Genomic DNA, 250,591 nt, shown 5'->3' on the forward strand with positions numbered 1-250,591 from the left:
GAGTTTGGATTTATATCCCCCTTTCTCTCCTGTAGGAGACTCAAAGGATCTTACAATCTCCTTGCCCATCCCCCCTCTCAACAAACACCCTGTGAGGTGGGTGGGGCTGAGAGAGCTCCAAAAAGCTGTGACTAGCCCAAGGTCACCCAGCTGGCATGTGTTGGAGTGCACAGGCTAATCTGAATTCCCCAGATAAGCCTCCACAGTTCAAGCGGCAGAGCAGGGAATCAAACCCAGTTCTTCCAGATTAGAATGCACCTGCATAACCTAACTACGCCACATTGAAAGTGATGCTGTTTCAGGGTGGGGGATAATCCACCCCAAAACAGCATTACTTTCAATGTTGTTTAACTGGGGACCCCAGATTCTCCCTTTAAGGTGGATTTAAAAGGAGAATTTGGGCTCTCTAGTTTAAACACCATTGAAAGTGATGCTGTTTGGGGGTGGAGTCCAGCATCACAGTGGTTGCCGGGGGTGGGGGTCGCAAACTCAGGTTTTGCACCAGGCTCCATTTTCCCTCTATGCCTCTGGCCAGAGGGGAGGGCAGAAGGAACTGCCGGCTGCTGGCAGGGAGCCCAGCTGGTGGGAGGCTGGTGAGGGCAGGGCAAGGGCGTCTGCCATCCCCGGCCTTGGAGAGCTGCTTTTATAAGCGCTAGGCCAGGGGCGGGGCTTGGGGAGGCATGGCCACGCCCTAGGGGTGGGTAGGGGTGTGGGCCCCCCAACCCCCCCCATAAAAAATCTATACCAACGTCCCTGGAGTAGTTTAACCTATATAATGCTTTCTGAGCTGCAGAAAACAAAGTGGTGGGATTCTGTCATTCCAAACCTGTTTTGTTTGGGTTTCAATTTTGAAACACTATTAATGATGACACCAAGGGTTAATCCAAATAAGAATACGGTTTTTGAACCAGGAACAGCAATGGCTCTATAGTCATGCAGACTCATCCTGTTCACCATTATATCATGGAATTACTATTAAACCGAACCATACAGCATATTATCTTAATTTACTGATTGACCCTAAACAGAGATGGCTTTTTACTAGGGCCGGATGCAATGTTTTCCCTTTGGCTCTGCGCTATGGTAGATTTAATAAAACACCATATTCTGGTAGAATTGTATATAAGTAGTAATGTATATAAAACAACTGTTGAAACTTTGGAACATATTTTATTTGATTGTCTGAAGTATGATATGTTTAGGAAGGACTGATTTTTATTATTTATTTTATTTATTATTGGATTTTTATACCGCCCTCCCCCGAAGGGCTCAGGGTGGTGTACAAATAAACACATACAGACAGGAGAAGGTTAAAACCAGTACAAATATAATACAAGCCCTGTCTCCTTATTAAGACCAATAAAAGCAATACACCCAGCATCCAAGAACTAGAACCAACCCCCCCCCCCCCGTGGAACCCAAAAGGTACCCACTGAAATGGGCCACATAATTAAACAAACAGAAAACAAGGGGAAGGGGGGTAGGAGACAGGAGACTGGCCCTTGTGGAGGCCAGCTGCATCATAGAAGGGGACCCGCAGGACAACCTCAAAATTGGCCTCTACTTTGAACACAGAGACCAAGCGAGGGTTTATCACGGGGTAAAGGCCGGTCCAGAAGGTCACAGAGGTCCCAAGCCATGCGTAAAACCTCTAAAGGTTAACAGCAACACCTTTGAAGATGACTCGGAACTCAACTGGGAGCTGCCAATGCAGGCCCTACACTTAACACAGGCAAAATATGGTCTCTAAAGGCACCTCCTGTGAGCAGACGAGCCGCCGCATTTTGGACTAGTTTCAATTTCCAAATCAGGCACAAGGGAAGGCCCGCATAGAGGGAGTTACAATAGTCCAGTGATGGTAGAGACCTATGGCCTGCGGGTGCCAGAGGTGGTGCTCAGGCCCTCTCTGTAAGCACGCGGCTATCACAGAATTCATCGCAATGAGAGAGGAGTTGGAAAATCACACCCCCCCCCCTTCACACACAATAATATCTAGGCTGGTCCTGGGCCACTGAGCCTGACGTTAGCTCCTTGACATGAGCAGGAGGGACTTCGGCTGGCCCGGGCCAGATGTGTTCCAGGTGGCTGCTACTGCCCAGGGGGGCGGTGCTAGAGGAGGCAGAGATGCTAGAAAGGCTAGAGCAGTAAGCAGCTCAGGACTTGGCCCCTGCCTTCAAGGAGTGGGTGGGGCCCGGAGGAAGAGGGAGCCAACCCTCTTAAACTAAATAAAACTAGTTTTTCTAAACTAAAACCTCAGTATTCAGGTGAAATTCCCAGGTTGGCACTTTGCGATAAATAAGTGTGGTTTGGGTTGCAGTTTGGGCACTCAGTCTCGAAAAGATTCGCCATCACTGCAATAGTCTAACCCGGAGGTGACCGTTGCATTGATCACAGTGAAACTGAGACCAGCTCGGGAGAGGTAGGGGGCCAGCCGTCGGGCCTGATGGAGATGGAAGAACGCAACCAGTTCCAAACCAATCAATAATATGAAGTTAAGAATGGTACAAATACTTAATTGTAATGATTTTCAAGTTCTACAAAGTATTGCAAAATTTGTGATGTAAGTGTGATTGTTCTCATATTCTTTTTAACAAGTATGCCTAATAAAGGTTAACTGGCTGAGTAGCAAGCTAACCACCATGGCGGTGGGGTGAGAGGTTGAATGAAGCCACTCTCACTGAAAAACAGAGCCTGCACTGGTAGAAACAGACAACACTGCTTCATTACCATGTTTACTTAAGCAGGCTGTGTAATGCTGCTGACCCAACAGCTGCATCACTTCTGGAGTCCACATTGATAACATAAACATAAATGTTTACAGACTGGACTGTGTCACTGCCCGCAGATATCTCCAATATCCAAATGTGTGGGGGAAATAGCTGATGAAGCCTGGGCCCTTGTGGAGTGAACATGCATAGTGATAGGACGCTGTACTTGGGCTGCAGCATAAGCCATGAGGATAGCCTTGGTCATCCATTTGGACAATATTTGAGCAGATTCGCCGCAGCCCTTGTGTGGCCCAGCAAAACAAAAAAATAAATTTTGGTCTCGCCTAAAAGCTCTAATTCTTTCCCAGTAAAATAACAGTGCTCTACACATATCTAAACAATGAGAAGCTTTCTCCACATCTAATGAGGGTTGGGGAAATGCAGGAAGAGCTATGTCTTGATAAAAATGAAATGCTGACACACCTTTAGGTAGAGGTTCTATGCTAGGGTGAAGCACCACCTTATCAGAGTGGAATTTGGCAAATGATGGGTGACATACCAAAGCCTGTAAATCCCTGATCCTCCTTGCTAATGGATGACAACTAAGAATGCCACCTTATAGGACACGTTAGCCGAGTCGCATCACATCAACTGTTTGAATGGTTTGCTGGTGAGGTAAGATAGCACATGGGAAAGGCTCCATTGAGGAACCAGATGCTTCTGAGGGGGATAGAGGTTAAGTGGGCCCTTAAGGAATCTTTTGCAATAAGGACTAGAAAAAAGAGAGACAGAATCAAAACCTAAATGATATGCAGAAATGAACAAAAGTATTAACTGTCCATTAAATTCTGTTCCAGTCCATTCTGTTCATTTCCAAATGTATTCTAGTTGTGGAGAATTTTTTTCCAGTCCCCAGTCCAGTCCAGAACCTTTAATAGGCATATAATCAAGAAAATGTCAAACATTTCCAGATACATTAAAAAAATCACTCATTGTTACGTGTAAAACACGCCTTAAAAAATCTGGCAACTGCTACAGAATTTCTACATTTGGAACTATTCAGGGCTTAAGCATTTTCTTTTATCGGATAATGAGTGTGAGATCCATATTTGGTAGCAGTGCCCACAAATCAGTTCTAAAGTTGTTAAACTTTGAACAATACAGCAAAATATGAGAAATTGGGTCAGTGCTACGTATAGGGACAGTACTGTGGCGTTTTACATTTGTTGGCATGGAATCTTGAGAAAGCTTTTTATGGGGGGGGGGTAAAACAGGGGGAAAAGAGTTGCATCTTGTTCTGGTTATGACCCATCTACTCTTGTAATGGAGAATTTTTTTAAAGTACAGTATTGCAAGGTATACACTACTAAAATATTGTTTAAACATTTAACACATCTCACTGTTTTTTGCAATTTTGTTATTTATTAAAATTGCTACTGCTTGCTGTTCTGTCTCAGCCTTTACTCTGTCCCAGTCTTTCAATTTTCTTTGATGTGTCAACTGCACAGCTCTTTCAACTCTATGACGTACACCATCCCATGTTCCCCTTGCAGTCCAAAGAACCTGTTGCCTGGGTTTTATGGTGTTCCTAATGCAGGAAAGAGCTTTTGGTCCCTGAACAGAATCTAAATGAACTAAAGCATCTATAATGGAAAATGTGGAATTGTTTTTATATCATGAAGCTGTTTGGTTCTGGTGACTATGCAAAAGAATAGCTGCATGTGTGACTTAAAAAAGATGGATCATAGGAAAATTAAATGCCCAGGGTAACTGAGAAATAATCATTTTCTGTTAGCTAATAATCTCTCTTGAGACTAGGACCAACATTTATTGACCCCAGAGGTTAATATTGATCAATGCCAAGGCAAAGAAAATATTAGACCTTGAAGTAAGAATAATTTGCTATTGAAGTCTTGCTACTAACTGAGAAGAACAATACATTCAGTTGTCAACACTGGAAGCATTGCATGTATAATGGAGGAAATTTAATATGTTTGTTCAGTTGTAACTCCTTCAGTGGAGGCTGTTGTTTCGTAAGATCCTAGCAGGTCTGCCTGCTATTGCTACCTTACAATGCACTCTATTGTTTCTCAAACAATCCATCTGGACACCTCCCAGAGGTTGTCCTAATGTTCCCCAAAGGTTGTCCTGACATTCCCAGGGGTATTTGTTCATCCTATACATACCCTACATTCCAAAGGGCCAGTTGCTCAGTGCCATTGACACCTTTCCATCTTTGTCGTTGTGGCCAACATGTTGTCCCCTGGAAGGAGACGCTGGCCGCTTGGCTCTGAACCCTGTATCTTCACATTGCAATCAGGTCATATTACCCATATATCCCATACCCTTTTCTTTTCCAAATCTATTTTCCAACCTGTCTACATCTTAGGAACTCTGAGTGTGCATGTTTGCTGCATTGAACCAAGTGATTGTAAACTCCTTATCCTTGCAATAAAGATTGTCAAATTTGCATTATATTTTTCTCTGTGGATTTTCTTCTAAGAGCTGATCTTCGTATACACCGGTCTTAAAGATTCCTTACCCAGCTTCTCACATCACTGATGAGCAGTCTGCTCTAAGCTAATATTCCTCACTACTGTCTCTTCACTTTGTGTAACACCCCCTCACATGCACACACAATAGGATTGCACTGTTAATCTTTAAGGAGCCACAAGACTTTCTTTTTTGTTTTGGTGTAACAGTCAAACATCTGTCTCTCTGGAATGATTGTTTGCAGGGAGACTTTGAATTATCTCAGTTCTTCCTTGAGAAGATACAGTTGCTGAGAAAAGGCTACAGCACAGTCCAGGGGCAGAAAAAGTGTGCAGGGACCTGAGTAGCTTCTACACTTGCAGATCCTGGATCTACATTGGTGCTGGCTGCAGAGCACCCTCAGCAGTACATTTTGCCCACCTGTGATATAGCCAGTGCTGATAGTACAGGAGAACAGCACCCCACCAGCTCCCACATCCCTGAGGCCTTGAGGACCACAGTCAACCAGTGAGCAGTGCACCCATTGGCCCCCATCTGATTTAAACCCCAGCTCATTAATGGAAAACTCAGATGCTAAAAGGCAAGTCACAGAATACATCGATCAGCTCCATGACCACAGGATGTAGAATCTCACACCCCAGCCACCAACTAGCCCTCACCCCCCAAATTGACTATTTGGATGAAGGAGTAGAGGGGATGCTTATTAAATTTGCAGATTATACTAAATTGGGAGAGTAGCAAATATGGTAGAAGATAGAGACAGGATACATAATGAGCTTGACAGGATTGAAAACTCTGCTAAACTAATAAAATGAATTTCAGTGGAGATAAATGTGAAATTCTGCATTTAAGCAGGAAAAATCAAGCACATAATTATAGGATAGGGGAGATTTGTCTTGGTAGTAATACATGGGGAAAAGGTCTAGGAATTTTTTTATTATTATTATTATTATTATTATTATTATTATTATTATTATTATTATTATTATTAATTCAATTTAATAGACCGCCCTACCCCCAAAGGGCTCAGACCATACTCTGAGTAGTAGACCATACTCTGAGCATGAGTCTGCAGTGTGATGCAGTAGCTAAAAAAGGCAAGTGCAGTTTTGAAATCTCAATGTCAGGCCAGGTGGGACATGGGATGCAATCAGATGCGGAGTGTCAGTGTGTCCATACTCAGAAATAGTTAGACCTCATCAAAAATATCATGCTCAGTTTTGGGAACCACACCGCAGTTTAAGAAGGGTGTAGAGTCTACACAGTCGACAAGCTACAGTGTGTCCCAAGGAGGACAATACACATTATGAGGGATCTGCAGACCAGGTCTTATGAGGGTATATTTAGTTTGGAAAGGAGACAATTGAGAGGTCGTATGATAACTATTTCCAAGTACTGGAATAACTGCCATAAACAGAATGGTGCAGATTTGCCCCAGAAGGTCAGACCAGGACGAATGGATTGAAATTAAATCAAAAGAGCTTTTGGATAAACATTAGGAAGAACTTTCTGACAGTCAGAGCAGTTCCTCAGTGGGATGTACTGGGATCACCTTTGGAGGTTTTCAAACAGAACTTAGATGACTATATGTGAACTAAGGCAGATCATGAGAAGGAGGCCAGGAAAGATTATATCAATGCTTGACTGTTGTGGCCCTTTCTCACAGGCCCCAGGTGATGCTGACTGCCACTTTGGGGTCAGGAAGGTGTTTTCCTCCAGGCTAGAATAGCTAGGAATCCTGGGTGAGTTTTTTTTAATCTTCTGTGCATAGAACAGAAGAGTCACTGGGGGAATGGGGGGAAATTGTGCAGTTCCTGCATTGTTCAGGGGGTTGGACTAGATTATTGTGGAGGTTCCTTCCAACTCTTATGCTCCATGTTTCTAGGTATCTCCAATATTTTAATTTATTAAAGTCTTCCCAGTACATCTCACTGAGGAGCAGCAATGGCGTAGGAGGTTAAGAGCTCGTGTATCTAATCTGGAGGAACTGGGTTTGATTCCCAGCTCTGCCGCCTGAGCTGTGGAGGCTTATCTGGGGAATTCAGATTAGCCTGTACACTCCCACACACGCCAGCTGGGTGACCTTGGGCTAGTCACAGCTTCCTCCAGAGGCCTCCTCTCAGCCCCACCTACCTCACAGGGTGTTTGTTGTGAGGGGGGAAGGGCAAGGAGATTGTAAGCCCCTTTGAGTCTCCTGCAGGAGAGAAAGGGGGGATATAAATCCAAACTCTTCTTCTTCTCTTACACCAGGTTAACTCAATGAGATTTTTTTTACTAATTTCTTGCCTGGTGATGCTGCTTCTCTTCCAAGGATAATCTATTATCACAGAATGAGTTTAAACTCCCAAAAAGCCTAGATTGTATTTGGTACTTTCCAAAATAAGAACAAAGATGCAACTTTTGTCTGAGAACTCCCTTCATAGGATTCGTAATAATCACCTTGTGTCTTGTGAAGAGCTACAACAACTCAAAAACCTATGCCCACAACTACTTTTTGAGTGCAGTTCTCCCAATCCAGGTAAACAACATTGACAGCATTCCCTCGATCCAGTAAGTTTGCTACTCAGTTATAGAAGGAAATGCAGCAGGTCTGGCAGGACCTGTTGTGTGTCAGGCTCTCGAACGTGGAAATAACAGGGTTAGGGTTAGGGTTAGGAGAGTAACAGAGAAAGCTGAGTAGCAGAGTAACAGAGAAAGCTGAATCTAAGCTCTCCCGCCTAGATCCAGCAATTATATCCTTCAATTTCCCCCCCCCCCATTCAATTCCCACCAAATGTGTTTCACAGAGAGTATAACATTTGCACTACAGAGCTTCAAGAAACCTGGGAACGTTCGCACCTTCCTGCAGGAGGGCTGGCGCCAGGGAATCGCCAGGGAGGGGAGAGGGAAACCGTAAAGCATTTACAGGAAACATTTGCAATCCCCACACAGCAAGACATCTAAGCACTGTCAGGCATGGATCTGACATTGTGGACAAATCTGTGCTGATTTCCCCAAATCACCAAGTTTCCCTTCAAATGCATGCAGATTGACCCCTTTAAAATCTGCTGCAGTACCTTCCTGGGAACAGAAGTCAAGACTGACTGGCCTATAGTTTCCTGAACTATCCCTGCATAACAGAAGGTCTGCGGCAAAGGTAAGCTGGCTGTGAAACAGAACACTCGTGCATAAATGGAAAATATAAAAATATTACATCTATGAAGACAAACTAGGATTTACAAAAATCTTGATAGTAAATGCTGATTTTTCTAATTTTCTACATATATGAAGGATATATACATACGTGCTACCTTTTTGGACATTATCTGTATTATTAGTAGGACTTAATATAGAACTGATCCAGAACTTGACCTACTTAATTATTTTACTGCAATTTGAGAAAAACAAACAAGTGTGTGCTTTATATATTAACTGCTGCAAACCTATAGGGGAAAACAAGCAGGAATACTTAGACAAGGTACACAGTACCTAGAAACTGTTAAGTTTAGTGACCTGATAAATATCTCCAGAGGGTAAAAAAATAGTTTCACAATGGAATATTGTGGTATAACATATGGAATTAAATTCTATACAAGTTTTAAAGTATTTTAAACTATTCGATAATAAATTTATTTTAATCTCTTATAAATGAATATGATTTTGCATGTTCTATTTTTGTATGGTATGTCCTATGAATAATGTGTTGGGGCCTGGGGTTGATAGCCACTGCAGAAGAGAGAAGCAGAAAATATATTCCCATCTAAACATAATACAGAAGAAGCATCCCAGTGCATCTGGGTCAGAATGCGTAGACCCTGGGCTGGGGTATGTGCGCTTACTGAATGCGCACTCGGAGTGTTTTTCGCCCTTCCATCGCCCGCCCACCCACCCCCCGGCGCCCGGGCCTCCTCCCCACACACACTTAGCTTAGTTCAGCCTGGAAAAGCGTCCTGTTCCCTTTAGGCTGAAAATGGCCTGGTGGGAACTATACTTCCCATGAGACCTTGGTGCTCGCAAGGTCTCCTGGGAAGTGTAGTTCCCACCAGGCCGTTTTCAGCCTGAAGGGAACAGGCTATTTCTCCAGCCTGCACTGTTTCAATGAGGTAAGTGTGGGGGCAAGGGGGGGCCGCGGGGGAGAGGGACAGGAGAGTGGGGTGCTGCTGGGGGGCGATTTTACACACACACCCAGGCATGCGCCCGGTGCATCACACACACCCCAGCCCCCTGGTAGCTTTGCCTCTGAACTGAATAGCGATCTGCATGAAGAAATGAACACATTTGGGCCTGCATCAAAAAATGCATTTTCCTCCTTATAGAAAACGTAAATTCGTTGTGAAGATTAAATTTGGAGCCTAAAAGCATCTTTCCTGGACCAAAATGATACCCTGTCAAGCCCAACATTCTGTTTCCAACAGTAGCCAATCAGATACTTCTGGGAAGCTCTCAAGCACAGCATGGAAGTGATAACCTTCCAAGTAGCCCCACGTCTGATACCAAGAAAAACATCTGCATGTGAACCAAGCCTTGTTGCCAGCAACCAACTGGTTTAAGATATTCTGTGACTTTTCCTAAGTGCTTTTCACCCTGATTCCTTGGCAAAACTGCTGGTGCCAAGCTTAGCTAAACAGATTACTGAGAATTGCATGAAAAAATGACATTTATGGATCTGGCAAAAATTCAAAGGGAAGAGGAAAAGCAGATGAAATTGGCAGATGTTTCTGTGCCCCCAAAGCCCCCGGAGAAAATGTTTTTATTTTATCAGCAATCTGCTTAGGGAAATCCCATTTCATTTTTCTCATTAATAAGCTTTTGTTTGTTCTTTTCATGCTACTGAATGACCTAGAAACAACTCAAAACAGTAAGCCAGCCTGGACAGTGGGAAACTGTCCCTCTGAACAGCAGCCCAGAGACTGAGGAAGGGTGGCTGGGACTATGAGAAGCCAGCAGCATTGTGTGAGCGTAAGCTTGACTCTTTCTCTCCTTCTGCATCCTCTTTACCTTTTGGCTTTGACCTTTCTTCCACCAGCCTGCCTAGCCTTCCTTTCATTACAAAGTGTCCAACATGTGACTTGGATCCTTCCCTCCCCATTTCTTTCCATCTTACTGTCTCTAGCTCTCTTTTTCCTTTCTTCTTACCATCTGCTTAAGGTCTCCAATGGGACTTGTTTAGATAATCTTCCTTCTTTAACTGACCTCTGTGGTCAACGCTCAAAGCAGGGACGTAGGTATAGATTTTATGGGGGGGTTCGGGGGTGGGGCCACACCCCCACCCACCCCTAGGGCATGGCCACGGCTCCCCAAGCCCTGCCTCCCCAAGCCCCGCCCCTGGCCTAGCGCTTATAAGAGCAGCTCTCCAAGGCCGGGGATGGCAGACTCCCCCGCCCTGCCCCCTACCAGCTGGGCTTTGCGCGCCCCCCGGGCAGCCGCTGTGATGCTGGAATCCACCCCCAAACAGCATCACTTTCGATGGTGTTTAAACTAGAGAGCCCAAATTCTCCTTTTAAATCCACCTTAAAGGGAGAATCTGGGGTCCCCAGTTAAACAATATTGAAAGTGATGCTGTTTTGGGGTGGATTATCCCCCACCCTGAAACAGCATCACTTTCAATGTGGCGTAGTGGTTAAGAGCAGGTGCATTCTAATCTGGAGGAACCCGGGTTTTGGATTCCCTGCTCTGCAAGCCCAAGGCTTGAGGCTGTGGGAGAGCTTATCTGGGGGAATTCAAGATTAGCTTGTACACACTCCCACACGTGAGGCCAGCTACAGGTGACCTTTGAGCCTAGTCCACAGCTTTTGGAGACTTCCTCTCAACCCCACCCACCTCACAGGGTGTTTATTGTGAGGGGGGAAGGTCAAGGAGATTGTAAGCTCATTTGAATCTCCTACAGGAGAGAAAGGGAGGATATAAATACCAACTCTTCTTCTTCTAAACTGAGGACCTCATATTCTTCCTTTAAATCCATGCCGAAGGGGGTGGATTTAAAAGGCGAATCTGGGGGAATTTGGGGGGTGCCTGCTGTCAGGGGTGCAATTGTTAAGTTAGCAGCACCAAACTTTTAGGGTATCTTTAGGAGACCACCCAGGTTTGGTGAAGTTTGGTTCAGGTTTTTAAAACATTTTTAGTGTTTTTTGGTTTTTGGCCTGCAGGGGGTGCATTGTTTAGGCTAGCAGCACCAAACTTTCAGGGATTGTTTGGGGGAATCTCCTGATGACATTACGCAGGTTTGGTGAGGTTTGATTCAGGGGGTCCAAAGTTATGGACCCTGAAAGTGTAGCCCTATCTTCTATTACCTCCCATTGGAAACAATGGGGGATGGGGGCACCCCTTTTGGAAGTCCATAGCTTTGGACCCCCTGGACCAAACTTCACAAAGCCTGGGTGGCATCAGTAAGAGACTCTCCTGATGATACCTGCCAGGTTTGGTGAAGTTTGGTTCAGGGTGTCCAAAGTTATGGACCCTCAAAGGTGTAGCCTCCATCTTCTATTAGCTCCCATTGGAAACAATGGAGGATGGGGTCACCCCCTTTGGGAGTCCATAACTTTGGACCCCCTGAACCAAACCTCACCAAACCTGCGTAATATCATCAGGAGATTCCTCCAAACAATCCTTGAAAGTTTGGTGCTGCTGGGGCCTAAAACAAATTGCGCTCCCCTGCAGGCGAAACCAAAAACACTAAAGCATGTTTAAAAAAATTCCTACAAGCCAGTTGGTGGGCTGGAGCCATTACCGACATGAATGGGGGGGTTAACCCGAGGAAAAAAACCCCTACCTATGTCCTTGGCTCAAAGACTTCTGCTACTGACCCAACACTGGAACATCAACCGTTGCTTGTTTTTATCGTTAACCTAGTCAGCTCCCTCACCAAGTCTCCAAATACCATCTTTCACTAGATTACCATAGGCTATTCTCCATAGTGACTGTTGAAATTTGGCATACCTTTATCTTATTATGCCTAGGGGCCAAACTAGAGATGACCACATCCACATGACTATAGTAGACATGTTGCAGAGGTGGATGCCACTGCCAGTTTAAAACATAAAGCAAGCAATTTAAAAATATCATATGGCCCAATCCTGATCAGGCCTGCTTTACAGCTGTTCCCTCCAACCTTTCCAAGTGGTGAAGCAGCTGTCCTAGTCCAGTGATTCTGAGGCTTTTTGCCCAGGGTCCAAGAATCACTAAGACCAGCACCGTATATGCATTACTCCATCTTGTGACTCTGCTACATTTCTTTACAAGACATCCAGCACTAGCAATAGCAGGGAGCTTTCTCCAGGCCAGAGTGCAGTAATAAAGCATCATCTCCCATATGCACCCAGTGCTCTAATAAATTGTTAAATTATTGGTTCATGGTAAATCCCATAATTGCAAGTGGCCCATGAGAAATGCCTAAGTCACCTGAGGATCCCAACCAAAACTGGCTCTATTTTCTCAGTAATTACACTGAACAGACAATCTTGGCCTCTGGTCTACACTGTCACCCAGAGTCTCCCAGGTTTTCTAACAACTACATGAAGCTTCTGGGAGAGCTTGGCAAAAAAAGATCTTGCCTCTGAAGTGCATGCTCTGATACTGTACACTCTACATGAAACTGCCCTTAGAATTGTAGAGTTGGAAGAGACCACAAGGGCATCATCAAGCTCAGAAGCAGCAGCACAGATAGTCTTGTGCTGTCTGAGATCAGGGAAAAGGACAGTGAGAAAAAGGTGAGCTCTGTTTTTTGTGGGGATTATCCTTGAAGCTCAATCCTTATCTGGTGTGCGTGTTTTCAAGGGCTTGTGTGTTTGGTTTTTGAGGGTTTTTGTCTGTGGGAGGTTTCTTTGTTGTTGGCTACGTGTTTGTCTTAGGCTGTTGAGGGGTGGAGATTCTGGCAGATTCTGCATGGGCCAAAACCAGCGGTGTGAAAACAGTGTGAAAACGATGTAAACCCTTTTACACTGTTTCAAACCATTTTACACCGTTTTCACACTGTTTTTACACCACTGTTTTTCGCCCATGCAGGATCCACCTCTGTTTAATCACCCGATCAATTTGAATCAACTGCCACTCCCTGTTTGACTTGATCAGAAGCAGCAGTAGGCGCACATAGTTCTTACCAATAAGGACCCATCTTTTTACCAATAAGGACCCATATTCAGGGTAGTGACTAAGGCAAAAGTCTTCAATCCTTAGCTCATGGTCTGGAGCTCAGTGAACAGGACTGTGCTGTAGAAAGAAGCAAGGCTAACTTGGATTTTGGGTGGTCAAGTGGGAAGGGGACTTTTGCAAGGAAGGACCAGAAATCTGTTCTGCAGCTTATAAGACACTTAAATATGTATCATCAAGCAGCTGCTGCTGTCGCCTGCAACAGCCGTGGAATGTTTGTTTTTCTGCCAGAGGATATGGGTAGCTACACCTGCAGCAAATGCAAGTTGGTTACTTTGTTAGAAGAGAAGGTACAGCAGCTTGAAACACAAGGATCTACACTTCAGCACATTACGAAGAACGAGACTTTCCTGGACAGAATGGAGCAGACAGTACTGGGTGCAGAACACACCAGGGACATCTCTGAGGAGGATGGCAGTTCTCAAACAGAGGAGGTGGGCAGTTGGAGAAATAGACCAGGGAAATTGAAACTACGGAATCATTTTGAGGTTCTCTCCCTTCTCGATGAGGATAAGGAACAGGCACAGGAGGATTGGAGTCAGCTCTCAGAGAACGCTCAAGTGACAGAAGGTTCAACCCATGAAATGTCACCTGCAAACCCCAAGAGGAGACATGCCGTGGTGGTCGGGGACTCCCTGCTAAGGGGAACGTCAGCAGCAGTTTGCAGGCCTGGCAAGATGTATCAAGAGGTGTGCTGTCTCCCTGGGGCAAAACTCCATGATGTCACAAAGAGGCTGAGAAGACTTGTCCAGCCCACTGACCGTTATCCCTTCCTTTTAAACCATGTTGGAATAAATAATACTGCTAGACGTAGCTTTCAGGACACCAGATTTTGATGCTCTTGGAAGGAAGCTGAAGGAACTGAACTGAGGTCAGAACTGCAGGTGCAAAGATGCAGGGTATGCTTGGCTGCTCAGTGCAAGCTGCAGGCTGACACCAAAGATGAGTCATTGCAGGATGGCTCCTAAGAGGCAGGCTGCATGGGTGAGCTCCTTGAGAATGGCTATAAAGCTTCCTGGGAGGGGTTGCTGACTGTGGATGCAGCTAGTTCAACTGACTCTAAACTTGCTGACAACCTCCTGGCTGTGTTACTGGCTCCTGTAACATCTGTGGCTTCCCTAACGTGGACTGTTTGGCAACTCATGGGGAATTCCCTCTGTACTGTTGTTGCTTGAGAGCTGACAGAGCCACTGCGACTTGAGACCAGCAGTTGGCAGACTGGCAGACAGCCAGGACACTCAATATCTCATTTATTTGGTATTTCTAAAGATTATTTTTTCCTCCACTCAGCTTCCCACACATCCTTTGGGGCTTCTATGTAGGCCTCAGAACAGGGTCCCAACAACCACCACCTCTGGCAAACAGCACAACCTCTTGGCTTTCTTCATGGCCTTTAAGCATCACCTGCTCTGTTTCAACCAGGGATTGTTAATGGACCCATGACTCAATTGGAGTTTCAAATGCATGTGTTTCTGTGCTGAAATGCCCAGAAGTCTGGGCAGGGACTCTCAGGAACAGCTGAAGACCTTGAGACCAATTGGAAAAGGGACACAAGGAGCTCCTTCCCCTGCAGTGGGCTTTACTGGGGCCATAGCATCCCCCCCCCCCACTCCCAGCATAGTGTTTCCCACCTACCTATCCTGAGCCTGTAGCTTGGGGTGCGGGAGGAATGGGGAGGCTTGGGGTAGGGGGAGCCCCAGCCATGAAGGGCTGTTGGGAGTGGGCGGGAGGGTTTTGGAGGGCTGGTGGAGCAGCATGCACTAAGGTGCTGCTGCTCTGCTTGCTGGAAAGGGCTGTCGGGGGTGGGGGGGGTTGGCAGAGCCACATGCACAAAGACACCACTACTCCACTGGCCAGGATGAACTGTTTGGGGTGAGGGAAATTGGGAGGGTGTTGGTGGGGCACGCAGAACAGCAGGCGCAAAGTCACCGCTGCCCCACCAACTGGGCAGGGCTGTTGGGGGTTAAAGGAGGGAATGGGGAGGGTGCTGGGTAGAGATTTAGCTGGGCCAGAGTGCGCCCGGTGTGCACTCTATGTTTCCCCACAGAGGCCCAGCCTGGCACCCTGCGCCCCCCTTACCTTTTAGCGTTCATGCTCTGGAAAAGCAATACCTGTTCAGCATTCTCAGGCTGAAAACAGCCTGGTGGGAACGACACTTCCCATGAGACCGTGGGTCTCGCAAGGTTTCCTGAAAAGTGTAGTTCCCACCAGGCTGTTTTCAGCCTGAAGGGAACAGGACGTTTCTCCAGCCTGCACTGTTTCACTAAGGTAAGCATGGGAAGGCACCACGAGGGGGCAGGAGGGGGTGCCATGGGGGGAACTTTCCATTCTCCCAGGTGCGCGCCCAGTGCAATACACACACACACACACCGGGCCCCTGGTAGCTCCGCCTCTGGTGTTGGGGGGCCAGCAGAGTTGAGCTCCTGGGCTGGGGGAAGGTGGGCTGGGAAACGGATGGAATGTCGTACACCAGAGGGTGAACAGAACCCACATTGCGAGCCCTGCTGCTGCTCGGCAGTTGCTGGAGAGTTCATTGTCACAACTTTCCATCCCTTAGACAATGATATGTTAGGATAGGCATATATTCTTTATGAATATGGAATGGATCTTCGGCTGACAAGGAGGAGAGGTGTGACTGCTGAGTGCTGAATGAAGAACAGAACAGACCGCAGAGGCTCAGCAGGGCTGGCTCCTCTTCTTGCAATTCAATAGACTTCTGTGACCAAAAGGTTTCTTGCTGCAGAACAGCAGCAGCATCACCTTCTGGTGGGTTTTAGAATTAACAACTCTCTTTTACCAACCTTGGTCTTTTACGCACATGTTATCCGCCTTCTTTGCTTTCAGCATACATTCCCTTTGCGATTTTCCCCCTTACGCATGCATTTTCCACTCCTCAGCACTAACCTCACTTTTAGTTCTATTATTCCCATATTTTGTGAATGCTCACAAAACAGAACTCCCCCCCCCCCTTTGCTGGATAGGCAAAGAAAATCCTGAAGCATAAAGATTACCTCAAAAAACTATTACCATGGAGGAAAAAATGGTGCAAAAACCAGAACAGCAGAATGTGAACGAAAGATTGTGAATCATCTACTTTCCAACTGCATCATATGCCCCTGTCTTGACACAATGGTCCTAATCACACAGATCCCATGCAGGTTAGAACCACCTGCAAGCATCAGGTTTGGTGAACAGGATTTCTCTTCATCAAAAGCTCCCTGCCTAACCTCCCTTCTGTACTTACTGGCTATGCTTAAGTAGGTTGCAGAAATCCTGCTCTCCATCAGCCCCTGAGCCTTTTTTCCTGCAGAAATATTTTCTCTGTTTGCAGTATGCTTCTTTCAGCCTTTCACTTCTCATGTAGCAAACATGCTTGGAATACCTTTTTTCCTCAGAGCTATTAGGGAACCTCTTAAACATGTCTGGCTCATCACAACTTTGGGTGGTGAGTTTGTTTTGGGGTGGGGGGTTGTCCTAGATATGTTACAGGGTGTTTCTGTGAGGAAAGTTGCTCATTCTTCCATGGGAGTTTGTGGAGTGCCCACCAGTTTCCAACAGCAGGTAAGTGTGTGATTGGCTGCAGCCCCACTTGGGAGGGCTGGATCTAAGGGATACAAAGGGCAGGACTTCATGTGTGTTTATGTACCAGTGCCCAGAGCTTCACCAATGAGAAGGAAGAGCTTGAAATTCTAATGAAGACAAAGGAATATGATTTAGTAGGCATTACGGAGTCCTGTAATGGGATGATTCCCATGGTTGGAATGTAGTGGTGAATGGATATGGGTTGTTCCAGGAGGCAGGGGGGTGCTATATGTGAGGAGGGGGTTTGTTTGCCAGGACACACTGGAGGAGGCGAGTGAAGTTCAGTGGAAAGTATCTGGGTAGGAAAGTAGGGAAGGAAGGATGCACACTATTGTGGTTGGAGTCTGCTGTAGATCTTCTGACCAGGCTGCCCTCTGTCAACAGCTTGTCAACATGTGCAACATTTTTTTTTTAATAATTTTTTATTGTATCATTTGAATATTACATTTATATTAATGCTTTTCTTCATTTGTTTTCAAACAATACATTTTCCCCTTTTTTCCCTCCCCCCTATATTTTTCATATTTTTGTCAAACAAACAGCAGTAAGTTCATTCTTTGTAATCTTTTCTCCCATTTCTCTTCATTGACTCCAGCTTCTTTCATCCAGTCCTCGTATATAGTCCATATCTTCAAGATTTCGCTCTGTTTATCTTGCCACAGTTTATTCTTTCGTTATTATATATAGAAATGTCCAGTGTCACTTGTTCCCAGATGTAATCCAAATCCATTTCTGAGTGTCCATTTTTTCTTTTCTTCCAGCCTAAAAGCTATAGTTGCTTGTGCTGCTTTGATCATTCTTTTGTAGATATAGCTAAAGTTTTTATCTTCCCTGCTATCCTCCCTTTCATCCACAAACATTAAGTCGTCATTTATCTCAATACACTTTCACTAGTTTCTCGGGATATATAATATTACAGTTGTCCAAAAATTTTTCACTTCTATACATTCCACCTGTTACATGTGGCTATAATATGCCTGCTGATCTCCTAATGCCAGCATTTAGGGCTGAGTCCTTTAATCATATATGCTAGTTGTTTTGGTGTTCTATACCAATTTCAATATAACTTTTTCTTTCCACCTCCATATATATTTCTTAATCTTATATTTTTTTCCAACTATCAATTAGCTTTTCAGTTTTCCCAGTGTCTAGAGGACCTTCCTTCTCCCGTTTTTTTTTCAGTGTTCTTATCATAAAGTCTCTATCATCAACCATATACTTATATATATATATGTCCCAAAAATTTTCCTTTACATTTTCATATAGTTCTAAGCATTTAGCCATTATACATTCTCCTCTTATTCAGGAAACCTTTTATCTTTCCCCAGATGCCCTCAGACCAACCACAGCTCTCATTACCTCCTAACTCTATAAATTTTGTATTGTGTCATACTTCTCCTCCTTCTTATCAGATTTGCAACAGTCTGAATCCCTTTGCCTTTTCAATATTTTTATCGCTTTTTTCCCCATCTTTTCCTCGCCACACTTGCCAATGGTGCCACATCCAGTGTACCGGGCATCCATTTCTACCGTATTTTCCTATATATCTAATAACACCTTTCTTGGCCCTGTAGTTTGTCTCCTCTTCAACTCATTATTAACATTCCATAGGCTCCAATCCCTTCATTTATTTTCCTGATTAAATTTAGAACCTATCCTTCACTATTTTCATTTTATGTTCATCAGATTTTTAATCTGAATGCTTCATAATACTCTTTTTGCATTTTAGGTATCCCCATCCTAAATAATTTTCGGCCATGTAAATTATCTTGTCTATAATTCTAGGATTTTTTTGATTTAAACACCCATGCTTTCAGCTTCTCTGTCCCATTCCTCAAATTGGTTTTTCTTAATTTCCCTTCTAAAGCTGTAGAGTTCAAATAGATAAAACATTTTTGGCATTATACATTTTTTGCGCTGATTTTCCTGTAATCTAGAATTTTTTCTTATCCCATTCTTTTTTTAATTGTTTTAATATTTATTCCATTTTCCTCATAATTATATTTAAACATCTTTTCCTTCTCTGTGCTATTATAATACCTAATTTTTTCTTTTTACTAGTTTCTATTCAATTGTCTTTTTCCACATTAACCCCATTATCTCTGTTTTTCCATGTTTACTTTTAATCCAGAGTAATTTTGAAAATCTTCTAGAATAATTTTTAGTTCTTTCATTGTATCTACCGGATTCACCGTTATTATTACTATATCATCTGCAAATAAGTTCAATCTATCTCTTTCGTGGTTTTACTTTTATATCCTCTTTATCCTTCCATTATTATTAATCCTTTTCTGCCACAGGAATTCCATTGCCATTATAAACAAATGTGGCTATAGTGGGCATCCTTGCTTTACCCTCTTCTCCAATATTTATTGTTCCTGTCCATCCATCATTTATTCTATTCGGTTTCTTCTCTCTTTGATATAACTCCTCAGAGAGTATTTATAAGTTGATTTCCAAAGCTCAAAATTTTCCAAAGTTTGAATAGATAATTGTGACTAACTGTATCAAACTTTATATACATCTAACTTTTATCATTGCATATTTTTATTCTTACCATGTTCTATTACGCTTAATACATTCCTTAGTGGGTTACTTATGTCTCTACCTCTTATAAACCCATGTTGCTCTTGTCCTATTAATCTCGAAGAACATTTTAATCTTTTTTGTTTGGCATATCATTTCTCAAGAAAAGATCTTGTAATCTTGATTAATAAACTTATTGGTCTATATGACTCCACTTGTTCTGGATTCCGCCCTGGTTTTGCAGGTAATAGTTATTATTTCCGCTTTCCATATGTCTTGCACCTTCTGTCCTTTTTAGAATTTTGATTAAACAATATTTGCATCCTCAGGGAATTAATACTTCTGCCATTTCCTAATATTCTGCTGTAAAACCATCTAACCCTGGGGATTTTTATTTTTCAACCCTTTAATTACCTTTGTCTATTTCTACTTGTGAAATGGCTCTTCCATTTGATCTCTCTGTTCCTGTAAGTTATAACCTTTTGGTTTGTCATCAAATTTTCATTATGGACATAACTAAATAGTTCCTTATAAAAATTCTTAATTTTCCTATTTCTTTTTGGCTTCTATTATCAATTTATATTATTTTGTCTTTATCACTCTTATTCTTTGTTTCTCCTTTTTTTTTTTCAAATAATTTGCTAATCTTTTCATTGAGTTTATGTTTGTTCTTTTGGAAATTCATTTTAATCCATATTTCCTTTTTTCCACATCTCTGCTTTTATTTAACTCATCTAGCTGTGCTTTTTAACTTATTTAGTTCGCTTTTTTTCATATAATATCATATTTAAGGTCTGAGTTGCAACCTTTTATCTTTAATCTCTCTACTAACTTTTCTCCTTTTCTTCCAGATTTACTATTTTATTCCATCTTGCTTCTAGATAAACACAGCCTCTGATAACCGCCTTGGATGCATCCCACACTATTTCATTTGAGACCGATCCTTTATTTTCATAAAAGTAGTGCCTTATTTTTTTTTCTTTGTAATTCTTTTTTCTGTCTTTTCTCATTTTTTCCATACTATATTTTATATCTCCATCTATATTATTTCTCCTCTACTCCTGAACGTGGCAACCAACGGGCATGGTCCAATCCATTCCTTATAATGCTTCTATTTTCTCGCTGTGCAATTACTTCCTTTATTTTTTAGCAAAAAATATATAGTCTATATAAGTATATTTTTTATGTCTATTTGAGAAGTAAAGGTTGTTGAGGCTCACCCAGTTCATTATACATAAGCTTACAAGATTCTCCATTTTAATATTTCATGTCCCTAACCATATTGTAGTCTCCCATACCAGCGGTCTCCTGGAGAAAAAACTTTGAGTCTGCCTAACTGTTTATCCATAAACCTTTTCTGTTTCTTATTTGGGGTATATAAATTCATTATTGTTATTTGAACTATTTAGTTTCCTTTAACAATAATCCAACGCCCATTCTGGTTCTGACTAAGTTCCTAACTGAAAAAATCAATGCTCTCTCTTAGTCAAAAATAGCAACACCATTTCTTTTACATTGCATCGAAAGATTCCCAGCAATTTTCCACCCTGGCATTCTTATTAAATCTTCTGCATCTATCTTCTTTTTATGGGTCTCTTTAGCTACAAAACTGACGGTTTATTTAATAAACCTGTAAGTTTGTATCTCTTGGGAGTCTGAGCTTAGGCCATTTATGTTAATTGAAGCTATTTTACCTTACTGCACATCATTTGTAACTGTACTTTTATTTTTTCAGAACCCCTGCTGTTTGTACATTTTCAAATTTTTTTCTCCTCTATCCTTCCTGTTCCTCCCTTTTCCAACTGTTCTATGGGGATAAACTTCCCCAATCATGTTGGAGCTTTGTTATGGGCTTCAGCACACTCTCGATCCCCCCCGCATTCTATTACTTCTTAATATTATTATAAAAAAATTACCAGCAAAACCCCTTTCTCCAATTGTGTGGGATTTTCTAATACAGGTCCTTCTATTTTTTTTTAATTTCTTCTTCTGTTCTGGTTGCTTATTCACAACCGCGGTTATTTACATTCTTTAGTTTCTGGGCATTTAGCCAATACACTTGTTTAGCTCTAAAATAGGGCCGTGTTATTTTTTTTGCCATTAATCTGTTAATAAACTTCTTTAAAACTATATTAGTTTATTAGTCTTTATTAAAGTTATAGTGGTAAGTTATTAGTAATAGTGTGGTAAAGTTAAGACAGACAGAAAAACAGCTTTTATTCTAACTGAAGAAGTCTTTACTCCTTGGGTCCAGACTCTGCTTTTTTTCCTCCTTAAGCTACGGCATCTGTTTCAAGACAATGTATTTTTCTCCGAATCACTTTCATCAGAAGTTGGTTTTCTTCTTTGTATGAATGTTTTCATCAAGTCAGGCTTTGTGTGTTCTCTTCCCTTTGCTTCGCCTTTCTTTGCATATCTCCATTGTTGTTCTAACTGGCCTTTCTCTGCCCGTTTGAAATTGCCTTGTTTAGATTTCAAAAGGAACCCAGCTTTTCTCTTCTGCCATTTCTGGGCAAACTTCTCCAGCTTCTTCAGGGTCTGCATGATTTTATTTTATCTTTTTCAATATCTTTCCAGACCCCTTTCTGCCTCTCCATAGTTGCCTTCTTTCAAAGGTCTCAAATGCCTGCTCTTTTAGCTCCAAAATGGATTCGGTAAACATTTTGGTTTTGCTGCTTAGCTTTCAAGGCCCCAACCAACCGCTTGCTTTATATAGCTTTTAATGAGTTTAAATTACCTCACCTGACTCATGCTGAGGCTTTGTACCCATGTTCGAGTTAATCTTTTAATTAGGTTGTTGAGATTTCTGTTTGATCTGGCTATATTTTCATTCTTTTGTTGGTATTTTATTTATTTCTGCCGGAGGTATCTCGATTTGCGACTAGCCGGTGTCGCACATGCGCAGGAAGCCAAACATGTGCAACATGACCTGGTAGTTATGGGAGATTTCATCTTCCCTGATGAGTGGTAGGAGACAAATTCTTCAAAGCGTCTGAAGTCGTGACCTGCCTGGTTGACAACTTTCTTCATCAAATGGTGGAGGAAGGTACAAGGGTCTCAGCCATATTCAGCTTAATATTAACTAACAGATTGTTGATGGGGTGAAGGTGGTGGGAACCTTAGGGGGAAGCGACCATGTCATCCTAGAATTCTTTTTGCTCTGGGGAACCAAGAAAGGTTATAGCCACAATTCTCAGTTAGATTTTAATAGGGCAGATTCAATAATCTTAGAGGTATGATGAGAGTCATTCCATGGACAAGACTGCTGAAAGGGAAAGGAACAAGTGAAGGGTTGGGCTCTCCTGAAGCTCTTGCAAGCTCAAACCATCACTATTCCAACACTACAAAAACATGGTAGGGAAGCCAGGAAGACACAGTGGTTTACCAGAGAACTCTACGATGAGCTGAACAAGAAAAAGGAAATGTTCACGCAATGGTGGGACAGACATACCTCTGAAGAAGAGGGTTGCTCGGCACTGTAAGTCACCCATCACAAAGCTCACAGTGAGTTGATGCTGCCCAGGAAGGCTTGCTACAATGAGAAAAGCTTTTGAGATTGTGAAGAGAAAGAGAAAGGAGGCAGGAAGCCCTCTGTTGGGTGAAAGTGGAGCAATCTTGGCTGAGGACAGAGAGAAAGCAGAAAGGCTCAGTGCTTATTTTGCCTCAGTTTTTTTCCCTGAAGAAGAGAAAGGGCTCATCTGGAGATGGCTGCAGACAAGACCCAGCATCCAGGCATGGACCAAGAGACAGCTGAGAAGCACTTGGCTGCACTGGATGAGGACAAATCCCTTGGGCCCAAGACCTATCCGGAGAGCTTGCCAAGCCTTTCGCCCTCAACTCACAGACACCTTGGCAGACAGGACACATGCCTTTAAGAATGGGAGAGGGCAAACATTAACACTGAAAGGTGGGGATAATTCAGGAAACTATAGGCCAGTCAGTCTGACTTCTGTTCCCGGGAAGCAACTGGAGCAGATTTTAAAGGGGTCAATCTGCAAGCATTTGAAGGACAACTTGGTGATCTGGGGAAATCAGCACAAATTTGCCCCCAACAGATCCTGCCAGACCAACCACATTTCCTTCTATAATTGAGTGACAAACTTACTGGATCGAGGGAATGCTGTCAGTTTTGTTTACCTAGGGCGCTTCCAAGATCGTGCCGTTTTAGGTCTTCACGCCGCCAAGAGGCGGGCGGGCGCAGAGTTCGCTCGCGATGCAAGCATACGCGAACGGGAGAAGCTGAGGTCGGTAGACGGCAGGGCGGCTGCCCGCGATGGAGTCAGCTTCTGCGCCTTTCGCTTTATTGTAGCCACGCTTTCAGGTGAGTCTTCGCCTGACGCTGCCCTCCGGACCCCTGGAGGTCGGAGGACAGTGTGTGGGCGGGCTGGCGACGCCCGCAGGCTTAACGCAGGGAGGACACCGCGGGAGTGGGCAGGAGATTTGGAGACAGCGCCCCGGGCGGGCAGCTGTTCAAGCACTGCCGCAGGGAAAACGCCTTCCCAACAACAACCCTTTAAAGGGTTGTTGTTTAGGCAGCTTGACGCCGCCTCTGGGGAGGGAAGAAGAGTTGGTCACCGCTGCTGCGCTGCAGCAGCGGGCGCCAGTAGAACGGCGGCCTGGGGGGTTTCTTTGGCGCCTCTAGGCCGGGCTCATTGGCAAATGGGCCGTGCGGAAATGGCCCTAGATTGGGAGAGCTGCACTCAAAGAGTAGTCATCAATGACATTACATTGGAATGGAGGGAGGTGTCCAGTGGAGTGCCACAGGGCTCGGTTCTGGGCATGCCACTTTTCAAAATTTTGTATAAATGATATGGATTAGGTTGTGGAAAAACTATTCATTAAATTTGCAAATACCAAATTGGGAGGAGCAGCAATCACACCAGAAAATAGAGGTAGAATTCAACAAGACCTGAACCCACTGGAAAAGTGGATGGTTATGAACAAGATGCAATTCACCAAGGATAAGTGCGTAGTTGTACATCTGAGTAACAAAAATGAGAGACATCCATGCTGGATGGGGGATGCAGTATTGAATACCAGTGTGGAAAGGAAAGGAATTAATAATAGGAAAGGAATTAATAATAAAACTGCAAAGATTGGCATGCCCTTATATAAAGCAGTGGTGCGACCGCACTTGGAGTACTGTGTTCAGTTCTGGTCGCCACATCTCAAAAAGGATATCGAAGAGATAGAAAAAGTGCAGAGAAGGGCAACAAGGATGATTGAGGGACTGGAGCACCTTCCTTATGAGGAGAGGCTGAAGCATTTGGGACTCTTTAGTTTGGAGAGAAGACGTCTAAGGCCATTGCTTTCACATCCTGCATGTGAGCTCCCAAAGGTATCTGGTGGGCCACTACAAGTAGCAGAGTGCTGGACTAGATGGACTCTGATCTGATCCAGCTGGCTCTTCCTTATGTTCTTATGTTCATATATTCTAATGTTCCTCCAAATTAATTTTTTTTTTCCCTTGGGGAAGGGGTCAGACCCTTTGGCTTCAGAATTTTCTGATATATAATTTTACATTTCTACTTAGTGCCCTCAAAAAGCCTGATGGCAAAACTCACAGATAAGTCTATCAATACCCAGCTTGGGAAATAGTGTCAGGATCATGCTGGTTACTACATGATTGCTCTTTGGGTATAATAACCTACTTGTGCCTTTTTCTGCTGCTTCTGCTGAGACCTGGCTCCTGCCAGGAGGTTGGCAGCGCAGGGGCCTGTCTGTAAGCAAAAGGCCCATGGGTCTTTGAAGTGCATTCCTGCTTTCTGTCACTAGGCAGTGAGATAACTGCTGCATTCTGTAGTCAAAGCTATGCCAAAGCTGCTGGGAATCACACAAAACGGGGGGGGGGGGGCGGGGGCTGAGCTACTATTATATCTTTGATAATTTTCCTGTGTTTCTCAGAAATGGCTTTAGCCAGCTGGGTACCTGCTTTGCTGATTCTTAATAAAGACTCCTATTACCAATTCCAGAGTCTGTTTAATTATCAAAATCAGCCGACCTAACAAGTAGCAAGGAAGCTGTTTACTGTCCAAGAAGAACCACCTTAAGAAGCATATTGAACATACTTGGGGTAAGATGGGAATAATGCACATGAAGGGACAATAGTTTCACCACTGGCTGGATTTAGGCCTGGCAGCACTGCCAGAGTATCCACAAGGGACAGACTTGCTAGGTTTTCTGCTTCAACAGGAGACATCCCACTTCTGAGACTTCCTGCTGCTGCCCAGCTGTGTAGTGAGAGATGGTAGGGGGAGAAGTGCAGCTATTGGTGTTGCTGTGCCACAATAATGTCACTTCTGTGATGTCATTGCAGTGCCATGGATACTCTATGGCTAAACCATGATAGAACATTCCTGGGAATGAGATGAAGTCACTTCTGGTCATCCCAGAAGTGCTATCATTGCAGCACCAACAACATCTTATTTCACTGGTATGGCCCTAGTAAACTGGGTGAGTCTCCCATATATGAAAGTGGTTGCTGGACCAGATGGACTGCTCATCTACTCCAACAAAGTTTTTTCTTATGTTCTTAAATGCCCTAAAGCCCTAAAAATCACAGTAGAAAGGCCTGCACTCCATATGACAACTGGCCAGCTAACTCAGCCCCATTCTGGCCCCATTCTGTGAACATTTCTACCCAGCCAAGGTGCTTTCCAGGAGAAGAAACAACCAAATCAGGTATGTTCAGCCACCTTCCCACTCTATGAATGGATTAATATTTTATTGTCCATCTGACTTAATTCTTTGTTAACTGCTGCAAATTCCCAATTTATCAAACCTCCAACTGTTTTGACTCTGGCCTCTGACCTCTCATTCATCTCCCCTTAGCTTTGCCTGAGCTTCGCCCTGACAGGGACTAAGTAATGGCTCATGAAGGTTCTTGCTGTCAGAGCTGCCAGTCGGCGTGATGAATGTTTCACGTGGCACAAGACGGTTACAACCTGGTCTCCGAGGAAGAGGTTCAGGCCCTTTTTCAGGCAATCCATTAAAACAAAGTAAGGGAAAGAAAATTATTTTATATTTCATGCATTTTAAATAGGTATGAGGTAACAAAAGACTCTTCTGGTCAGAGCAGCTGCAGCTGCTACATTTTGATGGGTGAGACTGTCACTTGAAATTCTTGTTTGGTTCCCCCTTTGACCTCGTGAGGCAAAAAATTGTGAGCTGTTTCTTTTTTCAAATCCATGGAAAGAGAGAGTGTTAGAGGCCTTTATTTGCAAATATATTGGAACAGCAGCTGATATAGTAGAATTAGGGTCTGTGCCCAAGTTTCAGTGAATCTCAAAATCACAAAAAGCTGCTTATCCCAAAACATTATGTTAAATACATAGTGCTGTGAAGTGAAACTTTATACATAGCTCTGTCTAAAAAAAATCACAACTCTGTATGTGCAATTTGTTAATGTTCATTAATTCACAGGTAAGAGAAAAGGTTGCAAGTAAAGTTTTGCTAGCTTGTCTCCTGCCACATTGACTGAGGAAAATGCTACTTTCTATTCAGATTGCCTGTTAAGAACAGTGACCAACAAACTCAAAGATTGACGTCCTGTACCTCATAACCCACCCACCCCCAGATCCTTCACACAACCCTCTTCCCATGCCGTAACATCCCCACCCCCACTGCTGGATGGTCTTCTGTTCCTTTTCCTTCCAGTCAGTAGCTTACAAGGGTAAATAAATGCTTGACCCAAGAAGTCCAGAATGAGATTCTCCAGAAGGCGAGCCTTGTTGCAACCAAGTCCACCCTTTGGAGTTGCCTTCCTTCTCTATCTCCATTCACAAGACACGGAGAATGATGGTCAACTGCAGCATTGACAGGACTTGCTGTAAGGGGCATTCATTCATACATCAGACACAGTTTATGGCAAGCTATGGTCTCCATCCACACTTCTTCTCTTGAACAACTCCTGCCTTATCCACACCCCCAGTTCCTAAAGGAGCTACAAGTCCTCCATCAAGTCCCCTGGGAACAACTGCAGCAGGCCAAGCAAGCCTACAAGGCACCTATTCGTGAGGACCTGAAGACTGGAGATCTGGGATGGTTTTCTACAAAGCACATCTGGAGTAAATGGCTATTATGGAAGTTAGATGCCCAGTTTATTTGACCCCACTGAATCACCAAACAAATCAACCCTATGGCACATTGCCTCCTACTCTCTCCAGTGATGCACATCCACCCTGTCCTTCACCAATCAATCTTGACTCCAGCACTCTCCCACATCCACTGTGTGCTCCTGAACCACCTCTGCCACCTAACCTAGTGGAAAGCTTCATATTGATGTATTTGGGGCTGTGTAGGGATGGGTGGAGGATGATGATGTATGAGTCTGAAATTGTGTGCATCGAGGAATGCTGCTGTAAATTTCGTTGTGCGTGCACAATGACAATAAAATGCTTATGCTTATGCTTATGCTTATGCTTAAGACAGGAGGAATACGAAGTTGCTGAGATTCTGGACTCCCATGGACATCAGGGGCAGCTGCAATAACACATAAAGAATGATATAGACCTGAGGACTACTCCTGGGACTACACACACTGGACCTCCTATGTCAGTTCCACAGGTTCTACCTACAGAAACTGAGTCTGGTCCCAGCCATGGGGCTACTAGTGACCTAGAGTTAGCTAAACCTTAGCTGGCAACATTGCAAGAGCTACTTGGCTCAGACCTGCCAACTGGCTACAGGGAAGGAGGCAAGTCAATTGATGCCTGTTGTTGTTGGCCATGAGCAAGCCAAGCATTCCTTGTTGTTTTAGTGGCCTAAACCATCCCTGAAGCTGACCTCTGTATTATGCCTCTGGTACAGGACATTTCAGCTTTTCACCTCACACCTAAGACCTAGAATCCAGGTGGCAGAATGAAAATGGATGCCATCATTTTCATGATACCATGCACACCACCAGTGTATAGTTCTTCTCCTGCCCATACATGCTATCCTTCTGCCAAGAGTGCCCATGCCAAAAATTACTCACATCTTTTTTGTATAAGAGATAAATGTGTCATCCTTCCCTCTTTCCCACTCACCAGGGCTTCCATCCCATTTCTGACATCTCCTAATAGTTGGTGACCTGACACACCACCAACCCGTGATGGGCAAATTCAGTTCCAGCTCTCAGTAGCTGTACAGGGAGAATGGAGGGGGGAAAGCACACTTCCTTTTTCTAGGCAGAACATATGGCACATTTCATAGCCTTTTGGTTGCTGGCACGCAACACAATGAATGTTTTTGCTCACAGCAACTGTGTGTACAAACGCTGGGCAAAAAGCTGGCATTTTTGACAGTTGGAATGGCAAAGGAACTTGGCAGAAGCCCCTACTGTGGCCCACCTAAAGCAATTCTTATAATTGTCTTAGTCACTGGGGCAAATTGGAAGTGTGTGCCTGTTCCAAAAATACCCACCTACTCTGCACTCTTATCTGTTTTCTCCCCCATTGCTAATTAAGAAAATATAAATTGCATCATGGCTAAACAGGATAAAAACTGTAATGTGGAACCATTTTGTTCTTTCCCCCCACTTAGATTGTTAGATGTGTTTGTGCCAGGGTTATTTCAGCACGTGGGAAGTTCTTTAGTTGCTTCTTTAAACGACATCAGTGTCAGGCCTGGGCCTGACAGTTGGGCGGGGCAGGCACTTGCAAGGGGAACTGTGCAGCTTCCTTCTCCGCAGGTGTCCGGTTGTCACTCTCTCCTTTGCTTGCAGTCTTGGGAGCCTGGAAGAGCTGCTCTTATCATGTGTGAAATGTTCCCAGCCTTGTAGTGCTTTGTAGTGGGAATAGAGTGAACCATTTGGCTACAGGAAGGTGGGGATTTGAGGGATAGAGGCAAGTAGTTTGCAGGGGATCTTCCGAATCGTCTTTGCTGATGTTTACCTTTCGCTTCGAAATAAAGACTTTAGAGCAAATCTACAGTTTCTATTATTTTCAGACTTGGGGTCTGACATGAAGACAATTCTCACAGCAGCTCGCACTCGACTCCATGTCCAGCACAGATAGAGCTACAGGTGAGTAACCCACAGGCAGCCTGACAAGCCCGCAGGTAACCCAGATCAGGAAACAGAGCAGCCACTGTGTGGAGAAGGGGTCCAGGGCAGAGGAACGCTCGGTGGAGAGCCCTACAACCCAGACGATGAGGACAAGGAGTTGGACACTCTCACTCCTGATCTGCACAGTCCATACCAGGATTTTGGGCATGGTGCCCAAGGGGAAATAAGCCATTCCAACTCGTCCCCTTATTGCACAATTACAGGGGGACCTGGCCCAAAGGATGGTGTGAATCTACCTGGCTAATGCAGCTGATGGACCAGGACATCTGCTCGGAGTGGGACCTGGAGGCACAGGAGGAGTGGTCAAAAGCCCAGGCCCAAGCAGGAACATGGGCCCCTGAGTGAGGGGCCAAAGCCTGGTGACAGGAACAGGATGAGATGTGGCAGGAACTGTATTTCTTATGCTGCAACATGGAACTCCTTCTGGCCTGCACCGAGATGGGGGGAGGGGAACAGCGGACACTGGGATTGGTGCCACCGAGAGAGCCCTTGCAAGCGTAACCACAGCCAGACTAAGGGCCACCCTGACCAACACCACCAGTTGATGTGCCACCAGTGGGCCAGGGGATACCCTGCTCACCTCGCTCACCAAGACCTCCAAGACATCCTGAACCAGCGCTGGTCCCTGCCCTGGCGCCTGCCCCAAGGAGATAGCAAAAACTGAAGGCCCGCTTCAATGGGACGACCGATGCTATGCCCTATTTCCTCATGCAGGTAGAACCCCACATGGAAAAATATGGGGTGGAATATGAGGATGAAGTCGAACAAGTGCACGAGGTGGGGGCGCTTCTGGAAGGCAGGGTGGCCGGCTGGCATGTGGGACTGTACAGAGTCCGTGCGCTGGAGCTATGGTCCTTCCCCCATTTCATGCTGGCCTTGCGATGACAGCAAAGACCCTTTCCAGGAAGAAAAGGCGTGCACCTGGCTCCAAAAGATCCAACAAGGGACCTGATCCGGGGCCAAGTACATTTCTGAATTCCGCCAGTTGGCCGGGGTGATCCAGGACTGGCTGGAGCTGGTAAAGGGGCATTTCTTCAGAGAAGGCTTGCACCCCGAGGTAGCACAATGGGCCCCAGGGACCACGGAACTGGCCACCCTGACAGGGGGGTACACTAGGGCACTCAAGCACGCATTCATCTCAGAACTGCACCATGCACCATGCGGACCCATCCAAAACCTTTGTCATTCATGTCAATGCCTCGGACAAAGCTATGGGAGCAGCGGTCTTGCAGAGAGGGGAGGACGGGAAACTGCACCCTTGAGCCTACCTTTCTCGAAAATTCAAGGAGGCAGAATTGAATTGGACAGTGGGGGACAAGGAGACAGAGGCCATGAAATGTGCACCGACTACCTGGCGCCACTGGTTGGAGGGTGCCTCCCACCCTGTCAGATCCTCAATGATTGAAACAACACTTTTTAGAGAACAGAGGTTTATTCATACATCCAGAGGACAGCTTGGAAAAGCCAGAACTGACTTTTCCATGCACAAACAACAGTAATATGAAGTGAGGAACCTCCCCCCCCATGAGAACAGACAATGAAGTATGTAGGCAGTCTGATAAGAGCAAAAGTCTGTTGGAGCTGACCTTGGCCAGTACCTGGTGGTGAGAGCAGTAAGAAACGATACACAGAGAAACTCCCATCGCCCAGCAACCCCAAGTGCTAAGCAGCCCCAGCATCCATTTGGCATCCTGACACACCCCTTTGAAGTATGGACTGACCATAAAAACCTTGCTGTGTTACATGCCCCGGGGAAGCTGTCAGCCAAACAGCTCCAGTGGGTGGACTTTTTCTCCCAGTTCAACTTTACACTACATTTCTTCCTGAGGAAGGCCAATTGCTTAGCGGATACACTGTTGTGTTTGCCCCACCCCTCTGAGGAGAGCCAAGTGATGCTTAGCACCATCTTCATCCCAACCCAACTTGGTCTGGGTGTCACCACCCATTGCCAGAAGCTGCTGCGTGCCACGCCCCCAAGTAGCCCATCTCCCTGGAGGCCGCCTTAAAAGAGGCCGGGGCCTTCCCAGTGCCACCAGGGGAACATAGTGAACAATTAGAAAAACAGGGTGAGTTATGGTGGAAAGAGGATAAACTCTAGGGGCCTCTGCCAGCGAGGCTTCTCGCATTACACAGAGTCCGTGATGTTAAGTCTGCAAGACACTTTGGTTTCGTGAAAATGTTGCATCTAGCCCACAGGCACTTTTGGTGGCATTCCCTGCGGGCAGATGTGGAGGCGTACGTGAAGGGCTGCCCCACGTGTGCCACTGCTAAGAGAGTGCAAGGAAAAGTGCAGCGTCTCCTCCAGCCCCTCCTGGTGGCCGAAGACCCCTGGAAGGTGGTTTCCATGGACCACAAAGTTCAAGCTACCCTGGATTCTCATGTGCATTGCAAACATCTGCAATATGTGGTTGCATGGACCCATTTTCCAGCTGGACACAATGAGTGGGTGGACTCTTCTCATGTGCAAGTCCTGCTGCTTTCCATCCCGCGCTTTCCATCATGCCTACCCCGACTGGCCTCACCTGGAGAGGGCCTTAAAGCAGGCAGAGCGTCAGGCCCGTGCTTGACTGTTGGGGGGGGCGGGCATTTGCAAGTGGAACTGTGAAGCTTCCTTCTCTGCAGGTGTCCGGTTGTCACACTCTCCTTTGCCTGTGGCTGTAACGAACTTGAATAGTCCAGGCAAAAGTAACCATTTCAGCAGTTCTTTATTGTACTGGCAATCATAGTCGAAAACATACAATGCGAGTTCTGAAGCCTTCGGAACTCTGATAGCAGTTTAATACAGTAGCAAACCCCCTTCCCGCCATAAAAAAGATAAACAGAGAATAGTTTCACACAGGCAAGCATAGATAATACAGGAGCTGAAATTTCCTAGTCTAGCCATACAGCCAGAGCTGGCAGGCGGGAAGATACCAAGGACAAAGCACACACACACACCGCATCCTGACATTCCGCCTCCCCTAAGAATCTCCTCCCACCAGCTTGTGAGGAAAGGACTTATGGAAAGCAGTAACCAGGATAGGGGTGTGTACATCAGAAGCATAGACCAACTGATCATGGCTGGTAGGAAACCCCACCCAGGAAACAAGATATTGTAAGCGGTTTCAGTGTAAGCATGAATCCATAATACCATCGATTTCGTAGTGCTTGTGGCCATCAATCAGAACCGGAGGAGGGCTTTCCGGGGGGTCGTGCCAGGCATCGAAATCTGGAACCCGTTTGAGCAAGCTGGAATGAAAAACCGGATGAATATTGCTTAGCGATTTAGGCAGGTCCAACTTAGCAGTCACTGTATTTATTACTTGCACAATTTTAAAAGGACCGGTGAATTTCTTTCCAAGTTTAGAATACTTGTGCACATCACATAGATTTTTCATGGAGAGGTACACCCAATCATTCACATGTAAAGGAAATGGCAGGCAATGCTTATCCGCCTGGAGTTTCTGGGACTCCTGAGCCTTACGCAAAGCAACCAGGATCGGCTCCCAGCCTGCAACAATGGATTGGATCCATTTGCCAAGTTCAGGAGGTTGTATGGGATCCAAATTCAGAAATGGAAATGGCTGGGCAGCATGACCAGATACCACCTCGAAAGGAGTTTTCTGAGTGCTGCTATGCACCGCATTATTATAGGCATATTCTGCAAAAGGTAATAGGTCTACCCAATTGTTCTGGTGATAATTAGTATAACAACAAAAGTACTGTTCCAATGTTTGGTTTGTCCTCTCCGATTGCCCATCAGATTGCACGTGATATGGAGAAGATAAGGCAGACTCCACCCCCAGCAAGTTCAAAAACGCTTTCCAAAACTTTGAAACAAATTGAGGACCTCTGTCTGAAATTATTTTGGCTGGAGCGGAATGCAGTCGATAAATATGCTGAATGAACAGTCTGGCCAATTTGGGTGCTGAAGGGATAGTGGAACAAGGTATAAAATGGGCTTGTTTGGAAAAGAGGTCCACCACCACCCACAGTACCATGTTGCCCTGACTCTCAGGAAGGTCAGTGATAAAATCCATGGAAATGATTTGCCAGGGAAGGTCAGCCGGCGGAGTAGGCTGCAAAAGTCCATGGGGCTTTTCTGGCATGGATTTAGCTTCAGCACAAACAGGACAACCTCTAACATAGTTCTCAATGTCCTTATGCATCGTGCGCCACCAAAATTGACGACGTAGCAGATGCAGAGTTTTCAAGAACCCAAAATGCCCTGCAGATTTAGCATCATGACAAGCAAAGATGACAGACTTCCGAAGGTCCAGTGGCACATACAAACAGTCCCCTTTCCGCCACACCCCCTCGCATAGCTGCAGAGAGGGCCCCCCTCATCCGAAGAAACAGGGTTCTTTCCCGCTCTAAGTAGCTGCTGAAGGAAGGTAGAGGCCAGACTGGGAACAGCAGGAGGAGTAGGAGGAGGGCCAGGAGAGGATAGAGGAGGTGCTGGGGGCAGATCGAAGTGTGCACGAGTTTGAGCGCGGGTGACCGCCAGACCTAATTGCGACGGAGTAAACACAGTACTAGGAATGGTGCGCAAGGATGACTCCGCCCCTGACGGGAGGTGGGAGAGTACCTCAGCCAAATGGTTGGTCTTGTCAGGGAAAAAATGCACTGTAAAATAACGTGAAAAAATCATCCCAGTGTAGCTATTTGGCAGACATCTTACTTGGAGTGGAAAGAGCCAAGAGATTTTTATGATCGGCCCATACTTGAAATTGGCGGGGGATACCCTCCAGCCAATGGCGCCAGGTGATGAAAGCCTGTTTGATTGCTGCGGTTTCTTTATCCCCAACAGTCCAGTTCAGCTTGGGGCCTGAAAATTGTTGGATAAATAGGCGCAGGGGGACAGTTTACCACTGGGACCCCTCTGCAAAAGAGCCGCCCCTAAAACTTTATCAGAAGGATCAACGTGCACTATGAATGGGAGGTCAGGGTTTGGATAGACCAGGATAGGCTCCGAAGTAAAAGCTGTTTTCAGGTGTTGAAAAGCTTGCTGACAATCAGTAGTCCACACAAGTGGAGCTCCTGGCTTGGCTGCCTGAGGCCCCTTAAGAACATAAGAACTAGCCTGCTGGAACAGACCAGAGTCCATCTAGTCCAGCATTCTGCTACTCGCAGTGGCCCACCAGGTGCCTTTGGGAGATCACATGCAGGAGGTGAAAGCAATGGCCTTCTGCTGCTGCTCCTGAGCACCTGGTCTGCTAAGGCATTTGCAATCTGAGATCAAGGAGGATCAAGATTGGTAGCCATAGATCAACTTCTCCTCCATAAATATGTCCAAGCCCTTTTTAAAGCTATCCAGGTTAGTGGCCATCACCACCTCCTATGGCAACATATTCCAAACACCAATCACACGTTGTGTGAAGAAGTGTTTCCTTTTATTAGTCCTAATTCTTTCCCCCAACATTTTCAATGAATGCCCCCTGGTTCTAGTATTGTGAGAAAGAGAGAAAAATTTCTCCCTGTCAACATTTTCTACCCCATGCATAATTTTATAGACTTCAATCATATCCCCCCTCAGACGTCTCCTCTCCAAACTAAAGAGTCCCAAACGCTGCAGCCTCTCCTCATAAGGAAGGTGCTCCAATCTATCAATCATCCTTGTTGCCCTTCTCTGCACTTTTTCTATCTCCTCCAATATCTTTTTTTTGAGATGTAGCAGCCAGAACTGAACACAGTACTCCAAAGTCTTGATTAGCACCGCGGCTGTATATAAGGGCACTGACATTCATCTTTGCAGTTTTATTATCAACTCATTTCCTAATTATCCCCTAGCATAGAGTTCTGCCTTTTTTTCACAGCTGCCATGCATTGAGTTGACATTCCCATGGAACTATCAACTTAGAGCCCAAATCCCTTTTCTGGGTCTGCTGTGAAAGATAGCACTGATCTCAGAAGGCATGTGAAGTTTGGATTTTTTGCCCCTATGTGCATCTACTTTGCATTTTGCTACATTGAACTGCATTTTGCCATTTCTTAGCCCGCACTCACCCTAATTTATCAAGGTCAGCTTGGAGCTCTTCAAGCCAATCCCTTGTGGTTCTCACCACCCTACATAATTTGGTATCATCTGCAAACTTGGCTTCGCCACACTATCCACCCCTACTTCCAGGTCATTTTATGAATAAGTTAAAGGGCACTGGTCCCAAAAGCGGATCCTTGGGGGACACCACTCCCTACATCTCTCCATTGTGAGAACTTCCCATTTATACCCACCTCTTTGTTTCCTGTTCCTCAAAACAGTTTTTTTAATCCATAGGAGGGACTTCCCCTCTCTATTCCTTCATTGCTGAATTTTTCTCCAACAGTCTCTCCTGGTGAGGAACTTTGTCAAAAGCCTTTTGGAAACTACAAGTAGACAATGTCCACTGGTTTCCTCCCTTATCCACATGCCTATTTACGCACCCTCTCAAAGAACTCCTAGTAAGTTTGTAGAAGACAGGACTTGCCTCCTGCAAAAAAGCCATGCTGACTCTTCCTCAGCAGGTCTTGCTTTTCTACATGTTTAATAATTCTTATCTTTTTAATGATAGATTCTACTAATTTACCAGGACAGATGTCAAACTGAGCTGGCCTGTAACTTTCCTGGGTCCCCCCCTAGACCCTTTCTTAAAGATTGGTGTGACATTGGCCCATCTTCCAGTCTTGCTTCAGGGATGGAGGCCGATTCCAGGGATAAGTTGCATATTAATGTGAGAACATCAGCAATTTCATTAGCTTGAGCTCTTTGCTAGAACTCATGTGGATGAATGCAATCCTGGAGCCAGGGAATTTGGTAGCATTTAGTTTATCAATGAAGCTGCCAGAACTTCTTCCTTATCTACCACTATCTTCGCTTAGTTCCTCGGATTCGCCTCCTCACGAGAAGCATGGTTCAGAGTGCAGAAATTTTCCTCACCTCCTCTTGGGTGAAGACAAATGCAAAAGAATTCATTCAGCTTCTCTGCAATCTCCCTGTCATCTTTAGCACACCATTTGTTCCTTAATCTGCCATCCTAACGTGACTCTACCGCTTCCCTAGCTGGCTTCCTGCTTTTTGATGTATTTTGAAGAACTGTTTGTTGCTGGTCTTGATGTTCGCAGCCATGCGTTCCTCATAATCCTTTTTTTTTGCCTCCCTTACAGCTAACTTGCTTCTCTTTTGCCCACCACTTATCGCGTTCTCTCTGGTATTCTTAATCAGTTAAGTTGGACTTCCATTTTCACTAAAAGACATCTTCTTTTTTCTAATAATTTCCATCAAGCCTCCCTTTGGTTAACCATGGTGGCTTTCTTTTGGACTGGGTGCTGCCTTTCCTAACCTCAAGTGGAACTTACATCTCCCAGCTGAGCTTTTAAGACTGTGTTTTTAAATAACTTCCAAGCAGTCTTGGACAGTTTTGACTCTCTTGATTTTCCCTTTCAGCTTCCCTCGCGCACCTATCCCCCCCTCATTTTTTGAGAAATTTCCCTTTCTGGAGAGAGCAAATGTAACTACATTAGTAGTTGTCACTTGTTCGCATGCAGAGATACTGAATCTGACAGCATTGTGGTCGCTGTTCCCTATCGGCTCAACAACACTGACTTCCCGCACCAGGTCCTGGGTTCCACATAGAATTAGATCTAGGATCACCTCTCCCCTGTTTGGTTCCACAACCATCTGCTCTAAGCCACAGTCATTTAGCATATCCAGGAATGCTCTCTCCTTACTATGACCTGAACATGCATTTTTCCAGTTTATATGGGGATAGTTAAAATCGCCCATTACCACTACATTTTTGCTTTTATTGGCCTCTCTAATTTCTTTTTCCATCTCAGAATCCTCTTGTGCGCTTTGGTCAGGGGGACGATAATATATTCCTAATGTGAAACTATGCTTCACTCCTGGTATTGATATCCACAGTGCTTCTGTAGAGGAATCACCACCCCTTGCATTGTCTATTTTATGTGACACTATGGTCTCTTTGATGTAGAGGGCCACCCCACCCCCAATATGCCCTGTCCTATCCTTCCTGTAGAGCCTGTAACCTGGGATAACAGCATCCCACTGGTTCTCCTCATTCCACCATGTCTCTGTGATGCCCACTATATCAATGTCCTCCTTCAAAACTCTGTACTCCAGCCCCCCCATTTTAGGTTGAATGCTTCTACTGTTAGCATAGAGACACTTTTATTTATTTATTTATTAAATTTATAGGCCGCCTCATCCCCGAAGGGCTTGTATACTCTGTCTCTTTCCCTAACCTGGGAATTATGTGTTTTGCCCTGTAGCCTTTTGTAGACACTATCACTTATCACATTGCTATGCTTCTCGCTTGTATGTGGTTGATTTAGAGAAACCTCCCTCTCTGTCTGCATCTCCATGGACTCTGTGTTTCGAACCAGTCACCTCAGCTCCTGTCGACTTTCCCCCAAGGATCAGTTTAAAAGCTGTTCTGCCACCTTTTTAATGTGGAGTGCCAGCAGCCTGGTTCCTCTTTGGTTAAGATGAAGCCTGTTCCTTTTGTACAGGCCTGCCTTATCCCAAAAGGTTCCCCAGTTCCTGACAAATCTGAAACCCTCTGCCTTACACCACCTTCTCATCCACGCATTGAGACCCTGTATCTCCGCTTGTTTAGCTCGCCCTGTGCGTGGAACAGGTAGCATTTCGGAAAATGCCACCTTGGGGGTCCTGGATTTTAACCTGTTTCCTAGCAGCCTAAATTTAGCTTCCAGAACCTCCCGGCTACATTTCCCAATGTCATTGGTACCAATGTGGACCACAACTGCTGGTTCCACCCCAGCACTGTCTAACAGCCTATCTAGACGAAGCATAACATCCGCAACCTTCGCACCAGGCAGCCAAGTCACCATGCGGTCATCACGCCTCTCACAAACCCAACTGTCTATATTCCTAATAATCAAATCACCCACTATAAGGAGCCCCTCACCTCCCCGAGGGGTATCCTCAGTGTGTGAGGATATCTGACCACCAGCTAAGGAAGGGGTCCCATCTAAGGGAGCATCTTCCACCATCTAAGGGAGCACCCTCCGTCCTCCAGACTCTCATTCTCCATGACATCTGAAGAGATGTCACCTTGGGAGTGGGACCCAGCTGTTAGGTCCCTGAGAGCCTCATTTGTTGCTCTCTCCAAAAAGTTAATGTGATCCCCAGTAAACTGGGTGGCATGACCTATAATGAAGAGCCCGATTTTTTTCTGTTGGCTTATGAAACCGAGTAAATTCCATTTTCTGTTGATTATTAATAGTAACGGTCATATCCAAAAAATTAATGTGATCCGTTCTTGTTTCCCCAGTAAACTGTATAGAAGAATGTAATGAATTAATCCAGTATAAGAAATCTTGAAAAACAAAACCTGGTTCAAAAATAAAAAACAAATCATCTATATACCGTTTGTAATACACCAATTGATAAAAAAAGGATTTTTTTCGGAATTATATATATACTTCATTTCAAAATTAAGCATATACAAATTAGCGGCACTAGGTGCGAAACTGGAACCCATAGATAAGCCTTGTTTCTCTAAATAAAAATCTGTTCCAAATCTAAAATAACTGTGATCCAAAATAATTTCAACGAGATTAATCAGAAAATGGTGGTTTCTTTAAAGGTCTTTCATCTAAGATGTCCGGAAAGAATCCTTTTTTTTATAAATTGGTGTATTACAAATGGTATATAGATGATTTGTTTTTTATTTTTGAACCAGGTTTTGTTTTTCAAGATTTCTTATACTGGATTAATTCATTACATTCTTCTATACAGTTTACTGGGGAAACAAGAACGGATCACATTAACTTTTTGGATATGACCGTTACTATTAATAATCAACAGAAAATGGAATTTACTCGGTTTCATAAGCCAATAGAAAAAAATCGGGCTCTTCATTATAGGTCATGCCACACGCAACGCCTAAGGGAAAATCTTCCATTTAGCCAATTAATTCGAGCAAGAAGAAATTCTACCAGAAATGATGACTTCATGCTTGAAGCACAACGCATCATGGACAGCTATACAGCCAGGGGTTACCCGAAGGAAGTGCTTGAAGTTGCGTGGCACAAAATTCAAAGACTAAAACGCACTGACCTGTTGAAACCTAAATCTAAAAAGCTTAACAATGAAATTGTATGGGCTTTGGACTTTACTATGGAGTCAACATTCATCAAAAACACCATTCATAAATATTGGAATTTGGTTTCACACATCCTGGGTTGCCAAATGCCGCCCAAAATGGGTTTTAGATGCACAAAATCCTTAAGACAGGTGTTGGTTAAAGCAGATTTGTCTTCTAAGGAGATTGTAAAACCAATATTGGTGGGACATTATAAATGTGGTAACTGTATACCATGTAACCTTTCCTTAAATACAAAGATAATAGAGTTGCCTTTAACAAAACAAAGATGGTTTCTAAAATGTTTCTCAAATTGCAATACTGCATGTTGCATATATATCATCATGTGCCCTTGTAATAAGACATATATTGGTAAAACTGTACGTAGCGTGAAGATTAGAACAGCGGAACACAGAAGTAATATCCGAAATAAACATATTGATGCTCCTTTGGTAGCTCATTTCATTGAAATGGGGCATAAAGACTCTGACTTGAGATTTGCAGTACTCCAGCATTTTCAAGAACTAAAATCCAGACATGATATTGACATAGATAAATTTATTTTGAAAATTGAAAATAGATTTATTTATTGTTTCAGAAGTAATGTAGTAGGTTTAAACCGTGAAATTGATTTTGGTTGTCATTTATGATCAAATGTTTGTGGGTTTTAACATAGCTGTAGTGAGTTGGTTGAATTACAGCTGTTGGCAATTTGCAGACAGTATTTTCCTGGGATCTTACCTAAGTTTTTGTAGAGTGTATGCAGCCATTTGGGTTTGTGTGTCAGCTCTGTTGAGAGACAAGTAAGAAAATTATTACTGCTAACATGTCTCACTTTATATCACCCCATATGTCCCTACTCAGCCTCTGTGTTCAGCAGAGGCCAATTTGCTGGTGGTCCCCGGCCCCTCAATGATGCAGCTGGCCTCCACACGGGCCAGTACTTTTACAGCGCTGGCCCCGGCCTGGTGGAACACCCTTCCTCCAACTGTCCGGGCCCTGCGGGACCTTGGTGAGTTCCGTAGGGCCTGTAAGACCGTGTTGTTCCACCGGGCCTTTGGAGTGTCCAGCCGCTGATATGGTGCCCCCTACTCCTCCTACTGTTCCTTGCCCTGGCACTGGTACACATCAGAGCCCTCATATTGAGGGGCCTGCCGTCCCCCTCTTGGGGTGGGTTGAAATTGAGGCCTGGACGCCTTTTGTTTAAATGTTAATTATTAGCCGCTGTTTTTATGTCAGTCAATTTATTTACGGTCATTGACCAGCAAGGTACAAAAAGTTAAAAATTGTATAAAAAGCACAGTTATTAATACAGATTAAAAGAAATAGCAGCATACAGTTAATAGGGAGCAGAAATATTCATAACGTGCATACAGATCCTATATCGAATATCCTAGCTGCTAACAAACGAAAATTAGCTGATTGCTCCAGTGGAACTCTGTCGGTCCTTCCTAATTTTACTAGAAATCCAGGCAAACTTTGCAACAGTGTGTGTTAGATGTTTATTTGTGCCTGATAGCAATATTTGACACTTTTCTTTCTTAGTCAAAGAAGAGTTAGCCTGGTCGTAGGGAATGAGCATCCAACGTATTTTATCATAATAAGGGCAATCAAATAAAATATGTTCTGTATTTTCAATGCCCCCCATTTGACAGCTGCAAATTCTGCCCTCAATTGGAACTTTGTTGTAAATCCTAATTGGTATAACAAAGTTTAAAGGGCATTTATAACGTAGTAGGCTAAAAGCTCTTAATTAAGGTTAATCGCTAGCAGCAAATTAAAATAAGGCATTATTGAAAGTCTATTTAACCTTGTTTTATTAAAAATTGGGTTTTTAAGCTTATTAAGATCATGTTGCCTCTCCACATCTGAGATTCTGAGTTTGACTAAATCCCTGGCTCTGTCATAGTTCATACTTGTGAGTAGTTGTGGAGAAAGTCCAAAGTATGATAATTTCTGAAGAACTGTTCTAAGCCATGGGGGAATAAATGTATCAAACAAGAATAGTCTTACAAGGCCTCTCTGGCAATGGAATAATTTGAGCCGGTATAGTATAGGGAGAGTCCAAACTTTTGCCTGTACTGAGATGAGTCCAGTCTCTATATACTTAGGGTCACATTCTAGATGTTATTTGGGAGCTGGAGAATAGATCTCAGAAATTTTGATTGAGGACATTCAAGGTTGCAGAGCAATGTTATGGTGAGTGGTGTACATAGGATAAGCCAGAAGCAATGATTTGGCCTTAAATAGTTTAATGGCAGCCGCGATGTGATGGCCACCTCTATTCCAATAATAGTTTCTGATGGCTCCAGAACTTTTCAGAGCATTAGCAATAACATATTTTGTATGGGCTGTTCTGGAGCCTGATGACTGAAAAACTACACCCAGATATTTGTAAAGTGAAACCTGCTCCAGTTTTTTTCCATTTAATTTCCAGATATGGCTTTTAGGTCTTATTGCGCATACCAATACTTTGGTTTTTTCATGGTTAATTTCTAAATGATTTTTCTGGGAGAAATCAGCAAGAGTCCTTAAGGCTCTTCTCAGGCCAACAGGCGTTATAGAAATAAGAGCCAAATCATCCACATAAAGGAGTAAGGAAATACTTTTGTCAGCAATTTTAGGTGGATGGAAGCTGTTTTTATGTATTTTAAGATGTTTTATTGATGGAGCCTATGTACTGTGTTGTATTGGATCTGCTCCTGTTTTATGTCTATATTATGTTGTTCGGGCGGTATAGAAATTGAAACAATAAATAAATAAATAAATAAATAAATAAATAAATAAATGTTAAAAATGTTAAAAATGTTATAAATGTAAAAATGTTAAAAAAGGCTAGAAATACTTAGTAGGCTTTTACAGAGTGTATGCAGCCATTTGGGTTTGTGTGTCAGCTCTGTTGAGAGACAAGTAAGAAAATTATTACTGTTAACATGTTCCACTTAATATAAATGTTAAGAATGTTATAATTAAAAATGTAAAAATGTTAAAAATGTGTAAAAAGGCTAGAAATACTTAGTAGGGTTTTGCAGAGTGTATGCAGCCATTTGGGTCTGTGTGTCAGCTCTGTTGAGAGACTAGTAAGAAAATTATTAGTGCTAACATGTCCCACTTAATATAAATGTTAAGAATGTTAAAAAAGGCTAGAAATACTTAGTAAGGTTTTGCAGAGTGTATGCAGCCATTTGGGTTTGTGTGTCAGCTCTGTTGAGAGACAAGTAAGAAAATTATTAGTGCTAACATATCCCACTATAATAATTATTCTTTTTGTAAAACTAATTTTGTAAAATTGTTACTTTATATAAATGTTAAAAATGTTAAAAATGGCGTTAGATATTGCTAGAATCTAATGTACAAATTGTACTATGTTGTTTATTTGTAGAAAGACCTGTGCATGGCAAATGAATGAAAAATTTTCCTGAAAGAGTTGCTTCTCCTGCGGAAGACTACAGTGAAAACGTACTTATAAACGCGCGAGTCGTTTGGGAAGTACTTTCTATATGGAATATAATTATCCTAAAGATATTGAAAACATGAACTATTTTTGTTCAGTAGATATTGAAGATATGGATTATATATCTCAAAAATGAACTTTTATTGTTGAAAAAACTGGATGTACAATTATTGGATTCAGTGACTGGACAATTATAAAATATACATAAATACATTTATTGAATATATTGATTCTCCGTCTTCAGTGTGTGACGCGCTGTTTTGTTCCTCTGTCATATACGTTACACACAATTTGGCTTGTTTTCAAAAGTTACACTGAGACATGTGAACTTGCATAATGTAACAAACTTGAATAGTCCAGGCAAAAGTAACCGTTTCAACAGTTGTTTATTGTACTGGCAATCATAGTCAAAAACACACAATGTGAGTTCTGAAGCATTCAGAACTCTGATAGCAGTTTAATACAGTAGCAAACCCCCTTCCCGCCATAAAAAAGATAAACAGAATAGTTTCATACAGGCAAGCATAGATAATACAGGAGCCGAAATTCCCCAGTCTAGGCATACAGCCAGAGCCAGTAGGTGGGAAGATACCAAGGACAAAGCACACACACACACACCGCATCCTGACAGCGACCTTGGGAGCCCAGAAGAGCCGCTCTTATCATGCGTGAAATGTTCCCAGCCCTGTAGTCAGTGGTGGGATTCAGCTGGTTCACACCACTTTGGCAGAACTGGTTGTTAAAATGGTGCTTATAAACAAACAGTTGTTAAATTATTTAAATCCCACCACCGGAACTGGTTGTTAAATTGTTTGAATCCCCCCACTGCCTGTGGCGCTTTGTTGTGGGAATAGAGTGAACCGTTTGGCTACAGGGGGGCGGAGAGCTTTGGAGGATATAGGCTAGTAGTTTGCGTGGGGTCTCCAGAATCGTCTTTGCTGATGTTTACCTATCACTTTGAAATAAAGACTTTAGAGCAAATCTACAGTTTCTATTATGTTCGGACCTGGGGTCTGACAATATGTGAGTAGTGTTAATACAGTTTTTGGGTTATTGGAAACAATTTTGCAACTATTTTGTGGGTTGCAGTTCTTCATTTTGTTATTTCTTTAAGTATTGCTTATGATACAATGTTAATTTTTTCATACTGTTAGGCTGTTTATACGTTCTTAGTATATATTTCTCTGCACCTCCCCACCTTATGTGCTTACTGTTTTCCTCCATTGCCACAGAAGTGAGAGCTTTTGAGCCACATGCTGCACTGTGAGCTTAACCTTTTGTTCATGGTCCAGTATCATCTGCTGCAGCCAGCAAAGGCCCTCTCTAGGTCAGCATCCAGGGTAATTCTCCCCCTTGCTATTGTTTAATGGGGCTCCTCCAGCCCTTCAGTCCAAGCAAAGCAAAAGTCCACCAGAACCTTAAAGACAAACAGCCTTTCAGTCTGTTGTCAGTCACAGCACACCCCTTCAGATATGTTGTGAAAGATTCATCACATCTCCAGCTCAAGGCCACCCCATGATCTTCTCCATAAGAATAATTCCCATTCTGATCTCCTGTCATATATCAGGCTGGGAACTCTTCTTATGGAGAAGATTATGAGGGTGGCCTTGAGCTGGAGCTGTTGTGAAGTTTTCAAATGTGAATTCTCTATGTAAGGTACAAATGGAAGTGCTGAGATAGAGTGGTTAAGTCGTGAATCTGGTCTGAAATCAAAAGAATATGCAGCTAGGCATGATGGATGATGAGAGATCAGAGATTTGAACAAATAAACTGATGAAGTAGAGGGTAAATTACAACTACTCAGGGAGAAATAGTGCAAAGTTTAAGTCAAAATTAATTGATATTGATACATTTATCAATTGATAAGGCAGTTACAAAAACAGGTGAGGAGTAGCAGAGGGCTTTCCTCTCTCTGAGCCCTAGCATCTCTAGCCCTCAGAACTCCTTGGCCACGATGCCATTGGGAAGGCACACGTTCCTCTCAGTGCGCCATTCCACCACCAGACTGCACCAGCCACCTTTTGATACCACAGCTCCTGCAGCCGAGCCAGCCTTCTGTTGTTTCCACTCCCCCGCCTGCCCCCAGAGTGTCCGAGCAGTATTGGCTGTCAAAGGATTACTTAGTGGGTAGGGGTGCAGGCAGTCTTTTTCACATGTCATGCTTCCTTGGGTGGGAAACTTATAGCAGCTTGGGGTTATGCTCGGAAAACCACCTTTCATGCATGGCACATGATTACAAAGTCAGCAAAACTTTTGAGGGAAAAGGATGTCCTCATCTGGCAAGCAGGTGGTGTATCATGCTTTGTGTATGAGCCAAGGTGGAGCAAGCATGGGAGTTCTGAAAAGATGCTGAACTTCTGTTGGAGCCAGAGTCCCTTCAATGGTGGGACCCTTCAGCATGTTGGAAGGCGCCTGTATTCTGTAAAGGGCTGCATTGTGGCCAAGTCCCCTCTCTGCACCTGACCAGGGAAGCTGTGACCATCACAAAGAATCTGGGAAGAAACATGAAGCTGTCCCCATCATGCTACACTGTGACGCTGCTTCATGATGGAAGGGGGAGCCTTTTTAGCAGAACTTCTCAAGTTATAAATTATTCAAGCTGGAAAGAAGTGGGTAAAACCAAAACTTCACCTCATATTTCTGCACAGGACACCTGTACCTGCAAACAGCCTCCAATGGATGTGTATGAAGCTATCAATGCAGACTTTCTCACAAACTATACTCTTTCCCACCAAAAGATCTAAATGGAATTGTGAATTCATCAGCAACCACTTCCTCTCCCTCCAACCCCCACCCCAAACACCCAGTTGGGCATGGCTGGCACCCATCCTCGCAAGCCCCCTCCAACCCTTTCCCCGTCCCAAACACCAAGGCACTATTTTTAATTCTCTCCCTTCTGCCGAAGCACTACTGGCCACACTTAGATCAATTGATGGGAAAGGGTATAGCCATTTTCACAGCTGCCAATACTTGGTGTTTCCAAATGATCCCTTGAAAATAGAACTCCTTTTGGTGGTCAGACAATATGGGCTCCAATATGTTGTGGATTTTCCGGGTTGTATGGCCGTGTTCCAGTAGTATTTTCTCCTGATGTTTCACCTGCATCTGTGGCTGGCGTCTACAGAGGATCTGGTAGTAGTGAAACAAATGAAGTAAATATACCTGTGAAATACCCAGGGTGGGAGAAAGAACCATTTGCATTTGCTAAAAGTGTTAAAGGTACAGTTTGCAGGTGTAATTTGCATGTGTTAAGTGGATTTTCCCCATTATTAGCATTTGTTGCATAATCAGTTAGTAAGGGCATTTGCATAGCAGTTTGCCTGTGCCTTTAAGTATTTATTTACAATCCATTTTATTGCTTCCTGCAGAGAGACATCCTGACACTGGGTGGTGTTCATTAATCGTTGACTTGATTCTAGTGTTTTTAAATACTAGTAACCAAATTTTGTTCATTTTCATAGTTCCTTCCTGTTGAAATTGTCCAAATGCTTGTGGATTTCAGTGGCTTCTCTGTGTAGTCTATAGAGAGAATATTGGGTATAATGTAAAATACTGCATCAATAGAAGCTGTGTTGCACACCAGCTGCTCAACCTATATGTGAACTAATACAATAAACGAATCCCAACATATACCCACCAAAAGTGTCATATACAGAAAAATATACATGCAGCTAACAAACCACATGCACATATAATTTAATGTAGCACTAAAAAGATCTGAGATCCATATAACTAGACATTTAAAGAGCTGCCGCTCCCCTCAAGACGCAAAGCAGCCAAAAAGTTGCAAAGGGTGCCAGTGCACACAGGCAGTCTAAAAAGTTACAGCTGGGCAGGGAGAGATAACAGGTTCATCCTTCAGCACTGCGTGCCTGTATGCAATGTTTCTGAAAGGAGGATACACGGGTGAATAATAACTGGCAGTCGTGAAAGTTATTGTTCGCAAAGTATTGGTGTCAGATTCTTAAATCAAAACTGCTGCGTGTCAATCTGGGAGCCAGTGTGCTTCTTAAAGGGAAAGTCACAGGAAATGAAAAGGAGGTGCTAAAAACACATCCAAATTAATGGATCGTCATTTGACAGAACTAGGAAACAGTTGAACGTACAACCATGCTAGTCTGAATTTCCAACAGTCGGCTTGCCTCATGGTTTGCTCATCTCACTTGAGCAAAAGGGCAGCTAGCCGTACTTGAATGTAATAGCTCCAAAATGCAGGGTGCATTAACATGCATTTTCAAAGGGAAAATGCTTCACCAGTGGACAGCCATAATAGCTGTAACAGGGAATGGAACCATTAATTTTGAATAATAATCCCTGAATATGAGATGGCTAAACTGAATTGCTCAATTGAGATTCTACTACGAGGCATATACACTCCACTTGCTTCACTACCAACAGATCCTCTGAAGATGCCAGCCACAGGTGCAGGCGAAACGTCAGGAAAAAATACTGCTGGAACATGGCCAGACAGCCCCACCAAATCCCAGTGATTCTGGCCATGAAAGCCTTTGACAATATAGGCTCCTCTTACTGGTCTGAATGCTGGCTATGTGGAAGGAACATGCAAGCACACCTGGGTGCAAGGATGTAGGTAAGGGGGGGTTTTCTCCGGTTCAACCCCCCCCCATTCATGTCCAAAGCTTCGCGCCCCCGCCCGTTTGTGGGTTTTTAAAACATTTTTAGTGTTTTTTGGTTTTTGGCCTGCAGGGGGCGCATTGTTTAGGCTAGCTAGCAGCATCAAACTTTCAAGGATTGTTTGGGGGACTCTTCCAATGATACTACCCAGGTTTGGTGAGGTTTGGTTTAGGGGGTCCAAAGTTATGGACTCCCAAAGGGGGTGCCCCATCCTCCATTGTTTCCAATGGGAGCTAATAGAAGGTGGGGGCTACACCTTTGATAGTCCATAACTTTGGACCCCCTGAACCAAACTTCACCAAACCTGGGTGGTATCATTAGGAGAGATACCCTGAAAGTTTGGTGCTTCTAGCTTAACAATTGCACCCTGACAGCAGGCACCCCCCAAATTTCCCCAGATTCTCCTTTTAAATCTACCCCCTTCGGCATGGATTTAAAGGGAGAATCTGAGGTCCTCAGTTTAGAAGAAGAAGAGTTTGGATTTATATCCTCCCTTCCTCTCCTGTAGGAGACTCAAAGAAGCTTACAATCTCCTTGCCCTTCCCCCCTCACAACAAACACCCTGTGAGGTGGGTGGGGCTGAGAGAGCTCCAAAAAGCTGTGACTAGCCCAAGGTCACCCAGCTGGTGTGTGTTGGAGTGCACAGGCTAATCTGAATTGCCCAGATAAGCCTCCACAGCTCAAGCAGCAGAGCAGGGAATCCAACCCGGTTCCTCCAGATTAGAATGCACCTGCTCTTAACCACTACGTCACATTGAAAGTGATGCTGTTCAGGGTGGGGGATAATCCACCCCAAGCAGCATCATTTTCAATTTTGTTTAACTGGGGACCCCAGATTCTCCCTTTAAGGTGGATTTAAAAGGAGAATTTGGGCTCTCTAGTTTAAACACCTTTGAAAGTGATGCTGTTTGGGGGTGGATTCCAGCATCACAGTGGCTGCGGGGGGGGGGGGGGGGGGGGGGGGCGCAAAACTCAGATTTTGCATCGGGCTCCATTTTCCCTCTATGCCTCTGCCCAGAGGGGAGGGCAGAAGGAACTGCCGACTGCGAGCCCAACTGGTGGGGGGGCAGGGGAGGGCAGACTGCTGTCCCCGGCCTTGGAGAGCTGCTTTTATAAGTGCTAGGCGGGGGGGGGGGGCAGGCCATGCCCTAGGGGTGGGTGTGGCCACACCCCCAACCCCCCCTCACAAAAAATCTATACCTGCGTCCCTGCTCGGGTATGTGGTGTTGTTGAAAACGCTGGCTGGACTTTCCGTGAGAGAAAAAGGAGGGCAAGGGACACAGGTCGATGGCTGCCCCCCACCTCGGGGTCGGCCAGGGCACCGCGCCCCAGCTCGCCTTAGCCCGGAGCGCCCGCGGGCTGACGTCATGGCCCGGGGCGGGGCCACCGGTGGGCCGCACCTCCTGGGAGGGCACGGCGGCCGCCACGAGTCCCGGCCAGGGGAAGAGGGGGCCGGCCGGGGCGCGATGACTGCTGTGGCCACGGAGGCGGCGGCGGCGGCGGCGGCAGCGGGGGGCGCGCGGAGGCTGCATGCCAGGTAGGCAGCGCCTGGACCCGGCTTCGAGAAAGGAGCGCCGACGCCGGGCTAGGCTGCCCGCCCTCCCTCCGCCCGCGGGCCACCGGGACTTGCCGGCCGGGCCGGGCCGGGCCGGGCCGGGGGAGGTGCGGGGAGAGGTCTTGGGCGGGGCTCCCAGACGCGTCGGCCAGTGGCGGGAATCCCGAGCGGGCGGAGTCGCGGGGAGGGGGCCGCCGGGGGGGGGCTTCGGGCTTGGGCCCGGGGGGCGGGGCGAGGGCGCCTGTTGGCAGCCAGAGCGCATCGGGCGCAGCACCTGCGCCGCGGCAGACCGTCCGGGCCTCTCCTCCGCTCGTCGGAGGTCCCGCCAGCGTCCCCGGGAGAACCGGGCCGAGGCCGGCACTGCCGGGGAGAGGAGGCGCGGCCGGGGCTCGTGGCAAGCGGGGGGCTGCAAAGGCCTGGCCTGGCCTCTGGCCCGCGCCTTGGCCGCCCCCACGTGCCGCGAACGGCCCCGGAGCGCCCTGCGCCGTCTGGCCTTGGACTCCAGCCGCGCCAACGTGGCGTGGCCTAGCTAAGGTTGAGGGAGGTCCCTGTTGCTGCTGTTGCTGCTGTTGCTGGACCTGACGGTTCCCCGGCTGGGCTGCCACTCACCAGCCGCCCCCGCCCCCGCCCCCGCCCCCGCCCCCGTGCGGGCTTCGCTCTTCAGGAGGCCGTCCTGCCCGTGCGAAAGAAAACCGCGATCGGGATTCCGTTTGCAGCCGCCCCTGAAGGACGACGAGCGGGTTGTCCATGTCGTTTTGCTCAGGCCACTAGACGCCTCTCCCTGGCTGGTCATGGGGGGCGGGCGGGGTGGTGGTGGTGGTCAGCCGTGCCTAAGTCCAGCAGGGAGACCCTTTGGTAGGATCCTTGGGTGTCTCTGCATGAGGACTGGGGAGGGGGTGTCACCCGGCAGACCTGTCGCTGCAACTGGAAGACCCTCGTGAGTGTTCCAAATGATGTTCTTCAACAAGGAAACATTAGTTTAACGAGGCAGGCAGACGTCTCTTTGAATGTTGCACGGGTGCTTGTGTGGCTCAGGCCGTCCCAAAGGCTAAGCAGGGTTGGCCTGGGTGAGTATTTGGGTGAGAGACCACCAAGGAAGTTCAGGGGCACGAAGCCGAGGCAGGCATCCCTTTCCATCACCAGCGCACACTTGTGCTGCCCATAAATAGGAAAACTTCATCAAAACATTCCCAAACACTGTCAGGTAAGGGCTTCCTTTCTCAGGTTACTGGAGGGCCATTCTCAGACTCTTGTCTCTTAAGAATTGTGAAAGATTTCAATCAGACCAATTTCATTGCGTTCCTCCAGATGGGAAGATTCCTCAGACTTCCCAGTCAGGCATCTTCAAATGCTGCACTTTTAGAGAGGATTGTCAGGTTGACTTAACCTGAACAAACTGGCAGAGAGGCTGTCTGTTATCACCATGTGCTTAGTTTCCTTGTTCTCACACAGTGAATCTCGAGAGACTGTCACTCCCCACAGAGAGTCCTGACTTACAGCCTGGAGGCTGCTGTTCTTGGAGTGAAAGCTGTGCATGATGGTTAATTTTCTAAACAGACTAGTTGTGTCTCTGGGAATCTCACAGAATTGGGTCCCATGACATGTTGTGGAAGACTGGTAAAGATTTTATAGAAGATTCCATGAAAATACTGTCTCATCATGTATATTTTGTGAACACACGAGACTACCTTTGGGGCCCTGGTGCATTTCTCCCCACTAGAAGTCACAATCCTCATTTCATGTTAATATTTTTGTGCTTTAAAACGTTTTCAGTTAAATCTATATGCAGGTGTTTCTTCACAAAAAAGCATTACAATAAAAATATAGTTTGAATTTTTAAACAGCCATTGATTTCTATCAACTCTAGGAGAGAGGGAGAAAGGGGCAGCAGAGTTGGGTCTCTAAGAGATATGAGCAAGAAATGCATTTGTTGATTTGAGGAAAGGTTGGCCTCTTACCATACTCCATTTCCAGTGATGGCTGGTCTTCCCAGCAACAGATCGAGGGATACTTCCAAGCAAGATGTGGAGGAAAACATCCCGTTCTTTTGTTGTTTGCCTTCATAGCAGTGGCATAATGGTTAAGAGCAGGTGTACTCTAATCTGGAGGAACTGGGTTTGATTCCCCACTCTGCGGCCTGAGTTGTGGAGGCTTATCTGGGGAATTCAGATCACAGAATGCCAACTGGGCTAGACCTTGGGCTAGTCACAGCTCTTCGGAGCTCTCTCAGCCCCACCTACCTCCCAGAGTGTTTGTGGGGGGGGGGGAGGGAAAGGATATGAATCCAAACTCCTCCTCCTCCTCTTCTTCATCATCATCATATCTGGCATTCCACGATCTAGTACCTCTGAACATGAGCACCATTAGGCTGTCGCTTGGCTGCAGAGAAGAGGTTTTGTGAAAATGGGAATTAGATGACGGTTTCTGTTTGGCATAACATAGAATACCTGACGGAATTTGATAAACAAGCTTGTTGCCAAGGGGAAGAGATCTAGAATAATTTATAACGTTAACCAAAAAGAAAAAGGCAGCATGAATGAGCCACCTGTCAAGGCATATATCGCTTTGCTCTATGTGATATCTTTAATATTCTAGTTTAGGAATTTGGATGCTCTCAGGCAGGTAGAAAAAGAGAAAGGTCATTCCACAGGGCAGGAGGTCTAGTGCTGCGTTCCTCTCATATCAGTGGCTGGCTGCTGTGCCAATTTCACACAGATGTAAAAACATTATAGTTCTGTGCCTTTCCAGCAATGTAGTAGAGATTTAAATAATGCTAGTAGAAACATGAGGTCAGGTAGTAGTGCCAAGAATCAACCTCACACATCAGTTGCTCGCCAACAGAGACTCTACTTCTCTACGTAAAAGGTATTGAGCAGCAGCAGTTCCAATCTGCCACATTTGGAAGGGCAGCAACCGCTCCACTGTGGTTCCCAGAGACACAGGGGTTTGAATCCAGATAAGAGTGGCCAGCACACCACCGCCCCTTCATCTGGGAAAAGACGGGGGCCTTAGAGGGAAGGTAAGAATCCTGTTCCGGTTGGGTTCCTAAGTCTGTGGGTCGGCCTGCATGGAGAACCCACCAAGAGCAGGCACCCCAAAGAGAAGGGTTCAGGACCACAGCAACACCAATGGCCCCGTCCAAGCATCCTCGAAAGACAGTGTGGCTCATCTTTACTGTTGCCTGTCTGAGGGGGGGTCGTTTTTCAAGGCAGGGGTCACTTCCCCAAGGAAGATGGGCAACCCAGTAGAGGCTCTCGAGGGTTGTAAGAAGCAGAAGAAGAGGGCAGAGGTGGGAGGGGTGTGTGGTTGTAAGAAGATTCATGCTAGCAGAGAGAGCAACCAAGTTACGCCTTTTAGCAAAGTCTCTCTTCACCAAAACTCCTCCATCTCTGCACAAGGGGGCAGGATGGTGGAGATCTCTGTGGGGTTGGTCTATTCCCATAGGCTGAACTCCCACAAGCTGGGTGTGTTCATGTCAGCATCCTGCACTCCAATTTATGGGCTGGGCAGGATGCCTGGACTGCCTCTTGATTCTATGTGCACAGCTTTCCAGTGGCACTTGTGAGGGGCATGGCTGCCCTTCGAGTAAGCCACGCAAAGATCTTGACCCATTTTGGCCTAAGTCCTGCCAGAATTCAGAGCCATGCGAGAGCTGTGCCGTACTGCCATCAACCTATCATGGCGGCCTGGTGATCCTGCCCCAAGCCAGCATTGCATCTGCAGGGGAGGATCTCTCTTTCGAAGGCAGACTTGATGGCAATTCTGATGCCTCTGTTGAAGGCCAGGAATGGCTGCATCAAGAACAACACAGACCCAAACTCTCCTGGGCGGCGGCAGCGGCAGCAGGACCTCTGCCTCTAATCCAGACACTGATCTCTTATTATTCCTAATGGCATCCCCAGGAAGCTTGAGGCAGCTTCCTGGTCTTCCACGTTATCCTCCCTATTCTTCAGTGAGGAAGGTGGGGTAGAAAGAGCCCTCAAGTTATAGCTGACCCAGTAAGGTTTCAAAGCAAGAGATGTCCAGAGGTAGTTGCCTCTGCATAGCAACCCTGGGCCTCCTGGGTGTTTCCTCCTTCCAGTACTAACTGGGGCTGACCTTGTTCAGCTTGCAAAAGCGAATGAAGTGAGGAGGATAGGAGCACTTTGCTGTAGTGTGACCCCTCCCCATTTCTTTCTCTAATGTAAGATTCTACACTTAGGCAGAAAAAATGAAATGCACAGATATAGGATGGGTGATGCCTGGCTTGACAACACTACATGTGAAAGGGATCTGGAAGTCTTAGTAGACTGCAAACAGAACATGAGTTCGCAGTGTGATATGGTAGCTAAGAAAGCCCATGCAATTCTGGGATGCATCAATAGGAGTATTGTAAGGAATTCCATAGAGCAGAAATAAAAGGCTTTTTTGGTTGAAAGACCGTTTATTCAGACATCTTAGAAAGCTCACGTACACGACGTGACAGGAATGAAGTCTCCCGCCAGAACCACAGGTTATAAGCTTTTCCGTCCCATCCCCCTCCCGGTTTCCCCAGTCCCATTCTCATGGGAACGGCATTCTCATCTCTTTCTGTGAGATAAGGCCTCTACCAGAGTAATAGCCGCCGCTTCTGGCCCATCGCCCGAGTCCTGGAATTCAGTCAAGGCCAAGCGGCTGTGCTGAGAATCAACACCATTGAAACCTTTACAAGTATAGTGTCTAGATCGAGGGAAGTAATTGTACCACTCTACTCTGCATTGGTTAGACCTCACCTAGAATACTATGTTCAGTTCGGGCACCGCAATTTGGAAAGGATATTGACAAGCTGAAATGTGTGCAGAGGAGGGCAACCAAAATGGTAAAAGTTCTGGAATCCATGCCCTTCGAGGAGAAGGGACACGGTAGCCATGTTTTAAATATTTGAAGGGATGTCATGTCAAAGAGAGAGCAAGCTTGTTTTCTGCTGCCTCAGAGTCTAGGGCAGGGGTAGGGAACCTGCGGCTCTCCAGATGTTCAGGAACTACAATTCCCATCAGCCTCTGTCAGCATGGCCAATTGGCCTACCCCTGGTCTAGGGCATGAAGTAATGGATTTAAGGTGCAGGAAAAGATTCCACCTAAACAAAAACTTCCTGAACTCCAGGGCTGTTCGACAGTGGAATGCCTTGGAGAATGGTGGAGTCTCCTTCTTTAGAGATGGATGGCCATCTGTTAGGAGTGCTTTGATTGTGTGTTCTGCATGGCAGGGGGTTGGATTTGATGGCCCTTGGAGTCGCTTCCAACTCTATGATTCTCTATGATTCCACCTTAAAGGGAGAATCTGGGGTCCCCAGTTAAAACAACATTGAAAGTGATGCTGTTTGGGGGTGGATTATTCCGCACCCTGAAACAGCATCACTTTCAATGTTTAAACTGGGAACCTCTGATTCTCCCTTTAAATTTATGCCGAAGGGGGTGGATTTAAAAGGAAAATCTGGGGAAATTTTGGGGGGTGCCTGCTGTCAGGGGTGCAATTGTTAAGCTAGCAGCACCAAACTTTCAGGGTATCTTTAGGAGACTCTCCTGATGGTACCACCCAGGTTTGGTAAAGTTTGGTTCAGGGGGTCAAAAGTTATGGACCCTCAAAGGTGTACCCCCATCTGCTATTAGCTCCCTTTGGAAACAATGGGGGATGGGGCATCCTCTTTGGGAGTTCATAACTTTGGACCCCCTGAACCAAACCTCACCAAAATTGGCTGGTATCATCAGGAGAGTCTCCCCCCCAAAAAATCCCTGAAATTTTGGTGCTGCTAGCCTAAAAACTGTGCCCCTGCAGGCCCCAAACTGAAAAAAACACTTTAAAATACAAAAAAACCCATTGCCAAGTGAGGTCTACACAAGAAGGTGTGCTTACCCCAAAAATTACAACTACAACTGGGGTTAAACAAGGATGCATATTGGCCCCCACATTGTTTAACCTGTTTTTAAATGATTTGGCGCCAACTTTAAAAGCACTAAATGTGAGTAGTCCTATCCTCGGTAATATCCCAACTCCCATCCTGCTATATGCGGACGACGCACTCCTCCTAGCAAGAACTAGAGCAGGCCTGAATCATCTTATGTTAAAATGTGCGGACTACTGTAAAATTAACAGCCTAACCATAAATATTGCCAAAACTAAAACCATGGTCTTTTCTAATAGATTTAAATCATATAAATGGTTCATAGATGGAAAGGAAATTGAACAGGTTAAATCATTTAAATATCTAGGGATCCACCTCCACTATAACACCAAATGGGTACAGCACAGAAATGCAGCAGTGAAGGGATGTACGGCCGTAATAAACGCAGTGTGTAATTTTTTTTTACGCTAAAGGACAACAACAGATCCCCTCGGCCGTAAAGGTTTTTCAAGCCAAAGTTTTGCAGCAACTCCTCTATGGGGTTCCGATTTGGATAACTGCCTGGTGCAATGCAGCAGAAAAGATACAGTCTGCGTTTCTATACAAAATATTCGGAGTCCCGCATTGTGTACCATATGCGGTGCTATGTCTAGAAGCGGGCATGCACCTATTAATTACCAGGGCTTGGCTTCTCACCTTCAAGTTTTGGATAAAGATATGCTTTCAGTTACATTCGGGCAGTTTACTGCATAAGGCCTTAATTGAAGTCAAAAGCTTTGATTGGTGGAACACATTTAATGGTAAACTTACCCGATTGGGCTTTTCTTTAGAGGAGTTGGCGATGAAGGACCCCCAACAAATATATAGTCTAATTAAACTCAGATTATATGATCAGGAGCTTCAACACTTAATTAATAAAGCAACAACCACATGCTCCCCACTGTATTTTGGTATAACTCCGGAAGCCGGTAAGATGGCCAGCTATTTATTACTAATCCCTGATCCCAAACAACGACGGATACTGACCAGAGCCAGATGTAATGTTTTTTCACCTGCTCTCTTGCAAGGTCAGTTTGAGAAGTGACCCCTAACACATAGAGTATGTCCATTCTGTCTCACCATAGTCGAAACATTGGAACATATTTTATACTATTGTCCAAAATACAACGCACAGAGGGAAGCCCTATTACCATCGATAAGGGGTAAAAAACCGTCCAAAATATCAATGGTAAAATCACTAAATAGTAATGATCCTGATATGCTTGGGAGATTAGCCAACTACTTGTTAAAGGTCATGTACCTAAGAGATGTGTAACTTTATGAATGGAACTTTTTGTATTGAAATTCAATATGATAATTTTTCAGCCAAAGTGTAAAGGATTCAATGGTGTTGATGGGAGGGGCAGCCGCCTGGCCTTGACTACATTCCACAGCCCGGGCGATGGGCCAGCTTCTCCGGCGGAGACCTTATCTCTCCGAGGGAGATGAGCCCTCCGTTCCCATGGGAATCCGGGAGGGGGGATGGGATGGACAGAGTTATAACCTGTGTTTCTGGCGGGAGATCTTATTCCTGCCACTGCGTGTACTTGAGCTTTCTAAGATGTCTGAATAAACGGTCTTTTACACCAAAGAGCCTTTTATTTCTGCTTCTATGGAATTCCTTACACAAAGATACTGAACACAAAGTTGAATGAAATCAGTTATTATGCAAATATAAACTATCTATAAATGAGTAATATTCTTCAGCCATGGCACTTCGAGTTATTATAAAATGTGTATGTAAAGGCTCAATGTTATTTATTTACTTATTTTAATATTAGGAAAATTTAATTATCCTGTTGTTTTAATTAGTAATTCTCCAGAGCCTGAGGAGTGGATATATCCTTTTAGCAAATAGAACTAAATTGGGAAGTGCCAGATATTTCCTGGAGTTGGATCTTAAATATAGTCAAATGGTATCTGTTTTACAAATTTGTCTTTGAATTGAATGGCTAAACCCTTTTAATCCATTTTATATTTTTTACAAATGAACTGTCAAGTTGGAAAGCAAAATCCATAGATGTAACATATGATTTTAAATTTAATAATTTAATAATAGTGTATAACCACTGTCTAATACCTAATGCCAGTAAAGGTTATTGTGATTGTGATTGTGAATACAAAAAAACCCCACAAACGGGGGGCGGAGCTTTGGACATGTAATGGGGGGTTGAACCCAGGGAAAAAACCCCTTACCTACCTACTTGGTACAACTTTTGGTTTTTCTCTGGACATCATGAGCAGAGCCCTGCTTGGTACTGCTCCTGCGTAGAGGGTGCCTCTCCCCTCAAGTTTTTAATTCCAGCAATACTAAAAGAGTAGGAGTGCCCTGGTATGTCAAACCCAGGCCTGATTGTAGTGTAGGTATCAGGCAGGCCTCAAAGGAGAGGATATTCCACAGGTGAGGGGTCACTACTGAAAAAGCCCTTTTCTGATCACCATCAGCCTCACTTCCAAAGGTTGGGGGGAAACAGAGCAGGGCTCATGGAAAGAGCTGGTCAGATTGGACAATATGGAAGCAGGTAGTCCTTCCAGTACTTAGACTTACAACCATTTGGGGGTTCAAAGGGAAGAACCAGCACCTTTAACTCTGCTTAGGAGCAAGTTGGCAGCCAATACAGATCTTACAGCTTTGGAGTGATATAATCCCTATACTCCAGCCCTGACATTAACTTGTGTGCCACATTTTGGATGAGCTGAAATTTCTGGACCATTTTCAGAGGCAGCCCCATGTAGAAAGTATTGCAGTGATCTAATCAGGGTGTAATGAGAACATGGATGAAGCTCCTTCTACGTCCGTGGGACTTCAGTCATCCGGAGGGGTTAAGTCACACCCCAGGCGCTACAGGCAGGGCTATGCAAACATTAACTCTGCTGGCCGATGGGGGGGGTGGGGGTTGCTTCCAGTCTGGAGAGCTCTGCTGCTTCAGTCAGGAGCTTAACAGTTTGCTCCACTGCAACTCAAAGAAAAACAGGGATACTTACCTGTGGAGGAGGACAGAGTGTCTTCAAACGCGCCTAACGGTGCGCGCAATTTTGTGTTGTTGTTGTTTTTTAATTAATAAGGACATTTCTTCAGGGATAGTAGGTACAGATAGCTCCGGGGCACTGACTAAAAGTTTAATATTTAAATATCTAAACAAAATCAGGTATGAAGGCAGGAAGCCAGCAGGGGGATGGGGGCTTTCCAGTGTTTTGCACTGAGTGTCACATGTATGACTATCTGCCACTAGGACAGAAGTCGTGGGTGTGCCTGCCGCATATCTCCTATGCACCCGAAACCGTGCCTGTCAAGGCGGCACCGAAGCCGGGCCAGGTTTAGCACCTGGTCCTGGAATACAGCAGCATCTGACGGCATAGAGGGTAGTCTTTCAAACAACCACATACAAGACATGGAACATAGCAATGTACGCGACAAGGGATAGTATCTACAAAAGACTTGAGGGTAAAGCACATAAAATCCCAGGTTAAGGACAGACAGGGTATACAGGTGTCTCTATGCTATTGGTAGCTTTCAATATGTAAAATGGGGAGCTGGAGTCTTTACGACACCCTTTATATGTCGGCAACAAGGAACGAGGAGAACCAGTGGGATGCTGTTATACCAGTCATGGAAGCCCAATGATAGGAGAGGGTGATTGTGGAGTTTCCCATATTAAGTAAAGAGAGCATGGCACACATAAAATAGACAATGCAGTGGGGAGTTGGTTCCCCACAGAATCACTCGTGGATATCAATACCCAGGTGTGAAGGACAGTTTAATATTGGGAACATACGTCCCCTGACCAAAGCACAAGAGATTCTGAGATGGAAAAGAAATTAGAGAGGCCAATAAAACAAAAATGTAGTGGTAATGGGTGATTTTAACTATCCCCATATAAACTGGAAAAATGCATGTTCAGGTCATAGTAAGGAGAGAGCATCCTGGATATGCTAAATGACTGTGGCTTAGAGCAGATGGTTGTGAAACCAAACAGGGGAGAGGTGATCCTAGATCTAATTCTATGTGGGACCCAGGAGCTGCAGGAAGTCAGCAAGTTGTTGGAGTCAGATAGGAACACACCACAATGCTGTCAGATTCAGTATCTCTGTACGCTTAACAAGTGACAACTACTACCGTAGTTACATTTGCCTCAGAAAGCTGGTAGCCCTCAAAGATGAGGGGGCTAGTGCCGCAGGGAAGCTGAAAGGGAAAATCAAGAGAGTCAAACTGTCCAGGATGCTTGGAGGTTATTTAAAACACAGTAATAGTGCTCAGCTGAATGTGTCTGCAGGTTAGAAAGGCAGCACCCAGTTCAAAAGAAAGCCACCATGGTTAACAATAAGAGAGGCTGAGGAAATTATCAGAAAAAAGAAAATGTCTTTTAGAAAATGGAAGTCCAGTTTGACTGATGAAGAATATGGGCATCCTGCCCCCTTGTGCAGATTGCAGAGAAGCTGAATGAATTCTTTGCATCTGTCTTCACCCAAGAGGAGGTGAGGAAAATTCCTGCACCTGAACCATTCTTCTAGGGAGGTGAACTGAGGAACTAGCCAAGATAGTGGTAGACAAGGAAGAAGTTCTGGCAGCCATTGATAAACTAAATGCTACCAAATCCCCTGGCCCAGATTGCATTCACCAAGAGTTCTTAAAGAGTTCAAGCATGAAATTGCTGATCTTCTCACTTTAATATGCAACTTATCCCTTGAAATCAGTTCCACCCCTGAAGACTGAAGAAGGGCTAATGTCACCAATCTTTAAGAAAGGTCTAGGGGACCCAGGAAATTAAAGGTCGGTCAGTTTGACATCTGTTCCCGGGAAATTAGTAGAATCGATCATTAAAGATAAAATTTGCAAAATGATGTAGAAAGCAAGACCTGCTGAGGAAGAGTCAGCATGGCTTTTGTAGAGGCAAGTCCTGTCTTACAAACTTACTAGAGTTCTTGAGGGTGTAAACAGACATGTGGATAAGGGGGGAACCAGTGGACATTGTCTACTTGGATTTCCAAAAGGCTTTTGACAAAGTTCCCTCACCATTGAGACTATTGAGAAAACTCAGCAATCAAGGAATAAGAGGGGAAGTCCCCATGGATTAAAACTGGTTGAAAAACAGGAAGCAAAGAGTGGGTGTAAATGGGAAATTCTCGCCAACAGAGACAGGGAGTGGTGTCCCCCAAGGATCCGCTTTGGGACCAGTTTCAACCGGTCCATAAATGACCTGGAAGTAGGGTATGGTGGCTAAGTTTGTATATGATACCAATTATGTAGTGTGGTGAGAACCACAAAGGATCATAAGAGCTCCACGCCGTGGACCTGATAAATTAGGGGTGAGTGGGCTAAGAAATGGTAAATGCAGTTCAATGTAGCAAATGCACACAGGGCAAAAAAAATCCAAACTTCACATACACATGCTACAGGTTATCAGTCACAGACCAGAAAGGATTTGGGCATCTTAGCTGATAGTTCCACGGGTCACAACTCAATGCATGGTAGCTGTGAAAAGGCAAACTCTATGCTGGGGATATCAGGAGAACGAATAAACTGCAAAGACTGTCATGCCCTTATATAAAGCAGTGGCAGCACCGCGACTTGGAGTACTGTGTTCAGTTCTGGTCGCCACATCTCAAAAAGGATATTGAGAGATAGAAAAGGCAGAGAAGGGAACAAGGATGATTGAGGACTGGAACACCTTCCCTATGAGGAGAGGCTGCAGCTTGGGACTGCCTGGGTTTGAGAGACATCTAAGGGGATATGGAAGTTCATAAAATTATGCATGGGTAGAAAATGCTGACAGAGAGAAATTTTTCTTTCTCACAGCACTAGAACCAGGGTACGTAACTGAAAATGCTGGGGAAGAATTAGGACTAATAAAAGGAAACACTTCTTCATGCAACGTGTGATTGGTGTTTGGAATATGCTGCCACAGGAGGTGGTGGTGGCCACTAACCTGGATAGCTTTAAAAGGCTTGACAGATTTTATGAGGAGAAGTCGACTCCATGGCCACCAATCTTGATCCTCTTTGATCTGAGATTGCAAATGCTCCAACAGTCCAGGGTGCTCGAGCAACAGCCGCAGTAGGCCATTGTTTCACATCCTGCCATGTGAGCCCCAAAGGCACCAGGGCCATCATGGTAACAGAGAGCTGGACTAAATGGACTCTGGTCTGATCCAGCTGGCTTGTTCTTATGTTCTTATGTTGGTATTTCATTTGAAAAAACAAAACAAAAACTACAGAAAGTAGCACCCAGGGCAAGCACTGAAATAATTTTTCCACACCACAACCCCAAAATGTTGCACACCCTCGAGTCAAACTGGACGTCTTGTGGGGACAGTCAGCTGAGATGATGGTGTGCATGCACACAAATACAACATGAATTCCCAGAGCCAATCCACCTCCTGATCTTCTGTGTTTTCCCACTCAATTGTTTCATGCTTTTCATTATTGGAAGCCTAGAGTGCACGCTTCAGACCAAGCAATAGCTGGCATGCCATCTCCGCCGCCCCAAGGCCATGGAGCCTCTTTCCTTTGTTCGCATGTAACTAGTTCATTAGAGCTTACCAGTGCCTTGCCTTCTTTCATAGAGTAAACTCAGCTTTCCCAAAACAATGAATCTGTAGTATTGTCTTTCTCATGCTGATATTGGGGGAATGCAAAGGTGGGGGCTTTAGGGGTTGAACCAAACTGTAACCTTAAGGTATATACTGGGGCCAGGGAGTTTGAATCTCATAAGAACAAGCCAGCTGGATCAGACCAGAGTCCATCTACCCCTGCTGCAGTGGCTCCACCAGGTGCCCTTTGGGATCTCACATTCAGGATGTGAAAGCAATGGCCTTTTGCAGCTGTTCATCTTGGTCTGTTGCTCTTGGTCTTGCAACCTGGTCTGTTAAGGCATTTGCAATCTCAGATCAAGGAGGATCAAGATTGGTAGCCATACATCGACTTCTCCTCCATAAATCTGTCCAAGCCCCTTTTAAAGCTATCCAGGTTAGTACATACCACTATCCAGGTTATGGCCACTTTTAGCACACCCTTTCATTCCTTTGTCAATCTGAATTTGGCCTACCGCCTCTAGCTGGCTTCCCTACTTGATGTAATTTTGAAGAACTGTTTGTTGCTAGTCTCTTGATGTTCACAGCCATGCATTCCTCATAACCTTTTGCCTCCCCATAGCTAACTCTGTTTCTCTTTGCCACCATCAGCCCTCTGTACCTCCCCAGTCAAGTTGGACTTCCATTTTCTAAAAGACATCTTCTTTTTTCTGATAATTTCCTCAATCTCCCTTGTTAACCATGGTGGCTTTCTTTTGGACTGGGTGCTGCCTTTCCTAACCCAAGTGAACACACTCCAGCTGAAGCTTTATGACTGTGTTTTTAAATACAGTAACAAAATACAGTACACCATTGGCAGTACTTAAAATTACAATTATTATTATAGTGCAATGTTATGTTTATATTTCCATATATTTGTTTCATATATTTAAACAGAACTTTGCATTCTTATATCCTATTTACAAAAACTTTATAACGTAACCATTACTCATATCCAAGTTCAAAATCAATTGTTCAATATTACTATTCTTTCTCTTTAAATATGGTCACTCAAATTACACAACTTTTAAAGAAAACATGCAAATTCTTCTTAACACATTTATACTTGCATAATAATGCTATATACCCAAACCAGGCTATATGGATGCGTTAACACCTCCCGGAGGATCAAATTCAGTCTTAAAGGACAAGCCGGATATATAAGCATTTCAATTGTAGAGATAAGTATGAGTTTTGCAATCCAAAGCTTGTGATATCAAAATGCTTGTTTCCAGTTTTAAATGGCCAGAACAACATCTAGTCCAAAGTCAACATCTTGTCAAAGGCTCGCAATTGTGAATGAGTACAAGCCACAGTTGAGGAAACATCACACTCCATCTCATCAAGTTCACTGTTATTGAATGAAGTCTTGCGGCAATGGGAAAGACATGCGAACGCATTCGTGTATATGCATTTTCGAACTGACTCTTCTTCAAAAGCAGTTCTTTTCTCTATTTTTAAATTGCCATAATGAAGTCATCTAAGAATATAATGAAATATATTTAACTTCCTGCAACAATTCAATTCTCAATAGTATTTTTTAACATATTTAACAACTAACAATAATTTCTGCAATTAATATAGCATTGTTAACACGGGTTAACCAATAAAATAATAGAAGCTCAAGAAAGCTCGCCGTGATACAGAATAATAAAACTGCTTGAATTTTTTCAGCCAACTGGGGCAAAAATAGTATCAGAGGAGCCTAATCAAAATGGCAGTGTGCTCTTACTTTTATAGCATTATAGCAGGTTACATTCAAAATGTGCAGTAGCCATTCCCAAAATGCCCACATCAATCAAATACAGAAAGGTAGAGATTTTCCTTTCCCAAAACATTTAGAATGCACCCTATTGGAAGGTGTTGGCACCTGATTCTTGGACGTTAAGATGAACTAGAGCCTGTTTCTTTTTTTTATCTCTATTACTTTGCTGCCCTCTTCCTAGACAAAGAGCTCCAAATATTTTCATGTTTCTTTCTTCTGTCTCCTAGAAGAAGGGCACCAAGGTATCTAGTCGAGAACAGTGAGATCTTAAAACAGTTGAGTTTGCACATTCTGTATAACCTTGAACAAGGGGCACTGCTGGACTATCAAGCTTGTCTAGTAATAGCACATTCAAAGTCATCTTTACTTCTAGTCAGCTACATTATGGTTGCCAACTCCCCTTTACAGAAAGAAAGTAATGGGGGGCAAGAAGAAAACCTTTGCTTTTTCACAGAGTATATCCTCCTTATGCCTTCTGCGCCTACAGAATTTTAACAATTTTCAACAATCTATGAATTGCCTTATTTATATTAATCATAATTATACACTTTAGTGTCTAAAATTTCATTATTGTTAATACATTCTATATATACTCACACATCTATCAAAGTTTTCTGTTTGCTTCTATGGCTCTAGGAATGGCTCTGATGAATGCTTAGCAGCTGTAGTCTTCCCATATCTAATTTACACATTTGTCCTGATTCTTTGCAGGTGTCTCTAGGAACCTAGCTCAACACAATTAAAGGTGAATCACAAAATCCAGTCCTCTTATTGAGACCCAAGATAATGGCTTGAAACCGAAAATAAATCTGGCCTTTCTTCCTGTAAAATAAATTTTTGTAAATCCACTGATTGCGTCTTTTGGTATTTTTATAACACAGCAAATGTAATCTCTTGTTCAGTATGCTTAGCCTCTAAAAAGTGAGATACCAAAGGTCCCTCTTCTCTTTTGTTTCAGATATTAGATTTATGCTCAGAAATTCGTACCTTGATGGCTCTGGACATTTTACCGATATAAATTTTCTTATGAGGACAAAAAATAATATATACACAGTTGTCCATATTGCAATATTGCAATTGGTGAAGTTGTTTAAATTCCATCTAAACCCTGACATTGAATCTACTATACACTTAGTGTTCAAGGAATGCTGACACTGTCAACATCTACCACATTGGTAGTGTCCTACTAAAATAGGTTTTGTAATCTTTCTCTCTTGAATATCTGCTTTAATTAGTAATTGTCTGAAATTGTTTGGTCGTCTCAACCCTATCTTGGGCGCAAGTGCGCATCCTGGGATATCTGAAACTAGAAACCAAAATTTTTAACCAATTGTTGAATGGCTGGTATCATGGAGCACCAGCCCTGTCATCTGGTTAGTTTGAGGTCTTGTCCTTTTTTAAAATAATGAACTTCTCTCTATATTACTAGCTTTATGATATGCTGTTTGTGACACAGATCTCGGATAGCCTCTTTTTGTATATTTCTTACTGATGTCTGCTGCTTCTGTCTCAAAATCCTTTTGCATGGAACAATTTCTTTTAGCCTGTAAGTATTGGCTGAATGGAAGATTCACCCATAGGTGAGTCTTGGGTGAAATGAACGAAAATGGAGTGCATTATTTCTATCGGTAGGTTTGTGATATATTCTAAATTGGATCTTTCGGTTTTCATTAATATATATTTTAGTGTCCAAATAATCCACACTGCTCATATTAGATGTGCCTGTAACCTGGGATAACAGCATCCCACTGGTTCTCCTCATTCCACCATGTCTCTGTGATGCCTACTATTATCAATGTCCTCCTTCAAAACTCTGTACTCCAGCTCCCCCATTTTAGTTTGAAGGCTTCTCCTATTAGCATAGAGACACCTGTATACTCTGTCTCTATCCCTGTCTGCATTTGCTATGCTTTGCCCTCTAGCTTTTGTAAAGACAATTCATCACTTATCACAGTCTCGGCCAGGCGTGGTTGATTTAGAAAGTCTCCCTCTTGTCTGTATCCCCATGGATACTGTATTCTAACCGGTCACCTCAGCTCCGTCGGCTTTCCCAGGGCTCAGTTTAAAAGCTGTTCTGCCACCTATTTAATGTTGAGCTTCAGCAGCCTGGTTCCTCTTTGGTTAAGATGAAGCCAATCCCTTTGCGGCCAGGCCTCGCCTTGTCCCAAAAGGTTCCCAGTCTCGACAAATCTGAAACTCTCTGTCTTACACCACCTCTCATCCACCATATTGTAACCTTGTATCTCTGCTTGCCTAGCTCGCCTCTGTTGTGGAACAGGTAGCATTTCCTGAAAATGCCACCTTGGGGTCGGGACTTTAACCTGCTACCTAGCAGCCTAAATTGGGCTTCCAGGACCTCCCAACTACATTTCCCAAATGTCGTTGGTGCCAATGTGGACCACAACTGCTGACTCCACCCCCAGCACTGTCTAACAGCCTATCTAGATCTAAGCGTAACATCCGCAACCTTCGCACTCAGGCAGGCAGTCACCATGTCATCACACCTCCCAGCAAACCCAACTCTCTACATTCCCATGATTTAATCACCCATCACGAGGGAGCTCCCACTTCCTGAGGGGTATCCTCAGTGCGCAGAGGACATTCGACACCACATAGCAACCACCAAGGGAGCATCTTCCACCATCTTATACTGGCACCCTCCGTCCCCCAGACTCTCATTTTCCATGACATCTGAAGAGATGTCACTCTGGGAGTGGGACCCAGCTGTTAGGTCCCTGAAAGCCTCATTTGTCGCCCCCTCTGCCTCTCTCAGCTTCTCCAGGTCTGCCACCTTGGCTTCAAGAGAACGCACACGTTCCTTGAGTGCTGTAGGGAGCTCATTGCAGCGAGGGCACACCCACGACTTCTGTCCTAGTGGCAGATAGTCATACATGTGACACTCAGTGCAAAACACTGGAAAGCCCCCATCCCCCTGCTGGCTTCCTGCCTTCATATCTAATTCTATTTAGATATTCAAATTGACTTTTAATGTGCCTCCCACTTAAGCGTTCTATACCCTTTACTATTCCTTAAGATATGTTCGTATTTAGAAAAACAACTGTGCACGCCTAATGGCGCGCACTGCTGGTTCCAGAGACTAACTGAAAAGATTTAAAAATTTGAAAAGCCCCACCTCTCAGCAGCCCCATCAATCAGCAGCCTCAGCTGTTCCACCCAGCCCTCCTCCTCTCCCCTGCTACTCTTCTCTGCTGGTTCCAGAGACTCAGATGCAGCTCCCTGGCCGTTGGGCTGACACAGTTCTGATTAAAGCTCTTGAACCTTTCCTGAGTCTTGTCATTGACTGGAGTACCAGACCCTTACAGTCTTCCTCTTCCTAACCTAAGAGCACTTCCCACAGTACTGACAGACATTTTCATTGATTAGAATTTGGCACAGAGTAGGTGGTAGCATTCCTTGTGTCCAAATCTAATGAAAACTCCTCCCCCCAACTACAAACAGTTTTTTATGGTTACAACTGTGGATGCAGAAGAGAAAATCTCTCAAAAGTTTTTCCCATCTCGTGAAGTTTTTTTTGCAAGGGGTGAGGCATGGGGGAAGCTGCCCTGTGGAGGGCGGGATGGGGACAGTGTTAAAAGGGCCGGCCCTCCTCCCTCTGTCCCTGCAGGCTCCTTTCTGGGCTTCCCCAGTCTCCGCCCAGGTGGTGTTTCTGCTGGGATGGAGTTCCCCAGCCTCTTTTTCCTCCCCCCGTCCCAATCCTGCACTGCACTCGCTCCTTCCTGCATGAAGCGTCTTCTCTAGCAATTCAAGCCTCAGTAGTACTCTCAGACTTCATGAGAATTATTGTTATTTGGGGAGACGACTTGCTGCAGGACTGTGAAGTAGACCCTCCAATTTACAAGAGATTTCTTCTTGAAATAAAAAGGTAGCACCGTTCACTTCAAAAGATGTGACCCAATTTAATGCCTGCCAACATACTGGTGAGACTAACAAACTGCTGAGACATACTGGTGAGACAGAAATTGTGGTTAAAGGACTGGAAAGTGTATTCATGTTGAAACTATCCTCTGAACAGCTTCAGGGACACTAACCTAGAGAAGCCACTAATAGAGACAAAAGGAGGAAAGGAGGAAAAAGATTTCGAATTGAAACCCTTTGGTACCTTTCGCTCCTACAAAATGCAACGCAGAAGGGACCAGAATGTCCACATACGAACCCAGAGCATCTGGGAAGCAGTTCCAGCACGGGAAAAGAGACAGAGAAACCGCGACATAACTGTCTCATTGGATGACGAATCTGCCACAGACTGTTGGGTACTATGCATTTATACAGCACAGGTACAGCACAGAATTTTGCTCCACAACCTCCCCCCCCACCCCCCACCCCCGCATATCTCTTTCAGCAGTCACTGGTTCTCAAGACCTTTAAAACTTCTTATTTTCTGGCATAAATCCGTAACAACTAGATGCCGCTTGTGTATTGTGTTCCTCTCCCCCCTTGTCATTTTTTTTCTAACCTAAAAAGTCCCAGACCCTTCAACCTTTCCTCATAGGGAAAGTGCGTGGGTCCTTCGATGATCTTGGTTGTACCTTTTTCCAGCGTTGCAATATCCTTTTTGCCCTTCGACAACCAGAATGGAACATATAGCACATTCCATCTGGGGCTGCACCATAGCGCTATACAAGGTGTGGAGAAAGAACTTACATTAGCTTAATTGTAGCCTTATTGGTCATAACATCTTCTGTAAGTTTCTGTCCTGTGTTTTCAAATCATCATCCTCTCTGGCTGTTCTCCAGCTGGCCCGTCCTGGTGCTGCATGACGATTGGCTGAAGGCCACTGCCCACCTGCGTGGAGTTTTCTAACTGTTGAAACTTCAAAGAATGCTCAGTTTCACACCTGCTCATGATAATGATTTCACCAATGGACTTTCTTAATTAAATCTGACTCCTGATTGGTTGGTATTAGACACCTGATTAGTAGTTGCCTTATAATTCAACTTTAGTTTTGTGTTAGGTGAACTTTCTCTTTCCGCCTATAGTTGCAGATACTAAGGCTATGTGCTCATGGCCTGTTAGAGTATTTTGGAAGAATTTATCATGCTTGCCTTATTTTGGATATATCAGCTAAGTCATTATGAATATGCATTATGCTGTGATATTATCTTTTATATGGTTGCTTGCATGCACTTTATGCCAGTATACTATAGTTTATTGAGTGGAAGCTTGATTCAGTAAACTTCCAAAAATATTTTAAAAGACTGTTTGCCTCTGAGTTGTGTGTTTTCAAAATCCTGACCCACGTTCAAGGAGGATCACTAAGGTCTTTCTCTACACAAGGGCATTGCAATGTTGGCTGTTTTATTCTCAATCCCTTTCCTAAGAATCCTCAACATGAAGTTTGTCTTTTTCACTGCTGTCAACATTTAGTTGAACTGTCCACTAGAACCACTAGATCTCTTTCAATTTGATCTCAGCCAGTTCAGAACTAATTAGCATATACTTAAAGTTAGGATTTTTTTGTTTCAGTGTGCATTACCTTATTAACATTGAACTTCATTAGCCATGTTGTTGTCCGCTCACATAATTTTGATAGATTCTTCAATAACTCTTCCCAAACTGTTTTGCTTTTCACAGTCCTGAGGAACTTGGGCCCCTTCCGCACATGCAGAATAATCCTCTGTCAATCCACTTTCAATGCACTTTACAGCTGGATTTTACTGTGCAGAATAGCAAAATCCACTCACAAATAATTGTGAAAATGGACTGAAAGTGCATTATTCTGCATGTGCGGAAGGTGCCTTGGTATTGTCCACAAACTTTGCCATTACATTGCTCACCCCCAATTCCAAAATAATTTAAACAGCACTGTGTCAGACCCCAGGTCTGAAAAGAATAGAAACTGTAGATTTGCTCTACAGTCTTTATTTCAAAGCAAAAGGTAAACATCAGCAAAGATGATTCTGAAGATCCTGCACAAAACACTTGCCTATATCCCCCACAGCCCCCACCCCCTGTAGCCAAACGGTTTACTCTACGCCTAAAAGAACGTGTGATTGGTGTTCGGAATATGCTGCCACAGGAGGTGGTGATGGCCACTAACCTGGATAGCTTTAAAAAGGGCTCGGACAGATTTATGGAGGAGAAGTCGATTTATGGCTACCAATCTTGATCCTCCTTGATCTGAGGTTGCAAATGCCTTAGCAGACCAGGTGCTCAGGAGCAGCAGCCGCAGAAGGCCATTGCTTTCACCTCCTGCACGTGAGCTCCCAAAGCCACTGCGAGTAGCAGAGTGCTGGACTAGATGGACTCTGGTCTGATCCAGCAGGCTAGTTCTTATGTTCTTCTGTTCTTAAGAAAGCATAAGAGAGCTGGGAACATTTCACACTTGATAAGCGGCTGCTCTTCCTGGCTCCAAGGACATAAACAGTGGGAGCCCAATCACCGGACACCTGCAGGAAAAAAAGCCTCACAGTTCCCTTGCAAATGCCCCCCCCCCCCCCCCAACCATCAGGCTCAGGCCCACTAGTCCCAATACTGATCCCGGTGGGATCGCACTACTCACTTACCTTCATTGCAGGAACTGTCCGTTTACTTGGCTTCCTGTTGCTTAAGCATTTTTAATCCTTGAAAGGACCTCTTATCTGCTCACTGCTAAATTTTCTCAGGAGTCTTTGGTGAAGGACCTTGTCAAAACCCTTTTGGAAGACCAAGTATATGTTGTCTTCCAGATCTCCTCATTAACCTGCTGAACTCCAGGTCAGTGAGGCAAGACTTCTCTTTGTGGATGTCATGCTGGTGTTCTCTTAGCAGGCTTTGTTCCTTGATTTTATAGAGCAAAGCTTCCATCTATTTTAGTGGTAAATGTACAGAACTAAGTGCACAGTTTTAGTCTTAATTTGAAAAGCTGCTGCTGATTTTTAAAAAACTGATGCTGAAATTAGAATCTTTTGGGAGGGTCTGAGCTGGTGGGTCTGAGGCGGGAGTACTCGGAGGGCGACAGGTGAGGAATGACATACCAGAGGGAAACAGGTGGCTGCTTCAGCCTCCTCTGGTGGGTCCTCTTTGTTGCTGCTGCTGTACCATCCCTGAGAAAGTATTGCCCGCATCACGGCACGTTTTTCTGCATAAACATGAAGTGTAGGAATCAAAAGCTAAGATGTTATGATTTTAACTGCCCTGAAAAATTGAATAGAAGTCTGACTAAAAACATGCACGGTTTCCCCCTGGGTGATTTTCCAGATGTTTAAATAGTAAGGTTGTATTTTTGATTTATTTTTTCAGGATGGAGGCTTCCTGTTTGGAGTTAGCCCTTGAAGGGGAACGTTCCTGCAAAGCTGAGGATTTCAGAGCTGGCGTGGCCTTCTTTGAAGCAGCTGTGCAAATGGGGACAGAAGATCTGAAAACCCTGAGTGCCATTTACAGCCAATTGGGCAATGCCTACTTCTACCTGAAGGAATATTCCAAAGCTCTTGAGTACCATAAGCATGATCTCACACTAGCAAGGTAAGCCCTCTGCATCCAGAAATGCATCCTTATGGGAGGGACGAAACTGTATCCATCCAGAGTTGACCCTACAGTTGGCCAAGGAAGCTCTTTGACTACCCCGTAGGGATACCAGGAGATCAGAGGCAACGATCAGCTGCTGCTACATGTGACGTTGGGAATGTTCTCTAGGAGTCCTTTGCTCTGGGTCTCAATTATTACTTTGTTCCCTTGAAACCGCTACTGATTTCTGGCTGTCTCCACAGAACCATTGGGGATCGCACTGGAGAGGCCAAAGCCAGCGGGAATCTAGGCAACACACTCAAAATCCTTGGGCAGTTTGATGAAGCTATTGCCTGTTGCCAAAGGCACCTGGAAATTTCTCAGGAGCAAGAGGATAAGGTATTGGTGACAATGCATTTGCTTGGAACATTGCATGAGAAATGCCAGGACAAATCGGATAAAAGTAGATGGATTTTGCCTTTGGAGTAGATGCCCACTGACTCCTAGGCAATACTGTTTCAGAGTGGCCAAATCACTGAAGCAGGTTCTGGGAGGTGGCTCCTGGGACTGGCTTGCCATTCCTGTCTGTGTTGGTGCTGTGTGAAGGGCAGGGTTGTTTTGTTAATAGGGCATTTCGTGGTTCATACCTCGGCTAAAGTGCCGGATGCACCACCTTTGGGGCCTGAAATGTCCTGCCAACCAGTCCCATGGGGGAGAGAACACCAATTCAGTGGCTCTTCTGTTTGAATAGGTCGGGGAGGCCAGAGCACTGTATAACATTGGCAACGTATACCACGCCAAAGGAAAGCAATTCTCTTGGAGTCTGCCATGGGAGCCAGGGCACCTGCCTCAGGAAGTCCAGGAAACTCTGGAGAGGGCATCTGCATTTTATTTGTGAGTTGAGTGTCACCCCCTTCTCCATACAGTCAGCAAAAGTGCTATCACTGGGTCTTTGGTCCAGTGAGTGGAACCCATCTCAAGGGCCAATCTGGGAGACTGGTGGAGGTTCTGCTGCTTTCTCTGATGGTCCTGGTAGGAGCACCCCCATCACCTGCAGGAATATTATCTGCAGGATTCTGACCTAGTCTGATGCCCAGCTTTGGAAATCATCAGTTCTAACCTTCTCATAGACCACTTGGCGGGACTAAAGCAAAATGCACTGATTTGAATAAAAACTCCCAATGCACTTTCCTGGCCTGCCATATGTGCTACCATCTGCTCCCTTTGAAGCAGACCCGGTGGGTGGTGGCCCTGGCTGGGTGCCACGCTCTGCTTGGTTTGAGACATGTAGATTGCAACCTCTCCTCCCTTCCTGGTTTCCTGCAGGAGGAACCTGTCTCTGGTGAAGGAACTGGGAGACAGAACTGCCCAAGGCCGGGCATATGGCAATTTGGGCAACACCCAGTATTTGCTTGGAAACTTCAGCAAAGCTATTGTATTCCATAAACAGGTAAAGCCTGGTAATTTAGTTTTATTTTATTCTATTTCTACCTTGCTGTCTCCCAGCACAAGTATTTACAAGCAGTTTTGGAAGCTTCTTTGTTTCAGTGATTCCCCTCTACCTCTGCCACTAGCTGGAGTCCAGTTACTGGTTCTTTGTCCACATTATCTAGTGTTTTATGAAGAAAACATTTATTCCTCATATTTACAGAGCCTATTTTTTAGAAATATTTAGAAGAAGAAGAGTTTGGATTTATACCCCACCTTTCTGTCCTGTCAGGAGACTCAAGGGGGCTTACTAGCTCCTTTTCCTTCCTCTCCCCACAACAAACACCTTGTGAGGTAGGTGGGGCTGAGAGAGTTCTGAGAGAACTGAGACTAGCCCAGGGGTCTGCAACTTGCGGTTCTCCAGATGTTCATGGACTACAATCCCCATCAGCCCCTGCCACCATGGCCAATTGGGTTGATGGGAATTGTAGTCCTTGAACATCTGGAGAGCCGCAGGTTGCAGACCCCTGGACTAGCCCAAGGTCACCCAGCAGGAATGTAGGAGTGCGGAAACATCTGGTTCACCAGATAAGCCTCTGCCACTCAGGTGGAGGAGTGGGGAATCAAACCCTGTTCTCCAGATTAGGATCCACTGCTATCAACCACTACACCTGAGAGTATCTTTGGAATGTGCTTGCTGAAGCCTTAAAAACAAGCAAGAAATGTGGGTGAAGGTCAGGACAGAGGCCTGGAATTAGTCCTGTAGCCCAGTCTTCTGGTGTGGCACTGCTGCTTAGCTTGGAGGATTAACGACAGCGCTGCATTCTTATCCCCTACTCCTCAGCTGAACCCTGAGAAGAAGAGTTGGATTTATGCCCCCCCCTTTCTCTCCTGTAGGAGACACAAAGGGGCTTACAAACTCCTTTCCCTTCCCCCCTCACAACAAACACCCTGTGAGGTGGGTGGGGCTGAGAGAGTTCAGAAGAACTGTGACTAGCTCAAGGTCACCCAGCTGGCGTGTGTTGGAGTGCACAGGCTAATCTGAATTCCCCAGATAAGCCTCCACAGCTCAAGCGGCAGAGCGGGGAATCAAACCCGGTTCCTCCAGATTAGAGTACAAGTGCTGTTAACTGCTACGCTACTGCTGAGGGGAGGCACAGTGCCCCAGCATCATGTGCCGTCCCACCACTGGGGAGAAAGGAACCTCTGGCCATCTGTTCTGGGACAGGGACAAGGCGGCGGGCTGTCAGGGCTACATGTCCGCTGTGACACAAAGTAGTATTTGGATGAACAGTCATTTAAACAAGGGCTGCTCCTAGCCTGTGTGCACTCTCAAAAACCACCGCAAGTGAATTAAGATTTCTAGGTGGAGAGGGGGCTGAATCCCCCACCCCCTATTTAGCTCTTTTCTCATGCCTGCCAGAAGCAAAATAACTTAATGCAAAAACAGCTTAATTTTGAATCACTTCTCCAAATGGCACACGTGAACTTTCATTGACACAGAAGTTTTGTTTTCCTTTTTTCCAGCGTTGAGTGCCTCCCGCCGTGGCCTGGGCTGCGGGCTTCAAGGGCTTTGCTCTTTTTGCTGCTGCTGTGTGCATGCGTGTGTCAATTGGGGTGTGGGTAGAGGAGATGCTTCACTGGCAAATGTTGCAACAGCAGCTAAAGCCATCTGCCTACATCCGTTTCAGAGACTTGCCATTGCCAAGGAGTTTGGGGACAAGGCTGCTGAAAGGAGGGCGTGCAGCAATTTGGGCAACGCCCACATCTTCCTGGGAAGGTTTGACATCGCTGCCGAGTACTACAAGTAAGTGGAGAGCCCTGTTCGGAAGCAGCCAGTACTCTTTCCTAGCACTTTGCTAGGCTGCTCTGTTGGGCTGATCTGACGAAATGCTGTCCATTGTCAAGATAGGCGCAGCTGTGTGGTTTTACCTTTCAGCACAGTTTTGGGACCTGTCTGCATTACAAGCATGCACTGGTTAATCTTCCTCTCCAAAACTAGGTTCTGTGAAGAGGATAAGAATGGCTTACAAAAAATTTCCAGGAATGTCACAAATGAACAGCTCAGTTGCAGGGAGCAGTGGCATGCAGATTGGTGCGGGAAGATTAGGGACTTTGTCTCCATAGCCTCTTGCAACTTCTCTTTGGAAACCTGGAATCTGTGTAGAGACCGTGCAGGCTAGAACATGGCAAAGGCCTGGCTGGAATTGAGCAACAGGCAGAGAGAAAGGCTGGAATGAGACTGCTGTCCATTGCGGGGGCACAAAGAGGCGTCTTGGGTCCTTCTGGGCAAAAGAACCTGTTTGCAGTGATGGAACATGGCCTGCCTGTGGCACTTGCGCATTCAGACCATTGTTAGCTCTCTGAAGGAACAATTCTCTCTCTCTCTCTCTCTCTCTCTTTTCCATGCTGTAGGTATAGGGGGGAGAACATGGGACCCTCTCCCCATGTTCCATAGCCAGTACGCCTAGAGGACCAGGGATGATGTATGGATTGGTCTTCACCTGTGTGGATACTCAGTTTATGCACACATGAGGCAAACTCACACAGACAGGAGTGGGACCAGAGCATTCAGCGCACCTCCCTCCCCCCACCCCTCGCGCATACCATGTACAGGGCTGAGGCTACCCCCTTCAGGGGTCAAAAGCAGCCCTGGCTTCTGAGCATTTCTGTTCTTCATTATGGGAAAATGTAAACTTCACAGAAAATCTTGTGTCTTGTCTGCCACAGACTTTATTTTGCAGTTTGCTGGTCTCAAGCCGACGTACAGCTGTTTGAATGTATTCCAAATTTAGTTTTCCTTTAGCAAACTGGAAGGGAGCATTATCCCTTTATCTTTTTGACAGCTTTTACAGGATCAAGCAGGTTCTCCAGGAGGAGCATGAAGCCCAGAGGCAACTGTTCTATGGTCTCCAGAGAGCCTTGGGCTGGAGACCCACCCTTTTCTCACCTACATGGGAACTTCTCAGAGGAAGGAGCAACAGGCCTCCTTCAGCATCTGTGCTGTGGATGGCCAGACCTGCAGTCCCAACCAAAGGTGGTGGGGTGTGTGTGTGCGAATCCTGTGGGAACGGCGCACCAGCCGCACCGGCAGATTCACCCTCCCTGGGGCACTTACCCTAGAGAAGGGGGGAAACTGCTGGTATGTGGCTACCACTTCCCTCCCTGGCAGTGGGACTTGGCACAGGTCACTGCAGCAGCATCCCTGCTCCACTGCTACCGGTGGGGTGGAGGCATTCTGGGGGCGTGGCTGAGGGTGGGGTCGACTTTAGTCGGCTCCCTCCTGGCCATTTGCTGCCTTGGTGTTTCATTTGGATGTAAGCCACCAAAAATGGTGGTGCAAGTTGAGGAGCCCCATCGAGGCTGCTTGGTAGTAGGGAGGCATTTTCTCTTTGCAGGCCTCCCCACACCGCTGGCAAGCCTCTCTGGGAGTGGCTGCTGGGCATGGCTGTGGCACCATTGCTGGGTGCCCGGCTCATGCATGCCGCTGTTGGTCTTTCAGCTACCAGCTTACCAGGGGTCTTGCAATCTGAAGGTTCCCCTAGGCCTGAAAAGCTGCTGAACCCAGGCTGGCTTCTCAGTCTGGACAACTCACTGTTGGACAGTTTTCAGAATATCAGTCTCCACCTGTTAGTTCTGAATTTGTTTGTCTCCAAACAGAAACTGGGGTGGGTGGGTGGGTGGGAAAGCTCGGTTAAGCTTAAATTACTTGAAGCCTGAAATCATTATACTTTAGTGTCAGACACACTGTTGGTTGTCATTTTGATTCGGGCACATTCCCTTTAGCAGGATGGCTAAACAGCATGTCTGAAGAGCAGGTACAGTGTTTGAGGGAGGTTCACTTTGTGTTGGCCGCAGTCAATCACTCTTGGATCCAAGGAGAGTGGTGCTTTCCCCCAAAATCATTCTTCTCCTGCCCCCTGTGCTGCCGTTCTTTCTTTCAGTCGTCTGACTGGACAACATATGCCACAAAGAGAAAAGGTATGTGTGGAACTTTTGCTCCAGCTTACAATGCTGCCTTTCCTCCACTCCATCCACTGTGTCTGTTTTTAATCTAGGAAAACCCTACAACTTTCCAGGCAGCTGAAGGACCAAGCCATGGAGGCTCAGTCTTGCTATAGCCTTGGAAATACATACACCCTCCTCCAAGACTATGAGAGAGCCATAGAATTCCACCTGAAGCACTCGGCAATTGCCCAGGACCTTGAGGATAGGTGAGAAACATCAGATTCTGCAGAAGTTGGGTTTTTGTTCTTTTACTGTCTGCCTCTGCTCTAGTAGGGAGCGAGAGATCATCCCAAACCACTTCCAGTCCCCCCATATTTCTTATGAGGAATCCTTTCAATCAGAGGGACCCAACCCTTCATCCATCTGGCAGAAACACTGGTGTTTGGTGCACTTCCTGCTGTCAAAAGAGTTTTCAGCTGAACATCGTGAAGAACTTCCTGACATAGCGGTTCCTCAGTGGAACAGATTTCCTTGGGAGGTGGTGGGCTCTTCTTCTCTGGAGGTTTTTAAGTAGAGGCTCGATGGCCACCTGGCAGCAGTGCCGATTCTGTGAACCTGGCAGATCATGAGAGTGGGGTGGGAAGGGATGAGTCAGTGCGTGGTTCTCTTGGCCCTTTCTTACATGCCCAGCATAATGCTGGTCACCACTTTGGGGTCAGGAAGGAATTTTCCTCCAGGCCAGATCAACCAGGGATCCTGGAATCCCCCCCCCCTTCCTCTGGGTGTAGAGCAGGATTCATGGGAGAGTGGAGGGCAGTTGTTTTATTTCATTTCATTTATATCCTGCCCAATTCCAGACCAAAGCCAGGCTCAGGGCGGCTGACGCACAGAATTAAAACAGCCACAATTTCAGTAACATATATTAATTCAAAAATCTAGTTCCTATACAGATGGCGAACTACTTAATAAAATCCCAACCTACCTTTATATTTAGTTCATTCTCTAATTATCAGGGGGAAGATGCACCAGATGGAAAAGCAGAGGATGGTATTTGGGAGGCTGGCCTGTTCAGTTGGAATGACTCAAATGTATGGAATAGCCGAGTGGAACGTTTCTGTCTTGCAGGCCCTATGGAACTAATCAAGGTCCTGCAAGGCACTGCTGTCAGCTGACAGAGAGTTCCACCAGGCTGGAGCTAGGGCTAAAAAAGCCCTGGCAGTGGTTAAGGCCAGCTGGATATCTTTAGGGCCAGGGACCACCAGAAGGTTACTACCAGAAAATTGGAGTGTCCTCCATGGACAATACAAGGGGATGCCGTTTCAAAGGTACAAGGGACCCAGACCACTCAAGTCCTTCAAGGTCCATCACCGCTCTCACAACTACCTTACCCCCGTGGTGGCGAACCTTTGGCACTCCAGAAGTTATGGACTACAATTCCCATCAGCCCCTGCCAGCATGGCCAATTGGAATTGTAGTCTATAACATCTGGAGTGCCAAAGGTTTGCCACCACTGTCTTACCCCAAAACGATAGATTTGAGACTAGGCAGTAGTTGGTTGCATCCACAAGATCCAAAGATGACTTCTTTAAGAGTGGGCATACCCACTCCCCGGGAACACTCCCTGATGGAAGGAGTGGTTGATAGTATTCAACCGGGAGTGCCACACCCCATTGCAGCTTGCCTTCACCAGCCAGGAGGGGCACAGAGCAAGAGGACAGGGGGTAGCTTTCACAGCCCCAAGTCCTCTGTCACCATCAGACTTGGAGAGCAAATTAAAGTGGTCCAAAATGGGACCTTAAGATGGCCAAGAGGCCTCCAGTTCTCTTGCTGCATCAACTGTTGCCGGGAGGTTACTGTGGAGTGGCAAGACTTTATTCCCAAAGAAGTTCGCAAAGTCCTCACAACTAGTGGTCAGATCATTAATTTTACCTTCCATAGGCACAGAGGCATAGCTCCAAGTAGGCGGGTGGTGGTGGTGATGCACTGGGCCCATGCCCCTGTGGAGGTGTGGCAAGGGCATTCCGGGGGCGTGATGAAGGCGGGGGACGCACCAGTGCACTGGGCGCTTTCCCCCCTTGCTACGCCTTTGCATACTTTGAATAATTGTGTCAGGTGAGAGCTAGCAGATGCAATAGAGCAGTGTTGGCGAACCTTTTCGAGACCGAGTGCCCAAATTGCAACCCAAAACCCACTTATTTATTGCAAAGTGCCAACACGGCAATTTAACCTGAATACTGAGGTTTTAGCTTAGACAAAACAGTTGGCTCTGAGGCGTGCATTACTCAGGAGTAAGCTTGGTGGTAGTCGGCTTTGCTTTGAAGCAACCATGCAACTCTTCGAACGGGTGAATCACGACCCTGGGAGGGTTTACTCAGAAGCAAGCCCCATTGCCAGCAACCGAGCTTACTCCCAGGTAAAAGATCGAGCTTTAGTTCTTTCACGTGAAAATCAGTAGGGTTTAACAGCGCTTAACAGGGTTACCTACACTGCTTCCCCAAAACTAGGTCTTAGGTTTAATGCTAATAATCGAGCCACCCTAGATGTATGGGGGGGGGGGCGATTTCACCGCACATGACGAACCATAGGTTCGCCACCACTGCAATAGAGGATGCAAAGTAGTTCTTGTGAATTTCCTGCACTGTTCTTGGGGCTGGGCATGGAAATCCCTCCCAACTCTGTGTTTCTGTGTTTATGCATTTGATTATTAAAATGTTTACACCCTGCCTTTCCCTTGTAGTTGAAGACAGTTTACAATTCCAGAAATTAAAAGCATGCAAAATATAACACCCCATCAACCTCCCCTATCCTCTCAATGCCTGCATCTTAAATATCATTAAAACATTCATGAATGCAACAGAGTAAGCCCTCAAGACTGATAAGGACCTCACCCCCTCACCTCACAAGGAACCACAATAGAAAGGGAAAAGGCAATGCCAAGTGGCCACCTGAAGTGGGATAAGAACCAGAAGACCCTCCAGGGCAGGGTCTGCAACCTGTGGCTCTCCAGATGTTCATGGACTACAATTCCTATCAGCCAGGGGCTGTGTGGAATTGTAGTCCATGAACATCTGAAGAGCCGCAGGTTGCAGACCCCTGCTCCAGGGTCTGGTCCTGCATGTTTCCCCCATAAAGGATGCAGTAGAATCCTATATCATAGAGGTTATAAATTGGGAGTCGTTTTTCCACCTTGATGCTTCTCTTCTATTCTTGAAGTCTCTATATTTCAACTTACAGTCAAAGACCAGCATATGAGGTCTCTGTATGGAAGTCCTGGAGTTGCAACTGAAAACATAAGAACATAAGAACTAGCCGGCTGGATCAGACCAGAGTCCATCTAGTCCAGCACTCTGCTACTCGCAGTGGCCCACCTGGTGCCTTTGGGAGCTCACATGCAGGATGGGAAAGCAATGGCCTTCTGCTGCTGCTGCTCCTGAGCACCTGGTCTGCTAAGGCACGGTAATCTCATCAAGGGAGGGATCAAGGATTACAGCCATAGATCGACTTCTCCATAAATCTGTCCAAGCCCTTTTTAAAGCTATCCAGGTTAGTGGCCATCACCACCTCCAGTGGCAGCATATTCCAAACACCAATCACATGTTGTGTGAAGAAGTGTTTCCTTTTATTAGTCCTAATTCTTTCCCCCAACATTTTCAATGTATGCCCCCTGGTTCTAGTACTGTGAGAAAGAGAGAAAAATTTCTCTCTGTCAACATTTTCTACCCCATGCATAATTTTATAGACTTCAATCATATCCCCCCTCAGATGTTTTCCTCTCCAAACTAAAGAGTCCCAAACGCTGCAGCCTCTCCTCATAAGGAAGGTGCTCCAATCCTTCAATCATCCTTGTTGCCCTTCTCTGCACTTTTTCTATCTCTTCGATATCCTGTTTGAGATTTGGCGACCAGAACTGAACACAGTACTCCAAGTGCGGTCGCACCACTGCTTTATATAAGGGCATGACAATCCTTGCAGTTTTATTATCAACTCCTTTCCTAATTATCCCCAGCATAGAGTTTGCCTTTTTTTTATCCCCAGCATAGAGTTTGCCTTAAGTTCAGCATAGAGTTTGACATAAGTTCTTATGGGACTTTTAGATCCAGGAAACATTGTGTGTGTGACTGTACAGACCTGTTTAACACCCTCTTAAAGAACTGATGGGGAGGCCATCTTGAGACTTTGCGTAATCTTCTTCCTATCCAAGTGGGACCTGTGCTATCTGACACACAAGGATAAAGTCACTTTTGAGGCTTCCAAAGGCACCCTGCCCAGGGGGAGTCTTCCATATCTTCTCCTGAAGAGAAGTTGAGACTAATATCAGTCCTTCTAAGAGATTTAAAGGGCATGAGACACAACTGATGTCTAACTGCCCACACTTCACAGTGTTTGGTCCCAGCAGGGGTGTCTGGGGGAAACCTATGCTTGTATACTTGGGAAGTCACCACAGGGTGAGACACTTTCTACCTCTTAGTTTCCCCCCTGCAGTGGTTTTTCCATTTTGGGGAGGTCTGATGGCAGCTTCTGTAACCTTCCTGGGGAAAAGCCAAGCAAAGAGGGGTGGGTGGGGGAGAAGCTATCTGGCGCCCTCTGCTGTGTCTAGAGGCATAACTTCCTTTTTCCTGGAACCTCCTGGGCCATCAGGTTCTTTGGGGTCTGAGGGCTGGGGTTGCTCAGCTGCAGCCTGTATCTCCAAGGAGGTATATGTCAATCTGAAGAGTTCCTGAACACAGAGGACACCGCACCATCTGAGGAGTAACCAAGGCTGTCTGTCTAGACTTGCACCCCATTTCTGCCAGTCCTGCTGCAGGCACTCCCCCCAGCCCCAGAGGTGTGAGCAAGGAAGTTCCATCACCCACCTCTGCCTGGGGCATCTTGAGGTGGTCATTTTGATCAGTCCTGCCTTTTCAGTGATGCTGGGATCAAGCAGAGGCCATCTTTCTCTGCGGAGGCAGGAACAAGTGGGTTGAGGGGAAGGAGCTTTTGGGAAAGGGCCTCCCTAACAATTTCAGACATGAAAAATGGGAACCGCCATTCCCCAATCCATGCCCATTCTCTATTCTGTCTTCTGGCTCACCACCAAACCGGCTGTATTTTTATCTCAAGTAGTCAAGTAGACAGATGTCAGGTGCCACATTGGGAAGGCTGCAGCTGCTTTTCGAAGAACGAACAAGATCTGGTGCTCACCAACCAGTGCCCTAACGACCAAGTTCCACCTATTCCCCTCCATTGTGATCCTGACAGCCACTTATGGTAGCGAGACTTGGAAGACATCAACAAGTATCAACAACGTATTCCAACATAAGTGCCAACGCCGGTTCTTGAAGATCCAATATTATGACCATATTACTAACGAAGAGGTGCTCCAAAGGAGCGGCATGTGCAAACTCCATACCATCGCTGCACACAGAAGACTTCGACTGGCTGGCCATGTCTTTCGCATGGAGAATGGTTGGATCCCAAAGATGCCAATGAGGTGGATACCTCCTGTTGCCAAACGACAGCAAGGATGCCTCCAAAACACCTGGAGGAGAACATTTGAGCAAGACCTGAAGGCACTGAACACTACATGGGAAGGGGCTGAAACACCTGCCCAAGACCAGAAATGTTGGAGAGCATTTGCTGCCCAATATGCTACTCAGCATGGGAGGATCTAACTAACTAAGTCAAGTGGAACTGGAAGACCTGCAAGCTGAGAGCCCCTGTGGTGTAGAGATTAAGAGAGGTGGGTTCTAATGTGGAGAACCAGGTTTGATTTCCCACTCCTCTTCATGAGTGGTAAACTCTAATGTGGAGAACCAGTTTGATTCCCCTTTCCTGCACATGAAGCCTTCCAGGTGACATTTGGCTAGTCATAGTCCCTAGGAAGGCGATTGTAAGCTGCCTTTGAGACTCCTTAAAGGTAGAGAAAAGCAGGGCAGAAATACATCTTCTGCACCTCCTGGCAGTTGTGTGAGAAATAAAAACTTGCTCCCGGGTCACGTTTCAGCATAGAAGTGCCGACTGCTAGAGGACAAGACTGTCTCTGATTGAATTGCTGCCTGCTGCCAAGGGCAAAAGACACAGAGGGGACCAACCCTGACTCAGCAGTGTTCTGTCTTTTTATAAGATCTGTCCCACGCCAGTGAAGCTGTTTATTGTGGGCAGGGGTGAGGTCCCAGGACTTTGGCAGGGCTTTGCGGGCAAGCGTGCTTCCCTTACTGAAAGCTGGTGGGAGGGTGACTCTAAATATGACTTGATCACAGCCACTAGGGGGAGCCAAAGATTTCATCTCAGGAGATCACTTCCCTGAAGGTAGGTGAGAGAAGCTTACTGTGTGGAATGGCTTCTGTCCAGTTGACCTTCAGGCTAGGAAAAAAAGTTGTCACTTATAACATCACAGGAGATCCTGAATTCTGCAAAGCACCGTAGCTTCTTTATTTTGGTGCACTCTGTGGATGTGTCTGTCTCAAAGAGCAGCAACCCAACTGGCAAAACCAGTTGTAAAGAGCGGGGGGTGGGGTCCCAAAACAGTTAAGACCTTGTGTTTACTTTTCTGTTTTCTGCACATTATAGATCGGGCCATAACTTACCCCACTCATTGATTCCTCCCTCCCTTATGTTTGAGGACTATTTGAAAAGGAAATCACTTCTACCTCTGTTTAAACCACTGAGTTGCTGCAATTTGGTACTGGTGCTGTTACCCAGAACCCTGCTGCTGGAGTCTCATACTGTTGGATGTGTGTGCATGTGGACTCTGCCTTCTGTTGAATGTCCCAACTGTTGATTGTGGTGACCTATTCTGTGTAATCTGACGAGTCCTAGAGAGAAAGGTGGGTGGCAAATAATGTAAATGGAATCATAAATAAAATGGCAATTCTGGGGTTCATGTTAATTTCTGGGGGAAATTGAGCCTTCAGAAGGGAGATGTTGAAGCATCTCATTGAATATAATATAGTAAAAATGATTTCCTGGTTTTGCAGAGTGGGAGAAGGAAGAGCCTGCTGGAGTTTACAAAATGCCTACCTCTCCATTGGGAGCCATGAACAAGCCCTGTGCTTTGCAGAGAGACATCTGGAAATCTCCCAAGAGGTAAGTTGAGTTACTCTGCTACTGGCAACATATTATCTTTCTCCTGTTGGCTTACTAGATTGCTTCTCCAAGTCTTGGATGATGCTTCAATTGAGTTTTTCTTAGGGGGGGGCGGGGGAGGAGGAACTCCTTCTAAAGTCATCCTGGGGCAGCAGGGCTTGGGGAATATTCTCAGTAAAGGGACCAATGTATTTGTTTCAGTTTTTAAGGAATGAAAGAAGAAGAGTTTGGATTTATACCATGCCTTTCTCTCTTGTAAGGAGGTTCAAGGGGGCTTACAAACTCCTCTCCTTTCCTCTCCCCTCAAAAGACACCTTGCGAGGTAGGTGGGACTGAAAGAATTTTGAGAGAAGTGTGATTAGGCCAAGATCACCCTGCAGGTTGCCTGTGTAGGAGTGGGGAAACAAATTCAGTTCACCATATCAGTCCGCAGCTCTTGTGAAGGAGTAGGGAATCAAACCCAGTTCTTTGGATTAGAGTACACTGCTCCTAACCATTACATCACGCTGGTTCTTGATTATTTTTTTAAATTAAGCTTGACTGTTCTGTGGAGTATTTTTCTAAATGTGTCAGGTAAGGTAGTTTTGGTGAGGAGTTCAAGAGCTTCTGCCTATGGATCTGTCCTGTGGTGGCCATAGGAGATGGTCATGCAGACCCTAACCCAGCAAAATCCAAGGAGGCTTTCTGCCACAGGGTGTCCAGGGCAGATCTCTTGGCAACTGCACCTGGCATGCCATTCAGTCACTCTGGGTGCCCAAAGGAAGACACACAAGAGTCAGGTGCTTATGGAAGCAAGAGGTTGACCCCAAAGATTCCCTCCTCTGTGGAGAAGGAAGACTGAAGGTTCTCTGGGGAGGAGCTGCAACCTAAGCTCTGTGCTGTCAGACTCTCGAACGTGGAAATAACAGAGACCGTAGGAAAGTCCTAAAGCAGTTTATGTCTTACAACCCGCAGAGCAGCAATAGAGAGCAGGATCTGAGCTCTCTAGCTCAGATCCAGGAACTATATCCTTCAATCCCCCCGTTTTGCCCCACACCAAATGTCCCTTACAGTTTCTACAACATTTGCACTACAGAGCTTCAAAGAACCTGGGAACCGTTCACACCTTCTCGCAGATGAGCTGGCACCAGGAAGTTGCCAGGAAGGGAAGAGGGAAACAGGAAAGCATTTACATGAAAATATTTGTAATTCCCACACAGCAAGACATCTAGGCACTGACAGGCATGGTCCTGACATTCCACCCCCCTTAAGACCTCCCCCCCTGGGCGATCGGGGTAAGCTCAGTGAAACGCCTTCACCAAGCGAGGGGCTTGAACATGTTCAGAATCGACCCACTCGTCCCCAGCCGGGAAATGAGTCCATGAGATCAAATACTGTAGCCGGCCACGGTGCACCCGAGAGTCTAAAACTTCCTCCACCTCATGATGAGGCTCCTCCCTCACTGTTACCAGTACCGATACTGCCGGCCTAGGGTGCCAGTCATCCGAGGGAGGTGCCTTCTTGAGGAGGCTGCAATGAAAAACAGGATGTACAGACTTCAAGTTTTTTGGCAATTGTAATTCGGCTGTCACATCATTAATCACTCTGAGTACCTGAAAAGGGCCAATGTACTTTCCCCCCAGTTTCCTACACCCTTGCAGCCCCCACAAGTTCTTGGTGGATAAGTACATCGAATCCCCCACCGTAAGAGTAACCGGCTGCCGCTTGTACCCCTGCTTCGCCTTCTCCAGGGCCTGCTGCATCGCCCCCCAAGCTTGCCGGATGGACTGCACCCATTCGTGAAGTTCCACAGGCCCCTGGTGAACCTCCCCCAGGAATGTCAGCCTGCTCTGACCAGTCCCGTTCATCCTGCCTTTTCCCTGTGCTGCTATGCACTGCGTTATTACAGGCAAACTGGCCCAGCCTCGTGTTGAAAGCCGTCAGGTGCTCGTAGCCCTTGGCGATTTGCACCCAGTAGTAGGCTTCCCGCAAGTCCAACTTAGTGAATATCTTGCCCTCGCCTAAGTAACTAAGTAAGTCCTTGATTAGGGGGAGGGGGTGCTTGTTACTGGCGGAGACCGCGTTGAGTCCCCGATAATCGGTGCACAAGCACAGGGAGCCATCCTTTTTCCGCATGAACAGGACAGGTTCGGCAAAGTCACTGGTTACCCATTTTATAAAGAAGAAGGAGGAGGAGGAGGAGGAGGAGGAGGAGGAGTTTGGATTTATATCCTCCCTTTCTGTCCTGCAGGAGACTCAAAGGGGCTTACAATCTCCTTGCCCTTCCCCCTCACTACAAACACCATCTGAGGTGGGTCGGGCTGAGAGAGCTCCGAGAAGCTGTGACTAGCCCAAGGTCACCCAGCTGGTGTGTGTGGGAGTGCACAGGCTAATCTGAATCCCCCAGATAAGCCTCCACAGCTCAGGCGGCAAAGCTGGGAATCAAACCCGGTTCCTCCAGATTAGATACAGGAGCTCTTAACCTCCTACGCCACCGCCCCGTTTCAAGTTTTTGTCCAAAAACTCCTGGAGCGCCTGGGTTACTGATGGACTCATGGGGTAAAGATGGCTTTTCGGCAGCTTAACCCCAGGGAGTAACTCGATCTTACAGTCAGTCTTACAGTGGGGCGGCAGCTTGTCGCACTCTGTCTCTTCGAACACCTTCCGGAGGTCCCGGTAGTGTCGAGGGATGGCCAAGACGTCCAGTGCGCTCCCAGCCCCCTCGTGAGGGACCCTCGCCTGCATCTGCGGGGGCCCAGATATATGGTCGCCGCAAGGGGGGTCAACAAATCAAATAGAGTTGGAGGGCCAGGAGATATCCGGATCGTGGTCCCGCAACCAAGGCACCCCCAGCACCAGGGAATATTTGGTCACCTCCGTGACAATGAACTGCCCCTCCTCCCAATGCCCCCCGCATTGGAGCAGGACCGGCTCCGTCCGATGCGTGGCCGGTGCACCCCCAATGTGGCCCTATCCATCTGCTCGAACAGGATGGAGCAGCGCAGGGGGAACCGCCGTAGCCCCAACTGGGTTACAAGGGCCGGCTGCATTGGGCAGCGGGTGCAATCTGAGTCAACAAGGGCCTGCGTCTGCACACTAGTCCCGCAAGTCTGATTTGACACAGTCACTGGGAGAAGGAATGGGCCGTTGGTTCCACTCACCGTCAATTCCGCACCCTTCGAAGGGACCTGGCGTCGGGTGCGCATCAGGCCAGGTCGCTGTCGTTTCCCGCCGACTCCTCGCTGGACTCAGTACCACCCGCCTCCTCGGAGGCCAAACTCGCCTTGCACGACACCACTTGCAGCCCCACACCCTTCTTGAACAGAGGCTTCTTCCCCGGACCCTTAGTCGTCCCGGCCTTCACTGCGCTGCTGGCTGGGACCACCGAAGAATTGGGTGTCTTACTTGGACACACAGCCGCTTTGTGCCCCTCACTGCTGCAACTCAGGCAAAGCACCAGCCGCCACCTTTGGGCATAAAGCGATTCCCTTGCCTCCTTCCCACCGCAAGCTGGGGAGGTGCCCTCCGACGGGGGACGGGGGGAAGCCGGAGGAGGGTTGTTCCGTTGTTTCAGTAGCTGCACTCTACAGTAGACAGACCTCCCCTTCGCCCACCCGTGTGTACCACCCTGCCAGGGAGGTCGGCTCCGCAGTCACCATGGCCCATTGTGCCACCTCTGGGTGAAGTCCCTCTCGGAAGAAGTGGATCTTCACCTGCTCCGGCCAGTCCTGGACCACCCCGGCTAGCTGGCAAAACTCCGAGACGTACTCACTCATGGATCGGTATCCTTGCTGGATCTGCCGCAGCCTGACCCAGGTCTTCTCCTCCTCGAACGGATCCTCAAACTGCTGCCACAGGGCCAACATGAAGTGGGGGAAGGAACGTAGTTCGGGCGCCCGGCTCTTGTAAAGTCCCACGTACCAACTGGCCGCCGCTCCCTCCAGGAGAGCCCCCACCTGTACCTGCTCAACCTCATCCTCGTAGTCACCACCGTGCTTCTCCATGTGTGCCTCGACCTGTACGAGGAAGTAGGCCAGCTTCTCCAGTGTCCCATCAAAACAGGACTTCATGCGCCGCCGCTGTGGGGCCTGCGACAGTTGCGGCCCGGGTGGGCCCAGTGGCCCCGGCTTCCCGGGCAGTTCATCGTTGGGAGTGTGGGCACTGGCCGCTCCCCCTCCGGAGGCTGCGGCGGCGGCAACTGCGGTAGATCCTGACAATCCCGCTCTGCCGCCTCTGTGTGGGCCAAGAGGAGCTCCATGTTGCACCGTAGGAAGTGTATCTCCTGCTGCATTTCATCTCGCACCCGCTGCCAGGCAACCGCACCTTGCTCAGGGGCCCACGCCCCTGCTTGGACCTGGGCCCGCGACCACTCACTTTGGGCCGCCAGGTCCCACTCCGAATAAATGTCCTGATCTATGGGCTGCATGAGCCAATTGGACGCACGTTGCCCAGCCACCTTGGCCCCCCAGCACGACTGCCGAGAGGGGACCCACGCATAGGACGATCCCACGCTCTCCCCACCGCTGGTGCTCCACGCGGCACTCAAGGGAGGATCGTGTCAGTCGGGGATGAGGGCATCCTTCTCCTCATCTCCTGAGTCCAGGTCGCAGGGCTCCTTGTCTGGGACCAGTCCCTTCCCTTCATCAGGTTCGCCCATAAGGGACCCACTTGTCGTTTCAACCTTTCCGGCCATGTATCTGAGTATGGGTCAAACTGTGAGATCCATCTTAATGTCAGACTCTCGAACATGGAAATAACAGAGACCGTAGGAAAGTCCTAAAGCAGTTTATCTCTAACAACGCGTAGAGTAACTATAGAAAGCTGGATCTAAGCTAGAGAACTTAGATCCAGGAACTATATACTCCAAGCCCCCCCCCCCCGTTTTGCCCACATCAAATGTCCCTTACAGTTTCTAAAACATTTGCACTACAGAGCTTTAAAGAATCTGGGAACCATTCACACCTTCTTGCAGATGAGCTGGCGCCAGGAGGTTGCCAGGAAGGGGAGAGGGAAAACAGGAAAGCATTTACAGGAAAACATTTGCAATTCTTACACAGCAAGACATCTAATCACTGACAGGCATGGTCCTGACAATACAGACCATCTGGTCCAATTCTCTGCTCAATGCAGGACCCAGCTAGACTGCCCATTCCACTGTTGCACAACTCTTACTGTAATTTTTGTTCTAATATCCAGTTGGAACCTTTCTCCCCATAATTTATACCCATTATTTTGAGTCCTATCCTTTGCCACAAACAGGAACAGCTCCCTGCCCTTCTCTGACAGCCCTTCACATACTTAAAGAAAGCAGCTATTCCCCTCTTTAGTCTCCTCTTCTCTGTACTAAACATTTGCAAGTCCCTCCGCCTGTTCTCATAGGGCTTGGTCTCCAGACCCCTGATCGTTCTTGCTGCTCTCCTCTGAACGTAATATTGATCAACAGGCAAGAGATTGCAGATGGGGGGAGAGTGGTGAGGGCCTTAGAGGGAATGACTATGTCCTCTCAGAAGTTCTTTTGCTGTGGCATTCCAAGAAGACAGAAACATGGTAAGGGACTGAAAAAGCCAGTGTGGATGAACAGAGAACTCTGTTATAAACTGAAGAAGAGTTTGGATTTATACCCCACCTTTCTCTCGTGTAAGGAGACTCAAGGTGGCTTACAAACTCCTTTCCCTTCCTCTCCCCACATCTTGTGATATAGGTGGGACTGAGAGTTCTGAGAGAACTGTGATTAGCCCAAGGTCACCCAGCAAGAATGTAGGAGTGCAGAAATACATTTGGTTCACCAGGTAAGCCTCTGCCATTCAGGTGGAGGAGTGGGGAATCAGACCCAGTTCTCCAGATTAGAATCCACCTGCTCTTAACCACTACACCACACTGGGAATGTTCAAGAAAGAGGCACAAGGACATGCTTCTAAAGAAGAGTATCTGAGTGTTGCTTGGCATTGTAAGTCAGCCATCAGGGAGGCCAAAGGTGAAACTGAGCTAATGCTGGCCAGGAAAGCTTGCAACAGCAAGAAAAGCTTCTTCAGATATATGAGGTGCAGACACAAGATAAAGGAGGCAACAGCCCATGGTTGGGTGAAAGTTGAGAAACTCTGACAAAGCAGAAAAGCTCAGTGCCTGTTTTGCCTCAGTTTTTCCCCTGTAGAAGAGAACAGACTCATGTAGAGATGGTAGTAGGCAAGGGACAGTGTCTGGGCTGCTGGTTGACATGAACAGAGAGGCTGTTGAGAAGCACTTGGCTGCATTCAATTAGTATGTATCTTCTGGGCCAGTTGGGGTGCATCCAAGAGTCTTGAAATAACTGTCTAGAAAACTTGCTGGGCCTTTGTCCATCATCTTTTCAGACTTCTTGGTGGACAGGAAACATGCCACGTGACCGTAGGAGTTCAAATATTAACCCCCTTGTCAAAAAAGGAGGAGGAATGACCTAGGAAATGAGAGGCCAGCCAGTCCAACCTCTGTTTCAGGGAAGATACAGGAGCAGATTTTAAAGGGATCATTCTGCAAGCATCTTAAGGACAACTTGGTGATCCAGGGAAGTCAGCAATGATTTGTCCCCAACAGATGTGGCCAGACCAACCCTGTTCCCATCTATAATTAAGTGATGAGCTTACTGGATCAAGGGAATGCTGTCTATGTTGTTTACCTGGATTTCAGCAAAGCCTTTGGCAGAGTTTCCCATGGTGTTCTGATGAGTAAACTAGGGGACTGTGACTGGACTCTAGGATAGTTATGTGGCTAGGGAATGGCTTGGCTGAATGTGCTCATAGGCTGATTGTCAAGGGCATTTTATTTGAATGTAGGGAAGTTTCCAGTGGGATGTTTCAGGGCTTGTTTCTGGACCTGGTACTTCTTCAGTATTTTGGTAGATGATCTGGATGAAAGAGTGGAGATATTACTTATTAAATATGTATATTATCTCTGTGGAGAAATGGCTCCTTCCCCCTCTGTTTTTCCTCCTCCTTTTGCCTCCTCCACTTCCCCAACCAGGTACCAGAGATTTGGAGGACTTGGAAATCCCAGAGAAACATCAGGAAATGCTACCTGACCTAGGGGGAAAAGATATCTTGACCCAGCCTGACCTGGTCACAGGAGGGGGGGTGGGTCTGGGATCTGATAAATTGAGGGGAAGAGAGAGGCGAGGCCCTCTTTGCTCAGGTCTCTCTGGAGGAGAGCTCTGGCCTGAACTGGGAAGGCGGCAGCCATTTTCTGGACCATGTGCTGGGTAATGTGAGCTCTTTGCAAACTGCAACATTTTAAGCTTTAAGGACCTACCCTGCTTTCCTCCATCTATTAGCCAGGGTATGTAAGGGTGATATTAGTGATAGGGGAAGGGGATTCGCGTTTTATCTCCTTTATTTTGTAAACCTTTACTTCATCTGGCGCAGTGCTAAAAGATGCTTATGACTATTTTAATTTTAATAAATATTTTTAAAACCTTAGCTGTGGAGGACAGTTCTCTGTACCATGTATGCCCTATTGCTTGGACACGCTATTTAAACAGGAGGTAGAGGAAGGCTGAGCAGCTTTTCCTCCAGGACCTCAAACCTACCCTGTGGAACCCAGGAGAGGGGAACCAAGGGGAAAACTGAGGCAGGGGCCTCACGCAGTTGGAAAAGAAGCTGGGAAATCCTGATCTTCCCCAGCGGGCAGTCCTCAAATGATCAGGTGGTGGCAGCATACCCAGAGAGAAAACTAGCCCTCCATAGGAAAAGTTGGCAACTCCTGGGGGTGTGCAGAGTGTGAAATAGGGCCTGCCAGCCAAAAGCAAGCCCATTTCACCACATCCTCAAATTTGTAGAAGTAGCAAACACTACAGATGATAGAATTCAAAGAGATCTTTGAATTCTACCCTGCTAAAACAGGCAGATGTGAACAAGATGCAATTTAGCAAGGATAAGTGCTGAGTTCTACATTTGTGTAACCAAAATAAGGAACATGAATACTGGATGGGTAGAAAAGTGTGTGAACAAGATCTTAGGGTATGGGTGGATAGTAAGTTAAATATGAGCAGCCAGTATGATACAGCAACAAAAAGGCTAATGGGGTGTATCAACAAAGGCATAACATCCAAATCACAAGGTGTTACAGTCCCACTGTACACTGCATTGGTCAGGCTGCACCTTGAGTACATTAGCAGAGGTGCTAGGTGCTCAGAGAAGTGACAGACTCTTTGATTAAAAGATAAAGGTAAATGTTTACTAGGGAACTACATTTCAGACAAGAAAGCTCACAGACAGGAATAGCTGGCAGCTATCTTGCTAGCGAAGGAGCCCCATGGCAAACTGTAGTTCAGCTGTCAAAGCTCTCTTCACGACTTGAGTTCAATACCAGTGGAAGTTGGTTTCAGGTAGCTGGCTCAAGGTTGACTCAGACTTCCATCTTTCTGAGGTCAGTAAAATGCTTGCTGTGGGCAAAGTGCAGATGATTGGGGAAGGCAATGTCAAACCAACCTGTAAGCAAAGTCTGCCTAGTAAACTATGATGTTATCCTGTAGGTCAAAAATGACCAAGTGCTTGCTAGATAGGGAAGGAGGGATGTCATTCCAAGCCTGCGGGGGTAGCAAGCTTGCCTCAGTAAGATCTGGGTTCTTTGCTACAAAACTCCACTCCAGCTTTCTCAACGATTTTTATTGTAAAAATTCAAAACAAAGAAATAAAACAAACTTTGGTTACAGAGATCTCTCAGCTAGACACATCCCTTTTGGATTCCTTTGTCCCCATTCCGGGAACCCATGGCCCAGAGATGCTTCCCTGACCACGTCTCAAGATGGAATCTTAAATCCTTTGTTTTCACCTCAGGAAAACTGTGTTCCAACCACAAGGTAATTTAGGCCTTTGAAGTTGTATCCTGGAACCTTTGCATAGCTTCCTGTTCTCCATCCAGGGGATCAAAGACCGAAGATGCTTTTCACAGTCATGTGTGATTTCCCTTTGCTGTAGTAATAGCATCATTTCATGACATGCCCCCGGGAAAGATGAAATCTGTAGTCTTAATGACTACATATTTCAGCTACTAAACATATAAAAATAGTACATGTTGAGTAATATCAAATGTTTCTGCCTAATACATAGGTCAGCTAACTAAAATTCCTTACATGCATAACATAACACTGTTAACATCGTAAGACAGCAATACAGAATTAAAAAATCATGTTAACTCAAAACATGCTTCCAGACTAATAAGTAATGTAATACCCTTGAGTATTGAGCTACAGTACTCATGCTCTCTTTATTGATTGCAATGTCTGAGGGCATTAGCCACTATATTCTCAGAGCCTTTGATACACGAAATTTCAAACTGAAAATCTTGGAGGCCTAAAGCTCACCGCATAATTCTTGCATTGTTACCTTTCATCCTGTCTAGGAACACTAGAGGATTGTGATCAGACTGGATAAAAAATTGTGTGCCCATCAGATAAGGCTTGAGCTTGTTGAGACACCATATTAGTGCTAAACATTCTTTTTCCACTGTACTATAATGGCATTCACGAGGAAGAAGTTTTCTACTCAATACACAACAGGGTGTAATTCTTGGTCATCTAACCTTTGAAGTAAAACACCTGCAGTCCCTCTTTCTGAGGCATCAGTTTGAACTATGAAAGGTATCAATCAGACATTTCTTCAACTGGTCAAAAGCATGTTGACACTGTGGGGACCACTGTACTTTAATTGAGGCACTCTTTTTGCATAAGTCAGCCAATGGGGTTGCTATTTGACTGAAATGCGAAATGAATCTGCAGTAAAATCCTGCCATTCATAGAAAAGGTTTCAGCCTGCTTCCTCCTACATGGTGACCTAAGTACACAGCCTCATTGCAACCGAGGTAGCACTTGTCAGGTCTGAGTGTAAGTCCTGCCTCTTTTAAGCGTGTCAGCACCATTCTAAGGTGCTCCACATGTTCTTCCCAAGTGGAAGATGTAATGGGCACATCATCTTGATAGGCTCTTGCATATGGCTGTCAGGACCATGCCTGTCAGTATCTTGATGTCTTGCTGTGTGTGATTTGCAATTGTTTTCCTGTTTCCCTCTTCCCTTCCTAGCAATCTTCTGTTAGCAATCTGTCAGGAGGCCTGTTATTTAAGGGATTTGCTTTTTCTGCTTTCTGGATGCTGAGGGTGGAGGAATGGGTTAATTGCATTTCTAACTGACTTTTCTCTGTGTTCTGTATGATGTTATACAGTACCAGGTGCTGCCCAAGGTCAGTGCCTGGCTGTCTTCACTGTTATCTCATTTGCAGTTCTTTTGGGTGCGCATTCCCACGATGGGGGGAAACAGGGGGGGGGGGATTAAAGATATAAATCCTGGATCTGAGCTCTCTAGCTCAGATCCTGCTTTACATTGTTACTCTTCGCATCACTTGGAATAAACGGCTTTTGGACTTTCCTATGTCTCTGTTATTTCTACGTTCGAGAGTCTGACATTAAGCAGGATCTGCAGTTTGACCTGCACTCGGATCCATGGCCAGCAAGGATGGAGCTGCAGGCGGGTCCCCGGCTGGTGAACCTGATGAGGGAACGGGGCGAGTTTCAGACGAGGACGAGATGCCCCGTGACCAGGACGATCCTCACTTCGGTGCTGCGCGAAGCAACAGCGATGAGGAGAGCATGGGATCGCCCTACTCTTGGGTCTCTTCTCGGCGGCCATGCTGGGGGGCCAAGGCAGCTGGGCGGTGTGAGTCCACTTGGCGCATTCAACCCATGGACCAGGACATTTACTCGGAGTGGGACCCAGTGGCGCAAAGCGAGTGGTCGCGGGTCCAGGTCCAGGCAAGGGCGTGGGCCCCTGAGCGGGGCACGGTGGCCTGGCGGCGGGAGCAAGACAAGATGCGACAGGAGATACACTTCCTATGGCGCAACATGGAACTCCTCTTGGCCCCCGCCGAGGCGGCAAAGTGGGATCGCCAGGATCTGCTGCAGCTGCCACTGTCACCTCTGGAGGGGGAGCAATTGGTGCCTGCGCCCCCCAATGATGGGCCTCCGGGGCCACAGCCGCCACAGCCCCTGTGGCGGCAGCGGCACTTGAAGGTCCATTTCGACGGGACGACGGAGACGCTACCCTACTTTCTCGTGCAAGTCAAAGCGCATATGGAGAGGTGCGGTGGTGACTATGAGGATGAGATCGAGCAAGTACATGAGGTGGGGGCCCTCCTAGGGGGGGCGGCCGATTGGTATGTGGGACTTTACAAGAGCCGGGCCCCAGAGTTGCGTTCCTTCCCCCCTTCATGTTAGCACTGCGGCAGCAGTTCAAGGATCCGTTTGAGGAAGAGAAGGCCCGTGCCAGATTGTGACGAATCAGGCAAGGGTCCCAATGCGTGAGTGAGTACATCTTGGAGTTCTGCCAGCTAGCCGGGGTGGTCCAGGATTGGCCGGAGCAGGTGAAGATTCACTTCTTCCGAGAGGGGCTTCACCCAGAGGTGGCACAGTGGGCCATGGTGACTATGGAGCCGACCTCCCTGGCAGGATGGTACACACAGGCAGGCGAGGCAGAAGTCCGTCTACGCAGAGTGCAGTTACTGAAACAGCGGGGCAATCCCCTGCCGGCTTCTCCCCGTCCCCCGTCAGGGGCACCTCTCCGACTCACGGTGGCAAGGAGGTCAGGGAATCTCTTTACGCCCGGTGGTGACAGCTGGGACTTTGTCTGAGTTGCAGCGAAGAGGGGCACAAAGCAGCCGTGTGTCCTAGGAAGAAACCCGACCCTCCAGTAGTCCCTGCTAGCGGCGCAGTGAAGGTCGGGACAGCTAAGGGCCCAGAGAGAAAGTCACAGTTCAAGAAGGGTTCGGGACTACAAATGGAGGCAAGTTCGGGACTACAAGGGTTCGGGACTACAAGCGAGGCAAGTTCAGCCTCCGAGGAGGCAGGTGGCCCCGAGTCCAGTGAGGGGTCAGCGGGAAACGATAGCGACCTGACCGCAGCGGGAAACGATAGCGACCTGACCTGAAGTGTGCCCGATGCCAGGTCTCTTCTAAGGGCACAGAACTGAGGGTGAGTGTAACCAATGGCCCATTCCTTCTTCCTGTGACTGTGCCAAATCAGACTTGTGGGACTAGTGTGCAAACACAGGCACTTGTTGACTCGGGGTGCACCCGCTGCCTAATGCAGCCATCCCTAGTGGACCAGTTGGGGCTGCAGCGGGTCCCCCTACGCTGCCCCATCCTTTTCGAGCAGATGGAGAACTTGTATTTTGGAATTGTCCTTATCCAATGCGGGGGGCACTGGGAAGAGCGGCGGCCAAATATTCCCTGGTACTAGGAGTGCCTTGGCTACAGGACCACGACCCCGGTATCTCCTGGTCCTCCAACTCTATCCGATTTGTTGACCCCCCTTGCAGCGACCATATGTTGACCCCCCTTGCGGCGACCATCCTTTGCTGCTGCAGGCAGGGGAATCCCACGAGGTGGCTGGGAGCACGCTGGACGTCTCGGCCATCCCTCAACCCTACCGGGACCTTCGGAGGGTGTTCGAGGAAACAGAGTGCGACAAGCTGCCGCCCCACTGTAAGACTGACTGTAAGATCGAACTACTGCCTGGTTCTAAGCTCCTGAAAAGCTGTCTCTGTCCCATGAGCCCGTCGGAAGCCCAGGCGCTTCAGGAGTTTTTGGACAAAAACTTCAAACAAAGTTTCATTGAAAGGGTAACCAGTGATTTTGCCGCTCCCATATTGTTTGTGCGGAAGAAGGACGTCTTCCTTCGGCTGTGTACTGACTATCAGGGACTGAACGCAGTCTCCGTGTGCAACAAATATCCGTTGCCCCTGATCAAAGACTTACTGAGTTGTCTGGGGATGGGCAAAGTTTTCATTAAGTTGGATTTGCGGGAAGCCTACTATCAGGTGCGGATCACCAAGGGGTACAAGCACCTAACGGCTTTCAACACGAGGATGGGCCAGTTTGCCTACCGCATCCTCCCATTAGGGTTATCCAGGGCTCCCAGGATTTTCATGTGTTTGATAAATGAGGTTCTCCAGGATTTTCTGTTCAAGGGGGTGGTGGTGTATTTGGATGATGTCCTTATTTACTCCCAGACGGAGGAGGAGCATGTTAAGACTGTGCGGGCTGTGCTACAGTGGCTCCTCGACAATGACTTGTTCGTTAAACTTTCCAAATGTGACTTTCATAAGGAGCGGCTGGACTTTCTGGGTTACCAGATCTCTAGCCAGGGGTTGGAAATGGACCCGAGTAAGGTGCAGGATGTGTTGCAGTGGCAGGAGCCCTGCACCAGGCGTCAGTTGCAGTCGTTCCTGGGCTTTGCCAATTTCTATCGGGACTTTATCCTTAACTTTGCCTGGCTGGCTCTCCCCCTCACTGATTTGCTGTGCATGAAGAAGAAGGGGCTGGTGGCAACCAAGCCTTCAGCTCCGCTGCTGTAGTCCCCGGAGTGCGGGGCGGCCTTCCAGGCGCTTAAGTGTGCCTTCACTTAGGAACCTATACTACGCCATGGTGACCCTTCCAAGTCCTTTATTGTGCATGTTGATGCTTCAGACAAGGCTATGGGCGCTGCCCTACTACAGAAGGGGGAAATGGGAGGTTGTATCCATGTGCCTATCTCTCCCGCAAGTTTTCGGGGACAGAGCGTCACTGGACGGTTGGGGATAAGGAGACGGGGCGATCAAGTGCACTTTGACTGGCTGGCGACACTGGCTGGAGGGCGCGGCCCTTCCTTTCGAGGTGTGGACTGACCATAGGAACTTGGCGGGGCTTCATGCTCCGGGAACTTGTCTGCCAAGCAGCTTCGTTGGGCTGACTTTTTCTCCTGTTTTAAATTCACGCTGCATTTCCTCCCCGGGAAGTCAAATTGCTTGGCTGATGCCTGTAAGGAATTCCAAAGAGCAGAAATAAAAAGGCTTTTGATTATAAGTCCGTTTATTCAGACATCCTGGAAAGCACACACACACACGACATTCTCACAGGGTTGGTGCAGGTCCTGGCCGGACGCCCGGCCAAAAGAATCTCCGTCGAGGTCAGGTTAGGCTGTAAGGGAAACAAGAACGACTGAGATCCTTACACTCTGCCTCCCCTAAAAGAAATCTCCCCCTTTTCCCCCTCCCCCGGTTTGTCCGGAAAAGCTTGGTGAAATGCAGCAATTAAAGAGGGGGCATCGATATTCTCCTTATACACCCATTGATTATGGCCAGAAGAATAGCCAACCCATGACACCAGATATTGTATTTTGGCGAAAGAAACGCAGAGAGTCCAGGATACGCCTCTATCCTATAATGCTTATGTCCATCAATTATAACTGGCGGGTGTGTCTCCGGAGGGTCAAGCCAGGCATCCGAAGCGAGAGCCTCCTCGAGCTTTTGAAATGGAAGACGGCATGAATGTTACTTAGTGAATTAGGCAGATCTAAGCGAGCAGTAACATCATTGATCACTTTTGTAATCTGAAAGGGACCCACAAATTTCTTGCCAAGTTTTGAGTATTTATGCATCGCCTGGAAGAGTTTTAGTGGACAAATAAACCCAAGCTCCAACACGGCGGGGAATTCTGAGCGGTGTTTATCTGCCTCGAAACTTCACTTCTTGAGAGCCTGTTTTAAGGTAGACTGAACTGGACTTCCAGCCTTCGGCTAGTGACAAAATCCATTGATTGAATTCTGGTGGTTGTGAATACCTCCACCGGCAGCTGGGGCAACGGCGGGTAGCTGATCGGCTACAGAGACTACTTCGAATGGGGTTTTCTTATGCATACTGCTATGAATTGCATTATTAAAGCATACTCAAGTAAGGGAAGCACCACACCAGTTGTCCTGATGGTAGTTTGTATAACAACGCAATATTGTTCTAGTGTTCTTGTCTGGTCCGCTCACTTTGCCTGTCAATTTCTGAACGTGGTAGGGGGCGGCGACCGCTGGTGTGGTTCCCAACAACTCCAGGAAAGCCTTCCAAAAAATCGGTGAAATGAATTGAGGGCTACTTATCCGATACCACCTTCCCAGGAGAGAGAGTGAATGTAGGCGGTAGATGTGTTGAATGAACAACCAGGCTAGTTTGGGAGCTGGAAGGTGCTGGTGGTGCAAGGAATGAAATGCTTCTGTTTGGAGAAGAGATCCACCACCACCCACAAATACAGCAAGTTCCCGTGACTCTCAAGCTAATCAGTGATAAAATCCATTGAAATAATCTGCCAGGGTCGGGAGGCAACGGGGATAGGTTTCCAGTAACCCATGAGGCTTTCCTGGTATTGACTTGGCCTCCGCATTACATGGAACACTCCTTTAATGTAAGACTCAACGCCCTGGCGCATAGAGCGCCATTCAAAACTGGCGTATGGTTAGATGAAGGGTTTTCACAAACCCGAATTCGCCCAGCCTGACGAAAGCACCATGGCATGCTTGAAGAACCTGCTTTCGGAGGGGAGTAGGAACGTACCAACACCCCCCCTTTTCCAGACACCATCCTCCAAGCTTAGCTGTGCATCTTTTTCCTCTGTTGGCGGAAGCCTCGCGTAATCCCGCCTCCTTGAGTTCTTGAAGGAAGGGGGAGACGATGGCTGGGATGGGCTTAGGGGTGGTGACGTAGAGGATTGTGAGCGGGTGACAGCTAATCCTAGCTGGGAGGGAGAGAGAACGGTGCGTGGAATATCCCGTAGGGATGCGCCTCCTCCCTCCCCGGGGAGGGGGGACAATGTATCAGCCAGCTTATTGCTTTTACCAGGGAAAAAATGGACCGGAAAGGAAAAGCGAGAGAAAAAATCAGCCCAACGTAATTGTTTTGCATGGACATTTTGAGGGGTGTGGAAAGCGCAGCCAAATTTCTTTATGATCCATCGATTCTTGAAAGGGGTGCTTGGCTCCTTCTAACCAATGGCTTTAAGTGCCTAACGCAAGTTTGATGGCAGCTGCCTCTTTATCTCCAACAGTCCAGTTTAGTTCGGAACCAGAAAATTTTTTGGATAAATAAGCACACGGTACCAATTTCTATTGTCTTCTCTTTATTTCCTTTTTCTGCAAGAGGGCAGCTTCTGTTACTTGTCCGAAGCATCCACGTGAACGATGAAAGTAGCCTGGTGGGTCGGGATGTGTCAGAATTGGCTCAGTTGTGAAAGCTGTTTTCAGCTGCTGGAACGCTTAATTGGCATTCCTGCTAATTTCAGGGGAGGGGGGCCCCGGGCTTGGCCGCTTTGCGTCCTTTTCCTTTAGTGCGCGAAAAGATCAGTGAGCGGTAAGGCAAGTTTGGGCAAAATGGGGAACGAAGTCACGAGCAGAAGTTAAGCAAAGCCTAAGAAAGATTGCAATTCCCTTCATTTGGTGGGGGCAGGCTAGTCAACCACTGCAGCCACTTTAGCCGGGTCCATTTCTAGACCGCCAGAGGATATCTGATAGCCCAGGTAGTCTATGGAGGTTTGGTGAAAACAGCATTTTGACAACTTGGCAAAGAGGGAGTTATCAAGTAAACGTTGTAAAACTTCCCGGACTAAAGCCTCATGCTCTTCCAGGGTCTGTGAGTAAATCCGCATCATCCAACATACTACGATTACTCCCTTGTACAATAAATCATGTAATACTCTCGCTTATGAGGGCCAAGGAAAGCCCCCTTGGGCCCAGGCCAATCCTGGCGGCATTATTAAACATTCATATTGCCCGAATTTGGTATTAAATGCTGTTAAATGTTCGTACCAGACTCCGCGATGAGGATACCTATAATAAGCTTTCCCAAGTAAATCCAATTTGGTAAAAATCCTGCCTTTGCTCTAGGGCATCCAAGAGGTCCTTTATTAAGGGGCAAAGGCTGATTTTGTTGGAGATGGAAACTGGCATTTAGTCCACGATAATCAGCAGTACAAAGTCTTAACGAACCGTCACCTTTTCTTAACAAATAAAACAGGGGCTGCATGGGTGTACTTTGCGGCTCTCACGCATGAATCTGCTGGCTAAATTCTTTTTATCTAAGAAGGCGCGGAGCTCCTTTTCCTCGGTGGGACTCATGCGATAGATCCTCCCCTTAGGTAATTGGGCGCCGGGTTGTAGCAGGATCTTGCAATCGGTATCTCTATGGGGGGGAAGCTGATCGCACTCCTGTTCCTGGAAAACTCTAGATAGGTCTTGATACGCCTTGGGGATTTCTACAGCAAGGGGAGCCGACAGTACATTGAAAGCTGTAGCCATGGTTGCTTCCCCCTCCCCTACCGATGGATCTTCCCCCATCCATGTGATCTCCGCAGGGGGGATCTGAGAATTGAAGGATTCGCTCCTTCCAAACGAAGGTTGGTTCGTGTAAAAGTAGCCATGGCATACCTAAAACAATGGAGTGCTTTGCAACTGGAGCAAGAATGAAACTAATCTTTTCCCAATGATCGTTGCAACGGAGAAGTACCGGTTGGGTTTTGAACCGGGCCGGACCCTCACCACCCAGTGGGCTACCGTCCATTTGGGTGAAAGGAATGGGCTTCACCAAGGGAACTCGGTCTAAACCGAGTTCCTCGGCCACTTGCGGTCTCATAAGACAGTGGGAGCAACCTGAGTCCACAAGTGCAGAGGCTAAAATGCGCGTATGTTTACTGGGGTTGGCTAAGGAAGTCATAATAGTAATGGGCGCGCTGCCTTCACTCACCGGATCAGGAGAAGGATTAAGATCCCCGGGTGCCGCGGAAAGACTAAGCGCAGTTTCTTCCTCTTCGACATCCTCATCAAAAGTAGCTTTGGACGATCCTTGAGTTGGCAGGCTGGATTTGCATGGAGGCTTGGCAGATGGAGTGCGGGCCCCCGGGAGGGGAGGCTTCTGCTTCTTCGGGCAGTTGGCAGCCAGGTGGCCAGGACCTCTGCAATAGAGGCACAATCCCAAACGGCGACGGCGTTCCGACGTGGTCTCGGCCGCTACGGCCGGGCTTGGTTTTCTAGCGGCCGGCGCCGGCATGTTGGCTGGTTTCGGGCGTGGGCGGCCTCCAGCGTGGGCATAGGCAAGACGGGCAGCAACTTGCGAGCCGAGCTCGATCCAATTTAGCTCTTTCGAACTGGAACCGAGGTCGGGAGAGAGGCACCAGCGAAACCGGATCATCTCCCGGATCCTCGGAGTCTGGAAGGGAAGGCTTGAAACCCTCTATGGGGGCTATCGTTCCTTCCACATGGTCAAGAGTACTCAATCTCTGCATGTTAGAACACCAGAGATCCAAACACAGTCAAGAGAAAAAATGAGTTAGATTCCTGCCATAATGTAAGGAATTCCAAAGAGCAGAAATAAAAAGGCTTTTGATTATAAGTCCGTTTATTCAGACATCCTGGAAAGCACACACACACGACATTCTCACAGGGTTGGTGCAGGTCCTGGCCGGACGCCCGGCCAAAAGAATCTCCGTCGAGGTCAGGTTAGGCTGTAAGGGAAACAAGAACGACTGAGATCCTTACAATGCCCTGTCTCGGTTGCTCGATCCTTCCCCGGTGTAAGGTTGTGGTTTGATGTGTGTTTCTGTTCAGCCAGCCTGGCCTTGGAACATTCCACGGTCTGGGCTGTATGCCCAGGATGGCTGCTGGAGTTAACCTTGCTGTCTGCGCTTATCATATATTTTTGAAGCTTGTCTTTTTCTATCGTGGGAATTGTAGCTGGGAATTGTAGTTGGGAGTTCTGGGAGGAGCCGTTTTGCCCGTAAAAGAGGCGACCTGATTTGGGGAAGGTCAGAATCTGCATTCCGTGTATTGTGACTCCTGAAGTTTATGAAATAAAGAACTATTCAAAGTTACTTGATTTCGGGTCCTTCGAGGTTCCTTACATTATGCAGATTCTCACAACTTTCTTTTCAGATTGAATGTGGCTAAACACCATCTCCATCCGTTCCTGTGGATCTCTGATGTTGTCCAACATGCAGAGATTGGGTTTCCGGGGTCCGCTGAACTCGGAATATGAGGAGGGTGCGGTAACCCCCAAAGAGGGTTACCTCTCCTCCCTCCCGGCAACCGCTTCTGTGGAGGAGCCAGCGGAATCAATCTCCCTGGTGACCCTCTCCAGGCCTCGGCTCAGCGAGAGCTTAGCCTTCCTCCAACTGCACGAGCAAGTGGAAGAAGCCCCCCTGATGGCCCGGCGCACGGTCTCGGCCGAACGTCTAGAGGTCCGTCAGGAGCTCTACGATCCAGGTGGCAGGGTGTCGATGGATCGTGCCCCCCAAGAGCGGCACTTCACCACCCGCCAACATGTGGATTACAAACCAGTGATGCGAACGGTCACGGCGGAGGTCGAAGTGTCGACCATCCATGGAGACACCCAGGAATCTCTGGAGAAATTTCTGGATCAATACCTTGAGGAGCCTCCTCCTGAACACCACTGGCAGAGCACGGGAGCCCGCCCGAAAGGGTCACGCCCATTAGCACCCTGAGATTCCATGGAAGGTGTTATGGATTTACAAAAAGGGTCCAGGGTTCGACTCACCTTCGCAGAGGATACCCGCGCCCGGGATCCTCCGGACTTACAGGAACTTGAGGGGGCGACTGCCATGCCTGCAGCAGACCTGGATCGCCCCCCTGACTCAGAACCAGTCCATTGGGCTGAGCAGTTTGAGGCTCTCGAAGTGGCCAAACGTGATTGGGAACAAGAGCGTGAAGCCCTCAAGAAGGAGCGCGAAGCCCTCGAACTGGAACGTGAGCAGCAACGCCAGGAATTCGAATTGGAGCTGGCACGGGAGAAAGATATCCTCAAACAACAATATCTTCAGGATATTACAGTCCATGATCGAGTGATGGAACAATCCAGGCTTGAACTCCAACGTTGGCGGGAGAGCTTAAAAGCCCTTGAAAACCAAGGGGAGGTCGACTCCGCAATCCAAAAGGCCGAGCGTGAAAGGCTGCAGCGTGAACAAGATGCCTTGGATTTCAGACGGGATGCCCTCTCACACAGAGAGAGGGAACTTGCCGCAAGAGAAACAATGCTCCAGAGAGACGGTGGGGTGCCCCAGGCCACCCCAACCCAAGCCGATGGCGCATCAAGACCGCGCTCTCCCGCCGCCCCAATCCATGCAGCAGCAGCCCCCCGGATAGCAGCCCCTCTGCCGCAACACAGGGTGGTTCACCCCCCAGCATAACCGTCGCTGCCACCAGTTCGTGCTCCTGTCCCCGCTCCTGCACCACGCGTGGCACCGGCGGCCGGTAGAGGCTACCCTCAACCCCACATTCCGGCACGTTTTGATGGGACCACTTCCAAGTTACCGTATTTCATCCTACAATTGGATGCCCACATGCTAGAATTCGGAAGCGGAGAAAGTTCGGGATATCGGATCTGTGCTGGATGGGGATGCGGCGGAATGGTTTGTGGAATTGCATGAAATGGGGGGCCCCGAACTCCAAACCGTGGCTGCCTTGCTTCAGGGACTTCGACTCTGATTTCAGGATCCAGACGAGGTGAACAAGGCCATTAAGACTATTAAAACCATTAAGCAGGGTAATAGTGTCAGGGAATCAAAATAAAGAGGTGTGCATCTTGTGCACAGATCATGGAGATCTAAATGACAGCACCTGTCATCCAGGGTCAGTTGGCAAAAGCCTGATGCAACTGAACCAAACCAGTCTGATCCGGTGCTGTGACCGTCTCAGTGATTGGGCAGTGTTTGTATATTAGTGGAGCACTATCAGTGCACATTATCTGTTAGGGATTCTTGTTTACTGCGAAGCATGCTGCCGGTTTGTTCCTTGATATTCACTGTATATAGCTTGCACCTGAAAGTAAAATTCCTTCTTTGAAGTGAAGCTACTGTGTGGTGGAGTTATTTGTCTGCTGTGCCAAGCCATCTTCAACTGCACTTATCTTTCTCTGGTAACGCACCTATCCGTTGATGAACCGCCTACTCTGTCAGGTTATGGGCCCAGAGTTTGCCGTTACACGGGAGTAAGGTAGTGCTGAGGAGTGTTGTTGGCGTGAAGTGCACGAGCTGTGTGTGGAACAGAGGCAGTCATGGCGTTTACAGCTACCAGTTTGCCTTTTGAGAGGCTGGACGGGACGAACTACATGCCGTGGAGCTGTAAAATGAAGAGTTATCTTATCAGAGATGACCTGTGGGGCATTGTTGAGGTACCCCCCGCCGCCGGAGTCGCAGCAGAATGGAGGGCTGATGAAAGAGCAAGAGCTACTATCATCCTGGCAGTGGCTGATTCTCAGCTGGTGTATGTGCAGAACGCCGTAAGTGCCCATGACGTCTGGGAGGTGTTAAAGAAGCTGTACCAGCGAGACACAGTGGGTTCCAAGGTTCTACTCACGCGTAAGCTGTATAACCTGAAGCTGAAGGCTGGTGAGTGTGTCTCAACTCACTTGCAGGCTATGCAGACTCTTTTCGCTGAGCTAGAGAGCAGAGGCCTTGCATTCCAAGAAGCTCATAAATCTTATCTCCTCCTTTCGTCTTTGGACAGTTCTTGGGAGCAGCTTGTTTTGAGCTTACAGAATGTGAAGGAAGACGAGCTTACTTTTGATTTTGTTACTACCAGTCTGCTGGAGTGGCAGAAACAGAAAGATTATCAGCGCGAATGCCGCTTGGAAGAATGTGCTGGAAAGAGCAGTGCTCGGCCTGTCGGTGTCTGGAGAGGAAAAGCCGTGTCAGAGGCTACGTCTGTGAAATCCTTTGCTGTGCGTCGTTGCTACGTTTGCGGGTCAGACAAACATCTAGCCCGTAATTGTGCAAGTTCTGGATCTAGCCAATTGAGGCAACAGAAGGGGAAATACAGAAAGAAGCCTTTTTTTGAGAAGCAAGACAGAGCTGAATCTGCTTTGCTGGTTACGTGTGCTGAAGATTCTAAGGCAGTTTCCTGGCTTATTGACTCTGCTTGTACTGAGCACATCGTAAATTCCAGGTCCCTGCTGGAGGACGTAAAGGAATCAACAGTTGCTCACGTAAGCCTTGCTGACGGCAGTCCAGTGGAAGTTAGCCTACAAGGAACTGCGTTTGTGCCTTCTTTAGGCAAGTCTCTGAAAAATGTATTGTTAGTGCAAAATCTAGATTTCTGTTTGTTATCTGTAGCTAGCCTAACACATGATGGTTATAAAGTTGATTTTGTTGATGACATGTGCTATGTGAAACTGAATGGCATTGTCTGTGCAAAGGGAAAGCTTGAGAATAAGTTGTATAAAATGATTCCCAAGAATACAGGCAGTGAAGAACATGTTTCTTGTCTATCTAACCGTCCTATGCATGACAATTGTGTCCATGCTTTACACAGAGTACTAGGGCATTCCAGTTTTTTTACTTTAAGGCAACTTGCTAAAGTTTGTGACGTGAATGTAAAGCCATGCCACAAGTACCTTGACTGTGCAGTGTGCAGTAAAGCTAAAGTGAAAGCTCACCCCTCCACTGCAGTCCGTCAAAGAAAAACAGAGAAACCGTTTTCTCTTGTCCATGTCAACCTAACTGGCCCGTTTTCTCCAACACAAGGTGGCGCCAAATATTTCATGGTGCTGGTTGATGATTTCAGCAGGTATACTTATACTGTGTTGTTGAAGACAAAAGCTGAAGCCTTTGAGAAGTTTAAACAGTGGGTGGCAATGGTTGAACGCAATTTTCCCTATAAAATAGCCAGATTACAATCTGACCGGGGCGGCGAGTTCCTGGGCAATGATTTTCAACATTGGTTAGCCCAAAAAGGCATAGTTCACAGGAAAACTAACCCTTTTTCTCCGTTTGAGAACGGGGTTTCTGAGCATAAGATTTCTTATCTGGAAACCATGCGTGATTGTTTGTTGATGGATGCAAACTTGCCTTTTCACTTTTGGGGTGAAGCTGTTAGCACAGCTACCTATCTCATAAATAGATTGTGGAGTGTGACAATCAATCAAACACCCCATTACTTGCTTTTTGGAAAAGCACCCTCCTTAAAGCATTTGAGGATTTTTGGAAGTTTTGCAAATGTTCTCATTCCAAAGGAACAAAGAAGGAAGGGACAACCCAAATACCGCCGTTTGAGGTTCATTGGCTACCAGCCAGAAACTAAAGCTTATAGATTTTTTCTGTCTTTTGGCCGTGTAGTGATATCTAGAAGCGCTAATTTTGAGAACCATGCAGGTTGGGAGCAAATCCATGCTAATACTGAAGTGTTTTTGCCCCTGTTGTCTGATCAACGTGCTGTTTCTAGCAGCAACCAGTCAACACCGGTTCCTCCTTCGCCTAGCCAAGGTCATGCTCGCTCACCTCCTGTGAAAACAGAAACTGTAGTGAAAGAGGAGGACGAGACTGAGTCAGAGCAGAATAGTACTGACATGCAAAGCCCAGTTGTTCCAAGAAGGTCTGAAAGACACAATAAAGGTGTTCCTCCTGATAGATATGGGTTCACACAGACAGTTAGAGTGTGTCAAACCTGGGTTGAACCAAAGTCATACAATGAGATGTTAACCAGAGATCCTGAGGAGCAGCAAAAATGGCAAGAAGCAATGCAAAAAGAATATGATTCCTTGGTTGAGCAAAATGTTTTTGAGGAAGTAGAAAAGCCTCAAGGTTGTAAAGTTGTGGGTTCTAGGTGGGTTTATAGAAGAAAGGCCTTACCTGATGACAGTGTTAAAAGGTTCAAATGACAACCAAATCATCTTATTGGTGTATGTTGATGATTTATGTGTTGCAGCTAAAACTGATGAGGCAATTGATTCTGTCTACCATGAGCTAAGCAAGCATTTCAAAGTGAAAGACCTAGGATATCTGAAATCGTATTTAGGTATTGAAATAGCTCACAATCCTAAAGGTGGTCTTGTTTTGCTACAATCTAAGAAAATAGGAGAGTTAGTAAAAACATGTGGTCTAACTGATGCTAAAACATTTGATACTCCTATGTCTGTAGATTTTCTCAAAACCGAATGTGACATTTTATTTGATAAACCTGACCTCTTTCGTTCTGTAATTGGAAGTCTTTTGTTTTTTAAGTAACTGGACAAGATTAGATATTGCTTATGCAGTAAGTGTGTTAAGCAGAAGAGTGTCAAAACCAACGTTACGTGACTGGCAAGGTGTCAAAAGAGTTGTCAGATATTTAAAAGGAACATGTAACAAAGGGTTGTTGATTTGTCCTGATGACAGTAATATCTTATCAGCAGTAGCTGATAGCTCTTTTGCGGAAGAGAGTGACAGGAAGTCGTGTTCAGGGTTCTTAATTAAATATGCAAACTCTGTCATTAGCTGGAAAGCTAGAAAACAGAACACAGTAGCGTTGTCAACTTCAGAAGCTGAGTTCTGTTCGCTCTCTGAAACTTGTTCAGAGCTTTTGTGGACTCAACAATTGTTATCTGATCTGAATGCAGTGTATGAAAAGCCTGTGAAAATCTTAGAAGATTCCCAAACATGCATTCATATGGCTAACATGGAAAGCATGAAAGCTAGGACCAAATACATTGCAGTTAAATACCAAAACGTGAGAGAGTTAATTCAAAAGGGTGACATCAGATTGGAATATGTACCAACTGAACGTAACTGTGCAGACATCTTAACCAAAGCAGGTACTTTGCACAAGTATAGAAACCTGTTACCTGAACTTGGTATTGTAACTGTACCCAATGTGTTGCATGATGTGTAATGTAACCATGTAAAATGTATTGTAAATAAATAATCTGTACCCAAGATGAGAAGGGGTGTCAGGGAATCAAAATAAAGAGGTGTGCATCTTGTGCACAGATCATGGAGATCTAAATGACAGCACCTGTCATCCAGGGTCAGTTGGCAAAAGCCTGATGCAACTGAACCAAACCAGTCTGATCCGGTGCTGTGACCTTCTCAGTGATTGGGCAGTGTTTGTATATTAGTGGAGCACTATCAGTGCACATTATCTGTTAGGGATTCTTGTTTACTGCGAAGCATGCTGCCGGTTTGTTCCTTGATATTCACTGTATATAGCTTGCACCTGAAAGTAAAATTCCTTCTTTGAAGTGAAGCTACTGTGTGGTGGAGTTATTTGTCTGCTGTGCCAAGCCGTCTTCAACTGCACTTATCTTTCTCTGGTAACGCACCTATCCGTTGATGAACCGCCTACTCTGTCATGCTTTGCTGATTTTGCTCGAGAATTCCGTTTGGCAGCGAGTAAACTACCTGATTGGCCTGAGCGCATGAAATGCGAATATTTCTACGAGGCGGTAGATCCCGACATTTGCACCTGGGCAGTCATGCATCGTGAACCACGTACCATTGCAGAGTGGATCGAGGTGGGCAATACGATTGCGACCCGCCTCACCCGTTCCAAAGCTGGTAAGACCGCAGCGACCAAGACCACTACCAAAACTGCCGCCGCCGCGCCACTGAAGAAAACGGGAGGGGGGCCGCCAGCTGCCGAGTCCACGTCGGATCGTCACCGTCGACTAGGATTATGTCTGTATTGCGGCGGCCCGGGCCATATGGCAGCCAATTGCCCAAAGAAACAGAAGGTTCCCACTCCAACTCCTCGCAAGTCAACAGCACGAACCCCGTGCAAGCCAGGACCAAAGGGCCCCCAGGGAGCGTCACAAGCTGTTTTCGGTGAAGACCTGGGGGAAGTTGATGACACCGAGCCAGAAGGAGTGAGCCTTTCGTCGGCTCCTGCGGAGGAGAACCCAGCTCCAGGTGAGTGACGGGGGTGCCCCCATAACTATTATGACCTCTTTGGCCAATACGACTAAACATACACGCATCCTAGCACATGCCCTAGTGGATTCCGGTTGCTCCCACTGCCTCATGAGGCCCCAGGTTGCTGATCAACTGGGGCTCGAGCGTATCGCATTGGCCAAACCCATCCCTTTCACTCAGATGGATGGCAGTCCGTTAGGCACCGAGGGTCCGGCCTGTTTCAGAACCCAGCCAGTGCTCCTACGTTGCACAGAACACTGGGAGAGACGTAGCTTCATCCTGGCCCCAGTCGCCAAACATCCCATCGTGTTGGGCATGCCCTGGTTACTCTCCCATGAACCCACTATTTTCTGGGGGCAGCGCATCGTCCGTTTCACAGATCCCCTTGCGGGGATCATATGCATGAGGGGGAACCACCGGAAGACTCTACTGAACTCCCTGATGGCCCCCAACCCCTGGCTCTCAATGTCACTCCTAGCTCAGATTTAAACGGAATCCCCAAAATCTACTGGGACTTATCCAAAGTTTTCGAAGAACAGGAGTGTGATCAGTTACCCCCCCATCGGGACACAGATTGTAAAATCCTATTAGTCCCAGGAACCCAAGGGTAGAATATATCGAATGAGCCCCACCGAAGAGAGGGAGCTTTGTGCCTTCCTGGACAAGAACCTAGCTCGGGGATTTATTCATCGGGCCACCAGGAGCACGCACGCAGCCCCGGTTCTTTTTGTTAAAAAAGAAAGATGGAACTCTCCGGCTATGCACCGACTACCGGGGATTGAATGCCGTCTCTATCTCAAATAAGTACCCCTTGCCCCTGATCAAGGATCTCCTCGATGCGTTGGGGAAGGGGCGGATTTTTACGAAACTTGATTTGCCCGAAGCCTACTATCAAGTGCGGATCGCTGAAGGTTTTGAACATTTAACAGCCTTTAATACTAAATTTGGTCAATATGAATACCTTGTAATGCCTTTCGGATTATCTGGGGCCCCAGGGGCTTTCATGTCACTTATCAATGATGTACTGCAAGAATTTTTGTTTAAAGGAGTGGTTGTGTATTTAGACGATGTCCTTATATATTCCCAATCGGAAGAGGAGCATGTTCATCTGGTCAGGGCTGTGTTACAACGTCTCCTCGATCACTCTCTATTCGTGAAATTATCTAAATGTGCCTTTCATCAGACTTCCATGGATTATTTGGGTTATCGGATCTCACCAGAGGGGCTGGAAATGGATCCAGCCGAAATAGCCGCTGTAGTTAATTGGCCCGTCCCAACAACCCGCAAGGAGCTTCAATCCTTTCTAGGTTTTGCCAATTTCTACCGGGACTTTATCCCTCAATTCGCCAAAATTGCCCTGCCCCTCACGGACTTGCTTTGCACAAAAGGGAAGGGTCCCCAAGCATCTAAACCTGGGGCTTCCCTCCCCTGGTCCCCGGAGTGTCAGGATTCTTTCCAAATGCTTAAATCAGCTTTCACTACAGAACCAGTATTGAAACACCCGGACCCCTCCTTGCCCTTCGTCGTGCATGTAGACGCTTCGGACAAGGCGCTAGGAGCAGCCCTTTTGCAGAGAAATAAAGATAATAAACTTGTTCCGTGTGCTTACTTATCGAAAAAATTCTCCGGCCCTGAACTCAACTGGACAGTGGGTGACAAAGAAACGGCTGCTATCAAGGAGGCTCTTAGTACTTGGCGGCATTGGTTAGAAGGAGCTTCCTGCCCCTTCCAAGTCTGGTCAGATCATAAAAACCTGCGGCCCTGTCTACACCACTCAAAATGTCAGCTAAACAGTTAAGATGGGCTGATTTCTTCTCCAGATTTGCCTTCACAGTCCATTTCTTCCCAGGCAGAAGCAACAAATTAGCGGACGCATTGTCCCGCCTACCCAAGGGGGTGGACACGTCGTTACGTGCTATTCCGCGTACCATCCTCTCGCCCTCACAATTGGGATTGGCGGTTACCCGATCCCAAACATCCGCCCCCACTACTCCACCCCCACCGAGCGTTCCAGACGTCGTCTCGCCTTTCCTACGACAGTTAGAGGAAGTGACAGGACGTCCCAACAGGGGAATCCGACCCCCTCCTACAACTGAAAGGGGGAGTTTGGAGGAGAGGTGACTGTTGATGCGATCCGCCCGATGCTACGTAATGGCAGGTCCTGATAGGCGAGGCCGCGATGCCAGGCAAGTGGGACATTTTGGATTTTTTTAAAATGCTCCACTTACTTTGGTATCCAGGTACGGTGGCGCACCATCTTAAAAGAACATTGAAGCGTATATTAGAGGTTGTCCGACGTGTGCTGAAACCAAGTCTATCCCGGGCAAACCTCATGGGTTATTGCATCCCATCCCTGCAGCTTCCAAGCCCTGGCAAGTGATCTCCATGGATTTTATTACGGATCTCCCTGAAAGCCATGGAAATACCGTTCTGTGGGTGGTGGTGGATCTCTTTTCGAAACAGGCGCATTTTATTCCATGCTCCACCATTCCTTCGGCCCCTAAGTTAGCGAAGTTGTTCATTCAACATATCTACCGTTTGCACTCCTCCCCTGAGAAGGTGATTTCCGACCGCGGCTTCCAGTTCATATCCAAGTTTTGGAAGGCATTCCTGGAGATTTTGGGAACCACTTCAGCTGTCGCTGCCCCGTACCGCGATGCGAAGTGGCCGGCCAGGCGAACCGGACCAACAGAACTTCCTGGAACGGTACCTGCGTTGCTACACCAATTATCATCAAGATAACTGGTCCGAGTCACTACCGCTTTGCCAAAATCTTTGCCTACAATATCACGGTTCACGCAGTAGTACCAACAAAAGCCGCTTTGAAGTGGTGTGTAGTGCGGCTCTTACCCTCCCCTGCCTCAACTCCCAGACCAGGTGTTTGCAGCCCCGGGTGTTTGGCGACTGGATACAGTCATTAGCCGATGTTTGCACGACAGTGTCCTCTTAAACTGCACAAGCGCGGGAAACAAAAAACTCAAACAGACAAACATCGCTCTGACTTTCCTTTGCAGATTGGGACATGGGTTTATTTATCACAAAAAAAAAACCTTAGGGACGTGCACAAATATTCCAAGCTGGGCAAGAAATTCATAGGTCCCTTCCGGATCACCCAAGTGATCAATGATGTGATTTCTTTCGGTTAGAATTGCCAAAGTCGTTGAGTAACATTCACCACGACTTTATTCTAAGCTTACTCAAGCGGGCTCGAGATTCCGATGCCTGGCACAACCAAGCGGAAGCACCCCCGCCAGTGATTATTAGCGACCACCAGCACTATGAGATTGATGCTGTTCACGGACTCCCGTTATTTCCGCAAGCGCTTGCAATACTTAGTTTCATGGGTGGGATATCCTTCAGGCCATAACTAGTGGATTTATGTTGAAAATATTGATGCCCCCTCACTGATTTCTGCTTTTCATAAATCTTTTCCCCACAAGCCAGGTGGGGAGGGAGCTTTCGTTGGGGAGGCGGAGTGTAAGGTTCTGGTTTGATGTGTGTTTCTGTTCAGCCAGCCTGGCCTTATCCACGGTCTGGGCTGTATGCCCAGGATGGCTGCTGGAGTTAACCTTGCTGTCTGCGCTTATCATATATGTTTGAAGCTTGTCTTTTTCTATCGTGGGAATTGTAGCTGGGAATTGTAGTTGGGAGTTCTGGGAGGAGCCGTTTTGCCCGTAAAAGAGGCGACCTGATTTGGGGAAGGTCAGAATCTGCATTCCGTGTATTGTGACTCCTGAAGTTTATGAAATAAAGAACTATTCAAAGTTACTTGATTTCGGGTCCTTCGAGGTTCCTTACACCCGGGGGACCCCGCTTCGATCGGGACAGTGTTCTTCCCATCTGAACTGGGATTAGTGGTTGTCACCCGCAGTCAGGTGGCATGTCGCTCCAGTCCCCCCGCTGTGCCCGCATCACTGGAGGAGGTCCTCAGGGGGCGGGGAGCCTTGAAGTGCTGCAAGAGGAGGATGTTGAGCAACTGGAGAAATGGGGGAGTTCTGGTGGAAGGGGGATCGACTCTATGTACCTCAGGTGGCGCACCTTCTAGCCTTGCAGGGATGTCATGATGTAAAATCGGCAGGACACTTTGGGTTTGTGAAAACATTACATTTGGCCCGTAAACAGTTTTGGCGGAGGACACTGAGGGGGGATGTGGAAGCTTATGTTAAAGTTTGCCCCACATGTGCGATGGCCAAGAGGGCGCAAGGGAAGGTGCCTGGCCTCCCCCAGCTCCTGCCAGCACCCTCTGCACCCTGGAAGGTGATCTCCATGGATTTCATTACTGATCTCCCTTCCAGCAGAGGAAGTTGGTGATCTGGATGGTTGTGGACTTGTTTTCGAAGCAGGTGCACTTCGTCCCTTGCGCATTGCTGCTGACAGCGAGCAAGTTGGCTTGTCTGTTTGTGACTCACGTCTACTGGCTACACGCTGCCCCTGATAAGATCGTATTGGACCACAGCAGACAGTTTATTTTGCAGTTCTGGTGGCACTTTCTGAAGTTGCTGGGCACCGAACAGGCTCTTTCCTCAGCATTTCATGCAGCGACCGATGGCCCTGGAGAAGGCTTAGCAGGGGTACAAGCGGCAGGCCGATAAAAAATGGCAGCCGTTCACTCTTGAGGTTGGGGGTTGGATGTATTTGTCCACCAAGAACTTGTGGGGTCTGCAGGGGTGTAGAAAACTGGGAAAAATATATTGGGCCTTTTCAGGTGCTCAGAGTGATTAATTATGTGACAGCCGAGTTACAGTTACAGTTGACTAAAAACTTGAAGTCTGTACATCCTGCTTTTCATTGCAGCCTCCTCAAGAACCCTAACCCCGGATGACTGGTACCCTTGTCCGGCAGCACCTGCCTCTGTTGCAGTGAGGGGCGAGCCTCACCACGAGGTGAAAGAGGTGTTAGATTCCCAGGTGCATCAGTATTCCCAGGCAACAGTATTTGATCACTTGGACCCATTTCCGGGCTGGGGACAATGAATGGGTCGATTCTGTACATGTCCAAGCCCCTCGCTTGGTGAAGGCGTTTCACTGGGCTTACTCCGATCGCCCGAAATGGGGGGGAGGTCTTAAGGGGGGCGGAATGTCAGGACCATGCCTGTCAGTATCTTGATGTCTTGCTGTGTGTGATTTGCAATTGTTTTCCTGTTTCCCTCTTCCCTTCCTAACAATCTCCTGTTAGCAATCTCCTGGCGCCAGCCCAACTTCAAAAAGGTGTGAAAGGTTCCCAGGCCCTTCGTAGCTTTGTAGTAGAAACTGTAATGGACATTTGCTAAACATTGTTACTCTTTGCATCACCTGGAATAAACTGCTTTTGGACTTCTCTACGGTCTCTGTTATTTCCACGTTCGAGAGTCTGATAATGGCAAGCCTTCTAAGACTCTGTTCATCAAACATTGCAATGACTTACTGGCACCTTGCAACCCAAATGGCATTTTCAGAAATTCAAAGTGACCAGCAAAGCAAACCAATTCACTTTTCTCTATGACTTCAGGGGTTAAAGGCACTTGAAAGTATCCTTTGCTGCAGTCAAGTGTGGAGATAAACCTCGCACTTGCTAGTTCCTCAACGAGCTTATCTACTCGAGGGATTGGATAAGGTTCGAGTATTGTGAGTTTTTTTAGTCTCCTGTAGTCCACACAGACTCAATATTCAGGAAAATCGTGGTCTGAGACCCTCTTCTTTGGGACAATGACTATTGGAGCTCCCCAGTTAGAGGTGCTCTTTCTTATTACTCCACAATCCAACATCTGCTGAATTTCTTTGACTACAATCTGTTTCATTGATTCATTTAGGGCATATGGCTTCACCTTTATTGAGGCATGACTGTGAGTATCAATGTGATGAGAGATCAGGGTCATGGAGCCTGGGTTTGCTCGAAAAGATGCTGTCAAATTCAGCAAGACTCCTGTCAATTGAGCCTGCTGTCTGTAAAGCAAATCATTTATCCACAATATTTTAACAGAATTGCTAGGAGTGAGCTCTGCAGGGCTCAGTCCTACAGTCAGCTAAAGTTGGATATTTATGCTGCTCCAGTTTAAACACCTCAGAGCTTTGAAAAGCCCTGTCATTCAAAGGATTCTCCCTCTGAACTGCAAGAGTTTCACAAGTTTCCTCTGCCTGTTCCTGTGGCTTAGTGTCAGATAGAGAGGTTGTTTCTTGCATTTCTCTTCCACCCCCTTCTCTCTCTGCATCTTCTTGACACTGGTTAACTCCTGATCTAGTATTAACTGGATTTATACAAGCATTTTTAAAGATCAAGTCAGTACCAATTATGAATTGTGCTTCACATACCTGATGGGTCAACACCATCAATCTATCTATCTATCTATCTATCTATCTATCTATCTATCTATCTATCTATCTATCTATCTATCTATCTATCTATCTATCTATCTATCTATCTATCTATCTATCTATCTATCTATCTATCTATCTATCTATCTATCTATCTATCTATCTATCTATCTATCTATCTATCTATCTATCTATCTATCTATTAAATGTATAGGCCGCTTCATCCCCGAAGGGCTCGAGGGGGCTCACAACACGGCTGTTTCCAAACAGCAGATTAATACAACATAAAAACTTAACCCATTAAAACTCAACAGCAGTTAATAATAATAAATTAATTAAAACAACAAGATTGTGTAAAACACATATACACAGGCGCCCGATCTACAGGCCAAAAAAGAAAAAAGAAGAAAGAAGAAAAAGAAGGGGAGGAGATAGGCAGGGCCCAAGGTGAAATTAGGGCCCAACCAAGGTGGTCCAGACAGGCAGCTTTGATTTCAGTTTCAATGGGAGGCAGTGGAACCCGTATAATTCTTGTAGGTTACATGTATAATTCATGTATAAATTACCTGTATAATTCTTGTAGGTTACATGTATTTCTACCACATCCAGATACTTTTCTTGGGATATAAAAGGCAACATTTTTAGCTGTCCACAAAGCTTGTGTGGGATTTTCTCTAGCAAATCAGCACACAATGATGAGAGGTCTGCTCCCGTGTCTTGTGTCGCTTCCAGCTGTAAGCACTCTCCCACTGTAACTGTTTGGCTTCGAAACTGTTCTACCCATCATTTCTGTTCTTCCGTGATCACATCTTTGACATCAATCAGCTTCTGTGCCCTATGAATGATTCTGGGTGACTGTTGAACTTGTTTTCCTCAGTCATCTGACTTGGAGCTGGCTTCATCCGATTCCCTTCCGTTCCCCTCTGGGAAGAAGATGATTAGCACTTGCATAGGAATGCATAGCAGGAGCTTCTTTGTCAACTTTCATTGTACATTGTCTTTTAAGATGGTCCAGGGACCCACATAAGAAACAAGTAAGTCCCTTTGAGGCAGAAGCAGGCAGCTTCAGGTCCGCCTTAAAACTTGAGTCCTTCCTGGGCGCTGCTGGTTGCCTTTCAGAAGGGACCTGCCTTGCAAATTGCCAATGCTGGCTCTTGTTTGGAAGTGTGTTGGAAAACTTCCTTTCTGGCTGATAAAACATTCTGGGCTCTTTCTTCCTAAGAGTTATAATTTGGTCAGCAAAGTGTGCGATTTCTTCCAGAGACTCAGAGTCTTTTGCCTGTGTCATTTCAGACACACCTTCTGGCAAACTCTGCAAAAACTGTTGCCTTCCTACCACATCTACAGCCTGGTCCATGGTGCTAATTCCTGCACACATAAGAACATAAGAACATAAGAACAAGCCAGCTGGATCAGACCAGACTCCATCTAGTCCAGCTCTCTACTACTCGCAGTGGCCCACCAGGTGCCTTTGGGAGCTCGCAGGCAGGATGGGAAAGCAATGGCCTTCTGCGGCTGTTGCTCCCAAGCACCTGGACTGTTAAGGCATTTGCAAACTCAGATCAAAGAGGATCAAGATTGATAGCCATAAATCGACTTCTCCTCCATAAATATGTCCAAGCCCCTTTTAAAGCTATCCAGGTTAGTGGCCATCACCACCTCCTGTGGCAGCATATTCCAAACATCAATCACGTGTTGCATGAAGAAGTGTTTCCTTTTATTAGTCCTAATTCTTCCCCCCAGCATTTTCAATGTATGCCCCCTGGTTCTAGTATTGTGAGAAAGAGAGAAAAATTTCTCTCTATCAACATTTTCTACCCCATGCATAATTTTATAGACTTCCATCATATCCCCCCTTAGACGTCTCCTCTCCAAACTAAACAGTCCCAAACGCTGCAGCCTCTCCTCATAAGGAAGGTGCTCCAGTCCCTCAATCATCCTCGTTGCCCTTCTCTGCACTTTTTCTATCTCTTCAATATCCTTTTTGAGATGTGGCGACCAGAACTAAACACAGTACTCCAAGTGCGGTCGCCCCACTGCTTTATATAAGGGCATGACAATCTATACAGTTTTATTCTCAATTCCTTTCCTAATTATCCCCAGCACAGAGTTTGCCTTTTTCACAGCTGCCATGCATTGAGTTGACATTCCCATAGAACTATCAACTAAGACGCCCAAATCCCTTTCCTGGTCTGAAGACCAGGAAGATAGCACTGACCCTTGTAGCATGTATGTGAAGTTTGGATTTTTTGCCCCTATGTGGATCACTTTACATTTTGCTACATTGAACTGCCATTTCTTAGCCCACTCACCTAATTTATCAAGGTCCGCTTGGAGCTCTTCGCAATCCTTTGTGGTTCTCACCACCCTACATAATTTGGTATCATCTGCAAACTTGGCCACCACGCTACCCACTCCTACTTCCAGGTCATTTTTGAATAGGTTAAAGAGCACTGGTCCCAAAACGGATCCTTGGGGGACACCACTCCCTACATCTCTCCATTGTGAGAATTTCCCATTTACACCCACTCTATGCTTACTGTTTCTCAACCAGTTTTTAATCCATAGGAGGACTTCCCCTCTTATTCCTTGATTGCTGAGTTTTCTCAACAGTCTCTGGTGAGGAACTTTGTCAAAAGCCTTTTGGAAATCCAAGTACACAATGTCCACTGCTTCCTCCTTATCCACATGCCTGTTTACACCCTCAAAGAACTTTAGTAAGTTTGTAAGACAGGATTTGCCTCTGCAAAAGCCATGCTGACTCTTCCTCAGCAGGTCTTGCTTTTCTACATGTTTTATAATTTTATCTTTGATGATAGATTCTACTAATTTACCAGGAACAGAGGTCAAACTGACTGGCCTGTAATTTCCCGGGTCCCCCCTAGACCCTTTCTTAAAGATTGGTGTGGCATTGGCCATTTTCCCGTCTTCAGGGATGGAGCCTGATTTCAGGGATAAGTTGCATATTAAAGTGAGAAGATCAGCAATTTCATGCTTGAGCTCTTTAAGAACTCTTGGATGAATGCAATCTGGGCCAGGGGATTTGGTAGCATTTAGTTTATCAATGGCTGCCAGAACTTCTTCCTTGTCTACCACTATCTTCGCTAGTTCCTCGGATTCACCTCCTAAGAAGCTTGGTTCAGGTGCAGGAATGTTCCTCACTTCCTCATTCAGCTTCTCTGCAATCTCCCTGTCATCTTTTAGCACACCCTTTGTTCCTTTGTCATCTAACGGGCCTACCGGTTCCCTTGCTGGCTTCCTACTTTTATGTACTTGAAGAACTGTTTGTTGCTGGTCTTGATGTTCGCAGCCATGCATTCCTCATAATCCTTTTTTGCCTCCCTTACAGCTAACTTGCTTCTCTTTTGCCACCATTTGTGTTCCCGCTCATATTCTTCATCAGTCACTGGACTTCCATTTTCTAAAAGACATTTTCTTTTTTCTGATAATTTCCTCAACCTCTCTTGTTAACCATGGTGGCTTTCTTTTGGACTGGGTGCTGCCTTTCCTAACCTACAGAACACATTCCAGCTGAGCTTTTATTACTGTGTTTTTAAATAACCTCCAAGCATCCTGGACAGTTTTGACTCTCTTGATTTTCCCTTTCAGCTTCCTGCACACTATCCCCCTCATCTTTGAGAAATTTCCCTTTCTGAAGGCAAATGTAACTACATTAGTAGTTGTCACTTGTTCACATGCAGAGATACTGAATCTGACAGCATTGTGGTCGCTGTTCCCTATCGGCTCAACAACACTGACTTCCTGCACCAGGTCCTGGGTCCCACATAGAATTAGATCTAGGATCACCTCTCCCCTGGTTGGTTCCACAACCATCTGCTCTAAGCCACAGTCATTTAGCATATCCAGGAATGCTCTCTCCTTACTATGACCTGAACGTACATTTTTCCAGTTTATATGGGGATAGTTAAAATCACCCATTACCACTACATTTTTGTTTTTGTTGGCCTCTCTAATTTCTTTTTCCATCTCAGAATCCTCTTGTGCGCTTTGGTCAGGGGGACGAGAATATATTCCTAATATTAAACTGTCCTTCACCCCTGGTATTGATATCCACAGTGATTCTGTAGGGGAACCAGCTCCCCTTGCATTGTCTATTTTAGAATAGAATAGAATAGAATAGAATAGAATAGAATAGAATAGAATAGAATAGAATAGAATAGAATAGAATAGAATCTTTATTGGCCAAGTGTGATTGGACACACAAGGAATTTGTCTCCGGTGCATATGCTCTCAGTGTACATAAAAGAAAATACATTTGTCAAGAATCATAAGGTACAGCACTTAATGATTGTCATATAGGTCTAGTAAGCAATCAGGAAACAATCAATAGTAATAAAAACATAAAATGTAAAATCATAAAATAAAATGAAATGTCAGCACAGGCTATAGTCATACAGTCATAATTGGGAGGAGATGGGTAATAGGAATGATGAAAAAAGTAGTGCAGTAATTATATAATAAATATATAATAAATAGTTTGACATTATCGAGGGAATTATTTGTTTAACAGAGTGATGGCATTCGGGAAAAAACTGTTCTTATGTCTAGTTGTCTTGGTGTGCAGTGCTCTGTAGCGACATTTAGAGGGTAAGAGTTGAAACAGTTTATGTCCAGGATGCGAGGGGTCAGTAAATATTTTCACAGCCCTTTTTTTGACCCGTGCAGTATACAGGTCCTCAATGGAAGGCAGGTTAGCAGCAATTGTTTTTTCTGCAGTTCTGCTTATTCTCTGAAGTCTGTGTCAATCTTGTTGGGTTGCAGAACCAAACCACACAGTTATAGAGGTGCAGATGACAGACTCAATGATTCCTCTGTAGACACTATGTGACACTATGCTCTATTATGTGACACTATGCTCTATTATGTGACACTATGCTCTCTTTTATGTAAAGGGAAACTCCACCCCCAATGCGCCCTCTCCTATCCTTCCTATAGAGCCTTTAGCCTGGTATAACAGCATCCCACTGGTTCTCCTCATTCCACCATGTCTCTGTAATGCCCATTATATCAAAGTCCTCCTTCAAAACTGTACTCCAGCTCCCCCATTTTAGGTCGAAGGCTTCTACTATTAGCATAGAGACACCTGTATACCCTGTCTCTGTCCTTAACCTGGGATTTATGTGCTTTACCCTCAAGTCTTTTGTAGATACTATCCCTTGTCACATGCACATTGCTATGTTCCATGCTTGTATGTGGTTGATTTAGAAAAACCTCCCTCTCTGTCTGCATCCCCATAGATACTGTATTCCGAACCGAAGTCACCTCAGCTCCTGTCGGCTTTCCCCCAGGGCTCAGTTTAAAAGCTGTTCTGCCACTTATTTAATGTTGAGCGCCAGCAGCCTGGTTCCTCTTTGGTTAAGATGAAGCCCGTCCCTTTTGTACAGGCCTGCCTTGTCCCAAAAGGTTCCCCAGTTCCTGACAAATCTGAAACCCTCTGCCTTACACCACCTTCTCATCCACGCATTGAGACCCTGTATCTCTGCTTACCTAGCTCGTCCTGTGTGTGGAACAGTTAGCATTTCGGAGAATGCCACCTTGGAGGTCCTGGACTTCAACCTGTTACCTAGCAGCCTAAATTTAGCTTCCAGAACCTCCCGGCTACATTTCCCAATGTCGTTGGTGCCAATGTGGACCACAACTGCTGACTCCACCCCAGCACTGTCTAACAGCCTATCTAGACGAAGCGTGACATCCGCAACCTTCAGCACCAGGCGGAGCCCAAGTCACCATCGCGGTCATCATGCCTCTCACAAACCCAGCTCTCTACATTCCTAATGGTGCAATCACCCACTACGAGGAGCCCCCCACCTCCCTGAGGGGTATCCTCAGTGCGAGAGGATATCTGATCACCAGCTAAGGAAGGGGTCCCCTCCATCCCCCAGACTCTCATTCTCCATGACATCTGAAGAGATGTCAACTTGGGAGTGGGACCCGGCTGTTAGGTCCCTGAAAGCCTCATCTGTCACCCCCTCTGCTTCTCTCAGCTTCTCCAGGTCTGCCACCTTGACTTCAAGAGAACGCACACGTTCCTTGAGTGCCAGGAGCTCATTGCAGCAAGGGCACACCCACAACTTCTGTGCTAGTGGCAGATAGTCGTACATGTGACACTCAGTGCAAAACACTGGAAAGCCCCCATCCCCCTGCTGGCTTCCTGCCTTCATACCTGATTTTGTTTAGATATTTAAATATTAAACTTTTAGTCAGTGCCCCCTGGAGCTATCTGTACCTACTATCCCTCAAGAAATGTCCTTATTAATTACAAAAAACAAAAAACAAAATTGCTCGCGCCTCAGCTCTCAGCAGCCTTACATGGAGAAAAAGAGATAACCCCTGCTAACCCCTGTTAAAATACACTGTTAGAAGATGTGGCTTTGAGAAAAGCCCTCCAAAATGAACACCAGAGCTCACTCTGCTCTTCCTGGCCCAGTCTTCTTCTCCACTGCTACTCCTCTCTTCTGGTTCCAGAGACTGAACTAAAGACTCCTGAACCATTCACTCACTAACAGCTTGCATCAAGAGGCATAAGACATTATGGGCTCATCCCTTCTGGGGTAAGCTTTTCTGAATTGTAGGTTACGTTCATGGCCAGATTTCCCAAATGTCTTTAAGGCAATGTCCTTAAACTGAAAATAATCTGTGCCTCCGCATTGCATAAATTCACAAAGAAGTTTCGCTAGGTCTCCGGACACTTGAGACCATAGTGCAGTCAGGTACTCACAGGGGGTACCCTGTAATCCTTACAAGCGGCTTCGAACAGATTTTAAAAAACTGTTACCTCTGAGCCCACTTCGAACTTTGGGAACAGTTTCCTCTGCCACGAGTTTTCATTCTGTCTCTGGTGTTGGGAAGTTAACAATTTGATGATGTCTTGGTGACTCTGCATGAAGTCTTTCAGGAATTCTGCCCAGCTCTCCTGGCTCATTGGAAATGTTCCAGGATTTGGCTGCTCACTCATGAAGCCTCTGCCCCTTGCCTCTTCCTTGCCGGATTCTGCTTCTCTCGCTTCCAGGTCACCGAAGCTGCCTTGGTAATTCATCCTGGCCTCTGATTCTGCATCAGACCCGAGCAATGTTACATCCACTGTGTAGTCTTCAACCTGCACATACTATTCTCCTCCACAGCAGCTGCCAGTGGCTTTCTCCATCACTGTAACCTTGCTGCCAAGAACCTGTGCACATCGGAATTTTGAAAAGACACTGCCACCATGTCATGCTAAGCCTGCGGGGGTAGCAAGCTTGCTTTCATTAAGATCTGGGTTCTTTGCTTCAAAACTCCACTCCAGCTGAGTTCTCAATGGTTTTTATTGTAAAAATTCAAAACAAAGAAATAAAACAAACTTTGGTTACAGAGATCTCTCAGCTAAACACATCCCTTTTGGATTCCTTTGTCCCCATTCCGGGAACCCATGGCCCAGAGATGCTTCTTTGACAATGTCTTGAGATAGAATCTTTGTTTTCACTTTCTCAGGAAAACTGTGTTTCGGCCATGAGGTAATTTAGGCCTTTGAAGTTGCATCCTGGCACCTTTGCATAGCTTCCTGTTCTCCATCCAGGGGATCAAAGACCAAAGATGCTGCTGCTGCTGCTGCTGCTGCTGCTGCTTCTTCTTCTTCTTCTTCTTATTCTTCTTATTCTTATTATTCTTATTATTCTTATTCTTATTCTTATTCTTATTCTTATTCTTCTTCTTCTTCTTCTTCTTCTTCTTCTTCTTATTATTATTATTATTATTATTATTATAAATCGCCCTCCCCCGAAGGGCTCAGGGCGGCGAACAAACAAATAGATAGAGCACAAATAAAATCAAAATTTTTAAATAGTTATTAAATATGGCTCTATAAGTTAAAATCGACCCCCATTAAAATGCAGCTTCTGTCGAAATTACCGATGGCGTCCTACTCGTAGTCCCCTAAGAAAAGAGGGGGGGAGGAAAGAAGAGGGAGGGGGAACGGCAGGGTCCACAGATTTTAGAAAGTGGGGGGGCATCAGCGGCCGGGCTCCCCAAAGGCCCGGTGGAACAGCTCCGTCTTGCAGGCCCTGCGAAATTCATTAAGATCCCGCAGGGCCCGCGTAGCTGGAGGAAGAGCGTTCCACCAGGCAGGGGCCAGAGCTGTAAAATGCTGGCTGGATATTAACAAATATTTTCACAGTCATGTGTGATTTCCCTTTGCTCTAGCAACAGCATCATTCCATGACAAGGGAAAACTTAACTTCTAAGGAAATTAGACCTGAGAGCATCAAAGGACAGATAAGACTGATGCTCTCAGATCTAACACAAAGGGGTGTAAGGATCTCTAAGCTTACAGCCCTGTCTAGCTGACAACTTGTCTACACCTTCTGGATCTTCTCATTGCTACTTCCAACAGACTATTATGTGCAGTTTTGAGGGCCTCACTTCAAAAAGGATGTGGACAGTATGGAGCAGGTGCAGAGGAAAGTGACAAGGTTTATCAGAGGCCTGGAGACTAAGCCCTATGAGGAAAGGCTGAGGGACTTGGGAATGTGCAGTCTGGAGAAGAGGAGGTTGGGGGGGAACATGATGGTGGCTCTCTTTAAGTATGTGAAAGGCTGTTACTTAGAGGAGGGCAGGGAACTGTTCCTGCTGCCAGCAGATAATAGGCCTACCAATGATGGGTATAAGTTATGGGTGGAAAAATGCTGGCTGGATATTAACAAATATTTTTTATGGTAAGAGTAGTTCAACAGTGGAATTGGCTGCTTATGGAGGTGGTGAGTTCCCCCTGACTGGCAGTCTTTAGGCAGTAGCTGAATGAAAACTTTTCAGGGATGCTCTAAGTCTAAGGCAGTGACTACCAACCTTTTTTTCACTTATGTAATCCATTTCCCTAAAATTGTACCCCCATATTAGAAAACCCATTATATAATTCTTTTTGTGTACCTCCAGACACTGTGGCATGTATCCCAGGTTGGCAACCACTGCTCCAAGGTTACCCTGCATTGAGCAGGGGGTTGGGCTAGATGGCCCGTGTGGCCTCTTCCAACTCTATCATTCTGTGATTCTAACTCCCAGGACTACCAGTGAGGAATGGCAGCTGCAGCTGTTGAGGCTTCTTCAAACCAGTGACAGGAGAGGCTGCAAATTGCACAAGGACAAGGTTAGGGATTCATTGAAATGTTGATGCAGACTTTTTGTGAGTAAGACATTCAAATCATCAGGCTGGATTTCTGTTATTAAAACCCAAGTTGGGGCAGATATTTCAGGCCATCTCCTTCATATTCCCTCTTTCCTTCTGAGTGGTGCATAAGAATAAGCAGATAGTCTGATATACCCAATGGGGTCAAGGTGGAGGGGATGGGGAGCAGCCACTTTTCCAAATTCTGAGTGGCCAATGGGGCTTTATGCAGCGACTGAAGGCTGCCCTGTTGTGACTAGGCACGCTGTCCCAGGTCCATATTGTTTGATGGCCTTGTGGCAGAAACATGTGCTTGGGATTTCATTTGCAGTCCTTTGTGGAGGCTGGTTACTCAGTTCCAAATGGGACAGATCCTGGAGGCTGATGGATGGGGACAACTCTTAAGCCTGGCATTCTGGAAGGCAGGTCTCCTTGACTGCAGGCGAAAGTGGATTGGGGTGGGTTACACTGACAGGTTCCTTCCATGTTAGGAAATAGTATTGTCTGTGAGAGGTGCACATCACATTTTTTGTGTGGTAAGACTCATGAACTGAGAGAATTGCCTGGAGAGGAAATAAGGAGCTCTGTGAGCTCTCCGTGAACTTATGTGACTTCAAAATTATCATAAATCACATAGTTTTGAGGGTCTTACCGCTGAATCTGCAAAAGAACTCTGTGCCATTCTGTTTTTCCTTCCTGTGCCTTCCATGCTTTTCTCCAGTTCCCTGTGGTTTTCTAAAGACCCATATCTCTTAGCCTGTTATTTTTCTGCCTGCCACATTCACCCTTTGCTGCTTTGAGTTCTTGTTTCCTGCAGTCTCTCTTTAGGTGTGTAAGTGTCGCCCACTCTTGAAAAGACCATCGTTAGATCCAGCAGATCTGGCCAATTACCGACCCGTTTCGAATCTTTCGTTTCTGGGGAAGGTAATTGAGAGAGTGGTGTTGGAGCAGCTTCAGGGCTTTCTGGAGGACACACGGGCTTTCGATCCCTTCCAGTCCGGCTTCCGTGCTGGGCATGGGACGGAGACTGTCCTCGTCGCTATCACAGATACACTCCGCGCCACAACACGGCCGAGCCGGATCGGCGCTGCTGGTATTGTGGATCTTACCGCGGCGTTTGTGTAATGGTCGATCCACGACCTTTTGGCCCATACAGGCCGCTTCCTGAGTGCGGGTCACTGTCCTTCAGTGGATTGTCTCGTTTCTCCGGGTTGAGTCAGCAAGTGTGGTGTGGGGATCAAGCCTCCCAGAAGTGCCCGCTTCATTGCGGTGTGCCTCAGGGAGCGCTGTTGTCCCCGCTGTTGTTTAACATCTACATGCGACCCCTTGCTCAGTTGGTGCGGAGCTTTGGGCTGATCTGTCACCAATGCGGCTGATGACACTCAGCTCATTCTGTTGATGGAGGGGGGGGGCGGTCATGGCCCCAGCAACTCTCCCCAACACTGTTTGGAAGCCCGGTTGCTGGATGGTTACAACAGAGCAGGTTAAAACTGAATCCATCCAAAAAAACCCGAGGAGATCCTCTGGCTGGAGCGCAGGGGAGGTGGTGGGGGATTTCCAACCGCCGGAGAGTGGGAGGGGGCTTTATTGGCACCGGCCTCCTCCGTTCGCAGCCTGGGGAGGTCCACCTGGATTCGTCTCTTTCAATGGAGACCCAGGTGGCCTATATAACCCGGGTTCGCGTTTTTCCATCTTCGACAGGCCAGCGGTTGGCCCCTTTCCTCTCCCAGGCGGATCTCTCACCACTGGCGGTCGCTGCTGGTCACCTCTAGGTTGGAAGCTATTGTAACTTTCGCTTTATCTGGGCCTCCCACTTACGTCTGCCCGGAAGCTGAAGCTGGTCCAGCATGCTTGGCGCGTGTTCTGGAAGTGGTGCCTTTAGAGGGCATATCCAACCTGGCTGCTGCGCCGCCTCCACTGGCTTCCAGGTTGAGTTCAGAATCATTGCTAAGGTATAGATTGCTTACCTTTAAGGCCTTACTGGCGGCCTGGGACCCATTCGTACCGCCGGGACCGTCTTACCCCATGTATCCCTGCGGCCTCTATATGTTCGTTAGAGGCCAATTTACTGGTGGTCCCTGGCCCCTCGATGATACACGCTAGCCTCTGCGGGCCAGGGCTTTTACAGCCCTGGCCCCCCTGCCTGGTGGAACACGTTACCACTGGCTATCAGACCCCTGCTTGGGATCTTGGAGAGTTCATGGGGCCTGTAACCCGAATTGTTCCTACCAGGCGTTTGGAGGGGCCAGCCGCTGATGCCCCCTCCCCTTTCCCCCTCCTTTTCTTTACATTCTGTGTTCTCCGCTTCTCTGTTTTATTTTCCAGGGTGGATCTATGAAGTTCTGTTTTTATGATTGGATGCCAATATAATATTATTGATTGTTGTTTTAATGGGGTTTTTATTGTAACTATTGTTTTATTGTGTTGTTCACCACCCAGAGCCCTTCGGGGGAGGGGCGGTATATAAAACCAATTATAAATAAATAAATAAATTGAGTACTGGGGGATGGGAACTCTGTTCTGTGTGAAACTGCTGTGTGAAACTATTTCACTGTTGCTTCCTGGCTGTGCTTATCTTTCCTGCACTTAGTGAAGGCTAAATACCTTAGTCAGTAGGACAGCTGTGAAAGTGAATTTTGGGTTGGGGATGGGCTTGCTGGTTGCTGTAAAGATCTCAGTGGTGCTGAATCTCTTCACAGCCGTTTGGCCTTGACTGAGTTCCCTGGCACGGGCGACGGGCCAGAATCCTAGCTTAACCACACTGTTAGGGCTTATCATAGCGTGAGATGTGAGAATTCCGTTCCCATGAGAATGGGACTGGAACACGGGAGGGATGGGACAAGGGGTTATATTCTGTAGTTTAGCGGGGAGGCCCATTCCAGTCATGCGTGTGTATATGGGCTTTGAATGTCTGAATAAATGGTCTTTCAACCCAAAAGCCTTTTATTTCTGCCTGGGTTAATTCCTTACATTATGACTGGAATCTATGCTGTTTTCTTTAACACTCCAGTGGATCTCTGATTGTTTTAACATGCAGAATTGAATATTCACTATGGAAGGTCACGGTAGCCCCATAGGGTTCGAGCCTTCCCTTTCTGATCTGAGGAGACCAGTGGAGACGGGTCTAGCTGGTGACTCTCTCCGATCTCGTTCAGCATAGGTCTTTCCGCCGTTTGGGACTGAGGATGGGTAACGACGTAATGGATTTGCATGAGTGGTTTGGGGCTGTCTGGATCGGCCTGTGGATCGGATCTCTACCCGTTTCCGTGTGGATTACTGTTGGGTACAGCCTGTTTGAAGATGGGTCTGACTACACTTCATGCAGCCACCCAGGAGTCAATTGAGCGATTCGCCGACTTATACTTGATGATGCTCCCAGGATCACAGTGGCATAGCACCAGGGCCTGTCAAGTCCACAGTGAAACCGGGGCGTTAGCCCGAGATCAGGATGCGATTGATGGGGAGGGTTTCGTGCGGTTCCCAATCAGTTCAGCCGGGCCTGTAGCAGTTGATGTGCCAGAAGCCCATGGAGCCTGAACCGTCGGAGGACTGGAGAGTTACCCATCGGAGGAGGAATCGAAGAAGACCTGACTCCCCATCAGATTTATTTCCCCTCCGTCAAAAAAAAGAAAGTTGGGGCGATGAAGTAGCCAGACTGCTGGCGATGCTAAAGAGGCATGGACCCGAGAGCATGAACTCTGGCAGGAGGAGCGAACAGCTGCAAAAAAAAGATCGTGAATGCCTGCAAAGGGACCGAGAACAACAACGCCAGGGCGATCCAGCTTTGAAGGCTGAAACCGGGCCAAAGAAGCGTTGCAGCGGCAGTATCAGCAGAACTTATCGGTCCATGACAAGGTCTTGGATCACTCAAGATGGATCTGGAAGCGCCAGGCTGCGTAGAACATCAGCATAGGCGAGTTGACTGCGGCATTCAGCGTGATGAACAAGCAAAAACTGGATCGTGAAAAATGGCTGCTTATGCGCATCAAGATGCCTTAACTACTTGAAAGAGGACGGCTGCCTTGGAGCAAGAGCTGAAGGCGGGATCTGACAGAACCGGGCGGTGCTTACACGCTGGCTACCGCTCCTGCCACATGGGGTGGCGCTTTAAAGGTCTACTTCAATCCCGGTGCCTCCTTTCGCCGAGAGCGGCGGTGCAAGGTCAACTCTACGCACTCATAACCGGTAACTCAGCGGCCTATCTCCAGCCCCGCTTTAGCCGTTGCAACCACAGCCCCAGCGAATCTCAAAGAGCTGTTGAAGAGGAGATGGCTATAGGCCCCATCCCTGCTACCCGTTTGTGGGACGCCTCTAAACTCCCCTACTTCATCTGCAACTGGGCAGCACATATGGAGGAATTGATGGTTGTATCGTTCTGAGCGTGAAAAGATCACGGGACGCCGGGTCCGTCTTGGATAAGGGTGGCTGCTGACGTTTTGTGACTCTTTATGAATTGCAAGCTGATGATACTGCGCTGAGTGGCGGTTCTCAAGCCTTACGTGCCCGTTTCCAAGATCGGATGCTGGCAAGCCATTACGTACCGCAAAGTCCATTCAGCAGGGCAACCGTTCTTTTTTGCGAAGATTTGCCCGTGAATTTACGTCGCGGCGGCTACTAAACTTCCTCTGGCCTGAGCATGAAATGTGAATGCTTCTTCGAATATGAATACCAAACCGGAGACAGTTCTCCTCATCCATCCAGCGCACGATGCGCTGGTGGATCGATCTGGGATCTGAAAGTAGCAGCCCGTCTAGAATGCCTTCGTGCGAGAGGGCATGCGATCGAAAACCACCGCAGTTGCCCCAACAACTCGCAAACCAAGCCCCAGCGTCTCATGGAACCACATGAAACGCGCCCGCTGATGGATTTGGGATTATGCCTCTATTCGCGGTGGTCTGGCCCATCTGGCTGCCAGCTGCCCAAAACGAAGCCGCCGTTCGTCTCACGCACCCTCTGCCAAGCCTCCACGGAAGTCTGGGCCTCCCCAGGCTTTCGTCAAAGCACGCCATCGAGGAGGACTTGAGGAGAGTAACGGTTGCCTATCTTAAGCCCATGGACATGGGTCCTACTCCAGATGGGTGAGTGAAGGCGAAAGCATTACTATTCAAGCCTCTTTAGCCAACCCTGCCAAGCATACCCGGTATTATAGCCTCGCCCTCGTTGATTCTGGCTGCTCCGCACTGTTTAAATATGACGCGGGTAGCTGAACTTAAAGCTTAGACGAATTCCCCTAGTGAAGCCCATTCCGTTTACTCAAATGGATGGCAGCCCACTTGAATGAAGGCCCGGCCCGATTACGCGTAACCTGCTTTGCTCCGTTAGCTGACCGTTGGGAAAAAAAATTAGTTCGTTCTTGCTCCAGTGGCCAAACCTCCGTTGTCTTGGGCATGCCATGATTCTGTTATTACATGGGCAAATATTATTTGGAAAGGAAGCTGAATTCTAAATTCACTGACCCCCTGCGGAAACGCGAAGTGGGGAAAACCAGCCTCAAATGACATTGGACAGCTGGCTTCACCGCTACGTCGGGAGCTTTTAATCCCACCGATATCCACAAGCTTATAAAGATCTGGCCAGGGTGTTTCAGGAGCAAGAATGCGATCCAGTTGCCCCTCATAGGGATACCGATTGCAAAATCATTTTGCAGCCGGGCTCAACTGCCCCAGGGTAGAATCTATCATAGAGCCCCACAGAAGAAAAGGAGCTCCGTGCTTTCTTGGATAGAATCTGGCTAAGCGGATTCATGTCTGACCCGAGCCACCAAACACCATGCAGCCTTGGTCTGTTTGTAAAGAAAAAAGATGGCTCCTTGAGACTTTGTACTGATTACCGTGGATTAAATGCTGTTCCATGTCCAATAAATATCCTTTGCCCTTAATCAAAGACCTCTTAGATGCACTGGGCAGGGCGGATTTTACTAAGTTGGATTTAAGAGAGGCCTATTACAGGGTCAGAATTACTTGGAAGGCTATGAACATTTAACAGCGTTTAATACTAAATTTGGACGATATGAATACTTAATAATGCATTCGGTTTTGGCTGGAGCACCGGGCTTTATGGCTGTCAATGAGGACTTTGCAAGATTTATTGTATAAAGGGGTGGTGTGCCAGATGATGTCTTGATTTATTCACAAACTATGGAAGCATGAAGCTGGTTGAGAGGTGTTACACGTTTAGACAACAGCTCTCTCTTGGCGAATGTCAAAGTACTTCATTTTCATCAGTCCTCCATAGACTGGTAGGCTTCTCCGGATCTCACCGGCAAAATGGATCCTACAGTAAAGCCAGCGGTACTTCAATGGCGGCCCTATACAGAAAAGGTACATCAATCCTTCCTTTGGAACACTTAATTTCTATAGTTGGAATTTTTATACCCCAATTTGCTAAAGCTGGCCCTTCCGCTCACAAGTGTCTCTTCACGCACCAAAGAGCAAAAGGATTCACAGGCTGCTAAGCCGGGGCTCCTCCCTTGGTCTCAGGAATGTCAATGTCGGCATTCCAGCATCTGAAAATCAGCTTTCACTACGAGACCATTCTGAGCCGCGTGACTGCTTTTCATAGTTCCGTGGATTATCGGACAAGGAAACCGGCAATATCTTACAGCGAAATAAAGATGGTAAACTTGTGCGGTGTGCTTACTATCAAAGTTTTTTCTGGCCTGAGAATAAGCTGGACGTAGGGATAAAGAGACTGCTGCTATCAGGGATGAGCTGTACCTAAATTCCACTGGCCGAAGGGGCCAAACACCTTCAAGTTTGGTGGATCGCAAAATTTGGCAGCCCTCTACCCCTCAAAATGTCAAAGCGAAAAACGCTTCGTTGAGCTGATTTTCTCCTTCTCCTTCACGTCCATTTTCCTGGAAAAACGGCCGGCAGCTGATCGCTGTCTAAGCCTTCCGGGAGGCGGTTCTTAGTTGCCGAGATATCAGCGCACCGTGCTCTCCCCTCCCAGCTGGGTATGGCTGTCACTAGGTCACAGACCTCGGCTCCTCCTCCCCTTTGCCCATTCAGTATCGTCTCCCCTTCCCTGCTTGCGGGAACTTGAGGGGCTGGGGCTCCTTGAACTTCAGCGGAGGAAGGAGACTCCCAGATCGCGGCGGAGGATGGCGTTTGGAAGCGGGGATGTTGGTGCATGCCTTCCACCCCTCGCAAAGCAGGTTCTCGAAGCCTGCCCGCGATGCCAGGTAAAACGGACATTTTGGCTTCCTCAAAAGCGCTACATCTGGCCATTAAGCCAGTTCTGGTGGCGCCATCGCGTAAAAGACATTGAGACTATATCAAAGGGATGTTCAGTCTGCGCTGAGGCCAAAGTCCATTCCAGGAAAACCCCGCGGCCTTTACAAAACCTCTCCCTGTTGCCTCCCGTCCTGGGAGGTTATTTCAATGGATTTTTATTGCGGTTGCGGGCCAGGAAACTTACTGTTTTATAGGTAGTGGTGGACCTGTTCTCCAAACAAGCACATTTTATCCCCTGCACCACCATTCCCTCTGCCCACTAAATTGGTAGCGATTGTTTTATTCAACATATCTATCGCCACCTCCGCCCTCAAGGTGGTGTCGACCCTTGAGACTGGTCGTCTCAAATTTTGGAAGGCTTTCCCTGGGCTTGTTGGGAACCACCCGGTTGCATACCGCGTTCAAAGTGGCGATTGAATCAGAGACGAACGGAACTCTAGAAGCGGTATTGCGTTGTTTTACTAACTACCATCAAGACAATTGGTGCGAGTTAATCCCATTTGCAGATGCAGCTTACAACAATGCCATTCATAGTAGCACACAGAAAACCCCTTTGGGGAGGTATTGATACCCAGTTCTTTCCCACCACTGCCCCAACTGCCGCCGAGGAAGCTGCATCTCAGAGTTCAAACAATGGATTGCATCTGGCTGGAGGGTGGAAAGACAGTCAGACTGCTTACCGCAACAAACCAAGGACTCACAAAGTTTCAAGTTCAAACATCGTTCTGACTTCCCTTTACGTGTGAGGCTTGGGTTTTATTTATCTACTAGATCTTAGAGGGCGTTCACAAATATTCAAAACTGGGCAAGAAATTAGGTAGATCCGTTTAGAATTACAAAAGTGATCAATGATGTTACTGCTCGTTTAGAGCTGCCTAATTCCTTAAGTAATATCCATCCGTCTTTCATTCAGTTTACTCAAGGGCTCCGGCTTCCGATGCCTGGCATGACCCTCTGGAGAAGACCCCGCCGACCATAATTGATGGCACAAGCACTATGAAATTGGCTATTCTGGACTCGCTTTAATACATGTCGGCAGAAAATACTTAGTTTCCTGGGTGGGATATTCCTCCGGCCGCCAATCAATGGAGTCTATTGAATATCAATGCCCTCCTTATTTCTGCCTTTCATCGTGCTTTTCCACTGAAACGGAAGGGACACTCTTAGGAGAGGCAGAGTGTAAAGATCTCAGTGGTGCTGAATCTCTTCACAGCCGTTTGGCCTTGACTGAGTTCCCTGGCACGGGCGACGGGCCAGAATCCGCAGCAACCACACTGTTAGAGGGCTTATCTCATAACGTGAGATGAGAATTCCGTTCCCATGAGAATGGGACTGGAGACACCGGGAGGGGGATGGGACAAGGGGGTTATATTCTGTAGTTTAAGCGGGAGGCCCCATTCCAGTCATGCCGTGTGTATGAGCTTTCTAAGATGTCTGAATAAATGGTCTTTCAACCAAAAGCCTTTTATTTCTGCCTCGTTGGAATTCCTTACAGTTGCTTTATGAGCTTTATGAGCTTCATGAGCTAGCCAGAAACGTCTTGGAATTTGTACCGAACTCATCTTGCCTGCAATAAAGAAATAATTGTTCATCACAACTGTTTCAATTGTCTGGTTCAAGGTGGTACTGACAGTAAGGGTCTGGTACTCCAGTCAGTAATAAGACTCAAAGTAGATTCAAGAGCTTTATTCAGGACCATGTCAACCCAACAGCCAGAAACTGGGGGTTTGGCTCTTTGGCCCCAGTATATACCTAAAGGTTACAGTTTGGTTCAACCCATAATCCCCCCACCCTTGCATTCCCATAATATCAGCATGTGAAAGGACAGTGAGAAAGAGACATTGTTTTGGGACAGGGAGGTAACTCCCTTTGAAAGACAGATAAGGAGAAACATTCAAGCGCTGTTGAACTAGATACATGCGAACAAAGGAAAGAGGCCTCATGGCCTTGGGCAGTGGAAATAAGAATATAAGAACTAGCCTGCTGGATCAGACCAGAGTCCATCTAGTCCAGTACTCTGCTACTCGCAGTGGCTCACCTTTGGGAGCTCACAGGCAGGATGGGAAAGCAATGGCCTTCTGCTGCTGCTGCTGCTCCTGAGCACCTGGTCTGCTAAGGCATTTGCAATCTGAGATCAAGGAGGATCAAGATTGGTAGCCATAGATCGACTTCTCCTCCATAAATATGTCCAAGCCCCTTTTAAAGCTATCCAGGTTAGTGGCCATCACCACCTCCTGTGGCAGCATATTCCAAACACCAATCACACGTGTGAAGAAGTGTTTCCTTTTATTAGTCCTAATTCTTCTCCCCAGCATTTTCAATGAATGCCCCCTGGTTCTAGTATTGTGAGAAAGAGAGAAAAATTTCTCTGTCAACATTTTCTACCCCATGCATAATTTTGTAGACTTCAATCATATCCCCCCTCAGCCGCCTCCTCTCCAAACTAAAGAGTCCCAAACGCTGCAGCCTCTCCTCATAAGGAAGGTGCTCCAGTCCCTCAATCATCCTCGTTGCCCTTCTCTGCACTTTTTCTATCTCTTCGATATCCTTTTTGAGATGTGGCGACCAGAACTGAACACAGTACTCCAAGTGCGGTCGCACCACTGCTTTACATAAGGGCATGACAATCCTTGCAGTTTTATTATCAACTCCTTTCCTTATCCCCAGATGGGTTGGCCATCTGCAGCAGAGCTGTTTACATGCAATTTGCCAGGCCAAGGATGGCACAGGCCTGACAAGGTGGGAGCCTTGGTTGTTTAAAATCTGGACCTGTATGTTTGGTCAGTTTGACCCAAGAAACTGCAAGCTACAATTGGGAGTTTCCTTTCTGTAGTCACCTGGAGAATGCTGCAGCTCTCTAATAAGAAAGTTGCTCAAAGGAAGAGAACCTTTTCTTTCTGTTGAATTGCCTGTTTCAGAAACATTCCAGGCCTTTCTGCTTAGAAGTCTGTGAATTAGGTGGCTGCTGCAGGTTACTGTTTTAGGAATTGCCATTTGCTTATTTATTTGCTGTTCATTTTAATGGCTATTGTGAATTTCCATGTATTTGTATAACATTTTGTTTCTGTAGCTGCATTAAAATGGGGTATAAATGTGATGAATGCATGTTGCTTTGCAGATTGGCGACTATAGTGGGGAGAGAACTGCTGGAACAAACATTGCCCACTTGAAGTCTCTCTTGGGAGATGAACAGGACACACCTACTTGTGGTACTGGCTATGAAGCACAAGGTAACATTTATTCTGTTTCAATCTCTGTTCTTCCTCCATCTGCAACCCAAATGAGGGGGACCTTACAGATTCCTTGTGTTTGTCCAGATTATTGGCCCCTGGCTGCATGTGAGGTTACTGCCTCTCTTTCCTTTCGTCCTAAAGTTAAATTGCTGGTGTCCTGGTTAGGTCCATGAAATTTGGGCAAATGTTGAAACTACAGACAAGACTAAGGTGATGCTGGTAAGGAAGTCTGGTGCCCTGGAGGAGATGGATTCTGGATGGTACAAAATTATCTTAAGTAAATGGCATTAAGAATCTTGGGCCAGTTACAAGGTGTTTGCAGCGTGATGGAGGCAAATGTAGATTTGGTAGGTGTAATCCTCCATGTTAAAAAATCTGACCTCTTCCTCAGAAGAGTCATCATCCCCAGATGATGCCCCCTTCCTCCTCCTGGGAGAAAAGTTCTCCCTCTTCTCTGCCTTGGAAGTCTTTCTCTGAGAAGAGGGACCTGGTGGTTGGTGCGTCCGTGCTTGGTGGCCACCCTCAGAGTCTGGTGGGTCTCTCCTTCCCTAAGGCATGCAAGGTAAGCTGGGTCTGTGGCTGCCATGGGAGAATATCCGGCCAAAGGGGGTTGGGGGGAGAGACAAGGTGGGCCCACATCCAGCCTGGGGTTGCAGCTGCCTAGTAAAGCGGAGACCTGCTCTTGCAAGGTTGCCTTAATTAAGCCTCAGTAGCATTTTTGGGCCTTTTTCCTTTACCAGACATTTGAGCTCCTTGGGGAGTTTGGAGTAGAATTGGTCTAGCACCAGTAACTGGAATAATGCTTTAAAGTTGCTTGATTTGGCTTCTTCCACCCATCTCCTCCCCATCTCACTCATTTTCACCACATATTCTGAATAAGTTTTGCATTGCTGAGGGGATAAGACCCGAAATTGTTTTTGAAAGTGGTCAGCCCCCGGTTTGAACCTTTTAAGCACAGTGGCTTTGAATTTTTTAAAAGTTACTCCCCTCTCTGCCCTTGGCATGCTATGATAGATGGCAGCTAGTTCCCCAGTTAGAATGCTACAGAGGTAGGACATGTACTGGGCCTCTGCAATTCCCCACTGCATATCTGCCTTTTCAAAATTTGCAAGATATATGGAGGGGTCCTCCCCCTTCCTGTATGACACAAAATCTTTGAGGGTAACGTTTATTTTCCTGCTGTTTTCTGCCTACAGGCACAACATCTCGAGATCATGTTTCCACTGCTCCTCCTGCATCTTCTTCTTCCTTTCCAGCAGCCTTTCCTCCCTCTCGAGCTCTCTCCTGCGGGCTTCTCTGTATTCCCTTTGTTGCTCCTCTTTACGTTGCTCCTCCTGCATTCTCAGCCTCTGGAGGTCTGTCTCCTTCTCTGCCTGCAGCTGCAACTTTTCCAGTTCTAGCTCTCAGAGTGGGACCTCGCCCTTTGGGTTGGGGCTCCCTTGGGTGGTGAGAGCTGAAGCTGTCCCAATTTTTAGCAGGAGAGCCTTCATCTCATCTACAGACTTGTGCTCACATTGTATCTCCAACCTCTGGCATTCCTCCTGCAGCTCCTGCTTTGTCATTTTTAGTATTCTCAGGGGCTCTCCTAGATTCATCCTAGCTAACCTGTTCTGACCCTACTCCAGTTGACCCCCCAAAAAAACAACTTCCGTTGCTCTCTCTGTGCATGCGTATGCTCAATTCCAAAATACAAGTTCTCTGTTTGTTGTTATCCCACCGCTGCCACCAAATTATGGCGGAATGGACTTGCTTTGCCTGGCAGGCCCTATTCCGCTCCCCAAGCCTCTCCCAGGGATTTCCAGCTTCTCCTGGGAAGGGCTTGCTTTCTCTCTGGGTAAACTGCTGCCACTACCTGATCATTTGAGGACTGCCTGCTAGGGAAGGTCAGGGTTCCCCAACTTCCTTTCCAACCGTGAGGAACTGATTTGGCATCATGGCATAGCTGGAGGGCCACCTTCCTAGCCTGTGGCGGAATATATAGTTTACCTCCCTTCCACCAAACCCCCTCCCTGAGTTCCAAACCCTCGCTATCGCAGTCTTCATCCGGGGGATCGGCTGCTTCCCGGCCTCCCTCAATGCCTCGTCCAGGCCCACAGGGACAGAGGGAGGGGCTGCTAGAGTGTGGGTCTGGCTCCAGGTAGACACTACTGAGAATGAACTGAGAATGGGAGAAAAGGGAACAGCGAGGGGCCGGTGCCTCAGCCTCCGGGTGGGGAAGGCGCGACAATGCATCCCGCTAAAACATTAGTTTTGCCTGGGAAGAAATGCAACGTAAACTGAAAACGGGAGAAAAACTCAGCCCACCAGAGCTGCTTGGCCAATAGTTTGCCAGGCGCGTTCAAGCCTGCCAGGTTTTTATGGTCAGTCCAGACCTCAAATGGAAACTGAGGCCCCTCCATCCAATGGCGCCAGGTGCTCAGCGCTCGCTTGATCACCCCAGTCTCTTTATCTCCCACCGTCCAATTCAGCTCAGCCCTCCAAAACTTTCAAGATAAGTAAGCGTAAGGGAGCAACCGCCCGTCCTCCCCCTGCTGCAACAAAACTGCATCACCTTATCTGAGGCGTCTATGTGAACCATGAAGGGCTCCGTCGTGAAGGCGCGCTTCAGTGCCTCGAATGCGGCCTCGCACTCCAGGGACCAGTCCAACGGTGCCTTGGGCTTTGAGGCCCCCGCCCCCTTGTCCTTAGTCTTAAGCAAGTTGGTGAGGGGGAGGGCTAGCTACACAAAGTCCGTAATGAAGTCCCAGTAAAAGTTGGCAAACCCCAGGAGCGACTGCAGTTGTGTGCGGGTCCGGGGGCTTTCCACTGCAAGACATCTTGCACCTTCGCTGGGTCCATTTCCAGCCCCTCCCTGGAGATCCGGTATCCCAGGAAATCCAGTTTAGGTTTGTGAAACTCACACTTGGAGAGCTTCATGAATAACTCATTGTTCAGCAACCACTGCAACACAGCTCGGACCAAAGTCACATGTTCCTCTAGAGAGTCCAAGTAAATTAAAACATAATCTAGGTCAGGGGTAGGGAACCTGCGGCTCTCCAGATGTTCAGGAACTACAATTCCCATCAGCCTCTGTCAGCTTGGCCAGTTGGCCATGCTGGTAGGGGCTGATGGGAATTGTAGTTCCTGAACATCTGGAGAGCCGCAGGTTCCCTACCCCTGATCTAGGTAAACCACCACCCCCTTAAACAGGAAATCTTGCAACACCTCATTAATTAAAGACATGAACAACCCGTGGGGCCTGGCTAACCCGAATGGCATTACGCAATACTCAAACTGTCCCATCCTCATGTTGAAGGCCGTACGGTGCTCCATCCCTTCCGCAATCCGTACCCGGTAGGCCTCGTGCAAGTCCAGTTTTCGTGAATATTCGCCCCTGCCCAAACAGGCCAACAAATCCTTGATAAAGGGCAACGGGTACTTGTTGCAGGCCAAGACCACGTTCAGGCCCCAGTAATTGGTACAAAGTCTCATAGTCCCGTCCTTCTTCACAAACAGTACCGGAGCCACAAACTCACTGGTGCAATGCCAGATAAAGCCTCTACGGAGGTTTTTATCGAGGATCTCCTGCAGGACCTCTGACTCCGTGGGACTCATCGGGTAGAGGTGGCTCTTGGGCAGTTGGGCCCCCGGTCGCAACTCAATTTTACAGTCCGAGCTCTGATGCGGGGGTAGCCGATCGCACTCACCCTCCTCGAAAACCCTAGACAAATCCTGGTACTCTGGGGGTATAAGCTCCACTGCTTCCACTGCTCCGGCCAATTCCCGGGGGGGCTGGGTTCCTCTGGCAGTGCTCCAGCCAGGTGGGCTTTGCAGGGGGGCTCATGGAACCATATGGACCCCGCCCCCCAGTCAATCAGTGGGTCATGGTCCCGCAGCCACTGTAACCCCAACACCATTGTATACTTGGCGATGGGCACAACTACAAAAGAGTGTCTCTCCCAATGTTCCCTGCACTGGATTAGCACTGGCTCCATCTTATGAGTTGTGGGGGGCCCCCAGCGCCTTCCCATCCATCTGCTCAAACTCTATGGGGTGGCGCAGGGGTATCTGCTTCAGGCCCATTTGGGTGACTAGGGAGGGGTGCATCAGACAACGGATTCACCCCGAGTCCACAAGCACTTGCCAGTGAACCTTGACCCTGTGGCTCCGGTTCCGTAGGGTGAGGGGGGCTAGAATGGGTCAGTGTGAACTACTCACCGGCTGGGTGGTGCCCTGCGTGGGGACCTCGCCATGGGAGCCGATCAAACCAGGTCACCTCCGTTTCCCGCCAGCCCTCCACTGGAATCAGTCGCCCGACTCCTCCGAGCTGGGATCATCCAGGCGCAACCCAGCCCCCTTCTCCACCTTGCTCTTACTGACTGGCCTCCTCCCACCTGGCATTCCCCCCGCTCCTTGGGGCCCCACCCAATCCCTTTCCTTTCATGGGGCAGGCTGCAGCGATGTGACCCTCTCCCACACAAGATAGGCACAGCCCCAGCCACCGACACCTTGCGTACTAGGACTCTTCGGACCCTGAGTCACCCTTAGTTCTGACTCAGGGTTTTGCTGGGGTGCCGCTCCACCTAGCCGGAGTGGAAGGGGAGCATTTTCTGGGGCTGGTCCGGCTTCGGTAGCTCTGGGCCTTGGTCAGACGGACCTCTGTTTCACCCACTCTCTGTACCATCCCACCAGCATTTGGGGTTCCCACTCATCGTACAATCTGTGCGATCTTAGGATCCAGGGTCTCCTTGTAGAAGTGTATCAGCACTAACTCAGGCCAGTCATGTATCTTCCCCGCCAGCTGCCGAAACTCCGAAGTGAAGTCCGCCACCAAGCGCGTGCCCTGGCGGAGGTTCTGCAGCTTCTGCTTCGCCCTTTCCTCCTGAAAGGAATCTTCAAACTGTCGTCAAAGCTCCGTCATGAAGCGGGGAAATGCCAGGAGTTCAGGAGAGACCCGACCTCGTGGATCTGCTTGATCTTGTTGCTGTATGACTCGCCATAGCGTTGCATGTGTGCCTCCACCTGTACTAGGAAATAGGGGAGGTTCTCGACCTTGCTGTCGAATCGGGCCTTCAGGTCCTTCCGCCGCAGCAGCTTTCTCCTCGGTTAGGTAGGTTGTTGGGGGGTTCCCGAGAGTGGTGGCGGCTGCGTGGGTGTTGAGCCTGCCTCCTGCCCTTAGTTCTCCAGGTCCGGTGCACTCCTCTGCTGCGCCCACAGACGGTCCACTTCCCGGAGAAGTTCTCATTCCTCCTCTGCCTGAGCCACATCCCTCGCCTGCAGCAGCTCCATGTCCCAAGAGAGCCTCTCGACGAGCCATTGTAGCTCTTCTCGATCCTCATGCCAGGACTCCTCTGTGTGCCGTGGCGCCCTCTCATAGCTTTCCCAGGCCATCTCATCCTTCAAGTCGCACAGGAATCAGTCCGACTCTCTCCGACTCCTGCCGCTGGTGCCACACTTGGCCACATGCGTGAGTGGGAGCAAGCAACAAGTAGGGTGAACTCTGTGTGTCTCCTGGCCACTGCGAGTCCTCAGGCCGCACGCGGGTGGTTGCCTCGCCGCTGGCCTCTGTGGCCACCACAGCTCCTTCTTTCGGCTTTGACTCAGCCTACACGGGGACGTCCCCGTTCTTCCGGTCATTGGAAGTCTCCTCACCTGAGGTCCCATCCATGGTGGGTATAGGACTCATGGCAAGGGCAGTGAGAAATCGTCTAAGTGTAAGACCTTAGTCCCAGAATAAAGCTATCCATAGATTTATACTAAAGACTTTATTGGTGATCAAGGCATAATGAGAGATAGACAATTTCTGAAAAAATACAGTAAAAAAAACAACTTAAATCTCTGCTGCCCTGGACCTGCCCCTTGCCAGGCCCAAGGTGTTGCAGCTGCAACAAGGTAACAAAGGAAACAATACAGCGATTCCATTACAAAACATTAACAGAAAAGGCAGGAACCATTACACCTAGGAGGGCCGTGGCCCTTCCTGGTTATCAGTCTAATGCTAAGGAAGGGAGGGGGGAGTACCCAAGCTGGCGCCTAGCCCAGGCCGATAGCCCTCTGTATGGAGGGTGGGTCCCCCTCCCCCAGACACTTGTCAGGCTCCATCCTGACTGTAGGTATGCTGGATAAACAATTTCGCCAGCTTCTATGCTGTCGGGATCTCCCCACAAGATACAAGTGAGTTTGCTTGGAAAAGAGGTCCACCCCCCCCCCAGATGACAGTCTTCCCTTTTCTGGAGGGGTGATCTGTGATAAAGTTCATTGAGATCACCATCCATGGGGCTGCGGGAGTGGGTAAGGGTGTCAGGACTCTCCTGCATTGACAATGAAACAGACAAACTTAAAAAGTTCAAAGCTTTATTGCAAATGACAGGAAAGAAATGAAAGCCTGTTCTGAGGCCCAGAACAGTGTTCCCCCCCCACACACAATGTGAAACAAAACACAGAAACTTTTTCTGAAGCAGTTCTCCAGACTAGAGAGGTTGACTGATAAGACAGCTGTAACAAACTAGATCAGCAAAAGCAGCGCAGAGCCAAAAGGTACAGTCCCCATGGCAGCCCAACCCCCATTACCACCATCCTGACATCCCGCCTCTCTTAGGGCTGTCCCCCTGGCTTGCTTGGACATGCTTGGTGAAATGCCTTAATTAATTTGGGGACTTTCACATTTTCAGCGTAAACCCACTTGTCATGGCCAGGTTCAAATCCTTTCCAAGAATTCAGGTACTGCAAGCGTTTGCGATGCAAGTGAGAGTCCAGAATCTTCTGGACCTCACAATGTTGTTCACCATCAACCATCAGAGGAGGAGGCGGAGCAGATGTAGTATGCTCCGCATCTGGAAGCAGGACCTTTTTAAGGAGGCTGCAATGAAACACAGGATGAATTTTACACAATGCTTTTGGCAACTCAAGTTGGACAGTAACATCATTGATTACACGCACAACCTTGAATGGGCCAATATATTTATGACCAAGCTTGGTATATTTATGAATGTCTCCTAAATTCTTGGTGGATAGGTAGACTGAGTCCCCTACACTCAGGGTGAATCGTTTACGATGCTTGTCAGCTTGCTTTTTTGGTGAATCCTTGGCCTTTTGTAAAGCCCTTAAAATCGGGTTCCACCCATCCACAATTTGCTGAATCCACTTTTGTAATTCTGGGGGTTCAACTGGTTGCTGTCCAAGAAAGGGGAGGAATTTGGCTGATCGTCCAGTGACGATTTCAAAAGGAGTTTTACTAGTACTGCTGTGAACTGCATTATCGTAAGCATATTCAGCATAGGGAAGCAATTCCACCCAGTTATCCTGGTGGTAGTTGCTATAACATCTGAGATATTGTTCTAAAGTCTGATTGGAGCATTCTGACTGGCTGTCAGATTGGGCGTGGTAAACTGACGAAAGACCTTGTTCCACTCCCAGAAGCTTTAGAACTTTGAAATGAATTGTGGACCCCAATCCGAGATTATTTTATCTGGGGCTGAATGCAAATGGTAGATATGCTGAATAAACAATTTTGCCAACTTTGGGGCAGAGGGGATGGAGGAGCATGGAATAAAATGTTCCTGTTTGGAAAACAAGTCCACCACCATCCATATGACTGTTTTGGCCTGGCTCTCCAGAAGATCAATGATAAAATCTATTTATATCACTTTCCAGGGGCCATCAGGAGCTGGTATAGGCTGCAACAGCCCCCAAGGTTTGCCTGAAATAATCTTAGCCATTGCCCAGACCGAGCAACCTTTCACATAAGCTTCAATATCTTTCTATTGTCAAAGGCTTTCATGGACGGATTCAACTGGTTGTGGTGGGTTTTCCGGGCTGTGTGGCCATGGTCTGGTGGATCTTGTTCCTAATGTTTCGCCTGCATCTGTGGCTGGCATCTTCAGAGGTGTATCACAGAGAGAAGTCTGTTACACAGAGACTTGTTACAGAGTTCCCTCTGTGATACACCTCTGAAGTTGCCAACCACAGATGCAGGTGAAACGTTACGAACAAGATCCACCAGACCACGGCCACACAGCCAGGAAAACCCACCACAACCAGTTCAATATCTTTCCTCATGGAACACCACCAAAACTGCCTCCGTATAAGGTGCAGTGTTTTCACAAAGCCAAAGTGCCCAGCAGATTTAGAATTGTGCCCCCCTGGATGACTTGTCCACGCAGGGTAGGTGGCATGGACAAGCAATCACCCTGCCTCCACATCCCATCCTAGAGTGTCAGGGAGGCACCGCCCTCCTTGTCAGGGATGGGGTGCTTACCCGCATCCAAAAAATACAGAAAGGAGCTGACTGGGTGGGATAACTGGCTTGGACAGAGGCTGAACCCAAGGCAGTGATTCTTCCTGAGGGCGTGACTGGGCGCGAGTCACGGCCAACCCTAACTGGGCTGACGTGAGGACAGTCCTAGAGTCCTGGAGCTCCACCTTCCCTCCCATCTCATCCAGGAGGCGGGAGAGAGCATCAGCCAAGGGGTTGGACTTGCCCAGGAAAAAATGCACAGTGAAGTTGAAATGGAAAAAGAAATCAGCCCAGCTGAGCTATTTAGCAGACAAGCAGCCAGGAGTGCCAAGGGCAGCCAAATTTTTATGATCAGTCCAGACCTCAAAGGGATGTTCTGCTCTTTCCAACCAATGCCTCCAAGTAGCCAGAGCTTGTTTGATGGCACCGGTCTCTTTGTCATCCACAGTCCAATTCAGTTTAGCTCCAGAAAAGTTTTTCGACAAATAGGCAGATGGGAGCAACTGACCATCCTGATTTTGTTGGAGCAGGGCTGCGCCAATAACTTTGTCAGAAGCATCTACATGCACCACAAATGGAAGGGACGGATCAGCATGGTGTAAAATTGGTTCAGTAGTAAACAGTTTTCAAGGAGTCAAAGGCCTGTTGATAAGCATCTCACCAGGGTAAGGACGCTCCAGGGTGAGCCACCGCAGGACCCTTCCCCTTGGTCCATAACAAATCAGTGAGGGGGAGAGCCAGTTTAGCAAAGTCTGTGATAAAGTCATGGTAAAAGTTGGCAAACCCCAACAAGGACTGTAGCTGCTTCTTAGTAGTAGGAGCCGGCCATTTCTGCACATCTGCATCCTCGGCTGGATCCATCTCTAGCCCCGTAGCCGACACTCTATATCTCAAAAAATCTGACTTAGTCTGGTGGAAGGCACATTTTGATAACTTTACAAACAATGAATTGTCCAACAGTCTTTGGAGCACTTCTCACACAAGCGAACATGAGATTGTTCATCCTCGTAGTAGATGAGTACATCATCTAAGTACACCACTACCCCTTTGAACAGTAAATCTTGTAAAACATCATTAATTAAGCTCATGAAAACACCGGGAGCCCCACTTAACCCAAAGGGCATGACTTGATATGCAAACTGATCATAGTGGGTGTTAAAAGCTGTAAGATGTTCAAAACCTTCTGTAATCCGAACTCCCTGAGGTCCAGTTTAGTGAAAATGTGCCCCTTCCCTAAGCTGGCCAACAAATCCTTGATTAAAGGAAAGGGGTATTTGTTGGAATTTGATACAGCATTCAATGCCCTATAGTCAGTGCAGAGGTGCAGGGAACCATCTTTCTTTTCAACAAACAGGACCGGAGCTGCAAAGCTACTGGTAGTTTTTATAATAAAGTCTCTTGCCAAATTCCAGAAATTCATGTAGTGCAGCGTCCTCATTGGGGCTCATAGGGTACAACCTGCCCTTAGGCAACTTTGCTCCAGGAATTAATTCAATTTTACAGTCCGTGATATGATGTGGAGGTAGCGCATCACATTCCCTTTCTTCAAAAACAGTCACCAAGTCCTGATAAGGACTTGAAATGTTGGGGCAGTCCATTTCCTGAAGACCATTAGCTTGCCCTGGCATTGGGGTCTCGGGGGAAAGTTTATGAACATGTTCCCTGCAAGGAGGATCAGTGAAACGAACAATGCATTCAGCCCATAGAATTGTTGGATTATGATCCACTAACCATGGCATACCCAACACCACAGGATATTTGGAGGTGTTGGTCACGATAAAACTGCGACGTTCCCAATGTTGGGCACACTGTACCAGGACTTTAGCCATTTTAAAGCGAGAGGGTGTTCCCATAGGGTGTCCTATGACTACAGTCCATCTTGGTGAACTGGATGGGGTGCTGTAGAAGAATTAAATCCAGTCCTTCAACTACACTAGGATGTACAAAACAGTGGGTGCAAACAGTCCACTAGGGCTTGTACCAACATCCTGGTATTCTTTGGCTGATTGGTAACAGTTAAAGTACAATGGGTTTATCCCCATCCCCTTTGGCTGATGCTATCGTTCCTGACCGAGCAGTTGACAGGCAGCCCCCTTCTCCCTCTGAATCCACGAAGAAGGGGTCGACCTCCATGGCGAGTTTGGCGCTCCCAGTCTTCAGTTTGCTTGATTTGACCCTGGGGTGCTTGGCAGATGGCAGGGCCGCCGACTTAGACGTCAGCTTGGCTGGACAGTTAGCTGCTAGATGCCCACTGTTGCCACAATACAAACACAGCCCCAACCTTCTCCTACGGGCTTAGGTTGATTCGTCAGTTGGGGTTCCTGTACAAGCCGGCAATGTGCAGGCACCAGAAGCCCCTGCAGTTGAGCGTCGGGGCAGCACAGGCTTCGTTTTGAATTATTTCACCATGGTCATTCGATCATCGGTATCTCTAACCAACAGGATCCACTCTTCAAGATTTGCAGAGCTCTGTGTTCAATGCCTCGGTGAACACATAGACCGACATCTGGTCAGATCAGTCCAAGATTCTACTGGCCACTGCATGGAACTGGTCTGCCATGGCACATCTTCATCCGCTCCCGTTTAGCTTGTTCGCCCATAAATGGGTTTTCAAAACAGCTGCGAAGGGCTCTCAGAAATCTGGGCAAGGTGTGTAATTCATCCACTTGCCGATTGAAAAGCTCAACATACCAATGAGCTGCCAGTCCTTCCAGGAGGGCCCTAACATCATGAACTTGTTCTCTCTCGCTGCTGTCCGTAATCTTGCATATGGACATCTATCTGCACCAGGAAATATAGTGGTTGTTGCGGTGATCCATCAAAGCATTCCAACATCCACCTTCTCGCTGGGGTCGGCACAGGCATGGTACGATCCTGGTTTTTGGAACCACCTCCTGTGGTGCACCTTGCGTTCCCATTCCCCCAGCGGCCCCAGTGCCCATGGGCTTCCCTGGCTCCCGCCAGACGGGTTGTTGATGCGCTGGGTTAGTTGTCTTTCGGCCAACAGGGCTCTTGTTTGGAGATGTTCCATTTCTCTCTGCATCTTGTCGAGCTGTTGTTTGTATTTCCGACGCTCCTCTTCCCAGGCCTCAGCCGCTGCTGCGTTCCCTTCAGAATCTTGGTCTCCACTGTTACCTCCGGTTGCCTCGGTTGCTGCGGTTTTGGAATCCTTATCCCCAGTTGCCGTACACACCTCTGGGTAGGCCACTGCTGCACCTGCCGGTGTTCACGCTGGGCCCAATCCTCGCCCAGACGAACCCGTGAGAACCCAATGAGACTGCAAATGTTCTCCCAGCCTTTCAGGATCCCATGGACGTGGAGGTCCAATGGATGCCCCAATTTGTAATCTACAGGTTTTTTTATAATCCACAGGTTGGTTTCCCAGATAGGAGTACCAGTCGGCCAGGACTTCCTTGTCCCCCACAGCCCATTGTACTGGCTTGTAATCCTCCAGCTGGCACCTGAGCCTGGTATTCTCCCGGGGCCAAAAGGAGATGAATGGGCAGATGGCCCCATGCCAAACCCAAAAGTACTACGGCAGGGTGCGGTCTGCTCTATCAGAGGAGCTGTTGAAGCTGTATTTGACTTCAAAGCTTCGTCCTCCCCCATATCCAACAGCACAGACAGCCTTTGTTCCATTACTGAGTTAGGAACCACTGGCAAGGGTCTCCCTGTTAGTCCTTGGATAAAGGCTAAAATCACCGATAAAACATGCGCAACTTCAGCCGGCGATGGGAGCATGAAGTTGGACACTGAAAGAGAACAGGCTTAATGTCAGGACTCCCCTGCATTGACAACGAAACAGACAAAACTAAAAAGTTCAAAGCTTTATTGCAATTGACAGGAAAGAATCAAAAGCCTGTTCTGTGGCCCAGGCTCTCAGAACAGAGGTATTATAGAACAGTGTTCCCCCCTCCCTGTATGAAACAAAACATAGAAACTTTCTCTGAAGCGGTTCTCCAGACTACCAAGGTTACAGTTGGCTGATAAGACAGCTGTGAACAGACCAGATCATCAAAAGCAGCGCAGAGCCAAAAGTTACAATCTCTATGGCAGCCCAACCCCCATGATCACCATCCTGACAAAGGGCTGGAGCAGGCCTGTCTGCCTGTCTGGGACATGCTTCGCCATGGCCCAAGTGGGGCATCCCTTTACGTAAGGCTCCATGTCCTTTCAGAGGAAGTGCCACCAGAATTGCTGGTGGGCCAGGTGTGAGGTTTTGACAAAACCAAAGTGGCCCACCGATTTCACATCATGGCAACCTGCGAGGATCTTGCCCCACAGGGCTTGGGGACGTAGAGCTTGTCCCCCTTCCACCAACCCCTTGCTCTTTGAGAGGCCCCACCCTTTTTTCCTAAGCAGAAAGCAACCTGCAGAGAGCTTTCAGTTTTTCCTTCAGGGGAAGGGGGAGGGCCTTTTTGATGGCACCCGTCTCTTTATCACCCATGGTCCATTTTAACTCGGATCCACTAATTTTTTTCGAAAGGAAAGCGAATTCTGAATAAATTGTACCATAACATCCCGGCTGCTGGTCTCTCCAACTTCCCCCCACACAATTTTAAATGGTAAATTCTGCTTTTAATTAAAAACAATTAATTAAACCTTTATTGCAGGAAAGGTTTGTTGCTCTTGGGATTGTTGTTGCTCTTCATTCATTGCTCTTGGGATTGTTGTTGTGGTCCTGAGTGATATTCCTTAGGAATGCCAATTTTTTTTTCCGCTAAAAGTGTTATTCTGAAAATCATGACAGATTAATGAATGTGCCTCTGTGCTGGGGTGGAAAAGCTTTCATGGCTTTGGAGAAGGGAGGTTTGCCAGGATCCTTTTCTAAGTATCCTATAAATGTTTAAATTAGGGTGCAGGATGAGGGTGCTGGATGCCCCCCGGGGGGTGTAGTTCCACATTTTCAATTGGCTTTGGATGGGAGCTTGCAAGGAGAGAAAATAGGGAACATAGAGTGAATTGAATTGACTGAGCTAATGAGGTTGAATGTTTTTCAGTGAAGAGGTAGCTGGACTGGGATTTTGAAGGAGAGATCAGCTTTTGGAAAATCACACACTCTTTTCCTGCTTTCCCATCTGTGCAATTAGAATATTATCTCCCTTGCAAGATTGTTGTGGATACAAAACATTGTGAGTTCTTTGGAAATTAGAAGTACTGTATGGGTCAAAGTACTTGCAAGGGAGTGAACTTAACAGACTGGGTAACTTTGAGTGAGGCTCTTGGCAGAAGAATTCAGCATTTGTGGAGGATGTGCAGGGGGAAGATCTTCTCATTATTTGACCAACTGTTGGTTTTGGGGGTAGAAATGGGAATAGGAAAACATGTCCTCATCTTGTTGTTGTAATGAACTGGTAAAGTCCAGGCAAAAGTAACCGTTCTCAGTTCTTCATTGTACTAGCAGTCATAGTAAAATACAGGCGATGTGAGTTCTGTGAACCTCAGAACTTTGATAATAGTTTTAGCACAGTAGCAAACCCCCTTCCCGCCAAATGGAATTCAATAGTACATAGTTTCACACAGTCAAGCCGAGATAACATGAAAGCAAAACAGCCCCAGTCCAGGCAGAGAGCCAGGACTGACAGGCGGGAAAAAGTCAAGGACAGAACACACATCAACATCATCCTGACATTCTGCCTCTCCTAAGAACTCCACCCCCTGGGTTTGTCAGGAAATGCCTTGTGAAAAGCAGTAACAAGAATAGGGGCGTGGACATTTGAAGCATAGACCCACTGATCATGACCCGTGGGAAACCCCACCCATGAAACCAGATATTGTAACCGCTGGTGGCACATGTGGGAATCCAGAATGGTGTCGATTTCGTACTGCTTGTACCCATCAATCAGAACCGGTGGAGGATGTTCAGGGGGCCGTGCCAGGCATCACAATCTGGAGCCTGTTTGAGCAAGCTGGAATGAAATACAGGATGAATATTGCTAAGTGATTTAGGCAACTCAAGTTTAGCAGTTACATTATTGATAACTTGTACAGTTTTAAAGGGACCAATAAACTTTTTCCCAAGCTTGGAATATTTATGTACATCCCAGAGATTTTTTTGTGGAAAGATACACCCAGTCATCCACGTGCAAGGGAAAGAAAATCCAATGCTTATCTGCTTGTGTTTTCTGGGACGCCTGGGCTATTCCGATTGAGTCCCAACCTTTTACAATGGTTTGGATCCAGTCATTAAGTTCAGGAGGCTGTAATGGGTCTGAGCCCAAAAGTGGAAATGGTGGGGCAGAACATCCAGAGACGATCTCAAAAGGAGTTTTCTGGGTTCTGGTATGCACAGCATTGTTATACGCATATTCAGCAAAAGGCAGCAAGTTTGCCCAATTATTCTGATGATAGTGTTTCATCGCAAATATTGTTCCAAAGTCTGATTCGTACATCCCGATTTGCCATCAGATTGCACGTGATAAGAAGATAAAGCCGATTGAACTCCCAAGAAAGCCAGAAATGCCTTCCAAAACTTAGAAACAAATGGAGGGCCCCTGTCTGAAATTATCTTAGACGGGGTGGAGTGTAATCAATAGATGTGCTGAATGAATAATTTTGCCAACTTGGGGGCAGAGGGAATGGTGGAACAAGGTATGAAATGCGCTTGTTTAGAAAACAGGTCCACCACCACCCACAAGACAGTATTGCCTTGGCTTTCTGGGAGATCTGTGATAAAGTCCACGGAAATAACCTGCTATAGTCAGTCAGGAGGAGGAATAGGCTGCAACAACCCATAGATTTTTCCCAAAATGGATTTGGCTTCAGCACAAATAGGACACCCTTTGACATAAGCCTCAATGTCCTTCCGCATGGTGCGCCACCCAAAACTGGCAACGTAGCAGATGTAACGTTTTCAAAAATCCGAAATGACCCACTTGCTTAGCATCATAGCCAGCAAGAAGCACAGTTTTTCTGAGATGCGGCAGCACATACCAACAGTCTCCTTTCCGCCACGCCCCATCCTGCAATAACAGTGACGGGCCGCCTTCACTTTCCGGAACGGGGCTTTTCCCCACCATGAGAAAGTCTTGTGAGAGAGAGGAAACCATATCAGGACACCTGGGAGGAGCATCGGCCAGGAGTGATGAAACCATGGGCGGATCGGACTGCGCGCGAGTTTGGGACCGGGTGACTGCGAGACCCAATTGCGATGGAGAGAGTACAGTACGTGGAATGGTGCATAAGGAGGTATCCGCTCCCGAGGAAGGCAGGAGAGCGTGTCCGCTAATCGGTTGGTTTTCCCAGTGGAAAATGCACTGTAAACTGGAACGGGGAAAAGAAATCAGCCCACCGCAATTGCTTAGCCGGCATTTTACTGGGGTGGACAGAGCCAACAGGTTTTTATGATCCAACCAAACTTGGAAAGGGCGGGCAGCCCCCTCTAACCAGTGGCGCCAAGTACTGAGAGCTTCTTTAATGGCTGCAGTTTCCTTATCACCTACTGTCCAGTTGAGCTCAGGACCAGAAAATTTCTTCGAAAAATAGGCGCAAGGAGACAGTTTTCCATCCGCATCCCATTGCAACAGGGCTGCCCCTAAAGCTTTGTTGGACGCGTCTACATGTACTATAAATGCAAAGCAGGATCGGGATGAGCCAAAATAGGCTCAGTTGTAAAGGCAGTCTTAAGTTGTTGAAACGCCCACTGACAACTGTCAGTCCAATTGAGGGGGGCACCTGGCTTAGCTGCTTGCGGCCCCTTGCCTTTCGTACGTAGTAAATCAGTCAAGGGCAAGGCTATTTGGGCGAATTGCAGAATAAAATCATGATAGAAGTTAGCAAATCCCAAAAACGGTTGGAGTTCCCTGCGTGTGGTAGGGATGGGCCAAGTTACTACTGCTTCCACCAACCCCCCCACTGACACACCGTATCCAAGAAAATCCAACTTTTCCTGATGGAAGGCACGCTTAGACAGTTTCACAAATAAAGAGTTGTCTAGAAGCCTCTGCAAAACAGTACGAACCAGAGTTACATGCTCCTCCACGGTGCAGGAATAAATCAGGACATCATCCAAATACACTACCACTCCCTTGAACAATAAATCTTGCAGAACCTCATTGATCAAGGACATGAAAACCCCAGGCGCTCCGTGTAATCCAGAGGGCATTATGAGATATTCATATTGTCCAAACTTCGTGTTGAAGGCTGTGAGATACTCATAGCCCTCTGCAATACGCACTCTATAGTAAGCCTCCCTCAAATCCAACTTGGTGAAAATCCACCCCGACCCCAAAGCGTCTAAGAGGTTTTTGATCAAGGATATTTGTTGGAGGCTGACACTGCATTCAATCCTCTATAGTCAATGCACAATCTCAAAGAACCATCCTTTTTCTTAACAAACAACACTGGCGCAGCGTACGTATTCCTAGTTGCCTTCCGAATAAACCCGTGAGCTAGATTCTTGTCCAAAAATGCCCTTAACTCAGTCTCCTCAGTGGGGCTCATCCGATATACACGGCCCTTTGGAAGTTTGGCTCCTGGAATTAACTCAATCTTACATGTTCCTGTGGGGGGGGGCAAGCTGGTCGCATTCCTGCTCCTCAATAACTCTGAAGAGGTCCCAGTAATGCTCGGGCACTCTGGGCAGTTCGGGAAACAAGGAAATGCTAGAAACCAACGCAGGGGTGCTCGGTTCAGGTGGGTCACCTTCATGCATGTGATCTCCACAGGGTGGGTCAGTAAAACGAACTTTGTGGGACACCCATCGAATTGTGGGATCATGTGTCTCTAACCAGGACATTCCAAGAACAATCAGGTATTTCGCCACTGGGGCCAAAATGAAACTGCAGCATTCCCAATGCTCCTCACACTGCAACAGGATGGGTTCAGTTTTAAAACGTGTTGGACCCCCCCCAAAATGGCTACTGTCCATTTGTGTAAACGGTATGGGTTTGGCCAACGACATTTATTGTAATCCAAGTTCCTCCACTATTTGCGGTCGCATAGGGCAATGAGAACACCCTGAGTCCACAAGCGCCCAAGCCAAAATATGAATGTGTTTGACCGGATTAGACAATGTAGTCATTAGGATAATGGAGGCGCCACCATCACTCACCGCATCTTTAGGAGGCTCCGTAGTTTCGGGAACTGCTGTAGAGGGTGCGATACCGGTGGTGTTGTCCTCGTCCTTGGGGAAACCAAGTTCCTCTGCATCCAAAGCTTTTGACATGCCCTGGGTTGACTTAGGAGGCGCTGATCTCCTTGCAGATTTAGCCATAGACTTCTTGGGAAGGAATCCACCTGCAGATTTGGGTTTCTTTGGACAGTTGGCAGCCACATGACCAGGTTCACCACAGTACAGACAAAGACCTAAACGACAATGCCACTTAGAGACACTTTCAGTAGTAGACAGTGGGGTGGTAGTTGAGGCAGGAGTTTTCTTCACCTCAGAGATAGGACACTTGGCTGGTTGAAGTTTAGTTCCTGCCCCCTTGGAACGGTTGAGTCTGCCCGCAATCACACTGCCCATTTCGATCCATTCTGTGACTGTACGAGGCTCGTTGTTCATAACAGCCCAACTCCGAATTTCTGGATCAACAGCCTCATAGAAATATTCGGCTTTCATTCGATCTGGCCAATCAGGAATTTTCCTGGCCACCGCACAGAATTGACGTGCGAACTCTGCGAATGGCTTGTTGCCCTGCCGCATAGTCTTTAGAGTCTTTTTAGCATTATCACAGGCATCTCGATCCTCAAACCGCAGTCGTAATCCTTGCAAGAAATTGGCCACCAAGTTAAGCTCCTCGGCGTCAAGTTCAAATAGTTCCACAAACCATTCTGCTGCCTCTCCGTCCAAAACTGATCCGATGTCACGAACCTTCTCCCTCTCGGAACGATACATGTCATCGTATTCCTGCATATGGGCATCCAGTTGCAAAATGAAATATGGTAATTTGGCTGCCGTACTATCGAAGCAAGCCAGAATACGTGGACGGGTGAAGCCATGACTCTGAAGTCCAGGGGAAGGGGCGCAGCGTGCTGGGCTGGAGGTGTCGCCTTGGTGGTGGCCGGGTGGGTTGAACATCCGCAGGCCACGGGCGAGCTGTATCTGGTCGTCCATGGATTTTGGTTGCAGCTACATATTGGCGCTCCGACCACATCTCCGCTGCCTGAGCATTCAGCTCGCTTGGGAGATCCGCCGCTGCAGTGCATTCACAAGCTTCGATGGCCACCAAGTCACGCTCCTTCCGAAGCAGTTCGGACCTTTCTTTTTCCAGGGCTGCACATTCACGCTGGATTTGGAGAAGGTCACCGTTGTGTGCTGCAGAATCTTTGGATTGTTGTCATTTCAGAGCGCGTAGTTGTACTTCCTGGAGCAATTCTTGTTTGGACTGCTCCACAGCTTGCAAAATATCTTGTTCATGTTGTTCTCGATCCTTTTGCAGTTGCTGGTATAACGCTTCATGTTCCTTGTCATACTCTTCCCTGAGTTGAAACCGCTGGTGAACACGTTCGTCAATCAAGGCTCCCCGGGTGTAAGGAACCAGTAAAGTCCAGGCCAAAAGTAACCGTTCAAGTTCTTTATTGAGCTGGCATTCTGAGTCAATCACAAGCAATGCGGGAACTGACCTCCCAATGTTCAAACAGCCTCTTTAACGGGCTCTTCACCGGTTCCCGCCAAAGTTAGATAAACACCTGTAGTTCCCATCTGAAAACCACATTGAAACAGTTTCACACAGACAGGCAAAAGAAACAGAAGATACAGAAGCTGGAAACTACAGATACTAGAAACACTCCCCAATCTGGGCGTCCCACCAACCTTGTCAGACGATAACCGTCCAAGGCTAAGCAGCAACTTTACACCGGGCTTCTTGCCATTTACGCTTAGCCCGGTCAAGCACAGCCTGTTGCGCTCGTAGGGAATGTAGACTGGGGTCATCTTGGGGTCCTGGCCATCCCAGCATGTCCTCCTTATATGAAGGGCCTGCACCTGGAGGGTCCATTGGCTCCACTGGTTCATCCTCCCCAAAAGCTCCAAGGGGAAACGAACCTGGATGTGAATTGCCCAGATTCACCAACTGATCCCACTCCACTTCTTCCTCGGGCCAAGGGTTTGGAGTCTCCCCTCGGGGGGACTCGGTGTCACCCAAGTTGTGTCAAGGAAGTGCCGTTTGGGGAACTTTGGGTCGAGCGCCAGTGCTCTGCAGGTATCCAGCAGCCGTATTCTCCTCAAAGCGTTGATCAAGGAATCATTCAAGCGACTCACAAGTAGTACCATGGATGGTAGACAGACCAATCTCCCCCGTTACCATTCTCAAAACGGGTTTGTAATCCATCCGGCAGCAGGTGGTGAAATGCATCGCCGCCGATTCACGGTCCATGTCACATTGTTCCCGGGTCAGGGGAAGGCAGCATGCTGACAGGGTTCTGCGGGTCGCCATCAGAGTTGCCTGTTCAACCTGCTCCTGCAAACCAAGGAAAGTAATGCTCCGGCTGAGGCGAGGTCAGGACAGTGCAACCAATGACAGAGGCTCTGGTTCTGGATCCGGCCCCAGCTCCGACTCCTCTGTATGAACCAGGGCAGGGGTAGGATGGACAGGACCCTCTATGGGGGTCTCCGTCCTAACCTCATATTCAGACTTGAAAGGACAAGACATCAGGTAACCTTGTACTTCATGTCAGAAGTTACACTGAGAGATGAGAACTCGCATAATGTAATGAACTAGTAAAGTCCAGGCAAAAGTAACTGTTCTCCATTCTTTATTGTACTGGCAGTCATAGTCGAATACAGCCAATACAAGTTCTGAGAGCCTCAGAACTTTGATAATAGTTTTAACACAGTAGGAAACCCCCTTCCCGCCAAATGAAATTCAACAGTACATGAAATTCAACACAGTCAAGCCGAGATAACGTGGAAGCAAAACAGCCCCAGTCCAGGTAGAGAGCCAGGGCTGACAGGCGGGAGAAAGTCAAGGACAGAACACACATCAACATCATCCTGACAGTTGTTAAGTATGTTTGAAAGTGGTGTGTATACATATGTCCATGTTCAATAATTTTTGTAATTATCTAAAATCTTCTATAAGTTCGGTAATTACACTGCCAGTCAATAAATATGTGCTCTGTTGTTACAAAGCAAGCGCTGTAGTGTTCCAGGCAACTTTGTTAAACAAGTAAACATAAATTATGCGACGTTCACAATCAAATATCAATAAACTCCGTCACAAATTAGGCTCTATTTACTTATTCAGGTTATTTCATTACAACCTTATGAAACAAAAACATACATTCCATTTTGTTTCCTAACAGAACTTAAGACATATATCCCGAACAATAGTTCTAATACCTATATTAAATCGTATCCTATATAATACAGTCTTCTCCTCATAATCCAATTCTTCTCGTGAGTAGTACCATTTTGATTGTCCATTAGCTCATACCACAGTCATTTGAGCGATGATATAAAATTTGTAATCCATTCAAAAAACCATGGGTTGATAGTGGCAGACAGCTGCGTACATCTACTGTGTATTTCGTTATCTTCCTCAGTGCCTCAACCTCATGCATCCGTTTAACAAGAGATATCCCATGGGTATTCTAGAAAAAATATAACAAGTTGGACTACCATTCCTATATCATATCCCATTATGCAGCATCCAATTATACTTACAAACTCTCCTTTACAGAGCTGTCACTTCCCACGGTCTCTTATCCCAAGTAATCCCATATGCATAGTTAACAACTTTATAGATCTACTGATCAGCAACACCTGATACATTCACAAGTGGCAGGTATAATCTAAAGATCTATTTAAACCAAACAGGTCTGTTTTAAACTCATAAATAAAATGATTTTCAGCTTGCAGGATAAGGTTGTCTAAATTAACATAAGGTACACTATGATTGTATTGCTTTATCACACAAAATTGTATATCTGAATCTGTGTGTTTCATAGTCTGGTAATGCTGCACTAATGGTGCTTCTTCCTTACCTAATCGAATGCAACTTCTGTGTTCTGAGATGCGCAATTTGACCTGGCGCAATGTCTTCCCAATATAAATTTTGGAACATGGACACATAATTGCATATACACAATTAGCAGTTTCACACGTTGTGTACATTCTAATTTGCCAATTAATCTTCGTGTGTGGGATCAACAATGTTTGTATAGACATCAAATAGGTGCACTGCGTGCATCGACCACACAGGAAATGGCCGGTTTTTGTCAATGAAATTGATCGGCAGGGAGCCTGTTCTGCACGCATTAACACTTGTCTTACATTGAATGTACAGCGTAAACCAATCACCGGTGGATTCCCACAACTGGGTAAATTGGCAATCAGCCTCCAATTTTTGTAAATACTTTGTTTTATTGTGTCACTATGCTCCGTATAATTAAGAGACCACATCATCCTTATGGTGGTTTTCTGTCATGGTGGACGTAGCAGAGCCGAACGATCTATTCAGGAAACTCTGTCCCATGAATCCTGTAACACACGGAATGGGTAACTTCTATTAAAATGCTTATTAATAATAAGACCAAATTAACTCTGCTAAAACTAAAGTTCTCATTTTTGCTAAGAGTTGGAAGCCCTCGTCCTGGCGAATTAAGGGCCACAAAATTGAGCAGGTCAAATATTTCCGATAACTTGGCATTTACTATAGGTATAATTTGTCATGGTCCTCACAGCGACTAGCAGTAACTACCTCGGCACATACCAACATGACAGCAATATATTGCTTTTTTTACAGTAAAGGCAATCAATACATTCCTGCGGCTTTGAAGGTTTTTGAGGCTAGGATTGGCTCCTTGCTACTGTATGGTTCCCCCATTTGGATTTCGGCAATAAATAAATCATTTAATTTATTACATTCCAAATTCCTTCGGAAACTAATGGGGCTCCCTAGATGTGTGCCTTATGCTGCGTTGTGCATTGAGATGGGCCAAACAACTCTGGAAACCTTGGCATGGATAAGGGCCATAAAATATTGGCTGCATATACATTTTCTAGTGGGATCCAACAGCTATATTCCCTCTGTTAGATCACTTTATTTCAGAATTGTATACTTTGATCTTTAGAAAGGTTGAAGCTATTGGTTTCCCCTTGGAATCACTCCTTATGCTCACAAAGGTGGAAGCCTTCAGACTAGTTAAGAATAGGCTCTTGGATCTTGATTTTCATAATTTGACTCGTGCTGCCAAGACAACCTGTTCTCCGACTACATTATTAATCCCATGCGAGCGAGGAATTATGGCAGCATATCTTCGTCTACTGATTAATCCCACCCAGAGGAGAGCCTTGGCTACTGCAAGATGTCATGTGCTGCCATCAGCTCTGCTGGAGGGAAGATTTAAGAATATGGAACGTTCTAAAAGAGTTTGTTCATGTGATATGACTACGGTTGAAACACTTGACCATTCTCTGTTTCTATGCCCTAAATACAATAAGATACGCATGAAATACATGAATTCCATTTTCTTGCAATGTTCTCAGTGGCATGAGTGTTATAAGATACCCAATCTCCTGAACAGCTCTGATGTACTCTTTTGTGAAACTGTTGCAAATTTTATACTGGAAATTAGTAATTTTAACTGTATTTCTTAACCTTGTTTTGTTTTAAAATTTTGTCCTGTTTTATATGCCAATAAAGGCTTGTGTTGTGTAATAAGGCCATCTTCCTTTTTGAATTCAAATTTATCTGTGGAATTACGTTTGGCTCTAATCAGAGCATTAAAAGGAAGGTTGTGTCGTAAGTGACGTGGGTGATAAGATCGGAAGTCCAGAGCTTTTTCGGTCTGTTGGTTTGTGGTAAGATTTAAAGGCGACCATACGTTCTGTTGTAATATAAATTGTCGTGTCCAAATAGTCAATTTCAGAGCAGCTGCTATGGCCACTAAATTGTAAATTAGACTGGAGATTATTGATCCACTGTAAAAAAATTATCAAAATTGAAAGGTTCCTGAAAAATAAAAAACAGATCATCAATATAACATTTATAAACAAGTAAAGATCCGTAGAATGGGTTCATCTGCTCGTTTGCGACGGAGTTTATTAACTTTGTTAAACATCCTAGCAACAGCTAGGTTAGCTTTTCTCACTAGGACAAAGTATGACGAAAACTTTCTGCCAATCAGTGAATAGATTTCAAAAATATGATAACATTTGACTCCAACAGCGAACACCTGAGGCCCATTAAGGAGAATATCTAGAAATTATACCACTCCTTTTGCCACATAGGATAGATTGAGGCACAGGGAGGCCATAGCCTACAAACATATCTAACTGCTTCTATAGGATTATTTTTGGAATCTTCTGGATTCCTAAGGATAATGTTACATCATCCTGGCAAAGATCTCATGATATAAGGTTGCCTGTCAATAGACATTAACCAGACTCCGATAGTGATAATGGTAGTCTTTATTGAAGGCAGTGCACCATGCTTTTCCATAGCCAGATCTGAGAAATATGAGAAAGTCACAGACCCTGGGTCTGAAAATAATAGAAACTGTAGATTTGCTCTAAAGTCTTTATTTCAAAACAAAAGGTAAACAACAGAAAAGACGATTCTGCAGATCCTGAGCAAACTATTTGCCTATATTCCCCAAAGATCCCCACTCCCCTGTAACCAAATGGTTCACTCTACCCCTAGAACAAAGCATGAGAGAGCTGGGAACATTTCACACTTGATAAGCGGCTGCTCTTCCTGGCTCCAAGGCTGCAGACAGTGGGAGCATGATCACCAGACACCTGCAGAGAAGAAAGCCTCACAGCTCCCTTGCAAATGCCTGCCACGCCCAATCATCAGGCTCAGGCCTGACATTCCGTCTCCTTTAAGGTCCTCCTCCCAAGCGAGAACAATCAGGGCAGGTGCGATGGAAAGCCTTTACCAGTTGTTGGGCTTGCAAATGAGAAGAGTTCACCCACTCATTGTGCCCAGCAGCTAAATGGGTCTAAGCTACTAAATACTGCAAACATTTTCGGTGTACACTAGAGTCCAAAATAGTTTCTACTTCATGGTGTAGTTATCCCCTCACATGAACGGGAGGTGGAGCATGCACCCGAGGATGCCAGACGTCCAGGGGAAGTGCATTCTTGAGGAGGCTACAATGGAAACAGGGTGTATAGACCTTAAGTTTTTTGGCAGCTCTAACTCCACAGTCACCCAATTAATCACCCTGACCACTTTAAACAGCCCCACATATTTTTGACCCATCTTCTTACACCCCTGGATTCCCCATAAATTTTTCATGAACAAATACATCCAATCCTCCACTGCCAGTTCCAAACGCTACTGTTTTTTGTCTGCCTGTTGTTTTTCACTTTCTGCAAAGCTTTTTGCGTGGGTTCCCATACTTGTTGGATAAACTGCACCCAGTCTTTAAGTTCCACATGCTCTTGCTTCAACCCTCCTAAAAATGTGAATGGCTTAGCCGACACCACTTCAAAGGGGCTTTTACCGGTGCTGCTATGCACCATATTGTTGAAAGCAAATTTTGCGAACGGGAGCAAGTCCACCCAATTGTCCTGGTGGAAATTGATGTAACAGTGCAAATATTGTTCCAGAGTAGCTTTGGTGCATTCACTTTGTCCGTTGGTTGCCGAGTGATACACCGAGGAGAGAGCTTGTTCTGTGCCTAACAGTTTCAGAAAGTAGCACCAGAATCGTGACACAAATTGGCTGCCCTGGTCTGATACTATCTTGTTGGTGCAGTGTGGAGACTGTAAATGTGGGTCACAAACAACTGCACCAGTTTACTGACTGATGGTAGGGAGGAGCACGGGATGAAGTGTGCTTGCTTAGAAAAGAGGTCCATTACCATTCATATTACAGTTTTCCCCTTGCTGGGAGATCCGTGATAAAATCCATGGAAATCACCTTCCACAGAGCCTTCCACAGGGAGGGGTTGGAGGAGGCCCTGCATTTTTCCATGGGCCCGTTTGGAGGTGGCGCAAGTGGGGCAACCCTTCACATACATTTCTATATCTGCCTGCAAACATTGCCACCAAAACTGCCTGTGAGCAAGATGCAATGTTTTCATAAAGCCAAAATGCTCTGTGAACTTGGTGCCGTGGACTCCCTGTAAGGCAAGGAGTTGTGCTGGTGGAGGTACATATAGCTTATTCCCCTTTCACCAAAAGTAACGACTTTTTACTATCTGGTCACTGGATTCCCCCAGCAACACCAGGATGGCTCCTGCCTCCTTTAAGGCGGTCTCCAAATCCGAAGGCAGTACAGGGAGCATGTCACGCAGCTGCCTTTGGTGGTGGTAGTCATGCCCAGGCCGAGTTGGGATGGGGTGAAGATGGTGCTTGGTGCTGCCAGGCCCGCCTCAGAGGGCTGGGGCAAACGCATCTGCCAAACAATTGGTTTTCCCCGGGAAAAAGTGAAGTGTGAAGTTGAAATGGGAGAAAAAATCTGCCCAACGATGCGGCTTTGCCGACAGCTTCCCCGGGGCACGCAACACAGCAAGGTTTTTATGATCATTCCATACTTCAAAGGGGTCACTAGTGCCCTCCAACCAGTGGCACCAGGTTGCCAAGGCACGTTTTATGGCCCCTGTTTCTTTATCTCCCACAGTCCAGTTCAATTCGGCCCCCATGAACTTGCAGGATAGGTAAACACACAAGCGGAGTTTCCAATCGTCCCCCATCTGTAAAAGCGCAGCCTCCATTGCTTTATCCAAGGCATTGACATGGATGATAAAGGGCTTGGAGGGGTTGCCATGGTGCAGGATAGGCTCAGAGGTAAATGCCCGCTTGAGCGCTTGAAAAGCCTGCTGACAGTCTGGGGTCCAGTGGAGTGGGGCGCCTGGCTTTGTGGCTGCCGCACCTTTATCTTTGGTGTGCAACAGATTGGTGAGGGGGAGCGCCAATTGCATGAAATCAGGAATAAAGTCTCGGTAGAAGTTGGCAAAACCCAAAAAAGATTGTAATTGTTTGCAGGTGCGGGGCTCCTGCCATTGTAGCACATCCTGCACCTTACCAGGGTCCATCTTCAACCCTTGATGGGAGATACGGAACCCCAAAAAGTCTAGCTTCTCTTTGTGGAAGTCACATTTAGATAGTTTATCATACAGATCGTTTTCCAACAATCGTTGCCGCACTGTTTGGGCAGTTGCAATGTGCTCTGTCATTGATTGGGACTAAATTAAGACATTGTCCAGGTAAACCACCACCCCTTTGACAGAAAATCTTGGAGCACTTCATTGATCAGACTCATAAATACCCCAGGGGCCCCAGCTGGGTCTGAATGGTATTACATGGTCTCTGAATGGCATTACATGGTCTTCAAACTGGCCCATGCGGGTGTTAAAAGCAATCATGTGTTCCATCCCTTTAGCAATCCGAACTTGATAATAAGATTCCCACAAGTCCAGTTTAGTAAAGATTGTGCCCTGGCCCAAGCTACTCAAGAGGTCCTTGATTAAGGGAAGCGGGTATTTATTACAGGATGAAACGGCATTCAACCCCCTATAGTCAGTGCACAGAAGCAAAGAACCATCCTTCTTTTTCACGAACAGGACCGGGGTTGCAAATTCACTGGTAGTCCTCCTGATGAAGCCCCGTTTAAAATTATTGTCCAAAAACTCCCATAGCGCTTGCGCTTCGGTGGGGATCATTGGGTATAAAAGCAGCTTTTCTGGAGTTTAGCACCCGGAAGCAGTTCAGTTTTGCAGTCAGTTTTGCGATGCAGCAGTAGCCTGTCACATTCCTCTTCTTCAAATACTCGGTGTAGGTCCTAATAAGGGGGGGATAGCTGAGATGCCTAGCACTCCCCCCACCAGTTCACCCAATGACACCGGCCCTTCCTCCCTTCATTGGGAGGCTTCTGGGGTGCTCACCAGATGATCCCTGCAAAGGGGGAGGTTCCATGAACCATATGGTGTTTGTGGACCAGGTGATGTTGGGGTCGTGGTCTCACAGCCATGGCATCCCTAGCACTATCGAATATTTGGCCACCAGCACAATAATAAAATAACATCTCTCACAGTGCCCCCCGCACTGAACTAGAGTGGGTTCAGTCTTATGTGTAGCCAGCGCCTCCCCATTCCATCTGATCAAACTGGATTGGACGATGCCAGTGAATTTGTTTTAGCCCCAACTGGGCTACTATGGAAGGGTGCATCAGACAATTAATGCAACCCGAGTCCACTAATGCTTGCGCCAGCAATTTAGTTCTGCAAGCTTGGTTGGACACCACTAGGGGAATGAGCAGGGGTTTGTTGGTGCCACTCTGTGCACCCTTGGGAGGGACCTGGCCGCGGGCACCCTTCAGGCCAGGTTGCTGTCATTTCCTGCCGAATCCTCCCTGGATTCAGAGTCGGCGGCTTCTTCCGATGTGGAGATTGCTTTGTTCGGCTCCAGTTTCAGCCCTTCGTCCTTTTCGAAGGGGGGCTTTTTACTGGATCCCTTGGCCGCTCCTTTCTTTTTCACCGCACTTGGGGGGGAAGTCGCACTTCCCTTCTTCCCAGGACACATAGCTGCCAGGTGCCTCTCACCCCACAATGTAGGCAGAGCTCCAGGTGCCGCCGACAGGCATAAAGAGACTCTTCTGCCCCCCGTTTGGTATGGTCGGTCAGCAGTGCTCTCGCAGGGCCTCTACGAGATGGAGGGGCAACGATTTGCGTTTGGGGCTACTCTGACGCTTGAAGTGTTGTACCTTGTGCAGACGGATCTCAGCCTCTCCAGCCCTGATGTACTACCCGGCCAACCCCACCTTCCTTGCAGCTGGTGGGAAACGCAAGGACAGTTAGAATGTTTATGTCTAGCTATGTGATCTTCATTATCTAGTTGCCCAGCACTACAGGGTTGTGGAATGCGGGGGCCAGGTGAGCCTGGGAGAGTCTGAGAAGCAAGGCCAGCCACAGATTAGAGTCAAGCGACTGCAAACTGAATGATGTAATTCCTATGTGAGTCCCAAGCTCCCGACAGGAGGCAGCAATAAGCTATCAGCAGGATTAGTAGCAGAAACTGTAAAAGCACTTGGGTGAGACGTAATTGACCAGGACTCTGACTCATAAGCAGTTGACAAGAACCTAATGTCTTGCTTGCAGGACTGTCCCCAAGCGACCCAGATGTATGACTCCATGAGCATCCATCCAGAAGCATTTCTCTGGGAACCAGTCCCCAGCCTTTCTTGTGGCATGTCGTGTCACCAGTAGCATCAGTGCTGGACCTGGGGTGGTTGTAAATTCTGATCATGCAGAGCAGCTGAGCACTAATGAAGGGGGCAGCTTAGTTGGTCTTTTCAAGATGGGAAAGGAAGTGGTCTCTGCCATAAACTGAGTATTGTCTGTTTGTTTTGAGAGCTGAATTTTGGTGATGGCTGCTTTTTTCAGGGGCCCGACCAAAGAAGATCCAAATGAACAGCGCGAATAGCCCTGGCACCCTTCAGTTTCCCTCTGGAAAGGTAATGGGAATCTGCAGCAGGAGTGGGTAATGCTCTTCTTGGCTGCCCTGCAAACCTCTTGGCTGTTTGTGATAACGGGAAAATCTGTAATTAGCAGATAATGCTGGAGTCCAGGGGATTAAGCAGTGAGAACTCCTTGAGAATTTGAAAGCTGCTTCATACTGGTAGCTGTAGGGACCGTGTTTCGTCTCGGTTGCACTGGATCCTTTGTGGGGAAGATGAGAGCTGCCCTTGTCTTTTTCACTCTTTGGTGGCATTTCAGAGTCCAGGCTTTGTCTCTGGCTGAGAGATCTTCTCTGTGTTCTGGGAGGCAGAAGTCTAAGCCAGCCTTGACAGTGTTCAAAGCCAGGACTCAGAATTTGGGGAGAGTGTCATTGGCAAAAGGTCAGCTAACAAAGAAAGTGTCTCTGAAGATCTGCTTCTCTGGGCTGCAAAGTTAAGTTCAATCCACATATTAAGCTCCTTCTGAAGATATGTATAACTTTTTGTATGACTACTTGTTCTGGATCGGTGGTGCTCTCCTGCAGTGCCCATCAAGCTTCTGACAAAATACGGCATCCCCTGTCCCACCCCTTTGGGTCTGGGCAACTTCTGTTCCATTTCATTCACTGAGCCCTTATGAAGGCCTCTTTCACCTCAATGTTCCTGAAGAAACCATCATACTGCACTTCAGTAGTGTCTGTTTAAAAACAGCATAGAAGGTTTTGGTTATAACCTTCAAGGCCCTGGGTGGTCTGGGATTATGATATCCATGGAACTGGACTACCCCATATTGCCTGCAGAGGATGCTCTGGTCCTCCAATAAGAAACTTTCTGGTAGTCCCTGGTCCAGGGATGTGTGTTTGGGCTCAAGCAGAACCAGGGCTTTCTCTGCCCTGGCATCTGTTATGCTCCAGACCAATAACAACAAGAAGAGGAGTTTGGATTTATATCCCCCCTTTCTCTCCTGCAGGGGACTCAAAGGGGCTTACAATCTCCTTGCCCTTCCCCCCTCATAACAAACACCCTGTGAGGTAGGTGGGCTGAGAGAGTTCCGAGAAGCTGTGACTAGCCCAAGGTCACCCAGCTGGCGTGTGTGGGAGTGTACAGGCTAATCTGAATTCCCCAGATAAGCCTCCACAGCTCAGGTGGCAGAGCGGAGAATCAAAACCAGTTCCTCCAGATTAGATACACAAGCTCTTAACCACCTAACTGCTGCTCCTAAAAACTATGTATTTAGATGAATTCTTTATTATGAAACAGCATCAGGGGAAAGCATTTAGACTTCTATTGCCAGAACTAAACCTTAAGCACCAAAACACCTTCCATTATATCCCCATGTCATGTCCAACTTGTCACACAACACCGCCCCTAACACCATTTCCCCAGGGGGGGGGGGTTGGACCTCCTCTAGTCCCATGTGTGGCATTCAGTTAGGTCAAAACAACCCACACTCCCCAGGGCTGTGGAGGGCAACAGCTTGGAGGTGTCTAAAAGGCAGGTTAGACTTTGCCTGGGAAACGAAACTAAACCAGCAGAAGTCAGGGAGGGAAAGAGGATTCCATGTCCTGGCTGGAAGACATGGCAGAATGGGGCAGATCATGATATTCTGCCTACCTTAAAGCAACCCTGCCCGGTCCCCCGGATGGTGAGGATGTTTGCAGTGGAACTCAGATACCAAATAGGGAGCCCAAGCATCAGCGGCATTAACCCACTCATTTTCCCTAGCAGGGAAGTGTTTCCAGGCTTTCAAATATTGTAGGTGGCCACAATACAAGCTATAGTCCAAAATACGAGTAATTTCCTGGTGTTCCTGGTAATCAACAAGAAGGGAAGGAGGGGCTTCCACTTGCAGGTGCTACAGGTTGGAAGGAGGTGCCCTTTTCATGAGACTGGAACAAAACACAGGGTGCACACTTTTGTAAGTCTTAGGCAAATTCACCTCCACAATTATTTTTATTTATGACATGCACAACTTTGAAAGGCCCTAAATACCGATGTCCCAACTTGTGGCTGGGTTGGGTGCAAGACAGTTTCTTAGTGGAGATACACACCAAACCCTCTGCCTCAAAATGCACATCTTTGTGGTTCTTGTTAGCCTGAAACTTATAAGTCTCCTTAGCTTTACACAGGGCTTTGTGGATATGGGGCCAAGATTGCTGGCTATTTCCCAACCAGACCTGCAAGTCTTTCAGGCCATCCACCTCTCCCACCATGAAAGTCAATGGCTTTGCCTCCTGTCCATAAACCACTTTAAAAGGGGATTGACAGGTATTCTGATGAATAGCATTATTGTAAGCATATTCAGCAAAGGGAAGCAGGTTGGTCCAGTTGTCCTGATGGCAGTTGACATAACATCTTAGGTACTGCTGAAGGACCTGGTTCGCTTTCTCTGATTGGCTGTCACTTTCTACTGGCAGGTGGAGCTTAGCGCCTGTTCCACTCCCAATAACTTGAGAAAGCAACACCACAATTTGAATATGAATTGGGCTCCTCTGTCCAAAATTATTTTACTTGGTACTGAGTTCAACTTATACATGTGGCTCACAAATAACTTGGCCATTTTTTGTGCCTTGGGGCATTTCTTCAGATCTACAAAGTGGGCCTGTTTGGAAATGGTTCCACCACTACCCAGATTACTGTCTTTCCATGTCTGAGGAGTAAATCATTAATAAAGTCCACAGCAATCACTGGCCAGGGTCTGAGGAGCCTTTCAGAGTTTAAACAGCCTCTGGGTCTTCCCCTGAATCTGTTTAGCCATGTCACATACAGGACACCCCCAAACATATGCCTCCATATCCTTGCAAAGAGATTTTCATCAAAATTGTCTACAGCCAAATGCAAAGCCTTAACAGACCTGAAATGTCCCCATTATGTCTAGAATGCTTCCCTCAAGTCTTTTCAGGGGCTCTTCAGTGCACAGTCGACTTGCAGTGGGGTGTCTTTGCATTTTTCTATTTACATGCAAGGAGACACTCCCTCCTGGCCATGCACTTTTTCTGTAGAGAACTGTCCAAGCCTGGTTCTCTAAACTCAGCCCATCAAGTGATTCTTAAAGGCACAGATCTCAAGGACACTTATTTGTTACTACTCCCAGTAGTCAAAATTGTTGGCTTAGCCTTTAAACTGCACTCTTATACGTATTACTGTTCCAAAAATCCTCCCCCACCCCATTGACCATAAAAGAGCAAAGCAAATTCCTGGACCATATGCTGCCAAAGAAGGGGACATTGTATGCCCTGCTAGAGTCAATATTCTCCCCACCGCCTTATGCTGCTGCCTGATAGAGAGGCTAAATGCCTTAGCAGACCAGGTGCTCAGGAGCAGCAGCAGCAGAAGGCCATTGCTTTCACATCCTGCATGTGATCTCCCAAAGGCACCTGGTGGGCCACTGCGAGTAGCAGAGTGCTGGACTAGATGGACTCTGGTCTGATCCAGCAGGCTAGTTCTTATGTTCTTATGTTCTTTTTATTTTTCAAGTACTCTCTGTTGTATCAATCTATCTACATGAAAATTCAGAGGTCAGTGTATTTTGACTAAGCCCCATGTGAGTGAACTTCTTTTCTTTAACTTGAAAGAACCAGCAAAATGAAGGGGGGCAAGGGGGAAGGTGTGGATCACAGAGTGAGGGATACGGCTTTTGGCAGATGGAAGATATCTGGGGCAAAGCTGTGCTCACTGGCAAATCTCCCCTCTTTGACAGCTAAGCAAATTATAAGTTTTGCTAAAAGTGGTCTCACTTACCGTTGAAAGAATGGAAAGTGAAAGCAGCGTTTCAGGAAACAGGTCTTGTTGAAATGGACATTAGCCCCAATTGCGCACCAAACACCTTGTGCATAATCAGCCTTTGAGTCATGGCAAACCAATTGTACCTGTTTACAGAGGACTTCAGGAATATAAATCTGGCCCTTGACCACAGTAGGCCATCCTTCTTGACCAGTGATGCTTTGATCAGCTTTGTCACCCTGGAGGGCTTCTCAGATTATTTGTATCATGGGGGTGGCCCCCTTCCAGGTATCAACCCCATTTTGGGTACCATCTTTTTGGGCTTGTAGTTGACCATGAGTCACCACCCCCAACACTAACTGCTTTGGTGAGAACCTAGTATCTTGTCCCATTTACTGTCATGCTGAGGAAGACGGGACAAAGCATCAGCCAGAAAGCTATCCTTCCCCGGGAGGTATTTCAGAGTGAGATTAAAGTTGGAAAAGAACACTGCATGCCATAGTTGTTTCATAAGTCAATTGGGGGAACTGCAAAGCTTCCAAGTTCTTATGATCAATCCACACTTTAAATGGACAAGGAGCCCCCAATGGCACCATACAGTCAGTGCCAGCTTAATGGTCCCGACTTCCTTCTCTCACATAGCCGAATTCCATTCAGTCACAGAGAACTGACGGGACAGGTAGGCACATGGATGCAATCGCCCATCCTCCCCTGCAAGAGAAGGATACAATAATCCATCCTCTCCCCAGGGCCACATCCCTGGTGTCAGCTTTCACAACAAAAGCTTGGAAGGGTCTGCATTCCCCATAATGGGCTCCAAAATTAACAGTTTCTTTAATCCCCTTGAAAGCTCTTTGACACTCAGATGACCCGTCCATGCACCCGTCCCCCCTCCCCCCTGCGCCTTAGCTTTGGGGCCCTTTCCCTTGGCTTTTAATAAGTCGGTGAGGGGGAGCACAGCCTGCGTGAAGTGGAGAATAAAATCACCCTAGAAATTCCATGTACCAGCCAGGAGACATGGCACGATCAAGCCAGAACTGAGCAGATCATGACACCTCCAGTCCAGTGGAACTCTCTGTCAGCTGACACCAGGGCTCTATGGAATCTTAAACAGCTTTGCAGGACCTGTAAGACAGAGATGTTGCAGCGGCTTTGGTTGAAGCCACTCATGTGTCCCAACACCATCTGCCTGCCTCCCTACAACATGTTGTCATCTAGTGTTCCCCACTTTTGACTTCACCCATGCTTAAACAGCTCTATGAAAATTCATGTCAGATCTGGCCTGCGAGGTTCATTAATAGATCTAAATCCTGAGTTTTAATGAAAATCTATTTTATGTATCAGTAAAAATTGTTTTTAAAATGTGTGTGTGCCTCCCTGAGCTCAACCTTGGTCGGGGAGGGTGGGATATAAATTTAATTAAAAAATGAATAAATACAAAGTGGGATACATAAATAAATATGCTTTGTGCAGCAACAGTCATTGCTTCTTATTCTTGGTAGGACCAGAATGGAGAAAGTCACTACGTGACCGACCTGAAGTCCACTGGAAAAGAGTATTTGTCACTCCCTGCCGGATCCAGTAAATACAGGGAAAGCCAAACAGTTTTTGAAGCAAAATCTCCAATGTCTAGCGGATTCCCTTTGGAAGCCAGTGATGTCCGAGTCCAGTTGGTAAGATGATGATAGTGGTATTTTTATTAATGGTATCTGTGTAAACGTGAGAAAGTTTTTCCCCCCCCAGCTCCATTGGTGATTGTGACAGATTAGGCTATTAAAAGGTTAATTTGCAAAGGTGCAATTAGCCAGAACAAGAGCACCCCAAAGATAACCAGAGCGCAACCTGATTGGCTGACTGAAGTGCAGGAGCCTGTGGCCACAGATGGGGTGCGCTGGTTGCTATAAAAGCAGGAAGAAGCCTGACAGATGGAATTCCGGGAATTGAGACTGTGTGGAGAGAGATGCAGTTTTGAGCTGTCAGCAGCCCACAGATCCTCCAGAGATCTTGCCTAGTGGCAGAGAGGCCCGAGAGATGGAGAGAGGGAGGCGAGGTGGCCAGATTCTTCTAAGTGATCTCAGAGAGACTGTGTACACCAGAAGCTAGGTGGCCTGGTGTATGGTGGGAGACTAGCGGGAAACTTATTACACAGAGACCCTCCTCAGCCAGTGTGCAATCCCTTTGGAGATAAGGATGAGTGTTTTAGGAGTGTGATCTGGACTGTGTGTGAAAGGTTTACCTTTGCAGTGTCACCTGTGCGTATTTAAAGCTAAAGTCTGAACCAAAAAGCCATTTTACTGAAACTGTTTATATTTCTGTAACATCTAAGAAGAAAATCTGCATTTGCTCTGTAACCACTAAGAAGTATCTGCCTAAAGAAATGCTCTGAACCATCATCCTGAAAGTTTCTTAAATAAAATCCAGTTTTTGTGTTTAAGCTTTCAAAAGCCTCTCTATAAGTCACATTTGTTTTACCTCAGTTTCTGGTAGCAGCAATAATATCTATAGTTTCGTTTTCCCTGATAGGATTTTTGTTTAAAGGCCCGTGTGTGTGTGCGTGAGGTGAGGGGAGTGCCTTAGGCCAACAAACAGATATCCAAATAACCACCCTCATCAACACGCTTTCCCTCCCTTTTGAAGCCTCTGTCTTCCCTCAGGGAGTGGGTGCTGTTGCAGTGATCATTGTGTTATATTACAAAGAAAAAAATACAAAGCACACCCAGAGCAATAAGAAGAGAAGAAGAAGAGGAGTTTGGATTTATATCCCCCCTTTCTCTCCTGCAGGAGGGGGCTTACAATCTCCTTGCCCTTCCCCCCTCACAACAAACACCCTGTGAGGTGGGTGGGAGAGAGAGAGCTCCGAAAAGCTGTGACTATCCCAAGGTCACCCAGCTTGCATGTGTGGGAGTGCACAGGCTAATCTGAATTCCTCCAGAGATAAGCCTCCACAGCTCAAGCGGCAGAGCGGGGAATCAAACCCGGTTTCTCCAGATTAGAATGCACCTGCTCTTAGCCACTATGCCACTGCAGACCAAAAGCAGACCAAAAAGCCCAGAGCCATTAGTCCGCATGCCTGGGGATCTGAGGCCTGTGCAGTAACAGCGGAGAGGCATTTCATTGTTCATAGTCCATGCCATGCAGTGTTCAGACTGAAGAGCTGCAGTTCAGCAAGAGGCCAAAAAAGAAGCAGGTTTCTAGCAAAGCAAAAGCGCATTTGGCTTGAGAAGTGTTTAACTCCTAAGTCTCAATTTTTCGAACTTTATTTCGAACTTTATTTTACCATTCTTTCATAAGAGTTATTTTACACTGAAATTTTCATCTAACTTAACTGCTTAAGCTTTTATTGTTGAATGTATTGTCGAAGGCTTTCACAGCCGGATTCAACTGGTTCTGGTGGGTATTCCAGGCTGTGTGGCTGTGGTCTGGTGGATTTTGTTCCTAACGTTTCACCTGCATCTGTGGCTGGCATCTTCAGAGGTGTATCACAGAGAAAAGTCTGTTTCACACTGTGTCTAAGTGAGAAGGGAAAGTTTAGTGTGGTATATTGTCCATGTCCCAGGGTGGGGAACCAATCATTAAGTGTTTGGGTGGAACTTGCTATGCAATGGTGTGGTTGAGTGCATTGTATTGTGGGTGGAGTTATCAGTCCATTTTTTAAGTACTGGGAGCCAGGCTTTGCTAATTTTTAACATCTCTTCTTTCTTATTGAAGTTGTCCTGGTGTTTGTGAATGGCCTCCCTGTGCAGTCTGACGTAGTAGGCTTCTGAATTGTCCAGAATTTCAGTGTTCTCAAATAAAATGTTATGTCCAGTTTTGTATAATACATGTTCTGCAACTGCAGATTTTTCAGGATGATTAAGCCGACAGTGTCTTTTGTGTTCCTTAATACGGGTCTGAATGCTGTGTTTGTGGTTCCTATGTAGACCTTTCCTGTCAGAATCCCAAAAACACACGCAAACTCTTGTTGAAGAACAGTAGTTTTTAATAGTGTTGGATCTTCCCTGGTCAAAGCCAGTACTGAGAATTGCCCGCGCAAAACCCAATAGTTAAAACAACGTGCACCTCCCAGCCTGGGAAAGCGCGCCTAAAAGTTACCATAAGAAAGATAACATGAGATGGTCAGGCAATGACCTTGGGCACCACCTGGTACTGCATAACATCCTACAGAAACAGTAGAAAGACAGTTAGAAATGCTTTGAACCCATTCCTCCACCCACCCTGTGCATTTAGAAAGCAGCCACAGCAAAACCCATAATAACAGGCCTCCTGACATATCCACAGCCACAGGGTATGTGATATACTCCTGCAGAAGTGAGGGGGTCTCTCTTGTCCTTTGCTGAGCGTAGCATTTGCTGTATTTTCCTGGTGGGTTTGAAGATGGTCTGTAGGTAATGCTTTTTCATCAGTTTTCCTATTTGATCTGTGATTCCCTTGATGTATGGTAGAAATATTTTTCCGGTGGTGGAGCTAAGGGGCTTCCAGTGCCACTCAAAGCAGGATTATAGTCCTCTAAGGACATTCAGAGGGCGTTGATGATGGAGCATGGTGGATCAGCACTTTAATTCTTTCTAGGGTGTTGTCACTGAAAATGTTGCTGGCTGCATACCACACATTCTGGGTGGTTGTCATTATCTGCCCAGTTCTGGTTGGACTTGCCATGTCTCCCGCCCAGGATGTGGAATCCTTTCTGCACCAAACTGCACCAAACCTGGGGGGTATCTTTAGGGCAGTCTCCTGATGAGACCATGAAAGTTTTGAGACTGTGCCTTCAGAAATGTGCCCCCCCCCCCCCCCCGCCTGCAATCCCCATTTGACAGCAATGCAGAAAACTCAATACAGAACAAAGATTCTTGGGCAAATTTCTGGGATGTTCTTGCAGTGGGTGCATTTTTGGACGTATCAGCACCAAACTTTGAAAATATCATCTGGAGACTGTCCTGATGGGACCCCCAAGTTTGGTGCAGTTTGGTTTAGGGGGTTATGGACCCTCAAAAGGGTACCCCCCGTCTCCTTAGCAAAGAATGGGGAATGGGGCACCCCTTTTGAGGGTCCATAACTTTGGACCCCCTTTGTTCTGTATTGCTGTCAATGGGGGTTGCAGGCTGGGGGGGCACATTTCTGAAGGCACAGCCTCAAAACTTTTAGGGTCTCATAAGGAGCCTTCCCTGATGATACCCCCAGGTTTGGTGCAGTTTGGTTCAGGGGGAGCAAAGTTATGGACCCTCAAAACTGTAGCCCCCATCCCCTATTAGCTCCCATTGGAAACAATGGGGGATGGGGCACCCCCTTTAGGAGTCCACAACTTTGGACTCCTTGAACCAAACCTCACCAAACTTGGGGGGTAGCATAAGGACAGTCTCCTGATGATATGCTGAAATATTGGTGCTGATATGTCTAAAAATGCACTCCCTGCAGGCCCCAATGTCCTGGTGCAAAAAAAAATATGGTCGTGGTGCAGTGGTCACCCATGGGGGGGGATCCAACTCAGGTTTTGCCCAGGGCTACAGTTTGCCTCGTTACACCCCTGCCACAGGGACTTCCCTGCTACCAACTGTCCACTGCACAGATCTGTGATCCTCCTGTTGGTGCCCAAAGCTAAGTCCTTCTCTGCACCTAAAAGGAGATGAGTAAGCAGATGGCCCCACACCGAATCCAAAGGCACTTTGGCAGGGTGCAGACTGCTGTATCAGAGGAGCAGCCAAAGCAGTCTCATACTTCAAAGCTTCATCTTCCCCATCCAGCATTTCAGAGATCCTTTGTTCCATAATCTTGCTAGGAGCCACAGGCATGGATCCCCCTGTTAGACCTTGAATAAAAGCTAGTATCGCTGATAAGACATGCACAACTTCAGTAGACGATGGGTACATGAAGTGTAGCACTGATATAGAGAACAGTCTTAATGTCAGGACTCCGTTGCATTGACAATGAACCAGGTAAACTTCAAATGTTTCAGATTTTATTGCAAGTGACAGAAAAGCAACAGAAGACTGTTCTGAAGCTCAAGCTATTATGGATTGTACTTTTCATTCCCCCCCCCCCACATGAAACCCTCAGCAGAACAGTTCCCTGCAACATCTCCAGACATTCAAGGTTGCTTGATAACCAGCTGTGGAAAAAGTCAGAGTAGCAAAAGCAGTGCATAGCTGAAAGTCACAGTTCCCCAGGCAGCCCAGGATGGCTCCTGACGAGAGGATTTCTACCTATCAAAAGATAATGTTATCAGGAATTGACCTACAACCTCCTCCTTCAGTGGTGCTAGTACCTGCCCTCTTGAAGGGATATATGTACAGTTCTATCCAACAATGTCAACAAGTAAAAATATGCTAACTTTTACCAATAGCTGGGATAAGAAGATGAGAGAGATTGGGCACACTTCCCATGTACCCTGAAGGCACCTGAGGTAGAAATCCTGGGTATCAAATAATGACAAGGTGCTTATATCACTTCTGGGGTTGACTCTGCCCTGGCTGCGGCATCCTGGTGGGTCTCCGCAGATCTGCCATCATGTGACTTTTGGAACCAACCTCTCTTAGCTGCTTGAGACCTTGCCCAGCCCTTGTTTCCAGCACTGAAGATGTCAGCAGATGGCAACCATGCATAGATGTGCACAACAAAAGGCTTGCACTTGCAATGCTGTGAAGGAAAACTGCAGTTTTCAGGCTTTATGTGGAACCATCCAGCCTCCTTTTTTTTGGATCAGCCTCAGGTCAGCTGCTGTCCCTTTAGGGAACAATCTCTACCAGCCACGGCCTGAACTCCCAGGCTGTGCTTGTTTCAGTGGAGCCCTCTGGCCAGTGCTGGCTCCTCTGTTGAGGAGGCATGCCTGCTGTTTTTGCATTGTGAGTTCTTCTCAGCTGAAATGGTTGCTACTCACAGCTGCCTACAGGATTTGTCCTCTGAACTGTAGCCACTAGGAGGAGCAGCCACTCCCCTGCCCCCGCTCTGGCCTCTTGTCTTTGGGGAAGGTGGGGCCAGCCCTGTTAGTCCAGAGAGGTCCAGTGCAGCTTTCAGAGTTCCCTCTGTGCTTGAATTGTGGCAGAGGCCCCCTCTGAGTCTTCTGACCACAATCTATTCCTTCCATCTCCAAACTCCTGTTCAGTCCATCAGTGATCACCACCAAGCCCAGTGAGGAAAGGCTGAGGGGAACATGATTGCTCTCTTTTAAGTATTTGAAGGGCTTTCACTGAGATGAGAGCAAGAAGCTATTCCTGTTGACAGCAGAGAACAGGAACTTGCAATAATGGGTATAAATTATGGGTGGAAAGGCACCGGCTGGACACTAAGAAAAAAAACCTACACTGAGAATAATTAATCAGTGGAACATGAGGGCTGTGTTCCTGGGCAGGAGTCTCTGTTTGCTTGGAATTCTGACACACCAGCAGGTTTGAGGGCAAGTAAGGGCCACACTGCATATCTTGCTGAATGTCACCTGAATATTGATTTTGCAAGATTAACAGATGGCAAATTTCCATGGCTGCATAAGTTGCCCCCCTTGTGGCAGCATTCCTCTTCGGAATCCATGGTATGAAGAACACCGATGCAGTCACACGAGCTGGATCCCAGCAGCTTCTTTCCATTCCTGCCGTTGGGGAAGTAAATGGCTGTTGGAATCCACAGACCTTAAAAACCCATGGTTGAGGTTGAGTGCTGGGGCCCTGGGTTGCAGGGAAAATGCGGTCCAGACTTCAGGGAAGGAATTCCAAAGTGACCCATCCCCAGCTGCTGGTTCACTTGCTGATGCCTCTGAATGCTTGGTCAGTCACTTGCTGAGCCTTGGGAAAGATGGGGCAGCTGCCCGTGCTGTTTGGTTGACTGCTTCTGTGTTGTGTGTGAGTATTGGTTCAGTCTGATTTATTCCAGCTATTTCTTATCCTGCTTTTTGTTTCCCCAGAGTAGGTTACAAAAATGCCAGTCCTATTTTAATAAGCAAACAGTTTATACAAAATACAATATTTGGCAAATTTTCTCTCTTTCTATTTATATGATGCAACAGGGGCGGTGGGTGGGTGGGTGGGGAGGTGGGAGAAAATCTAAATCTTCCCTGAATGTCTTGAAGAACAGAACTGGCTCATGTACAGATGGCCGCTCTGGTGGTGGAAAAGGTGTCTTGCTGGAGGGAATCTTTCTGGAGGGAAACTGATATCTGCAAAGGCCGACTGTGTTTGTGCTGAAGGCAAGGAGCCAAGAGCAACTCTGTCGCTTTAAGCTTAATGACAGCCTGGAGTAGGTCACTGGTGCAAGCTACGTTCTTCACATGGCTGAGCGCCTCACATAAATCTCTGCTTCAGCGGCAGCCTGAAAGGGCAAGAGCTCAGGAGCACTCAGGTCTCGCTCCGCACCATCAGCTGTGTGGGACTTTGGGCTGTCTCTGTTCTCTGGGATGTAGAATCAGGAGTCCTTGAGAGCCCTGGACATCTAAAAGTAAGTCACTAACCTGTAAAGGTGCCAATCCTTGGAAAAGGAGTGAGGTGGGTCTGTTGCCAGTGGGTTGAGGGAACTGGGAGCCTTGATTGGCTGAGCAGTGGGTTGCAAAAGCCTATTTCCTTAGCAGTCTGCAAGAACCTTTCCCTCTGAAATTCGTGGTGACTTTTCTTGTGGGTAAGAAAGGAATGAATCCATTCCGGAATGCAGCCAGCGCCCTCCCGGAGGCTGATCCCCTTGGGTGTTCTGCTGGGGGAGGAATGGACTCTTCTGGCTTGCTTGGATGCAAAAGCCAGAGATGGTTTCCCGGCAGGGGTCAGCTCTGCCACATGAGAAGGAGGAAAATGCTCCTTCAGTGCAGGCCAGACCTGCTGGGCATTTTTCCTCATCTGCAAAGATCTCTGTGCCATTCGTTGGAGGGGGAGAGGGGGTTGACAGATCCCGTGTCTCACAGTTCCATGTGCAGGGAGAGCCAGCAGGTTCTTCTTCAGAGTTGGCAGTTTATGTAACTCTCTGTTCTGTTTGAATCTCTCTGGTGTGGCTTTTTTTCTGTGACAGATGAAGCTTCCAGCGGTCTCTCATGCACTTCTCATTGCCTGGTGTTGGGATGGGGAAGGGGGCAACCCCATGTCTTGACCTTTCTTCTCCCCCACCCCCCAGCTTAGCCTTTTAATCTGTTGACCCATGTCAGGGCCAGCCTGAAATCTTTCCCCTGTTCTGCAAAAACTTCCCCAAGTTCTGCAAGGTTAGTCATATTCTAATGTGACCAAGAAACAGCAGGCAGCAGGTTTGGTGCCCTCTGTGCCAATTCCCCAGCAACCAGTGAGCTTCTGTGTGAGTCGTTGGGCACGGATCTTGCTGCAGTGAAAGGCAGACCTGCCCCTGATTCTGCCAGCCCATACGTGGGGCTGTGTGTAGGGGGAGGGGACTTTTGCAGTATCAGTGCTCTGCTGCCCACTGCACAAAGACTGCCTTTCCCTGTCAACGGGCATTTGCTAGCAAGTCAAGTAACTGTTTGCACTCTTTGCTGTAGGGTGCAACTAGCCCTAACCCAATGTCCCCAGAACTCTGTCCCCTATAGCAACCACAGGATGAACCCAGTGCCAGCAAAATAGGATGGGGATTTCATGAATAATTTAACATGGATGGTTTGCAGTTCTTCATTCCTTCCCATAAGCAACTGGTGTGGAGCTGGTTGGGTGGATGGTGGTGTTAGAGCCAGGAGGTCCAGTCTGGAATTAGGCTCCCAGTGCAGGTGAGAGTGTCTCACTCTGAAGAGGAGGCCACCTAGTTCAGAAGCTGGGCATGAAACTCTTGCCAGCACCCATCAGCCTCTGAGCTAGCCTCTTCTTGCAGCTGTTGTGGCCACTTCCGGTTGTAGGTCCTCTACTTTGCAAGCCAGGACTTTTAGTGCCACAGCAGCATCCTTTTGAGCTTGTGGCTCTCTAAGACTCTGGTGCCTGAGTGGAGTTGTGAACTGGATTTATTTATGGGCATCCTTGCAGTGGGTCGACAGACTAGCCTTTCAGATCTGAATGCTCTTTGAAAGGAGAAAGGTATCCCTTTTTTCCTGAGCCGGAGAAACAACAGGGGCCCAGGCTTTGTTCCCAGCTGCTCTGGTTGCTCATCTGTGAGCGCACATCCTCTTGAGGTGGTGACCACTGGTGACAGCCGCTTCATGTGTAGAATCATGTGCCATGACAGAGAAGGGTGGGTGGGGGCTTTGTGCCTTCTACTCTTCCCATTCCAAAAACTGCAAAAGAACAGCTTGGATTTATACCCCACCTTTCTCTATTGCAAGGAGTCTCAAAGGGGCTTACAAACTCCTTTCCTTCCTCTCCCCATAACAAATACCTCGTGAGTTAGGTGGGGCTGAGAGAGTTTGGAGAGAACTGTGACTGGGTTAAGGTCACCCAGCAGGAGTGTGGAATCAAACCCGGTTCTCCTGATCAGAGCCCACTACTCTTAACCAACTATACCAGTGGTGGCAAACCTATGGCACGAGTGCCAGAGGTGGCACTCAGAGCCCTTTCTTTGGGCACGCGTGCACAGAGTTCGTCATGTGGGGGGGACGGAAAATCACCCACCCACAAACACATATCTAGAACATAAGAACATAAGAACTAGCCTGCTGGATCAGACCAGAGTCCATCTAGCCCAGCACTCTGCTACTCGCAGTGGCCCACCAGGTGCCTTTGGGAGCTCACATGCAGGATGTGAAAGCAATGGCCTTCTGCTGCTGCTGCTGCTGCTCCCGAGCACCTGGTCCAGGCTGGCCTGGGCACGATCCTTTACTTGGGAGTAAGCTTGGTTGCTGGCAATGGGGTTTGCTTTTGAGTAAACCCTCATAGGGTCGTGATTCACCCATTCGAAGCGTCTGGGCACTGACAGGCCTGGTCCTGACATTCTGCCCCCCTTAAGACCTCCCCCCTCCTGGGCGATCGGGGTAGGCCCGGTGAAATGCCTTCACCAAGCGAGGGGCCTGAACATGTTCAGAATCGACCCACTCATTGTCCCCAACCGGGAAATGAGTCCATGCGAACAAATACTGTAGCCGGGCACGGTGCACCCAAGAGTCCAAAACTTCCTCCACCTCGTGGTGCGGCTCCCCCCGCACTGTTATTGGGGCCGGTGTGGCCGGCTGAGGGCGCCAGTCATCCGGAGGGGGTGCCTTCTTGAGGAGGCTGCAATGAAAAACAAGATGCACAGACTTCAAGTTTTTTGGCAACCGTAATTCGGCTGTCACATAATTTATCACTCTGAGTACCTGAAAGGGGCCTAGGTACTTTCCCCCCAGTTTCCTACATCCTTGCAGCCCCCGCAAGTTCTTGGTGGACAAGTACATCCTAACCCCCACCGTAAGAGTCACCGGCTACCACTTCTTGTCGGCCTGCTGCTTATACCCCTGCTTCGCCTTCTCCAAGGACTGCTGCATCGGCCCCCATGCTTGCTGGATGGACGGCACCCATTCCTGAAGCTCTACGGGCCCCTGCTGAACCTCCCCCAGGATTGGAAACGGCTTTGCCGATTGACCCGAGACGACCTCAAAGGGGTTTTTCCCCATGCTGCTATGCACCGCGTTATTATAGGCCAATTCCGCAAAAGGCAGCAGGTCAACCCAATTGTCTTGCTGGAAATTAATGTAACACCGCAGGTACTGTTCAAGAGTCGCGTTCGTGGTTCGCTCTGACCGTCTGTAGCCGCGTGAAACGCCGAGGAAAGAGCTAGTTCCGTGCCCAGCAGCTTCAGAAAGTGCCGCCAGAACTGCGAAATGAACTGCCTGCTGCGGTCTGATACTATCTTATGAGGAGCAGTGTGGAGCCGGTAGATGTGAGTTACTAACAAGCGGGCCAACTTGCTCGCCGTAGGCAGCGAGGTGCAAGGGACCTGCTTTGCGCCTGCTTTGAAAACAAGTCCACAACCATCCAGATCACCAACTTCCCTCTGCTGGACGGGAGATCAGTAATGAAATCCATAGAAATCACCTTCCAGGGCATGGTGGGCGCCGGCAGGGGCTGGAGGAGACCGGACACCTTCCCTTGTGCCCTTTTGGCCATCGCGCACGTAGGGCAACCTTTCACATAAGCCTCCACATCCCCCCTCAAAGTTTTCCACCAAAATTGTCTACGGATCAAATGCAACGTTTTCACAAACCAAAAGTAACCTGCCGTTTTTACATCGTGGGAGCCCTGTAGCGCAAGGAGGCTTGCTGCCGGAGGCATATACAGTTGATCCCCCTTCCACCAAAACTTCCCCCACTTTTCCAGCAGGTCACCCCCTTCATCCTGCGGCACTTCAAGTGCCCTTGCCCCCCCCCCCCGTAGGGCCTCCTCCAGCGGGAACAGCCAGGGGGCTGGAGCGAAGCGCCGCCCGACTACGAGTGATGACCACCAAGCCCAGCTGAGAGGGGGAAAATACAGTCCCGACTGGAGCGGGGTCCCCCAGGGAAGGATCTGGCAGCAGAGACAAAGCATCAGCCAGGCAATTGGCCTTCCCGGGGAGGAAATGTAGAGTGAACTTGAAGTGGGAGAAGAAGTCAAGGGCCAGCTGAATTAGGCAGCGGGTGCAACCTGTGTCAACAAGGGTCTGTGTCTGCACACTAGTCCCACAAGTCTGATTCGACACAGTCAGTGGGAGAAGGAATGGGCCATTGGTTCCACTCACCGTCAATTTCGCACCCTTCGAAGGGACCTGGCGTCAGGCGTGCATCAGGCCAGGTCACTGTCATTTCCTGCCGACTCCTTGCTGGACTCGGGGCCACCCACCTCCTCGGAGGCCGAGCTCACCTCGTGCGATGCCACTTGTAGTCCTGTACCCTTCTTGAACGGGGATTTCTTCCCCAGACCCGGAGTCATCCTGATCTTTGCCGCGCAGCTGGCGGGAACCACCGGGGAGTCAGATTTCTTACTTGGACACAACGCCACCTTGTGTCCCTCACCGCTGCAACTCAGGCACAGTCCCAGTCGCTGCCACCAAGCATAAAGCGACTCCCTTGCCTCCTTACCATCGCGAGCTTGGGAGGTACCCTCCCATGAGGGACGGGGAGATGCCGGCGGGGGTTTGTCCTGTTGTTTCAGTAGCTGTACCCTCCATAGGCGGATCTCTGCTTCGCCTGCCCACGTGTACCACCCCGCCAGGGAGGTCGGCTTCGCCGACACCATGGCCCATTGTGCCACCTCTGGGTGAAGTCCCACTTGGAAGAAGTGGATCCTCACCTGCTCCGGCCAGTCCTGGACCACCCCAGCTAGCTGGCGGAACTCTGATATATACTCACTCACGGATCAGGACCCTTGTCCTGCTCTCGAACATGGACATAACAGAGACTGTAGGAAAGTCCTAAATCAGTTTATTTCTAACAACGCATAGAGTAACAATAGACAGTTGAATCTAAGCTCACCAGTTTAGATCCAGAGATTATATCCTTCAACCCCCCCATTTGTCCCACACCAAATGTGCCTTACAAATTCTACAACATTTGCACTACAGAGCTTCAAAGAACCTGGGAACCGTTCACACCTTCTTGCAGGAGAGCTGGCGCCAGGGAATTGCCAGGAAGGGAAGAGGGAAACAGAAAAGCAGTTACAGGAAAACATTTGCAATTCTTACACAGCAAGACATCTGGGCACTGGCAGGCCTGGTCCTGACACATGCTGGGTTGGGGGGGGGGAAGGGAGCAAACAGGCTGCCGTTGTTGCTCCCTATTTTGTTTTATATTCAAATGTTACTGTTGAAATTATAGTGATGTTTACAGCAGGATTTTTTTCTGTATATATTAAAAATAGATCACTTCACATCTCTCCCAGTTTCTCAGGGGCACATTTCTCAGCTGTTTTCCAAGGGCCCTGACATCAACTTTCTCTGACCAAGAGTAATAGCTGGTTAAAGCATCTGAATAGCCACCTGAACAGTTCTGAGAGTATGTGTGGATGCATCTGGATGGATTATCCTGCTGGAAGGCTCTGGGGCTGCAGCAGGTCCCCATTTCTGATCCCAACACCTGGGCACTGTCTTGGGTGGACAAGGGGAGATTAATATTTCTAGCAGTCCTTAGCTCCATGCAGTTCCCAGGATTCTTTGGAGACAATGACCATTAACATGTTATAAACCTGACACAGGTTTGCATTTTGTTGAGCACCCAAGTTTTCTGTTCTCTCCCAGGTTTCAAAGCCCCTGCCCTGTGAAGACAGCCATGTGACTTTAATAGTACTGAGGCCCTCTCACCTGCTCTCAGATATATTCAGGAAAGCAAGAGATGCCCTAGCCATTTTGGACCCTCAGAAGCCTCCTTGGCAAATCCTCTTGGCAGCCCATCCATCAGAGCAGGTGTCAGAGCAAGGGCCAAGCCCAGTGGTGGAGGCTATGAGGATCACAATTGCTCAGCAGCTTTAATGGCCTTCAATGTTGCAGAAGAGGAGGAGGAGGAGAAGGAGGGAGGAACTCAGAAAGTTGGACCTGCTCCATGATTTGTGATTGCTGCTCCGGTTGCAAAACCAGAGGTAATAAAGGGCGAAATCTGTATGAGAGCCTGACTGATGGGGCATGTTCATATGGTGTGATCCCTTGCACATTGCTGGAAACTATTGCTAAGAACTATTGTTGAGAAAGATCTTGCACAATGATCTCTTCCCCCCCCCCCCCCGGGCCCAGTTCTGCTCCTGACCCTCCTAAAAATCTGGGAACTTGCACACACCAAAACCTTTTCTAACTAAAAGGTAGGAGATGCAACAGAAAGGGGAAAATGGCAGAAAAAATAAAGACATCATGGAAGAAGGATAAAAAATTGATGACAGGAAGAGAGAACTGTCTAGGAGGAGTCCGCAGACATTGCTCAGAGCAATGAAGGGCATACTTGATAGAAGCACAGTTGTTGACTCTATTTAAGAAACTACCCAGTTCCTTATTAAATTTCAGATCTCCAAGTGTGAATTGGAACAAACTGTGTCATTCCTTTACCTTTTTTGTCTGTTTCTACTTCAACAGTTACATCCAGTAGTCGATTTTCAGTCTTCGGTAATTTTTCTTCTGTGCTTTTTTTCCACTTCTTCTGTTTTATCTGTATTAGCCTTTTCAAATTCATATAGTTTTATTGCATTTAAGAAATACTGATGTCATGAATTTCATTATATCTTCTACAATTCACAATCCCTTTTTTCTTCTTTGCCTTGTTTTTATATCAAGCTCTAATGTCACTGGGCAAGATAACTGTTGTGTCCATTGGGAGGAAGAGCATCTTGTGTGTGACTGCAACAGATGCATCACCCCCAGCAGCTTCATATAGATGAAGTGGTTATATATATTCAAACAACTGAAAATCACACAGTGTCTCAACTAGAGCTTTATAAGTCAAAGGTAACATCTTGAATTGGTTTTGTTAGCAAATTGACAGCCAGTGCAGTTCTTCTAAGAGCAGAGTGAAGTGCATCCAGCCAGCAGTACCTGTTACCAGTCTTGCTGCTGTGTTCTACACTAGCTTCAGCTTTCAAACAATCTTGAAGGGCAGCCCCTAGTGGAGCGCATTACAATAGTCCAATCTGGAGGTTACCAGAGCATAGATTACTGTAGCCAGATCATCTCTGTCAAGAAGAGGCCATAGCTGGTTAACCAGATGGAGTTGGGAATAGGTACTCCTGATCACTGAGCTTCAAGTGTCATAGCAGAGTCCAGGAGCATGCCCAGATTTCACACCTGCCCCTTCCTGGACAATACAGCCCCAACAAGTAAAGGGTGTCTCCCCACTTCACGGACCCAAGACCCATTGACACACAGCACCTCCATCTTGTCTGGATTCAGCCTCAGGTTATTGGCTCTCATCCAGCCCATTGCTGTCTCCAAGCACCTGTCAATAAGTCAACCACCTCTCCTGATTCAGATAGTACAGAGAGGTGGAGCTGAGTGTCATCAGCATACTCACGGCACCTTAGGCCAGATCTCCTGATAACCTCCCCCAGCAGCTTCATATAGATGTTAAAAAGCACGGGAGACAAAATCAAACTCTGAGGCACCCTACAAGAGAGTACCCACAATGTCAAGCAAGAGTTTCCCATGAGTATTCTCTGGTGCTTGCCGTGGAAGCTCTGTTTAGCTGACACAGCTAATAGCTTAACCTCTCCATGAGCTTATCTATAACTCTATTTTAAAGCAATATGTGTTGATAATAATCAGTGTGTTTTGTGCTGGTGAATTTCTTTAGTGTGTGCTGTACCAACACTATCGGTACAGAAGGTGGATCAGCAGTGGCTCAGCCTGCAACAGAACCCCTGCCAACAATTTATCCAAGTGTGCAGAGCCAGTTGCCTGAGGAAAATGTTCAAACAGGGACATTTCATTTGCCACTTGCCAGGGAACAACAGTAACTCAGGGCACATTGGGTTAGGTTAGGCCAAGATAACTGTTGTGTCCATTGGGAGGAAGAGCATCTTGTGTGTGACTGCAACAGATGCACCACCCACACTCTTGCATCTCTCTGGGCAACAGTGCTTTCTCTCACAATGAGATGTTGGCTGCAAATTCATCATTAGGTCTGGGTAAAAATACCATAAATGACTGTAAAAGGTACTTATTTGGTTCTCTTGTTTTTTCCTGAAGAGCTGTAATTTTGGGCATATTGGGGGTGGGATTGCACTCTACATCAAAGAGAGCATAGTGTCAAATAAAATAGACAATGCAGGGGGAGCTGGTTCCCCTACAGAAGCACAGTGGATATCAATACCAGGGGTGAAGGATAGTTTAAAATTAGGAATATATTATCGTCCCCCTGACCAAAGTGCACAAGAGGATTCTGAGATGGAAAAAGAAATTAGAGAGGCCAACAAAAGCAAAAACGTAGTGGTAATGGGTGATTTCAACTATCCCCACATAAACTGGAAAAATGCATGTTCAGGTCATAGTAAGGAGAGAGCATTCTTGGATATGCTAAATGACTGTGGCTTAGAGCAGATGGTTGTGGAACCAACCAGGGGAGAGGTGATCCTAGATCTAATTCTATGTGGGACCCAGGACCTGGTGCGGGAAGTCAGTGTTGTAGAGCCGATAGGGAACAGCGACCACAATGCTGTCAGATTCTGTATCTCTGCATGCGAACAAGTGACAACTACTAATGTAGTTACATTTGCCTTCAGAAAGGGAAATTTCTCAAAGATGAAGGGGATAGTGCGCAGGAAGCTGAAAGAGAAAATCAAGAGAGTCAAAACTGTCCAAGATGCTTGGAGGTTATTTAAAAACACAGTTATAAAAGCTCAGCTGGAATGTGTTCCGCAGGTTAGGAAAGGCAGCGCCCAGTCCAAAAGAAAGCCACCATGGTTAAGAAGGGAGGTTGAGGAAATTATTAGGGGGGAAAATGATGTCTTTTAGAAAATGGAAGTCCAACTGAACTAAAGAACACAAATGGTGGCAAAAGAGAAGCAAGTTAGCTGTAAGGGAGGCAAAAAAAGATTATGAGGAACGCATGGCTGCGAACATCAAGACCAGCAACAAACAGTTCTTCAAGTACATCAAAAGCAGGAAGCCAGCTAGGGAAGCGGTGGCCCAATAGATGATAAAGAAACAAAAGGTGTGCTAAAAGATGACAGGGAGATTGCAGAGAAGCTGAATGAATTCTTTGCATCTGTCTTCACCCAAGAGGAAGTGAGGAAAATTCCTGCACCTGAACCAAGCTTCTTAGGAGGCGAATCCGAGGAACTAGTGAAGATAGTGGTAGACAAGGAAGAAGTCCTGGCAGGCATTGATAAACTAAATGCTACCAAATCCCCTGGCCCAGATTGCATTCACCCAAGAGTTCTTAAAGAGCTCAAGCATGAAATTGCTGATCTTCTCACTTTAATATGCAACTTATCCCTGAAATCAGACTCCATCCCTGAAGATTGGAAGATGGCCAATGTCACACCAATCTTTAAGAAAGAGTCTAGGGGCCCCCCAGGAAATTACAGGCCAGTCTGTTTGACATCTGTTCCTGGGAAATTAGTAGAATCTATCATTAAAGATAAAATTATAAAACATGAAGAAAAGCAAGACCTGCTGAGGAAGAGTCAGCATGGCTTTTGCAGACGCAAGTCCTGTCTTACAAACTTGCTAGAGTTCTTTGAGGGTGTAAACAGACATGTGGATAAGGAGGAAGCAGTGGACATTGTCTACTTGGATTTCCAAAAGGCTTTTGACAAAGTTCCTCACCAGAGACTATTGAGAAAACTCAGCAATGAAGGAATAAGAGGGGAAGTCGTCCTATGGATTAAAAACGGGTTGCGGAACAGGAAACAAAGGGTGGGTATAAATGGGAAATACTCACAATGGAGAGATGTAAGGAGTGGTGTCCCCCAAGGATCCGTTTTGGGACCAATGCTCTTTAACCTATTCATAAATGACCTGGAAGTAGGGGTGGGTAGCGTGGTGGCCAAGTTTGCAGATGATACCAAATTATGTAGTGTGGTGAGAACCACAAAGGATTGCGAAGAGCTCTAAGCGGACCTTGATAAATTAGGTGAGTGGGCTAAGAAATGGCAAATGCAGTTCCATATTTTGAAGGACTGCTGAATCAGAATCCACTTATAACTGAAGATGGTGTCACCCCCGCCCTCCACCAAAAAAACAAACTGAACAGGAATTCCTAACTCACTGTAGGTGCAGTTCTTCTTTATCCCACCCATTGCAGGTGTTAGTTTGTTCCATTGGCTCATAATAGTGATTTAAAGGGAGCTGAAAAGTGGACCCAAAATGATGCTATCAAAAGCCATTTTCAGGGCTTATGAATCTGTTAGTATACAATGTCCATTGGTGACCCAGGCAAACTCTACAAGAGCACAAGCTGCTTCCTCAGCCTGGGTATCCAGCATGTGGCCATAGATGACATCTGCCGAACATGCTGGACATGTGTCAGGCCTGCGCCATGCTTGGCTTGGCAGCTCACACATACACAGCCTTGGTGCAGATGGCCCAGCTGTTATCATTGCCCAAGGCCATGGGGCCTCTTCTGGCTTGCAAGAAACTAGCTCAATAGTGCCTGTTTCTCCTTATCTGCCTTCCTGAGGAAGTAAACTGCCTGTCCCAAAAACAATGTCTTTTTCTCACTGTCCTTTCACATGCTGATGTTATGGGAATGCGAGGGTGGGGGGATTATGGGTTGAGTCAAACTGTTACCTACAGGTATATACCAGGGGCCAGAGAGCCAAACCCCAGTTTCGGCAACTCACTGATATGATCCAGCAAGGAGGATGCCCAAGCACAAGTGGTAGCACTCGAACATCCCAAGAGCCTGTCAACATCCATCATGATCAAACATTGCACTTACCTGTGGCAGGGGTTTATCAAGTAACCTCCATCAACAGATGCTCCCTGCCTCTGTGTGCCAGTGGTGGGTGGCAGCACTGGAAGCAGTCTGGGCCTCTGTGAATTATTGAGCAACTTTTTGGAGCAATGGAGTGTATTTCAGTGTCCCATTTTGAAAGGAAGAAAAGGCCAACCAGTTAATTCATGTTAACACAGACAGTAGAGAGCCAGCTGTGGATGGTGGTATACTTTTTTTCTTGTTCTTTCCAGAAAATAAAGCGGGCCCCTTCAGAAGAGGAGTGCTTCTTTGACCTGCTGAGCAAATTCCAGAGCAACCGAATGGATGACCAGCGCTGCACCCTGGAAGAATGCCAGAAGGAAGCAGGGGAAGCTGCCTCCACACCACTGCCTGTCCTGGAGGAGAGAAGACGTAAGCATAAGCTGAGCTGCCTTTTGCCTTTTTGTGTTCCACAACTTTGGTTGTTACAGCACTCTGCGAAGAAATGTGGCTTTGGAACCCACAATCCAAAGCAGGCCACAAGATGGATGAAGCCCATTGTGGGATTTGCAGGAACATAAAGCCGTTGTCAGTGGGATAAACACACCTGTGAGTGGAACACAAAGTTATGGAACACCCTCACAAACATCAGTGGCCACCATTCCTGCCTTGCCTCTAAGAGATGATAGGAAACCTCTCCTCCAAGGTTTCAGAGGCACTCATGTGCTGCTTTTTTTTCTCCTTTTTTATTTTGCTTTCTTCTGTTTCTGCCCTTTGTGTCAGCTTTGGAGGGGAGAGAAGGGTTCTGGGCATAATGGTAATGTAACACTGAGCTGTTGAATAAGCTTTAAATACACAAAAGGGACCTCCCTGTCTTCAGGAAGCTTCCAGTGGAGCCCTTCCAGTGCCATCTGGTGCTTGGCATCTCCCATCTCCCAAGCACTTGGGTCAGCAGCAGCCCTGAGAGAGAGTGCATAATAAGTTTCTGGAATTTATTGCCAGAAGCCTTACGCACTTTTTAAAAAGGATTTGATGAAATGTTTTCTCTCCTTTGAAAAATTTGTGTGCCATCCCCCCCAATCAATATTTATTGGGTTGGAAGAGTGAATGCAGAAAGAACTTCTTGGCATGGGGTGGGGGGGGGGGCTCAACCAGGAAACAGCAACAGTGGGGGGGGGGCAAAGAGACACTAAACAGGTCAGGTGTGGGTGAGAGGGAACACAGCCAACTGCCTTGCCCAGGCAGCAGGGCTTTGCTGTGCAAGAAACAGAAAACCAGCCATGTTTCTTCCATTCCGAGATGGGCAACTTCTGATACAACAGCATTCTTCAGGCTCAAGGCAGATTCCACAATCCAAAAACAAAGCAAAAGGGGAAGACTGCAACATTCGACCAATAAAGTAATAAAACAGAATAATTGCATAGAATAAACAATGCATTGAAGACTGCCCAAAGTTTTCACAGATATAAAAGTTACAACCCGATTCCCTTTTTAAAAATTCCACCCTGAATAATTACATTCTGCACATTCTGTGGAACTCTGCGGTCCATCGCAAGGGAAAGGGTTGCCTCTTTGGTGCAAAGCTCAAGCAAAACCTCTGGGAGAAAAGTCCACTGCCTGCTTTATCAGCAGAGTTTAAAGCAGAGCTACTCTGGCAAGATGAGAAGATATATAGTCTTCTTGCACTCACTGCAACCTTATATCACCCTTGGAAAAGAATACTCTTCACTCAAGATGTTCTTTCCATAGGAAGGCTTTTTACTTCAGCAGTTGCAAGGTTACACAAGTCTATCTATAGAAGACTATATAACTATACAGAACTCTTCAGCAATAGCAAAGTTCAACACATACAGAACTCAACTCAGTCTCTACAAATGCATACATCAGGGATACTTTTCCCCGCGCACGCAACAGCCTCTCATTGGTCTAGAATTACAGTTGAATTCACCAATCATATTAAAGGTTAATCTTTGCTACTTTTGCCCCTAGACTGACTGTCTTCATTCTCTGGGTTGGCAAACTTTCTGCTAACTTAGAAGATGACCTTCTTCTGAACTTTTCATTCTTTTTTTATATATCATGACACCCCTTCTCATATTCTAGTTAGCAGACTTACTTGTACAATTCACTCAGTTATTTTTACAATTCCCAACAATGGTAACATCCTTTCAAATTTCAATTCAGGTACAGCTTTTGTGAACAGGTCAGCTTGATTATTCTGACTCTCAATATAACTTAAAGTAATAGTTATGTTCTGTACCATCTCTTCTACATTCTGGTATCTCACACCAATATATTTGGTTCTGGTTTTCATGTTCTCTGTCTCTGCAAGACTGACACAAGTTTGTGAATCATCGGCCGTTTCCGCACGGGCAAAATATGACGTCGTCGCAACGGAAAAAGAAGCGTCAGAGCGAGAGCGTTCGCACGCGCAGCGGCGGAGGTGCGCAGTCGCGCCGTCGCGAAAACGCTAAACCGGCGCGAAGACGGTGTATTCAGAAAACGCTTAAAACCACTCTTGTTCCCCATGTGACGCATCGACGCCGCACTCGTGCGAACAGCCGCCACGGAGCTGTCGTCACAAATGGCGTCGGGCCTGCACGGCTTCGCAAGTGCGCAGGCGCAACGTCGCGAGACGCCGCTTCCGCAGCGCTTCCGTGCGAACCGTCACATTTCTGCGGGGCTGCGGACGCCCGCAGCTTCGCCTGTCTGTGTGAACGCTTTTTTTGGGAGGCGTCGCAATTTGCGACGTCATCGCGTCGCTGCTTTTGGCCGTGCGGAAACGGCCATCCTGAACAACTATAGGTTCAATAAATTTCACATTCAGATCTTTTAACAGTTGTTTTACCCATTGTAACTCTGTACAAGTTTCACTTAGAGTACTGTATTGCGCTTCTGACGTAGACAATGCCACATTTTTCTGCTTTCTTGACCTCTATACAATCAGTGTATTAGCATACTTTACAATATAACCAGTACAGGATTTTCTATCTGTATCATTTGCAAATGAACTATCTGCTGTTACTGTTAGCACATTTGTTTTGTCAGGTGCAATCACTAGACAATGTTATTGTGTACCTTTGAGATATCTTCAAACTCTCTTTACACCTTGCCAGTCATGCTGTGTAGGCTTTGAAACTTTTCTGCTCAGATAGCTTACAGCATACATGATATCTGCTCTTGTCCAATTGGCTATATGTAATAAACTTACAGTTATGGAGCGATGTAAGTCTGGCTTTTCAAACAATTTCTCATCAGAACTGTTGTCACTTTTGGCAAACTTTGTAGTCATAGGAGTTTTTGCAATTTTGGCATTCTCTAAACCAGTTCTGTGAATCAGTTCCTTTATTTTCTCTTTCTGGCTTAAAAGATTTTTCTCTGCTGTTGTGGATATCTCTATTCCTAGATATGTTTTAATGTAGCCCAAATCTTTCACCTGAAATATTTTACTCAAGTTTCTCCAAAACATCAGTGATTTGTTTATCTGTTAGAGCTGTTACACACATATCATCTACATAGATAATGACAATCATTTGCTCTTTTCCTGTTCCTTTTGTGTATACACAGGAATCTGCAATGCAGCATTCCAAAGCTCTTGCTCATCAGGAGTTTTCTCTACCCTCTTCTGGAAACTTTGTGGTTCTACCCAGGTCTGACACATTCTGACTACTTGTGTAAACCCATACCTTTCTGGTATACCTTTGTAAACCCATACCTTTGTTTTCCCTATTTGACCTTCTGGGAAAATCAACACTATATTATTTCTGTTCCTCTTTTTCAGCATCTGAACTACTTTCCCCTTCACTCTCCTTCACATCTTTAGGAATATTAGAGTGACTTTGATCTGGGGAAGTTGGTGTGCTTCAGCACTTTCTGGCTGCTCAGTTATAGGTAGAAGCACTTCTGAATTTGCATGGACATGGTCCCATCCTGAATGCCTCTCAAAATTGGCACTTCTTGAGATGACAACTATTCCATTATTTAAAGAAAATCTATAACCCCTACAATTTTCAGAATAACCACCAAATCTTAATTTCATCCACTTCTGTTTTCCCTTCAGCCTTTGTGCACTGGGAAGTAATACATTTGCAAAGTTTCCAAACCTCCTAAGATATTTTAAGGATGTTTTCTTCCCAAATAGCATGAAATGTGGAGTCTCATTTATACTTGAACTCCATAAGTGATTAATCACATGTGTTACAGTACAGACAGCTTCCCCTCAGTAATGAAAAGGAAGTTTAGCATCCTGGAACGTACAATCCCTCATCACCTGTAGAATTCCTAACCTTCTCTCCGCAATTCCATTCTCTTGAGGACTGTAAGGATTGGTTCGTCTGTGCACAATTCCTTTTGCTTCTAACCAAGACTGGAATTTGTTACTCATGAACTCTCCACCATGGTCTGTTTGGAGACTTCCCACCTTATAGGGAAATTTTCTTTCTATCATGGCAACCCAGTTTTTAAACTTCTCAAATGCCTCAGACTTGTGTTTAAGCAGTAAACAATATGAATACCTGCTGTAATCATCTACTATTAAGAATACGTACTGAGCATTCCCTTGACTAGGCTGGAAAGGTCCTGGTAGGTCTGCATGTATCAAAAAAATGGTTTATCTGTCTTTCTATTGCTCACTTTTGGTACAGGATAGGACTTTACCTTACATCCACTGCACACAGAGCATTCTAGGTAGTGTTTGCAGGATTTTATATCAATATCACCGACCTTTGCTAGTTGCTTAATTGTGGACAACCCTGCATGTCCAAGTACACAATGCAATTCATGAATACAGTTGTCATGTAATGGCTTGTTAGTCAAACTAGACAGTTGCTTTATACTTCCACTACCTTTTGGAATCATATGATATAACATATCTTTCAGTTGCCCTTTTGCACAATTAACATTTTGCTTATTTACATAGCACATATCATTTTTAAATTCAACTCTATATCCCTCTTGAGTTAAACATGGCATGCTCAGTAAGCAAAAGTCAAGTTGTGGAACAAACAGGACATTTTTAAAGTTTTTGCCAAGGGAAGGCACATATGCTGTCCCTTGCCCTGAAACCTCTGTTTTTGATCCAGCTGCTAGACTGACGTGAGAAATAGCTGCTTCAGTCCCATTATGGAGTAGACTTCTGTTGTTGACACAGTGTGCTCTTGAAGCCAAGGTGGCAGACCTGGCTAAAAGAGGCAGAGAGGGTGACAGACAAGGCTCTCAGGGACCTAACAGCTGGGTCCCACTCCCAGAGTGACATCTCTTCAGATGTCATGGAGAATGAGGATCTGGGGGATGGAGGGTGCCAGTCTGAGGTGGTGGAAGATGCCCCCTTAGATGGGACCCCTTCCTCAGCTGATGATCAACTATCCTCCCACACAGAGGATACTCGGGGAGATGGGGGGGCTCCTCGTAGTAGGCAATTTGATCATTAGGAATGTAGAGAGTTGGGTTTGTGAGAGGCGTGATGACTGCATGATGACTTGCCTGCCTGGTGCGAAGGTTTCAGATGTTACACTTCATCTAGATAGGCCAGTGGTGGCAAACCTTTGGCACTCCAGATGTTATGGACTACAATTCCCATCAGCCCCTGCCAGCATGGCAAATTGGCCATGCTGGAAAGGGCTGATGGAAATTGTAGTCCATAACATCTGGAGTGCCAAAGGTTCACCACCACAGAGATAGGCTTGATAGACAGTGCTGGGGTGGAATCAGCAGTTGTGGTCCACATTGACACCAACGACATTGGGAAATGTAGCCAGGAGGTTCTGGAAGCTAAATTTAGACTGCTAGGTAACAGGTTGAAGTCCAGGATCCCCAAGGTGGCATTCTCAGAAATGCTACCTGTTCCACACGCAGGGCGAGCTAGGCAAGTGGAAACACAGGGTCTCTGCGAGGATGAGAAGGTAGTGTAAGGCAGAGGGTTTTAGATTTGTCAGGAACTGGGGAACCTTTTGGGACAAGGCAGGTCTGTACAAAAGGGACAGACTTCATCTTAACCAAAGAGGAACCAGGCTGCTGGCGTTCAACATTAAAAAGGTGGCAGAACAGCTTTTAAACTGATCTCTGGGGGAAAGCCGTCAGGAGCTGAGGTGACTTCAGTTCGGAATACAGTGTCTAAGGGGATGCAGACAGAGGGAGGTTTTTCTAAATCAATCACATACAGGCATGGAACATAGCAATGTGCATGTGACAAGGGATAGTGTCTACAAAAAGCTAGAGGGCAAAGCACATAAATCCCAGGTTAAGGACAGAGACAGGGTATACAGGTGTCTCTATGCTAATGGTAGAAGCCTTCAACATAAAATGGGGGAGCTGGAGTACAGAGTTTTGAAGGAGGACATTGATATAGTGGGCATCACAGAGACATAGTGGAATGAGGAGAACCAGTGGGATGCTGTTGTCCCAAGTTATATGGTCTATAGGAAGGATAGGACAGGGTGTATTGGGGCGGTGTTACCCTCTACGTCTAAGAGAGCATAGTGTCACATAAAATAGACAATGCAAGGGGAGCTGATTCCCCTACAGAAGCACTATGGATATCAATACCAGGTGTGAAGGATAGTCTATATTAGGAACTAGCAGGATAGCCGTGCTTCGCTACGCATACTTCATCACAACCTCTCTATGAAATTTGGGGTGACATTCAGCATACTTCTTTACAGCCTGTTTGTGAACTTTGGGGTGACATGCAGCATATTTCCTCACAGCCTGTCTGTGGACTGATGGGTTGGTTTTCGCATATTTTGCAGTAGCTTCCTATAGTTGTCTTTTTCTAATGCAATGTGTAAATCGCTTTCTGCGTTTAATTCTTCTTGTCCCTTTAGCAGTTTCAGCAGAAGGAACAGGTTCGTATTCGTTGAGGAGGGCAGTTGGCACACCATTGGATCAAGCATGCTTGTTATTTGGTGGGCATTAGCAGAACTTGTCAATGCAACAAATGGAGTTAGAGCTTCAAAGTGCCCTTCATTAAAATGTCCTGTGAAACGAAGCTATATATATAAACGCAAAATACCACTGACTGACTGACTGACTGACTGACTGACTGACTGACTGACTGACTGACTGACTGACTGACTGACTGACTGACTCATCAAAAGAACTCAAAAACCATTGAAAATACCATGTTGAAGGACATGAAACTCGTGGTGTTTAATTGTCACCCTTAGAATGTTCATGCAGATGGCCAGAGTTGAACAGTAAATATCTAATAAGTCAAGTGGAAGTGAATATTTTGGAAAATTCTTTCTTAGCAAGCACCTGAAGCACATAACAAACCGGTGTGCCAAATTTCAACTTTGTAGTTTTGGTGGTTTTTGAGTTCTTTTGATGAGTCAGTCAGTGGTATTTCGTGTTTATATATATAGATATATTATCGTCCCTCTGACCAAAGCGCACAAGAGGATTCTGAGATGGAAAAAGAAATTAGAGAGGCCAACAAAAGCAAAAACGTAGTGGTAATGGGTGATTTCAACTATCCCCACATAAACTGGAAAAATGTATGTTCAGGTCATAGTAAGGAGAGAGCATTCTTGGATATGCTAAATGACTGTGGCTTAGAGCAGATGGTTGTGGAACCAACCAGGGGAGAGGTGATCCTAGATCTAATTCTATGTGGGACCCAGGACCTGGTACGGAAAGTCAGTGTTGTAGAGCCGATAGGGAACAGCGACCACAACGCTGTCAGATTCAGTATCTCTGCATACGAGCAAGTGACAAATAATAATGTAGCTACATTCGCCTTCAGAAGGGGAAATTTCTCAAAGATGAGGTGGATAGTGCGCAGGAAGCTGAAAGGGAAAATCAAGAGAGTCAAAACTGTCCAAGATGCTTGGAGGTTATTTAAAAACACAGTAATCAAAGCTCAGCTGGAATGTATTCTGCAGGTTAGGGAAGGCAGCACCTAGTCCAAAAGAAAGCCACCATGGTTAACAAGGGAGGTTGAGGAAATTATCAGAAAAAAGAAAATGTCTTTTAGAAAATGGAAGTACAGCTCGACTGATGAAGAATACAAGAAGGAACATGGTGGCAAAAAAGAGAAGCAAGTTAGCTGTAAGGGACGTTAAAAAGGATTATGAGGAATGCTTGGTTGTGAACATCACTGGCGTTCCTGCCTAGGGACATGGGGTACCCCTTGTCCCCGGGCGCATCGATTGAGGTCACGTGGGGGGGCGCCAAAACATCCTCCTACACAGCGAGGGATTGAGCAAGCCCTAGAAAGCAGGTACTGAAGCAGCCGACTGCTCCCAGTGCCTGTCGTAGCCCCGCCCACTCTGTATGGTAGCCTGGAGTGTCCAGGGGGCAGGGGAGAAGTCCCACTGGGCTCCCAGGAGCAGGACTGGGGAGCTCCGCCTCCCCGCCCTCTAACCCAGCGTGCCTTATTCACCTTAAATTAAGTGTGGCATTTCTCAGAAGCCTTCTCCCCGGCAGCAGGCACAGGAAAAGGCAAGTTGAGCAAGGAGCCCAGAAGCAGCAGAACTGAAGATGATGCTGACGTTTGCTTGGTAAACCTTCAGATGGGGGTGACTTGTGAGAGATTTACATGCTTAAAAGTTAATTCCCACTTGCACTGGCTTGGAGCTGTTTCTCAGGCTAGCAGCCTACCTCACAGGGTTGTGTGAGGACACAATTAGGAAAGTGGTGGGGAGAGAGCCATGCCTGTTTTGCTGGGGGTAGGAGGTGATTTGTGAGAGATGATGCTGATGTTTGTTTGGTAAACCTTCAGATGGGGGGTGACTTGTGAGAGATTTACATGCTTAAAAGTTAATTCCCACTTGCACTGGCTTGGAGCTGTTTCTCAAGCTAGCAGCCTACCTCACAGGGTTGGTGTGAGGACACAATTAGGAAAGTGGTGGGGAGGGAGCCATGCCTGTTTTGCTGGGGGTAGGAGGTGATTTGTGAGAGATGATGCTGATGTTTGCTTGGTAAACCTTCAGATGGGGTGACTTGTGAGAGATTTACATGCTTAAAAGTTAATTCCCACTTGCACTGGCTTGGAGCTGTTTCTCAGGCTAGCAGCCTACCTCACAGGGTTGGTGTGAGGACACAATTAGGAAAGAGTTGGTGGGGAGAAAGCCATGTATGTTTTGCTGGTGGTGGGAGGTGTTTTGTGAGCTGGTGCAAAAATCATTGTTTGGTCGTTGTGGGGGAGGGTGGTCATCCATACCTGGGGTGGGGGGGCACCAAACTCAGATTTTGTCCCCGGGCTCCAGTTTGCCTAGATTCGCCCCTGGTGAACATCAAGACCAACAACAAACAGTTCTTCAAGTACATCAAAAGTAGGAAGCCAGCTAGGGAAGCAATTGGCCCATTAGATGTTGAAGGAACAAAAGGTGTGCTAAAGGAGGACAGGGAGATTGCAGAGAAGCTGAATAAATTCTTTGCATCTGTCTTCACCCAAGAGGAGGGGAGGAAAATTCCTGTGCCAGAACCATGCTTCTTAGGAGGCGAATCTGAGGAACTAGAGAAGATAGTGGTAGACAAGGAAGAAGTTCTGGCATCTATTGATAAACTAAATGCTACCAAATCCCCTGGCCCAGATTGCATTCACCCAAGAGTTCTTAAAGAGCTCAAGCATGAAATTGCTGATCTTCTCACTTTAATATGCAACTTATCCCTGGAATCGGCCTCTATCCCTGAGGACTGGAAGATGGCCAATGTCACACCAATCTTTAAGAAAGGATCTAGGGGGGACCTAGGAAATTACAGGCCAGTCTGTTTGACATAAGAGAAGGCAGATGAGATACGGGTCTGCTCGTTCGCCTTCTGACCAAAGGACGAAGGTGGTGGGGTTCAGAGGTTCCCTGCTTCATCTCTGGTGTTGATCAATGCCAGGTCCATCAACAATAAGACCGCAGTGCTCCGGGACTTTCTCGGAGAGCAACAGATGGACCTGGCTTGCGTCACCAAAACCTGAGTGCGAGAGGGCGAGACTGTCGCCTTGGGCGAGGTTGCACCCCCAGGTTTTGCATGTCTCCATCAGCCCCAAACACAGGGCCGGGGGGTGGTGTGGCGATGTTTATCCGTGATTCTATCCCCTTTAGGGCTTCCCCTGTCCCGGAGATCACCGATATGGAGTGTGTCGGCCTAGAGTGGTTGGCCTCGAAGAGGTTGGCTGTCCTTCTGGTGTACCGGTCACCTAGCGCACTAGGGGATGGCCTGCTACAGCTGCTGGAGGTGGTGGCTGACTGGGTATTGCAGTTCCCCAGACTTATTGTCTTGAGTGACTTCAATGTCCATGTCGACACTGCCTCATGTGCAGTGGCTGTGGACCTGGTGTCATCCATGGCAGCACTGGGCCTCTACTTGATAAATTCTGGCCCCACTCATGAGGCTGGTCACACTCTGGATCTGGTGTTTGGTTCAGGGGTTGATATGGTCATATCCTGTATTGATAGAGTGCCATGGTCCGACCATTATGCCCTGAGGGTTCGGATGGACATACCACACCACCCCTGTGTAGGCGACAGACCGATTTATGTCCACCCACAGAGACTTATGGATCCAATTGGTTTCCTGAATGCTCTGCGGGATCCTGAACCCACCGGCACACTCGATGAGCAGGTGGAAGACTGGTATTCCTGTCTTTCTGAGGCCATCGAGGTAGTTGCTCTCTGGCATCCTCTGCATCCCTGTGCTCAGCTGGCCGCATGGTATACCAAGGAGCTACGCCAGATGAAACGGGAGCTCAGACGTCTAGAGCGAGTGTGGAGGAAATCCCGTGACGAAGCGGCGCGAGCATCTTATAGGATGTTTATGAAGGCCTATGAGCTGGAGACGAAGGAGGCGAAAAGAGCTTCCTTTTCCTCCACTGTCGCGTCTGCTAGCTCTCACCCGGCACAATTGTTTTGTGTAATTCGGTTCTTGACCTCTCTATCAGAGGGTTCAGTAAATCCCCAATTGGCTATTACCTGTGAGGCATTTATGAGCTTTTTTGCAGATGAAGTTGCGTCGCTCCGCCAGGACCTTCCTGCTACTTTGACTACAACTAGCGAACTGGAGGCTCCCTTGCTGTCTTCTGGCCCTTGTTTGGCCCGGTTTTCCCTGCTCTCTGAAGCCGCTGTTGACAGGGTCCTGGCTGCTGTTAGACCTACTACTTGTCCTCTGGAGCCGTGCCCCTCCTGGCTTATCAAAACTTGCCAAGAGGTGTTACGACCCCACCTGTTGAACATTATCAATGGCTCCCTTGAGCAAGAAGTCTTTCCGGGTGGGTTGAAGGAGGCAGTGGTCCACCCACTCTTAAAAAGACCATCATTAGATCCTGGAGATCTGGCCAATTACTGCCCTGTTTCGAACCTGTCATTTCTGGGGAAGGTAATTGAGAGAGTGGTGTTGGAGCAGCTTCAGGGTTCCTGGAGGACAAATTGTCTTTCAATCCCTTCCAGTCCAGCTTCCATGCTGGGCATGGGACGGAGACTGTTCTTGTTGCTGTCACAGATACGCTCTGCAGCTCGACCGAGGCGGATTGGTGCTGCTGGTATTATTAGACCTTACCGCAGCGTTTGATGTGGTCGACCACGATCTTTTGATCCACTGCCTGGCCATTTCCAGGGTGCGGGATTGTCTACAGTGGATTGTCTCGTTTCTCCAGGACCGGAGTCAGCAAGTGTGGTGCAGGGATCAGGCATCCCAGAAGTGCCCGCTTCATTGCAGTGTGCCTCAGGGAGTGCTATTATCCCCGCTGTTATTTAACATCTATGTGCGACCCCTTGCTCACCTGGTACGGAGCTTTGGGCTGATCTGCCATCAATATGCTGATGACACTCAGCTCATTCTGTTGATGGAGGAGGGAGCGGTCGCCGCCCCTGCAGCTCTACAGCATTGTTTGGAGGTGGTTGCTGGTTGGTTCAACAGAGCAGGTTAAAACTGAATCCATCAAAGACGGAGATCCTCTGGCTAGGGCACGAAGGGGGGTTGGGGATTTTCAGCTGCAGGTGTGGGAGGGGGCCTCATTGGCACCGGCCTCCTCCGTTCACAGCCTGGGGGTCCACCTGGATTCGTCTCTTTCAATGGAGACCCAGGTGATCCATATAACCCAGGTTGCATTTTTCCATCTTCGTCAGGCCTGGCGACTGGCCCCCTTCCTCTCCCAAGCGGACCTGGCCACTGTGATCCATGCAACGGTCACCTCCAGGTCAGACTATTGTAACCCGCTCTATGCGGGCCTACCCTTGCATCTGATCCGGAAGCTGAAGCTGGTCCAGCATGCGGCGACTCACTTGCTCACAGGAGGTCCCTACTGTGACCATATTCAGCCTGTGCTGCGCCGTCTGCACTAGCTTCCAGTGGAATTCCGAATCATTCACAAGATTTGGGTGTTAACCTTTAAGACCTTACACGGCCTGGGGCCTTCATATCTTCGGGACCGCCTTACCCCATATGTCCCTACAGCAGAGGCCAACTTACTGGTGGTCCCTGGCCCCTCGATGACGTGGCTGGCTTCCACTCGGGCCAGGGCCTTTATGGCCCTGGCCCCTGCCTGGTGGAACACTCTTCCTCCATCTGTCCAGGCCCTGTGGGATCTTGGTAAGTTCTGCAGGGTCTGCAAGATGAGTTGTTCCACCGGGCTTTTGGGGATGCCGGCTGCTGAGTGCGCCCCTCTTTGTCTTGGTCCTTTTACATTCTGGGACCATAGTTACAACGTGACCCACCGTTTTCCCCCTCGTTGGGAGGGTTTTATTGGAAGTTTTACTGTCGGCTGCCGAGAAGTTTATATTAACGCTGTATTTTATGGTTTTAATGTAATGTCTTAAGGAGCCCATGTTATTTATTTATTGTTTATAATTGTTTCACATATTGTTATTTATTCTGATGTTCACCGCCCAGAGCCCTTAGGGGAAGGGGCGGTATATAAATTTGAAGATAAATAAATAAATACTTCTTTATTAGGAGAGGCTGAAGCATTTAGGACTCTTTAGTTTGGAGAGAAGATGTTTGAGGGGGGATAGGATTGAAGTCTATAAAATTATGCATAGGATAGAAAATTACCCCATATGTCCCGGTTCAACCTCTGCGTTCGGCAGAGGCCAATCTACTGGAGGTTCCTGGCCCCTCAATGATGCAGCTGGCCTCCACTCAGGCCAGGGCCTTTATGGCTCTGGTGCCGGCCTGGTGGAACACTCTCCCTCCATCTCTCTGGGCCCTGTGGGACCTTGGTGATTTCTGCAGGGTCTGTAAGACTGAGTTGTTCCACCGGAGAGATCAGCCGCTGAGTGTGCCCCCTGTCCCCTCCTCTCTGCTACATATGGGTCCCTTAACATCATTGGGACCCACCGTCTCCCCCCCTCCTTTTCTGGGTGGGTTAAGTTTAAGTAAGGGTTTTTCGTGGGATGCCTAGGAAATAACCGGTGTTTTAAATGGGATTAATTTTATAGTGATGGAGCTTGGATATTAATTATAATTATTTATTTGCTCCTCTAGTGATGATGTATTTATGATTTTATGTATGATGTTTTATGTTGCACACTGCCCAGAGCCCTTCGGGGATAGGGCGGTATATCAAATAAATAAATAAATAAATATGTCGACAGAGAGAATTTTTTCTCTCTCACAATACTAGAACCAGGGGGCATACACTGAAAATGCTGGGGGGAAGAATTAGGACTCATAAAAGGAAACACTTCTTCACGCAACGTGTGATTGGTGTTTGGAATATGCTGCCACAGGAGGGGTGATGGCCACTAACCTGGATAGCTTTAAAAGTGGCTTGGACAGATTTATGGAGGAGAAGTCGATCTATGGCTACCAATCTTGATCCTCCTTGATCTCAGATTGCAAATGCCTTAGCAGACCAGGTGCTCAGAAGCAGCAGCAGCAGAAGGCCATTGCTTTCACATCCTGCATGTGAGCTCCCAAAGGTATCTAATGGGCCACTGCAAGTAGCAGAGTGCTGGACTAGATGGAGTCTGGTCTGATCCAGCAGGCTCTTTCTTATGTTCTTATGTTCTTAAAATGTCTTTGTTCCTTCACCAGGTATTCTACCGTCAAGTTACAGTTGATTTATGATGACCCCAGCAAGGGGCTGTCAAGGCAAGTGAGGAGCTCTTGCCTTCCTCTGCAGAGCCATCCAAAGATGGTGAGATTGATCCATTTGGATCATCCTGCCCCTAAAGGAAGAGTTTACTTTCTAGCCATTTGGTTCTTAGCAATTTCTGTCCCTTTAAGGTGTGACCTGGCTGCAGGTGTGAGGTGGGCAGCCATAGTCTGCTTGGCTAAACCCATCAGCCTGATGAAAAGCTTGATAGCTGCTTCCTTCAACTTATGATTATTACTTGGTTATTTATAGTCTGCCTTTCACATTGAGATGCAAGGTGAATTACATCATGTAAGCAACAGGATGGGATGTGCAATGAACAGTACAATAGAAAACAGACATCTCAGATGAATTGTCGAAGGCTTTCACAGCCGGAATCATTTGGGTGCTGTGTGGTTTCCAGGCTGTATGGCCGTGTTCTAGCAGCATTCTCTCCTGACGTTTCGCCTGCATCTGTGGCTGGCATCTTCAGAGGATCTGATGTTGGGAAAGCAAGTGGAGTATATATATCTGTTGGAGAGTCCAGGGTGGGTGAAGAAATATTGTCTGTGAGTAACAAAGAAGGCAACCAGGTCAATAGTTGAGGGCATCTGAATAGAAGTATGAATAACAATGTAGTCATCCAGCTCCACACAAACACAGGATGACTATAGACAAAGGAAACAAAGGCCAGGATACTTCTATTCAGATGCTCCCACCAGTGACCTTGCTATCTCCATTGTTACTCCCATGCTATAGACTTCATTGTTACTCATACTTCTATTCAGATGCCCTCAACTATTGACCTGGTTGCCTTCTTTGTTACTCACAGACAATGTTTCTTCACCCACCCTGGACACTCCAACAGATATATATACTCCACTTGCTTTCCCAACATCAGATCCTCTGAAGATGCCAGCCACAGACGCAGGCGAAACGTCAGGAGAGAATGCTGCTAGAACACGGCCATACAGCCCGGAAACCACACAGCACCCAAGACATCTCAGATATCTGAAACTCATTTCCCCTCTGACTGTTACTACTCTGCAGCTGTGCGCTGGCAAAAAAAATGGAGGGGGGGTGCAGGAGGATGTTTTTCTACAGGCTCCTTTTCTATTTATCCTGTTCTGAAATTCATTGTTATCCTAATAGTTGGGCAGTTGTGGGTGGCCGATATCTGAAGGTGGCTTGCAATGGGATGAAGAGGAGACTGGAACTGGCCTGCTATTCCTCCCCCCCCCCATTTTCCCAATAGTGAGATGCTCCTCTTGTCAGTTTTGACCCCCTCTCCCCACACACCTGGTTAACATTCAAAATATGCAGATTTGTGTGAGAAGCTTCCATTCCACCCAGTTCAGTTAACAAGAAACCCAGCATACATGGAACATTTTGTATTGATCTTTGTTACAGCTATTTATTTGTGATTCTTGTGACCTTTGGGAGACAATTTTTTTTGCTGAAAAGTGAGAAAATAGAGTAATTGTTGGGTAATATAATCCATACCTTTCACAAGCAGATAGAACGAGGGTTGTTGAGGACTGATGTCCAAATCCTCCACTTTAGGGTGAAGAATCTCACCTCCTTCCCTTTTCCAGTGGATGAGTCTAGGTTTTCCACATACTACTGAGCAGGTCCCAAACATGCAGATTTCTTATATGAAGCAAGAACAGCAACCTGATCTTATCTGTTGCCCTGATGCCCTTCTCCAGGTTACTTTTAATAAGGCTTTAGGTGGATCATCTTACTAAGCACTGGCACCACCCAGAACTGGCCCATTTTTGAAAAGAATGATCCCAGCTAATAATGATTGGCAGACCCATCTTTGTTTTCCAGTATGGTAAAAGAGGCCTTGCAGGCAGCTCTTTTTGCTGCTGTAATTGAGGAATGTACTCATCTGGTCCAGGTCTCTATCAGCAAATCCCTGCAAGTCCACCTCTCCAGATTTATGCCAAGATTCCCCTGAACAAATAAGATTTACTATCCACCAGGAAATACTGGCCACCAGGATTTACTGGCCATAGGAAACAGGAAATACTGGCCACCACCAGGCCAGTATTTGGGGATGCAGCCAGACCTTTTGTTCAAATTCCATATTCCTCTCTCCACATGGGTGTGCAGGTTGCAGGGATATTCCCTCTGAATTAAGACGAGAAAAAAGGGTTTGGATTTATACCCCACCTTTCTGTCCTGTAAGGAGACTCAAGGTGGCCTACAAGCTCCTTTCCCTTCCTCTCCCCACAACAGATAGGTGGGGAGATAGGTGGGACTGAGAGTTCCAAACAGCTGTGATTAGGCCAAGGTCACCTTGCAGGCTTCATGTGGAGGAGTTGGGGAAACAAATCCAGTTCACTAGATAAGCATTCACCCTTTTAACCACTACCCCACCCTGGCTCTCCTGTCCTCCTTGCAATCCTCTTGTTCCTTGGTAAGTGTGGGTGAAGTTTAGGATTTGTATGTGCATGCAAAGACCAAATACTCCAATTGTAAAAAACAAAATGTTTCTCTTTAACTGCATATGAAATCATTGGTTGCAAAAAGATACAGCTGAACAGGCAGTAGCTTCACAGCAGCAAGCCCCAAGCAAGAGTCCATGCAGGTTCTGTTCCCTCAGGGCAGGGGTCCCCAAACTACGGCCTGGGGGCCAAATGTGGCCCCCTGAAGGCATTTATCCGGCCCGCCAGGCATGGCGGCGATGGCTCCATTCATGTGCAGTGGAGGCTCGAGGGAGAGGAGGAACTGGCCCCAACGGCTGTTGATAGCAATTACATGATGGCACCCCCAAATCTCCATGAATTTTCTGACCCAGAGTTGGAAACCTTACACGTGGCAACGCCTGCTCCGCCCTTCCCTCTCAGCTACTCCATGTGTTGCTCTCAGGCTTTCTGTTCCGCCTCACTCCCATTGGCATCAGCCAGGCTGGCGAATCGCTCGCTGGCTGCTAGGGAGGAAAGAACCCAGGAAGATACCTGATCCTGGGTTAGATAGAATGCTTCATTGGGAAAGTTCTGCTCTTTTTTACAGGGGAAGGTATTCCACAGCCTCCCCAACAATATTTGGAGCCCACCCTGTACTTGACATACTTTGGTCATTGTTCTAAAAATAGACCATGACAGAAAGGCTGAAAGGTGAAATCAAACATTTTACAATCATTTGTGCATAGGAATTTGTTCATAGTTTTTTTTAGTCCGGCCCTCCAACAGTCTGAGGGACAGTGAACTGGCCCCCTGTTTAAAAAGTTTGGGGACCCCTGCCTCAGGGTATCAACTAAGGGAAAAGATTACCACAAGATGGCGTCTGGAGCAGTCCACCGTTGTGAGAGCTTCAATTAGGTAGTTAGCTTGTTACAGTTGTAGTTAAACCTAGTGATAGGAATTGTTTTACCCTTCAGTATACTTAGTTTTTTTCAGGGCAACGAGGGTGTCCTACTGGCCTTACCATGGGGCTAAACCAGTGACGGGAGGTGAGCTGACGGGGTCGGAGGCTGAGGTGTTCCCTATGTAGCAGCAGAGGCAGCAGCAGCAGCGGAGGTGGTATGTTGAAAGAACTGAGGCTGTTGGAATGCCTATGAGAATGGCAAGAGAGCTGACAGAACGAACGGAGGTGGTGAGAGAGTCAGCAAAAGCTGCAGGAGAGAATTGTTGAGAGAATTACTGAAGGCAGTGAGAGGGCCGACAAAGGCAGTGGGAGAGTCACTACAGACTGTGAGAGAGCCAGTAGTAGCTGCAAGATTGCAACGGAGGTTGCAGGAGTGCTGGCCGAGCCGACAGAGGCAGTGAGAGGGCCGGTGAAAGCGGCAGGAGAGTGAACAGAGGCTGTGGTAAGAGGGCCGACCGAGGCTGCAGGAGAGCTAACATGGGCTGTGAGAGAGCCAGTGGAAGCTGCAGGAGAGCCAACAGAGGTGGTGGGAATGCCAATGCAAGTTGTGACTGAGCGAGTTGTTGGTGAAGCTGAGAAAGAGTTATGAGCTGTCGCTAAGCTGGGACTACTGGAAAACAATAGCTTGGATCACAATATGACAACAGCCTTGGTCTTTCCAAGACCAAAGAAAGCGGACTGCCCCGAAAGATCTGTTGCCCTGTGATAAGTATTAGGAACAGGTAAATAGGCATCAGGAATGTAGAGGGAGGGTTAGGTTAGTTAACTCCTCTTGTGTATGTTGTTGGGGACTGTATTGTGTTTAGGATAGCAGCTGTTAAGTTAGTAAAGTTTGTTAATTGCTGCTATTATTATAAGGGTTACTGTTAGGTTTAATATGTCTAGAAGTTTAATAATGCTTAGAAGTTCATATATAGTTGTCATCTGAGATGTAATGTTTAACTGATTTCATATGTTTAATGTTTATTCATTGCTGTATTGTTTTATTTCTTATATATTGCTACTGATGTTTGTTATTTATAATGTTACGTTATGTTTATTGTTGCTCATAATGCTGCTTTATAATGCTACGTTATTGTTGTTGGTGCTTGATATTTGATTGTTGTTGCTAAATTTATTGATGCTGCATTTTGTTGTATCATGACTGCTGATGTTTTTGATATTTGAAATATTGTTTATTGCTGTTGCTACTTGATATTATGATTATTGCTGTTGTGATGTTTATTGATACTACATTATGCTGTTGTACACCGCCCTGAGTCTTTTGGGGGAGGGCGATATATAAATTAAATTCTTTTCTTTATCTTTATTAACCTTTAATAGGCATAGATATAAATTAAATTACCAATTCCCAATCTTCTCTCCCTAGAATCTTAAATGTGTTAATTCTTCCTTCCACATCTTGCAGCGCAGTCCTCGTCCTTGGCTTCTCCACAGACTGAGGAGCTCTTTGACCTCATTGCCAGCTCACAGAGCAGGCGGCTCGATGACCAGCGTGCAAATGTGGGAAACCTGCCCGGCCTGCGCATCACACACAACAATATGAGCCATCTCCGCATGGAAGGTGATTCACACGAGCCAGGCGACGAATTTTTCAACATGCTCATCAAATGCCAGGTGTGCTGGTGCTGCAGAGGGGGTGAGATTGGGGGCCAAACTACATGTTATGTCTTCCACAGTATTACCACAGCAGGATGCCAAGTGTGGTTTCCCTGTGGAAACTCAGTTTAGAAATGCTACAGAGTTCCACTTTTGGTCAAGACTGATACGGGTGGAAGAAGGTCTCCTGCTTCCCTACACGCCAAACATTTCCCCTACACAAAAGAGTGTCAGGAAGCTATTATTTGCCCTGCCAGAAGGCTGCATGGGCAAGCAGTCACTGCATGTGCACCGCCCCCCCCAAATGGAGCAAATAATACTCTGTAGGGTAATTTGGAGTCAGAAAATAACACAGGGGAAAGGCAGCAGCCCCCTGCCCCCCAGCATCACAATTCTATCTAGAAGCAAACCCCTGCAGACTTCTAAATTGAGTTCCATTAGCATCCTTCTGCAAGTCACCATCGCAATCAAATGGCGGGGGAGCATGCAGTTTGGCCCTGTGTAGTTTTGAAGATTCTTGCCTATGCATTTTAGCATTTTTGTATTAGTTTCTTATGTTCAGTAGAAGGCAACAGAATGCCATCTCTGCCATCAAACAGCCGTCCTCTGCAGCTTGATTTTGGCATGTTTGGCAAAGCTACACCAGTTGCTATCATTGAGGTTCCACATCCAGTTGTCACTGACAGACCTATTCTCCAGGAATTGACATGGTCCTGTTTTAAAGTAAATTATGCCAGCACCTTTACCATCCTCTGGAAATGTGTTCCATTTGTTGGATCAAGCCCCTCTTTAATGCATTTGCCTGTTGGCTGCCTATTGATTTGCCAAGGCAAATCCAGCTCTGGTTTTGGCCTACTTAAGTGTGCTGTATAGTCAGAATATCGACTACATTTGCCCTATTTCCCTCTCCTTTGTTTCCTTCTCTGCAGTCCTCCCGCATTGATGACCAGCGGTGCACTCCACCCAACTCTATCCCACATGGCCCCACTTTGCCAGATGAGGATTTTTTCAGCCTCATCCAACGAATCCAAGCCAAGCGCATAGATGAACAGAGAGTAGACCTGGCCTCAGCCCAGGACGAAGAGGAAGAGGAGGAAAAGCAGCCTGTAGATGAGGAGTTGAATCAGTAGAAGAAACCCTGCTCCAGCTAAGGAGTCAGTGGGGTGGGGGGTGGGAGGTTTGGCTTTGGAGTGTTACCCACTGAATGGAGGATCTCAGCTACTCCTCCCATATCAAGTCCTCTTTGTGTCACTTCCTCTTAGACAAGAAGCATGTGGGTGTGTGAACTGCAACTTTGCTGAATCTTGCCCTTCCTTTGCTCTACTCCAGAGTGTCTCTACAAGACAACAAAATCTATGGGAAGGGGGCATTTTTGAAGGCAAATTTTCTTTGCATCCCACTCTGATTTCTGAAGGAAGAACTTGGCTAAAAACAGAAGATGAAGGAGAGGGAGATCCATGAGGAACATTCAAGGAGGATAACCCTGTCATTGCTTATTGATCTTGATAACAGAGAATGGAAACTTCTGAGAAGCACATTGGGGACAGTGTTTGCCTTCATGCCATGCTCGGAAGCCTTTGACTGGCTGCTCCTGGAACCAGAGTGCTGGGCTCGGAGGGGCTGCTGCAGTCAGGCAGCCAGCTCTTTGCATTTTGTGCCAGTGGGCATGCAGCCAAAACTCATAAGCAAACCCTTGGACACCTGAATGGGACAGCCCAGAGCATCTGCTCTCAGAGCAGTCTGTGCTTCTGGTCCCATAAATCCCAGTTCTGTGCCCAGACAACGCCATTTCAGAATTCTCGTAGAAACAGTGATAATCATGACATCTGCAAATGAATTGGCTTACTTTGCTCTCACCTCGTTATTTAAGTTGCTTGAAGTAATTGGGTTTAGTCTTTGTGGAAGCAGAGTGAAAGCATGGCATGGGGAAAGATGCCCAGTGGGAGGCAGAAGGACCCTGTTGCCTCCAGGAGCGCTGGGGGTTAGAAGGCTTCTCCTAATTCTTCCCAAGTAGCTCATTCTGCAGGACATTCATTGATGGACAGAAGGCTCTTTTACCCTTCTGCCTCCTCAGCTGCCAACTGAACATGTTCGTTTGAAATACTTCATGGTGTCCATTGCACATTTTTAGCTTGGGGGCGGGGCAGATACTTCCTCTTGCTTCCTTGGTCTCTGTGATTGTATCTGAACTCCTTCAGTCTGGCAGCTGCCTTGTTCTGCACAAATCAGGCTTGAAGTAAGAGAGACCTTCAGTGCAGCTCTGCCCTCCTTTCACTTCTGGAACCTCAGCCTGCCCCCAAAATACAAGATATTGATTCTGTTGCATTACAAATCCATTTGTGGCCTCCATTTTTTCCCAGTCCACTAGTGGGTGCCTATAAACCATCTATGCAATTTCAGCCAACTTTCACTCCAGCACTGAGAACTGAATGCCTTCTATGGATCCCACCACTCTGTCCTGTTTCCTGTTGATGTGACTTCGGTCGGTTTGGATTACAGTGCAGCTTTCTTCAGCTCTTCTTTGCATTCATATCTTGCCAGGATCAAAAAAGCCCATGCTGGAAGACTGGCCATGAAGGGGGAGGGGCCAGTCCTTTGCTCCATCACTGCTGCCACACAGGTCCATGAAGAGGACAGCTGCATAGCCCACACCTTCACCCATCAGCTCTGGAGGAAGAAACCGGGCTGCTGCTGAGGGTAGGCAGGAAAGTGGCCCAGCAGCCACATCATCCTTGGCTTCCCTCCCGGACTTGCCAAGGCCAGGAGGCAACTGTGTTGCATCTCTGCATGCATTCATACACCCCCAGCTCACCACCATCATACTTGCCCAGGGGGAAACTGACCCCATAGTGGGGCTGCCTGTTCCTTCCTCTTTGTGAAGGCTTGAGTGTGTTACAAGATCATCAGGTTTGAGGCAGTGGATGCTTCCTTATTTACCCATGTAAATAACACGGGCCGCATCCCAAAGATGTGGCTGGCATCTACAGTTGTCCCAATCTACAAAAAGGGTGATATTACAAATCCTTCAAACTATCGTCCTATAAGCCTATTATCTGTAATTGGCAAACTATATGCAAAACTACTCCTTAGGAGAGTGGAAGATTGGGTCAAGCAAGCAGAAGTAATAGGACCGGAGCAAATTGGATTCACTAAAAATAAATCAACACTGGATCATGTAACAGTTTTAGCACACTTAGCTAACAAAAGTATAACTCATAATAACCGTAAACTGTTTTGCAGAAAGCCTTCCTGGATTTAAAAGGGCCATTTGACTCCATAGCTAGAACCCTACTGTGGAGAAAAATTGACGGCATGTTACACGTGGACCCCAGACTACTGTTTCTTATAAAACAGCTACACACTTGCACTAGCTGCAGAATAAGAGCCGCGAACAAAAGGACCGCTCACAGAAAATATCATCAGCCAACCAGAGGGGTCAAACAAGGCTGTACATTGGCCCCCCCTTTGTTCAATATACTCCTTAGTGATCTAGTGCCCACCCTCCAGAAGGCCAATGGGCATGTTCCCAAACAAGGTTAAGCACCAAACTGCACGGTGCCCTCGCTATACTGTATGCTGACGACACTGTTCCTTTCTTTCCCACACTAAAAGTTGAGGTCTCACTCGTCTCTTAAATTGCTGTGCGGAATATTGTAAGAGGAACGAACTGTAGTAATTAACTATGAAAAAACCAAAATAATGGCTCTTAAGCTAGAAGACCCCCTGAGTCACACATGCACCATAAATAACAGAACCATAGACCAAGTTAACCAGTTCAAATATTTGGGCATCACTCTTACTAGCAACCTTTAATTGGGCAGTACATAGGAAGTCTAGCACTCGCTGCAGCTTCAACAACAGTGCCCTCTAGCAATTCAGCGTCAGCTTCTTTTTTTCACTGTGGGCCACCAGTATACCATCCATTGAAGGTGTTCAATGCTAAATGCGGCTCTCAGCTCCTCTATGGAGCACCTATTTGGATCGAAGCTATAAACAAAATATAAACACAGCCCAGTCCCGGTTTCTTCCACAAAAATTATGGGGTTTTACCAAATTGTGCTTCATATGCAGCCCCTATGATGTTTAGAACTCGGGCAAATATGTCATATGCCACGATGTGGCCTGGCTGAGAACTGTCAGATACTGGCTAATGTATCCACTATTTTGCAGGATCACTCCAGTTTGTTACACCTCATGCTTTCTCGACTATGCAAATTCTAGGTGGTTGAAAACTAGTTGAGGGAAAAATCAACACTCTTGGCTTTCATTAGAGTCGTTAGTCCTCTCTTTCCCTATCAGAAGCATATAGCTGCTTGAAAAACTAAGCTATTAGGAACAAAGAGTATCGGAATATGATAACAGCTGCGAGGAAAACGCAGGTTCCCCCCCTGACCCCAAGCTTATTCCAGAATTGAACAAGGACACATGGCCAATTATTTACAGTGGATCACCAACCCTAAATTAAGAAGAGCTTTAACACTGGCCAGATTCAATCCTAATGCCTTCTATGCTGCTCTATGGCAGATATCAACAAATTGATAAACAGAGGAGGCTATGTCCATGCAATATGGGTCAGGTGGAGACACTCGATCATACCCTCTTTCATTGTGTAAGGTTTGCAAAAATCAGAATGTCACAATCTGCACTTATCCCATCTCTGTATAACAATCTAACTGATGCTCTTAAGATACCTATGGCACTTTTGAACAACATGGATCACTAACAGTTAATGTGAGAATGCTAGCAAAATTTCTGCTAACAATAATAGACGTAAGTCTAGATGAATACCAACCAATGTCTATGTATTATGACCACATATAGCCAGCAGTAATTTTGCTAGCTTCTGTCAGTATCCGATGACGTTTAAGTGAGTTAACTTAGCTGAAGGAATGTCCTATAGTTACAGAAGGACCATGTATATATTTTAGTATTTAGTATTTTAGTACCAGTGTCTATAATTGTGAGCAATAATGGGCAAATTTTGTATGCTGATTTTGTATGTTTATTTTATGCCAATAAAGGCTTGTGACTGAGGTTTGAGGCAGAGAAGCTTAGCGGAGAACCTCAACTTGGCAAGGGAAAAATGCCTGGATAGTCTCCTGTGCTGCACCAGTGTTCTTCCCAAGGCCAGCTTTCACTTGCTGCCAGATGCTGGTCTCCAGGAAAAGCCGCCTCCCTTTCACAGGCCTTGTCTCACCCAGTCACGTCTCCCAGTTGGGCATGGAGAACATCTGGGTCAGAGAAGCTGCTCTTGGACAGCCTCAGCCTCCTCCTGGCTGGCAGGCCTTTCGGCTCCTTGCCCATCTGCTGCCAGCTGGTTTGACAACACACGGGGTCACAAGCTGCTGGGCCACAGGGGCAACCAAAGAGAAGGAGGTAACATGAGTGGGCTGCCAATTCCCATTGGATCTCCCCCCTTCCAGACCTCCCAGCCAGCCAAGGCTGTGGAAGATACTTGAATGTATTGATTTATTTCCTTTTTAAAACAATGCACATTTGTGACAACGTAACTTCAATGAGGGGGACTTCGAATCATATAGTAACATTTTCTTTTAAAAAATGAATTGTCAGATTAATTCAAGCTGTCTGGATTTTGTCAGATCTCTGGCACTGGCCTGCTTGTACCCATCTTGTGTACAAAAATGAAGCTAGAGAAAGATGATGGAGGCACAACTGAAATTGGATGGTATTTGTGGGTCGCTGGAGAGTCAGAGCACTTCTCTGTAGGGGAAGACAGCTCTAGTGGCAAGTCAGATTGTGAGTACACCTGGCACAATCTTGGCTTTTGTGAGCAGGCAGAAAGAAATCTTTCCCAGCAGAGACCCTTTTTGTTGGTGACGTCTGTGTTGAATGTGGCGCCTTTTGTACTTATGAGCTCTACTGCTAACTGCAGCTATTCTTAGAAGACTCGAATGCAACCAGCTGATAAAGCCTCTGGAAACTGAAGAGTTACTCACTGTTTGTCATTGTGAAGTTGCCTTTAGCTCAGACCTCTAATCCATCCAGCCCAGTGATACCGACCCCCAGACAGGATTTTAAAAATCTACACAATAGTACCAGGGAAGGGAGGGTTATAACCTGAGGGAAGCCACAGATTTGCTGTGGAAACTGCAGCCTTTCAAAAAATAGTTGTGAGGTGGCGGGAGGATAGAGGAGGTTAAAGACTGAAAATACTAAAAATGCCTGCAACTTTAACAAATGCTGACAGAGCTCTCATAAAACTACATTGTGAGATTTTAGAGGCCATTTCATGTGCTGGTAACACATTACCAAGGCTGCTGTGCCCTGGCTACTGTAAGATAGAGATTAAACAGATAGAAACCAAAAAAGGTAGAAGAGGGAAATACAGAAAGGGGAGATGCTATGGGAGCAACCATAGGGCAGAGAAAGAAAATAGCATGGAGCAGAATCTCTCATGAGTTCCCACGCATACAAGCTTGTATTCAGAACAGGAAAAGTCCCCATATGTGTTCTGTTGGATCTCTGCAATGAGAAAAAAAGAAAAGTTAGCTGTGCAGTAAGCAAAGCACAAAGCCACTCTCCAGGTGGGCCCTTCTGGTAAGATTCAAGAAGTTTAGCAACAGCTTCATCATACTATTAAAACTACTAAAAACTACTAAAAAACTACTAAAAACTATTTTAAAAAGTTGTTGAGAGAGAGAGTGTTAAGAAGCCAGTGTACACTCCTCTCTATTCTAACTTGTTTTGCGCTGCTGCCGTCTACTGGGGCAGTTTCATATGACAAGGAGGATTACAAAAAAAGAGTTCTGGTGGTGGAAAGGGCCCTCAAGTCACAACTGAATTATGATGAGCCTATTGAGGTTTTCAAGGCATGAGATTTTCAGAGCTGGTTTGCCACTGCCTGCTTCCACATCACAGAGGTGTCCCATCCAGGTACTTGCCAGAGTCGACCCGGCGTAATTTCTGAAATCTCATCAAATCAGGCTAGCTTGGGCTATTCAGCTCAGCCCCCCCCCCCAAATCCCCCAAAAGAGAGTGTAGCAAGATTTTAAAGACTCGTAGTGAGGACACGAACCAACATCTCAGTCAACACAGGGAAAGACAAGGGTGCTGGGGGGAGGGGGATCCTATCTATTTAATAGAGACTTAACAAATGGAAGCCCATGAAACTTGTTGGAGATAGGAAGCTCATCTCCCCCCCCTCCTCCCCACTCACCTTCCAGCCCAACTGCAGAGTGGTTCTCTAATGAGGCGGGGGACTTCAACATTCTCAGCAAATATCCACTGATTCTGCCCAGGTAAACAACCTTTCCAAGAGACCAAATACTGCAAGCAGTTTCGATAGATGCGAGAATCAAGAATATCAGAAAGTTCATAATGTTTAGTTCCATTAATCAGGACCGGAGGAGGAATCTTCTTCTCTTGATGCCAGACATCCGGGGAACGTGTCTTTTTCAGTAAGCTGCAATGAAACATAGGGTGTATTTTATGCAATGCATCAGGCAATTCCAGTTCAGCAGTCACCTTGTTTATCACCCTGACAATCTTAAAGGGCCCAATATATTTCGCATTCAGTTTTGAGGGCCAATGTATGTCCCGGAGATTCTTGGTAGAGAGGTACACCATATCTCCCACCACTAGGGGAAAGTCACACCTGCGCTTATTGGCCTGTCGCTTGTATGAGTATCTAGCCTCCTGAAGAGCTTTCAAGATAGGAGGCCATTGATCAGCAACAGACTGCATCCACTCCTTAACTTTGGGTCCAGGGGCATCCCCAGACTGAAGCATGGGCAGAGGGGGAGCTGAACGGTCATGAACCACCTCAAAAGGAGTCTTGCCCGTACTACTATGAACCGAGTTATTGTAGGCGTATTCCACATAGGGCAACAGATCAACCCAGTTATCCTGCTCATAGTTCACTTAGCACCTTAGGTACTGTTCCAAATTCTGATTGGACCTCTCAGACTCTCCATCAGATTGGGGGTGGTAGGCCAAAGACAACCCTTGTTCAATGCCCAACAACTTCATAAAGGCCCTCCAAAAGCGGGATACAAATTGCGAGCCCTTGTACGTAATTATTTTCTTGGGGGCAGAATGCAACCTGTAAATATGCAGCATAAACAGTTCAGCCAGCTTCTGAGCAGTGGGAATGGAGGTACAAGGAATAAAATGGGCCTGCTTAGAGAACAGATCAACTGCAGTCCAGATCACCGGTTTGCCATGACTCATAAGAACATAAGAACTAGCCTGCTGGATCAGACTAGAGTCCATCTAGTTCAGCACTCTGCTACTTGCAGTGGCCCACCAGGTGCCTTTGGGAGGCACGTGCAGGATGTGAAAGCAATGGCCTTCTGTTGCTGCTGCTCATGAGCACCTGGTCTCCTAAGGCATTTGCAATCTGAGATCAAGGAGGATCAAGATTGGTAGCCATAGATCGACTTCTCCATAAATCTGTCCAACCCCTTTTTAAAGCTATCCAGGCTAGTGGCCATCACCACCTCCTGTGGCAGCATATTCCAAACACCAATCACACATTGTATGAAGAAGTGTTTCCTTTTATTAGTCCTAGTTCTTCCCCCCAGCATTTTCAATGAATGCCTCCTGGTTCTAGTATTGTGAGAAAGAGAGAAAAATTTCTCTCTGTCAACATTTTCTACCCCATGCATAATTTTATAGACTTCCATCATATCTCCCCTCAGACATCTCCTCTTCAAACTAAAGAGTCCCAAACGCTGCAGCCTCTCCTCATAAGGAAGGTGCTCCAATCCTTCAACCATCCTCGTTGCCCTTCTCTGCACTTTTTCTATCTCTTCGATATCCTTTTTGAGATGTGGCGACCAGAACTGAACACAGTACTCCAAGTGCGGTCGCACCACAGCTTTATATAAGGGCATTACAATCCTTGCAGTTTTATTATCAACTCCTTTCCTAATTATCCCCAGCATAGAGTTTGCCTTTTTCACAGCTGCCATGCATTGAGTTGACATTCCCATGGAACTATCAACTAAGACGCCCAAATCCCTTTCCTGGTCTGTGACTGATAGCACTGACCCCTGTAGCGTGTATGTGAAGTTTGGATTTTTTACTCCTATGTGCATCACTGCATTTTGCTACATTGAACTGCATTTGCCATTTCTTAGCCCACTCACCTAATTTATCAAGGTCCGCTTGGAGCTCTTCACAATCCTTTGTGGTTCTCGCCACCCTACATAATTTGGTATCATCTGCAAACTTGGCCACCACGCTACCCACCCCTACTTCCAGGTCATTTATGAATAAGTTAAAGAGCACTAGTCCCAAAACGGATCCTTGGGGGACATCACTCCCTACATCTCTCCATTGTGAGCATTTCCCATTTATACCCACCCTTTGTTTCCTGTTCCTCAAACAGTTTTTAATCCTTAGGAGGACTTCCCCTCTTATTCCTTCATTGCTTTTTCAACAGTCTCTGGTGAGGAACTTTGTCAAAAGCCTTTTGGAAATCCAAGTAGACAATGTCCACTGGTTCCTCCTTATCCACATGCCTGTTTACACCCTCAAAGAACTCTAGTAAGTTTGTAAGACAGGACTTGCCTCTGCAAAAGCCATGCTGACTCAAAGGCAAGTCTGTAATAAAATCCATGAAGATCACCTGCCAGGGCTCACTGGGCAATGCAATGTCCTGCAATAATCCATGGGGCCTGCCTGGAACTGTTGCCATAGCACAGACAGGACAGCTTTTGATATAAGCCTTGATATCCTTACACATGGTTTTCCACCCAAACTGTCTACGAAGCAAATGCAAAGTTTTTACAAAGCCAAAGTGACCCGCTAGTGACCCGCTGACTTGGAATCATGCCCTTGTGGAGGATTTGAGAAAGCAGATGGGGCGGCACATACAACAGCGAGCCATGACACCAAATGTCGTCATGTAAAATCAAACCATCGCCACCCTCTGTAGGCGGCACTGAGGACTTTCCTACCTCCAAGAAGGCGGAGAGAAGGTGTCTGGGAGGAGATACCGATGGCAGGGGCTCCGCCTTTGCCTGCGACTGGGTAACAGCCAAGTCCAAGTGGGTGGGGAAAAAGATAGTGCGGGAAAGCAGAGGACCCACCTTGCACTCCTCCCCCTCTGGCAAGTGGGAAAGGGTGTCAGCTAAACGGTTGGTCTTGCCCGAAAAAAAATGAACTGTGAAACAAAAGTGTGCGAAAAAGTCTGCCCAGCGGATTTGTTTAACGGAAAGCCGGCCCGGGGAGCAGAGTGCAGCCAGGTTTTTATGGTCAGTCCAGACCTTGAAAGGGTGCTCCGCTCCCTCTAAGAAATGCCTCTACATAGTGTGGGCAACTTTGATAGCACAGGTTTCTTTATCATCGACAGTCCAATTAAGTTCAGCACCCGAAAACTTGTGGGAGAGATACGCACAGGGGTGAAGACGACCATCCAAACCCTGCTGAAGCAGGGCAGCCCCAAAGCCTTGTCCGAAGCATCAACATGCACTACAAAAGGCAAAGAGGGGTCAGGGTGAGCAAGAACAGGTTCAGAAGTGAAGGCAGCCTTCAGGGAATCAAAAGCAGTCTGGCAAGTGGAACTCCACACCAAAGGAGCACCAGGTTGGGAAGCTGCAGGACCTTTCTCCTTGGTACGCAAAAGGTCAGTCAAAGGAAGAGCCAAAGAAGAAAAGTGAGGGATAAAGTCATGGTAGAAATTGGCAAAGCCCAGAAAAGACTGGAGCTGCTTACGAGTCCAAGGAGGGGGCCATGCCATAACATCAGCCACTTTGGCGGGGTCCTGTTCCAAACCAGTGGCAGAAATGCGGTAGCCTAAGAAATCCAGCTATGGCTTATGAAATTCACATTTAGAAAGCTTCACAAACAGGGAATTCGCCAACAAACGGGACAACACTTCATGGACCAAAGCAATATGAGATTTCTCATCACTGGAGTAAATCAAAGCATCATCCAAATAAACGACCACTCCTTTGAACAAGTCATCTAGAATCCCGTTGATAGACTCTGAAACATGGTGGGAGCTCTGGAGAGCCCAAAAGGCATAATTAAATACTCATACTGCTCGTAACGAGTATTAAAAGCAGTCAAATATTCATGGCCCTCAGCCATTTGCACCCAGTAATAAGCCTCACATAAGTCCATCTTGGTGAAAATGCGTCCCGAGCCGAGATTCGCAAGTAAGTCCTTGATCAGGAGTAATGGGTATTTATTAGAGGCCGATACAGCATTCAAACCCCTGTAGTCAGTACAAAACCTCAGGGAACCGTCCTTTTTCTTTACAAACAAAACTGGGACCGCAAAACTGCTGCGCGCCTTCCGAATGAACCCACGCACCAAATTCTTATCCAGGAACACCCGCAACTTGGTATCCTCAGCAGAACTCATGGGATAGAGCCGTCCCTTGGGGAGCTTAGCTCCAGGGACCAGTTCAATTTTACAGTCAGTATCATGATGAGGCAGCAAGGAATTACAGTCTCTTCGAACACTTGCCACAAGTCCCGGTATGGTGAGGGAATTTCAGGGTTAACTGAAGGTTGGGATAGAGCGCAAGCGAGTCCCTCTGGTGGATGCAGCAAGTGTTCGGGGGAATCAGGGCTCATGTGGTCTCCACAAGGAGGATTGGTAAAAGTCAAAACACGTTGAGACCATTTCACTGACGGGTCTTGATCCACAAGCCAAGATAGTCCCAATATCACAGGGTACTGAGAGATGGGGGCAATTATGAAGCTACAGCTTTCCCAATGCCCCTCACAATTGGCCAGGATTTTCGGGGTGCAAGACGTGATGGGACCGCTCTGGCTTGGGAGGTTCCCAAGGAATCGGCTGTTCCCCTCCCATCAGTGTGGGGAGCCGCTGCACGGGCGCCTCCTTTTGGCGATGGTTTGGCCGGCTTGGCCGGCTTGGCAACCAAAGTAGAAGTGGCTGGAGTGGGGGTGCACTTGGCAGGACAAAACACAGCAATATGGCCCTCCCCGCTGCAATACAGGCAGAGATTCAGGCGGCAGCGGCAGGCATTTTCTTCCATGGAGATCTGGCGCTTCGGAGGAGCAGGGCGTGGAGGTTTAGGACTTGGTGCATCCCCCCAGCACGGCTGGGTGATTGGGGACCGCCCGACTTGAACTCCCAATGTGGCTGCTTCACGCAAGTACAATCCACTCAGGGTTTGAGGGCTGTCCCGAACAAGAGCCCAGTTTAATATGTCTGGGTGTAAAGCTTTCTTGAATGCAAAGACCTTCACGGAATCATCCCAATCTGGAATTTTACTGGCCACGGTGCGGAAATTTTCCAGAAACTCTGCAAATGGTGTCTTGCCTTGCTGCATTTCCATGAGCTCCTGTTTAGCTTGCTCACCCACAAACAGGCTCTTGAAGTGGCGTCGTAGGGCCATCATAAAATCCTGGAAGTTGCGCAGCTCTGCAGCTTGACGTTGAAACAGTCTCATGGATCAATTGGCTGCAGGGCCATCTAGCATCAACCCTAACTCACATACACGTTCAAAATCGTTCAGGTACTGCCGTCCGTACTGCAACATGTGGGCATTGACCTGAACCAGGGGAGCCAGGAGCAAGTCCTGAGTCCCATCAAAACAAGTAGTCAGCCGGACCCTAGGCATGAACGGAGGGGGAGCGACCCCATATGGTGCAAAATTCGGAAAAACACCTCCCGGAGCTCCCCATCCTGGTGGCATGAACAGCGGCATCAGAGGTGGGACCGGTAACAGAGCAGGTGCAGCTGGCAGCAGGGGGACCCCTCCTGGGGCCGGTTGAAGAGGCGGCTGGGTTGGCACTGGACCTGGGGCCAGAGTGGGTCTGGGTTGAACAGGCTGGGCTGGCACCAGTGGTAGAGCAGGAACTAGAGCCGGGACCGGAGCCGGTTCAGCAGGCTGAGCTGGTACTGGTGCTGGCACTGGGGCGGGTCCCGGGGCTGGTGCAGGCTGAACTGGGGCCGGGGTAGCTGGCGCTGTGGCTGCTCCAGCTCTGGGAGCAGGGGCTACTTGGCATGTCTGGACAAGGACCGCTCGCAGGTGTTCCATATCTCGTTCCATATAGTGCAGAGCCCAACAGTACTCCTCACTCTCCGAATCCCAGGCCTCCTCCGACGCCTGGAACATCTGCCAAGCTTCAGCTTCCGATGAATCAGCCCCTTCCAACAGGTGGCCAGGCAACGATACGCTTCCAGCCAAAGGTGCGGTAACCCACGTTGCACTGCCAAAACCCAAAGGCTGTGAATCTCAATAGTCCAAACCCCAACGACAACGCAGTGACTCCCTGTGAGCCGTCTAACAGGGCAGTCATAAACTGGTTGATAGAGTCCAAAAATCCACCTGGGGTAGGGGCTCCTCTGCCTGTTGCCCCTTCAAGCGGCATCCGGGGGCCCTCTGTTGGTTCAGAGACTGGATCCGAAGTTCCTGTTAAGTCATCAGGAATGGGGCGCCCATTGTCTGCAGCTGCAGATGCACCCCCCGGCTGGGTCTCTGAAGAGATCATACTGGTAGGAAAAGTCCTTGATAAAAGTTGCAAAAGTAAAAGGTGAAATTCCAGCAATGCACAGCAGCATGGAACTCAACCTAAGAGCAGTCCTGGCATAATGTCAGAATCCCAAAAACTGAAACAAACTCATGTATAAGAACAGTAGTTTATTGAGTATTGAGGATCTTCTCTGGTCATGCCAGAACTGAGGTTTGCCCGCACAAAACCCAATAGTTAAAGTAGCTTGCACCCCCCCCCCCATCCTGGGAAAGCATGCCCAAAAAGAACTGTGAAAGAGATGACAGCAGAGATGGCCAGGCACTGACCTTAAGCAGCACCTGGTACAGTATAACACCATACAAAAGACAGTTGAAAGTCAGTTAGAAATGCAATTAACCCATTTCACCACCCCCAGCATATAGAAAGCAGCAATAGAAAACCCCCACAATAACAGGCCTCCTGACACAGGTGGGAAAGGGTAGAGATGTAAAATTTTAAGATATGTTGAAGCCGTAACAAAAAATCCACGTTTTCCACGGAACCCCCACCCCATTTTTTAAGGAAACAAAAATATATGCAATATTTAACTTTTCTAGCTAACTGAAATTCTTTTATGGATTTTTAATATAAAATACATCTTTTATGTAATTACTAGCAGTAAAGCCCATTGCGGGGGGGGGAATGCAATGGGCTCTAGAAAAGGGGGTGAGCAAGCATTTTCCTCCATAAAAGACTTGGTCTTTGGGGAGTGGGAGAGGGTGGGGGATGAAGAGATTTGTGCTGGGTCCAACAGGAAGGGTGGCTGGCCACCCATGCCCCACAGGACCTGGCTTTAGGGGTTGGGAAAGGTGCAGCTGGAGGGATGGGGAGGGTGGTGGCAGGGCAGCAGGCGATAACCCATAACTGCTCCACTGGCCCGCCTTGGTCTTTGGGGTGAGGGTATGATGGGCAGGGAAATAGGGAGGGTGTATCTAGGGCAGCAGATGGCAACCCACTGCTGCCCCAGCTTAGTCCTTGGAGCGAGGAGGGTGGGAATGGGGAGGGTGTTGTGTCCCTGGACTGTCCAGTTTCGAGACTCCATGTTTAAATGATTTTCTTTCTTGAAAACAGCCTCAGGATAAGGCAGCGGCATACCACCCACAGGAACAGGGGTGTCAAATGACACCAGCTGCAACAGCGGGGGGTACAATATTGTCCCCACCCCCTGTGCTGATCCGGCTCAGAAAAGCTGGGTCGGCATGGGGAAGGCACCTAAAGACTGCCGCGGCGCCCATCTGAGCAGCCTCCTTCCCTCCCCAAGGGGGACGTGAGTCTCTAGGTTGGATGGGCAACATGGTGGCAGGCCAGCTCCTGGACAGCCTGCCACAGCACCCTGCCCCTGCCTTCCTGCCGGCTGGATTCTGCCCTCCCCAGGTGGCCTGCAGGGAGGGGGCTCGTCCAAGCCATCCCCGCCCTGAGCCCTGCCCCCCCGGGGGGTGCCCAGAGCCAGTGTTGTCCCCAGATGCAATTTCCTCCCAATAAGGTGTTTAGACTTCCATTGACACGTGCCAAAACAGCATTCATTTTCGGTGCCCCTTCTAAGTCCCACAACACCTCCCCTTGATACCAGTTCCCAGAAGGGAACAGCACCTCTATTCTAACATGAAGGAGACGACCCAGCCTTCACTAGAACCAAAAAAAGCCCCATACTCCCCAATGCTTTGAAGCGCAAAAGCCAGCAGGTGTCTAATGAGCAGAATAGCCAGGAAAACGAAACTAACTAGGGAAAGCAGTCCAAGAGAAAGGCTGTCACATCCCAGTTGGGAGACTTGACAGGGTCAGACCAGATCATAACAAGGGGGTGGTGCCAGGGACAGCAGGTTGCAAACTTCCACTGCTCTGCCAGCCTGGCTTCCAACCAACTGGCGTGCTGATTGGGGGGAAGTGAGCTGTTGACTCACGTTCCATTTCTTAGCGAATTATGTCTGAGGATTGAAAATGTTTTACTTTTACTTTCCACCTGATCAGGGTCCACAAGGTTGTGAACATAAAAAAGCATTAAAACATGTAAAACAAGTTAACATATAAAATTCTACTATTTTGCATATTGATAGTTTAAAAATATAAATGTTTAGTTGCTATGACAAAAATGACAAGTATACCCAGTACTTGAGAAAAAGATACAAACTACAGCTCTCTGTGCTACCAAAGCACGTTTATTTTTAATTTTTGCCATTTAAGATAAGAAAAAAAAATAAAAGTTGAATGTAGAAAACAAAGTGTTTGTTGGGTTTATACATTCTCATACAGTTAAAACAGGTAGGACTGCCCAACTAGTTTGGGCATTATGTTAAACTCTTAACAGTGACAACACAAAACTCACTAAGCAGGTATTATCTCTGAACACATTATAGCTTAGAGATTGTTGCCAAAATGATTTAGATTCAAAGATTTTCTGGTATATTTCCATGCCTATAGTATACAGTGGGATTATAGAATGTTGTACAATGTCTTGCCTAACATTTTTCATACGATATATTTTGAATAAAACATCTTTTATTTCAAAAGGGGAGAAATCAGGGTTTTTTTCATGATCCTCACCATTTCCCTTTTTTCAGGTGGAAAAATTATTAGTCTGCTTTATGCTATACTTTCTGAGTGTGAAAACTTGTCTCTAAAAGCCTTTGACTCATTGTAAAAGTGGAAAAAATGTCATATTTTGTTTCTGGTATCTAAGTCCCACAACACCTCCCCTTGATACCAGTTCCCAGAAGGAAATAGCACCTCCATTCTAACAAGGAGACGACGACCCAGCCTTCACTAGAACCAAAAAAAGCCCCATACTCCCCAATGCTTTCTCAATTGGAAAAAGTTCCTAAAAATGCCTCAGGACAAAAACTTTTCGGAATATTTCCACAGCTTTTCATCTCCAGGGGTGAGGCCAGGGCATTCATGCTTGCTCTCAGCATTTTCAGTCAGTATATAGAGTGATCATGCAGAGCGGGTTACTTTACTCTGTTCCACATAAAGACATTAGTTTGGTTAGTTGCGGTGTAGCAGTTGAGAAAATTGTATGCTTCCACATTAGAATATAGTCCTGAACAAATCTGAGAATTATTTTATTGAATTTATATCCCACCTGTCAGAATCCCAAAAACACACACAAACTCTTATCGAAGAACAGTAGTTTTAATAGTCATAGTCAAGTATTTATTGTTTGAGCCATTGGCTATAACAATACAGAAATACATGCAGTTAAAACAGTAACTTAGTTAAAACAATAATTTAAATTAAAACAATAATTTAGTTTTACATTAAAATATAAATTATTAGTGTTCGCAATCTCTAAATTAAAATGCCCCATCAAATACGTCAGATGTTTTTGCAGCTTCTTCAGCTCATCTAAGTTAATCTCCAGTACTTTAGAACATCAGTTCAAACAGCGCTTTAAATACTTTGCTCGTAGTTTCCTAGCCGCCAGGGCAAAGAGAGCCATCTTATAAGAAACATAGGAATCCATATCAGATAATAAGAAAATCAGTTTCTCATCATCAGACAAAAAGCTGTCCTAGGTAGTATTGGCTCCAAAACCTTTTCCTTATTTCAGAATATAAAAAAGTTAACAGGAGAGTATGTGTAATGGAAGAGATCCTCAGGCTCTTGTTTTCCACAGATACAAAAGCGCTGAGAAAATGGTACTATTGACATCTGCCACTAAGCACTGCTGTGAGGCATTGATTGAAATCTAATAGAAGTATAAGCTATTCTTAGATTTCTTGTTAGTGTAGTGGTCAGATATGTAGCTCTAGTATGATCTTTTTTAAATAGTTTATACCATGGAGCAGCTTTTGTCTGGACTATTACCATGGTGTCATTGTTTGATTCTGGCATCTTCTCTGTACACCCAGCTCTCGGAGTTCAGCATTGGATGTTGAAACTCTTAATAGATCATCTGGAATAGTGTACTGAGGATCGAGATTTTTTCCAAAAAAAAAAGGTAGAGCGGTTTTTATTTTTTGTCATCAGGAGAGTAAAAGACCTTGATGACCAAAGGATTCCTTATTATCTCGAGCTTGTTTTTTTCCCCAGGCCTCTCAAGATTGCAAAGATGGAGCATCGTGATTCAATTGATGAAGTATTGCAACCTAACTCTGTCCTCATTAGGTGCAGTCGGTGTTCCCTTTGGCAGCATATCATCAAATCCGTCTTAAAAAAAAAAGGTTCTGAATGGATTCCAGTGTCTTGAGTATAAGGCCATTCCAGCCCCAAACTTCTATTCCATATAACATATGTGAGATGACTTTACTTTCGGACAGTTTTATAGCTGGATCTACAAGACAACCACCTTTTGAGTAGTAGAATCTCATAATTGCCCCTATTATTTTTATAGCTGAGATTCTTAAAGTTCCTAAGTGCACTTTCCAATTTAAGGTCTCACTAAAGTTAATTCCTAGATATTTAAATGAGCTGCATTGCTCTATAGGAATTTCTTGTATCGTCCAGGAGTGTTTTTTCGGTTTTTTCCTAAATACCATAGCCTGGGAAAGTGCGCCCCCCCCAGCCTGGGAAAGCGCGCCTAAAAGTAAGTGTTAAGAAGATAACATAAGATGGGCAAGCAGTGACCTTGAACACCACCTGGTACTGCACCACATTCTACAGCAACAATGAAAAGACAGTTAGAAATACATTTAACCCACTCAATCCTTCCCCCAGTGCATTGAAACAGCAGCATAAGCAAAATCCCCAAATACAGGCCTCCTGACATTCTGCTCCCTCTAAAGCCCTCCCCTCAGCTTGCTTGGACAGCGTTCATGAAACAATTTGACAAGGTGAGGAACGTTAACATTTTCAGCAAAAATCCACTGATTCTGTCCAGGTAAACATCCTTTCCAAGAGACCAAGTACTGCAAGCGGTTCCGATAGATGCGAGAATCAAGAATATCAGAAATGTTTGGTGCCATCAATCAGAACAGGAGGAGGCACCGTCATCTCTGGATGCCAGACATCAGGGGAGCATGTTTTCTTCAACAAGCTGCAATGAAAAACAGGGTGGATTTTACTCAGAGCCTTAGGCAAGTCTAGTTCAGCAGTCACCTTATTGATCACTCTAACAATTTTGAAGGGCCCCATATATTTCACACTCAGCTTTGATGGACGATGAATATCATGAAGGTTTTTTGTGGAGAGATAGACCATGTCCCCCACCACTAAAGGAAAGTCACATCTGTGCTTATTGGCCTGGCGCTTGTAAGAGTCCCTTGCTTCTGTGAGGGTTTGCAGAATAGCAGGCCACTGCTTAGCAACAGATTGCACCCAGTCCTGAATCTCTGGCGCAGGAGTGTTATCCAACTGGAGCATAGGCAGAGGGGGGGCTGACCGACCATGGACCACTTCAAAGGGTTGCCCGTACTACTATGAACAGAGTTATTTTAGGCATACTCAGCATAAGGTAACAATTCAGCCCAATTATCCTGCTGATAGTTTGCATAACACCTCAGGTACTGTTCCAATGTCTGATTGGATCGCTCACTCTCACCATTGGATTGAGGATGGTAAGCTGAGGAGACCCCCTGTTCCACCCCCAATAACTTCAGAAAGGCCCTCCAAAAGCGGAAGACGAACTGGGGCTCCCTGTCTGAAATTATCTTCCGGGGGGCAGAATGCAGCCTATAGATATGCAGCATAAACAGTTCAGCCAGTTTCTGTGCCGTGAGGATCGAGGTGCAAGGGATGAAGTGGGCCTGCTTAGAAAACAGATCAACAACAGTCCATATCACTGTCTTGCCATGACTCAAAGGCAGGTCTGTAATAAAGTCCATCGAGATCACCTGCCAGGGTTCACTAGGCAATGCAATGTCCTGTAACAAACCTTGGGGCTTTGCTGGAATCGTTTTAGCCATGGCACAGACATGACAGCCCTTAATATAAGCCTCAATATCCTTACACATAGTTTTCCACCCAAACTGTCTGCGCAGCAAATGCAAAGCTTTCACAAACCCAAAATGACCAGCTGACTTGGAAACATGCCCCTGGTGGAGAATTTGAGAACGCAGATGGGAGGGGACAAAGAGTTGCGAGCCACGACACCAAACCCCGTCACACAAAGCCAGCACATCTCCGCCCTCCTCCAGAGAAACCGGGGATTTGCCCGTCTCCAAAAAAGCAGAGAAGGTGGCTGGGAGGGGCGGCCAAAGGCAAGGGTTTAGCCTTCACTTGCGATCGGGTTACAGCCAAACTCAGGTGGGAGGGGGAGAGAATAGTGTGGGAACATGCAGGATCCAGCCCCCGCTCCTCCCCCTCAGGCAGGCAGGAGAGGGCATCAGCCAAACGGTTGGTTTTGCCTGGGAAAAAGTGAACTGTAAAATGAAAGCGTGCAAAAAAGTCAGCCCAATGAAGCTGTTTGGCAGACAGCTGACCAGGAGAACACAAAGCAGCCAGGTTTTTGTGATCAGTCCAGACTTCAAAGGGGTGCTCTGCTCCCTCTAAGAAATGCCTCCACACTGAAAGGGCAACTATAATAGCACAAGTCTCCTTATCCCCCACAGTCCAGTTAAGCTCAGCGCCCAAGAACTTGCGGGAAAGGTAAGAACAGGGGCGGAGGCGACCAGCAGAATCCCTCTGAAGCAAAGTGGCACCCATAGCTTTATCAGAGGCATCCACATGAAGCACGAAAGGCAGGGATGGGTCAGGATGGGCAAGGATGGGTTCAGAAGTGAAGGCAGCCTTGAGGGAATCAAAAGTAGACTGACAAGCGGGGCTCCAAGGCAAAAAGGGACCAGGACGAGCAGCAGCGGCCCCCTTCTCCTTAGTGCATAAAAGATCAGTCAGAGGAAGACCCAAGGATGAAAAGTGAGGAATAAAGTCACGGTAAAAGTTGGCAAAGCCCAGGGAAGACTGGAGCTGCTTGCGAGTCCAAGGAGGGGACCAGGCTACCACATCGGCAACCTTAGCAGGGTCCATTTGTAATCCAGCCGCCGAAATGCGGTAGCCAAGGAAATCCAACTGGGGCTTGTGGAAGTCACATTTGGAAAGTTTCACAAACAGAGAATTAGCCAAGAGGTGAGACAACACTTCCTGAACCAGGGCCACACGAGACTGCTCATCTTGAGAGTAGACCAGTACATCATCTAAATACACCACCACACCTTTAAACAATAAATCATCCAGGATGCCATTAATCAAACTCTGGAACACAGATGGCGCCCCTTTGAGGCCAAAAGGCATTACTAAATATTCGAACTGGCCATAGCCAGAATTAAAAGCAGTTAAACGTTCATGACCCTTGGCCATGTGCACCCGATAGTAAGCCTCGCGTAAATCCAACTTCGTAAAAATGCGACCAGAGCCGAGGTTGGCAAGCAAGTCCTTAATCAAGGGGAGGGGGTATTTGTTGGAGGCAGAAACAGCGTTTAAACCCCTGAAATCAGTGTAAAGACGTAAAGAACCATCCTTCTTCTTCACAAATAAAACCGGGGTTGCATAAGCACTGCGGGCTTTCTGAATAAATCCACGTGCCAAATTCTTTTCCAAAAAAAACCCTCAATTCAGCATCCTCCGCCAGACTCATGGGGTAGAGCCGTCCCTTAGGGAGCTTGGCTCCAGGAATTACTTCAATTTTACAGTCAGTGTCCCGGTGGGGTGGCAAGGTATTACACTCAGTTTCTTCAAACACCCGATGCAAATCTCGGTAGGGAACAGGAACAGTAGGATCAATAGAGGGCGGGGACAGCACGCAAGCAAGCCCATCGGCCGGGTGTAGCAAATGACTTGGTGGTTCAGGTTTCATGTGGTCCCCACACGGAGGGTCAGTAAAAGTCAATGTTCGTTGAGACCACGTCACAGACTGATCATGATCTATTAGCCAAGAGAGCCCCCAAATCACAGGGTACTGAGAAATGGGAGAAATAATGAAACTGCGACGTTCCCAATGTTCCTTACACCCAGCCCAAACCTTGGGTGTACGAGAAGTGATGGGACTACCCCCATTGGACTGCCGTCCATTTGGTCAAATCTAATAGTCTCTGTCAGGGCAACTGGCTGGATTTTTAAAGCCTCCACCAATCGAGGATGAATTAAACAATGGGAGCAGCCAGTATCCACAAGTGCTTGAACCAGCAGCTTTGGGCAGCCAGGGCCATTAGTGAGCACAAGAGGAAGAATTATAGGGTCACTCACGCACTCTGGCTGTGGGGGCTCCAACAGAAACGGCTGATCGCCTCCCTCGGATGAGGTCGCGGTGGCACGAGCATCTCCCTTCTGCTGCGGCTTGCCAGGCTTGCCCGGTTTGGCAACAGGAGTAGAGGTGGCGGAAGGGAATGCCCGCTTGGCAGGGCAGGCAGATGCGAAATGCCCATCGCCCCCACAATAGAAGCAGAGATTGAGGCGGCGGCGGGCATTTTCCTCTGAGGAAAGTTGACACCGTGGCGGAGTGGAGTGAACAGATTTCGGGCTGGGTGCACCCCTCTTCCGCGACGGCACCGTCGGAGTTCTTCCGACTGATACTCCCAAAGTGGCTGCTTCACGCATCCGCGCATCGGCAGTTCCCGCAAGTACAATCCACTCCATCAAGGTCTGAGGGTTGTCTCAGATCAACGACCAGTTGAGCAAGGCTTTTTTGAACGCAAAGACTTTCATGGGATCATCCCAATCCAGGATCTTGCTGGCCACAGTACGGAAGTTCTCAACAAACTCGACAAAAGGAGTCTTGCCTTGGCGCATATCCATGAGCTCCTGTTTGGCTTGCTCCCCGACAAATGGGCTTTCAAAAGACGACATAGGGCCATCATAAAGTCCTGAAAGTTACGTAGCTCCCCAGCCTGGCGTTGAAAGAGCCCCACATACCAATTCACTGCAGGGCCATCCAGCATCGTTCAAAATCATTCAGGTATTGTCGCCCATGTTGCAACATGTGGGCATTTACCTGAACCAGGAAAGCTGGAAGCAAGTCCTGAGTTCCATTGAAATGAGAAGTCAGCCGGATCCTAGGCATAAATGGAGGGGGCGGCACTCCATAAGGCGGCAGATGTGGAAGGGCACCCCCCGGTGCCCCCCAAATCGGTGGTGCAAACGACAGCATCCCTGGCAAGACCGGCGCAGGTGCCGCCAGCAGTGGTGGCAGGAGGGGCTGTTGCCCTTGCACCAGGACGGTGGCAGGAACTTGGGGAGCGGCAGGAGCAGGTGGCCGAACAGGTGCAGGCTGGACCGGCGACGGCAGGGAAGCAGTGGCAGGCACTTGAACAGCTGCTGGGGCAGGCAATTGAACTGGTGCAGGCTGGGGCAGCTGAGCTTGCACTGCCACAATGGCGGCAGCCCCTTGAACAGGCACGAAAGCAGGTGTAGGTTGTCCCAGTGCTGGAACTATCACAGGAGCAGGAGCGGCTTGTTGCGCTTGGACGAGGGCTGCCCGGAGATACCCCATGCTTTGCTCCATCTGGTGCAACGCCCGACGGTACTTCTCTCTCTCAGAATCCCACGCTTCTTCCAAAGCTTGAAGCATCCACCACGCCTCAGCTTCGAAGGAATCGGCTCCTTCGGATGGGCGGCCGGCAACAGATACATTTCCAGCCAGAGGTGCAGTCGCCCAACTTGCTCTACCAAATCCCACAGTCTGTGAGTCTCGATAATAATCCAGGCCCGGCGACGTCGCACGGTAACTCCCTGCGAGCCATCTAACAGGGCAGTCAGGAACAGGTTGGTAGAGTCTGAGAAGCTGGGTGGAGTGGGATCCGTTCCCGAAGCGGTTGCTTCCCCAGCTTGCATCCGAGGCCCCTCAGCGGGGTCACAGGCAGAATCAGAAGTCCCAGTCAAGTCTGCAGAAATGGGACGCCCAGCCTCTGCTCTTGCAGTCACTTCTCCTAGCTGGGTTTCAGGCAAATTCATGCCCACAGAATTAGTTCCCTCTTACGAGGTAAAAAATAAAAGGGTGAAATTCCAGTAATGCACAGCCATGTGGAATTCAACCTAAGGGCAGTTCTGGCTTAATGTCAGAATCCCCAAAAAACACACAAACTCTTGTTGAAGAACAGTAGTTTTAATGGTGTTGGATCTTCCCTGGCTAAAGCCAGAACTGAGAAATACCCGTGCAAAATCCAGTAGTTAAAATGACACACTGGCAGCCCGAAAGCGTGCCTAAAAGTAAGTGTTAAGAAGATAACATAAGATGGGCAAGCAGTGACCTTGAACACCACCTGGTACTGCACCACATTCTACAGCAACAGCGAAAAGACAGTTAGAAATGCATTGAACCCATTCCATCCTCCCCCCAGTGCATTGAAACAGCAGCATAAGCAAAATCCCCAAATACAGGCCTCCTGACACCACTCTATCCCTGCAGGGGTCATATTTGCGCACTGCCTTTGTCAAAACCATTATTTTGTGCATTACTGAACATAGCACTTTGATACAACATCATTTATGCCAAAATGTATTTTTACTTTCAAAAGGATTGGAGGAGCATGACCAGGACTGAGGCAGAGCATCTACAACAAAGAAGGTCTGGCATGCTTTGTTCTGTAGTGGAGGAATATACAATCTACTAACATCTTTATGTGAAACAGAATATAACAGCTGTGCTTTCAAGAGTCCTTACATTCCTCTCCATGTGCTAAATGCATGTTCCTATTCCCAGACATTTCTTGAGAGGGTTCATTAGGCCTTCAACAACTTTCACCCAATATTCAACCTGAGCCTGGAGTCTGCCCGTGCAATTTCTGGAAATCATAGAAGTACATGAAGCTGCCAATCCTTTCAACTGGAAGTGACAGAAAGGCTGAACGTGGAAGGGGTTGTTCTTTAGTTGGAGGAGTTCGAAAAATTAACACACTTCCCAGTTGGTCCTTTAAATTGGCCTGGGATCATTCCTTTCAACAGTTATTTCCTGTTAACCCTTAAGGATCACTCTAGCAAGATTAGCACAGGGAAAGAACCAAATGTTGACACACAAGAAGCAGCTTTGTAGTTGCTAAGTATTATGTGGTGGCTCCTGGTTCAAAGGCATTTTCATACAACTGGTTTAACAGAGCAATCTACACCCCTATCTCCAAATGCCTTAGGACGGCAATTAAGCCCCATGCCTCCCAAAGATATGCTGCCACCATACCAGTGTAAGCCTAGCTCTGGTATAGAGCTGGGTGAGCTTCCTAAGCCTCTTCAGTCCCAGGAATGCACCCAATATCCCCCTCGGTGCCACTTCTCACAGCTCCCCACTTGTGAGAGCCAGTGTGTCATAGCAGTTAGTGAGGGGCTGGGATCTGGGAGACCCCACTCTGCCACAGAAGCTTGATGCTTTGGGCCAATTGCACACTCTCAGCCAAGCCTGCTTCACGCAGGCCTTGTGAAGATAAAATGGAGGGCAAAAGAATGATGTAAGTTGCTTTGGGTTCCCACTGGGGAGATGGGATATAAATAAAGCCATTTTAAAAAATAAAATACAGCACATCATGATTGTTTACTGTTGTAAGTATGGGAGGAGAGATGAGCAAGCATTTGTCAGCGTCTCCCACCAGGCAGCCCAATATGTGAGCCCTGCAAAATTTTCCCATGCAGATAACTTCCATGGAATCCGCTCACTGATATTCATTGGTACAGTCCTTGTCTCTCTGGAGTCTTTGAAGGCAACCTCCCAACGGGGGAAGCCTACAACATAACCAATGGCCATGGGGCCTCATATGCTCAGGGGCTGCTCACTGCCTTGTTCTAACCCAGGTTCTGTGTCATTGCAGGTGGCATGGGGGAATCATTGTACAACCAGCACTGCTGAATGCTTGAAGCTGCCTTCTGAGTCAGATCACTGGTCTATCAAGGCCAGACTGGCAGATTACTCACATCACCAGCTGCTGGTTCCAGGGACATTTTACATAGATGCTGTGCTGCTGAGCCGCAGCCCCATCACCAACTCCACCAAAACAGTCTCTTTCCTGGGCATACAGTGCTAAGAACAGCATTACCTGTGGTTGTTGTGGCAGCTTGCAAAGGCACAGGATCCCCATCAAAACAGGTGGCTACCCCAATCCTTTTTAATTACTTTCAGTGTGCCAGATGCCATTCAATGCCCGGCTGGTTTCCCCAGTCTGACTGGGGTTTGATGGGATTTGGTTAAAGTGCCCTACCTCAGTTCTCTTTGGCACACAGCTTCTCTGGGGGTGGAGAGGGATGGCTCAATGTGTGCACATTGTGCTCCTGAAAGGAGAAGGTCGCTGTGTGGCACACAGACACTCCCATCAGCATTGTCTTCAGCTAAGCAGGCGGTGAGGAGGGAGTATATGAAGGTTGTTTCCTTGGGGAGATGGGGAGCTCCTCGTAGTTGATGATTCAATCATTAGGCATGAAGAGAGTTGGGTTTGTCAGGCCTGATGACCGCATGGTGACTTGCCTGCCTGGTGCAAAGTTTGTGGATGTCACACTTCGTTTAGATAGTCTGATAGACAGTGCTGGGGTGGAATCAGCAGTTGTGGTCCACATTAACACCAACAACATTGGGAAATATAACCGGGAGGTTCTGGAAGCTAAATTTAGACTGCTAGGTAACGGGTTGAAGTCCAGGACCCCCAAGGTGGCATTCTCAGAAAAGCTATCTGTACCACACGCAGAGCAAGCTAGGCAAGCGGAGATACAGGGTCTCAATGCGTGGATGAGAAGGTAGTGTAAGGCAGAGGGTTTCAGATTTGTCAGGAACTGGGGAACCTTTTGGGACAAGGCGGGTCTGTACAAAAGGGACGGGCTTCATCTTAACCAAAAAGGAACCAGGCTGCTGGCGTTCAACATTAAAAGGTTGGCAGAACAGCTTTTAAACTGATCTCTGGGGAAAAGCCAACAGGAGCTGAGGTGACTTTGGTTCGAAATACAGTATCTATGGGGATGCAGACAGAGAGAGTAAGGGTTTCTACCTGTAAGGGTTTCAATGGTGTTGATGGTAAAGTAACCTTGAGTGCATTCCACGGCCCGGGCGATGGGCCAGCTTCATCGGCGGAGACCCTTCGCTATCTCTTGAGGAGATGAGGTCTCCTGCGTTCCCATAAGGAAAGCAGGAAGGGGGGGATGGGATGAATAGAGAGTTATAACCTGTGCTTCTGGCTGGCGGGGAAAGTGTCATTCCTGCCACTCGTTATACCTTGAGGCTTCCACAAGATGTTCTAGATAGCGGTGCTTTCTCACCAAAAGAGCCTTTTTATTTCTACTGCTTCTATGGAATTCCTTACATTGTGGCAGGAATCCTTAATCCATCTATCTTACTAGTGCAGTGGACCTCGAGTGTCTCGATATGGAGAGGTTGACTGTTACTGCGAGAAGATGCGGTAGCCCCAAAGAGGGCTCCGACCTTTCCTTCTGGATCTGGAGGAACGGCTGGGAGAAACGCGGGCCTGGCTGAGTGGCTCTTTCCCGTCCTGCATTATCAGCCACCGAGCCTTCCTTTACTCCGTTGGAGCGAGGGGCGTGGCAGCGACCATGGGGACTTGCGGAAGGTGGATTTGGGAGCTGTCTATGGATGTCGGCGCCTGTGGATGGGATCTCTACCGTTTTTAGTGTGTGGATTACAAACCTCAGATGCAACCTGTCATGGAGGAGGCGGGGCCTGACTTCACCTTTCATCACGACAGCTTAGGAATCCATTGAGCGGTTCCTGGACTGCGTGTTACTGTGGTGATACTCCCCAAAGAACCACCGTTAATGGCACTTTGCTTACTGGGGCCGATCCAAAAGGACACCTGGAAGGACTAAACCTGGGGGGGATTGGGAGGGGTATCCGTACTGTTTCCAATCGGACCCCCTGACCCGGGTCGCTTAGCCGCTGCATGAGGTGCCTCGAGGGGAGCCACCGGAGACTTCTGGTGTCTCCGATGTCTCCCTTCCAGGCGGCGAAGAGTCCGAAGAAAGCCTGCACTCCAAGCCCGGGATCTGTTCCCTCTCCCATCGGCGAGAGGAGACCTGGGATATGAGGAAGTTAGGGGCGACTATGCGAGATGCCCAAAGCATGGACCGATGAGAGCGTCAGCTATGGGAGGAGGAGACGGGCACAGTTACGCAGCAAGGCGAAAACCTGCAGAGGGACCGGGGAGCGAGCAGCGCAAGAGAAGTCCAGCTTCGAGGAGTTGGACCGTGCCAAAGATGCGGCTCCAGCGACAATATGCCCAGAATCTGTCAGTCCATGATAAAGTCCTGCGAACCTCCAGACTGGATTTACAGCGGCAACGCTTGGCGGTCGAGCCCTAACGCCGCGCCAAAGTGAAGGCTCACTGCAGCTTTTAAGCGGGGGGCGAACTGGCTAAATCGTGGAGCGAGAAAAAAAAGCTGCTGCCATGCATCGCACCGGGATGCATTGACCCGCGGGAGAGGGAGCTGGCTGCGTTGGAGAGGGGCTTAAGGAGGCAGCAGACCAGGAAGCCCCAAAGTTAGAGTCTATGCTGTTACTGATATGCTGCGGTTGCCATGGGCCCACGTGCCTGGATCCTGCCACCTTAAGCGTAAGCTGCAGCCAGCGCCCGATTCCGGCCCCCCGTTACAACAGCGCTGCCTGCCCAACCTGCTCAACCAGCAGCCGGCATACCTGCAGGCATGTAAAAGGCCTGGAGCGAGTTTACTATAGGCCCTGATACCGGCCCGTTTTGATGGGACTAGCTTCCAAACTTCCTACTTTATTTTGCAACTCAATGCCCGCTTGGAAGACTATGATGATTTATATACGGTCTGAAGCCTTGCGAGAAAAATGCAGCGGGACATCGGCTCAGTCCTGGATGGGAACTGGCAGCAACCCGACTGGTTCGTGACTCTTTTGGATTTGCAAGATGGGAACTCTCGCCGCGATTACCCGCGTTCATCCAAGCCTTAAGGCTTCCAAGATCCAGGCGCCGAGAATAGGCTATCCGCTTTCCATCAAAACTATTATCAGCAAAGACGCAACGCTTCGTTTGCAGAATTTGCCCGTGAATTTACGTCGATGCGGCTGCTGGGGCGTACTCTCCTGTAATGGCCTGAGCGCGCGAAATCTCACGGTACTTCTCGGATGCTGTGGGCGGCAAGAAAGCTGCGTGAAGCGGTGTTTTAATTCCGAGGTTCCCTCGTACTATTGCGGATTGGATCCAGTTGGGATCCCAGGTGGCGTCTCGATTTGGAATACGGCTACGTGCGGTGGCAGCCCGCTTTAAAACCTGCCACTAAGCCCACCAGGGTAAAGCCCAGCCCAGCCCTTCACCGGAAACCACCTCTAAGCCATTAAAATGTCGACTGGGATTGTGCCTTTACTGCGAGGAGGACCCGGTCATCTAGGCGTAACTGTCCCAGAAACAAAAACCAACGCTCCAGCTGCAGCACTCCATCTGCCAAGCCACCCGCGGGTCGAGGCCAGCCACCTCGACCGGGCTGCGTCTAATGCGGTCATCGAAGGCGACAGAAGGAGGCTTGGCTGCTTTGCCTTTCTTCAGCCCCCCCATGGACATACGGTCCGACTCTAATGGCGGTGAAAGGTGAGGCAGGCGGCTCCCATTACTGTCAAGCGTTTCTGGCCAACCCAGCTAAACACACTTTCGCATTATAGCCTGCGGTACGCCCTTGTGGCAAGTTCTGGCTGCTCCCATTGCTGTATCACGGCCCCAGGTGGCAGAGAGCTGGAATCTGGATCAAATTCCCTGGCTAAGCCCATACCATTCACCCAAATGAATGCGGCAGCCCTCGAGAACGAGGACCATTGATTCAAAACCCAACCGGTTCTCCTCCGTTCTGCCCGACCATTGGGAAAATTGAAAGTTTTATTTTAGGCGTGAGGTATTAAACCTCCATATAGTTTTGGGCATGCCATGGATTTATTGTTACATGAACCAAAAGTTCATTTTAGGCGACCGGATCCTAGAATTCACTGACCCTCCCTGCGGTAGACACATGAATTGGGGAAAAAACCAACTTCTCCTGGCACACACCCTCCACTGGCTTCATTAGCGATTGCTCCGATTCTGTTGGCATCCCACCCGGTACCATGATCTAGCCAAGAGTTTTTCAGGGGCAACAGAATACGATCAGTTGCCGCCATAGAGACACTGACTGCAAAATCGTTATATACAACCAGAGCATAACTGCCCAAGGTAGTATTATCTGCATTATGAGTCCCCAATGAGGAGAAAGAACCGTGCCTTCTTGGACAAGAACTTCGCTTCAGCGGGTTCATCACGGTGAGCTACCAAACGCACTGCGCTTCTCCACGTTTTGTTTTGTAGAAAAGAAAGATGGAGTCTTTGGCTTTGCACAGATTATCGAGGTCTCAATGCAGTCTCCCTGTCCAATAAATACCCAACTTTGCCTTTGATCCAAGGACCTTTTAAGAGCGCGCGCACTGGGCAAAGGCGCATTTTACTAAATTGGACTGAGGAGAGCTTTACTACAGGGGTCCCTTCCGGAATTGCTAACATTGGCTATGAACACTTGACTGCGTTTAACACAAAGTTTGGACAGTTTGAATGCTTGATAATGCCATTCGGGTTAGGAGTGGGGCCCCATTTGGAGCTTTATGGCCCACCCAGCATATTAGCGAAGTTCTCCATGATTTATTGTTTACACAAAGGGAGTTGTGGTATATGGGCTGACATTTTAATTTATTCACAAACCATAGAAGAGCACAAGCAACGACATTGGTTGGGAGTGTGAAGCGGCTTGTTTCTCGACAACTCTCTCCTTTGCCAAACTATCCAAATGCTGTGCTCACCGGATCTCCATTGACTATTTGGGTTACCGGATCTAAGCCGAGGGCTTGAAAATGGATCACTGCTAAAGATTGTGGCGGTCCTCCAATGGCCTGCCCCACGCAACATAAGAACTCCAATCTTTTTTCTTGGTTTTGCTAATTTCTGCTCGTGACTTTATACCCCCAATTAAGCGTGAACTGAGCTCTCCCTCTCACTGACCTCTTGCAGCACTAAGGGTAAAGATCCATATCCGCCAAGCCGGGGCCCCCTTTCCTGGTCTAGAGAGTGTCAACAGCCTTTCAACTCTTAAAGTCTGCTTTTTACCACGAACCTATCTTAAAGCACCCTGACCCTGATCTCCCGTTTGTAGTTCCGTGGATGCCTACCGGACAAAGCACTTGGGGCAGCCTGTTACGCAGAAGAGAAATAAAAGATGGTAGGCTGGTTCCGTGTGCTTATTTATCTAAAATTCTCTGATTGCTGAACTCCATGGACTGTAGGGATAAAGGGCTGCAGCCATCAAAAGTAGCACTCTCCCACTTGGCTACCACTGGCTGGAGGGGCTAAACACCTTTCAGGTTTACAGTGGGATCACAAAACCTGGCAGCTCTTTCCACCCCCCTCAAAGATGTCCGCCAAAACAACTCATTGGGCGATTTCTTTTCTCGTTCTCTCTTTACAGTCCATTTTTCCGGAAAACCAATAAACTGGCTGGCCAGCGCTCTGGCGCCTTCTACCGAGAGGAGAGGTGGAGCTGCCTTCACGAGACAGCTGCAGCACTGTTCTCTCCCCCCCCTCCCAGTTGGGGCTGGCTGTCACCCGATCTCAAAGCGTCCACCCCTCCTCCACCCGGCCATTCCCAGTCTCGTCTCCCCTTTCCTGCGGGGAGGAACTCGAGGCCGGGGGCTGCCTGAGAAACCTCAGGGAAGGAAAGTGACTCCCAATTGCGTTTGGAGAGAATGGAGTTTGGCGGAGGGAATGTTGGTCGACCTCCCCCCACCTCCGCCGCTTAGGTTCCTGGAAAGCCTGCCCGCGATGCCGCTTCGGCTGTGGACATTTTGGCTTTCTGAAAACTCTGCATTTAGCCCGCCCGTCAGTTCTGGTGGCGCAATGCGCAGAGACATTGGCATTATATTAAAAAAAGGTTGCTTTCGGTTTTATTGCAGAAGCCAAAACCATTCGGAAAGCCCATGGGCTGTTGAAACCTCTCCGGTGATACTCCGCCCTTAGGAAGTCATCTCCATGGATTTTATTACAGATTTGCCCGACAGTCATGGCAACCGGTTTTGTGGGTGGTGGTGGACTTATTTTCTAAACAAGCCCATTTTATTCCGTGTGCTTTACCCATCCCTCATCCCCTAAGGTTGTACGGCTGTTCATTCCAACATGTTGCTCGTCTGTTGTCACATTCCGCCCCGTTAAAGGTGGTCTCAACCCATGACCCCCAATTCATTTTCAAAGTTCTGGAAAGGCGTTTTTTGGAAGTTGTTGGGGGGCCGCCCAGCGGTCGCCGCCCCCTACCACGTTCTGCAAAGTGGCCGGTGAGGCGGAAGGAAGCGAACCCAGAACCCTGCGGCGTGACGGTATTTACGTTGTTACACCAACTACCACAAGGACAATTGAGATGCGAGCTCATTCCGTTGCAGAATGCAGCCTATAACAATGCGGTTCCGCCGCGGTATAAAAAAAAACCCCGCTTTGAAATTGTGTGCTGGTCCGGCTCCTTCCCGCCCGTTGCCACAGCTACCCAGCGACAGCTTTGGACCCTCAGAGTTTCAACAATGGATTTCATCCCTAGCGAGTGCCGAAATCGAGTCCAGACATACCCTATACAACAGGCTAAGGACTCCCCAAAAGCTGCAAAGCCCGGATAAACACACTTCAGGATTTCCCTCTCGCGTGTGGTAGCTTGGGTGTATTTGTCTACTAAAAAATCTCAGAGATGTGCATAAATTTTCCAAACTTGGCAAAAGATTCGTGGGACCTTTTCAGATTACTAAAGTGATTAATGATGTCACTGCCCGATTGGATTTGCCTAACTCTCTTAGTAACATAAGCATAAGCATAAGCATAAGCATTTTATTGTCATTGTGCACGCACAACGAAATTTACAGCAGCATTCCTCGATGCACACAATTTCAGACTCATACAATTTCAGACTCATGCAATTTCAGACTCATACATCATCATCCTCCACCCATCCCTACATAGCCCCAAACCATCAATATGAAGCAGCCGAGGTTTAGCATAATACAGCTCTAGAGTAGAAATGTCTCTCTAAACCTCTTTTGTCCGGATTCTGAGGGGCCTGTATCGTCACCGCCAGATGGTAGCAGTTTAAAGGAGTCAATGCTTCGGATGGAGGCGAGGGTCCCTTAGAATATTTTGGGCTTTATTTAGACTTAGGGCATTATAGATTTCTTCAAGGAGGGGGGGAGGGCAGCCGATAATCAGCACGTGCGGTATTGATCACCCGCTTTGGAGAGCCTGTCCTATTAGCACACTGTGCAACTGGAGAACCATACACAGATGCAGTAAGGTTAGGACACTCTCTCTATAGCACAGCGGTAAAAGGACACCAGAAGTTTTTCCATCTGGTTGTTGCTTCCTTAAAGGGAAGTCTCAGAAAAGTACCAGTCTTTGCTGGGCTTTCTTAACACAACCCGATGATCTGTACTCCCCAGGTCAAAATCTCTTTAATCATAGCGCCAGAGATTTAAAACTAGCCACCAGCTCCACTTGATCTCCATTTTATAGTCAAGGGCTGAATTTCCTGAGCTATTCCTTCTATAGTCCACTATAGGCTCCTTTGTCTTGTTAGTGTTAAGAACCAGGTTATTTTCCCTGCACCATGAGAGCAGTCGGTCCGCCTTCATTTCCGATAGGCAGACTCATCCCCTCAGAGATAAGCCCAGCCCCACCACCCGTTATTGTCATCAGCAAATTTGATAATGGTTTTACTATGATAGACAGGAGTACAATCATACGTATAAAGGGTGAACAGTAAAGGGCTCCAACACTTACACAGCCTGTGGCGTTCCCCATATTTAGAGTAAGAACTGAAACCGATTTCCCAGTCTAACCCTCTGAGGAGCGATCCAGACAAGAAGTCCCTAATCCACAAACAGATTGAATGTGAGAGTCCAAGATCCACAAGTTTTGTCACCAGTCTTTGTGCGAGATTGTATTAAATCTTGGAACTAAAGTCCGCATAAGAGCATTCGCACATAATTCCCCCTGCTGTTCCAGATCAAAATCAAAGAGCTGTGTGGAGGCTAATGGCAATGGCGTCCTCCGTGAATCTATTAGTCCGATGTATCGCGAACTGATGTTTATCAAATGTATCTGGAAGGCAAGAACTAATATGCCTATGGACCAGTTTTTCAAAACACTTCATGATAACATTCATCCTGTCTTCCATTCCAGCTTGCTCAAGGAGGCTCCCGCTTCCGATGCCTGGCACGACCCGCCGGAGAGGCCCCCACCGACTATTATTGATGGCCACAAGCACTTCTGAAATTGGCGCATACATCCTGGACTCTACGCTTTAATCGCATAGCGCTTGCAATATTTTAGTCTCTTGGGTGGGATATTCCTCTGGGTATAATCAATGGGTTTATTCCGAAAATATTGAGGCCCCCACCCTTATTTCTGCTTTCCACCGCGCCTTTCCGCATAAACCTGGGGGGGAGGGGTCTTCTTTAAGGGAGGCAGAGTGTAAGGGTTTCAATGGTGTTGATGGTAAAGTAACCTTGAGTGCATTCCACGGCCCGGGCGATGGTGGCTTCGCCGGTGGAGACCTTATCTCTTGGCGGGAGATAGAGGTCTCCGTTCCCATAGGAAGCAGGAAGGGGGATGGGATGAATAGAGTTATAACCTGTGCTTCTGGCGGGAAGTGTCATTCCTGCCACTGCGTGTACTTGAGCTTTCTAAGATGTCTGAATAAACGGTCTTTTTCACCAAAGAGCCTTTTATTTCTGCTTCTATGGAATTCCTTACAAACATAGCATTGTGCATGTGATAAGTGATAGTGTCTACAAAGGGCTAAAGCACATAAATCCCAGGTTAGGGACAGACAGGATATACAGGTGTCTCTGTGCTCTCTAAATCTAGTGCAAAAGCACTTATAAGGCATTAATATGCAATAGTAACGAGAAATACACAATCAAATAATACCAATAACAGCTTGAATTGCTAGTATTACATAAAGTGACTCCATCCCTGGTATTGATTGTGTATTTCTCGTTACTATTGCATATTAATGCCTTATAAGTGCTTTTGCACTAGACTTTATAGAGTGATTATTACATTTACATGTTCATAAATATTGAGTTGCCAGAGCCCAGTGTGTGTCACATTGCACTGTCCTCCCGGTCTTTACCGAAAGACACCGTCTTGTTCTTATGATCACAACCATCCATGCTTATCTCGCTGGGTTCTAGCAAAACAAGCTTACCCAACCAATGATAATTGCTATTGTTTGCTTTACTGTGTTAAGGCAAGCTGTTACTGATCAACTGGACCCTGAAACCACATGCCTAAGGAACAAGATAACTTTTAGAAAGACAGTCATCATATTCTTGAACAAATACTGGTAACTGAAAATAAATCTTTAAGTCCTCTTCCCATTCTGGGGGCTGGATTTGAAATGCATGCTGTCTGTTTAGTGGATTTAATCTTGAACACATCTTTGGGAGCTATCCTGGTAAGGAACTCTCTCCTTTGTGTGGCTGGACTACAAATAAATTTATAAAGGAATTTTGCCTTTGTCTGTATTGCCTTATCTTGGTACTGGCTGAATGAGTCAGGGTGGTGCTTATCTGCTTAAGATGGATGTAACCCAAGACCAAGTGTCTGTCATGTAATCGGCTTTGATATGTAACCAAATGCTTTCGATATATGTAACCAGCTCTGCTATATGTAACCACTGCCATCTATGCAATCTTTCCTTGACCTGAGTTTTATGGCTTTGCATGCTTGTTAGGGAAGTAGGCCTCCCCTTTCATGCCTGCCCCATGAGAAAAGAGTTACAACTGTTGTTGTGGGCAGGAAGCCAGGTGGCTCCAATGTTATAAACCACTGACCTTGGGGTGGCCCGTAGCCTAGGCACCAGATGTTTGGGAATCTGGGAGGGGGGACTCCAGGAGTATATATAGGACCTAAGATGCCTGTTAGAACTGGCTTTGCCAAATTAATGTGCTTCAATCTACCTCATCAATAAACGCTGCTGAATAAACTTCCAGGGACCGAACAATGAGCTCCTGAGATTTTAGATGTTAGACAAGGCCACCACAGTGCCTTGTCTGTTCTATTGTTGCTGGCCCAGTCTGATCTTCCATGTCTTGCACAAGTCTGGACCTCACCCCAGAGCCTCATCAGAGCCAAGAGCTGACACTTTCTTTGCATGGGAGAAGCCTACCTTTTTTCTTGGGCTTGCCTCTACTGAGTTAACTATGGCAGAAAGGGAATGTTATAACAGGAGTAGACAATGGGTGTACCTGCCAAGAGGAAACTCAGATCCACATGCATGGGGCTCCTGGGACTATCTGTGCACAGCAGTGCTTCTCCCTTGATTCCCTGCCTGGGCAAGTACTGCATGTGGGTAGCAGCCTGTCACACAGCTCTCAGTGGCAGTCCTCTCCCTGACCAAGGATGTAGGTAAGGGGGGGGGGTTTCTTGGGTTCAACCCCCCCCCCATTACATGTCCAAAGTTCTGCTTTGTGGGTTTTGTGTATTTTTTAAAATCTTTCTTTGGTCTTTGGCCTGCAGGGGGTGTGGTTTTTAGGCTACCAGCACCAAAATTTCAGGGATTTGTTGGGAGACTCTCCTGATGATACCACCCAGGTTTGGTGAGGTTTGGTTTAGAGGGTCCAAAGTTAAGAACTCCCAAATAGGGTGACCCCATCCCCCATTGTTTCCAATGGGAGCTAATAGAAGATGGGGGTACACCTTTGAGGGTCCATAACTTTGGACCCCCTGAACCAAACTTCACCAAACCTGGGTGGTATCACCAGGAGAGTCTCCTAAAGATACCCTGAAAGTTTGGTGCTGCTAGCTTAACAATTGCACCCCTGGCAGCAGGCACCCTCCAAATTTCCCCAGATTCTCCTTTTAAATCCACTCCCTTCAGCATGGATATAAAGGGAAAATCTGAGATCCCCAGTTTAACACTGAAAGTGATGCAGTTTCAGGGTGGTGGACAATCCACCCAAAACAGCATAACTTTCAATGTTGTTTTAACTGGGGACAGCAGATTCTCCCTTTAAGGTGGATTTAAACACCATTGAAAATGATGCTGTTTGGGGGTGGATTCCAGCATCACAGCAGCTGTCCATGGTGGGGGGGGCACAAAACTCAGATTTTGCACAGGGGTCCATTTTCCCTAGCTACGCCTCTGCCCAGAGGGGAGGGCAGAAGGGACTGCAGGCTGAGAGCCCAGCTGGTGGGGGGGCGTGGAGGGCAGGGGAGTCTGCCGTTCCTGGCCTCTGAGAGCTGCTTTTATAAGCACTGAGGCTGGGGCAGGGCTTGGGGAGGTGTGGCTACGCCCCCAGGGACGAGTGGGGATGTCCCCCCAGCCCCCCATAAAAAATCTATACCTATGTCACTGTCCCTGTCTGAAGGCCTGCAGCAGGGTTAGCATGGATTCCAAAGCAACTGCTATCCTCTCTGCCTCTTGTTGGGAGTGTTTCTGTCCTACCTTTCTGTCCTACCTCCACTTCGAGGAGAAAACAATCACCTAGTAGTGCCAGAGCTCAAAGCCAAGCTACAGTGACAACATGCATTCGCCCAGAAATATTACCACAGTTTGCCAGTCCGAGTGTTCTGCTGCTGAAATGATTTTCCCCTGACAGTTTTCTCCTAAGAGGAACATCCTGGATGTAGGAGCTCTCCCTTGAGGGCTCCCCTAAAGAGAATTGGGTGACCTAACCTGGTCCCACCAACCTCTTGTAGTAGTAGTAGTAGTAGTAGTAGTAGTAGTAGTAGTAGTAGTAGTAGTAGTAGTAGTAGTAGTAGGTGCATCTTAATCTCCCTTCTCCTATTCACACACCCACCAGTAATCCTGTAGAATTAAAAAAGTATACACACTCTCCCAATGAAACGGGCATTTATCAAGAGACAGTAGAAAAAGGTTGCAACTGACAAGGTTTCCACAGTCTTTTATATTGCAAAAACAGAGGTCTTCCTGTCCAAAGAAATGAATCCATGATCACACTGGATCTTTTCCAGGCCCCAAAGAATCTTCTCCATCACCTCCTGTGGTCTGGCTTGGTGATCTGACCGAGTCAGAGTTCTCAAGGAAGAGTTCCAAGGCACCGTCCACAATGACACGCTTCACTGTCTCCCCTTTAGCTGCCAGGATCTCCTCAATGTTCCTTCATCACCAAGAGAGAAAGAGAAGCATTACAATGAAGCCCACAACCAAAAGCAGACTTGTGTCATGATCAGCCCATTTCTGGTTTGATCCTGCCATGTCTCCCATCTGGGACAAGGGATCCTCTTCCTTTCCTCCCCCCTCCCCCCTTAATTACTGTGGTTGTACTTTCCACTCTGTACTGTTGCTTCCCAGGCAATGCCTTACCAGCTCGTTAAGACACCTGCTGTTATAGTTCCATCAGTAGTGGAATGTAGATTGTTTTGACCCCGAGGGAGGCTGGCCATGGGACTGGTGGGGTGCCATTTCCCCTTGAGAACTGCTAGTCAGGGGTGGTGTTGTGTGATGTGGGGGCATGACATGGAGTATAATGGAGGATGTTTTGTTGCTTAAGCTTTTGTTCTGGCAACAGAAGTCTAAATGCTTATTCCTGATACTGTTTCATAATAGAGAAATCATCTAAACACAGAGTCTTGTTACTGAACAGTCCAGAGGCACAGCACCTTCTTGAACTGGTTTCACACTTCTGTGTTCAGAAATTTATGGGACCTTGCAGTTGACCTTGTCAAAGTGGGAACACCTCTAAGCCACTCTCTTTCAATTCCTTATCTGTAAAATTCAAGAAACAATGGGAGCCCCAGATTCCTTACAGAAAAGGGATTCTTCCACATCCCACTGCAGCCAGCTGGGTCAACATGGAGACCACAATACCTCAGCCTAAGCTGGGAGACAACAAGTTCTTTCTGGGAGGCCAAGGTGCGTCCTGACACGTGGGTGGCAACTGTGTGTCAGGACCATGCCTGTCAGTGCCTTGATGTCTTGCTGTGTGTGAATTGTAAATGTTTCCCTGTTTCCCTCTTCCCTTCCTGGCAATCTCCTGGCGCCAGCCCACCTCAAAGAGGTGTGAAAGGTTCCCAGGTCCTTTGAAGCCCTGTAGTGTAATTGTAGTAGAAACTGTAGTGGATATTTGGTGTGGGGCGAAACGGTGTGTGTGTGTGTGTGTGTTAAAGGATATAGGTCCTGAATCTGAGCTCTCTAGCTCAGATCCTGCTTTACATTGTTACTCTTCATATTACCTGGAATAAACTGCTTTTGGACTTTCCTATGGTTTCTGTTATTTCCACGTTTGAGAGTCTGACACTGTGTATCACAGGTCATGCTCCCACAGTGAGTCATCTGTGGCACAGGGGTGGGATGTTATGTACTCTTCTCCAAGGGAATCAACACACCAGCAGCAGGACACTGCGAGCCAGCAGCCAGGAACTCTAAGAGGCAGATCCCAAATGAGCAAGTTTACCAAGTCAAGATTACCAGTTCATGGCAGGTCATATATTGCACCAAAATTCAACTTCTGCCCCAAACACATGAGCCATGAACAAGTCTACCAATTTATTTTCCTTTCCAGGTCCAAGATTTCAAAAACAGAATGTATCAGAAAGCACTGCAAGCATAACTTGATTCATGGGTCTCCAGCCATCTTAGGAGTTCACAACAGCAGCAGAAGGAAAGCTTAACAGAGACTGGGACTGCCCAGCAAAATGTCCTAAAATCTGGTACCGGTTATATAATCATTTTAGCAGCTTCTTTCAGCAGGAGTTTTGTTCCATTTAGATCCCTGACTTTGCAATGCAACTTGTTTACTTAATCATTTCAAGAATAATTAATTTACATTAAACTTTTAAATATAACACTGAGTAATCCTTGGCAAGACCTACAAGGTTCTCACCATACACCTGGAATAAATAAATAAACTCATCTCAGTCAGAAACCTGGGACCTATCCAACCAGGGCTTGACAAATTCCAGAGGCCAGGTCCTCACAGGACCAAGAACTTTCCCTGTAGCACCTGGTATTTTTAGCAACGATTTTACTGTAGTGTCTCTCAATTAGAAGTACAAAGGCTATTTATAATTTTACATTACAATATTTTGTTGCATGACAAAAAACCCACATGCATGAAGATCCTGTCACTGCTTGTATGTCAACTTCACACTGTTCAGTGGTGGTGGATTAATTCATTTCTTCACCAGTTGCTTTCTACACTGGCTCTAATATTTAATTAAATAAATGTTTAAAGCAGCTATGGAAAGATCACAAACAAGCGGAAACCTGCAAGCACCCCCTTTTCCCTACGATTTCCTTTCCCTTGCAGAAACCTGTAAGCCCCCATAGCCACTCCCCCTTTCCTGCTTCCTTCTTGGGTCGCCAACCTCCAAATGAGGCCTGCAGACCTCCCAGAGTAACAACAGAACTCCCAACTACAGAGATCCGTTTTTCCTCAGGGTTGCCAGCTCCAGGTTGAGAAATTTCTGCAGATTTAGGGATGGAGCCCTGGGAGGGCAGAAACTTCAGCAGAGTACAATACTATAGAGCCTACTCTCTAAAACAGTCATTTTTCAAGGGGAACAGATCTCTGAAATCCAGAGATCAGTTGTAATTCTGGGTGATGCCCAGCCCCTACCTGGAGTTTGAAAACTCAAATTCCCCTGCAGAAAATGGCTATCCCTCTAAAGTCCTCCACTCCTCAAACCTCACCCTTCCCACAATCCACCCCTTGACACACACAATTTCCAAGCAGTTCCAAACCTGGAGTTGGTGATTCTATTTCCTTCCTCCCCTCACAGAAAATCTACCTTTATCTGCCTGTCTTAAGGTCCCCCATGGCCCCCCTCCAGATTCTAATTAGGAAAATTGTGGCCCAGCTGTGTGGTGGCAGGCCCACTTGAATGGTAAGGAACCCTCAAGGACTGGCAGGTGGCACCCCACTTTCCCCTCCTCCAGGTAACCCCTACTTCATTCTTTCCTTCTAAGATATTCAATAACATACCCTTTATCTGCCTACAATTTTAAACTATATAATTTATATACATCCCCCCTTTCTTCCCAGCAGGGGCCAAAGTAGCTTATATTGTTATTTTCTCCTCCTGTTAAACTGCACAACAGCCCTGTGACGTGGACTAGGCTGAAAGAATGTGACTGGTCTAAAACCACCCAGTGATTTTTACAGCAAGATAGGTTTGAACCTGGGTCTCTCAGACAGTGCTTTGAAACTCTGGTTGAAAGCAGTAGCTTTCATAGGGCAGCCAGGCCTAGCTGAGTCATGCAAGTTGGGAGGTATCAAGTTGCCCCAATGTTGCTGCCAGGCCAGGGTGGCCAGCCATCAGAATTCCACCTGAACTCCAGATGACGGACATCTGTTCCCCTCGAGAAAATGACTGCACTCAATGGCATTGCATTTGGCTGAGCTCCCTCGCCTCCTCAAACCTCCAGGAATCTGGCAACCCTAGTCAGGTTCCAATGAGCACCCCTTCAAAAGCCAGAATGAGCCTGGAAAGGATTCTGCCCTCTCCTCCTGCCTTTCAATCACAGAAAGGAAGCCGTGGAATGCTGGGGTTGCCTAGCAACAACCACTAGCCTCGTATTTTGTTTAAAGCTACAGGCTTTTTCAAATATTACCACAATGTAATTTTTTTTAGATTTCACATTTTTCTGCAAACCCAGGACCCTTTTCAGGTTTCTATAAAGATCTGTCTTGCCCACTGTCAGCCACGGTCACCAGATTTAAGTATCTTCAGATCTGGCCAACTTTGCTATCAGCATATAGAAAAGTGAGAACCTGCAATACTCACGAGGGGGGATACTTCCCCCCCATCCCTGCTCAGTCCCCACACCCAATTTCCTCCTGACTGTGGGGGAGGGGGACAGGAGATTCACGCAAGGGAGAATCCCTCATTTTCCCTTCCTATTGATAAGCCTAGCATGACTCCAGGACCTGCACAACTGCTGCTGAGTCCGGGACGGCACCTGTCTGCCACTGCCAGTCCGGAGTGGCTGCCGACTTCCTCTTCCTCTGCTGCTGAACCTGAGGCAGATGCCAGGAGCTGCCATCACCACTGCTACACCCAAGATTTCTGCCAGCATCAACTGCCACAGTGTGACTTTTTATGTCTTTCTCTACCACTGCTGCTGAGCCCAGGGCAGTTGGTGGCATACTCTCCAGCCACAGTCATGCCCTCATTGGCTCCATTATGCTCTGGTAAGATGCAGACAATGCAAATGTACTTGGGGGGTTTATTTCCCCCAAATTTATTTTATGGTTGAGATCAGATTTTTATGCAAACTGGGGAATCCCCCATGTGTGAAGGAACAGCATCAGTGCGGACCCAATTTGTGGATTTAGGTATCCATACACAGGGGTGGGGAAGGGTTACATATTGCTATTAGAGAAGGGGAAAGTTAATCTGGGAGTTAGCTTTTTGCTATAGCAACAACATATCTAGGGCTATTGTTAGATTTTACAAGTGTCTGCTTCATTCAGTCAAGCAAGAGTTAACTGCTGAAGTCACATGCCTGGAATCACAGGAGCTTCTGGAAAATCTCTCTGCTGCTTCTTTCAGCAAAAAAAGGACAGGCAGACACACAGGCACAGATAGACTGCACAGACACCCAGCCTGAGAACTTGCATGGATGGAGTTTGCTGTTCCTACATTTAGTTTAAATTCATTTGTTATCTGGTAAAGTTCTAAAAAACAACTAATTCACATCTCTGTCCTATTATTTATTTTGCTAATTCATCTCAATACAACAGCTATCTACATATTGATTTATACAGAATACTTCTACCAAAGCTTTAGTTAAAATAAAAGAGGTTAGGATTAAATTTTTGATAGCAATAATTAGAAAATAAGGGGGTTAATATACAAAACTCTGACAACTGAAACTTATGTGTGGTGCCTGGATTTGGGTCTGGTTTTTAGAGACAAACAAAATGTGTCAGGCCCTGTATCCAAGAGTGGTCAGAAAACAAGTGGGGACCTACAAGAAATGTGCAGGTGCAGTATCCCATCCCCTCACTTTGCTTCCAGCCCTTCCCCCTGACTTCTCTGTCTCTTTCTCCCTCCTGCCACCTCTTTCCTTACTCTCTCTCCTCTATGCCCACTGCTTTCTCTACTTCTGCCCTCCACCCCATCACTTTTTGCCTCTCATCTTCTCACCTTCTTCCTCTCCTCCTCCCACAACAGCAGTGGCAGAGGCAGCGGTGCTTCCAGCCCCCCAACTGCTTTCTTCAACCCACAGCAGAGAGTTGATGACCAAATAGAATTGATGACTAAATAGAACTGATGACTAAAACAGGTTTTAAGGTTGAAAAGGATAAAATATCTGGATATTATGTTGCCAAATATGAACTGTACGTTATTTCAAAATAATTTTATTAATATATGGAATAAAGTTTAAAAAGACTGGGCAGGGTAGAGTAAACTGTTACCACTGCTGGAGAGAATTTCTGTGACTACCATGAATGTTATTTCTGTTTCATATAATATCAGTGTTGGCAAATGATATTCCATTCAAACACATCAAAGACAAATCAGACTTTGTCTACCAAGGGAAACAAATTTTGGGTTAAATATAAAATACTACAAGATGCAAAAGAGAGATCTAGATTCACCTGACCTGAAATTATATTTTACAGCTTGCTGTTTGGATTGGTTGAAAGAATGGATTCTGCTGAGCAATAGAAGATTGCTTCATCTAGAAGGACATGATCTGACATATGGGTGACATGCCTGTTTATGGTATAAAGCTAATAAAGATTTTAATAATCATTATATTATGTTGTCATTCTGAAAGTATAGGACAATTTTAAATCTAAACTATGTTTTAAAAAATGCCAAGGTGGCTTTCATTACAAGAATTATTTAGATGTGAAATGAAATTTGAAAGCAGATGGATAACATGTTGTGACATTTTAGAATTTTCACAAGGGGAATGTAAAATTAAATTGAGAAATCAATTATAAGAATAAAATACTTTTAATTGATTTTTTATGCTCAATTACTACTAGAAAGATTTAAAATAGCTAAAAGATCTCATGGTTTGGGGGATTCTAATACTGAAGTGGAACTATGCTGTTGCTAAGATGTATGAGGTCTTGTTGAGATTTGATATTGTACACTGCCCAGAGCCCTCTGGGGATGGGGCGGTATACCAAATTGAATTAATAACAATAACAATAATAACAATAATAATAATTTGACACAGAAGAATGAGTGAAAGGATGTATGATGAAATGGCATAATATACATGGAAAAATGGGAGAATATGTGGCTAAAGGAGGTTAAATTTATATTAAGTTCCAGTCTTGAGAATGTTTTTTTAAAATGATGTACCATTAGTATTTGTCACTGGAGAAATTGAAAAAAAGATGTATAAAAACATTTCAAATGTATGTTGGAAATGTGATCCTCATAAAGAGCTTTTTATCGTTTATGGTTGACTTGTAACAAAGTTAAAAAGACTGGATGCAAATACATTCAACAATTCAGAACATTTTAATTTTAAACACCAAGACACAAATGAAACCAGAGGCTTTTCTTTTGGGTCTTGTGGAACTCTGCTTTTATATATGACATCTACAGCAAAAATACTATATGAGCAAAATTGGACATTTTATCTGTACCTACAACTGAGGAATGGTTTGTGAACTTGATGGAGACAAGCTAAACTTCTTTAATTAGAGAAAATAACTTATTTAAATTCACTGATAAGTAGAAACCCGTCAGACATGAAAAACAGAATGAATTTAGGATTTGTGGATTAGCATAGCTAGACATAACAGAGTCAAATATCAATTAAAATTAATCTTACAAATGTTAGCTAGAGATCAAAAATTAAACTTTTAAATGTGTTAATTAATACAGTTGGGACTGGGAGCCCTCCCTTCCCCTCTGCGGTGGTTCTCCTCCCCTCTTCCGTCTGCTTGACTCTGAAGTCTTCAGAACGACAAAGGGCCTCTTCAGCGTCATGGGGGCGGCGGCCGACCGGCGGGGGCTCGAAGCAACGCCCCTCCCCCCCACCACACACACGGGGGGGGGGACTCCAAAAGGCCCCCGTTTTGCTGGGCTGCTGTCACGTTAGGGAAGCCACCTCGTCGGGGGCCGGCAAGGGGATGGGGTGAGTCGCCGCCGCCGCCGCCTGTGGGGCCGACCCAGGGCTCCAGCCGGGCCGGGCCGGGCGCGCCCCACTGGGCCTGCGGGGCCGCGTGTCCCGCCGCCTCCGCGAGGCCCGCCCGGGACGGGCAGGCAGACAGGGCCGGCCGGACCTCCCAGGCTTTCCGCCCCCCGCGCTCCCTCCCGGCCTCACCTGCTGCCGCCGGCCAAATGGGAGAACCAGCCGAGGTTGTCGGCGATGAGGTGGCGGCTGCGGCAGCCGGGGCAGGTGGCGATGACCAGGCCGCGGTGGTAGGCCGCCCGAGACACCGTCTGCGCTGCCCGCCGCCCGCACACCCCGCACGTGTAGGCCAGGCCGTAGCGCGGGGCGGCCGAAGGCGCCTCCTCCCCGCCGCCGCCGCCGCCGCCACCCGCCAGGCCTCGCCACGGCCCGCCTGGAGCCCGCGTCAGCAGCCGCCGCCAGGCCGCCGCCGCCATCTTGCGCCCCAGCCCCGCTCGGCTGCGCGGAGGAGGAGGAGGGCGGCGGCTCCAAACAGGGTCTCCCGTATCCTAGTGCAGCAACACTCACCACTATCCCCCCCCCCCCCCACCTTTGGCCTCGTTCTTGGCGCCTGGGGGGTGAGGAACCCTGCAAGTGGAAAATGGACGACACACGTGTGTTATTTGGACGGCAGGCGGAAAGTGAGCCCACAACAGCTCTGGGAAAGGAGGCCACGTGCAGGCACAAGGCACGCGCTCCCTCTCTTACATGCTGCTGGAGGGCCAAAGGCCACCGGCCAGGACCTTCCCCAGTAATATAAAATGGCCGATGAACCTCAGTTTCAAAAATAGTTTCATGCACTCATAACAGAGCAGCAGCAGCATGTAGGCTTGCCAACTTCCAGGCACAGGTCCAATTTCCGGACTGCAAGAGATTGTGGGAATGGACTAGAATGTCTACAAATTGTATTTGATACCAAGGAATATAAGTTTGTATGAACCAAAGATTTCTAAGAATCCAAATGGGGTTTCTGTATAGCAGGGGTCTTCAAACTATGGCCCTCCAGATGTTCATGGACTACAATTCCCATCAGCCCCTGCCAGCATG

The 250,591-nt window shown here is 47.0% G+C and overlaps 2 protein-coding genes and 1 long non-coding RNA gene across 4 annotated transcripts; 2 read left to right on the forward strand and 1 right to left on the reverse strand.

Annotated features, from left to right (window-relative positions):
• Positions 1-49,041: 49,041 nt before the first annotated feature.
• On the forward strand, positions 49,042-208,149 carry GPSM1 (G protein signaling modulator 1). The gene is made up of 14 exons (XM_048512384.1): positions 49,042-49,186; positions 70,677-70,898; positions 71,144-71,279; positions 71,632-71,774; positions 72,207-72,330; positions 74,000-74,115; positions 76,367-76,522; positions 83,213-83,321; positions 134,583-134,694; positions 163,190-163,260; positions 168,468-168,638; positions 186,412-186,571; positions 204,928-205,136; positions 206,048-208,149. Exons 1-14 carry the CDS (start codon positions 49,116-49,118, stop codon positions 206,246-206,248), a joined length of 2,001 nt encoding a protein of 666 aa, XP_048368341.1. The 5' UTR covers positions 49,042-49,115; the 3' UTR covers positions 206,249-208,149.
• Positions 208,150-242,270: 34,121 nt separating this feature from the next.
• DNLZ (DNL-type zinc finger) lies at positions 242,271-250,231 on the reverse strand. Of its 2 annotated transcripts, XR_007245960.1 has the most exons (3): positions 249,698-250,231; positions 243,631-243,819; positions 242,324-242,555 (listed from the first exon to the last, which is right to left on the reverse strand). XR_007245960.1 is itself a non-coding variant. In XM_048513460.1 (2 exons), exons 1-2 carry the CDS (start codon positions 249,979-249,981, stop codon positions 242,390-242,392), a joined length of 450 nt encoding a protein of 149 aa, XP_048369417.1. In that variant the 5' UTR covers positions 249,982-250,187; the 3' UTR covers positions 242,271-242,389. The 2 variants fall into 2 exon arrangements, 1 of the variants encoding a protein (XP_048369417.1); XM_048513460.1 differs by lacking the exon at positions 243,631-243,819 and having other exon boundaries at positions 242,271-242,555; positions 249,698-250,187.
• On the forward strand, positions 246,847-248,158 carry LOC125442228. The gene is made up of 2 exons (XR_007245961.1): positions 246,847-247,068; positions 248,028-248,158. It is a non-coding gene; the product is annotated as an uncharacterized LOC125442228 (long non-coding RNA).
• Positions 250,232-250,591: the final 360 nt, after the last annotated feature.

Source organism: Sphaerodactylus townsendi, linkage group LG12, assembly GCF_021028975.2.
Source record: "Sphaerodactylus townsendi isolate TG3544 linkage group LG12, MPM_Stown_v2.3, whole genome shotgun sequence".
Classification (NCBI taxonomy): Eukaryota; Metazoa; Chordata; class Lepidosauria; order Squamata; family Sphaerodactylidae; genus Sphaerodactylus; species Sphaerodactylus townsendi.

What these genes read in the sequence shown, in the direction of transcription:
- GPSM1 (XM_048512384.1), top strand. Translation starts at nt 49,116, where the DNA reads ATGACTGCTGTGGCCACGGAGGCGGCGGCGGCGGCGGCGGCAGCGGGG. An exon ending in TGTCCTGGAGGAGAGAAGAC is followed by an intron (nt 186,572 to 204,927) that starts GTAAGCATAAGC and finishes CACATCTTGCAG; the next exon opens with CGCAGTCCTCGTCCTTGGCT. An exon ending in ACATGCTCATCAAATGCCAG is followed by an intron (nt 205,137 to 206,047) that starts GTGTGCTGGTGC and finishes CCTTCTCTGCAG; the next exon opens with TCCTCCCGCATTGATGACCA.
- DNLZ (XM_048513460.1), bottom strand. Translation starts at nt 249,981, where the DNA reads ATGGCGGCGGCGGCCTGGCGGCGGCTGCTGACGCGGGCTCCAGGCGGG. An exon ending in CATTTGGCCGGCGGCAGCAG is followed by an intron (nt 242,556 to 249,697) that starts GTGAGGCCGGGA and finishes TTGGTGATGAAG; the next exon opens with GAACATTGAGGAGATCCTGG.